Here is a 243,442-nt window from a genome sequence, read left to right as displayed (position 1 = left end):
ATGAATCAACTGTTAAAACTAGAAATGTAGCTGAAAAATGTTTGAACTCTGTCTCCTTTTCAAGATAACTCGTTTCTTTAAACTCAGCAAAACTCATAGTGTTAGATAAAAATGTAACACCATAAAATAGGATTGTGTTTAATGCTTTTGTAATCTGTAACTCACCTAGTCAGAATAGCTGATGAAGGAATGGGAGGGTATTTTGTAGCTAGGTATATTAACCAACATTTTGCATCTGTCGGGTGTCTCCCCCTTTGTGGGGGGTGTAGAACCATGCTTGGCCAATCATTTATTATTATTAATTAGATTTGTATGCCGCCCCTCTCCGGAGTATTTTTTTGAATACACAAAGAGAATTTTTCTGTTCTCTTTGCCTGAAGGTCTCCTCTGAATTCCTTTTTAAAAATTCAGCACACACTATTGTTACCTAACATCATACATACCTTGTGGCCATCCATGGTATCCACAAGTTTCCAAGGCTTTCAGGAAGGTTAATTGGGATGGGCCCAGTCTCACCTGGGGAGAGGAGTGGGAATGATGTTCTGGGAGAGGTGGGTTACAGCAGAAAAGGCAGGTCTTCTAGGTCCCATCTGAGCTATCTTATCCTTGGCTGGTTTGCAGGCTACTTTCCAGCATAATGGGAAGGGGAAAATGTTCACTAGTTGGATAAATTCCTTAATTTGATAAGCCATGGTTCACATAATTATGGTTCATATAGAATAGAATAGAATTTGAAGTAGACCCAGAGACAGGGTTCAAACAAATCGGTACTTTTTATTCAGCTCAGAGAACAAGTGACAGCTCAGCAAGGCAAGTGACAATTCAGCGAGTACCGACTGACTCTGCTTGGAGAAACCGCTTCTTTTATACATTTGCGGCTCCCGCCAAAGCAAGAGCCAGCCGCGTCTGAGCCAATCAGGAGCGACTTCCTGCTTCAGCTCAGACAGCGCTGGGAGACGGAACAAACTATCTACAGGAATTACAAGGTAGCCATTTCAAGATACAACACCCCTCCCCTCATAGTTGGACACATCCATTACGAAAGCCACGTGACAAAGTCGTCCAATCGGTGGGGTCTCCGTGAAGCTCGCGCTGACCTGCGCAGTTCAATTTCTCCTTCGACATTGACTGTGGAGGACGGCTCGCCGCTGTTCTCCCGATGCGGTGGACTTGGCCTGGCGGGCCCAACGAACGCTTCGGAGGAGGAGGATGGCTCGGCGTCGCTGGATGGCTCTCCCTGGCCCGATAAGTCCCTTTGCGTGTCTCTTAATTCGGGCAATGTGTTAAAGTCTGTTGAAGGGGGAGAGTCCATGTCAGCGGGTTGTGGCAACTGATTTTCTGTCCGTTTTCGAATATGGTCTATGTGTCGTTTCCACAAACGACCATCCTCTAGTTTTACTATATAAGTCTTTGGTGCATTTTGCTTAACAACAATTCCTTTCATCCAGTTTACATTTCCATCAAAACTTTTTACATACACATTTTGTCCCAAATACATTTCTCTTTCAGGTTTTACACACATTGGATTGTTATTAATACAGAATCTTGGGTTCAACCTATCTAGTGGTGACCTTAATTTTTTTCCCATTAATAACTCTGCGGGGCTTACATGTGTGTGCGAGTTAGGGGTGATGTGTTGGGTGAGTAAGAATTGGTCCAAATTTTGTTGTACATCCCCAGGGCCTGACCTGCGCAATGCCTCCTTTGCCACATGAACGTAACGTTCTGCCAAGCCATTAGCCCAAGGCGAGTAAGGCGAGATGAGGGCATGCCTGACCCCTAGGCCATCTAGGAACAATTCAAATTGCCTGGCTGTTAGCTGTGGCCCATTGTCAGACACTAAGATATCTGGGCAACCATGGGTGGCAAACAGTCTACTCAATACCTTGATGGTGGCACTTGTGGTTATGTTGTTCATTGCTATTATTTCCACCCATTTGGAGAACGCATCAACCACTATTAAGAAATACTGGGACCCCAGTGGACCAGCAAAGTCAATGTGGATTCTTGACCAAGGCCCAGCAGGCTGTTCCCACTCAGCCGGAGTTGTTTTGGGGGGATTAGGCCGTGACTCTTGGCATGGTTCACACTTCGATACCCAGCTCTCAATATCAGCATCCAGACCTGGCCACCATAAATGCCCTCTTGCTAGGCTCTTCATCCTGACAATCCCAGGATGGCCCACATGTAACATTTTGAGTACCTTTACCCTTAGGCTTTTGGGGATGATCACTCTATCTCCCTACAGCAGACAACCCTTTACATAAGATAACTCAAGTCTTTTGGTTTTGAAGTCACCCAATTCAGGTTTCACAGAATCATTTTGCCATCCCTTAAGTACACAGTTTACCACTTGTTTAAGGATTTGATCTTGCTGCGTGTGTGCAGCTACCTCTTTGGCCGTGGTTAGTGGGTTATCCTCGAGTTCTATCATTAGTACATCTGTGGAAGGAGCAGGGTCCTCCACTAAGTCTGTTATGGGGCACCTGCTGAGGCCATCTGCGTGATTGATTTCCTTCCCCCCCTTGTGGGTGAGATCATACTGGTACCCTGAGAGGAAAAGAGCCCATCTGATCAGTCTTGGAGACATAAAAGGCAGAGTGGGCTTATTGGGGGCTAGCAGGCCTAGTAAGGGCTTGTGGTCTGTAACCAATTCAAAACTTCTTCCAAAAATGTAATTGTGAAATTTCTTCACCCCTGCCACTAAAGCTAGAGCCTCTTTATCTAACTGGCTATAATTCCTCTCTGTGCTGGTCATGGTTCTGGAGAAAAATGCTATTGGGGCCTCTGTCTTATTAGGCAGAACGTGAGCTAGGACTCCTCCTATGCCGTACGGTGAAGCGTCGCACGTGAGCCTAATGGGTAGTGAAGCACTATATTGGACTACCACACTTTTAGAAGTTAGTAATTGCTTTATTTGGAAAAAGGCTTCACGTTCAGTTTCCCCCCAGCTCCAGCGGGTTTCCTTCTGGAGTAAACGATGTAGAGGCTCTGCTACTGTTGCCTTCTGCTTTAAAAAAACGGAATAAAAATTAAGGAGGCCTAAAAATGCCTGCAGCTCATTCTTATCTCGTGGCTCTGGGGCTTCCCTAATGGCTCTCAGCTTCTCTGTTGTGGGGTGGATACCTTCTTTGTCTACTTTATATCCTAGGAATTCTATACTGTTGGTTCCCCAGACACATTTGTCAGGCTTGATTCTTAACCCTTTATCCTGTAACCTCTTAAGTACTTCCCTTATTCTTTTGTTTACTTGTTCCTGGTTTTCCCCTGCAATTAAGATGTCATCAAAATATGGAATGGCCCCATTTACCCCTGACAATAGGCGTTCCATAATGCTCTGGAATATCCCTGGGGCTATGCTCACCCCAAACTGTAACCTCGTGCATTTGAAAGCCCCCCTGTGCGTTACAATTGTTTGTGCGTTTGCTGTTTGTTCATCGACCGGAAGCTGCTGGTAAGCTTGCGCGAGGTCGATTTTTGCAAACCTTTTTCCTTCCCCCAGGGAGTGTAGGAGTTGTTGCACCACCGGGATGGGGTAGGGGTGATGTTGGAGGGCCTTATTTAGGGTAGATTTATAGTCAGCGCAAACCCTTAAAGAACCATCTGGCTTCAGAGGCGTAACTATGGGCGTTTCCCATGGCCCTTGTTCCACAGGGACCAAAATACCTTGGCTTATAACTTTATCACCACTCCTCTTTCTGTCTCCAGGCAGATTACTGCAATATATGAACATATATATACACAGTGGTACCTCTACTTACGAACTTAATTCATTCTGTGACCAGGTTCGTAAGTAGAAAAGTTCGTAAGTAGAAGCAATTTTTCCCATAGGAATCAATGTAAAAGCAAATAATGCGTGCAAAACCATTAGGAAAATCCAAACTGTAAGGCTTAAAAAAAAAAGGGACAGGCAGACAGTGAAGATTAACGGAGTGGAGACAGACAGCGAGAAGCGAGGAATGGCGGTCCTAACAAAGGCTCCCAAATCGCTCCCAAAATCACCCCTGCAGATGTTTCCTATGCCACCCCAAATCGCCTCCAAAATCGCTCCTCCAAATGCTTCCTATGCCACCCCAAATCGCTCCCAAAATTACCCCTCCAGATACTTTCTATGGTGTCCCAAATTGCCTCCAAAATCACTCCTCCAAAAGCTTCCTACTCCACCCCAAATCGCCTCCAAAAATCACCCCTCCAAAAGCTTCCTACACCGCCCTAAATTGCTCCCAAAATCACCCCTCCAAAAGCTTCCTATGCCGCCCCAAATCGCTTCCAAAATCACCTCTCCTTTCAAACTGCCTCTTTCTCCTTGCTGCCTTTCTTCAATCAATTTGCCTTCATTAGGACCTAGATTTGGGGTGGTATAGGAAGCGTTTGCCTCGCTTCTCCATGCTGCCTTTCTTCAATCCATTTACCTTCGTTAGGATCTCGATTTGGGGTGGCATAGGAAGTTTTTGGAGGGGTGATTTTGAGAGCAATTTGGGGTGGCATAGGAAGCATCTGGAGGGGTGATTTTGGGAGCGATTTGGGGCGGCGTAGGAAGCTTTTGGAGGAATGATTTTGGAGGCGATTTGGGGTGGCATAGGAAGCATTTGGAGGTGATTTTGGAGGCAATTTGGGACAGCATAAGAAGCGTCTGGAGGGGTGATTTTGGCAGAGAGATGGGGTGAAGGAAGCGGTAGGCTAGGGGGGATTTTGGCAGCGGGATGGGGTGTCTGCGGGGAGCGGAGGAAGCAGAGGCTAGAGGGGAAAGAGGCAGGGAAATGGGGTGGCTGCGGAGAGCTCCTCCGACGCACGCCGTTTGGGCTGCTGCTCAGAGCAGCAGCCGCAGCCGAGAGAGAAGCAAGAGTTCATAAGTAGAAAATGGTTTGTGAGTAGAGGCAAAAAAACCTTGAACACATGGTTCGTATCTCGAAAAGTTCATAGGTAGAGGCGTTTGTAAGTAGAGGTACCACTATATATATATTTGTAGATTTTCACGGGTACAGGTATGAAGGTTCATATTCAAAGCACCACAAAGCCAATAATTTCAGCGTGATGATGGTGAATGTGATTTCGCCGAAACATCGCAGACACTGAAAATATTACACAAGGAAAAACCCGAACTCACAACAATCTACATATATATATAAATATTACACAGGGCAAAACCCGAACTCAGAACAATCTACATATATATATATATATATATATATATATATATATATATATATATATATATATATACCTGTGAAAATCTACAAACACACACCCACACATATATATACATATATACATACATATATATGTATATGTATATACTGTATATACATACCTGTACCATGGGAACTTCGGAGCATGCCAAGCATAGTTCCCTCTAAGCTGCGCAGTGTGCTATAGTGCAGAGGTTTTTACCTCTCAGCCCGGGGAATTTCAAATTTAGCGCGGAGGACCGACCTCCACGCTGAAATTTGAAATGAGAACTGCTGCTGCTCTACAACAGAGGGCAACAACAGTTCCTTAAGGAAAAGCGGGAAAGAAAGGGGCCGGCCAATTGCAGGCCTGCTTTCTTCCCCGCCCTTTAAATTTCGGATTTTCTCCTCCCCGGCCCAGCCCCGCCCCTCGGCAGCCAAACGTTTTTTTAGCTGCCGGCCGGGCAAGGTAAGGTAAGCCTCTGTGTGTGTGTGGGGGGTGTTTGCCGACGAAGATGGCTGGCTGTGTGCGGCCTGCCGCTAGGCCTATAAGCCTCCATGTGGGGGGGTTTGCCATCGAAGAGGGCTGGTTGTGCACGGCCCGCCGCTAGGCCTATAAGCTTCCGTGGGGGGGTTGCTGTCGAAGAGCGCTGGCTGCGCGGCCCGCCGCTAGGCCTATAAGCCTCCGTGGGGGGGTGTGCCGACGAAGAGGGCTGGGGGGGGGGCGACGAGCGGGCCTCTTACCTCTCCACGGGGGCCCTCGTGTCAGGTGTGCCGCAAGCCAGGCCTGGCGGTGACAGCAGCCATCCACCCCCTCGCCCTCCCAGGCGTCCCCGGCGCCCGGCCATGCTCGGCCTTCCGGTAGCCCTGCCGACTTTTACCTGCTGCCGGAGCCGTTTTCTCTTTATGGTGCAAAGCCACACAGTCTCGGACCCTGACTCCCGGATCGCTCGCTTCTCCGGTCAGCAAAGCCATCTGCCCAGGAAAGCGCCGCGCATTGAAAAAGCGCAATGCTTTCCTGGGCAGCCGGCTTGCTGCCCGGAGAAGCGAGCGATCCGGGAATCCGGGACTGTGTGGCTTTGCGCCATGAAGAGAAAACGGCTCTGGCAGTAGGGAAAAGTCGGCCGGGCTACCGGGAGGCGGCGCATTGCCGGGCGCTGGGGACACCTGGAAGGGCGAGGGGGTTGATGGCTGCTACCTCTTAGCTGCAGAGCCGCCGGGCGGAGGCGAAGACAACGGCGCCCTCCACTCTCTCTCCGGCTCTCTCTCTCTGTGTTGCCGGTGTGGTGAACGAGAGAGAAAGAGAGAGAAAAAGGAGAGGAGAGAGAATGAGAGAGAAAGAAAGAGAGAAAGAGAGGGAAAGAAAGCAAGAGAGAAAGAGGGGGAAGGAGGGAGAGGGAAAGACATAGAGGGAGGGAAGGAGGGAGAGAGAAAGAGCAAAAAAGAGAGGAGGAAGGAAGGACATAGAGGGAGGAAAGAGGGAGGGAGAGATAGAAAGGAAAGAGGGAGGAAAGAGGGAGGGAGGAAAGAGGGAGGAGGGAGAGGGGGGTAGTAGGATAGGGAGAGGGAAAAGGAAGGGCTTGGAGAAAGGCAGGGGGGGAGAAAGATAGAAAGGAAAGAGGGAGGGAGAGATAGAAAGGAAAGAGGGAGGGAGGAAAGAGGGAGGGAGAGATAGAAAGGAAAGAGGGAGGGAGGAAAGAGGGAGGGAGACATAGAAAGGATAGAATTATGGATGCAAGAACTTGCTCGTGTGTGATAGCGCATGCCCACACTTACTTTACTTATTTACTTATTTATTTATTTATACTTATATGCCGCCCAGTCCCAAAGGGACTGCCACTCAGACACTATACTTTTCCACTCACCCCGAAAAAAAAATAGAGGGAACACTGATACCCAGTAGCCGAATTTCCAGCATGGTGCATGCAGCACCATCTTGTATTTGGATTTTTTGTTTGTAATAAAAAAAAAAAAGGCATTACACATTCATGCACAAAGTGTATGTGTGCCCACAAGATGCGGCCACACAGCACAGGAGGAAGCGAGCTAACAGAACCCACCCGAGTTTCCTAATAATTTAATTATTTTATGGTTGGGGGTCACCAGAACATAAAGAACTGTATTAAAGGGTTGTGGCATTAGGAAGGTTGAGAACCACTAGTATAAATGAATCTATTTAACAACCATATTCCTAACTTAATAACTGCTTCGTCTCCCTTAGCAAGTGTTGCAAGAAAGGTCGGAAAGTAGGGCAAAACTTATTTAACGAATGTTTCCCTTAGCGAGAGAAATGTTGTGGTCGTAAGTCGAGGACTATCTGTATTTGCATTCTGCCTCCCATTCGCATCCACAGCACTTCCCCAGCCTCCCCCTCCCCCGCCCCTGCTCAAGAGCTTTAGGCGAGGCCAGAGCAATTCGCCCTCCAATCACAATGCTCCAGATCGCTTCCTTCTCATTGGTTGCAGAGCGCCTCCTTCACCCTAAAGGTGAAAGGTCGGAGGCTGAGCGGAACCGGAAGCGCTACGGACCAATGGCAGACGGCGGAGTGGCAGCTCGACCAATCAGAAGCTGGTCCGACTTCCCGTCTGACCAATGGGAGCCGAGCTGCCGGCATCCGCCGTCTCCGTCTCTCTCTCTCTCTCTTCCACGGTTTTGGCTGCCATGGCGGCGCTGCGGCTGTTCCTCCTGCGGGCCTTGATGCTGGGCGTGCTGGGGCTGCTGGGCGGCTGGGGCGGCTCCGGAGTGGAGGGGCAGAAGAAAAAAGAGGTGAGCGGCGCGGCAGCCGAGGGCTCGTGAGGTTAACCCGAGGTCATCCAGCCGTGCACCCAACGGAATAACAGTCTGGGAGGCCTTCTGAGCATGCGTAAAGAAGGCCGGCTGGGCCGATCCGTGGGAAGAAGCGCTTGAAGCCCCGGAGGCCAGAAACAGGCCGGCGCCTCTGCAGGCTTTCCTTCCGGAGCTCCGCTGCCGCCTCGTGGGAAGGGAAGCCGAGCCGCCGAACCTGACGTCCTGGGCGGGGGCTTCTCAGGCAGCCCGATATCCGCCAGGGAAAGTCCCGCCAGCCACAGGGCGATCTCGGGGAGGCTTCTTCGGGCGTTCTCTTGGCCGGACCCCTGCAGAGGCCTTCCTGCCTTGGACCGAACCGGCCGAGGAGTAGAACAACTTTGAGGTCGCTTTGAACGTACGCTAATCCGCATGCACTACATTAAAAGGATGACATTCGGTTGCATGCAACTGGCAGAGAGTTTCCACCTACCACATACACTCCATGAACAGGGCAAGCATTGATTGATTGATTGATTGATTGACTGGATTTTTATGCCACCCCCTCCGAAGACTCAGGGTGGTTTACAACATATAGCAGTAAATTACAACAAAAACAATCCAATTAAATTAAATTAAAATTACATAGCTATATAAAATCCCTGATAGTACAGTGTTCCCTCGATTTTCGCGGGTTCGAACTTCGCGAATAGCCTATACCACGGTTTTTCAAAAAATATTAATTAAAAAATACTTCATGGTTTTTTCCCCTATACCATGGTTTTTCCCACCCGATGACATCATATGTCATCACCAAACTAATAATTTTTGCATATAAATGACAAACAAAATAATTATTGTTAATAAATAATTATGTTTATAAATATCAGGATCACTAAGTGTCTTATTCAATGGTGACTACCAGTAATAATGGTGAGTAAATGGTTGTTAAGGGAATGGGAAATGGTAATTTAAGGGTTTAAAGTGTTAAGGGATGGCTTGTGATACTGTCCATAGCCAAAAATGGTGTATTTACTTCCGCATCTCTACTTCGCGGAAATTTGACTTTCGCGGGCAGTCTTGGAACGCATCCCCAGCGGAAATCGAGGGAACACTGTATTAAAAATCAATCACCCATTCGTACAGCAATCATACAATCATACATTGGCCAGGGGCTAAGATCAAATCGGCCCATGCCTGACGACATAAATGAGTCTTCAAACTCTTGCAGAAGGCGAGGAGGGTGGGGGCAGTATGAATCTCTGGGGGGAGCTGATTCCAGAGGGCTGGAGTCCCCACAGAGAAGGGTCTTCCCCTAGGTCCCACCAAACAACATTGTCTAGTTGACGGGACCTGGAGAAGGCCGACTCTGGGACCTAATTGGTTTCTGGAATTCATGACGCAGAAGGCAGTCCCGTAAGTAATCTGGTCCGATGACATGTAGGGCTTTATTGGTCATAGCCAACACTTTGAATTGAGTCCAGAAACCAATTAGCAGCTAATGCAGACTGCACAGTGTTGGAGAGACATGGGCATGCCTCAGCTGCGTTCTGCACAATTTGCAGTTTCCAAACACTTCAAAGGTAGCCCCATGTACAGAGTATTACAGTAGTCGAACCTCGAGGTGATAAGGGCATGCATGAGTGACTGAGTAGAGACATACTGAAAAGTCAGGAAGCGAAGACGCAGCTGTAGGTCTATGGAGATTCTCAATCCTCCCGGCTATGATGGTCCCAAAGGTGCTTTTTTCCAAGAGGCAACTGGACTTTCTGGTTTTTCTTTGAAGACATTTTGCTTCTCATCCAAGAAGAGCTTCTTCTGCTCTGACTGAATGGTGGCGGGTTGGAAAGATTTATACTCCTTGCAGTCTTCAAAGAGAAAAACAAGAAAGTCCAGAAGTGCCTCCTGAAAAAGCATATTTGGGAAAACCAGGGCCTGCTATACAGTTTGGGATGAACACCCTTTGAACAGTGGGGGAGTAGGAATAGGTTTGCAGAGGAAAAAATTGCAGGCTACAGGAACCATTTTGGTGGTGGGTTCTGAATTAGTTTGCCACCAGTTTGTGCATGATGCTTCTGCACATGCTTAGAAGGGTCCAAGGTAGGTGGGTGGAGCCTCCTTCCACCATGCTACCAGTTCTAAGAATTGGTTGAAACTGGGAGCAATCCACCACTGAACTATTTGCATCACTCAGATAACCCTGAGGACAAAGATAAACATCCAAGTGCTTCAATTACTTTCTGAAAGGATGGAAATGACCAGCTGTCTGCAAAGAATATTGTCAGGCTGCTTCAATTAGAATTTAAGAAAAATAAAACTCAGAGTCCATTTTGAACTTCAAAAGTGAATTTATCAAAAATCAGAACTGAGAGCAGCAAAGTTGAAGCAAAGACTGAGGAAAGAGGTGCGATACAAGCTCATATCAAAAAATCCCACCTGCCCCCCCTTGGAAAATAGCCAATCCCCATTGTCCATCTTTCTCAGGTGGACGCATCTTCACAGCCACGTCACACTTATGGAATGCAACTTTTAACAGTCTCCTGGTCACCTGTTTTCCAGGAAGACGGAAGTTATCCCGCTCTGTGTTAGGAAAGCAAAACTTATCAGGGCCTCCTGAATCTTCCACTCCCAAAATCCCATGCCCCCCCCCCGTTACTCATGGCAACCGAAGCATGTGTAGTGTTGAAACAGTGAGGTTGACAAATATAAATTCTTCCATTCTTCATTATCTTGTCAGAGCTGAAGAAGCTTCTTGGATGAGAAGCTAAATGTCTTCAAAGAAAAAAACAAGGAAATTCAGTTGTCTCCTTGCTGGGGTTTGCACAATGCGTATCTGGCTTCCTTCGCAGAGTTAGCACACGGCAACCTTGGTGTTTTAGATCTCAGCCAAATCCACTTCGGAGGGAGGTTGCTGAGGGGGGAAAAGGAGGATGGATGGTATGCCAGGATTGGAAAAGTAATGCATATATGCAACAAAATGGTTAGACTTATGTTTTTTTTAAAAAAAAATCTGTCTTTTTTATTGTTATAAACAACTCAATGCAAAGAACATAGCTAATACTTTATTATTTTTATGAATAACTCAATGCTATGAACATAGCTAATATTCCTCCTTCCACCTATTTTTCCCCATAACTACAATCCTGCAACATGGGTTGGGTTGAGAGAGAGGATCTGTTCCAAAGCCCCCCAGCTGGTTTTACCTAAGACAGGACTAGAATGTGCACACACAGAAACAAACCCATTGTCAGTTTCTCGCCTGGGTTTAGTTTTTTAATTTACAAGACCCTGTTTCTCATATAGGTGTATTGTGCAAAAATAATTAATGTGAACATTTATGTGTTGTTGGGCTTCTTTCAATCCCGTGAAGGATGTGAATTTGCTTGGAGATGAACTTGACAATGAAAGGTGAAAGAGGAAAAAGGGTGGAAATTGTGGGAATTCATGTGGAGACAAGGAATCATGTAATCTTGTGGTATTATGGATTTACCACATGATGATAAATTAGTGAAAGTCGCCAGCCACTGCTCATGATAAGCCCTGATGTATATTTAAGTGAATTAATTAATATTTAAGCTGTGATCATTTAGATGCCTAAAAAAACTGCATGCATTTAATCTTGTAGAATTTCTTTCTAACTTAGATGGTGCTTTCCGAAAAAGTAATCCAGTTGATTGAATGGACTAGCAAAAGATCAGTTATTCGACTGAATGGGGACAAATTTCGACGTCTGGTAAAGGCACCACCAAGAAATTACTCTGTGATAATAATGTTCACTGCTCTTCAGCCTCACAGACAATGCATTGTGTGCAAGTAAGAATTTCAGTTATTTAGAAATTCACCATATTACCAAAAGTATACAGTGATCCCCCGATCATTGCGAGGGTTCCGTTCCAGGACCCCTCGCAATGATCAGTTTTGCGCGAAGTAGCGCTGCGGAAGTAAAAACACCATCTGCGCATGCGCAGATGGTGTTTTTACTTCCCAGCAGCGAGGAGCCGAAGATTGGGGTTTCCCCGCCGCCCACGCAAACTCCTCGCTGCTGCCGCGCCTGCCGCTCGCCCGCCCTTCGCCCGGCCACCCGCCGTTCGCTTCGCTGCTCGCCCCGGCCACCCGGGTTCGTTTGGCTTCGGGACATGCCGGCGGCGACGTTTTAAAACAGCCGCGCGGCTTCCCAACTGAGTCCCGAAGTTTGCCTTTGACTTCGGGACTCAGTTGGTAAACCACGCGGCTGTTTTAAAACGTCGCCGCCGGCATGTCCTGAAGCCAAACGAACCCGGGTGGCCGGACAAGCAGCGAAGCGAACGGCGGGTGGCCGGGCGAAGGGCGGGCGAGCGGCGAAGGGCGGGTGAGCCGGGCGAACGGCGGGCGAGCGGCGGGTGGCCGGGCGAAGGGCGGGTGGCCGGGCGAAGGGCGGGTGAGCGGCGAACGGCCGGGCGAACGGCGGGCGAGCAGGTGCTGGGGGGGGCTTCGCCCTCCCGCCAGCAAGAGGGGGAAGACCCAGGGAAGCCGCCCAGCAGCTGATCTGCCCGGCGCCATCTACGCATGCGTGCCCATAGAAAAAAGGGCGCGCATTCGCAGATGGTGTTTTTACTTCCGGGTTCAAAACTTGCCATATAGCCGTTTCGCAATGATCGGGAGCGCAATACCCGGGGGATCACTGTATACTCATTAGTGAATTTTAAGAATTTTTGTGCTGGGATTATTCCCTGTTAGAAGTTGATAAAATAGCCATTTGTGGAATGGTAATTTAGAAATACTCCTCTTAAAATGAGCTCATGTATGGGGATGAATATTATGCTGAACCTGCTATAATTGCAGGTTATGTATAGAATTTCTTTGAACAAGTTGTATAAGTTGCTAAAGTTCCCAAAAGCAAGTGATTTTAGAAACTAACTGATCAGTTGGGGAAAACTGACCCTTCAACTGTTTGGGTAGAACATAATCACTTAATGATAATCACTAATCTTTGGAGAGGATCCAACAATTGTTTTGTTCAAAGTAGCAAGTTAGAATGAGTCACTCCTCTGCTATTAAGAACACAAAGGATCAGAGTCAGTCAATCAAGTTCTGTGTGTGCGTGTGTACATAGACATACAGCATATATTTTGTGTGATAATGTATTTTTTGTGTGACTATGTGTAATATGTATGTACACATACGGCATATATACATGGGATTAAATAATATATTTTGGATGTTCATTAGTAGTTTAGACAGGGAAATTGTATCTCATTGACGCCTTTGAGGTAAGGAAAGGCCAGGCACCCTAACCCTTGATATGAGTGACATCAAGTTGGCTACACCCACCCAGTCACATGATTACCCAGCCATATGACTGCCAAATCACTCCCCAGTCACATGACCACAAAGTTAAACCCCAAAGTCACATGACAATCAAGCCATGCCCACAAAATAAGCCACACCCATAGAGTTCTAGTTTAAAAAATTGGAAACCATCCTTGGCTTGAAGGATCCAACATGAGGAGCTGCAATAGATTTAGTGAATCTCTTGCTTTTGTTATAGTGAAATCTAAATAGTGTCTAATTTTGACCTTCCCCAAACAGCAATCTACCATCTTTATAGAATCTAAAGTAACCTTTGACCTTGAGTATTTTGGCAGTCACATTTCAAACTGCAATCCGGTCCAGGATAGAGACAGTGATGGGGAGGGGGGGGGATTTAATTTGATTAAATTCAATTTTAAATTAAATAGAAATATGAACTAAATAAGTACATTTAGGTGGATTTCTATACACTTCCTTAGGAATAATAATAATAATAATACTACTACTACTACTACTACTAATAATAATAATAACAACAACACCACCACCACCAATAATAATAAGTTTATTTATAAGGCCATTTTAAAGGCATAACAGCAAGCCATATAGAACTAGTAAAGACGGATAGTATGCAATACACACACTTAACTAGAACACATCTAATAAAACCATAAACCTTGTTAAAACCATTCCCAATCTCTCCCATGTCCTCCAATGTATATTTGGTAGCAAATTTTGGAAGGGCTTTTGGTGCTCATCTAAAGGTTTGGGGGATCCAAATGAGGCGAGACTTCATGACAATTGCTGATGCTGATGCAGGGATTGCGGCCCTGATACCCCCAGTGTCCATTCCTGGGCTTCCTTTCTTCGAATCTGACCTTTCTTCATTAATGCCTCCTTTCATTTCTGACAGACAAGCTGATGAAGAGTATCAGATTCTGGCAAATTCCTGGCGATACTCAAGTGCATTTACCAACAGAATCTTTTTTGCCATGGTGGATTTCGATGAAGGTGCTGATGTATTTCAGATGGTGAGGAGTTTCTGGTGTCTTTCAACTAGTGGAAATGCTTATAGGGGTTTTTGTATGACAAAGGATAGTAAAAGATAGTATTGCTTTTATTTTGAAAAAAATCTTAAGATATTCAGAAAATAATCTGAATTACTGTATATTTATTCAGAAATTGTCCCTCAATATTGTTTCTCTTCATTAAAATACTTTGGATTATCCTAAGGTCAGTACAGGAAAAGTTTAAGATTGTAAGAATGTACGCTGCATGTTGCTTGTCTATCTCAGTGTTTCTCCATCTTAGCAACTTTAAGATGTGTGGACTGCAATTCCCAGTCTTCCACAGGCAGCATCTTAAAAGTTGCCAAAGTGGAGAAAGTTTCTTCGGAAAAGCTGAAGAGGAGAATTCTGCATCACCCACATTGTGCCCAGGTTGAGAATCCCTGGTCTACGTAGAGTAGCTGGAAGGCTCTTGTGGACAAAAGGCTTTTCCCACCCTTGTACGGGCAAATTCCTTCACTCACAACCAGAATTGGGACCAGCATTTTGGTTGCTAAGCAAGCCAAGTGTTAAGTGAGTCAGGCCTAATTTTTTAACCTTTTTTGGCCACAGTTCAGAATCATGCAGTTGTAAAGCAAACTTGGCTTCCCCGTTGACTGGTTATTTAAAGCATGCTATGAAGGCAGAGGTGGGCTAAGGTGTAATAGTGACGTGTGCTCGCCCCTGTGTCTCTGTGCTAGTGGAGTCCAAGGCAATTATGCTATTGCACCTGGGCAGGTAGTGAAATCGTGCATGGACACGCAGGTGCCCCTCCCCCCGTGGCTCTGAGTGCTAGCGGAGTCCAGCGCCTGTGGCGCCACCTGCGTGTCCACGTGCGATTTTGCTACCTGCTCAGGTGCAGTAGCATAATTGCACAGGACTCTGTTAGCACTCGGAGGTGAGCACACTTTACCATTCCGCCTTAGAAGCCCACCTCTGTGCGAAGGTCTCAAAAATCACATGGCCCCAAGATTGTGCAGCTGCTGCTTGCTAAGCATCCAAATTTTGATCACGTGACCATGGGGAGGCAGTGTGGTCGTAAGCGCGAAGACCCATCGTGTCAGTTTTTTTCAATTAATAATAATAATTTATTAGACTTGTATGCCGCCCCTCTCCGAAGACTCAGAGCGACTCACAACAAAATACAAAGCACAAATCTAATATTAAAAACAATTATAAAAACCCATTATAAAACAGTCATATCATCCAATTAAACCATACATAAAATGGAACAGCTAAGGATCAGTTATGTCCCGCAAGCCTGGCGGCATAAGTGGGTTTTCAGTCATTTGCAAAAGGCAAGGAGGGTGAGTTGATTCCAGAGGGCTGCGGCCACCACAAAGAAGGCTCTTCTCCTGGGGCCCGCCAGACGATGGTTTGTCGAAGGGACCAGGAGAAGGCCAACTCTGTGGGACCTGATTGGTCGCTGGGATTCATGCGGCAGAAGGCAGTCCCGAAGGTATTCTGGTCCAATGCCATGTAGGGCTTTATAGGTCATAACTAACACTTTGAATTGTGACCAGAAACTGATCGGCAGCCTGTGCAGGCCGCGGAGTGTTGATGAGACATGGGCATATCTAGGAAAGCCCAGATAGCTCTCGCGGCCTCATTCTGCACAATGTGAAGTTTCCGAACACTTTTCAAAGGTAGCCCCATGTAGAGAGTATTACAGTAGTCGAACCTCAAGGTGATGAGGGCATGAGTGACTATGAGCAGTGACTCCCTGTCCAAACAGGGTCGCAACTAGTGCACCAGGCGAACCTCGGCAAACGCCCTCTTCGCCACAGGTGAAAGATGGTGCTCTAATGTTAGCTGTGGTTCGAGGAGGACGTCCAAATTGCAGACCCTCTCCAAGGGGGTCAATAACCTGCCCCCAGGGTAATGGACGGACAGATGCAATTGTCCTTGGGAGGCAAAACCCATAGCCACTCCGTCTTGTCAGGGTTGAGTTTGAGAAAGGAAATTGTCATTTAGGTTACTTAGCGGATGGTTTAAATGGACTACCAGTTTAGTCTAATGGCAGAGGAGTTTAATGTTATCAGTTATAAACTAAATATTGTTCCCATAAGCTGAGAATCTGGGTTCTTCTGACAGTATGGATGTTGGCATTATAGACTAAGTTTTGAATTACATATTTTTGTATATTTTGCTGAAAAATAAAGCTCAACATGAATTCTGCTCCAACCTTCATTAATTTCCCACCAAAAGGGAAGCCAAAAAGAGGAGACACTTATGAGCTGCAAGTACGAGGTTTTGCTGCTGAACAGCTTGCCCGCTGGGTAGCTGATCGAACAGATGTGAATGTAAGTAAACACCAGATTTTTGTCTCTGATAAGTTTTTAACTGACTGCCCAAAGAAATGGACACTTATTCCATTGTTGCTTTAGGGGACCACTGCTGAATTCCTGGGCATCTCTTTCAGCTTGAGAGTAGGATTGCTATGCCAAGAGACTGAACAGTCAGCTGTACTAATGTGGGTCCTGACAATTAGTTGGCCGAGAGTAGAACCAACTTCCATCTTAACTGCTATATTCAATATAATGCCAAAATTAAGCAAAACACAGTACATTTTAGAATATTGGGATGACAATTTGGGCAAATTAGAATGAATTGTAAACCACAATTTGCCAGATCTGGCCTGTGGGTTTTGAGTTTGACACTTCTGGTCTCTAACTGGATACATGAACGTATATAGTTTGCATGAAGCAATTGAAAACATGAAAACAATTATTATTTTTTAATTCCCAAAATGGAAATATAGAATGGTTGAGGGATCAGATACTTTACAAAACAAAAACACACTTGCTAGTTTTCAGCTGTGCTCATCTGCTGCCAAAGCTATCATGGCAATGTTTTATAAATATGAGTTTTTTATTATGGTTTAATATTTGTCTTACAACTCAGGAGTATATTAGAATGTACAATTCAGTCCTCATCTCACTGATTTATAATTAACCTCCTTAGAATATTTGCTTTTTGAAAGAACATTTCTTGTAAAATTGCTTGGATATACAGTATTTTAATAAAAAATTAGTTATTGTAATAGCAATTAAAACATGAAAGTAGCTTGAATATTTAACTTTAGAAGTTAATTAGCAGTTTTCTCTGTGGATCATTTCTAATACAGTACTTTAAATTTTTTATTACCTTTCTTAGTATAACTTTTTCTTTGGTGGAAAATTGATCTTAAGACACTGCTGGGAACCTGCTTTGTACAGATTCTCCTCCAGCATCATGCTAGGAGAGCAGTGAAATAAGAAGCAGCTTATACTATTTTTACTTTTAATTATTTCTGTCCTGTCCCTCAAATGGTACAAAGACACAAAGACACAAAGAGCCAGGGTGGCTTAGAGTGCAGCACTGCAGGCTACTTTAGCTAACTGCTAGCTGTAGTTCAGCAGTTCAAATCTCACCACCGGCTCAAGGTTGACTCAGCCTTCCATCCTTCCGAGGTGGGTAAAATGAGGACCCAGATTGTTGGGGGCCAGAGGCTGATTCTGTAAACCGCTTAGAGAGGACTGTAGAAGCACTATGATGCGGTATATAAGTCTAAATGCTACTGCTATAATAAACAAGGCATAACATAATCTTTTAAAATACTCTTTTATTATCCAAGAATTTTAATACCCAAGAATTCAATGTGCTCCCTTTCCATAAATCATGCAAACATTTAGAAGTCACATGGGAGACATCCAAGTCAGGTAGCATTTTAATGACCCCAATGCTGAAAAGTTACATCTCATTGATGGCAGTGAAGTAATAACTCTCGGTAAGTAGATTCAAGATGACAATTGCATCCTGCCTTTCTCACAGATCCGAGTGATAAGACCACCAAACTATGCTGGACCTTTGATGTTGGGGCTGCTGCTGGCTGTCATTGGTGGCCTTGTCTATTTAAGAAGAAGCAACCTAGATTTTCTTCATAACAAGACAGGCTGGGCATTTGCTGCTTTGGTAAGCAATCTGACATTTAAAAAACCTCTTTTGACTCCTTGTTCTAGTCCAGTGATGGCGAACCTATGGCATGGCTGCCACAGGTGGCACACGGAGTCATATCTGCTAGCATGCGAGCCGTTGCCTTAGCTCAGCTCCAGCACACATATGACACTGGCCAGCTGATTTTCGGCTTTCACGGAGGCTCTGGGAGGGCATTTTCGGAGGGCCTCCAGGGGGATGGGGGAGGGTGTACAGTGGTACCTCTACTTAAGAACTTAATTCGTTCCATGCCCAGGTTCTTAAGTAGAAACGTTTATAAGTAGAAGCAATTTTTCCCATAGGAATCAATGTAAAAGCAAATAATGCGTGCAAACCCATTTAATTATTTATTTATTAGATTTGTATGCCGCACCTCTCCGTAGACTCGGGGCGGCTAACAACAATAATAAAACAGCATATGACAAATCTAATATTTAAAATAACTAAAAACTCTTATTAAAAAAACAAACATACACACAAACATACCATGCATAAATTGTATAGGCCTGGGGGGAAAGGAATGTCTCAATTCCTCCATGCCTGACGACAGAGGTGGGTTTTAAGGAGCTTACGAAAGGCAAGGAGGGTGAGGGCAATTTTGATCTCTGGGGGGAGCTGGTTCCAGAGGGTCAGGCCTGCCACAGAGAAAGCTCTTCCCCTGGGTCCCACCCAACGACATTGTTTAGTTGACGGGACCCGGAGAAGGCCAACTCTGTGGGACCTAACTGGTCGCTGGGATTCATGCGGCAGAAGGCGGTCCCGGAGATATTCTGGTCCGATGCCATGAAGGGCTTTATAGGTCATAACCAACACTTTGAATTGTGACCGGAAACTGATCGGCAACCAATGCAGACTGTGGAGTGTTGATGTAACATGGGCATACTTAGGGAAGCCCATGATTGCTCTCGCAGCTGCATTCTGCACGATCTGAAATTTCCAAACACACCATTAGGAAAGAAATAAAAGTTTGGAATTTGGGTGGGAGGAGGAGGAGGAAGAAAAGGAGGAGGACAGTTGCTGCCCAGTGAGAAGGAAGTATTTATTTTCTCTGGGCGCTGGCAGAGGTTTATTCCCTCTCTAAGCACCCAGAGAAAGGAAAATGCTTCGTTCGCTCTGGAATACCAAAGCCTCCTTAAGTGCCGCCGAAAGGCTCCTTTGGCAGCCCAAAAAAGCCCGAGATGGCTGGGATTAAAAGGGGAATGGCAGGAAGCTGGATGGGCCTTCGTGGTGCTCTCAAATTTCCTGGAAAAATTTTCCAGGCTTGGGTTCTTAAGTAGAAAATGGTTCTTAAGAAGAGGCAAAAAAATCTTGAACACCTGGTTCTTATCTAGAAAAGTTCTTAAGTAGAGGCCTTCTTAAGTAGAGGTACCAGTGTATTTGTCTTCCCCAGGCTCCAGGGAAGCCTCTGGGGAAGGTGAAAAACGGGGTTACCAGGCTCACCAGAATTTGGGAAACTGGCTGTTCTGGCCTCCAGAGAGTTTTCAGAAGGCAGGGGAGGCAATTTTTGCTCTCCCCAGTCTTTGAATCACGGGTGTAGGCACTTGCGCAGGTGCGAGAGTGTATGCGCTCATGCTTTCGCCACCCAAAGGAAAAAAGGTTCGCCATCACTGTTCTAGTCAGTCACACAGGCATGCAGCATGAGTTGTCCCAAATAACCTGCATTGGGCATTCTTTCCCCCTTTTTTAAAAAGAAAGAACTTGAGGAAATAAGGTTTCTGTATTCCTATTTGGGAGTTATTTTTTGCAAGAAATGGGCAGATCTAAAACCAACATTTGAGACCTCTGTGGTTCCTTTGAGAATAAATTTATTATTGATAGGATGTAAATTATACCTGATTAAATTATACTATTGTGTAATTAACATGTGAATAGTTTGTAAATGCCAATTTTTAGGTTTATCCTAAGAATAAACTTTTAACATAACAAAGTGTGATAAAAGCCCTGTTTGAGGTTGGTTAATCTCTAGGCAATGTTCCTTCAGTAAGTTTCTTGTTGGCACATGCATCACTCTCTGGTTTTTTAGTGCTTTGTTCTGGCTATGACATCAGGACAGATGTGGAATCACATCAGAGGGCCACCATACGCTCATAAGAATCCTCATACAGGTCAAATGGTGAGTTAAGTTTTCCTTGGAACTGAACATCATTTTCCTTGGCTCTAGGCTCTTATCTGCTGGGCAATTTCCATGTTGGTTGGGATGTAGTGGGGGAGTGGTAGTGTTTCTGAGAGCATTAACTGCCAGAACATGCCATCAAATTATTCTGAGCTTAGCTTCACTTTCTAAAGAACTGATCTGGAGTGGGGAAGGCAAATGCAGATTCTGAGCTTTGCTTGTCCCACTGAAGTAATATCATGTCTTTGATCTTTTTATTTTCCAGAACTACATCCATGGGAGCAGCCAAGCACAATTTGTTGCTGAAACACATATCGTTTTACTGTTTAGTATCCTTCACGATAAACAGAATATGCAAAAGTATAATCATAAATAGTGTTTTCCCAACCTTGCGTTGCTGTGTAATGGTTTAACAATTTAGGAAATGCCCTGTATTAGGTTGAGAGAGTGTGCTGCAAATTTACTCCTACCAATCTTGGCAGGAGATCACTAGGATGAATCTACAAACCCCTCACATCCTGGATACACTTCCTAGCCAGCTTCTGACAATCCAAGTTAATGGAGGAGGCAAATAATGTGATGTCTTTTTAAATCATTGTGATTCTCTTAACAACCAAAGGGAAAACAAGGTTATAAACCCATTGCAGCCACGTGATTTTCCACTTAGCAACTATGGGGTTTAGTGATTGAGTAGCCAGTCCCAGTTGTGGTCGCTAATTAAGGAATGTTTGTAAACCTAACCTTGCAATTTGTTGGAACTACCATCCTACATTATATTCAAATGGCACACTAAATTTTGGCAGATGTTTTATTAACTATCCCTGTAAATGTGTAGAAAATGGAATGTTTGCCATAATTATGTAAGTTGGGAGATCTCTCAAAGGCGAAAGGCTTCTTTCTCTCCATGGCTGTGGCCTTAACCTGCCTTCTCATAGATGCAGGCGTCACTCTGGGGATTGTGCTTCTTCACGAAGCCGCCACCTCTGACTTGGAAGTGGGGAAGAGAAAATGTAAGTATTCGAACTGGCAGCAAAATGCTTTCGTTGGCTTACGTAGCTAGATGCAGGTGGGGGAAGAGAGGAAGTGTTGAAACAGCTGCTCAGCATTTCTTAGGATAAGTCCCTTGCAAGTATAAAACATGTGTGCATCCCTTTCAGTTAAAGGATTGAAGGGCCTGAAGTTTTTCTCACAGACTTGCCTTCCCACAGCACTGCTGAACCAAGTAGTGCCAGTCATTAAAAGGGTAGCTTTCTTTTTCTTTCTTTCTTTCTTTCTTTCTTTCTTTCTTTCTTTCTTTCTTTCTTTCTTTCTTTCTTTCTTTCTTTCTTTCTTTCTTTCTTTCTTTCCTTCCTTCCTTCCTTCCTTCCTTCCTTCCTTCCTTCCTTCCTTCCTTCCTTCCTTCCTTCCTTCTTTCTTTCTATTTATTTAATTGGATTTATATGCCGCCCCTCTCTGAGGACTTTGGGGTGGCTTACAACATATAAAAACAACAGAATACAAAAGTTAAATCCAATTGATTAAAAACTAAACAAACAATCTAAAACTCCCAGTTATGCTAAAAATCAGTCATACCCATTCAAACAAGATCAGGGGGTCCAGCAAACCTGAAAAACACGGAAATCAGGGAATTATCAAGGAAATCGCTGCTCCGAGTCTCCGGAGAGGGGCGGCATACAAATCTAATAAATAATATTAATAAATCGGCGGTTTGGGAAATATCAGAGAATTATCAGGGAATTCATGAAAAAAACAGAATAAATCAGGGGAAAAACCCAAACGGTATTAATCATGTAAAAAAAACAACGGATTGTGCTGCCTGGCAGGGTCAAGGAAAAATGAGCATAACTGTGGCAACAACTTGCTTTCTCAGCTAACGATATTTCTCCACAGATTAGCCGTTTGGTATGATGTCATCTACAACCGTGCCTTAACTAGATCGCAAGTTACAGGGAAATAGCAGGGAATTCCAAATGCTTCCCCCTGGACACCCTGAACCATACAAACATTCGTTGGCTTGGGGGCTGAGATCTAATCACCCCAAGCCTGGCAGCATAAATGAGTCTTAAAACTCTTAGAAACATAGAAACATAGAAGACTGATGTCAGAAAAAGACCTCATGGTCCATCTAGTCTGCCCTTTTACTATTTCCTGTATTTTATCTTAGGATGGATCTATGTTTATCCCAGGCATGTTTAAATTCAGTTCCTGTGGATTTACCAATCAGGTCTGCTGGAAGTTTGTTCCAAGCATCTACTCCTCTTTCAGTAAAATAATATTTTCTCACGTTGCTTCTTATCTTTCCCCCAACTAACCTCAGATTGTGCTCCCTTGTTCTTGTTCTTTTCACTTGCGAAAGGTGAGGAAGGTGGGGATGGTGTGAATCTCTGGAGGTGGGGGGCCGGGAGCTTTTTGCAGGCCTATGGGATACCTCTCCTCCTGCTGCTGCTGGAACTGTTGCATCCTGTCGGGTCAGCAGGAAGTTGTTTGTTATATAAATGCATCGAGGCAGTGGCGGCCCCTCCCCTTTCCAGTGCTGTGCCGGGCCCTATTTTTTTACAGTTTAGTCTCACGATAGCTTTTGGGTAACATGAAAAGTCTTTGCTCTTCTCTAGTGATATGCATGGCTGGCATTGGTCTCGTGGTGGTGTTCTTCAGCTGGCTCCTCTCAGTATTTAGATCCAAATATCATGGCTATCCATACAGGTATGTGTGTTTTCTATCTTTAAAATTACTCTGCTGCAAGAAATAGATTTTTAGTAGAATTAGGAACTGTACTCGCCAGCTCCAGAGTTTATGGCACACCCAATGTGGGCAGTTTTGGATTACCCTAGGTCAGTGATGGCGAACCTGTTTTCCCTCGGGTGCCGAAATAGCATGTGTGCATGCTATCGTACATGCATAATTCATTGCCAGGGGAGGGAGAAAACAGCTTTCCCCCCGGAGGCCCACTGGAGGCCGGAAACGGCCTGTTTCCTTGTGTTTTGCCCTCCCCAGGCTCCAAAGGCTTCCCTGGAATGTCCTCCCCCATCCTCCTGGAGGATCTCTGGAAACGAAAAACACCCTCCCAGCTGGCCTGCACACACATGTATGTTGGAGCTGAGCTAGGATAACGGCTCTCATGCCAGCAGATATGGCTCCACGTGCCACCTGTGGCACCCATGTCATAGATTTGTCATCACTGCGCTAAGTGAGAATCCCACTCATTGAACAGCTATGTTGTTCTCCCTGCTCCCTGCTTTCTATTGTCCAGCATCTTTTCATTTGGTGTGTTTGATGCTTGAAAGGATGAGTGCTGCAAAATACAAAATGTTTTTGCTTGTTGTCACTAGGATAAGGAAGGAGTCACTTTAAAAAAAAAATCATATAATGATCCAGATGTATCCAGACAAATATTATATATATGTATATGTATTTCCTTTCAGCTTTCTGATGAATTAAGAATGTTGCTGTGTTGTGATTCGCCAAAGTGGAGCACTGGCTTCCAAGATCCAGATCGTGCTACCTCTCTTTGAAATGAACGAAGTCCTTGCACCCCTAACCAAAGATCCCTGGTGCCTTGGCAAGACAAACCCTTTCCTCTAAACGTCAGGACGCATACTACAGCACATTACTCTTCCCCATTTCCCTGAGGCCGAGGGGTGGCTTCTTGTCTTAAAAACAAGGCCAGAGTCCCAAAAGCTTCACTCGGCGCATCTCTTTATGCCTTGCATGTGTACAGGCGTTTTCCGTTCGCAGTTCTGCACGCTGCAACATCTTCAGCAGGGGCTTGGTGGGCTTTTTTCAGACAAGGATGCCCCTAGGTAAGCTCCCATCATGGCTGTTTTTCCAGCACCTGCAGGGATTTTATTTCCCAGCAAGATTCCTAAATCTTGCAAGACTCTTGACATGGGAAAAGAGTCCGATTTTGGTGTTTTGGTTCTGTGCAATAGGTGATTTGCTTTCACCTAAAGAATAGAACTCCCAGATAAACGTTAAGGGGGAAATAACGGGTGAACCTCCTAAGTGTTTAAGCAAGTGGCCTCTTTGGGTCTTTCCCTTGAAGAGAGGTGAATGAATGTTGCCATGTGGGAGACCATTTCCATTTCCGTGGTTTCCCGCTGCTGAACTGAATCTCCTTGCACCATGATGGTGAACCTACGGCACGCGTGCCACTGGTGGCATGTGAAGCCATTTCTGAATGCACACAAAATGTTGCCCTGTGTCAGCTGCAGTGCGCATCTGCACGCTGGCCAGCTGGTTTTCGGTCTTGGGAAAGGCCGTTCCACCCTCCGGATGCTTCAGGAAAGCTTCCCGGAAGCTCCAGAGTGGAAAAAAACCACCCAATGGACAAACCGGAAGTTTGGAAAACGCACTTTTGGTTTGCCATTGTGCTGGGTTTTTTGCACTCTGGAGGATTTAGGAAAACTTCCTGAAGCCCTGGAGTGCAAAAAAGAGCACAACGGGCAAACCTGAAGTCTATTTTTCCGAACTTCTGTTTTGCCCCCTTGGCCGTTTTTTTCACGTCTGAGGCTTCAGTGAGGCCTGTGCGGGGACGGGCAGGGGCAGAGTAAGTGGGTGCATATGCATGGGGAGGAGGGAAGGGGTGTGGGCACACCCACCCATACCCCTTTTGGCCCACGAACCCAAAAAGGCTCATTGCTGTCCTAGAATGATAGGCTGCCCTTCCATCAAACACGGACAGTGTTGAGATCTACACTACCATGTAGATTAAGCTCTGTTGTTGTTGTGCTGGCCTTTACCAAACGCAGCTACCTGCTCAGGTTTGGTAAGGGACATGGTCTGTGATAGGTTGGGCTATGCCCCCAAAAGAGGGGTCACTGGCATTCTTCAAATTATTTTCATGCTTGAGCAATTGGAAGGAAGAAACACAAAAAACAGAATCTCCTCTTTATCCCTCGTGTATGTGCTATGTATATAATCCTGGCCTTTGTACCAAAATCAAAGGAAAAGTAGTTGATGTGGGGATACCCCACTTAAATTGAAACATTTCTCATTCTGAATCCTGACTAGATTATTAAGACACGGTAACCTGTCTAACTATGGGAATGGAGACAAACTATTCAGTGGGCTTTTTTTTTTAAATTTACAAGACCTTTTGGAGAGGAAAGAATGAATCCCAAAATAAGCAGAGACTGTATAATCGCCGGTTTTCTTCAGGCGACAGTTGGGTGCCCTTTGAATAGTCCTTCTCCTCCCCCCCCACCCCACCCCCAGGTGTCCTGCTTGGTTCTTGTGCTAAGGCTCAGATTCTCCATAGGAAAAAAAAACCCACCCTGGGTTTGGTAACATCGGTTTATTTCAGGCAGGGTGTAATAAGGGCTGTGGAATAGCAAGAAAAAGGTATTTCTTGAAGCAGCTACTACTGTAACTCAGCTGTTCAGTTTTCTCTTACACAGGTTTCCTGTATTCAATTACTTTCCAAGTGCCTTAACACCATTGTACTATTTTTCAGTATTTGATTCCAGCAATGTTTGAAAAATACATTTTTATATGATTGAGAGCATCCAAATTGTAGCATGGATATTGAAATGAGTATTACGGATATTTGAGAGCTTTCAATAAACAATTTCTTAGCCTGAAATCTACACAGATGTTCTTTTGTGCAGCGTTTTCCCTTCCATTGTGGGGAAGGGGCAGCTGAGCACATGTCTTTCAGTTAGCTGACGTGAAGGTGCCCTCGAATCACTTTCAATATTGACACCATTGAGGTTCCATTCATTTAGGTCAGGTGTCCCCATCGTCTGGGCTACCGCCCACTAGTGGACTATGAGGGGATTGCAACCGGGCCATGGAAACGGCTGGTAAGTGTGTGCGCCAATCATGGAAATGGAGCTGCGAGCAGGCTTGCCAGCAGCTCACATAGCACTATCCCCTTTTGCGCCCCCCCCCCCCCCCGGGAAAGCTGGAAATGTTGGGAAATTCTTGGTTTAGATGCTTTTAATTACAAAATTGGTGCATTGTATCAAGCCTTATTTCCAAGAATATTTTCAGCTTCCCCATATATTTGGGAAGGTGTCCTTCAGAAAGATAATACACAAAGCTAAATTATCAGTTGATACAAAGTCTTTTTAAAATATAGATTGGTCTCTTCGTTGAATTGGCTGAATTTTATAATTGATTTAATGATTTATTAATAAATTTCATTTTCTGCATTCTGTTGTATGAAAATAGAGTACAACTGTAGTTAAAGCAACACAGCAATAAAAACAGTATTAAAATGTGAAATTGCCCCTTTGAAGCCCTGTTCAAAATGAAAGGGTGCTTTACAATGTGGTTTGTTTGGAGAGCAGTTCTGCTATTAAGCTCCACCACTAGTGTCTTGTTACTGGGAAAACAAGGCCTTCTCTGAATTCTAGTTGCTTTTCTTACTATATTTTTAAATTTAATTTAATTTTAATACTTTATAAATAATTCAAAGCAGTGGACACTCCTATTTTCCCCACAACTCTGTGAAATGGACTGGGCTGAGTTGAGGGGGGGGGGGGAAGAGAGAGAGAGAGAGAGTTTTTGTGCCTAATGTGGGACTAGAACTCAGTCTCTCCATCACCACTACACCCAACTACCTTTCTTGTTCCTTTAAATCAGTGGTTCTCAATTTAGGGGAAGGGATCCCTTTGGGGGTCGAACGGGGGTCACCTAAGACCAAGGGAAAAGACAATTCCCCCGTGGTGTTAGGAACTAAAGCTTCTATTCTGGCGTCTTGGAACATATTTTTACAATCCAACCAATCAGGTGTTTACAGTGGGGGGGTCCCTCTGACCTTCCTGCCAATCAGCTTCAAGCTCTGTTGGGAGAATTGGCTCTAGACTTATGGTTGGGGGTCACCACAACATGAACTGTATTAAGGGGCCGCAGCATTTGAAAGATTGAGAACCATTGCTTTAAAACCACCCAGAGGCATTTTGGAGACAGATAGCCTCAACATTTACTTATATTTAATAAATTAAGTAATTAATTTCCCCTCTTGTTGTCCAAAACCTGGTGTAGAAAATGAAATCCTGAACCCAACAGTGCTTTTTGAGGTGGCAGTTGACTTTCTTGTCTGTCTTTGAAGATGTTTGGCTTCTCATCCAAAAAGCTTCTTCAGCTCTGACTGGATGGTGGGGAATGGAAGGATTTTCACTCCTTGCAGACAGCATTGCATTCTTACAGTTTTCCTGTGTCCTCAAAGTCACCTGAGTGATGCAAATGGTTCCTATAGTCTGCAATTTTTTTCTGGAAATTCATTCATACTCCCACCAGATTTCCAGAAAAGTTGCAGAATACATGAACCATTAGCACTTTTCACTAAACGGATCAAAATGATCTGCAAGGAGTATAAATCCCTCCATTCCCCATTATCTTGTCAGAGCTGAAGAAGCTTCTTGGATGAGAAGCAAAATATCTTCAAAGAAAAACAAAAAAGTCCAATTGTCTCTTGAAAAAAGCACATTTGGGACAATTATGACCTGGATGATTTAGAATTTCTACAGACAATCCTGAACACAACTTTATCAGCAACACCTAGTCCAATGAAACAATGTTAGAATAATATTGTAATTGACTATTTCTAAGAAAAAGCTGTTGTTGCCAAAGAAATAATGCTGCTTTGTCTAAGAAAATGACCAGGAATGGGCTAGAGGTGAGATGGGCAATCTATTTTTCCTTTATAATACCTTCGTCATCTTGATAGAGGTATTTTGAATATCATTCATTTTACTTTTACTTTGGCTCATTGTTATATATTGACTCCTAACAACATGTTGCACTAAACTGATGGTCAGATTACAATAGTTGTAATTATGAACGGTGACACAGAAATAAAGGCTATTATGATTTTGTTGACTGTGTTGACCCTTCAGCTTTATAAACCACAATTTGGAGATTAATGACAGAATTCAGACAATTTTGGTTTTGTTAGTAAGCATATGATGAGAATGTGACAGAAGTAAGCATATACACCCCCCCCCCCCCCCCGTTACATACAAACATTTTAGAGAAGTATGGCAGTGGCCATAGGGCTGGATGTCCAATTCAGCCATCCAGGCACACGCCTCTGGTGTTCCTTCATGCAGATCTAGGGAACAAGAGAACGCACACTCTGGGCCTGGGGTAGGCAAAGTTGGCTCTTATATGGCATGTGGACTTCCAGAATTCCTGAACTAGCATGACTGGCTCAGGAATTCTGGGAGTTGAAGTTCACAAGTCAAAGAAGAGCCAACTTTGCCTACCCCTGCTCTGGGCAATTTTGCACAATGCAATTCATATTTTGTCTATCAGTTAAGCTCTGTCAAACTAGGTGTGTGACACACAATCAAGTCTTGTTGCAGATGTAAGGTCAAAACTGCCTCTTGCCTGCTTTGAACGAGGCCCAAAACCTTTTGACTTGGGACAGGCGGCTGGGGGGAGCGAGGGGCGGGACTGCAATCTGATCTGTTTCAGTGACGTCATGCGGCGTGACAACAGCCGACGTCAGCCACCCTAGCAGCCAATCGAAAGCGGCAGAGAGGAGCGATGACGCCAACCGCCCTAGTAACAGCGCCGACGTGACCTGCCCAATCGAAAAAAAGATGCCAGCTGCCGGGAGCCAATGGCGGGAGGCGGAGTGAAAGAAGGAAGGCGGGGACGGGGAGGAAGGGCCTTCCCTCCTCTTTTCGCCGACAAGATGGCGGCGGTGGCGACGGCGGCGGGGTTGGTGGCGCCAACGGCTTTGTTTCCTCTCAGCGTTTGAAGCCGGCCGCCCTCGGCCCGGCCGCAAGGGACAGCGACGGAGACATGACCGCGGAGCCCGGGGGGTAAGCGGGCGGGAGCGGCGAGTCGGCTCCGCGTGCTTTCCAAGGGAGGCCGATCAGCCGGGTGAGGGGCGGAGAAAGGCGGCGGCGGCGGCGGCGGGAAAAACCCCGACGCTGCTACTCTCGCCGCCGGCCTTCCTAAAACGCCGGAACCGCCTTCTCGCCGGCTGTGATGTGAACGCCGCTCTGCGGTTTATCCGGCGGGGCTGGAAATCGGGTTGTGGGACGGGCCCCTTGCCTCCCCCCCCGCGCGCTTTTCGCTTCTGCGCATGCCCAGTGGGGGCGGGACAGGCCTTTCTGGGCTCATGGGTGCCCCCCGGTGGGCCCCCGTGGTTGCCCCTCCCCCTTGTGGGCGGGGCCTCTGCCGGCTTCCCCTCCCCCTTCCCGGCCTCGCTCTGTGGCTATGGTGGTGGCGGCAGCAGCAGCCCGTGGTGACCGGGGAAGATGGAGCGCTGCACAGGTGCGCTGTTAACCTGAACCCCCACCCCCCCTTTTGGGGATAGGGAAGGAGCTTTCCCCGCTCCTCGGCCCGGAGCGTTTGCGCCGGTCTTGCCCAGAGGTGGGCTGCTAAGGTGGAATGGAGACGTGTGCTCGCCCCCCGTGGCTCTGAGTGCTAACGGAGTCCAATCGCAATTATGCTATTGATGGCATATGAAAGTTATCGAATGGGAATGACTGTTTTTTATGGTTTAGGTTTTTTTTTATATTTTATATTTAATTAATTGGATTGAGGATGTTATGCATTGTTTTATTATATGTTGTGAGTAGCCCCGAGATCTTGGAAAGGGGTGGCATAAAAGTCCAGTTAATAATAATAATAATAATAATAATAATAATAATACTGCACCAGGGCAGGTAGCAAAATGTGTGTGTGTCTGCGTGTTCGTGCACAATTTTGCTACCTGTCCAGGTGCAGTAGCATAATTGCGATGGACTCCGCTAGCACTCAGACTTTATGTATTACAGTAATCCAAATCAGTATCACCTACTACATATTTTATTATTGTTCTGGTTTCTGGTAGAACTTTAGTTATTAAAAATAACTCTTACTGAATGCAGTATTTCATAAACAAAGAAACTCCATTTTTATTCTCTTCACTTCCGTATTCAAAATGCAATACAGAGTGGTACATTCCTTTTCTCCCAATATCTCTCAATTATATTCCACATACATTTCTTCCAGCTTCCTCCATCTCCCAAGATTTATGTACTTACAGCATGCTTCAAAAACAGCAGGAATTACTGCAAAATAACACAGAATGGACTTACTCGTTCCTGAGCGAAATGGAAACACATTTCATTTTAGAACTACAACATTGAAACTTCACCCTTCTTCCCCACTAGCTCCTGACGTACCAAATACATCACTCCAGTATTTAACCCATTCCTCCCCTTAATATCTTTTTCCTAACACCTGTTCCTTGCGTTTTTGGACCCTTCTGAATTGAGGATTAACACAGCGAATGTCTGTTTCTTCCTCACTAGATTCTGGACTTATAGCAACATCCTCTGGCTGGCCTCCCACCTGTTCTAATACCTGTAACCCAGGGCCTACCACTAATTCATAAACACTATCTGTATCAGAGTTCTCAAGCTCTTCATCATCCTCCAACTGACCAGGAGTATGTACAACAATTATAATCAGTACTTCTAACTTTATTAAAACAGATCAGCAATTCCTAAACTCATATATCTAAATATAAAAAATAGTTATAGTCCGGCCCTCTAAAACTATCCCAATTTCTCATGCGGCCCCATGGCAAAATTAATTGCCCACCTCTGCCTCGGAGCAATGTGGAGGGGGGGGGGAACATGCCTGTCCACGCATGGTTTCTTTACCTGCCCAGGTGTAGTAGCATAATTGTGCTGGACTCTGCTAGCACTCAGGGCCACGGGGGTGATCACACGTCCCTGTGGCTCTTTGCACGCGGGCACACCTGCGTGTCCGTGTGCGATTTCACTACCTGCCCACCTTAGCAAGCCCATCTCTGGTCTTGCCCTGCGACCCTCGCCCGCCATGTCTGGTGGAGGCCTCTAGTACAATAGAGATGGGGATTGCGGGGACCTTAAAGGATGATAACGTCCCCAATGCCTTGGTGGTGACTGTTCGTGGGTTTGCCCTTTGGGTTAAAGCCAGTCCGTTTTAGTTGTGGCTTAGTCTATTCCATAGGTCCATCACAGGAGTCTCAAAATTCAGAAAAGGTTGGTTTGGTTGACAGCAAATGAGACCAGTGTTTCTCAACCTTGGCAACTTCAAGATGCGAGGACCATAACTCCCAGAATTCTGTGGATTGAATTCCACCCATCTTCAAGCCTCCAAATCTGAGAAACGCTGCATTAGGCTGTTGTGTGAAGGTAGTCCAAGTTGTTATGGCACAGGGTTAAATTAAGTGTCTTGGTATTTCTTAACAAGAAGGAATTATTTTATGCTGCTTCAAGGAAAGGAGTCATTCACACTTAGTTAATTCATATATTGTTGATTCAGGATGTCTGAAATCTCCAGTTGTGGTTTGTAGACCATAGTTTAAATTAAATTAAATAGTTTATGACTTCCACGAACCATTTGACTTCCTCTTCCATTTTGATGACACTAAAATATTTGTTGAAATGTTTTATTTGGTAATCATACATTTGACAAATGATAGGAAACTCATAATAATGAGCAGAACCACTGATTTAAATTTATGAAGGAAAAAGTTTCAAAAGACTACTGCCAAATGAGATTTGTGTGTGAATCATGAATAATCACAGTCCTTCACTTGTTTATTTCAATCAATGAAATATGTATAGTCTATATTGATTGTACTTTTACTTTCTTAGAGGAAAAAGACTTGTCTCCATTTTCATATGTGAAACAGCTCAGTAGTGCTTTCATATTACTACATACTCTGAAAAGGTTTAAAGAAAATGCAGATTATTTCTAGCTTTATGTTCTTGAATTGAACCCCCCCCCCCCCGCTGCCTTTCAATGGTCAAACATTACAGGTTACCAAATGGTTTAATAATTGCCCTTTCAAGTTTCTATTGTCTTTCATCAGCAGAACTTAAGGTCATTAAAAAGTAAGGGAATAAGCATTATGCAAAAGAAGGAATATCATACAATTAAGGATCTGTGAAAGGTCCTTGGTTCCTGAATGTTTTGGTTAACAATAAGACATTTTTAAAAGGTCATAAATTTGGAAGCTGATATTTTGTACATGTGTAACTCAATCTTTTACTTAGAGCAGGAATACTTATTGGAGCATCCTTAACAGATGCCTATCCACCTTCATCTGAAAACATCCAGCAAAGGAAGTTTGCTACTTCACTGCTCAATTTTTTAAAGAAAGCTTTCCTAACATTCAATATCTTCCTCTCCTCTTGAGAAAAATATTTCCTGACTTGCGGAAAATGTCACTCTTTTGACTGATTTTAGGTACTTGAGGTGTGAGGTGTGCCTTCAGAATCCCTCCCCCCCAAGGTTAAACAGAATTTATTCATTCATTTCTCATGCCAGGTTTCAATCCCGGATAAATTGATTATTTTTCTTTGGAACTGCAATAGTTTTACTGAATATTTCTTAAATTGTAGTTCCAAAAACTGGACATTGTATTTCTGACGGGATCTGATCAAGAAGGAATACTGTATACTAGAACATTTTTCTTTTGACCTGAAAGCTATAATTGTGTTAATGCAACCTAAACTTTCATTTACCCTTTTGGTATCCATGCTGCATTGCTGATTCATGTTTAGCCTGGACAGCTTTAGGATTTCCCCCCCCCAGATATACTATCACCAAGCTTTGTTTTCTCCACTTTATGTCATTGCATTTTGTTGGTAAGAACTTTGCATTTGTGCTTCAAAGTTTATTTTGTTTTCTTTCTTTCTACGTTATTAAAGTTTGAATATTGCTGTTTCACCCGGTTTTGTATCATGTAAAAAACTGGTAAAACATTCCCTCTATTTGGATCATTATTGAAAATGTTGCAGAGTGCTGGTCTTGTGGAGACATCTGACAATACCTCACTCAAATTTGATGAGGACCCATTATTGAGGTTTAGTGGTCTTTTGAACTCCCATGAAAATACTTCTAATAGATACATCTTATTTAGAGGAATATCACAGAGTAATTTTTAAAATATTTATTGGTGTATTATGTTTACTGAGAAAGATGCCTAATCAAAAAGAGTTTAAAGTATCAACATTATTTTAGAGAATAATTTGTTATTCTCTAAAAGTTCAGAACTTTTCTGACAAATTATTATCTTAGATGAATATGGAACTGTTTGCAAATTAGTGAAATTGTTTGTTATTTATAAAATTAGTATAAAGTTTTAGAAATACAGTAATATGTTCAGATGACTTTTAGTTGGCTGATTAAGGAGAATACAGTGAACCCTCGAGTTTCGCGTCTTCAAGTATCGCGAAAGGGCTATTTCGCGAGTTTTCAACCCGGAAGTAAACTCCACCATCTGCGCATGCGTGCCCTTCCACGCATGCGTAGATGGTGGAGTTTCCCCGCCGGGCAGAGGCTTCCCTGGGTCTTCCCCCTCTTGCCCCCGTAAGACCCCAGCGGCGGCGCGAGCAACGGCGTGGGCGGGCGGGCGGCACGCGCGGGGACACCCCAGCTCGGCTCCCCAACTGGGAAGCGGCCCCAGCAACAGCGTGGGCGGGCGGGCGGTGCCCGCGCGCTTGGGGACATCGCAGCTCCGCTCCCCAGCTGGGGAGCCGAGCTAGGGAGTCCCCACCGCGCGCGCGTTGCTGGGGAAAGCGCGCGCGCTTGTGGACTCCCTAGCTCCGCTTCCCAGCTGGGGAGCAGAGCTGCGATGTCCCCAAGCGCGCGCGCTTTCCCCAGCAACGCGCACGCGGTGGGGACTCCCTAGCTCGGCTCCCCAGCTGGGAAGCGGCCCCAGCAACAGCGTGGGCGGGCGGGCGGTGCCCGCGCGCTTGGGGACATCGCAGCTCCGCTCCCCAGCTGGGGAGCCGAGCTAGGGAGTCCCCACCGCGCGCGCGTTGCTGGGGAAAGCACGCACGCTTGTGGACTCCCTAGCTCCGCTTCCCAGCTGGGGAGCGGAGCTGCGATGTCCCCAAGCGCGCGCGGTTTCCCCAGCAACGCGCGCGGTGGGGACTCCCTAGCTCGGCTCCCCAGCTGGGAAGCGGCCCCAGCAACAGCGTGGGCGGGCGGGCGGTGCCCGCGCGCTTGGGGACATCGCAGCTCCGCTCCCCAGCTGGGAAGCGGAGCTAGGGAGTCCCGCGCGCGCGCACCCCAGGCACGAGCAACGGGGTGGGCGGGCGAAGGGCGGGCGGCAGTGGAAGCAAAAACACCATCTGCGCACGCGCAGATGGTGTTTTTACTTCCGCACCGCTACTTCGCTAAAAATCGATCATCGCGTGGGGTCCTGGAACGGAACCCTCGCGATGATCGAGGGTTCACTGTATACTCTTTTCAAAACCTTCAGTAACTCTGTGAACCAAATGGAGGGGCAGGGAAGGGTTGCGAGAGGTCACATAGGTGCAATTGTGTCAAAAACCTTGTGATATCCTGATACCCTAGTTCCATGATGGTGAACCTATGGCACACATGCCCAAAGTGGCATGCGAAGCCATGTCTCCCGGCACGCATGGCCTTGCCTGTTTGTTTTCTGGGTTTCTGGCACACATGCATGTGCGACAATCAGCTGTCCTTCGCCACCCATGCGGCAGTGCCGAAAATCGGTATGTGCATACACACTGATCAGCTGATTGTCGGGTGCACATGCATTCCAGAAACAGGAAATTTGGTTTTTCAGGAGCGTGATCCCGATAAGCATGTACGCACATGATGTTTCCACTCGGTGCCAAAAAGTTTCATCACTGCCCTAGTTTATATTCTTCAGAACCTTAAAGCCCATTTTATTCATCAATTCTGTTTGACCTTTTTTATAATTTGTAACATCTTTGATTCTGTTTATTAATTTTGAAACCTGATGGCTACTACACCAAATCATTTTAATTTAACTACTAATATTTCAGTTTCTTTTGAAGGCTCTTTAAGAACCAATACCAAGTCAATGGCAAATGCCCTTCACTTATAAGTTTCTGTTTTAATCTTTATTTTCACTATCTTCTTATTTTGTCTTACACTCTATTCAATACTCAAAATAAATATAAGAGTTGGTATCCCTATATTGTGCCCCTTTTATATCTCAACATGATTTTCTTAGATCTCCATTAACAATTATTTTCTGCTTTCTCTGTAGTATAAATTGGCCTTACTCATTTTATAAAGTTCTCTCCAAAATTTGTACATTTTAAAATCTTGAATAAAAAAGTCCCTTTCAAATTGTCAAAGAAAGATCAATGTAATCAATGAGATTTGTTTTTTGTTACATTGCTTCATATATGCCAAAATATGTAAAGTATTTCTAACATTGTATTTTAATTTTTTTAGTTAAAAATACATATGAACTACATCAATAAATGTTGCAAAAATTGTCAATATCATTTAAAACCATTGCGAATAACTTCTAATGATTGTTTTAATAATGATATTGGCGTAAAATTTCTTGTTAAAATCAAATCTTTTTCCTCTAACTATTAATACTATATTGGCGTTCTTCCAACTTTTTGATACCTTTCTTCTTGAGCAGGCATCCTCAGACTATGGCACGTTGGACAGATCTGGCCTGGAAAAGCCATTAAACTGACCACATGGGACTACAAGCCTGCCCTGCCCACATGGCCACACTCACCTACATTCCCCCACCCTTTGGCCAAGAGCAGGACTTACGTTTGTGCGGGCCAGCAAAGTGCTTCTTGGGGGTAGGGGAGGACAAAAATGGGGAGGTGGAAACCCCCAAAACAGGGCATGTCTATGTGCCCTGTGTTTTGCACTAGGCGGGTGGGGAGACCAAAAACAGGCCATGCCTTTTGCCAGCCAAGAAAAGAACTCAAAGATTTGCCAGGGACCGCCGTCAGTCCACTGGGGGGGAAGGAGGGAGGAACTGAACTTGCGGAAAACTACACTTTGGCCTTGGTCTTCATCAGAACCCCCTGTCTCTCATTCTGCCTCTCCCCTGCCCTTCCCAGCCTGATTTTGCCCTTCCCCAGTTTCCTCTACAACCAACAGAGCCATTCTCTTGCTCTCAGCTGTTATCATCTTCCATCTCAGAGTCCCACATGGGCATGACAGCATCCATCTTCTCCATTGTGGGTGGAGCCAGCATTCAGGATGGGATGTCCTTGTCCACTCAGAATGAGACTGAGTCTTTTACTTACTTACTTTTTGCTGGATCCGCTCTCCTAGGACCCAGCTTCTATTCGGTCCTTAGACTGGATGGACAGGCTTTTCCGACTCTTGGCAATTTGGCTATATTGGACAGTTTATAAGTTTTATTTTTCTGCTGATTGCTGGACTTTTGTATAAGCACTTCTAATCAGAGCAGTGGAGCCTCAACTCCTGCCATGATGCGCAATCGCACCTCTATTATTGATTATTATTATTATTGATGCACTTTGATCATCAGGGTTTGCCTTTTGAGGCTTTATTTCTCTATAGCTATGGATGGCAATAAATATCTTTAAGGAAGCCGGGTCGCTCTGTAAGGCCACCGAGGGCCAAGGGCTGGCTGTTTGGCCACTCTAACTTTATTCCTCGCCCTGGCAATGCCACGCTGAAAAATACCCTTCCAGCCTCAGTTGGCTTCAGACCTCCTCCTTGCCACTTGCTTCACCAAAAATCTGATCCTCTAAAGCAGTGGCTTCCATCTGTTACGCTCTTCAGGCCTGGGGATGGTGATTGCCTGATGCTGGAGCTTCTGCTCATGTATTCTACCCTGAATTGCTCCGCTAGCCTCTGTTTCCCTGGAGAGCAGCCTGAACGTTTGATTGGCTCACGCGGTACTTCGGCCGTCCAGGGCTTGCCTTGTTTGTTTGTTTGTTTGTTTGTTTGTTCGTTCATTCATTAGATTTCTATGCCGCCCCTCTCCTGAGACCCAGAGTGGCTAGCATCTAACTCAGGGAGTTAGCATCTGCGGCTCGTCAAACTCCTGCCAGCCTGCCATTTTCCCATTTTGAATAACTGTCCAGGCCTCAAAATGGCGGACACTGGCCCAAAGGACAAGCCACGGAGCGAGAAGTTCCATAAGACTAACTGCTGCACCCCAGAGGAGGAAGAGTATGGACTCTCCAATCTCCCAGCATCGGGGGTCTCCCTGGTTCCTCGGGGGTCTAAGGCCTCAGAGAAGGCGGAGTGTTGCAGAAACAACCTCCCTCAGAATCTCATTCTCAGATCCTGGCCGCCTCCTCCAAGGCCCCAGAGGAGGGCTTTGTTACCTCCTCACCCACTGATCAGCTGGTCCTTGATAGCCTGGCCCTTCCCTGAGGCACTGAAGATGTCTAGGGTCTGTCTGGGTTTCCACGGCCCTCCAATGCCAGCTCGGGAGGCTTCACAACCCATTGGGCATCCTCTTGATTGGCATCCATCTCAATAGGGGTTCCTCTTACACGGCCCATTCTACGCATAGTACAGCAAGATCAGTGGCCTGGTACCCCAGGCGCCTTTGGCGGAGGTCTGTCGAGTGTCGACTTGGACTTCTCCTCAGTTCATTGGCCACTACAAGTTTGCATTAACAAATGCAGCCTTTGGCCATAGGGTCCTACAGAGGGTCCACAAGGAGTCTCACTGAATTGGAATTGGACTGTGCCCCCTTCCCTGGTGGGACTTTAGCTTTGGGAGGTCCCATCCTGACTGCTGCCTCTACCCACAATAGAGAAAGGCCGTTGGTCTTACCTGATATGCCTCTTCTCATAAGGTGGAGCCAGCATTTATTCCCTCCCTTGAGGAGTCCGTTCCAGCATACTCCTTATTTGTTGGCCTGTTGTAGTGCCGCTGTTGCTCCTATCGTTGTTGCTTTTTCCTTGGATTGATCTTTTGCTTGGCGGCATTCACCCTTATTTGGCGGGTTCAGGAAGGGGAATCCATATGTACTTGACTGTATCCAGTTGGTAGCCACATCGAGTTTGCTTCTTCGGTCTTAAGAGGGCAGATTCAGCAAAAAGTATCAGACTCGGTACTCATTCTGAGTGCAGGAGGATATCCCATCCTGAATGCTGGCTTCACCTGAAGAGAAGAGATATATCAGCGAAGACCAGTGTCCCTTCTCTCTCCCTGACCTCTCAGCTTTCAGTGTCATCAACCATGGTATCCTTTTGTAGTGACTTTGGGATTTGGGACTGGTTGGCACAGTGTTGCACTGATTTGGTTCATTTCTTCGCGGCTGGGAGTGAGAGATCCAGCTTACGGCTGCTCCTTTGTGACCTACTGCAGGATTTCTCTCCCTTCCTTTTTAACATCTCCCTGAAGCCACTGAGTGAGATAATCCAATTCCATGGGATGAGATATATGCTGACAGGACACTGCTTTCCTTCTCTATCCCTTGTGATCCAATGGATGCTATGGAAGTCCTTTCGAAGTGCCTGGAGATTGCAGGGCCCTGAATTAGGGACAGCAGGGTTCAAGTGAAGCTAGATAAGAGAAATAGCTTTTGGATGCATCGAGCTTTATGCTTTATGGATGGGGTGGCCCCACCCCAGGGGTTCTCCTAGATTCACAATTCCTGCTCAAAGAGGAGATGGCAGTTGTGACTAGAAGAGCCTTTGCACAATTTTGGTTTGTGCATCAACTGTGCCGTTTTCCAGATTGTGAGAGACTGCCCTCAGTCACTCATGCCTTGGTCATCTCCGGTTTGGATTAGTGCAATATGCTTGCATAGGGCTACCCTTGGAAGAGTATTTGGTCCGTTCTTCTGTATTCCGAGATGCCAGATTTTTTGTTGAATGGCTTTTATTATTGTTGTTAACTGGTCGGTATTGTGTCCAAGATGGGTACCAAACAAATTGTTACTAAGTGTTTAAATAAAACAAATATGCAAATGAAGCATTAAGTGGCTGATCAGGTTTGTAGATGCCAGCAGAGAGAGGTTCATAAATAATCATTTCTACTAGGAAGATGGAAAACATTCTCTGCTTGGAAACGTTGAGGGTTCTGAATCTGAAAATAAAGCATTCCTTAGATAAAGACAAGTGGAACATTTTATTTTGCATCTTCTAGCATTGAGAATGATATTCACATGGAACCCCAAATTCTTATTTTGCATACTAAGAAGTATGTAAAGTAAGTGGTATGATAATTCATGCTAAATATTATTTGTTGATTGTTGTATAATGTGTCAATAGGGAAATATTGCAACCTAATTGCAAGCAATAGAAGGGATAGTTAAATAGAAAGAAGCAAAGTTTTGCAGTCTGGACATTGTTTAACATTTATTTTAAAAAAGTCATTACCTTGGCTAAAGTTAAATGTAACAAATACTTATTTTTTAAATTTAGTAACAGGTAATATTTAATGTCATCTGTTACCTCATTGATTGTATTTCTGGGCTCATAGATTGAATTATAGGTGAACAAATGTTTTTTTTAAGTTTCCATTGTTCTTTGGTAGAACAATAGAAACATTTGAGTTTTGTAACATGGAATATTCTAAACTTCCAAAAGAACATTTTGAATGGGGCCATTTTTTTCATTCTCAAAACAATCAATTTCCCCCTATTTTATGCCTATCAGATTTGTTTGGTTGGTTGAGATACAGAACTCTTGCTTCCTTCTATAATACCAAAGGGTATATTCAATGGTGCATCTTTTTTTTTAACAGTGAAAGCAAATTGAATACATTGGTGCAGAAGCTTCATGACTTCTTGGCTCACCCATCAGAAGAATTGGAGGACGCAAATTCTCCTCCAAGATTACCCATGAGCAAAAATATAGGTAAAAGAGCTTCATACTAAAGCTGATAAGTTTTGCAGTTTTTAAAAGTTATATTTTCTGATATCACACAGAATTGTATAGCTAGGAAAAGCATGACAGTTATTGATGTCTTGTTTTAATAAACAAATTTATGACTGAAATATCAATATATAATATTTGGGAAAGAGAAAATGTTTCTAACTAGTCTTATTGGTATTTCAATTGTTTCTTATATTTGAATTTCATAATATGCTTCATTGTTTTCTACCAAGTTTTTTTTCAACTATTATTGCTAATGTCAATTTTTTCTTTGTTTTTTACTTTCTTATTGCTTTTATTTCTGTGCAGTAGAAATCTAAAATTTTGGCAGGTTATATAGAAAAATACAAGCATCCATAGTAAAAAAAAGACACATGGATATACACACACATTTCACACTAGAAGTGTTTTTTTAAAAAAATCTCACAACCTTTTTGGTATGGATCTAAATATGGATTATTTCCATGTGGGAATTGGCTTCTCAAAGCCACATTGGCTATGAAATGTATTTAATTTTCTTTTTAAAAATATATAGCAGCTGTTTTAGAACTCATATAATATCAAAACAAAAAGGTGACACAGAAGGGGAAACATTTTTGTTTCATTCTAGCAAGAAATTTATTATTTGCCTAGATCAGCCAAAATTTTGGATCATGTTGGCTGTGCTTGGTAAGTTTGTTGCAGACTTTTCATTACCAAGCAAGGTAACATAGATAGTGCCAGAAGGGAGTGGGGTTATAGTTTTTACAGTCTTTTACACTACTATATGAATAGAATAGAATTCTTTATTAGCCAAGTGTGATTGGACACACATGGAATTTGTCTTTGGTGCATATGCTCTCAGTGTATATTGAAGAAAAGATACATGTTGTATGGAAGGAACAGTCAGGAGACTTTTGTGTCAGCTGAAACCCCACCCCTAGTTTGAGCAAAGCTGCCTCCACAAAGTATTGCGTGTTGTCACAGCAAATGGACGTTACTTGCACAGTCTCATTTCTATATCCATCAAGTATTCCCTGTCCACTTGCTAGTACACTTTTCTTTCTTTGATACATAACTAGTAAAAGTCTTTGAATGTGAAATGGAATGGAAATCGGAATAGGAATAAGAACAGGAAGAGATGGATGAGATAGAATAGCAATAGGATGGAATGGAATGGATTTCAGCAAGCTTTCTCTTCTCCATCTCCATTTGCTATTGTAGAAGAGAGGGGGAGGGAGAGAGGGAGATGTGAGAGATGTTGATCATAACCTCCTTGAGTTACAACAGTGGTTCTCAACCTAGGGGTCGGGACCCCTTTAGGGTCGAATGACCATTTCACAGTGGTCACCTAAGACCATGAGAAAAGACAAATTTCCCCTGTAGGAACTAAAGCTTCTATTCTGTCAATCAGCTTAAAGCTCTGTTGGGAGAATCAGCACTAGACCTATCGTTGGGGGTCACCAAAACATGAGAAACTGTATTAAGGGATCGTGGCATTAGAAAATTTGAGGACCACTAAGTTACAAGAATTTAGAACAATTGTTGCAAAACTGAGTTTTCTGAAGTGGACCACTAGACTTGTAAACAACTTTTAAAATGATGTAGTAAAAAGAAAAACAAAAGACTCCTCCAGGAGGAAAACAAATTAAAATTTAAATTGTGTGTATTATTTAATGGACTGATAAATTGGCAAAATGGACTGCTAAATTGGCCATGCCATCATGTGACATATAACGGATTGTGGGGACAATATGTTGGCTCTGTTAAAAAGTGCTATTGCTAACATGTTATAAGCCATTTTGAGTCTAAGGAGAAGAGCGGCATAAAAATCAAATGAATGAATAAATAAATAAATAAATAAATATAACAACGTTTTTAGCCTTTGCAGAGCAAAGGTGGGTGTGTCCTACAGGTGATGCATCTGTGCCACAGGCCATCAGTATAACAACCCTGATATATACCATTAAAAGGAGACAAGCAAAAAGCCCAAAAAGAAAACCAAAGGACCAAAACACCTCATTAGCAATCAGCACCTGCTTGACTACAGATTAACATCAAGATTAACACTCACCCAACAACTAAAAAGTAAAAATCACAATCAAGGCATTAACGCAATCAAACATGATAAGAGCAAACAGCAGCCTAATCAAGAAACTACCAAAAGCACACCCACAAACCAGTGGTAGATAAAAATAAGAGCAAACCCCACTCCTTTATCGCAGTGATAATGTTACCTAGTTTGGTAATGAAATGCCTGCAAGAAACCTCAGCGTCAAGAACCCTACAATTACAAATACAGTGGTACCTCGTGATACGAACCCCCCGTAATACGAACATTTCAAGATACGAACCAGGGGTTCGGAAATTTTTTGCCTCTTCATACGAACCTTTTTCGACTTACGAACCCACAGCAGATCGCAAAAAGCCGAAAACGCCATTGCCGATTGTAAAAATGGCGCTCCACCAGGCGCTGCCGCCTGGCTGTAACCTTCTGAAACAGCCGGGCGCTTCTCCGCGGCCTCTGGAACCTGAACCCGAACTTTTGCCAAACTTCCGGGTTTGGCGTTCGGGAGAACACCGAGAAGCCCCCCAGCTGTTTTAAAAGATGACAGCCGGGTGGCGGAGCCCAGCAGAGCACCTTTTTGCGATCTGTGGTGGGTTCGTAAGTCGAAAAAAGTTTGTATGAAGAGGCAAAAAATTTCCGAACTCCCAGTTCGTATCTCAAAATGGAGCGCCATTTCGCAATTCCCCCCCCCTTGCACGCATTAATTGCTTTTACATTGTTTCCTATGGGAAACATTGTTTCGTGTTACGAACTTTTCGCCTTACGAACCTCCTTCCGGAACCAATTAGGTTCGTAAGACGAGGTATTACTGTATCTTCTATTGGTAATCATGTTAGTTGTTCAACATTTTGATTCCTTCCTCTGCCCCCCCCCCCAACCAGCTTGTGGGGTGTTAGGTGGTGAATAATGTGGGTCTGGTATTCCTTGCCCCATCTCTTTTGCAAGGCTTTATACTTTGACTCCCCTCCCCCATCAACATGGTGTAATAGTGAATAGTCTCATAAATATAAAGTCATTTGAATATTTTGAACAGTTATTATGATTTTTAAAATGTTGCTATCACATGTTTGTATGTTTCCTGTAGATAGTGACAGTATGCCTGGAAATACTCCAGCCCCAGTGGAAAACAACAAGGAAGAGGTAAGAATAGAAAATAGTAATTGTATTGATATAATAATACATGGGAAATTATTTGATAGTTCAGCTTTCAGATTACTTTTATTAGATATGTGCAAATTGCTCTGAATTTGAGTTGTTTTGAATCCCAAACACTTATTTTAAGTTTTAAGTACCAAACAGCTCAGCTTAAATGCAAAATAGACTTTTGGGCCATTTTTGTTTTTGGCCATTTTTGTTTTACGCATGAAATACTTCTGAATGATTGAAGTGGGATATTTCAAATATTAAACATTGTGCATCCCTATTTATTACTGTTGAAATATGAAAAGTTGCACTTTCAGTTTTAGGTTCACTTGGTAGCCTTGAAAAGTTTAGGGAGGAATTGTTATTGCAAGCTGTCCAAAGCAATTCTACTGAATCTTTTTTGAACTGAGGACTTTTGGACACCATCATGTACGTTGTTTGGCACTATTATGGACATAGTTTGCCATATTCTTGTTCTGAGTTTTTTCAACTTCCCAATCTAGTCTAGTTGGTCTAACATACTAAGTAGCTTGATTCTGCTTGGCTTCCAACTCCAGAAAAAATAAGTGCCCCTTCTTTGTTTGTGTGCTTGCATTTCATTCCCCTTTTTCTAAAGTCATGCCTCTCTCAATCTTTGCAAGAAAGAAGGACTCTTGAAACTGCAGTTGTTCCAAAAGGAGCTTTAATTGAAAGGCTTGTGATAGCAAGCGGTCTAGGCAGGAACAAAATCTTCCCACTTAAAAAACAGTCATTTAAACCAGTGCAAGCAAAACCCCTCCCACAACACAGCACACCCATGCAGGAAACAGAAACTTCATATCAAGATCCCTCCAATCCTCCCCCCTCTCTCTCTACATATTTTTATTTCTCTTTCTCTCTCTCCCATACACACAGACACACACGCACACAAGTGTGTGTGTTTGTTTGTGTCACATGTTTTTGCTGAATTTGAAAATTAAGGGAGACTAGGATAGATCTATTTCGGCCTTGTTCTGGCCTCATCAGCTAGCCATACCCTCTCACTGGGTTTTGAACTTGGAGCCTTCGACTTGTAAGGCAGAGAATTAACCTCTAGGTTGCAGTATCTAATCCCTTCAGCTTTGTACCAGGGAGGGGGCTATATGTTTTTTCTGTCAAATCAGCCTGGTATATTGAAGGCATCACGGCATTCTTTTTGCCTCTCGGCCCAACCCAGGGCTATTTCCAAGTCAGTTAATTTATTCATAGCCGACAAACTATATTCTGTATTCTATATTCTGTATACATATATTTAAATACAACCACGTGAATAAACTTGCAAGGATAGCAAAACTTATTTTTCCTGTTTTTCCTAGAAGAGCAATTCAGAGCCAATGCATTTGTGACAAAGGCAGTGAATACGAAGCTACTTTCAAATAAGAGGGTAGTCTCTGACTGGATTGCACAACATAAGATACTAACTTCAATTATTAAATTAACAGATTTTTCCAGAGTTCACACACTCCCAAGTGACTAACAAAACAGGTTAAGGGGCTAAGTATGTTTTCGACATGCATTTTCTGTATATTTCAAATGATTTGACTACACTTTGTTGTAAGCTGCCCTGAGTCTATGGAGAAGGGCGGCATAGAAATCCGAACAAACAAACAAACGAATAAATAAACAAACTGATTTGGTGTCACAGAAATGACAGTAGGGCTGGGTCAGATTCATTATTGAGCATTCTCTAGGTGTGATGGAATACAAATCCTTTTACACACCCCTCCCCCATCACTATTATCTGGAATGAAGCCAGCTTCGTATTGTATTTATTTTTAAATTTCTATTCAACTTTTAAATCAGGAGCTCAAGGAGATGCATGTAATGTTCCTTCCTCCTATTTTATTGCTACCACAAAAACTCACTGAGATAGGTTGAGTTGAAAGTGAGTGAGTGAGTGGCCCTGTATCATAACTTTACTATGCTGCTGTATCATGTTGGGAAGACTGTCTTTGGTGGAACCAATTTGTTACATTCTAGTTTTATAGTTTGTGTACATGCAGTACGTATTTCAAATTTCCAAGGACTTTAGTATCCTAAGAATGTGTCTGTGTCTTGAACAGTCTGTCTTGATAGGTGCAGTGTGCAGAGACATTCAAGGGATTCATAAGCGCAATTAGGCATTCTCCTTCCATACATCAAACGTAAATTTCTTGTGGATTCAACATACGGCAGGCTTCTCAGCCACTTGATGTGCGAAACTGAATGTGGATATAAGCGCTATATGTACTCCTTGTGTAATGTCTACTCTTTCAGTAACCATTTGAAACTATGATGGGGCTGAATGAGGGGCACTTACCACTTCCAATTGCAGGCCCATGTTCGCCATTTGTGGCTTTTTCTTCTTTTGATAAGCAGAATCAGCACTGATGCTGCAACTGCCTGGGATTTGCCCAAAGACAACCAAAGAGACTGCTGCACCTTCCATCCAAAATTGGTGTGATTACATGACAATGCACTTTATGTCTGTATCACTCAGTGACCAAGATCCCCATTCAGTCGAAGACTGCTAATATTTGGTTTGTTGACATATTCTTGGGAGAGAGATTTATTTTGACACATAATTCTTTTTCTTTGTAACTGAAATCAGCTCGATTGTTTCCAATAATTTCACCCACGTTTTTTGCTTATTTTATACTGTGATTCTATAGTAACTTCCAGCATACAAATTAGACACATTTACTTATTATTTATAAATATTTTTGCAAATATTTACTTACACATATTTTTGCATTTCCAAGTTATTTTAACGCATCCAGTAATTGAAGCATATCTATATTTAATTTAATTTAATTTAATTTATTAGATTTGTATGCTGCCCCTCTCTGGAGACTCGGAGTGGCTCACAACAATAACAACAATGTAAACAAATCTAATACATTTAAAAACATCTAAAAACCCATTATTAAAACCATACAACACAAACCATACATAAATAATATAAACCCAGGGGCTCAATTTCCCCATGCCTGACGACATAGGTGGGTCTTCAGTAGCTTACGAAAAGCAAGGAGGGTGGGGGCGGTTCTGATCTCTGGGGGGAGTTGATTCCAGAGGGCCGGAGCCGCCACAGAGAAGGCTCTTCCCCTGGGTCCCGTCAGATGACATTGTTTAGTCGACGGGACCTGGAGAAGGCCAACTCTCTGGGACCTAATCGGTCGCTGGGATTCGTGTGGCAGAAGACGGTTCTTAAGGTATTCTGGTCCGATGCCATGTAGGGCTTTATAGGTCATTACCAACACTTTAAATTGTGACCGGAAACTAATCTGCAACCAATGTAGGCTGCGGAGTGTTGATGAAACATGGGCGAATCTAGGGAGCCCCACGATAGCTCTTGCTGCCGCATTCTGCAGGACATGACATGAATCTTTATTGATTAATCCTTGGGCCATATCAAAGTGCAAAGTCCTGGAAACAAATTATTACTAAAATTTGATAAAAACAATTTAAAATAGAATTTGATAAAATACAATTTAAAATGAAATTGGAATAAAATATGATTTTAAATAAAGTTGGAATAAAATACAATCTAAAATGAAATTGAAGAAAATACAATAATTTAAGATACAGTTAAAATATGATAAAATTATATTTTGGTGTCACCCCTGCAATCTACCTCAATCAGTCTCACCTATGCAATTCTTGACTGATCTATTTTGTTTAAATACTGTGCTGTGTTAAATGTTATTTTCAGGTTCTGGCCACACATAAAGTTAAGTTGTTTTGATGTGGGGATCCCAATGGGTCATTTGTTTGGTATAGAGACCAAGGTACCTGTCTGTCACCCTCTTATACAAACAACAATCAAATAGGATATGAGTCAGGTCTTCTACCGTTAGATAGTAATGAATAAATATATTTATAGCTGAACTTTTTATGGTGTCTTAAGGGTTGAAATACAGAAGTAATTTGCATTCGAAGTAATATCTGAGATGATATGCACAGACAGGAATATTGCTATTTTCATTTTGTATAAGAGGTTTGCATTTTTTCATATATAGGGTAGTAGCTCTTCTGAAAGATCCAAATCATTAGGATCATCGCGCTCCAAAAGGTTAGTTGGCATGTTTTTTAATTTTTAATTTTCCTGCTTCTCTGAATCAGGAGATTGACTATAAGAATTAATAATTAGGCTCAGAGGTGATTTAATAGAAATATTATGGGGCATTTGATGGAGTATATTTTCTTGCACTTTTAAAAATAATAATATTACTTTACCCATTGAATACAAATACTGTATTCTCAGATCTAAAATCTAGTTTCACAGAATTGACTGCATCCAGACAAAAAGGTGTTAAGACTTTGGAAAAAGTGCAAAGAAGAGCAACTAAGATGATTAAAGGCCTGGAGACTAAAATATATGAAGAACGGCTATGAATTTGTCTAGTCTAGAGAAAAGTAAGACTAGTGTGGACATGATAGCCATATTCCAGTATGTGAGGGACTTCCACAAAGAAGAGGGGTCAATTTATTTTCCAAAGCACCAGAAGTCAAGATAAGCAATGGATGGAAAATAATCAAGGAGAGGAAATAGAACAATTAACCAGTGGAACGGCTTGCCCTCAGAAGTTGTGGTTGTTTTATCATTGGAAGTTTTTTAAAAGAGATTGGACAGCCACTTGTCTGGAATGGTATAGGGCAGTGATGGCAACCCTTTTTCCCCTCAGGTGCCAAAAGCACGTGCGTGTGCACTGTGCACAAGCTTGAGTGCCCACACCCATAATTCGATGGTGTCCTGCCCCCCATGCATGTGCGCATGATCCCCTTGGCTCCATTTCCCGATTTTGTGTGGGCCCGGTAGGTCTGTTTTTCATCCTCCCCAGGCTCCAGAGGCTTCCCTAGAGCCTATGGAGGGAGAAAATGCCCTCTCCCACCTTCCTGGAGGCCCTCCAGACGCCGAAAATACCCTCCCAGAGCCTCCAAGTGAACCGAAAATCAGCTGGCTGGCACACATAATTTGTGTTGGAACTAAGCTAAGGCAACAGTTTGCGTGCCGCCAGATATGGCTCCGTATGCCACCTGTGGCCCAAGTGCCATAGGTTTGCCATCACTGGTATAGGGTCTCCTGGTTGAGCAGAGGTCTGGACTAGAAAACCTCCAAGGTCCCTTTCAGCTGTACTCTGATTGGTTGACTGTGGAATTATGATTATCAATTATAATTCTTTTAGTCAATTTTTAAAAGTTCTTCATAAACTCTGATAGACTCCTCGCATAAAAATATAATTTGAGGCTATAGTGTTGTGCAAAATTGACTTTGCTAAAGTTCTATAATTTTAAATATGTACACATAATATAATGAATATTTGTCTTTGCTGCTTGTTCAGAAAACCCACAATTGTAACGAAATATGTTGGCTCAGATGAAGAACAAACTTTAGATGAAACCATTACTCATGATATTTCAAATGAAAATTCGGAAAATGAAGTTGATATGAAAAGTTTGCCAAAAGGTAATTAATCTGTTAGTTTAGAAGTACTGTCAATATTAGAATATTTTCTAAGTCGCTGAATAAACCTCTTTCTCCTTTCTTGTCTTTTCCATTTTGAAAATGCTGGCTATTACTGATAGAAATAATGGATACTAGCAGCAGTTGATTTCAGGAGATAAAGAGTGGGAATAAGTAGTTCATTAATTTAAGAGTATATTACAACAAATTGTATACAAATGTAACAAATTTAAGTTCATTAAATAGTACATCTGGATAGGAAAAGATGGTATAGTGGGAGAGTTTAATAGATGGAACATATAGCTTACATTCAGTTAGATAATTAAATACTATTGAAAAAGAAACTTAAAATACCTTTTAAAAAGTGATTGGTATGATTTCTTTAGTATAATCTATCATGTAAACATCCTTTTAAAGTGCCCACTCACATTGGCAATCAGAGTTAATATATTTTTCTTGACTCTGATCACTCCATTCCATTCCTGGTGGGGGATTGATGGATTCTTTTTAAATAGGGTGTATCACTTGCAACCTGACACAATATGCAGTTTGAAGGCAGTAGCAAAAGTTTTATTTATAGTCTTAGCTTACAAAAACTGGTGTATTGTGTGCGAGTATGTATACAGTATAGGTAATTTTATAAGTTTTCCTCTTTTATGTAGATGTATGTATATAATGTATGTGTTAATGGTGTGCTATATTTTTTAATTCTGTCAGTTGGTCTGTGGACCATATATAACCGCTGAATGTTGCAGATAATGTATAAATGTATATTGCACTATATATATTTTTACATAAAAATTATTTTATTATAAACATATATAAAGCATTTTTAAAACATTGGATGATATGTGTAGTGATATTTCTATATTACCATCATTTAATATTTCTAATACTATATACATTTTATTTTATCTTACATCAGTATCCCTTTTATTCCTATATTCAACCGATCCTCTGTTCCTTCCTTTCCCTGTTATTTAAGTTAGTTGACTATTTAATTTGTCTTTATTTTGTTTTTTGTTTTTTCCGACTTTCTAACCAAGAGTAAAATTTATTCCAACTTTGGTAGTAAATTCCGATTCATCTTTATCTTTTACAGTGATCCCTCGATTTTCGCGGGGGTTACGTTCCAAGACCTCCCGCGAAAATCGATTTTCCGCGATGTAGCGGCGCGGAAGTAAAAACACCATTTTTGGCTGCCCCCCGCCCGCCTGCCCGATTTCCCTCTGCCCAGCTGGGGAGGTGGATTCGCCGCCCCCACCAGCCTGATCTCCCTCTGGTGACTGGGGACACGGATCCAACGCCCTCGCCAGCCCGATCTCCCTCCGCCCGGCTGGGGAGGTAGATTCACCGCCCCTGCCAGCCCGATCTCCCTCCGCTGGCTGGGGACGCGGATCCAACGTCCTCGCCAGCCCGATCTCCCTCCGCCCGGCTGGGGAGGTGGATTCACCGTCCCTGCCAGCCCGATCTCCCTCCGGTGGCTGGGGACGCGGATCCAACGCCCTCGCCAGCCCGATCTCCCTCCGCCCGGCTGGGGAGGTGGATTCACCGCCCCTGCCAGCCCGATCTCCCTCCGGTGGCTAGGGACGCGGATCCAACGCCCTCGCCGGCCCGATCCCCCCCCCCCGCACGGCTGGGGAGGTGGATTCATAGCCCCTGACAGCCCGATCTCCCTCCGGTGGCTGGGGACGCGGATCCAACGCCCTCGCCAGCCCGATCTCCCTCCGCCCGGCTGGGGAGATGGATTCACCGCCCCTGCCAGCCCGATCTCCCTCCGGTGGCTGGGGACGCAGATCCACTGCCCTCGCAGCCCGATCTCCCTCTGTGGGGGGGGGCAACGAACCGACGATCGGGGGCTGTCCGTCCCTGTTGAGTGGCGCAGGGCAGGCACAGGGAGGGAGGGAGAGAAAGGAAAGAGAGAGAAAGGGAGGGAGAGAAAATTGAATGAAGGAGGGAGAGAAAGAAAGAGTAAGGTAGAAAGGATAGAGAAAAAGGAAGAGAAAGGGAGGGGGAGCACTTTTGTCCCAGCTATCAGCGAGGGGGCTGCAGGAGAGGTGGGGGCAGGTGTTCTCACAGAGAGGGAGAGGGAGAAAGAGAGAGAGAGCAAGAGGGGGGAGAGTAGAAGGTAGAGAGAGAGAGAAAAATGATAGAAAAAGGGAGAAAAAAGAGAAATGAGAAAATGATTGAAGCAGAGAATGACAGGAAAGAAAAAGAAAGAGAGAGAGAAGTGACTCTTGGTGATGACGTATGACGTCATTGGGTGGGAAAAACCGTGGTATAGGAAAAAAACCGTGGAGTATTTTTTAATTATTATTTTTTGAAAAACCGTGGTATAGCGTTTCGCGAAAATCGAGACCGCGAAAATCGAGGGATCACTGTATTTCCATTGTTGATTTATCAATTTCTGCACAGATCACAATTTTTTCTAATAATTCATCTTCTGTTGGTATGTTTTCACTTTTCCATTGTTATGCAAAAATGAATCTTGCCGCAGTTGTTATATATAGAATTAAGTACATTTGACATCTTTCCTATCCTTTATGGGTTATTCCCAGTAGGAATAGTTCTGGTTTTTTTTTCCAATTTTCTTTTCCAGTATTTCCTCTAACCATTTTTGAACTCTGTTCCAGAATATTTTAGTCTTGCTATACTGTATTGCACTATATTTGAGTACCTCTGTCTTATATATTAATCACATATTATTAATTTATTAGTGAACTATATAATCCATATACAGTATTAGTCAGGATTTGTCACAAATGTATAACATTAATCATTATCTAATATCATGATATGGTGACACTATTTGTGCCCTGCATTGGTGTGAATGTACACCCACGAAAAATGAAGAAAAGTGAAATGCATTCAGAGCAGGACAAAAAGGCAGAAAGGTTAGGAATATTTTGGCATATGCTATCTTATTATCATATAAAGTTAATAATTGCCAAATTATTGTGTTAACAAGAAATTGCCAAATCTGTAAAGAAGGGGGATAAAACCTTCTTCAGATATATTAGTGATAGGAAGAAGAAAAACTGCAGCATCACAAAGCTTAGTGCCGGGAATAATACATGCATTGATGGGAATAAGGAGATCGCTGACCATTTCAATAGCTACTTCTGTTCAGTTTTCTCAAAAGATACCTTACAATATAATGCTATAGATGGATATAGCATTGCTTCCAGCTGTACGGATTCAGCTCCAGTGATCTTAGAAGCCGATGTCTTAGAAGAACTTGAACGATTAAAGATAAATAAGGCAATGGGTCCAGATGGCATCCACCCCAGAGTTCTTAAAGAACTCTGATTTCTCATTGCTACCCCCCTGACTGATTTGTTTAACCAATCCCTGTTAACAGGAGATGTTCCTGAGGATTGGAGAATGGCCAGTGTTGTGCCTATCCACAAGAAGGGCAGTAGAGAAGAAGCTGGTAACTACAGGCCAGTTAGCTTGACATCAGTTATAGTTAAAATAATGGAGACTACTCAAAAAGAGGAGAAATCAGCACCTAAAAAACAATAACTTATTGGACCCAAATCAGCATGGCTTTACTGAAGGCAAATCATGTCAGACTAATCTCATTGATTTCTTTGACTATGTCACAAAGGTGTTGGGTGAAGATGGTGCCATGGATATTGCCTATCTGGACTTCAGCAAAGCCTTTGATATGGTTCCAAATAAAAAGCTGATAGATAAATTATTGAAGATTGGACTTAATCCCTGGACAGTTCAGTGGATTTGCAGCTGGCTGAAGCGTAGACATCAGAGAGTTATTGTTAATGGCGAGTATTCTGAGCAGAGACAGGTTACAAGCGGTGTGCCACAAGGGTCTGTTCTGGGTCCTATTCTTTTTAATATGTTTGTGAGTGATATAGGGGAAAGTTTGGTAGGGAAGGTTTGCCTATTTGCCGATGACTCTAAAGTGTGCAATAGGGTTGATATTCCTGGAGGCGTCTGTAATATGGTAAATGGTTTAGCTTTACTAGATAAATGGTCAAAGCAATGGAAACTGCAGTTTAATGTTTCCAAATGTAAAATAATGCACTTGGGGAAAAGGAATCCTCAATCGGAGTATTGTATTGGCAGTTCTGTGTTAGCAAAAACTTCAGAAGAGAAGGATTTAGGGGTAGTGACAGTCTCAAAATGGGTGAGCAGTGTGGTCGGGCGGTAGGAAAAGCAAGTAGGATGCTTGGCTGCATAGCTAGAGGTATAACAAGCAGGAAGAGGGAGATTGTGATCCCGCTATATAGAGCACTGGTGAGACCACATTTAGAATACTGTGTTCAGTTCTGGAAACCTCACCTACAAAAAGATATTGACAAAATTAAACGGGTCCAAAGACGGGCTACAAGAATGGTGGAAGGTCTTAAGCATAAAACGTATCAGGAAAGTCTTAATGAACTCAATCTGTATAGTCTGAAGGACAGAAGGAAAAGGGGGGACATGATCGAAACATTTAAATATGTCAAAAGGTTAAATAAGGTTCAGGAGGGAAGTGTTTTTAATAGGAAAGTGAACACAAGAATAAGGGGACACAATCTGAAGTTAGTTGGGGGAAAGATCAAAAGCAAAATAAGACAATATTATTTTACTTAAAGAGTAGTAGATCCTTGGAACAAACTTCCAGCAGACGTGGTTGGTAAATCCACAGTAACTGAATTTAAACATGCCTGGGATAAACATATATCCATCCTAAGATAAAATACAAGAAATAGTATAAGGGCAGACTAGATGGACGGTGAGGTCTTTTTCTGCCGTCAATCTTCTATGTTTCTATGTTTCTATTAGAAAAGATTCCCAGATAGTAGATGAGACATTGGCATGCCATAAAAATACCAGGAGAATTGAAAAAGTCTGCCTAAGTAGGATTGGGTAAACCTTCTCTTGAAGATATTTTTTAAACCCTTTGTAATTATAGTGCTTTAGAGTCATCACAAAGGTTAGATAAAGTGGCTAATCCTCAGGGCATAATAACTATATGAATTTCATACATTTTATTGTAATTTTTAACTATAATTTTCTTAGGAACTATTGTTGTACAACCAGAGCCAGTACTTAATGAAGATAAAGATGACTTTAAAGGACCTGAATTTAGGAACAGAAATACTACAGGGCACAAACTAAAACCAGAAACTCAGAAGAAGCGAGGAGGTAATGCATTATGAATTACGTTAAAGTCTATCTTTAAAAGATTTCATTTTGGTCATTACTTTGTGCATATTGAATGTTAGTTTTTCAGTGCCTTCTGATTTTCTAATAGGCAAGATAGGTTAAAAAGAATAGTAGTTATGTTGCTGCCTGGCACTTGGAAGTTAGGGCCGGCAATCTGATACCTTGGCAATATAAGAAGACCACAAACTCTTTTCCTGTGGCACTGGCTACCTTGCCATTCACAGCTGCTAGAAATCAGCATCCATACTTCCCTTACATTTTGAAGTGAGAGGAACACAAAGAAAAGTAAAAGAATCTAAAAGAATCTAAAAATAAAAATTGTCCAGTTCCTCCAAATTAAGTCAGGTTTTAATTTTTTTTTAAAGTCCCTGTCCACCTTTGTGACACATCTTCTCCCATTTTGCATCATTTTAAAACCCAGAAGAAATCTCAGTGTGCAGAAACTTAGGGTATGAGGTGTTGGTTAAGAAAAAGCTATCAAGAAAAGAGAAATGTTTTATCAGCTGCTTAAGGAACTTTAGGGAGCTAATTGCTGTTAGGAAGTACATATTGGGTGATGTAGTTTCTTATTCATGCCATATAGAAGATTTTAATGGTGTGCAAAATGTTTCTTGGAGAAGCAGTTCCTGTATATCTGATGTGCAAAACAAATTGAGCATAGTTGCTCACTAATTGTTTGCTCTTGCCACTTAAAGAAAAAAAATAGCTGCCACAAATCTTAATTATTGTCCTATAATGTAACTTTGCAACCTGAGAAAGTTTTGTATGGAGTTGATGAATTAGAAACATTTTGTGACTTACAAAACTAATTGTGAGACTGATGCACAATTCCCATGCAAATGGAAATCAGGCAGCAGAATTGTATGCAGGCTTGAAAATTTGATAAATTTTAATTATTTTGAAAATATGAAATACACTCTTACTTAGAAATTGAAACTTCTAATTTTTGTTCAGTTTGGGATCTTCCTTAAAAGCTTGTTAATCCTGTTCTCTTTAGAAGTGATAGCATTTATATGTATTTTTTATAACATTTTTATTATTTATATTATTTATAAATTATAATTTAAAACATGCTATATAGTTAATATTTACATAGAAATGCTTATTCATATTAAGATACTGAATTACAACTATAAAAGCTTAAGTGTATGTAACTGTCTTAAATTTTTTAATAATAATCATTTTTATTTTGTCAAACTTTGTTTAATAGTAATTTTTTCGACATGTGATATACCTTGTAACAACTCCACATTCAGTGTCTTCCACATGTGCTTGATAATATGACACACATTGTGCCATTGACATGAAGAATCACTTTTCAAATTATATGGATAAAATGTGTTAAAATAATATTTTACTGGAAAAAACGGAAGAGCTTCTAACACATTCATTCACTCCTCCCTCTCTCCCTCTCCCCCCCCACCCCCCCCACCCCCTGGCTGTCTCTCTGATAGAGGAAGGGCTTCATGGAATTGTTAGCTGTACAGCTTGTGGTCAGCAGGTGAATCATTTTCAAAAAGATTCTATCTACAGGCATCCAACATTGAAAGTTCTTATATGTAAGGTATATATATTTATATATTCTCTTTCTATCTCTCTCTCTATGCACTGACATTCTAATGAAGGTACCAATAGGCAGAAGATAAATTTATTGAAAATCTACCGTATTTTTCGCTCCATAAGACGCACCTGCTGATAAGACGCACCTAGATTTTAGAGGAGGAAAATAGAAAAAAAATATTTTGAGCCAAAAAGGGGAGAGGAAGAGAGGAAGGAGTGAAAGAAGGGAGTGAGGGAGGGAAGAAGGGAGGAAGGAAAAGGAAAGCAAGAAATGGAGGGAGGAAAGGAAGGAAGGAAGGAAAGAAAGAAAGAAAGGGGGAAGGGACAGGAACAGAGGAAGGAAGCAAGGAAACTTATGAAAGGGGAGAGTAAGAGAGGAAGGACTGAAGGGAGGGAGGGAAGAAGGTAGGAAGGAGAAAGAAAAGAAGAAATAGAGGAAGGGAAGGTAAAAGAGAGAAAGAAAAAGAGCAAGAAAGAAAGCAAGAAAGAGAGAAAGAAAGAAAATGAAAGAGAAATAAAAATAGAGGGGGAATGAAAGAAATGGAATGAGGGAAGGAAGGAGAGAAAGAAAGCAAGAGAAAGAAAAAAGAATGAAAGAGCAAGAGAGCAAGAGAGAAAAAGAAAGAAGGAAAGAAAGAAAGAAAGGCAACTTCAAAGAAAGGCTCACTGAGCATCTCTCACTCTCTCTCTCTTTCTATCCCTCTTTCTTTCTTTCTCTTCCTTTCTCTCTCTCCTCTTTCTTTATCTCCTCTCTCTCTCTCCCTCTCTCTTTCTCTCCCCCCTCTCTTCCCCTTTCCCTCTCTCTTTCTCTCTCTCTTGCTATCTCTCCCCCCTCTCCCTCTCTCTCCCCCCTCTCCCTCTCTCTTTCTCTCTCTCCCTCTCTTGCTATCTCTCCCCCCTCTCCCACTCTCTTTCTCCCTCTCCCTCTCTTTCTCTCTCTCCCCCTCTCTCTTTCTCTCTCTCTCCCCCTCTTTCTCTCTCTTCTTCTCACTTTCTCTCTCTTGTTTCCTTTCTGTCTGGGCAGATGGCTGCCTTCTGCCTTGGGGCGCGATTCGCCCCCTCTCCTCCTCCGTCGCCGCCTTCTGCCTTGGGGCGCGATCCGCCCCCTCTCCTCCTCCACCGCTTCCTGCCTTGGGCGAGCAATCCCGGAGTCCGGGACTGTGTGGCTTTGCGCCATGAAGAGGAAACGGCTCCGGCAGCAGGGAAAAGTCGGCCGTTTTCTCTTCATAGCGTAAAGCCACCCTGTCCCGGACTGCTCGCCCAAGGCAGGGGGCGGCGGAGGAGGAGAGGGGGCGGATCGCGCCCCAAGGCAGAAGGCAGCGACGTTGGAGAGGGGGCAGATTGCGCCCCAAGGCAGGAGGAGGCAGCGGAGGAGAGGAGGCAGATCGCGCCCCAACGCAGGAGGTGGCAGAGGAGGAGAGGAGGCGGATCGGGCGGGCAATAGGGCAGCGTGGAGAAGCCAGCGGGGAGGCAGGGGCGGCCGCGGCTCCCTTTACTCCTACTGCCACACCTCCCCGCCCCCGCCCACCTCCCCGCGGGCTGGCAGGGGGATGGGGAGCGCGCGCCCGTGGAAAAGGGCGCTCGGGTGTATTTGGGGGTGCACGCCTGCTCACGGGCGCAGCTTACGAGGAACGGTGGGCCAGGCAGCAGCTAGCCGGCGGGATGGCGCTTCCGAATTCGCAGCCTCCCCCCCCCCCTCCCTGTCTGCATCTTCGCTCCATAAGACGAGGCTGATTTTTCATCCTACTTTGGGAGGGAAAAAACTGCGTCTTATGGAGCGAAAAATACGGTATTTTGTATGCACTCATGCACTGATTTTGGTTTTCTGTGGTCTATAAAAAAGTATCATCTCTTTAAACTTGTGTCATGAAAATATGGATTTTGGAATGACAAAAATACTTTTGAAAGAAGGAAACATCAATAGTTAATGCGGTATATAGGCAGTCACTGAAGTTCTTTCCAACTCTGGTCAAAAGAGACCTGGGGCATCCAGAAAGGGAAAACATATTTTCCATTGTTTTCAAAATGTTTTAGCCATATTTCTACTATAGAAATCAGAACAATACTTTTATTTGGGGTGGGGGGAGGCCCAGGGCATTATGGTTCCAGATAAATTGGTGGTAAAAAACCCGAAGCCTTTACTTCCCAATAAGACTTTTCAGAAACTTCTTAGGTAATAATAATAATAATAATAATAATAATAATAATAATAATAATATTAATTAATTAATTAGATTTCTATGCCACCCCTTTCCAAGGACTCGGGGCGGCTCACAATAACAATAACAGTATAGTACAAATCTAATAGCTTAAACCAAAATTAAAATCCCACCATCATTAAAAAACAATACTACGCAATCATACCATACTCAAATCTTATTAGTCAAAAGGGGGTACATTAGTCTCCCCATACCTGGTGACATAAATGGGTCTTCAGAGTCTTGTGGAAGGCGAGGAGGCTGGGGGCAGTTCGAATCTCTGGGGGGGAGTTGATTCCAGAGAGCCGGGGCCATCACAGAGAAGGCTCTTCCCCTGGGTCCCTCCAGATGACATTGTTTAGTCGACGGGACCCAGAGAAGGCTGACTCTGTGGGACCTAATCGGCTGCTGGGATTTGTACGGCAGAAGGCGGTCCCATAGGTATTCTGGTCCGATGCCATGAAGGCCTTTATAGGTCATTACCTACACTTTGAATTGTGACTGGAAACTAATCGGCAACCAGTGCAGGCCGCGGAGTGTTGACGAGACATGGGCATATCTAGGAAAGCCCATGATTGCTCTCGCGGCCGCCTTCTGCACGATCTAAAGTTTCCGAACACTCTTCAGAGGTAGCCCCATGTAGAGAGCATTGCAGTAGTCGAACCTCGAGGTGATAAGGGCATGAGTGACTGTGAGTAGAAACTCCCTGTCCAAATAGCTTCCTAGTTTCCCTGCAGTATCTCTACTTTTTAAAAAGCTACTCGGGCAGGACTCAACATTGTAATTCAATACTGTAGTTCAAGAACAATGGGGTAATCAGCCTAAGATACCACTTACCAAATCACAAGGATCCTCCACAATAAGCGTTAATGCTAGATCCTCTGCCATCTCACTACTAGTGTTATTTTACATTGGAAAGGACAGCAGCCACACACTGAGCCACCAGCTTCAATACTATTGTGTCCACCTCTATTGAGCTGCATTGATTGCCATTGTGTTTGCAAGTGCCATTTGAGTTTTCTGTCAAGCATTAATAACTTTCATGGCTGCTTTTCACAGATAATTGTGGCTCCCTTCCCTCTTCCCACAAAGTTTAGTGGAAAGGAGCCCAAGAGTGGGTATTTTCAGCAAGGGTCCCATCCTGCAGTCCTTGTGGAATCATCAACACCAGATTACTTTATAGAAATTGGATTAAATTTCTTCAATATTGAATTATGTTTCTATTTATTCTTCTACAAACCTACACAGAAATACACAAACATACATATATATGCTCTTACATTTTTTGTATATACACAAAAATCTATGAAATATACAGAGTGTATCAAAATTCAAGGCCTCTAGGCCAATTACAATGTGCTTTATTAGTTTTCCCCCCCCAGAGATAATGTTGCTATATAGACTTGTTTATCAACCATAATTAGAACCAGTAAGTTGGTCACTATGTGACACAAACACTGAGTGGAAAATCACATGACTGCGATTGTGCTTACAGTTTTATTTCAGCTTTGCTTTGGTTTATAGCGTCAGAAGATTACAAGAGATTAAGCAGGAACACATTGGGGAACAAACATTGAAAGCAATGCACTGTTACTGGCTTTTTGCTTGGTCTCCAACCTCAAGTTGTTTAGAAGGGAAACAAAGTCTTATCAGTTACAGACAGCAGCTGCCAGCTGGCTAATGAAGGTCACAGAGCTTAGCTTCTTAACTTGCGCTTCACTTTTTGGAGAAATGCTGCACGGCAGAGCACCCTACTGCTTCAATTCAGAGGCAGAGGGATTGCAAAGGGGGGGGGAGAAAAAAGGGATAGGGCATAGGACAATTTGATACTGTACTTACTGACTCTCATGACAAATACGTGACTGAGAAAGTCATAAATGTGGGTATTGGTCACAAATTTACTTTTCCACACAGCTGTTGCCCGAAGCAGTCGCTAAACAAGATCTTCTGTTTTGGAATGTTCAAAGGTCATGCATCAAATGAGTAAAGCAGTGTTTAAAAGAAAATGATAATTCAAACATTTAATTTCATTTTAAATAATAAATTATCTTTGGAATATAACTTTCGTACATACCATGTTTCACCCAAAATAAGACCCTGTCTTATATTTTTTTGAATCCTGAAATAATTATTATTGCCATGTACTCAAAAGCCTGATTGGGTTTATTATCAGGGGATGTCTTATTTTTTGGGTGGGGGGCAGGGTACTGTGTATAGTATGGCAGGATCGGGATGTAAACTATCTAGAGGCCAATTTGACTAAAGCAGTGTATACATTTTATTCATAAATTAAAAAAAGCTTGACTCAGGTTCAGCTGAGTTCTGCCTAGTGTTGGTAGAGAAATAATATTGTAAATTGCTTCAGAGCAAAATTTGTGTTTTACCGTATTTTTTGGAGTATAAGATGCACCAGAGTATAAGATACACCTTAGGTTTTGGGGAGGAAAATACGGAAAAGAATCTGCTTACCAGATATTCATCTGGCTAGCATCCTTAGTCTGGTCACAAGGGCTTTAAAAAATACCTTATTCAGAGAGTGTAACAATGAAAGAGTAAGAGCTGGGAACATTGTTAGCACCTGTTAGGGCTGGGAAGAAACATTTGGAGCAAGTAGAGCAATAAAAGACACTACAAAGACAGGGTTTGGAAAACATTGACAGAGAGTAACAGTGAAAGAGCTTGCAAGCCAGTAAGAGCTGAGAACATCATTAGCACCTGGTTAGGGCTGGAAATAAACATTTGGAGCAAGTTAGACCAATGAAAAAAAACCCTGCACAGATTTGGGGCTTGGAAAACATTCGTCACAAAGAGTAACAATAAAAGAACCTGCAAGGTAAGAGCTGGGAATATCATTAGCACCTAGTTAGGGCTGGAAAAAAAAACCTTAGAAAAAAGCTACATTCAGAGTATAAGACGCACCTGAATTTTCAGCCTTTTTTAGTGAGGAAAAAGGTACATTTTATACTCCGAAAAATACTGTATATTTGATTCCAACGATGAAATTAAAAAAATATATATGTCAGTGTCCTAAAAGAAAGCATAAGAATGCTATTAAGCAATATAATCAAGCAATTTAATTAAGCTTTCTGAAAAAAATGCTTTTTCTTCATAGAATTGCTTCAAATATTATATGAGTGATGACATCAGCCGTGATGCAGATGGAATGGATGAACAGTGTAGGTAAGTGTATAAAATTGTCATCATTTAATTAAACCTGATAAACTGAACAGAACTTACCTCTCCTTGTTTAAAATGTTCAGAAATTAAATTGCTTCATATATTTTTTTTGGAGAATAATGTAACTCGTTACTTTTTGACAATATTAAAGGTTTGTTAATAATGCCTATATAAATTTGATGTATTAGAATTAGTAAAAACATATTCCTACAAAAGTTGTTAAATGATCTAGAAATAGGAGAAATAGTTCACCCCATTCATCTAGCCTTTTCTATAATTTGTATGATTTAACTTGCATTTAGTCCAAACAAAATACAGAAGTAACTGGAGAATAATTGAGGGGAAGTTAATGAGTTTTGGGATGCCAAGGTTTTTATAGTGTGAGATAAAGTGCATGAGTCCCATTGAACTCAGGGTTTGAGAACTGCTCTGAATTTCCAGTCTCATAAATGACTGACTACCTCTAAGGTATCTGGATTAATGCTAATTTGGCTTGTTTTCCTGTGATAGAAAATTGAGATAGTCTTACCTTTTGAAAATAATATAGCTCCTTGTATCCCACTCCTGTTGTATATTAATGAAAAACCTCTGTTCTTCGTTTTTGGGAACATATTTTAAAAATGTTAAAACTTTAATTTCAGATGGTGTGCCGAAGGTGGAAACTTAATTTGCTGTGACTTTTGCCATAACGCATTCTGCAAAAAATGTATATTGCGCAATTTAGGCCGAAAGGAGCTGTCAACTATAATGGATGAAAATAATAAATGGCATTGCTATATTTGTCAACCAGAACCTTTGCTGGACTTGATCACTGCTTGTGATAGTGTATTTGAAAACTTGGAACAATTATTGCAACAAAATAAGAAGAGAATCAGAGTCGACAGTGATAAAAGTAAAATGTGTGATAATTCCCTTAAATATTCTTCAAAGAAAAATAGTTCAAATTGTAATGGAGAAGAAAAGAAATTAGATAATCCATATTCTGGTGCTCTAACTTATTCTTATAAAGCATTAATGGTGCCAAAGGTCCTGCTGAAAAAAACAAAAAAGCTTGCTGAAACCACAACTAACATGAATGCTAGTTTTATAAAGTTTCTCAAGGAGGCAGCTGAAAATTCTGAAATAAACAGAACAGTACATATACGTCAGCTGAAGGCTTTTAAGTCTGTATTAACTGACATTAAAAAGGCTCATGCAGCACTGGAGGAAGGCCTGAACCTGGAGATTCAATCTCTGGGTGCTAAATTCAAACAGAAACAAACCAAAGAGAAAGAAACAGAAATTAGAACGAGTGACAGTGAAATTAAAAAAACAGAAGAAAAAGAATTCAAAGAAACTAAAACTGTATCGGAAGCCAGTGAGCCGTCCAGTGATCAGAGTGTGCCAGTAACAGAACAGATGGGAAATAAAAAATTGAACTGTAAAGATAAAAAGTCTGGCAAAAGTGAAGAGCTTCAATATAAATCTGATAACACTGAAGCAACAGATATGGACATTGTTTCTATTCCCTCTTCTGTTCCTGAAGATATTTTTGAATCCTGTATGGATGTGCAGAAAGCAGATGGACAGAGTGTTGCAAACAGAACAGAGCACAGTTCAGGAAATACTAATAAATCTAAAGATAATAAAGGTGGGAGTAAGTTGACACATTCTCCCAAAGTTAAGAAGGAATTGGTTGTAAAATTGACACCTGTTTCCTTCTCTTCTTCTCCTGTGAAACCTGAGGATCCAGATGAAAAACTGGAAAAGGGAGAGGACCAAGAAGATGGAGAAGAAAATTGTAGTTCTGAATGCATGCCAGAAAAAGATTGCCTTTCACCGGTAGAAGATCTCAGAAGATCTCCACGAGTTAAAACGACACCTTTAAGGCGTCCAACAGACATAAATACTTTAACTTCTAATTCTGAGGAAGACAGTAATGAGCTGTATGGTGAAAAGTATGGCAGAAAAACTACACAGCCCAAAAGGAAAAAAGACAAGGAGAGTTCTCTGAGCGGCCCTATTTGCAGTCCTCAGTCAAACAAAGACCAGAGTTCTGATTCTGATGAAATGCCTGCTGTTCTCCAGGAGGTGGCCATGATGAGCCACAATTCTTCAGATCCTGATAGTGGCAATGAACTTTCCAAAGATGCACTAAATACATTAAAGAACAGAGTAGTGAAGGAGGAGAACGGAAAACGAAAAAGGAAAAGTTCTAGTTCAGGTTCAGATTTGGATGCTAAGAAGGGTAATTCAAATAAAGATTTAGCTGCTGCTAAAAAGAAACGCCAGAACTGCTCAGATTCTTCTAATAATGATTCTGAATTGGAAAGAGAAAATACAACAAAAAGAGAGCAAACCAAGAAAACTACAAAAGAAACACCAAAGAAAGATAATTACATTTCTGGGGAAGAGGAATTACCTAGAAAAGAAACTAGAGAGTCAAACCAGAAGCAGCAAAATGAATTGTCCAGTGACGTTGATGAATTTTTAATTTCAGACAAGGAGAAGGCAGGCAGCTCTTTGGAAGACACACCTGGTAAAGAGAGCTCCGTTAAAGAAAAGCGGGGGCAAAATGTCAAAGAGAGTGCATTGAAAGGAAGGCAGAATGTTTCCTCTAGAAAAGACAATAGCAGCACTTCAGGCAAGCAAAGCAAATCATGTGAAAAACGACAGGATTTATCTTCTGATGATGCAGGAGAGTCTCCAAAGCCAGAACCAAGTGGTGAGTCCTCAGATGAAATCAAAAAAGCCAAAAAGGAAAAAGGAAAAAGGAAAAATGAGAGAAAGACTTCTGAAAGGAGGCAAAGTGATTCCTGCTCTGAAATTGAGAAGCCTTCTCCGGAAAAAGAAAGCGGCAGTGCTTCTGGAAGCAGCAGTAAAAACCAAAAAACACTTGAAGGAAAAACAGAAAGGAACTTAAGAAGGAGAACTACTAAGAAACTCCAAGATAATGTTTCAGATGCTGAGAAATCCTCCCCAAACAAAGAGGGAACCTGTGACCCTTTGGAAGACAATTTAAATAAAAAGGGAGAGAAAGCTAAAGAAAAGAAGAAAAACCCTAAAAAGAGGAATTCAAAAAACCCGAGAGGCGAGTTCCTGTCTTCTTCTGATGAAGACTTCTATGAGGAGAAAAAGAACAAAAAGAGAGGGACAACCAAGAAGGGAAGTGGCAAAGGTGGCGGTAAAGAGACAGGGAAACGCGAGTTTAAAAAAACCAAGGACACGTCTGTCAGTGCTGCCGCCACATCATCTTCATCAAACGAAGCTGAAAATGAAAATTTGAATTCGGAGGGCGAGGAAAGCAGTGATGAGCAGAAAATAAAGCCAGTAACAGAAAGTTTGGACAGAAAACTGGGATTTTTTCAGTCTTCAGGTGTGCACATGATTACATCTAAACTTTTGTTTATTATTTCTTTAGAGAATATATCTATATCTATATCTATATGTTTTTGAGCCTAATCCATACATTTTACTAATTTCTTGAAGATTTTTATTTTTTGGGTGCTTTGCATTTAGATTTCAAGGATATTTGGATTAGCGCTAAATTGCCAGTCTTGTTGATATGACTATTAAAAAGAAGAAATTCAATACAATGGTTAAGCAGGTGCCTCCTGGGAGCCCTTTTTTCCTTAGGAGGATCATCTATTCAAACTAAAATTGAATTTAAATCTGAAGTTTCCCAGATTTTCAGTCAGCCATTAATATGACTGACTAGAAATTCTGAAAGCTGTAACTTAGGTACATGGGTAGGTACATTTAGGAGAATGGAGGCATATATGAGTGAGAAAATTCACTCGGAACGATATAGTTTCACAACTATTTTGTCATTTCTCTTTCAATATTTCTGTTTTCTGCTAAACATTGCATTGATTTATATCTACCATCATAAAAAAGGAGAAAGAAAAATGAAAAATACTGAAAGCTCATTGATTTAAGCAAAGTCTAATAATAGTTGCATTGCTTAGAGAATAGACTGTTTATAATTCATGAAAATGAAATATGAGAAATTTTCAACTTATTTAATGAGTGTGTGTGAGAGAGAGAGAACACTTTTTGATTCAGTTTATTTGTAGAGGCATTGATTCAGATTTTTTAATGCCTTTGTTCCCAAAATTGGTCAAGGCTACAGTAAAAAATACATAATTATTATTCAATAGTTACAGTATAGAACAGTTAAAACAACTAGATATAAAGTTATATCACATTTTAAGATTATCTTTCATGAAAAGTTGGCTAGATTTTCTATAAATGAAGCACATAATAGCATGTACATGGAAACATTTAAGGCAAAATTTCAGAACCAGTTGACAATGAATGCCACAGATAGGGCTGCCTCTTAGAGCATGTTAAATTTTTCAACTTTTAATTTCCAAACTTTAGGGATGCTCAAATGCTGTGATATGCTTGGGGATTGTAAAGCTATTTTGGTAACTTTAACATAATTTAGATAAGTAACTACATAAATATCCTAACTTCTTAACATTTTTGTATTGTTTCTAGTGCGTGTCAAATTTTTCAACTTTTAATTTCCAAACATTAGGGATACTCAAAATTTGTGACACACCTTGGGGATTCATAAAAATGGTTTAGTTACTTTAATGTAATTTAGATATGCGTGGTAAGTAACTACATAAATATAACTTAAAATTCGTTTCATTTTTCAAGTTCAGCTGTTTTTCTCTTTTTGTTAAATGTTATTTTGTTTTGAGAGTGTTCACATTGCTGGCCTCGTTTCCAGTAAATGTGATATCTGATTTGTAATGGCTTTTAAGAAAAGAACAAGACCGGGAATATTCACTCCCATGAGCAACCTAATTGGGACTGGCAGAGACTTCTTCCTTCCATCTGAACTCCAGCATTGTGAGACATTCTCAGATATGGCCTTCTATTAAGAGAACAAAGTAGCAATGATGTTAGAAACCACCCAGCAGCCAGTCTTGCAAGAAACACATATCCAGAAGTGCTTGAAAAGTGGGAATGAGCAAACAATTCTTTTGGGATCCCTGTTGTAAATTCACAAGCAGCAATCTTGAACAAGATCCAAGAGAACTGTGATCAAGTCAAAAACATATCTCTTGGTAAAACTAGATGCCAAAGAGACTTTCACTGAAATTTGACATCTTCAAACAGGATGCAAGTGTCAAATTGTTCTGTGTGCCGAATTTGGCTGCCTTGCTGGCTGCAGAACAGAAGTTCACATTATCTGTACCTGCCCTAAGGAAATGAAGATACCATTGAAGGAACTTGCTTTCATTAAAAGTCAAACCCACAAGATTGGTTCTTTTAGATTGTACCAGATTGATTTGCCAGATGTGCCCAAGCAGAAACGACTTAGCAAAAGACAAAAGCGGTAAGGCAGTGAGAGACAGGCTCACTAAATATAAGCAGAGAGGTATTCCAAACATTTTGATACTGACGAATGAAATAATTATCTCTTATGATGGAAATAATGGACTGATGAAGAAGTTGAAGAGGAATGTGATGGAAGTTATGAAGAGGCCTTTGACCAGAGGTGTGAAACTTGCAGCAGGCGAGCTGGATGCATCACACACTGCCGTGCCCATCCTGTTTTAGTGAAGGGGAAAAAAGTTGTGATGCATCATGTGACAAGTTCATTGATGAACCGATGCAAGTACCACAGTGGCCCCGTCATGCCCAATTAACAGAGAGATGTGTGAAACGGGTCACAGAGGGATCAAGAAGAGTGTAGGCTCAGGAGAAACGTGAGGGTTATATCAGAGGCCAAGAAGCAAGTCAATGGCTGATGTCGAAGAATGAATCAAAACAAGGCTTGATTAAATTCTCTTAAACACTTTTGTAACTTGGATATTCTCCATTGTGGTGGATATAGCATCCAGAAATTGTTCAACTCCATCTGCTTGCTGATTGGACTGAGTTTGTCAAAAGCCATTTGGGTCACGCCTCTACTACCCTTTGTCAGCTTTTTGACTCAGTCGCTCAGCTGGAATGGCTGTGCCAACCATTTCTCCTGTTTTGAGATTGAGCATTTCTGGATTCTATATTCATCTAATTTCCCATTTCATGGGATCGACTATTTAGTGAGTTTGGCAGCTGACTCCCTAACATCGGTGGAGTCGCTGGCAGTTTTCCCTACAGCAGCGCTTTGGCTCTAGCTGGCTCCTCCTGCTGCTGGTAATCAGCAGAACTGTCTAATCACGCTTCATTATTAACTAATTGGTTTGGGACATTGACCTTAATAGCGTGATTGTCCGTGGAGATAGTTCCCGCAGTGAGACACCTGGGGAGAGGAGATTTCCTTGCGTGATGAATTGGTGGTTAGAGCCGCCATTATATGAGCTGCCTGTCACAGGCATCGTCATTAGCATCGACCATTGTTCTGAGCTGTCAATGACAGCCGCGGATTTAATTGTTTCTCTCCCACCACATTCGGACTTGGGAGCTGCTAAAAAATCCTCTTTCTTGTTATATTGCCTTCCTCTCAGTGGACGAAGGACTAGCCAGCCGAGAGGGAATAGGGGCTTCGGTCCTGTTCTTATTTGAGTGGCCTCTGCGCTCCTGAACGCAGCAGTGAGCCGCCATTTTCAACACCGAACGCAGCAGCTTGCTGGCAAGGTGCCAAACATTCCTGCGGCATTTCGATTGCCAACTGATCTGGCTAGGGACAGCAGCGAAATAAGCCACATTGCTAAAAATAGCACGGGTTTGATCCTCCACGGTGTGTTCTTGTTTAAACAGCAGCCTCATTCTTCGGCAGTTTCTCTCTAAATGTAACAGCAGCTAGAGCCAGGGTGGCGCAGCAGGTAGAGTGCTGTACTGTTGGCCACTGAAGCTGACTGTAGGTGTGTAGGTCAGCAGTTCAAATCTCATCACCGTCTCAAGGTTGACTCAGCCTTCCATCCTTCCTGGGTGGGTAAAATGAGGACACGGATTGTGAGGGCAATAGGCTGGCTCTGTTAAAAAGTGCTAACATGTTGTAAGCCTGAGAAGGACGGCATAAAAATCGAATTAATTAATTAATTAATTAATTAATTAATTAAATAAATAAAAAAGAGAGGGGGTGGGTGGGTGGGCGGAAGAGAGGGCCGTTGGTGCCTTATCAGCTTGGTTATACTGAGCCATCAAGCCTGACTTCTACACTCCCCAAAATGGCGGATCACGCTGCCTCTAGCAGCTCCAGACATTCTAGGAAGGATAAGCCCCCTCAATCACAAGAGGCTCCTTCCACCAATGGCTCCAAGCACCACAACCAAAGATTAGCTTCCCCCCAAAAGGTCCAAAGTGACCCAGAAGGCTGAAAGCCACAGGAATAAAGCATTGGACAAATTGTGTGACGGCTGCCAAGCAGCAGAGCTACACTCACGACTCCACAGGAGACATAGTGATTACATCTCTCCCTCCCACCCACTCCACCATCACCTGAAAGAGTGACTAGTGCTGCCTCCCACTTGGATCAGCTAATTCCAAGTACAGATGTGGATGTCGGGGGTAATTTGCAGGACAGGTCACCAGCATAATCAGGTACTTGGTCAGCGACCCATCCACCACTACCTTCATGCCTACGGCTGCAAGTCTCAGATCACAAGCTGAGCAGGATGTCTTCACTCTGCAAGCCTTTGTGGCCAAGACTATTAAGCAACGTTTTTGCTTTCGGTCTGCAGTCTTTCCAGCACCCATTTCCTGCAGCATCAGTGCTTTCAGGCCACCTGATGCAGGCCCCTCACAGTACCCACCCGAAGACAAAGAGCTCTCTCACTGTCAGGGCTCCTCGGGAGCATCCCAGGAGGACACTGCATTCAGTCTGAGGGGGCAGTTTCCCCAGGACTTAAGAGTTATTGGAGGATGGGGGATTATTATTTTATCAAACCCCATTTGTTGGCCTGTTCTAGCTCCATTTGTTCTGGTCCCTTCCTGTTCAAAGCACATCAAGCGGCGACGCTCCTTCTGCCGACACTGGGGTGGAAAAGTTGGAATGCACCCAACCCACTCTTTTCCTACAAAACACCTGAAATGGAAACCATGCCCGCACCTCAGCTCTTTGTGGAGGTGGTTAAGTCTCAGCTTCGTTGACCTGCATTGGGGCCCAATCTTTCCAGCCCGGAAAAGAGGGCTACACAACATAGCCCCCAACTTGGACAACACCCTGCACCTGCTGTTAGTGGGTGAGCCTGTCGCAGCGTTACACTGAGCCTTGGCAGGTTCCAGGTGACCCGATGGAAACCTTGCGACTGGAGGACAGACTCTAGGAGCAGTCGCTCCAAAAGGTCCACCTGGCGGTTGCATGGGCTATCAAGGTTAATAGGACTTCCTTAATTTGGCTCAAGTAGATTCAGGACAGGTCTTCACTGATGGACACCAGACTGCAACAGGGGTCTTAACAAGGTCATTGCTGTGTTGCAGTTATCAGCTGATGCTACCCTCAACGTGGCTAGGTTTTCCGCAAAATCCATGGCTTCTACGGTTGCATCCAGGCGCCTGCTTTGGCTGAAAAATTGGCAGGCGGTGCCCACCATCAGTAACACCTGGCTTGGATCCCTTTCTTTGGAGACAAACTCTTTGGAGAGGCTCTGGACTCATGGCTGATGGAGACCAGGGGTAAGCGAAAAATCCTGCCATCGTTTTCCTGACGTATGGAAACACGAGCAGCCCCATACTTCTGGTGGCCCTCTTACTGACCCCAAGAATCAGGTGCAGGGTTCCAGCACACTCAGAACTATTACTTCCAAGGGCAGAATCAGCAGAAGAATAGGCCGGATAGGAGGGGCAGGCAATATGGATCCCAACGACCCTTTCGAGGGGGGAGGAAGCTGTTCTTTCAAGTGCAAGAAATGAATGCACTCCCAAGCACCGCATCGGAGGCTAGCTGGCCTATTTTGCAGACCGGTGGGATGAGATCACATCAGATGCCTGGGGCAGAGAGACCATCCGATCAAGGTCTCTCGCTAGAGTTGCTCTCCACTCCCCTGAGGTTTTTTCTTCGATGCCCTGTCTCCAGGGAGGATCCTGATTTATTTATTTATTACTTATTTATTTTATTTAACTTCCATGCTGCCCAATTCCAAAGGACTCAAGGCGGCTTACAACAATGTAAATTACAAACAACAAGAAAAAGAAGTCAAGAAAAAAACAGTCTAAATTCTAAAACCGTAATTAAAATTCATAAAAAACAATTCAGCAATACACATACTTGCCATTCATACAGATTCATACATGCAGTCAAGCTAGTGGTTGATTTAGGGCCCCCAGGCCTGCCGGCATAGCCAGGGTCTTCGTGGTCTTACGAAAAGCCAGCAGGATGGGAGCAGTATGGACATCAGGGGGGAGTTCATTCCATAGAGCTGGGGCGGAAACAGAAGGACCTCCCCTGCGGTCCCGCCAACCTGCGTTGTTTAGCTGATGGGACCTGGAAGAGGCCAACTCTGTGTGCTCATCGCCCATGCAGTCAGCTATCCAGGACTTGCTGGATATCCATGCCATCGAGGCTGTCCCCTGAGGTTCAACGCGGAGAGGGATTTTATTTGATTTCATTTGTTGTGCCCAAATCCTCAGGGGGCTGGCAAGCTATTCTGGATCCTAAAAGATTTAACTGTTTCATTCAGTATTAGCGATTTGTATTAGCGATTTAAGATGCATTCACTTAATTCCGTTCTGGAGGGCATAAGAGAGGGTGACTTCCTCGCTTCTGTCGATTTGACAGAGGCATATCTGCATGTGCCCATACTTGTTTTCCACAGTCCAATCAGCAAGCAGATGGAGTTGAACCATTTCTGGATGCTATATCCACCTCTCTGAGAAGGAACATATCAGGTAAGACCGACATCCAATTTCTTTCTGGTTAGCTTGTGATTGCATGGATAATTAGCTAGATAAGATTTATGCAGTAAAAAACTAGCATGTGTAATTTGGGAAGATAATAGTATTTGAGTTACAAGAGCCTTTTCTGGTGTTTATGATCAGATGTAGAATTGCCATACCCAGCTAAATGTTATGCAATTGGAAAAATAATGGCAGATTTGAATTATTGATATAAAAATACATTTTTAGAACCCCTCACTTAAAAAAAAAATACCAAAATTAATTTTTACCCCATACTTCTGAAAGGAGGGTGGATACACATGAAACACTTATCTTCCCATCAAAGTAGTATCTATTAATCTACTTACATTTGCATATTTTCAAACTGTTGTGTGTTACTCGGATCTTGAACGTTGGCGGTTAAATATATCATTTTAAGTTTTTGAAAGTGCTGTTAAATTCTAAATTAAACATGAATATCAAAAACTAGATCAGCAGGATATAAATCACTGAGTAAGATTATATGTTACAGTAAATTTACTTCAAGCAAATTTTGTTCTAATGTAGATGTCCTGTAAAATTGAAATAGGGACTATAAAGAAATCTAGATTTTAAATTCATTTATTAAGTTGTAAGGAAAGGAATTCCTTAATTGCATAACTCTCGGTGGGGAAATCTCACTTAAAGCCTTATTGTTGAGAATGTATGCTTGGCCTCAGGCAGAATTAATATTCTAGTGGTGTGTATATCCTGATTATTTAATATAAGGGCTAATCATTTGTTATGGTGTGAAGAATAATAAGAATGATTATTTTGTTCATCCTGCCCAAAACTGATAACTAGAGATTATTATATTTTAAAGGCTTTTAAGTTGCTACTCAACCAGACAGCTTCTGGAAGCGCATTCTGTAAGTAGGTTAGGTGCTGAATGGATCAAAACATGGGTTGAAGGTCTGGAAGCTGGAGGACCAGCCCTGTAAGCCTTGAAGTAACTCCTATATAATCTGTAAAAACTATCATAATACAGTTTTGAACTTAGAAAAAAGGAAAGATTAGTAAACATGATTGTAGGTAATCATGTTATCTTTATTTTATTTAAATGTAATTATAAACCAAAAATGGTATACATTTAGCTTTCCCCTCAGCTCTCAATCCAGTTTCTGAAGGGTGGCTAATTATAGCCTTCTTACTTGCCCAAACCTACATATCTCTGCACTAATCAGTACTTTCTTTACCATGATTTATTGAACAATCTAGAAGTGGCTTAGTGGGAGACCCTATAGTAGCTTAGTTTATGTTTCACAAATTGTATATTGGTAGTCAAATTTCTATGTATTTCCTGATCTGCCAGCATTGAAATATGTGAGATGAGGCAAGCCTGAAATTCTGTACTATCTCACAGGAGAGTGACACCTATTATATGGAAGAGTCTGTTCCAGCTGCTGATACCTTTTTGTTGACAGACTATTTGAATATTTGCAAATAAATAGGAAGTTATGAAAAATTACTAGTGCTTGCAGAAAATAACTATAGCCCACCTTCTTTTAAATTAGGCTTCTTTTTACATTGTAAAGTAAATTGTCCGATTCAAATTCCTACTGAAGTATTTCAAAATGCACTATTAATTTCAGCATTGTAAGAAAAAAATATTTATATTAATTTGCTCAAGATTGTTTTGTTTCTTTTTGGATCATAGCTGTGATTGGATGTTGGGGATCATGTTGGCGATCCTATTTTTATCAGCAGCCACACAAAAAAGTGCTGCTGAGTTTTATCCAAACCAGTCCCTTAGATTTTGAAGGCATGATGTTCTTCTTTTGCCTGGACCTCATTTGCCCTCACTTTCTCCCTGGAAGATTAAGTGAAGTATGGCGTATTTTTCCAGGTGTTGCATCACATGTCCAAAATAATACTTTTGCTTTTTAATTATTTTAATGATTTCCCTTGGATGCCCTTGATATAAGGTGGCTTATCACCTCCTCATTTCTGATTTTGTCAACCCAGTGTCAGGCCGAAGCCATCAAGTGGAGTGAGAGATTTTGGCCTGCCACAGCATAAGGGGGGTTGGGAGGGGTAGTGAGTAGTCAGTGGGAAAATTACCAGACACAACCAAAGATTCCTTTCTTCGAGCCAAGGTCACCGTTTGTTCTGCCTTAACTGAAGAGAAGAGGACGTTGATAAACTCCTGCACACGGACTGGCTCTCATGATGAACTTGTGGGTGTGGGGATGTAAGGTGAACTTTAACCTAGGTGGGATTCTGGGAAGTATTCAGAATTGGAATGGCGATGGCGTTAATAAATCAAGCTCTGATTGAGAGAATAGGACTGGGACTTGATTTATTTCTCAGGTGCTACTTGGAACGCTGACACCCAATTTATATGTAACGGGCATCTGTAAATCCACAAAAAACTAATATATTTAGAGAAATGGTTTGATATAGCGATCAAGACATCAAGCTAGAAATCAGGAAACCAGGTGTTCCACTCCTGCCTTAAGCACAAAGCCAGCTGGTTGACCTTGGGCCAGTCACTTTCTTTCAGTCCTAGGAAGGAGGCGATAGCAAGCCACTTCTGAAAAACTTTGCCAAGAAAACCACAGGACCTGTCTAAGTAGGTCTCCCAGAATTGGATATGACTGAATGGAAGGGGGGGAAAATCCCTCAAATATTAAATTGGATTGCATTTACTTAATAAAAACTAGGATTGTACAGTAGGAAACTGAATGTTTTAATATGAGAAAAAGGGAAAAATGCAGTTACATATGTATCACCTTGGGAAACAGTTACAGCATGGTCACATAAAATGGTCTCAACTCTTGAGATAGAATAGAGTGTTGTTTATTGGTCAGGGTGATTAGAACACAAAGAATCTGTCTCCCATACATAAGCTCTCAGTCAAAATTTGTATCTCCAAAGAAGTAGCACTTTTATAATGACATGCCCATTGTAAAAAAGCATTTTAAATTATTTATATTTAATGTATTGGTGCTAATAAACAGCTATGCTGAACTTCCCAAGTAACAGATACTGTAAGATGGGTATTTTTTTCATCCAATTTTATTTGATAGTATTTCAAATGAAAAGGTACAGTTAATGAGAATAGCATCCTAAATAATGATTGAGGATGAAATCAAAAGCTGATTTTAAATCAGCGAAATCTTAATTTTTTAATACTTAAGTATCAAATGTCCATTTGATTCTAATCAGAATCAGCTGTTACCATTAGATTAACCTTATTTAATTCCAGCAAGACAACCATTATGGCTTCTGCTTCAATCTAACTTAATTGTTTATTTAACCAAAATGTAGCATATTTAATGGTCATATTGAAATTTACAGTGATCAATCATTTCCAGCATTGGATTTTTTTTTAAAAAAAAACATGATTTGCTCTCCTAATTTATATATGAGAAGACAGCAATGCTAAAGTAAAAATTTACCAACAACATACAACTGTCACATATTAGTTGAAAATGCTACAAATTGCTTTACCCATATTTTATTACATATGTGATAAGAAAATGTCTTAAATTCCAAATAACTGTTATCAGTATTTAGGAAAAATTAATATAATTTGATATATTTTTCTTTAAAGTAATAACAAATGTTTTTTATTTTATTTTATTATTTTATTTATTTATTTATTCATTCATTCAATTTTTATGCTGGCCTTCTCTTTAGACTCAGGGCGGCTTACAACATGTCAGCAATAGCACTTTTTAATATAGCCAGCATATTGCCCCCACAATCCGGGTCCTCATTTTACCCACCTAGGAAGGATGGAAGGCTGAGTCAACCTTGAGCCGGTGATGAGATTTGAACCGCTGACCTTCAGATCTACAGTCAGCTACAGTGGCCTGCAGTACAGCACTTTACCTGCTGCGCCACCCCTGCTCTTTATTTGCCATATACTTTTTGAAAATGCTTTTAATATTTTATTATTAGTGCAATTATATCCTTATGCTTTCCAGTTGCTTTTTGTATACTTTGTGATTAGTTTGAAACAGTGTTAAAAAAATTCCTTGTTTCTGTTCTAAATTTCTAGATAAATCTAAATATTAGTTTTCTTGGTCTTGTTTCCACTAATTGACAAGCGGGGCGAGGTTTGTTCTTTGGCTTAAAAAAGATCAGCATGTTAACTTGATTTAAAATTTTGAATTCCTTTTGAATAAAGAAGTAATGTGGTTGAAACAAGGATAAAGATGCCCACAAAAATACTGAGCCTGTGGGATTTCCTTTATGAATGTGTTTTCATAACAGTCCTAACTAAGGCAGTAATGATGGCTTAGAGTTTAGTTAGTGATGCCTTCAAATGTTACTGTTGTAAAAGTTAAGCTTGATCCATAACTGGAAACTCTACTACTCAGAAGTGGCCTGGCTTAGCTGGACCAAGATGGCTTTTATCAGGGGGGAAATGACAGAAGCACTGGATCCTCTCACTAGAGGAGAAATGAAAGTATTAATGTCCTCTCTGCTTTTTCTAAAAAAAACAAAACAAAACATTGAAAGGGAGAGACAAGGTTTATTATTCAACTATAGAGGTGCCTGATAATTTTTTCCACACTTTTATGGGCTGCAGCATTTTTTTTGAACCTCTTAATGATTTGTTGTCCAAAATTTAACTTCAATTTGGGATTCTTGATTCTTGTGTAGACTCTTAAGAAGACCCTCTAAAACATGAACATTTTGAGTAGCAACATATTCCAGGAGACCCCAGTGAAGGACAAGGGAACCTAAAACCCTTAAAAGAAAGCTCTATTTGTCCCCCCTTTTGTGTGCAATCAGAACTAGGAAGCATAGGTATGTCTAGTGAGAAATAGAACAATGAGCAATGGATTATCCCCCCCTGGACACAAAAAATATAATCACTGGGCAGGGTTTGGAGAAGGCTTTTAAAGCCCTCCGTTTCAAGAGAACAGCTGTGTGTTAGTTGACCTTGTTGCTTTTGTTTTGACAGACTAATACTTGTATACTTGAATCATTTAGATGTTATTTGGCTTCTTATGTTGCAGATTTACTAGCTTTTACTAGAACCATTAGAATTTTTAATATTTCCTTTTCAAGTTTTCAATTTATTAAATGTTTCCTATACCCATGAAATTGAGAATTTACCCAGATTTCTGTAACAAAGTGAAGAAAGGTAACATTGATCCCATTCAGTCCCTATGCCCATGTCTAAATATTGTATAGCTTCCTGCCAAATTGCTTATCGACCAGTCACCCAACGCTTAAGTGGTGTCTTGATACTAATCTCCTCCAAATTTCATCCTGCAAGGGACATTTGCCCTGTGTGCAAAAGAGAACTATCAGTTCTCCAAGCTAGATGTCCAGTCAACGAAGCAGTAGAAGTGATGTGCCGGTGTCTGGAGGCTGTTGGGGCCTGGATGGGTGTCAACAAACTCAAATTCAACCCAGACAAGACGGAGTGGCTGTGGGTTTTGCCTCCCAAGGACAATTCTATCTGTCCGTCCATTACCCTGGGGGGGGGGGGGATTATTGACCCCCTCAGAGAGGGTCCGCAACTTGGGCGTCCTCCTCGATCCACAGCTAACATTAGAAAAACACCTTTCAGCTGTGCCCAGGTTCGCCTGGTGCGCCAGTTGCGGCCCTATTTGGACCGGGAGTCATTGCTCACAGTCACTCATGCCCTCATCACCTCGAGGCTCGACTACTGTAACGCTCTCTACATGGGGCTACCTTTGAAAAGTGTTCGGAAACTTCAGATCGTGCAGAATGCAGCTGCGAGAGCAATTATGGGCTTCTCCAAGTATGCCCATATCACTCCAACACTCCGCAGTCTGCATTGGCTGCCGATCAGTTTCCGGTCACAATTCAAAGTGTTGGTTATGACCTATAAAGCCCTTCATGGCACCGGACCAGAATATCTTCGGGACCGCCTCCTGCCGCACGAATCCCAGCGACCGGTTAGGTCCCACAGAGTTGGCCTTCTCCGGGTCCCGTCGACTAAACAATGTCGTCTGGCGGGACCCAGGGGAAGAGCCTTCTCTGTGGGGGGCCCGACCCTCTGGAACCAGCTCCCCCCTGAGATTAGGATTGCCCCCACCCTCCTTGCCTTTCGTAAACTCCTTAAGACCCACCTTTGCCGTCAGGCATGGGGGAACTAAAACACCTCCCCCTTGCCCATGTTGTTTTGTTGATTGATTGACTGTGTACCTGTTTTTTATATATACTGTTTTTAATGAGATTATTAATTTAAATTGGAACTGGATGGGTGGGCATTGGATTTGGTATTGTGTACTGTACTGTTTTTTATTATTGTTGTGAGCCGCCCCGAGTTTGCGGAGAGGGGCGGCATATAAATCCAATAAACCTAAACCTAAAACTAGATCCAAGGAGTGGCTGGTAGATTGAGAACAGTGTTTACATTGTTTCTACATTAAATTTGCTAAAAATGAGAGCAGTACTGATATACTGTTTCAACTAATTTTTTTATTAAAGGGCCTAAGTTTTCAGGAGGTGCAGTTTACTTCATCAGATGGAGATTAAATGCATTGTGGTGCATGAAAGTTAAGGCTCTTTAACAAAACTCATTTGTTGGAAAAGGTGCTTCTAGATTCATCCTGATTTTTGCCTACCACAGACTAACCAGACTAATTCTTTCTACAATACCTTTGAATTCATAAGCACATCATTGGCCAGTTATCTAGAGTGGCTTAACAATATCCCTTCACCAGGTTTTGAAAACCATGATCATTGATGGTATTGATGCATTGTTTAAATGAAGTTGTGGGAGTGTGATTCATCCCAAGAAAAGCGATTTAGCATTTACAAATAAGAACACTTTGTAATGTAGCATTTGTTTATCAATGGTGTTGGAATAGGTGCAGTATTTTGCCCATAGTAAATTGCACTCCTAATTTTATGGAGGCCTATTCTTTCTAGAATCTGTTAGGAATTCTTTGTCAAATTGTGCTGAGAATAGTAATTGGACAATAACCATTGCATTTTCTCATGGAATTTAACCATAACCAAGGAAACTAGGTCTGTCATTTGAGTTCTGTGTATTGTCTTGAATAGATCTGTAGCTTTAGTTGCATAGTTTGTAGTGTGCTTTTTCTGCAAAGTAGCATCCATGGTGTTAATTCCATTTGCTTTAATCTATAGAGTAGACTGAGATTGACTTTGGGACAGTCACTCACTCACAGTTGAGCCCACTTCACAGGGTTGCTGTGAAGAAAATATGAGGAGAAAAGCATGTTGGATATGTTCGCTGGGTTGAGTTATTTTGGAAATAATGAACGCAGGATATAAATACAAGAATAAACAAACAAACAAACAAACAAACAAATAAGTAGATAAATCTACTACAGGATGACAATCCCCTGCCATATGTTTGAATGGACCAGGTATGTAAAATGACCAGTACAGTACTAAAATGTAAGATCTATAGATACTAATCCTCAATGTTAGGGTGTGTCATTTAATGGGGTGAAAATTAAGATTTGCTATTTTTTTTCAGTGAGGGATTCTAAAAATACACATTTTTACACCAAGTATTCAAATGTGCTATTATTTTTGCAATTGCACAACATTTAGCTTGTTATGATAAATCCGTGTCTGATCATATACCTCACGAAGGTCACTTGTTACCCAAATAAATGTTCTCAAAATTACAACTTGTGCTATAAAAATTAAAGATTCCCCCCCCCTGCATGAATCTTATCTAACTAAATGTCTACGGAGATTCTCAGTCATCCAGATCATGGTTGTGTCAAAAGGTGCTTTTTCAAGAGGCAGCCCGACCAGTTTTTCTTTGAAGATATTTCACTTCTTATCCAAGAAGCTTTTTAGATGAGAAGTGAGCTCTCTTGAAAGAAAAACCAGAAAATCCACCTTTGGGACTGATTTAGCTAAGCAAAAAAACAATCCATGCAATCATAAACTAACATCGGAAACTAATTATCTGAGTTACAAAAATATTTAAACAAGTTTCATCAAGCCTTGTTTTGATTCGCTCTTGGACATCAGCCTCCGACTTGCTTAATGACCTCTGATATAACCCTTACATTTCTCCTATGTTTATTTATTTATTGGATTTGTATGCCGCCCCTCTCCGAGGACTTTGCTTGCTGCCTCTGTGACCTGTTTCACACATCTCTCTTTTGATTGGGCATGGCGGGGCCACTGTGGTACTTGCATTAGTTTGCCAATGAACTTCTGACTAATTTCTATAGTCAATTTGCACACCAAAGGTGGCTCATATACTCCTTCAGACCAGTCGGTTTGCTCCAGCAGAATGGATGCTCTGGCATTGATTAAAGGCACTTTTCTTGCATGATCATCTACACCACTCAAATCAATGATCTTTTGCATCTTGAATGTCACCTGAACACAAGACTGGATTATCATTTCACTGAAGGCTGAATGGTTGGCAAAACAGCATCTACTACATCCTTCTTTTGCAGTCTGACTTGCTGCAGCTGGAACAACACAGGATGCAGGCCTTCAATCCAGGGATGTTTTACTTTGATGTTGAACCAGCAGGAGTAGTACACATCAATGGTGTATTCCACTATTGCTCTTAAATTTGGGGGAGTTTTGCCTTTAAAGCCATGTTTTGAAAGCCACATTCGACAAAATCTTTAAGGATGTAAACCAGCATGAGTGGCTTACGGGGACAATTTCCAGAGAAGCCAGATGTGTGGAAAGTTCTCCTGTCCTGGCTTGCGATCCATACACTTGATCAGTAGAGAGATCCTTTATAACAGAGGTCCCCAACCTTTTTTGCACCAGGGACCGGCTTTAAGCTAGACCAGTTTTCCATGGCCCGGTGGGGGGGGGGGGAGCTAGCTGTCAGCGGCGCCGTAAAAGGGGCGATCAAGAGAGGAATGGGTGAATGAATGGACGGAGGGTGGGAAGGAAGGAAGGAAAGAGGGAAGGGACAGAAACAGAAGAAGGGTGCAAAGGAAGCAAGGAAAGGTGTGAAAGGGGAGAGTAAGAGAGGAAGGAGTGAAAGAAGGGAATGAGGGAGGAAAGAAGGGAGGAAGGAAAAGGAAAGCAAGAAATGGGAGGGAAGGAAAGAAAGAAAGAAGGGGGGAAGGGACAGGAACAGAGGAAGGAAGCAAGGAAACTTATGAAAGGGGAGAGTAAGGGAAGAAGGTAGGAAGGAGAAAGAAAAGAAGAAATAGAGGAAGGGAAGGTAAAAGAGAGAAAGAAAAAGAGCAAGAAAGAAAGCAAGAAAGAGAAAGAAAGAAAGAAAGGCAACTTCAAAGAAAGGCTCACTGAGCATCTCTCACTCTCTCACTTTCTATCCCTCTTTCTTTCTTTCTCTTCCTTTCTCTCTCTCCTCTTCCTTTATCTCCTCTCTCTCTCCCTCTCTCTTTCTCTCCCCCCTCTCTCCCCTTTCCCTCTCTCTTTCTCTCTCTCCCTCTCTTGCTATCTCTCCCCCCTTTCCCTCTCTCTTTCTCTCTCTCCCTCTCTTGCTATCTCTCCCCCCTCTCCCTCTCTCTTTCTCCCTCTCCCTCTCTTTCTCTCTCTCTCCCCCTCTTTCTCTCTCTTCTTCTCACTTTCTCTCTCTTGTTTTCTTTCTGTCTCTTTTGCTTTCTCTCTCTCTCACTCTTTCTTGTTTTCTTTCTCACGCTCTTTCTCTCTCTTGTTCTCTCTCTTGCTATCTCTTTCTCCCCCCCTTTCTCTCACTCTCTCTTTCTCACTTTCTCTCTATCTTGCTGTCTGTTGCTATCACTCACTCTCGTTCTCCGTTCTTCTCAGCGGTGACGCGCGCACGCCCTGCCCGCCTCACCTTTGCGAGAGCACTTTCGCCCCGGGCTCTCAGCAAGGGGGTTTGCAGGAGAGGTGGGGCCGGCGAAGGTGATATTCAATGTCGGGGGCGCACAGGCGGTTGCACGCGCTCCCTATCTCCCTGCTAGCCCACTCGGAATATTCAAAATAAGAAAAGCCTTCGCCGGCAAAGGTTTTTCTTATTTTGAATACTCCGAGTGGGCTAGCAGGGAGATAGGGAGCGCGTGCAACCGCCCGTGCGCCCCCGACATTGAAGACCTCCGCTGAGAAAAGCCTTTGCCGGCATTTCCTCTCGGCGTCAAGGAGGCGCAGCGGCGGGCGGAGAGAGGGAAGGGGGGGCAGCGGCGTCCCTCCTGGCCTTGGCGGGCCGCCCGACCCTCCCCACCTCCTGCAAACGCGGCGGGCGGCGGGGGGAGAGCGAGGAGCCGGTTCCGGCGGGCGCGGGGCTTGGCTGGCTGGCGGGGGGAGTGCCGCTGGTGGTGTGGAAAGGCCGAGGGGGCCCTGGCACCGCGGACCGGCTGAAAACCCCCAACGGCCCGGTGCCGGTCCGCGGACCGGCGGTTGGGGACCTCTGCTTTATAACACTGTCACTAAGTGAAATGAGAAGCTCACCAATTGAAATTCTGGTGAATGAAGGATCAGTGTCAAGTTGTGTTGCAATGTGTAGCATGTTGCCAATTTTACCTGCCCAATTATTGTTAAATATGGTCTTCCCATCTAATTTTGTGATTAAGCATCATAGGGTTAACTCATTTGTGTGCAGTGCACATACCAACCAGATCAACTTCCAGTCAAGACCTCTACCCAGTCCATGGCACCACCTTCCCAGCCGGTATTAACATTTGTACAATTTCCTCCAATGCCCTTCAAGCTTTTGTCAATGCCTTTCTTCTTCCTGAAATGCACCAGATTATCTGCAATCACGTGAGCAGGTTTTCCTGTTTTTGAGTCTTTATCTTCCACCTGGCTCTCTGCACACAGAATAATGTTCTTTTTTTGATGGTACTGGGGGATTGCTGATCTGAACTGTTTTATTTCAGGATAATTTAGTTGCATCTATACGGCCATCAAAGAAGATGCATTCTATCTTGCCCTTCTTACAGAACTCATCCAATTTTTGATCCAGGGACTTTTTAATCTTGACCTTATTGTGGTCAACTGCAAGTCTTTTGTCTTCTTCAGTGATCAAACTAGCATCTGTGAAGGTGGGTGTGGTAATGGCACCAGTGGCAGGTAGACAAATACCATATCTTATGCTCTACATAGCGGCATGTGTTATTTCTAATCTATTATATTCTGTCTTTTCTTTTGAAGTAGAGGGCATATGTGTTTGCTCTAAGGCAGTGATGGTGAACCTTTTTTTCCTCAGGTGCTGATAAAGTGTGGACGTGTACTATCGTACATGCACAAGTGCCCACACCCATAATTCAATGCCTTGGGAGGGCGACAACAGCTTCCCCCACCCTCAGGAGGCTGGAAACAGCCTGTTTCCCAACTTTTGGTGGGCCCAGTAGGCTCGTGTTTTGCCCTCCCTAGGCTACAAAGGCTTCCCTGGAGCTGGGAGAGGGTAAAAACACCCACCGTCATCCACCTGGAGGCTCTCTGGAAGCCAAAAACGCCCTCCCAGAATGTCTGTGTGAGCAGAAAACCAGCTGACAAGCACACACAGGCATGTTGGAGCTGAGCTAGGGCAATAGATCACGTGCCAGCAGATATGGCTCCAGGTGCAACCTGTGGTACCTGTGCCATAGGTTTGTCATCACTGGTCTAAGGCCTCTTCACAAATTCCATCATATTGCTCTTCAACTTCTTCATCAGCCATCTGTCTATCATTTTCATCAAATTACTTCATTTGTCAGTATCGAAATGTACCTCATTATATTTAGCAAGCCTCTGTCATTCATCATCTTGTTTTGCCAAGTCATTTCAGCTTGGGCACATCTGGCAAACCAATCCGGTGCAATCCAAAAGAAGCAATCTTCTCTCTCTGACCTTTAACGAAAGCAAGTTCCTTCAATGGTATCTTTGTTGCCCTTAGTGGAGTCAATTTTTCTTCAATTGTTACTTTATTACTTTTTCTTGCTTGCTTATATGTCTTCCTTAAAATTCCTAATAAAATACAAGAATTTTAAATGTGCATGCACACAAGAGGCATAATGACTCAATGGTTAAAGACACTCAGATTGTCAGCTGAGGAGTCAACAGCTCATGTTCAAAATCCGAGTGACACACGACAGTTTGAAAATATTCAAATGCAAGTAGACTAATAGGTACCACTTTGGTGGAAAGGTAAAAGTGTTTCATGTTTCACCCTCCTTCCAGAGCAAGAATGGGTAGTAGGACGGATCATATAATGAGGTGAAAATTAATTTTGGTGTTTTTTTTCCAGTGAGGAGTTTTAAAAATGTATTTCTACACCAAGAATTCAAATCTGCCATTATTTTTCCAATTGCGTAAAATTTAGCTTGGAATGGTAATTTGATGTCTGATCATATAGCCCAGAAAAGGCTCTTGTAACTCAAATACTATTAACTTTATCTTCCCAAATTACACATGTTTTTTGCTACATGAATCTTATCTAGCTAATCAAAAAATAATCATGCAATCACAAGCTAACCAGAAATAAATTATTCAAGTTCCAAAAATGTTTAAGAGAATTTCATCAAGACTTGTTTTGATTCGTTCTTCAACATTAGCCTCCGATTTGCTTCTTGGCCTCACATTTCTCCTGTGTCTACACTCTTGTTGATGCTTCTATGACCTGTTTCACACATCTCACTTTTGATTGGGCATGGTGGGGCCACTCTGGTACTTGTGTTGGTTCGTCAATGAATTTGGCACACAGAACAATTTGACACTTGCATCCTGTTTGAAGATGTCAAACAGCTTATCAGATTTCACAGTGAAAGTCTCTGGCTTCTAGCTTTACCAAGTTATATGTTTTTGACTTGACCCAGCTCTCTTGGATGTTGTTCAAGATTGTGAATTTACAACAGGGATCCCAAAAGAACTGTTTGGTTGTTCCCACTTTTCAAGCACTTTTGGATAAGTGTTCCTTGCAAAACTGGCTACTGGGTGGTTTCTAGCATCATCACTACTTTGTTCTTTTAACAATAGGCTGAATGTCTCACAGTGCAACAAGTCTCTGCCAGTCCCAATTAGGTTGTTCATGGGAGTGAATGTTCCCCACCTTGTTATTTTTTTAGAAGTCATTAGAGATCAGTTATCATACAAGATGCGTGTATCATGCTGCCTTGATTGCATCAGCGGAATCCTGCCCGGCCGCTCTGTTTAGGGTGACCCGCTCCCTTCTTAACCAGGGGTGAGTTGGGGAGCCCTTGCAGAGTAGTGCCGAGGATTTTAACACGTTTTTTGCTGATAAAATCGCTCGGATCCGGGCGGACCTCGACTCCAATTGGATAACAGAGTTGACTGACAATGAGTCAGTGGAGGTGACTGGGGCCCGTACTTGTCCACTTGTCTGGGAGGAGTTTGATCTGGTGACACCTGATGAAGTGGACAAGGCCATTGGAGCTGTGAGTTCTGCCACCTGCTTACTGGATCCGTTTCCCTCCTGGCTGGTTTCAGCCAGCAGGGAGGTGACACGGAGCTGGGTCCAGGAGATTGTCAACGCTTCTTTGGGGAGGGGATCCTTTCCGGATCCCTACAGGGAGGCACTTGTGCGCCCCCTCAAGAAGCCTTCCCTGGACCCAAGCATTCTTAACAATTATTGGCCAGTCTCCAACCTTCCCTTCATGGGGAAGATTGTTGAGAATGTGGTGGCGCTCCAACTCCAGCGGTCCTTGGAAGAAGCCGATTATCTAGGCCCTCAACAGTCAGGATTCAGGCCCGGCTACAGCACGGAAACTGCTTTGGTCGCGCTGATGGATGATCTCTGGCGGGCCTGGGACAGGGGTTTATCCTCTGTCCTGGTGCTTCTTGACCTCTCAGTGGCTTTCGATACCATCAACCATGGTATCCTTCTGCACCGGCTGGAGGGGTTGGGAGTGGGAGGCACTGTTCTCCAGTGGTTCTCCTCCTACCTCTCCGGTCGGTCGCAGTCAGTGTTAGTGGGGGGTCAGAGGTTGACTTGGTTGCCGATCAGTTTCTGGTCACAATTCAAAGTGTTGGTTATGACCTTCATGGCATCAGACCAGAATATCTCTGGAACCGCCTTCTGCCGCACGAATCCCAGCGACCAGTTAGGTCCCACAGAGTTGGCCTTCTCCGGGTCCCGTCGACTAAACAATGTCGTCTGGTGGGACCTAGGGGAAGAGCCTTCTCTGTGGCGGCCCCGACCCTCTGGAACCAGCTCCCCCCGGAAATTAGAACTGCCCCCACCTACTTTGCCTTTCGTAAACTTCTTAAAACCCACCTCTGTCGTCAGGCACAGGGGAACTGAGACATCTCCCCCGGGCCTATACAGTTTATACATGGTATGTTTGTGTGTATGTTTGCTTTGAATAATGGGGTTTTTAGTGTTTTTTAAATTATTAGATTTGTTTTTACATTGTCTTTATTATTGCTGTGAGCCGCCCGGAGTCTATGGAGAGGGGCGGCATACAAATCAAATAAATAAATAAATACTCACAGGAAATGAGGCCAGCAATATGAACACTCTCAAACAAAATAACATTTAACAAAAAAGAGAAATGCAGCTGAACCTGTAAAATTAAGCAAAATAAAATGTTAACAAATTATATTTATGTAGTTATTTTCCAATCATATCTAAATTATATTAGAGTAACCAAAGCATCTTTACAATCCCCTAGGCATGTCACAACTTTTGAGCACCCCAAATGTTTGGATATTGAAAGTTGAAATATTTCACAGGCCCTAAAAATTTAACTTTCTTTATTTTAGAAAAATAGTTGTAGGTTGTATAGTTCTTCCTTTTCACAAGGTTGAGTCATGCAGAATTTCTTCTATAGCGCATGAGATTTGGGTGGCTTTACACATTTGGAAAGAAATGGCATTTCCCCAAATAGTGGAGAGGGTATCTCATAGCAGTGATAGGAGACGTTTTTCTCTTGGGGCCAAATAAGTTTCCACCTTTTTTCTTCTAAAGGAGATGAGGAAGAGCATCAATCTGCAGCTGTGCCAATGGAAGAAGAGGAAGATGACGACGATGATCCCGAGAATAGGTATGATTGCACCCGTAAGGACTTTAAAAAGATTATAACACACCCTAAGCGTGGGCTCAAGCGAGAGCAACGGAGCAGCAAGCAGGTTGTAAAAACCAGAAGTGCCTGCCTTGTACAGACTCGCTCACGGGCTTCCCGCCAACTTGAACGAGAGGCCAGAAAACAAACCCCCCAATCCAGAAATGAAAAGAAAATACGATTTAAGCGTTAAGCCACACACCTTGCATAGGGTGTGTTATAAATGCAGCACTGTCCATTTTAAGTTTCCATGTATGATGTAGATTTTGTGTAAATTGTACAACTCTTCAAACAAAAAGCAATTTGGTAATTAGAACTTTACCCAGGAATGGGAGATGAACAGTTATTCCATACTGATAGCAGTTTGATGGCACTTGAATTCCTATAAATTAGCTCTTACAAACACTAGCCAGAAGTAGGAGATTGTTTTGGCAAAATCTGTTTCCTAATATCCTGATTAAAGATTCTTATAATTTCAAAACTCAACACTTAGTAGTGGTAATATGATGACTTGAATTTGTGCCTGCTTCAGTCATTTGAAATTTTATTGACTTTGTTTAGACTAGTCACATGTTAACTTGAACATGTCCATATATGTATATTTGTTAACATTTAATGTTAAAATATCACTGTAGTTAAGGATTCCATTTTGTAGGCCTTCATAATACATGAATTATGTAACTTATATAAACCAGGAAAGTATAGAATAAAAAAAGATTTTTTAATCAATGGAACAGGTTGCAATCTTTAGTAACTTAACAAGGCATGAAACCTCAATGAACACAGGAACTTAAACTAAGAAGATATGCAGAGGGTTGCACTGTTATAAAATGGACAACATTCTTTTGTAAAGGCCTATGCCTAATGTTGGTTATCAAGCAGTTTCTTTGCGGGAACTGTTTCAGCGAATTCAGTAGAATATTTGGGAATGATAGATATGCATTTGGCTTGGCGGGGCTTAGAATTGTTTGTTAGTAAGTAAGCTGGTTTTTAACTAGAGAAAACAAATCATATATTTTGTACCTCAAACGAATTTTAATGCTTAACTTGTTCTCCAGTGTGGACCTGGGTACAGATAAAATGCTGCTATTCTAGGTTATTACTTGCTTTTCAGATACACTGTTTAAAAAATGTTTGAAAATGAACGTTAATATTTGTTTAGGGGTTGCTATAGAAACAGCAGTGAGGAAATTATTCAAAAATTCTGTTAAGACTTTCAAAGAGTCAAAGTAGAGTTCATTATTTCACTGTTAAGTTTTAAAAGTTAATTTCTAGTAGAAAAAATATATTTAAAAAAAATCTCAAAAAAATTCGCAGTGCTTAGTACATAAATCATATTTTTCATCAAAAAAAAATTACTCATAAAATTCCTGGAATTGCTTTAATGTGGGGAAACCCCAGAATACTGTATTATCCAGGAATAAAATTGATCTACCTCTCTTACATGGAGTTGGTGTTCATAGACAAGTAATCTTAACCAGCATGTATGTTGGTTAACATGTATTGAAATGCATCATTTTTGCTTCAGAATCTGCAATTAAGTAGTTGGTTCAATATTAGAAGAGTGTGTGTGTGTGTGTGCAGAAAAACCAACGAGCATGGAGACGCTTCTGCTTCTCCTTCCTGTTGTGGTATCTTCAGTTTCACACTCTGAAGAGAGCAGCTCATGCAGCACAAAAATGCAACCTGGGTTACCATCCCGGCTTCCATTTGCAAGCTGAACTAATTTTGCCTGCGCATGGGATCTGCCATTGGAAGTTGCACTGTGATCTATCCCTCCAAACGTGCTTAGGCTTGCAATTTGACTGTTGCTTGCTTTTGCTTTTTTAATGGATGAAACAGTTCTGCCAGGCCAAAGAAAGATGTCAAAAGATCTGTAGTATTGTTACAACTTAGACAGTTGTATTTAAAACTTTCTTTTTCTGGAGAAACTTATTTTAACATGCTTCTTGTTAAAAATGTTAAAATCAACTCTGCCAATTTGCAATATTTTAGTGAGTCTAATATAACAGACAGTGCTGTATTTCATTGTGGTGTGTATTTGTTTATGATTGGTTTGTCTGAATTTTTTAATAGTGCTGTTTTAATATGTTTGGAGTTATTTTGTTCATTAAGAGATTCATAGTGTATTCATGCACAATGCCTTTGAAGTATTTGATGGATGCAATAAATTTTTGTAAAACATGTTTCTCGTCCAAGCATTTAATTTAAGAAACACATTTTTCCTACTAAGATATAATAGGAAACAATTAGCTATTGTCATATCCTCATAATATTTAGTTTAACATTCTTGGAAGTTTCAAAATTTAACACTATTTAGTCATGTTTTACCAACTAAATTGAATTAAAGTATGTAATGTTTTTAATATACTTTCATATTCAGAATATGTCAAATATCTAATTTACATAAATTACATACATAACCATACCGTACATAGTTGATATGGTAGTTGGTAAGACATCTTAGAAAACATATATGTGGATTTGGGACTTTTACCTCTGACCATCTGCATAATGGACTTCCAGTTTGCTTAACACTCAACTCCCCTTGCTATAAACAATATTGATTCAGGCAGTTGTGGGTACAGGAGATCATACCTAGAGCTGATATAAAAAATTGCCTGTGGTGGGGAAAAGTAGAAATTACACATGTGGCTGTGCAAATACAGTATATATGCATTTAAACTTGCAGTTGAAACTGCAATAAATCAGGAAACAGTATAATTGGATAGGAGTAAAAGTTGTTCTCACCTCAGTACTATAAATTGAATAAACATTTGACAAAGTCATCAACTATCTTGTTGAAGAAAAAGGCAGTATTAGCTTCTGGTAATCATGTCTGCAGATAACTGCCATCTTGACTATTAGAACAATGATTTAAAATGGCCGAATCCAGAAAACATCAAAGATTTAGTTTAATTGACAATCAAATGTATTAGTTGTGACTAATGTACTTCAGATCTAATTCATAATGTTGCTTTTTAAAGGCATTTTAAAGTAGTTTATATTGTGGTGAGCATGTGCTTCACATTCTTTATATATCACAGTATGGGAAGGCTGGATGATGAACCTGAGTAACACACTAGGATTTGTCAATCATATATTTGTTTACTAAATAAAGATTAATGAATAGAGAATTCAACTTCTCTGAAGTTCATTCCCATGGCTGCATCTCCTTTCCTAGTTAATTAGCATTTTATGTCTTTACAGCAGTCAAAATGGACTTCATTTGAAACAGCAAATCATATTGCTATCAGTTATGACTTCAACAGATTAACTAAGTTGAACAGGACCTTATAGGTCATCTAATCCAGTCCCCCTCTTAGAATACATGTCTCCTTTTAAACGTCCAACTATCTGATATTACATGTTTTGAAACCCAAGCATAATTTGAGATGGTTTGCTTCTTTGTTCCCTTGGTAAAAGCTAGATATGGAAACACTAAATACAACAATTTGATCAGAAATTGAAAGTGTCACATTTAGTTAAAATGTTACAGAAAAAACTTAGCATTTGGCAACATTTCTGGGGGGGAGGGTGTTTGGCTTTGTCAAAATCTGTTGTAGGAATCCAGAAATGTGGAATAATGTCTACAAAAAATAAAAATCTGTAAATGATTGTTTATGGACAGTTCTAAGTTGGGTGTGGGAGAGGAAACAATATAACCTACTTAATATCAAGTAGTCATTTCTAACCATTACTATGTTGTTCATCATAAAATTTAACATGCTGATTGATATACCTATACATTTTGTGATCTAACTAAGGAAAACGTATGAGTTATTTCATGGTAGACCCAAACCTGTTAATTTGGACAGCAAAAATACAGAATAAGAAAAAGCATGTGAGGGAGGCATTTGTGTTCTCTGAGCTTGATTGCTTTCTGGCAGATGTTTCATTACCCAAACTGGGTAACTTCACCCGTACTGATGATGTTTGCCTAGTTGGATAATAAAACGTTTGCAAGAAAACAACCAAACTCAGAGACCACTACGGTTCCCTTATTTCAACCCTGAGCTACCAATATTCTGCTTTATCAATAAAAGCATATTTTTATAGGGCTTGGTGACTTTTAAATCCCAACATATGTCAAAGTTGATATAAGTAAGTCTTCCACTTGAAGTTCTTCTCCTTGTTGCAACACCTTTGGTTTCTTGCTAGCAGAGTTTCTCCCGATATGCCCTTGATGCTGTTCTAGTTTGCTGACACATTTCAATCATAGTGTTGGAGAAATCCAAATATTTTTGATACAGCATTGGAGGAAAGGATGGCTCTGATTCATTAGTTAAACATCCTCTTGTGTTAAATTGCTCCTTCCCATACAATTTCATTGAAGAAAAGTACTTCCAGAAGGTTTATATTAAATTGGCATTTTTCTTGATTTTGGTTTTATTAAGGGGAACCAATACAGTGATACATACCAATCTTGCTCTTGGATCTGTTTTAGTCCAGAAATACCTGTGCAGCAGACTGAAAAAGTGTGATGAACCTTGAGGAAAGTTCAAGGGAATTTTTCAAAGCAGTCTGCGTGGTGAGGGAATTCTGTACTAAACCAATTCATTAACATTTAGATGCATATTTGAAACTCTGGAGCACACAAACATTTCAGAGATTAGTAAAAACTGCTTATAGTTTTCTTCCATAGGCTTTTGAGAAAGACCTGTTTTTCCTAACTCTGGTTGTTATTAATATACTGGTATACAGTGGTACCTCTACTTAAGAACTTAATTCGTTCAGTGACCAGGTTCTTAAGTAGAAAAGTTTGTAAGTAGAAGCAATTTTTCCCATAAGAATCAATGTAAAAGCAAATAATGTGTGCAAACCCATTAGGAAAGAAATAAAAGCTCAGAATTTGAGTGGCAGGAAGAGGAGGGCAGTCACTTCCCAGAGCGAAGGGACCGCTTCTTTTCTCTGGGTGCTGGCAGCAGTTTATTCCCTCTCCAAGCGCCCAGAGAAAGGAAAATGCTTTGTTTGCTCTGGACTGCCAAAGCCTCCTTAAGCACCACCCAGATGGCTGGGATTAAAGAGGAAATGGCAGGAAACTGGCCGGGCCTTCGTGCCACTCTCAAATTTCCTGGGAAATTTTTCCGGGCTCAGGTACTTAAGTAGAAAATGGTTCTTAAGAAGAGGCAAAAAAAATCTTGAACACCTGGTTCTTATCTAGAAAGGTTCTTAAGTAGAGGCGTTCTTAAGTAGAGGTACCACTGTATCTAGGACAACATTCATCTGAGATTCTTAGAAAACTATGGACAAACCCTCTCTGTTTGCTCTAATTTCTTTTCTGTCACTGAGAACTAGTTATTGTGGGCCGGTAATCTGAAAAACATTGATTTGTTATTATTGTTATATCTTTTATTCATTAAACATGAAACTCAGTCAATTGGACATTTAAAATGTATCACAAATACCATTGACTGATGCTAATGGTTGATACGGGTTGCTGCCAGCATCCTCTGTATCAAGATGATGATGATGATTCTTCTCAGAATATGACCTGCTTCCATTTTAAATTACACCAATTACACCCATCAGCAGAGTTTTATGTCCTAATATGGTTGCCTTCACTTCAAGGCTTTTGCAATTGGTCTTTTCTGTATCCTGTGGTCCCTGAGAAAGAGAGGACAAAGTTTGCCTTGATCATTATTGGGATATGTTTTGAACTGCCTAGCTTGCCTTGGTATGAGGGGGCACTGGTATTTATGCTTTTGGTACTATGATTAAAAGAGAAAGCATTTGACAGTCAGCAAGGACCCTTAAGCCAGGAAAGCCAGTCTAGTGCTTAGGATAAGTACATGGGCTTCCTTTGGGCAGTGTTGCTAGACCATTAATTGTCTGTCCATTATGTTAGTATGCCTCAGTGCGAAACCTTCGACATACAATCAGCAGAGTTGTTGCAGTGGTGTAGGCAATGTGGGTTAGCAGACAAAGACTCAGACTTAGTATTAACAATATTATTATTTACAAATATACAACAATATAAACACCAATGAATTACAAACAGCACACAACAAGAATAATACAGCTCACAAGCAAAGATATCTGAAAGTAACTCCCCCCCCCAAAGGGAACGGTGCTGGCGCCCTCTTATGGCTCAACCAGTAAAAGTTCTTAAAGATACAGTCTTTACTTTCATAGACCAACATTGTTAGTTTACTATATGGCAATCCCAAAGTAGGTTATGTACAGTGTACTAACACATTATAAGATGTATTATAAGATATGACTTTGCTTAATCTTCCTTCAAGTTCCTAGATGGGGCTTTTAAAGTTTATTATCTTGCACAGTTCTAAAAAATAACCCTCAGAAACTGGCTTTTAAACTTTCTATTTAAAATGATATTTCGTCAGTGAAATATGACTGATACAAGATCCTGACAATCAGCTAAAATTGCTGTATTATAAACATTGACAGTATGAAACTGTAGACAATGGAAGTTAGCACTGAGGTGGTATTGAACAGCTGTAAAAACTATAGATAGTCCTTGACTTACCACCACAATTGAGCCCAAAATTTCCACTGTAAAGCAAAACAGGTGAATTTTGCCCCTCCTTACAGTCTTCCTTACCACTGTTGTTAAATTAATCACTTCATTTGTTAAGACGATTGTCAAAGTGAATCTACCTTCTCCATTTATTTTGGGTGTTAGACGGTCACAATCAGCGATCACGTGATGTTGGGACATTGCAACTGTCAGGAATAGGTAGTAGTTGACAAACATCTGAATTTTGATCATGTGACTATGGGGTGGTGGTGCTGCAGTGGTCATAACTGGGAAAAATGGCCAGAAGTCACTGTTTTCAGTGCCTTGTAACTTTGAACAAAAGTTACTAAAAGTCACTAAACAAATGGTTGTAAGTCAAGGATTACTTGTACAACAAACTAATCAGTTTGAACTTTGAAAAAGTTTTTTTACAACTTCTGCTTCCACAAGCAGATTGATGCTCCATTCAGTTTAATAATTCTTGATCTGCTTATTGGTTGTTATTGGTGAACCAATGGAATACACCCTTTTTTGTTTTGCTTCAAAGAATTGCCAAGAAAATGCTTTTAGAAGAGATCAATGCCAATCTTTCCTCAGAGGAGGATGCTTCTTCTGATGAAGAATCCAATGATGGGAAGAAAAAGAAAGGAAGGCAAGCCAAAAACAAAAACAACAGTGGTAAGCATCTGACAGAAAAACAAATATTTGAATGCATTTTCATATCAAAGTGCATTATAACAGTTCCTCAATATTTGCTATAACCAGATAAACATTCAATGGTAAATGATGGTGAAATCCATTCTTAGGTTAATTGTAAGATGCAGGGGTGGTTACTAGCTCGACTGATTTCATGAAAGGCTTGGAGGAATTCATAAAATAATCATGGGATTCAGTGGAGGGGAGTGCCTGTGAAGCCCCTCTGCCTGGAAATGAGCGGGCTTCCTTGTGCCATTGCTTGGCCAGACTACTGGACTAGATAGAGCAGCATTCTCACCCAGTGCAGTATTCCTGATTTATGCCACTTTGCCATGAGGATTTTTATTTATTTGAAAAATTAAGTCTTTGGAGGCCATGTTGCCTCCTCTCCTCCGCACCGTTTTTCTAGTACTTAAGAGCATCCCCCCCTGAATGGAAGGAGCCCAAATATTCAACTGTATTGAGGGGTAGTTGGAGAAGGATAACCAAAAAGCTATTTTAGCATGGTAATTTCACTAGTAAAAATAACGATTTGTTCACTGCTTGTTCCAGAGACTGTTCTAATGCAGTTAATTCATTATTATATTTATATAAATCTGATACTGATACAAATGAGAAAAAAATTGTGATTGTCTTTTTAAACATGTTTTTGTTTTCCTGCCACAGAAGAAAATGAACAAGAAGATGAATTTGACTCGGATTCAGATGCTGAAGAGGCGAAGAAACCTAGATATAGGCACCGTTTGTTAAGACACAAATTAAAAATGAGTGATGGAGAGTCTGAGGAAGAGAAAAAGGGAAAATCTAAAGAGGCAAAAGAAGTGAAACGCAGAAATAGGAGGAAGGGTATTAAGTCTGTTTATATTGATGTGTGTGCAGACTAACGAGCTCTGTTGGCTTAATTATTTTATTATACATTTACTGTTAATGATGCATCATGAAATGCCCCTGACTTCTTCACAGCTCCTTTAATTATGGCCCAAGGGATAGGTTATGTCTAGAACAATTTCTTTTAAGTCCCTGCCCCAGCACTCACATGTCAATCACATTATCCAATCACTGCATTGTCCCACCTGGAGATGTCTCCTATACACACCACTCCAGGTGTAGGACAGAGTGACCTTGACTCTCTGAGAAAGGAATGTTATTTTGATTATAGTTCCCCACACACATAATCTCTCCTCCCAGGTTCCCACAGCACTAAATGTCGCAGGCCTGAAGATCCAAGGCGACACACTAAATCTTATCCTTATTTCATTAAAAAAAAGCATCCTTATGTGAAGTGGATAGTTTACAGGTGGTCCTCGCTTAGTGACGATTCACTCAGGGACCATTTGAAGATACAGTGGCCCCTGATCAAATGGTAGTTACACTAGACAGTCCTCAAAGGTATGACCATTGCAATGCCCCTATAGTCATGTGTCACCATTTGGGTTCTGTGTAGAGCCCCTTCTCCCCATCTCTTCCCTTATAGCTTCCCTGCCCTTCAGCCCCAGTGCTTCTCCCTGTCTCCCCCAACTGGCCTTTTCTCTCTTCTTCCTTCCCTTGCTGATGAGAGGCTCAGGGAATTCTGATCAGCAAGATTGCCACAGACAGGTCTGGTGACAATAATTCCATTTTGGCTGCTCCAACTTGCACACTTAATGGTTTAGATAGAAGCAGAGGTGGGCTGCTAAAGTGGAACGGTGACGTGTGCTTGCCCTGGTGGCTCTGAGTGCTAGCGGAGTCCAGCACAATTATGTACGTGCATCTGGGCAGTACACCTGCGCGGTACACCTGTGTGTCCGTGCGCAATTTCACTACCTGCCCAGGTGCAGTAGCAGAATTGCGCTGGACTCTGCTGGCACTCAGAGCCATGGGAGTGAGCACACATCACTGTTTCACCTTAGCAAGCCCACCTCTGGATAGAAGAGTCATATTTATAACTAGACAAGGCTCAGGGAGGCTTTTTTTCCCTCAAGTGAATCTATGCCTGTCAGGAAGCATAGATAAATATCTTGTGTCTAAGACATATTTTGTCCTCTGAGGTCCTTTCGTTCTTAGTCCTTTAATAATTCATAACACCCTCACTTGGAGTTTATGCTTTTTTCAAGACCTTGCCTTTCTCTTTCTGCATCATGAAGAAATAAACCATAATGCCTTGCAGAAGGGCTATTAGTGGCAATCAACTCTGTAAGAAGGATACTAAAAGTATCAGTCCTTTCAGTCAGCAATTCTCTGAAACAGTTGCAACACTGAGCTGGACTGGAGTAATTTTCAAACTGATAAATTTTACATTCAAATCATCATGCAGTTCGTAATTGTATATTAATTGTCTAATTTTTCACAAATTGTTTTACTTACATATTTATTCCTCATCACTGTTGGAAGACCTGAGAGACCAAGTTAGGGACAAATCATTATGAAGAAACACACTGGGGTTGTCTAAGTGTCAACAACAAATTGATGGCAGATGATTAATAGAAGAATAGAATAGAATGGAATTCTTTATTGGTCAAGTGTGATTGGACACACAAGGAGTTTGTCTTTAGTGCATATGCTGTCAGTGTACATAAAAGAAAAAGATACATTTGTCAATAATCATGATTATTACAAATCAAATTTACAAATAATACAATTATTTAAATAGCATTTGTTTTAGTAGACCATTTTTAATGACAGGCTTGCATTTCTTGCATCATAGCAGTATATAGTTTTCATTGTTTCTTGTTATGTTGCTGTTACTTTGGGTTTCTGTTTAACTATAATTGGGTTAACTTTTATGAAAACGTAACATTTCTTGATATTTTAAAAATTGTTTTATCTTAAAGTGAGCAGTGAGGATTCAAGTGATTCATATGCCAATGAATCTGGAATTAGTGAAGAAGTGAGTGATTCCGAAGATGATCAACGTCCTAGAACGAGGTAACATATTTTTGATGGCTGCTCCTAGGTTATATTTTGTTAGTGTTTAATAATTTTGCAGAAAGATCTCTGCAGAAATATGTAGAAATAAAAACTACAAAACTATTCACAAACCAGGGAGGTAGGGAGGGGGGGAAGAGGGAGTCAGAGACAGAGAGAGAGAGATTTACAAATCCAGTTTCTTAAATCCAGGCAGTTTTTGCCTTTTTCTTTTAATCTAAAATATTAATGCAGAAGAAACAAAAATTAACTGCATCATAAATAAAGCAGGAAAACTGCAGCCACATCTTCTTAAATAGTTTAGATTAACTTGATTAGGAATAATGTATATATAATCTTGGAGGCAAATAAGAAAAAAAAACCCTGTTCAATACAGTTAGCCAAGAATAATTCTTTTTCGAACACTACCCCTTTAATTTTTTAGATCCGCCAAGAAAGCAGAATTGGAAGAAAATCAGAGGAGTTACAAACAAAAGAAGAAAAGGAGACGAATAAAAATCCAGGAAGATTCGTCTAGTGAAAACAAGGTAGTATTGCCTGGTTAGACCAGCATTTTGTTTTCGTTTTATTTTTGTCAAATATCCATGCTTTTAAAAATACACTGCTCAAATAACACATCCTAGAGCTGAATGAATGAAATATTCTCATTGAATATTTCATTTGCACAACTATTCTATTTCCACAACAGCATGTGAAATTGACTGTTAATCTGTTGCTTCCTAAGTGGACAGTTTGATTTCACAGAAGTTTTATTTACTTGAAGTTATATTCTTTTTTTACGTGTTCCCTTTTTTTTTGAGCAGTGTATTTTACCTTTCCAACTACAATGAGATGTTTTTGAACGTAATGACACTTCAAGCAAGTTTGATATGGCAAGTGTCAGTCTTACAAAGTAGTGCAGACAGGAAGCATGCCTGGATGGACTACATCTATTTTATTGTAAGCTTATATTAATAGACTCTTGCAAATCCTGAAAATAACATTCCCCCCCCCCCCCAATCACTCTTACTGCTCAAGACGTAAGGAGGGATCCCTTCTGAGATGTTTCCCATACCCCTATTCCTTCTATGGGCTTGGTTGCCAGAGTTTCCCCTGGCTATGGAACTTCCCACTGTTCCCTAAGGTCATTTCCACATACCATTCCATCCACTTTAAAACCCACTACAAAACCTTATGCCATAAGATAAAGACTGAGTGCACCAGTTACCACAGCAAATGAGGAAAACCTATGTACGAAATCTACCAGCACCTTCTATACTTCTATACAAACTTAAAGACTCCACCCCACCCCTAAAAGGACCTAATTGTAAAGACTGTAATGATGAAGGTATTAAAGCCAACCTCTTGAACACATTCTTTGGTTCAGTCTTTGTAAATAGCAATGGCTCCTGCCCCACATTTCCTAGTTGTAGCACAACTAATTACAACGATCTACTATACATCGATTTACACACGATAACATTGAAAAGGCACTACACAACCTAAAACCATCTCTATTTATTGGACCTGATGGATTATGTGCCTACTTCTTAAAAAAGCTTTCCACTGCCCTAGTGACCAGCTCCTTGCCCAACCTATGGTCACTAGCCACAGTCATCCCTATCTCCAAAAAAGGAAACTCCAGCCTAGTTGAAAACTACAGACCATTCTTCATTGTGGGTTGGGATATCATCCAGGAATGGGTTAACTCTTGTTTGGACTGAGTCTTTCATAGATGAAAACCCTCCTCTGTTGCTAGGTTTCCAACTTTAGACTCGGTCCTCAGCATGGTGTGTATTCCATTCCCGTGTGTTATTTCAACTTGTTTTTTCTTGTGATTGCTTGAACTGATTTTATAGATGACTCTATTTGTCATCAGTGAGTCTCAGCTCTATTCCTTGAACAATTTCTTCGGTTTGACATTTGGATTGGTTCTAGGCTGTTTCTAGGACTACGATTTGGATCTGAGGCCAGCCACTTGGGTGACTGGGTGACTTTCCTTAACAGTCCTTTTCCCGACTTCACTGCCATTCTGAACATTGGCCCTCTTATTGTTTGCCTCTCTGACAACTCTGAGTGAGAGAGAGAGGTCTCCAGAAATTTGGAGTGACATCAGAGCAGTTGCGGTGGCTATTTTGAAAGCCGCATTTTTCAAATGGCTTTTTTCCCTTTCTACTCGTGCTTTAAACTGCTTTGACTGCTACAACTTTGTTGGGGGTGCCTGCCACCTTCAGGAGCCTAGCGCTCCACTAAGCCCTCACTTACAAATCTAATAAATAAATAAATAATAAATAATTAAAAACTGTACATGCATAAACAACACCAAACCAAAAACAATCAAAACTGCAAAGAAGGTTCTATTTCTATGAAAGCTACAAATACAAATTTCACCACCATACATCCATAAACTAGTTGTTTAAAAGAGAAACAGTGATCGCTCTCTACATGGGGCTACCTCTGAAGAGTGTTCGGAAACCTATAAAGTGACCTATAAAGCCCTACGTGGCATTGGACCAGAATACCTACGGGATCGCCTTCTACCGCACGAATCACAATGTCGCCTGGCAGGCCCCAGGGGAAGAGCCTTCTCTGTGGCGGCCCTGGCCCTCTGGAACCAACTCCCTCTGGAGATTTGAATTGCCCTCACCCTCCTTGCCTTCCACAAGATGTTGAAGACCCATTTTTGTCACCAGGCATGGGGGGATTAATCCCCCCCCTCTGACTTGTAGCATTTGAGAATGGTGTGATTGTGTAGTACTGATTGTTTTTAGTAATGATGAGTCTTAATTTAGTTTTTAATATTGGATTTGTATTGTACTGTATTGCTTTTATCGTTGTGAGCCGCCCCAAGTCCTTAGAGAGGGGCGGCATACAAATCTAATAAATTATTATTATTATTATTATTATTATTATTATTATTATTACTACTACTACTACTACTACTACTACTACTACTACTACTACTACTACTACCTTGGTCCTACCATGCGTACTCCCTTGAGTGCAGGGGGCATTTGTCCCAGAAGCGACAGGTCAGTCTTAGGGAGTTGGCTACCCTGGTCCAACAACAGCATAAGGTTCCCATAGCATTGCTTTCCATGCTGCTGGGCAAAATGATCTCCACCATCAACATCGTTCCCTGGGCATGCCTACACTCCTGGGATCTCTAATGGTTCCTTTTGCCATTCCAGAGAATGGGCCGCAGCAACTCATCAACCAAGGTCCTTGTTCCCAGGGAGGTCATTCATTCTCTGAATTGGTGGAGGTCTCTCCCACCACATTGGGGGGGGGGGGGATGTCAGTTTCAGGAATCACAGAGATTGCTTAAATTTGGACACATTGGCTAAATGGCTCCTTCCAGTTCTGAGGTTCTATATCCTAAACTCAGATAAGGTTTTATATCATCCAAAGCATCTGTTACATCCTATACTCTGATATTAGCATTCTCATTCTTCATAGCTTTACTTTGGATTGGACAGATTATTCCAAATCATACCAAATCCCACTTTATTCTCTGACAGTCATGACATTTTTAAAATTAAATTTAAAAATTTGCACCCATTGTTGTTCTTTTACTTTGCTCCTGTATGATTTATAATACAGTAAAGAGCTTTGAAAATATAGGAAATCCCAAATCCACTTGAGAAAAATGGAAAGGAAATTGAAATTAGTCCTTGAGAACAATGAAAGGCAATAACTAATCTTGTTGAAAGAGTGTTTTGTGTTTTATTTGAAATCATGATTAACAATATATCTTTCTGAAACTTTTGCAGAGTAATTCTGAAGATGATGATAATGATGATTCTAAATCTCCCGGAAAAGGCAGGAAAAAAATAAGGAAGATTATTAAAGATGATAAACTCAGAACAGAAACACAAAATGCATTGAAAGAAGAAGAGGAGAGAAGAAAACGGATTGCAGAAAGAGAGCGTGAAAGGGAGAAGCTCAGACAAGTATGTTTTTTTTATTGGGATTTTTAAAAAAAGTGTTGGAGGAAAGGCAAAAGTTGCTAAAAGAGAACTGTAATAGAAATATGTTTGATAGTCAGTGCTTTGTTTTATGTAATGTTGCTGTTGAAAACATTTTTCTTGAATATGAGTGTTTTCATTGCAAGGTGAAAATAGGGTTGCTTTTCTTCAAATTAGCATATAAGACATTTTCTCTTATCAGATGTATTCATTTGAGATTGTTGCCCTGCTTTCATATTAACTAAATTGCCTTGTCTGTTGTGGTTGGAATGAAAGGCAAGGTCCACATTTCAAAAAGCTCTGGCTGGAGTTAGCTGAAATTATGTGGATAATTACCCTGAGTTTAAAAGCTTTTAGAGACTTTTTATACTACTGGATTACATGAGGATTACATTATATTACTCTTTTTTAATCTTTTACTTTTTCAAAGATACTTTTTCAAAGTCTTTTTAAAAAGTTATATTACATGATTGTTCACAGAATTCCCCAGCTAGCACGGTTAACTGGAGAATTCTGCGAGTTGAAGTTCACACATCTTAAAGTTGTCATGTTTGAAAAAAGACTATATTAGATTGAAATAGGTATGCTCATACAATGCTTTCAAGCTCTAATCAGGTGACATTATGGCATTTAAAGACCTAATACAGTGATGGCGAACCTATGGCACGGGTGCTTCAGGTGGCACGTGGAGCCATATCTGCTGACATATGAGCCGTTGCCCTAGTTCAGCTCCAATGTGCATGTGTGTGCCGGCTGATTTTTGGCTCGCACAGAGGCTCTGGGAGGTTGTTTTTGGCTTCCAGAGACCTCCGGGGTGGATGGGGGGAGAGCGTTTTTACCCTCTTCCGGCTCCAGGGAAGCCTTTGGAGCCTGGGGAGGGTGAAACATGAGCCTACTGGGCCCACCAGAAGTTGGGAAACAGGCTGCTATGCTACCTTTTCGAGGGGCAGGGAAGTTGTTTTCGCCCTCCCCAGGCATTGAATTATGGGTATGGGCACTCGCACATGAGTGATAACACGCACATGCGCTCTTTAGTCACTTAAGGAAAAAAAGGTTTGCCATCACGGACCTAATATAAGAATCAGGTAATGATAATAGTAGAAGTTGATCAAAATCACCAAAATAGCAAAAATTTCTAACAACAGCAAGCCCTGGTTTAGGGATCTTCCATGGCAGATGCATCACAGCAGTGATCAAAAAGAAAGGAACTTGATGAGCAATCCTTGCATTTATGACATTCACAGGTCTATAATTCAAAAGAAGCTGAAGTAGGATCACAAGTACTGTCCTTGTTCCAGTTAACAACCACTTCACTTTAGGACTGAGTTGCTGGTCCTAATTGTCATCACTAAATGAGGATTACCTGTAATTTGAAGCATCCATTCTGCTGATATCAAAAAAGCTATAAAATGTGGCAAGGCACCTTAGACTTCTTAGTTGATAACTTCTTAGACTGATAACATGCTAGCGTATTTGCTACAAGCGACAACCTTAATTGGTACTGGCAACTTTGTGGATAAGCATTCTATACATTAAGTGAAACACCATCTGACCACTCAAGACTTTCAATGTTGGTTTTGCTGCAGTTGTTAAATGTGATCTTAAGTGAGACATCACATGACCATGACTTGTAATTTTATTGCAAGTTTTTCCATTGCTTGTTGGAAGCCGGCTGTGAATTTCACAAATGTGCTACGCCATATGTGTGCCAGTTATGAATACTGAAGTTCACCAGTATTGGTATAGCTGTGATTCTGTTGGAATTACATTCCCTGTCCCCAGGCATCCGTCTAATTATTTACTTACTTACGTAAGTAAGTAATATATATGTGAAATGTTAAGAGATTCAGGAACAAATGTTTTTCAAGGCAAATATCCTATGTTGACAGCTTTATCACTAAATAAAGCACCAAAATATTTAATCCATTATTTGGGAGCATCAGATCTACAGAGGAATCTTTATTGGAAGCAAGTAAAATTAAGTGCTAGGATACAAAGATTTTTTTTCTTTTTTTATAATTTGGCTAGTTAATTCTTAATTTTCTTTCTGAGCTTTTGCTCTTTTCTTAATAGAATTTTATAATTCCACCTGCCACCTTCAAAACATTCCCTGAGAACTTCTGGTTCATGAGGCTTTTGTTTATCTTATGGCTTTGAATAAGTTTTTTTCCTCCCGTCCATGGCACACCCTGTGTTAAACCAGGATTTGTGTTATGCTGCCTGCTGTTTGGGTTCAGCAATATCCTTCCAAAGTTAATAATATACCACATGTTCTCAGAGTTGTTGTATTTACAATATTCCATACCACTTCAGTTTGAAGCTAATAAAAACAGAAATAATGGACAAATAGAAAACAGAAATAATTGACATAGATTTTTAAACTTCCAGTAAGGACAGATAAATGCACAGAAGATTTTGACCGATTGCCCTCTGATCAAACATATTTTGTTATAGTTCTCTGAGCACATATTTTATTTTGGTTTGTCAAATTTTTGACAACTAAGAAAAAAATTGGTTTTTTTTCTATCTTAAATCATCATATATGCATAGACTTAAATGTATTTATTTGGTATGGATATGTTTAGCAACTGAAAGCATGCAGAAAGTACAATGTAATTCCCGCTGTTAATTTAAAGGAGTCATGTCTGAGAATATATCTCATTGAATTGCCTAATAAGCTCTTCTCCAATTTAAGTGCAACCTGAAAAAAGATCTGTTTGGCTGTAACTCCCAGTGTATGTTTGCCTTCAATTGTAGCTTGAATGTTGAATATCTTGAATTAAATGCATGTATCCCCAAAAATCTTTCAAGGTAATAGAAATAGAAGATACACATGTGAAATGTCCAATTACAACTAAGCTGGTTTTAGATGAAGATGAAGAAACCAAAGAAGCAATCGTGAAAGTTCATCGAAACATGGTGACAAAACTTAAACCTCATCAAGTAGATGGTAAGATGGCATGAGAATTTTTATTTTAAAATGCTGGATTTAGGGGATGTATGTTTTGAATCGATTGTGTTAGAGCCACATTAGAGTGGCCTGTGGGGTCCTTGGTGCTTTTTGAGTTTGATGACTTTCTTGCAGACTTTTCATAACTGAACTAGGTAACATTATCTGCATGGATTACGTTACCTTGTTTGGCAATGAAACATCTGCAAGAAAACCAACAAGCTCACAGAGCACCAAGATCCTCAACTCTGAGCTATGAATATTGTCTTCTATTGCAGTGTTTCCCAACCTTGGCAACTTGAAGATATTTGGACTTCCAACTCCCAGAATCCCCCACCCAGCATTTGCTGGCTGGGGGATTCTGGGAGTTGAAGTTCAAATATCTTCAAGTTGCCAAGGTTGGGAAACATTGTTCTATTGATTACAGTGTTCTATTATAGCTATTGCACTTCAGAGCAAAAATATGTCCACTGTTAAATTTTAAAGGATCTTTTATTTTTATTTTTAAATTTTATGTTACAACAATAAAACATGACAAAGTGTCAAAACAATAATTACACAGTTATATAATAAATCATGTTTTATTCCCAGGTCATTGGGTTCATAAAAAATTATACAGTTCCATAGGTCATTATGAAGAATTCCCTTTGTCAAAATATAACATATACTTGAACTGTATTCCTACTCTTTGAAGCGAACATATTTTTCCTTCCTTCATCATCTGCTCTTCCAAGTTATTTCGAGTATTCCTAAGAAACCTTTTAACCTTTCTTGTAAATACCATTCTGTCAGAGTGAATGGACGTATCACTATGTCCAACTTTGTCTGTGTAAAGTATATACTCAGAAAACCACTCCATTTTCTAAAGAATGGGGCTGTGAACTTCCTTTTGGATTTTTCTGCTTCTAAGCGTTCTACATGAAAGGGTAGTTTCATTTGATCTATCACCTTGCCCACCGTAGGGACTGCGGGTTCCAGCCAGCATTTTAGTGAACATTTTTTGCTAACTACTAATAGAATATGCAATGGTTTAGGTTTACTTAAGAAATCGTCATGTCCACAATGGAATAAACATAACGTAGAAGAAAGGTTATTTTCTTTTGGCCAAATCTAATTTCTTCTATTTGTTGCCAGAATTTTGTGACCTATGGATGTGCCATACTTTGGGCATGCTATTAATCTGTCTGGTCTACTTGTTGATATTGGGAGATTGAATGCATATATATTAAAGGATCTTTTAAAAAACATTACTTCTAGGTGTTCAGTTTATGTGGGATTGCTGTTGTGAATCTGTGAAAAAAACCAAGAAATCTGTAGGCTCTGGATGCATTCTGGCTCACTGTATGGGTCTGGGAAAGACCTTGCAGGTATGTTTAAGGATCTGTTGGCTAGGGCCTTGCTCCCTCCCTCCAGCTTCTTCCAGTAAGAGAGAATCATGTCCTGTAAGGACTGGGGAACTATGTCCAAGTTACCTAATGCATGTTCCTACAATTTCTGGAGAGAAGAATGAGTAGCGTAGGTACTTTTACTACACTTTCTTCAGGAAAGCAGCTGCTTTATCTGTAGGACTGGAATTCAGTTCTCAAAAGAATCCTGTGGGCTAAGTTGAAAGAATGACCTGTCTGGTTGCTCAGTTAAATTCTGGTTTGGCTTAAATTTGAACATTGGACTTCGCAGCACAGGTCAGAACATCTGTCAGTTACATCCAAAGAGCTGACTTCAACTACCTTTGAAAGTCATTCATTCTCCATCATATCTTTTCTGGTTTGAAAACATGGGGAAGGAAGGAGGTGTTAGTGATCACAGAAGGAGGAGAGCAATGGCAGATAATAGACACACACAAAAACGTCTGGTTTCATGTCATGGTTAAGGCTTGAGGCTAGGAGCCAGGAGACCTGTAAACTCTACTCCTGCATTAGTTACAAAGCTGGCTGGGTGACCATGGCCCAGTCACTTTGTTTCAGGCAATTACAACTTATGGTAGCTAAAAATGGGCTACCTAAGATTAAGAAAAAGGAAAGAACAAAACCAGTTGGCTATTGGTTAGAAACTATAGTAAATATCAAGCAAATTGATGCAGGAAGAAAGTTGGTAACTAACACTAAGTACATAAAAATATTACTTTTGTATTACAAAAACAATTCATGTTTTGTCTCCTTTTTTTTTGTTTTAAAAAGACCCCCTCCCACAAGTGCAGTTTTGTTCTAATGCTGATTTTCTTTTCTTTCTTTTGAAGGTAGTTAGTTTCCTTCATACCATTTTGCTTTGTGACAAACTGGATTTCAGAACTGCCCTTGTTGTATGTCCGTTGAATACAGCCCTCAATTGGATGAATGAATTTGAAAAATGGCAAGATGGTCTAGAAGACGATGAGAAACTTGAGGTAGTTAATGTGTAATATGGATAGATGAAGTGTATCTTAACTTTTAGTATTTGATCCACGTTTATATGTGAAAAGCACATTGCAAATTACATGTTGACTTTAAAAAAACCTCATTTATTTGCTTGCTCTCCCAAGGTCGCTGAACTAGCAACAGTGAAACGCCCACAAGAGAGGAGCTATATGTTGCAAAGGTGGCAGGATGAAGGAGGAGTCATGATCATGGGCTATGAAATGTATCGTAACCTTGTACAAGGGAGGAATGTGAAGAGCAGAAAACTGAAGGAAATATTTACCAAATCGTTAGTTGATCCTGGTAAGCCAATCATTCCTTCTGTGACAAGTCAGCAAGTCATGTAGAGGGGAAGGAGTAGAGAGACTCCATTTTATATGCAAAGCAATGTGCAGAAGAATACGGATTGCAGCTTAATCACTCTTCAAAATGGAGGAAAGTAACAGCAGTAACCAGAAGAAAACCTTTGTAGGAAAAGGACTAATAGCATGTTTGGTTAATGGCAAAAATGGATATGCTTTGGAATTTCAGTTAGATTTCTCAAGACAAGATCCAGATTTACATTTCCAGATGATTAAATGTGTAGTATTATGTGCTATCTTACACACACATGAAAGGGAGGGAGGGAGGGAGGGAGGAAGGAAGAAAGGAAGGAAGGAAAGAGATCAAAGACACAGAGAGAGAGAGAGAGACTGGTGGGAGGTGAAGCAGAGGCAATCCCTTGCCTCACCAGGGCTTGAGAGGGACCAAGCTAGGAATGACTTGGGTCAGGGTGGATCCTCACTTAATGATCTGTGGGATTAGGTCAACGACTGCAGCTGAGACTGCCACTATTGCCATTGCTAAACAAGGTGGTCGAATGACATCATGCTTTATGACCACATCTGTTAACTGTAGAGGCTTCAGTCCCAGTTACTCCAATGTACATTGGAATGGAATGGAATGGAATAGAATAGAATTCTTTATTGTCTAAGTGTGGTTGGACACCCAAGGAATTTGTCTTTGGTGCAGATGCTCTCAGTGTACTTGAAAATACAAGATATGTTTATCAAGAATCATAAGGCATAACACTTAATGATAGTCATGGGGTACAAATAAGCAATCGAATCAAACTATAAACTGTAAGGATACAAGCAACAAAGTCAGAATAATTAATCAGTGGAACAGCTTGCCTCCAGAAGTTGTGAATGCCCCAACACTGGAAGTTTTTAAGTAGATGTTGGATAATCATATGTCTGAAGTAGTGTAAGCGTTCCTGCTTAAGCAGGGGGCTGGACTAGAAGACCTCCAAGGTCCCTTCCTACTCTGTTGTTGTTATATTACAGTCATACAGCCATTTATGGGAGGAAATGGGTGATGGGAACAATGAGAAGATTAATAGTAATGGTAATGCAGCCTTAGTGAATAGTTTGATAGTGTTGAGGGAATTATTTATTTAGCAGAGTGGTGGCATTAGGGGAAAAACCCCTGTTCTTGTGTTTAGCAGTTCTAGTGTGCAGTGCTCTATAGTGTCGTTTTGAGAGTAGGAGTCGTAACTGTCCAAGATGCAGGGTCTTATAAGACCTATTTGTATAATTAGGTTAGGCAGACTTTCCCTTTTTAAGGGTCCTTGAATGGTTCCTTTTCAAACATTTGTGAAGTTTGCTACCCAACTTTTTCTTTAAAGGAGTTTATGAAGATGCTGTATATGTAGGGAGATTTTCTTCTAATTAGCCAAAAGGGAGAAGCTCATTGCAATATTGCTGTAGATTATTATGTCATACTCAACTGTGACTTTATTTCCAGTTAACAGTAGAGGGTGCTGTAATCTGGGTTTATACAAAATGTTGAAAAGATTACTTCAGAAAACCTGTGCGTGCATTTTCTTGGTGAGACATTTTCATAAGAATGAACAGATAATATTATATCATGTATCAAATAAATTTGTTTCCTGCATATTTCTAATCAAGTAGTAGTCTGTTCTTAAATTCTAAGGAATTGTTCAGGGGCTCAGAACTCTGCATTTGTGACATTTAAAATATAGGAAGGGCATTGTCCTTTATGAGAAGCAAAAGAGCAGTATTGTGAGATTCTTGGTGCTCTCTGAGCTTAGTTGTTTTCTTGTAGATGTTGCATTACTCCACAAAGCTACCACTGATTTTTTTTAATGGGTAGTTTTCTTTATTTTTCTCTCTCAACGTACATTCAAACAATACAATATGCCATCTATTTTCCATGAATGAAATGCAATATTTTGTTAGTAACTCATCAATCATAAAAAAAATGCAATATTTTTCTAATTTTGTCACCCAGTTACATACATTATCTTTTAATTAAATTCCCTCCTTAATGTTCCTTCAAAAATATAATGCAAATAATATTTCTAACTTATTAAACATTATGCCGTAGTGCCTCTTCCCTCTCTTTATTCATTTTTCTATAACCTAAGAAAACAAAATGTTAACATAAAAATAAAAAACCAAAACAAATAAACACAAACAAATTTCAGACTCTTCCCCTCCCTCTAAATAGTACATTTTGATCAGTCCCCCAATTTTAAAATCATTTCCAACCCATATAACATTTAACCAATTAATACTTCTCAAGCTATCACTGATTGATGTTAACTAGTTTGGCAATGAAATGTCTGCAGGAAAGCAACCAAGTCCAGACCATTCAGTTCAAATCTGAGCTACACATATTCTCTTCTATTGGTAAAAGAGCAGTATGTTTTCCTAGTTGGGCAGTTATTTGCCAGAGTTAGACAATAACTTGAATTCAGTTTGGAGGAGATTTAAGATCTTATGAGAATACAGACTCAACATTGGCTTGCAGCTTTTTAAAGCCTCTGCTTCATTTTCCTAAGTGTTGAGCTGTAATTCCTTTAGTAAATTTCAGATGTATGTGGCTACTGTGCATTGTGTGAATCCTCTCTTCCAAAATAAACCCAAATTGACGGCATCGCCCTGTCTGCCTACTTTTGAGAGAATCCATGTAAGAAAGTGTACATCCAGGAGAAATGCTACATGTAAAGAATGCATTTTTTGTCATTGAAACAAGATCCCGCTCAGCATGATAAGCGGGCCAGCAGCACAGGTTGCACATGCATTTATATCACTGGGGAACAATTTGTAACACAATTTCTGTTGTGTTTGAGTTTTGAGCTTTTTTATAGTTAATTAGGCATGCTGGTTTCAAAACTGTAGTTAGTTTTCTTCTACCACGTCAAGTTTTTTCTTTACACCTTATGAGAATTATGAGGTTATGAGGTAGCAACATGAGCATCAAATTGCATTTTTGACATAGCCATCTTGCTAACTTCCCGGAAAATCTTGGTGCAGTCAGTGATGAGCAGGGTGAGCGATTCTACCAAGATTTGAAGGTCATGGAGGCTCGGTATCAAGGTAGATGGGATGTACATATGATGGCTGGCTATTGTTGGAGCATCAAGTGAGAATGTCCACAGATTAAACACTCCAGAAAAAGATATATGTGAATTTCTTTGCCTTAATATGTATAATTATCATTTGATTAAAAAACAACTATTTGTATGAACACAATTTAACTATTCTAGCCTTTCTATGAATAAAATTATTCTTTGTAAACAGTATATTTGGTAAAATTTTCCTTTCCTTTCCTTTATATGACTTTTGAGGGTATCCTATAAAAAATTGATATAATAAACAAAAACTGTGGCTATTTTTGGATCCAGAGGCCAAAATTTAGTTGAAAACACATCACAGATTTAAGACAGCAAAATTGCTGTTCCTGAGTGTATTGAATGGAGGCCTATGAATATTAGTTTAGAATAAATTATTGGGTAAACTACCTGTCCATTGGCAGAAAATTTGAAGTTAATGAATATACTTCTCTTCTCCATGACTTGGCATGTCCCATACTTCAAAGATATTTCTGAGATGTTACTTCTGTCATTTCAGGCCCAGATTTTGTTATCTGTGATGAAGGACATATACTAAAAAATGAAGCTTCTGCTGTTTCTAAAGCTATGAATTCTATCAAATCCAGAAGAAGGATCATTCTTACAGGAACCCCTTTGCAAAACAATCTCATAGAATGTAAGTACACTTTAAGAGGGAGCCAAACATATGTTTTTTATCTGTCTGCAGTTTCAGTGAAAATAAAATAGTTCTGCTAATATGGAATAATACGTTCCATACATCTTTTGTTTTCTCCTCATTGCTTGTCCTTAAATATATTCAGTTTGATTATTCAACGAACATCTGCATTTATTATAGTAATTATTTACACACTGTTTCTACACTTACTAAATATATTTTTGCTGCTGCTCTGCTTGACTTTCTTCCCTCCTTGTTATTTGTGTAATGTGGTGTGACAATTTTAATACGGTTGTGTTAAAAAAGAAACCTCATACAAGGATAGAACTGCAAACCTGGCCCTTCAGCGATGGCAGCAGTTTTTAAAAAAACTGGCACAGTTGTTCACCAATTCTATTGCTGCTTCTGGAAAAGAATATATTGCATGTCAAAATATTGCATCCCTGTTACTTGACAGTAAGACTTTAGGAGGCTTGACTATGGTATGCTGAATTGCAGGGTGCTGGAAATGGCTATGCACCAGGCACTTGGCACATTATTGCACAGATTGGGTGCAAAGCTCTAGCCCACTGATGGCGAACCTATGTCACGAGTACCACAGGTGGCACGCGGAGCCATATCTGCTGGTACACAAGCTATTGCCCTAGCTCAGCTCCAACATGCATGTGTGTGCTGGTCAGCTGATTTTTGGCTAGCACAGAGGCTCTGGGAGGGTGTTTTTGGCTTCCAGAGAGTCTCTGGGGAGATGGAGGAGAGCGTTTTTAACCCTCCTCCGGCTCCAGGGAAGCCTTTGGAGCCTGGGGAAGGTGAAACATAAGGCTAATGAGCCCACCAGAAGTTGGGAAACAGGCCATTTCTCGCCTTCAGAAGGCCCTCAGGGGTGGGGGGGAAGGGAAGCTATTTTCACCCTCCCCAAGCATTGAATTATGGAGGTGGGCACTTGCGCATGTGCGATAGCACCTGCCCACACTCTTTCAGCACCCAAGGAAAAAAAGGTTCGCTATCATTGCTCTAGCCCAATCCCCAGTTTGAATTAATAGTCCCTTTTAAAAAAACAGAACAGCCTGAACTTGCTTTTAAACATTTCTTTATTTTATTTAAATATTTATAAGTTGCCTTTCTGGACCAAGGCCACCCAACTAGAGAAGGCCTCAGTGAATATATACTTGTCCATCTTTATTAAAGACTTGCAACAGGATTATTCTGCTGAAAGGAACTAAAAGTTACATTTTCCCTTCCTCAGATCACTGCATGGTTAATTTCATCAAGGAGAATTTACTAGGATCAGTTAAGGAGTTCCGAAATCGATTTATAAATCCCATCCAGAACGGCCAGTGTGCTGACTCCACTCTAGTAGATGTGAGAGTGATGAAAAAGCGGGCACATATCTTGTATGAAATGCTGGCTGGATGTGTTCAGGTGTGTGGATTTTGGTTTGTGTTACTTTGCTCCATTATGGAAGTTTAAAAATTTCTTACATCTGAAACTGAAACTTGACAGTCTCCTGTCAACTGAAGCTATACCTTTCTCTTAACAAGCAATCCATTACTCCTGATTAACAAGAAAGAAAATATTTTAAAAGCTTTGATTTGCCCACAGCCATTTGATTATTTTTCTTTTATTTTAAAATGTAAACCCCACCAGGCACGGGCACTCAGGGTGGGCTGCAATTACTGGATAATATCTATGGATAATTTGGGGCAAAACTTTTAATCTTTTTAGACTTGTGACCCACATTTCACCCCAAGCTGTGACATGGGAGTCTCTTAACCTTTTAGTTTCCCCCCCTCCTTGTTTATTTGTATTTCTACTTTCTCCTTCCCTCCCCTTTTATAAAACCTTTGCAAAAAAAATGGTGATAACTTAATGGTGTTCGCCAGTTGTAGGCAGGCAGTATAAGGTACATTATTATAGTTGCACATCAGCACGATGCTGAAATGTGGCTATGAGTTTTTCCTTTCTTTCTCCAGAGCAGGAGAGTTATGGGTCATAGTCATTTGAAACAGACTATGCTTGTAAAGTTGGCTTGTGTGTCATAACACTATATTTAAAATAACTACTGGCATGAGGAAGTTAATTAAACCAGTGTTTCCCAACCTTTTTTGAGCCGCGGCACATTATTCATATTTTCAAAATCCCGAGGAACACTGAAAGGGGGGGGGGGGGCGGGGCGGGGGGGAGGGCTAAAGAAAAGTTTGGACAAAAAAACCCTCTCTCTTCCTCCCTTTCGCTCTATTTCTCCCTCTTTCTCTTTTCCTTCCTTCCCTTCTTTCTCTCTCTCCATCCCTCTTTCTTTCTCTCTTTTTTGCTCTCTTTCTCTCTCCCTCCTTCCCTTCCTCTATGTCTTTCTCTCTCCTTTGCTCTCTCTCTCTCTCTGTCTCTCTTGCTATCTCTTTCTTGCTTTTCTCTCTCTCTTGCTCTCTCTCTCTTTCACTGTCTTGCTATATGTCTCTTTCTTTCTCTTTGCCTCTCTTGCTATCTCTCTTTCTTTCTCTTTCTCTCTTTCTCTCTCTCTGTCTCTCTTGCTATGTCTCTCTTTCTTTCTCTTTCTCTGTCTCTCTGTGCCTCTCTTGCTAAGTCTCTCTTTTTCTCTTGCTATGTCTCTCTTTCTTTTTCTCTCTCTCTGCCTCTCTTGCTATGTCTCTTTCTCTGCCTCTCTTTCTTGCTCTGTCTCTCTCTCTCTGCCTCTCTTGCTATGTCTCTCTTTCTCTCTCTCTCTTTCTCTGCCTCTCTTTCTTGCTCTGTCTCTTTCTCTGCCTCTCTTGCTATGTCTCTCTTTCTTTCTCTCTCTCTCTGCCTCTCTTATATGTCTCTCTTTCTTTCTCTCTCTCTCTCTCAGCTGACTGCAAGCGGGAGCCCTGACGGCGGCAGCTGGACGTGCTGCTGGACACCGTATATGCCAGGCCCGCAGCGCCAGCATGTACGACGTCTAGCAGCACGTCCAACCGCCACTGTCAGGGCTCTCGCTTGCAGTCAGCTGAGAGAGAGAGAGAGAGCGCTCCCTCTCGCCGCCGCCATCTCCCCACGACTGCCTGCGGCCACTGCGGCCGCCCCCGCCCCCCGCTCCCATCGCCAGTGCCCTCCCGCCGGGCCACAAAGGAAACTTGCCGTCGACGCAGGAGAAGCTCCAGCTGGGCGGGGCGTTGCCGGTACTTCCTCTTGGGGCTCCCGCTCGCAGCTGTCAACCGGCTCCTGCTCGATGCCGCGGTTTTCGGCGCTCTCCTGCTGGGTCCCAAAGAAGGAAGGCGGGGAAAAGGCGCGAAGAATAAAGCTCTCCTTCTTCCTGCCTTCCTTCTTTGGCGCCCAGCAGGAGAGCGCCGAAAACCGCGGCATCGAGCAGGAGGCGGGGGACAGCTGCGAGCGGGAGCCCCAGGACGGAAGTACCGGCAGCGCCCCGCCCAGCTGGAGCTTAGCGGCACACCTGGCCATGTCTCGCGGCACACCGGTGTGCCGCGGCACACCGGTTGGGAAACGCTGAATTAAACAACAAAAAAGTGAACACTCTGAAACTTTTCCCTATGGAACACCGAAGCCTCAGTCCCAGGTACTTCTGCTTCAGGTTTTTAGGTCTGAATCAAGCCAGTGTATCTCTATGACCTATGTCACAGGATCATTCCATTGAATGGAGAGGTTTCTGTGCAGACAATCTCACCACTTTGAATCCTAAATTGTTTTTCTTTCTAAGCATTTTAAGTTTTTACTGGTATTTTAAGTTACAAAGTTTATTGACTTAGGGTTGCTACTTTGATGCTCTAATAATACCATAGCACTATTTAGCTTTATTTCTGATCTAATTGTAGAGAAAAGATTATACAGCACTGACAAAGTTCCTGCCACCAAAACACGAGTATGTTCTAGCTGTTAGAATGACTCCCATTCAGTGTAAACTCTACCAGTACTACCTGGATCACTTAACAGGTAAGGATAATTCACTGCTTAATTATAAGAGAGAAAAAAAAACCCCGGATGATATTTGGATATGAAATAGGCAAATCTGAACTGCAGAGTGGGGTTTTGTTTTGTTTTTTACCTTGATGAAGATGGTTAGAGATGGTTCAGATAATCTTGTTGACGATTGCTGCGAGAGCAATCATGGGCTTCCCTAGGTATGCCCATGTTATACCAACACTCCGCAATCTGCATTGGTTGCCGATCAGTTTCCGGTCACAATTCAAAGTGTTGGTTATGACTTATAAAGCCCTTCATGGCATTGGACCAGAATATCTCCGGGACCGCCTTCTGTCGCACATATCCCAGCAACCAGTTAGGTCCCACAGAGTTAGCCTTCTCTGGGTCCTGTCGACGAAACAGTGTCACCTGGCGGGACCCAAGGGAAGAGTCTTCTCTGTGGCGGCCCTGACCCTCTGGAATCATCCTTGGTGAGATCATCCAAGGGCATGGGGTGAGGTATCATCAATATGCCGATGATACACAGTTATACATCTCCACCCCATGTCCAGTCAACGAAGCAGTGGAAGTGATGTGCCGGTGCCTGGAGGCTGTTGGGGTCTGGATGGGTGTCAACAAGCTCAAACTCAACCCAGACAACACGGAGTGGCTGTGGGTTTTGCCTTCCAAGGACAATTCCATCTGTCTGTCCATTACCCTGTGGGGGGGGGAATTATTGACCCCCCCTCAGAGAAGGTTCGCAACTTGGGCGTCCTCGATCCACAGCTAACATTAGAGCACCATCTTTCAGCTGTGGCGAAAAGGGCATTTGCCCAGGTTCGCCTGGTGCACCAGTTGCGGCCCTATTTGGACAGGGAGTCATTGCTCACAGTCACTCATGCCCTCATTACCTCGAGGTTCGATTACTGCAACACTCTCTACATGGGGCTACCCTTGAAAAGTGTTCGGAAACTTCAGATCGTGCAGAATGCGGCCGCGAGAGCCATCGTGGGGCTTCCCAGATTCACCCACGTTTCTACAACACTCCGTGACCTGCACTGGTTGCCGATCAGTTTCCGGTCACAATTCAAAGTGTTGGTTATGACCTTTAAAGCCTTACATGGCACTGGACCAGAGTACCTCAGGAACCGCCTGCTACCGCACAAATCCTAGCGACCAATAAGGTCCCATAGAGTTGGCCTTCTCCGGGTCCCGTCGACTAAACAATGTCGTTTGGCAAGCCTTCTCTGTGGCGGCCCCGGCCCTCTGGAATCAACTCCCCCCGGAGATTAGACCTGCCGCCACCCTCCTTGTCTTTCGTAAGCTACTCAAGACCCATCTATACCGCCAGGAATGGGGGAACTGAGACACCTTCCCCAGGCTTTTATACTTTATGTTTGGTATGTATGTGTTGTTTGGTTTTAAATGATAGGGTTTTATATGTCTTTTTCTCTTTTAATATTAGATTTATTCCACTGTAACATTGTTTTATTATTGTTGTGAGCCGCCCCGAGTCTTCGGAGAGGGGCGGCATACAAATCTAATAAATTATTATTATTAATCAACTCCCCCCAGAGATTAGGACTGCCCCCACCCTCCTTGCCTTTCACAAACTCCTTAAAACCCTCCTCTGTCGTCAGGCATGGGGAAATTGATTCCTCTAGGCCATTTCTGCTTTATGTATGGTTTGTATGAGATGTATGTTTGTTTTTATATTAATGGTTTTTAATTGTTTTGATCATTGGATTTGTACTGTTCTGTTGTTGTGAGCCGCTCCGAGTCTTCGGAGAGGGGCGGCATACAAATCTAATAAATGATGATGATGATGATGATGATGATGATAATAATAATAATAATAATAATAATAATAATAATAATAATAATAATAATAATAATAATGCTGTGGCACAGATGATCCATTGGAACTTGTGCCGGAACTACCATTTACCAGTGGCAAAGAACTGGTGGGATCATAAGAGGGCTGGGCTTAAATTTTTGTGTGACAGGGATAATCCAAGTATAAGTATTAGCTAAAACTTTAATTTATCAAATGCACTTAAATTTTGGAAATTTTAATAGGGTTTTTAATTTCCTTGACTTTTTAAATTTTATGGGAAATTGAGATTGAATGATATAACTTTACTCTTAAAAAGTTGCCTGTCATTAGCATTGCATATAAAAAGTTATTGAAATATGATTTGCAATAGACATTAAGGCCTTAGAGGAAATATTGTAATTTTTTAAATGGGATTTCTAGCATATAAATAAAAATGCAGTTTGCATGTGCAAATAACATATGCCTATAAATAATATAGATTGTCAAACTGTAAAATAAGAAAAATATGGGATTTTTAACAATTTTAAGAACGAAGAAAAAAACTTCGTTTCATTTACAGAAATCATCTGATTTCTGGTAGCAGTCTTGCACTGGGAGAACCTTCTCTTACAAGCGGCTAGGAAAAAGAGAGTGAGTTCTGATGCATTGTATAAAAGTGAGTTGATTTTGCTAAATTTACAGTTCAGTTAATCTGTTTCAAGTATATAATTGATCTCCATTGTCAGGTGTCAGCAGTGAAGGTGGAAGAGGCAAAGCTGGAGCTAAACTCTTCCAAGATTTCCAGATGTTAAGCAGAATTTGGACTCATCCTTGGTGTTTGCAACTGGATTATATTAGCAAGGAAAACAAGGTAAACTGTTTCTCTGTTTTTTGTCTGCCTGCAGTGAGACAATTCTAGGGCGTTTCATTTTTTGATAACTGGTTCCATACTTTTTTCTATTTCTGTGTGTTTTAATTTGTGTTCTGAAAGTTTGAAACAAGGATGGCTATGCTTAATAAGAACACCTGATCTTTCAGGGTTATTTTGATGAAGACAGTCTTGATGACTTCATAGTTTCTGATTCTGAAGAAACGTCAATGAGCTTAAGCTCTGAGGAAGAAATCAAGTAAGTTGAGTGGTTCCTCCATTGATTGTTGGAATTGCACACGAAAACAGCTTGGAATAAAATGAGTGTGGCGGAAGAGTTTTCATATTGAAATATATTTTTAGAAAGAAGAAAACAAAAGGCAAGAAATCTAAGAAAGGCAGTAGTTCCAGTGAGAGTGGGAGTGACAATGATGTGGAAGTGATTAAAGTCTGGAATTCAAGATCTCGGGGAGGTGGAGAAGGAACGGTGGAGGAGCCAGTAAACAACCCTCCCACCATTGTAAAGACAGAGGAAGGTAAGTCAGATTCTTAATGGATGGGGAAGGCTTTTTGTAGGGGGCATTCAAGGGCAGCGAAGGCCATCATTCCAGCTGCCCTGCGCTTATCAGGGTTTTCTGCCCAGCGGTGCTACTTCTCCTTTTTCTGGTCCTAAAAGTTTATTTAGCAGAGGTGCTTAACCTGGGAGCTGCAGATCTTGAGAGTTGGGGTTAGATTTAAGGGGCTCTGTGGATGGGGAAGAAGGGGATTACAAATTTATTTTTCACTAATCTCTAATTAAGATTTAGTTTATTTTGTTCTTGCTTTAACGTATTAGTAAAGAAACCCATATATTACTGTAGACAGTGCAGTCATCTAGTTGGGTAATGAAACATCCGCAAGCAAAGAAGTATCAAGAATTAGCTAACTATATACCTGTGATGGTGAACCTATGGCATATGTGCCAAAGGTGGCATGCAGAGCCCTCTCTGTGGGCACACATGCATGGAAGCGTGACGGCCAGTTGATGCCTACCATGTGCCTACCATGCGTTTGTGCATGCATGTATTCCAGTTTCAGCACTTGGTGCCGAAAAGGTTAACCATCACTGCTATATACAATGTATATCTCTATCTATACACACACAATATACAATAGACAGACAGACAGACGCAGAGAGAGAGAGAGAGTTAATAACTCTTTACATGAATGTTTAAACACATCTTTCTGGGGGAAAATGGGGAGTCTTCACCGATCATTCACAGATCATGGTTAAAAATCCCTGCTTTAAAGAGTCAAGAATGAACTGCTTTTATTTTTAATTTTTTTCTATGTTCTCAACCCCAATGGAGTTTTCAGTTTTTAAAAAATCAAAACTGTGAATTAGTAAAACATAACTTTTAATCAGCCCAATGTAATGTTTCTTAGAAGGAAGTCTCAAAATTGGGATAAATAACAGAAGTGTACTGCTATACTCTTCTGAAACTCAGAATTTCATAGCCCAAAGTTAATGAAGTGGCAGACTTTAAAGACACAAAGATAGCAAGAGAAAAATCAGGGTAAATGAAAGTGCACCGTTATCTTAGGATTGAGGTTCCACCCAATTTTAAAGGACTGGAGGCAAGAAAATAGTGAGAAGCTGCATTTGAACGTGAGTCCTTCTGTTAGCCAGGCATCAAAGTTCGCATAGCAGAACTGGTGCCAGGGGTGCTTGAATGAGGCAACTTTTGTGCTCCTTTTATGAAGACAGCTAAACTGCAGTTAGTAAATTGCCCTGAGTTGAAACAGTTTGTCTTGTGTCTTTTTGGACACAATTTTAGGTGGAGAGTTGAAAGCAGCACCGCCAATTTTCTCTGCTCGTGCTCAAATGAAAATGTGATCTCGCGTCTATTTGACTTTTTTGTCTCTGAAGCAATAATTAAAGCAAAAGATGTAAATGTGTATATTATTGTAAGATGATGGGTCATTTGTTTAAATGTTTCACTTCCTCAGTGGATACTGCACTCAGCGAATTTGTTCTGTATGTGGTAACACCTGTAAAATAGTATAAGGAAAAATTTCCATGGAAATAAATGCTGTTATTAATAGTAAAATTCATGTTCCATAAGGAAAAAAGTTTGTTCTGCATGTAAAATAAACCATTCTCTAAATAATATACAGTAGTACCTCTAGATACGAGCTGCTCTACATGCGAGTATTTCAAGATACGAGCTAGGAGGGGAGAGACATTTCTGTTCTACTCCCGAGCTCAAATTCGGGATACGAGCCGAGCGTCCACTAGGTGGCGCAAGAATCCTTGCTTTTGGTTATCTCGGAGGGGAAAAAAGTTATTTGTTCCAGAATACGAGTTGCCTCGAGATACAAGCTCCCTTATGGAATGAATTATGCTCGTATCTAGGGGTACTAGGGGTACTACTGTACTAGTGAAGATTAAAGCCACAGACTTATTCTGTCTAAAGAATGTAAGTGACATAAATGAAGATAACATAGGAATCCAACAGAACATTGTAAGACTGTAGATGCTCTTATGTATGCCAGTCTTCTCAAACCATGGATCCTGTTCAGTAATGGGATATCTAGCCTGGTCTTTGCTTTTAGGATAGAAAGCCATCACACCTATGTCCAGAGCCCGAAGAGTCTGTAGAGGTCTTGCATACTAGCAGTGTAGAATCCTGTAAGCATTTTCCAGTACTGGAAATGCCATACGGGCTCCCGAAGGCCAAAAAATATATTGATAATTTGCCTGTGTCTAGCAGAATTTCTTCATACACGTTGATTGGTAATCCTTTGTCCATTTAACCTAATGGTAAATATATTGCACAAATAGCATACATTTATATAAAGTCTTAAACAGCAATACTTAAATATTTGCAACTCCTTGGAACCTTATTTTTAATGTATTACTATAGTGCAGTAAATTATATGGGGATGCTTCATGCCATTCGGTGAGAAAATGAAGCAAAATAAGTTATAATCATACATTTTTTTGTGTGTGTATCTATGACAAATGAATAGAGCATTCAAAGTATTTCTTGGAAATGTAAATTTCAGATAATATACCATTTGTTGAAACCCACATCAGCCAAGGTATATTAACTGTGGTATAAACACTATTTATAGCTATTTGATAATCTTTAGTACCAGGATTCTAGCTAAGAACTTTTTGTTTTTATTTTCTGAACAAATGTCATAATCATTGGCTGCAAATTTATTTGTTTAGCTTCGTTAGTTCATTAAAGTCACATTGTATCCAATATTGGGTTCCTACCTGGATGGGGTGGGGAGAGACAGGCGTTCTGGTAGGGAAAATAGCGACGTGTGCGCAGCTCCAGGTGACCGGCGAGCGTGTGTGTGCGTCAGAGCGATATTTGGCTTCTGTGCATGTGCAGAAAGCAAAATTTTGTGAGATTTTGGCAGTTTGGCTTCTGCACATGCGGAATTTGACCTCTAATTTCTCTGCCTTTTCAAAATCCTGCCTGTACTTCTGGTAGTTTTCGATGCACATACTGCTAGAGCCTAGCTTGTAGGATTTTAAGCATAACATGTATCCCAGTATCACTTTTCCTACTCTTTTATTGACTATGAAGGCTACTTCATTTCTTGGAGCCTCTTTAGAGAGGCCTTGAAGTTCAGCACCAGCCACAGTAAGAGCTGTGGGTTTTGTTTGTTTGTTTTTTAAAAAACAGCCCCGACAGCAGGAAGACAAGAAAACGGCCAGATTTTCAATCCAGAGGTCAATTGGATTTATATGCCACTCCGAGTCTTTGGGGAGGGGCAGCATAGAAAGATAGATAGATGGATGGATGGATGGATGAATGGATGGATGGATGGATGTTTTAAGTATTAGTGTTGAATAATTGGTTTGATAGGTTTTACTTTCTTTTAATTTAATTTAATTTAATGGTTTTAATGTAGTATTAATTGGATTTATATTATTGTTCTGTTTTTGTATGCGCTGTGAGCCATCCCGAGTCCTTGGAGAGGGGCGGCATACAAATTCAAATAAATAAATAAAAAAATAATGAAAGGAAATACAGTGGAAAGATTTATAGAGAGAAACTGTGCAAATATATATTTTAGCTGTTTAGCTGCCCTTTCCATGGCAAGGAAGCAATGTTCCCCCCCCCTCTCTCCCTAAACCTAAGGATCAAAGCTCCTGGAATATAATACTATGATACTATAATCAAAGTGAAAGTTTGGCTAAGAAATTGTATTTTTATCGAGAAAAGCCTGTGCTTTGCCTTTTGAAGTGACACTTCCCTCCCCTTCTTTCACTTCTCTAAGGTAAAAGTAATTCCTCCAACCCTGGCAGCCCTGCCCCTGATTGGTATAAGGATTTTGTGGTTGATGCTGATGCAGAAGTGCTGGAGCATTCGGGGAAGATGATGCTCCTCTTTGAAATCCTGCGCATGGCCGAAGAAATTGGAGATAAAGTGTAAGCAATTCTTGCTGATTAGAAAAAAATATATATTCCGTTTTCGGGTTGAAATACAGATAATCCTTGATTTAAGACTATGATTGAGCCCAAAATTATGGTCATAAGTTATGTCAGTTTTAAGCACAAGAAGGACCATGTGATCATGCCCAATTTTAGAATATTTAATGATGGCCATTAAGCAAAAGTGGTGGTTGTTACTAAGCCAGTGTTTCTCAATTATTTTCTATTACGCCTCTCCTAGGAACAAGTAAATATTTTGCTTGCCCCCCAACTCTCCGCCGGGACAATTGTTTGCAATATTTCGCATGTTTTCACTGAAAAAACTCAAGTGGCTTATCAGCGTGATTGGGATGTAATGTGTTTAAGTGAGGCCTTAATTTATTTGGCTTAATGCTGTCCACTACCAATATTTTTAAACACAGCAAACATACCGGTCTTTCCTCATCTCCCACCATAGTCACAGGGAAGCCAAGCGCCACATACGCTTTGTCATATTTCCTCATCTTAGCTTTCGGGGGACTTACGTTTTTCTCATCTCCATCTCTCTCCTCCTTTCTTTTCATCCATGTTAAATATTTTTCCATGGTGTCTCTTAAGGGTTTGTTAACTGCACTTCATATCTCCTACTCTGTGCTGTGTGCTATTGTTCGGTGCAAAAAAACTATTCCCGGTGGCAAAAAAATAATGTCCCTCAGGGTCACGTGCCACCTGGCATCGCTTCATGCCCCCCCCGCCCAGGGGGCCTGCCCCACTATTTGAGAAACACTGTATTAAGCAAACCCATTGTTAGTAATGGATGTTTTTTGCCAGAAACCAGAAAGCCAAAATCATGTTTTTATAAATCATTATAAAGCATGTTCATGTGACCACAGGATGCTGCAAGCAGCCATAAATTTGGATGGCTGCTGAGTGACCCAAATGCCAACATATGACCTCAGGGGAAGCTGTCGGGACTTGGGAGGAGGAGCTGTTGTTGTAAATTTGAACTCTTGCTAAATGACTGGTTGCAAGCTGAGCACAATCTGCATTTGTGTGCTTTCTATGTACAGTGGTACCTCTACTTACGAATTCGTTCCGTGACCAGATTCTTAAGTAGAAAAGTTTACAAGAAGAAGCAATTTTTCCCCATAGGAATCAGTGTAAAAGCAAATAATGTGTGCAATTGGAGAAACCACAGGGAGGGTGGAGGCCTGTTTCCTCCCAGGAGATTTCCTAGAGAGGCCCCACGGAGGCTTCTCCCCGTCTTTTTCAGCCCTGTTTCCTCCCAGGAGATTCCTAGAGAGGCCCCACGGAGGCTTCCCCCCGCCTTTTCTAGCCCTGTTTCCTCCCAGGAGATATCTAGAGAGGCCCCATGGAGGCTTCTCCTTGCCTTTTCTGGTTACAGTTTCGGAGGCTCGGTATTTGTAAGTGAAAATGGTTCTTGAGAAGGGGCAAAAAAAAAAACTTGAACACCCAGTTCTTATCTAGAAAAATTCGTAAGTAGAGGTGTTTTTAGGTAGAGGTACCACTATATTGTATTCCATATCTATTCTTTTTTGCAGCGGAAGCAAATAAGTGCAGGTCAGAGTTTTGTGGTTGGAGACGTGAGGGTTTGGTTTTGTGTTGAAGATGTTTTATTGCTCTACTAGGTAAGATGAGTGCAACAATAGCCTGCAATTCCCGAACTCATGAAATTCCCCTCTTAGGTTGTGGAATATCTGAAATCCAGAACCCCAAAGTGGAAAAACATCTACAATGCCATGGGCTTCCCCTCCCTAAAATTGACATCCGCATTCTGCTCTGACCAGCAAAACAAGCTTTTTAATATTGCCTGCCATTTGTAAACTGAATTGGTGGCACCAAGCACAAGACATCAGAATGTTAACTTTAGGTGTGGAAACTGACAGCTCTTTTGCCAATTCCCATTTTCAGCCTAGTCTTCAGCCAATCTCTGATATCCCTTGACTTGATAGAAGATTTTTTGGAGTTAGCAAGCCGGGACAAAGAAGAAGAAGAAGAAGAAGAGGAGGAGGAAGAAGAAGAAGAAGAAGAAAAGGAAAAGGAAAAAGAAAAGGAAAAGGAAAAGGAAAAGGAAAAGGAAAAGGAAAAAAAACCATTCAGATATAAAGGTAAGTAAGCAAATACCCACTCTGTGATTTGGGAATTTTCCACACCCACATTCTCCATTTTTATGTTTTCCTTTCACAATGCATAACACAGAGCCTTGAAAACCTTGTGCTTTGTCCTGTCTTCTGAGATTGATTGGCAGAGGTGGGCTGCTAAGGTGGAACGGTGACATGTGCTCGCCCCCCGTGGCTCTGAGTGCTAGTGGAGTCCAGCGCAATTACGCTGCTGCACCTAGGCAGTATGATAGCATTCAGGATTTCCTGAAATAACAACACAAATCCTCTACTTCTAGGGATAGCTACGTTGCTTTATTTTGAAAGCAAAGTTGTTAAAAATAGATTTTGCCTCATTATCCAAAGTCTTTTTAACAAGCAAGATTTTTAAAAAGTAGAGCAACTAGCTGTTATAAATATTGTCTAAAGTGATTAAGCATTAAAATTTAACATTTATTTAGAAAATGTAATTTCCAGGGAACAGGTCAATCACCACAAAAAAACAGAAAACAATTTCCTGGAATAAAAATCTCACAAAATACAGTTAACAAGTATCCATCTCTCCCTCCCTCCCTCCACCTACCTTTAAAGATAAGTTTAGTTTATTCTGCAAATATTATATTTAACTAGTATTTTACTTGAAATCGTTCAAAACTAAGTTGCTTAAGTTGTAATGTAAATTGTTTAAATTAAGCATATAAAAACATGCTTAATTGTGTCAGAATTGAAGTTGAGTACATCACATTCTGTGAAGTTACATTTCAATTTATTAGTTTTAGTCTGTGGCAAAACTACCGTATATACTCGAGTATAAGCCGACCCGAGTATAAGCCGAGGCACCATTTCTGACACAAAAACTGTGAAAACTTATTGACCCGAGTATAAGCCGAGGTTAGAAAATGCAGTGGTTACTGGTAACTTATAAAAATGGAAACCAATAAAATTACATTAAATGAGACATCAGTAGATTAAATGTTTTAGAATATTTATTTTAAAGAGGGTAAACAATATTTATTTCAAAGTGGGTAAATAAAAGCAATCTGATATTTACAATAAATTAAATAAAATTAAATAAATTAAAAAGTAAAAAAGTAGTTCAATCAGCAACCAAGCTAAAACCTATGAGTCAAAATCCCTCAAAACAGGATTTTAGAGACTTAATTTTTCTCTCTATAATCCAATGATAAAGTAGAGAGAAGAACAAAACAATATTTTTTCAAATTCAAATTGCACAATAATTTCACAAAATTCTTTTTCCCATCTAAGAATAAAAGATTTTCAGAGACATAAAAATTGCATAACATTCTACCAAACTACCCCAAGCCATGCAGCCAAGTTAATTACTGAGTAAATTTATGTACAGGATTGCATATTAAATCAACTCTTTATTCTGAGTTAAGCCTTACAGATTTCAATAGGACTTACAGGCAACTGCACAGATGGACTGCAGTTTTAAGCATATCTATCAGCAAGTTCCCAAAAAACTGAGACTTATTCTGAGGTAAATCCACACAGAAATAACAATAGATTTAAATCCAAGAGGTAAATATTAATATTATTTTAACACTAAAACTTAATGCTAAGTGAGTACAGAAATGCTAAACATCTTAAGTATTCATGAATCTCTATGGGGTAGAAGAAAGCAGCATAATGTATCTTATTTTTACAATCTACTGGCAGGCTAAAATTAGTACGATTGTATATTGCTTGTACCATAACAAATCTACAGAATGAATCCAACAAAGCCCTTAAAAAGTACTCAATTCCTTTTTCTTTTTCTTCTACCCTTCTTCCTTCTCTCTCTCTCTCTCTCTCTGTCTCGCTCTCTGTGTCTCTTGAGAGAGAGGGGGGAGGGAGGGGGGAACTTTATCAAAGTTCTATAGAAAGGAGACTTTGAAAAAAAGCAGAGAGAGAACTTACCTCAAAATCTAATCAGGGAATTAGTGCAGTAATTGTACAAGCTGGCAACTTTGCTGGACCCGGGGAAGGGAAGGCAGCTGCAAGATGCCGACAGGAGCTCCAAGAAGGAAGTAAAAGGGGGCTCCGAATGACGCGGCTGTGGGAAGGGTAGGGCAAAGTTGCCAGCCAACTGCTCCGACGGCGTGCGAGAGAGGAACAGATGATGCGAAGCTGGTGAGGTCAGGGGGAGGGGACTCATGAAGCAGGAATCCCCCCCCCCCCGACTTCCCATCGTCTTTTCCCCTCTCGCACGCCGTCGGAGCAGTTGGCTGGCAACTTTGCTGGACCCGGGGAAGGGAAGGCAGCTGCAAGATGCCGACAGGAGCTCCAAGAGGGAAGTAAAAGGGGGCTCCGAGTGACGCGGCTGTGGGAAGGGTAGGGCAGCTGCCTTCCCCGGGTCCAGCAAAGTTGCCAGCCAACTGCTCCGACGGCGTGCGAGAGAGGAACAGACGATGCGAAGCTGGTGAGGTCAGGGGGAGGGGACTCATGAAGCAGGAATCCCCCCCCCCAACTTCCCATTGTCTTTTCCCCTCTCGCACGCCGTCGGAGCAGTTGGCTGGCAACTTTGCTGGACCTGGGGAAGGCAGCTGCCCTACCCTTCCCACAGCCGCATCACTCGTAGCCCCCTTTTACTTCCCTCTTGGCGCTCCTGTCGGCATCTTGCAGCTGCCTTCCCTTCCCCGGGTCTAGCAAAGTTGCCAGCCAACTGCTCCGACGGCGTGCGAGAGGGGAAAAGACGATGGGAAGTCGGGGGGGGGATTCCTGCTTCATGAGTCCCCCCCCTGACCTCACCAGCTTCGCATCGTCTGTTCCTCTCTCGCACGCCGTCGGAGCAGTTGGCTGGCAACTTTGCTGGACCCGGGGAAGGGAAGGCAGCTGCAAGATGCCGACAGGAGCTCCAAGAGGGAAGTAAAAGGGGGCTCCGAGTGACGCGGCTGTGGGAAGGGTAGGGCAACTGCCTTCCCCGGGTCCAGCAAAGTTGCCAGCCGACTGCTCCGACGGCGTGCGAGAGGGGAAAAGACGATGGGAAGTCGGGGGGGGGGGATTCCTGCTTCATGAGTCCCCCCCCCTGACCTCACCAGCTTCGCATCGTCTGTTCCTCTCTCGCATGCCATCGGAGCAGTTGGCTGGCAACTTTGCTAGAGCCGGGGAGAGGAGGCAACTGCCCCACTCTTGCCACAGCCGCTTCGGTTGGAGCGCCCTTTGCCCTTTCCCACACTCGCCCAAGCCAGCAATGTCTGCCAGGCTCCCGCGGTGCGCCCTCTTGTGGTGACCCGGCGCCCTCTTGTGGTGACCCGAGTATAAGCCGAGGTCGGGTTTTTCAGCCCATTTTGGGGGCTGAAAAACTCGGCTTATAGTTGAGTATATACGGTATGTTAATCCTAACTAGGTCCTAAATTATTGTAAGATAATAATAAATATAATTTATTATAAGAACCATAAAACAATGCTTTGGAGTTAAATAATGGTGTTTGGAGTTAAGAGGCCAGAAAAAAGCAATACTATTTTAAAGCAAGAATATAGTTTTTCACTGAGAAAATGACATACCATTTATATATTTATGACACAGAAATGGATACATGGGAAATGGAACCTGGTCTGCTGCATATCTCCATTGTGTCAAATCTAATAATTAGAAGGAGCCCAGTACTATTTTTTCAGACAGTTTTAGTTAAAAGTTAGAAGCTTTCTTGAACTTTCATGAATTTCATAAGTAATATTTTAAAAAGAAACGGAAACTGTCAGGTGATGATGGATCCTTGCCTCCTTTTTTACTGAAAGAGTAATAGATGCTTGGAACAAACTACCAGCAGATGTGGTTGGTAAATCCACAGTAACTGAATTTAAACATGCCTGGGATGAAGATATATCCATCCTAAGATAAAATACAGGAAATAGTATAAGGGCAGACTAGATGGACCATGAGGTCCCTTTCTGCCGTCAATATTCTATGTTTCTATGTTCCATGTACAATACACTTAACCCCATGCTTTTTAAACTCCTAGGTGAAGGAAAATGGTTCAGAAATATTGATTATTATCGTTTGGATGGTTCTACTACTGCTCAGTCAAGAAAAAAGTGGGCTGAAGATTTTAATGATGTAACCAATGTCAGGTAAGAATGAAAGTGTGTGGAAGGAAGCCTTGTCTGTGGCCTATGATTTTGGGTGTCAGTCTAATCAATTGCTTCTTTTTCCAGTCATTGAAATGACATTTACAAACTAATATGAAAGACTGTGGACAATGTTCCCTCTAATTTTTTTTCGGTGTGGGCGAAAAAGTATAGAGTTTAAGCAGCACATTTTCATGCCTGAGCACAGATGTCACCCAAGACAACTTGTTGCATAATTATTTGGGGCTCGGTGCTGGGACAGAATAAGGTCCCTTCCAACTATGTTATTCTGTTATTTTATATTTCAATTAATATCATTATCCTCTTACAAATCCAGATAGGCCGTCATGCCTCCTCTTCTTTCTTATACGTTCTTCTTAAAAGAAACTGAAAACTTTTATACAACCTTTTCCTAATTAATAGGGGGGAAAATTTCCCTTCTTTTTTATTAAAAGAAATCAATAATAAAACAGAACCAAAATCTATTACTATTAAAACTGAAAAAATCAGCAAAACAAAAAACACAACTATTAATCCATCTTCATTTCTTAAATATTTGTCATAGTATTATACAGTAGTAATCTAATAATACTATGAAAATCTATCTGAACACGAATGCATATATTTCCATATTTACTTTTCTATAATTTCATTCAATATTTATTTATTTATTTATTTATTCAATTTTTTTATGCCGCCCTTCTTCTTAGACTCAGGGCGGCTTACAACATGTTAGCAATAGCACTTTTTAACAGACCTAGCCTGTTGCCCCCACAATCCGGGTCCTCATTTGACCCACCTCGGAAGGATGGAAGGCTGAGTCAACCTTGAGCCGGTGATGAGATCTGAACCACTGACCTTCAGATCTACAGTCAGCTTCAGTGGCCTGCAGTACAGCACTCTACCTGCTGCGCCACCCCGGCTCAATTATTTTTCAGGCACTTAGCATTTACTATTATTAGCTTTCATCAATCTTCTACATTTCCAAGTATATTTTAAATTCATAATGCAAAGTCATAAAATTATACAATACATATCATTAAACCCCTTATTTGTCCTATGTATCTTCCATTAATTTATATTTCTCTCTCACCCCTCTCTCTTTCTCTCTTCCTTTCTTCCTTTCTTCCTCTCTTCCCCCCTTTCTCTCTCTCTCTCTCTCTCCACTCTTTCTCTTTCTTTCTCTCTCTTGGGGAGAGTGGCTTCCCTACCTCTACAGTTGGGGTCCCCATTATTCCACCCTATCTAGACAGACAGGACTCCAGCAATTGTCTCCCACAGGGCCTGAATCACGTCCAAATGTTGGACCTGGAGAATCCTGGCGAGGGGCTCTCTGGGGACGCCCGGCTCAGGAATCAATTCTCTTTCAGGTGTGGCACTTCCTTTTCTTCCCGGTGCCTTCCTAAATGGGGTCGCTGCCTGGCCGCCTGCTTCCCCGGCTCCCACACCCCTATGCCCGTCCCCATCCTTTTCCTACGCGGACTCAGGATGGCCAGCTAGCCTTTCTCTCCGGCCAGGGCCTAAAGCTCTCCCCAAGAGGTTCTTCCGAAAACCTTGTTTAAAAAAAACACAGAGCCCCGATTCCCCAGCCGAGCTCTGTCCCGCCTCCGTTTCTGCAGGCTGCCCAGCTGCACTCACTCTCTGGCTGGCTCCTTCCTATTGGCAGCACCCATCCCCCCCCCGCCTCTACTTGACGACGTCTTCGCTGCGGGCTCAGCAAAGCCAGCTGAAGGAGGGACTCTATCACTCTGAGAAAGAAGGGCGGAAGTGCCTGATGGGCACCACCATCTTGTCCGGAACGGGAAGGGCCAAACTTCCTTTTTGGGAATGAGAAGCGAGCGAGCAGCAAGTGAGCGAATGAGCAATTGGCAACTGCGCCGCTTCGAAAACCCGCTATGCGGATGTTTCATGATCACTGCGCGCATGCAGCTTAGAGGGAACACTGATTGTGGATCTGTAAATCACAGAAGAAATACCCATCACTACCCATACCCATCACTATTAACAGAAGGTGTTAAAGTCTGTGCTTGTATACAGCTCAAATATGTTAGAATAATGCTAACTTTGACCACTCAATCAAAACCATACAGTCTGGAATATGAAATTAGAAAACATTGTTAATAGGGAAACTGCAAGACTTATTTGCAGAACTGCTTAAATCATATAAAATTGTGCTATTAAAAGCTCCATGCAAGTTGAAATGCATAGATGAAGAACACTGCAGTGATCAACGGAAAGCATCAATCTATATCCCCAAAAAGAGCATTGCTAAATAATGTTTAAAACATTAACCAATCATCTTATCTCGTGTGCCAATAAGTTAATGCTAGATTCCAACAGTCTTTGCAACAAGAACTGCCAGATATACTGAAACAGGGCAATCAGTTTCATATTCCTAACATCCAGTACATGATGGAAACAATGGGAATTGCAAAAAACTACCTGTTTTTATTTCACTGATTATACAACGGCTCTTGATCATACACATCACAATAATTTATGGATAGCCTATAATGTATAATAAGCTTAAAGTACATGCAGACTATTTTGCTAGATTAGAAAAATCTAGAAATTGAATTAAAATTGCAGCCTCAGAGATGCTAACGATATCTCTTTGATGGCTGAAAGTAAGGAAGACATTTGTTAAAGATGGAAGTAGAGAGTACAAGGCGGGTCTGCTGCTTAATATCAAGGAAACAGCCCACCTTAGGATATGTTAAAAGACCATGCCCACCCCCAGGCTAATATGTTTTATGTATGGTATGACTGAGTTGTATGGTTATTTTAATGATATGGGTTTTTAGATGTCTTTTTACGTATTCGATTTGTTACACTGTTGTGAGCCACTCTGAGTCTACGGAGAGTGGCAGCATACAAATCTAATTAATAATAATTATTATTAATTATTATTACTATTATTACTATTACTACTACTACTACTACTACTACTAGAGGAGTTGATGCAAAAAGAGTTGTTTTTCTTCTTGGGCTCATAAATTCAGAGCGTGGTGAATTTCTAAGCCAAGATTTCCCAATCTTGGCCATTTCTAGATATGTGATCTTCCGGTCCCATGTGGTCAGAACTGGCTGTGGAATTCTGGGAATGGAAGTTCACATACAGCAATGTTTCCAAGGTTGGGAAAACCTGCTTTAAGTGGACATTATTATTATTATTATTATTATTATTATTATTATTATTATTATTATTATTATTATTTGTTTGTTTATGTATTTATGTATGAATGTATGTATGTATGTATGTATGTATGTATGTATGTATGTATGTATGTATGTATGTATGTATTGATTTATTGATTTATTGGATTTGTATGCCGCCCCTCTCCGCAGACTTGCTGTATGGCTTAGAAACTTAGATTCCTTTCCATATGCATTATGGGTTATTACCAATGTTAGAATACTGAACTTGAAACAGAGTATATGTGGCAGTGGTGGTGGTTCAGTCAATTTTATATTCTACTTAAATACCAGCACTTCCTTTTTTAAAAATTATATTCAGATTTGTGTATAACTCTCAATTACAGAACTAGGTAAAATGAAAGCAGGTCTCCCCAGGTTGGATTCCACTGAGATATATGGATTTCAAGTCCCCAAATTTCCACTTGAATGATAATTATTGAGAATTGTGGCAGTTAAAACCGGCACATCTTCATCAAAAGGCTAAATGCAGCCTAGCTCTTAAAGTAACATTATTGCAGCCTAGCCCTTAAAGTAACATACTATTTCCTCCAAACATACATTGCTGGCTAGTTCATATATTGAAAACCCAACCAGTGCAGTACGTTGTACTGATAGGCTACTCTCAATGAAATTACCATTTAGCTCAGCCAATACTTGTCTGTCCCTTCTCCACTCTTGCCTTGGGGTCTGCTCTCACACCTAATGATAAGAAAGGCATTGGCTGTTGGGCTTTCCTTTCAGAAGGGGATTCCAAAGTCATTTCCTGACGAGCTTGATTATTATTTTATTTATTATTTATTTATTATTTAGATTTGTATGCTGTCCCTCTCCGCAGACTCGGGGCGGCTCACATTATAGAGTTTGACTTGCTGTCTTTCCTCTTCTTTGACGTGCATATTTCCAATTTCTGACACATGTTGTATAGTGTTACACATTTTCCGAATTGAATAAATAAGAACATATCATCCATTTTCTGTGCAGAAAACTTTTTATATGGTTTTTATTGACACTTTTGGAGTTAACTTTTTTCCATCCAATTTTGGAATGTAATCCTTAAGGTGAAGAAATGCAGGGCAGATCACTTTTGGGAAAGCCTATACAAATTTTCTGAGTGCTCTTTTTCTCTGTCTGTCTGTCTGTCTGTCTGTCTGTCTGTCTGTCTGTCTGTCTATCATCTATCTATCTATCTATCTATCTATCTATCTATCTATCTATCTATCTATCTATCTATCTATCTTATCTATCCTACCTACCTACCTATCTATATAATTTATATGCCAACCAACTCCTCAAGGACTCTTTTGTGCTGGTGAAATTTATTGTCTCCCAAATAACAATTATAGTATTTAGCTAAAACATGCCCTTTAAAGAAGCTCAGATTTTAATTCATTTCATTTACATTTAAAGGTGATTGAAATTAAACAAAATTAGTAAGATTTTTCTCTTCACTTTTAAAAAATGCAGTTTGGTAAATTGTGGGGACTGCCCAATGGTTTTTAAGAGACAGAAGGTTACATACTTTTGAGATAATTGAATGTTTCTTTCTGCCTATCCTTAATTTTAGGAGTGCGCAAAATGTTTTGTTTTGAAGTATTGCAGGGGTGGGAGTTTGCAAAGTGTCTTGATTTAAATTCAAAACTGATGTTTTTTGTGCAAAATTGGCTGTGCTGAGCATTTTGGAAGCATCTCCAACCTGATAGCAGCTGTGATACAAGCTCAGATGTGTCAATATCCTATTTTATATTTGACATACAATTTTACACTGGAGAAGGAACATAATATGGAATGTCATATCCAAAATGTTTTACATTAGTTCATATTCTCTTCTCAAGATTAAATATGCCCAAAAGGAATAGGCAGTTTAATTAGTATGTCCATCCTGTGATATAACAGGATCCTCTGAATTCTGTTTTATACTATTAAAATGCATTTTCCTTTCCTTTTTCACCAAATTTAAAGAATATTCAATACGCTTCTCTGTTTTGTGGCAGACTATGTTTTTATTTGAATACAAAGTGGAATAAACCTTATTTTACTCTCTCTTTGTTTTTTGCAGAGGCCGTTTGTTTATCATTTCTACTAAAGCAGGATCCCTTGGGATAAACCTAGTAGCAGCAAATAGAGTCATTATTTTTGATGCTTCTTGGAACCCTTCTTACGATATTCAGAGTATATTCAGAGTGTATCGTTTTGGGCAAACTAAACCAGTTTATGTGTACCGATTTTTAGCTCAAGTAAGTCAGAACAGAATCTTTTCCACATAATTGAAGTCTGATTTTTGAAGTACCACATTTTTCGTAGTATAAGACAGACCTTAGTTTTGGGGGAGAAAAACAAGGGGAAAAAATTCTACCTCTGCCTCCCATCAAACAGCACAGATGATATACATTGTTTGCTGTGCATTTCTGTGCATGTGTGTCTGAGAAATGTACATTATGGCAGTATATTAATGCCAGAAAGTTTTCTTAAATGTGGACACATTAACTCCTTCCAATTATTTAAATAGATCTACTCCAAACTGTTCTGTCTGGGTTACTCCAGAAGCCAATACCAACTGAAAAAGAGAAGCCAGACACACTGGTAAAAGGCAAAGGCAGTTTTATAAAATCCAAGAAAAACATAGGTAACAGAAAATGTCCTTACAAACAGGAAAATGCTGTATCTTCAGATATATTCACGAAGGCCAAAAGTCCATGCAGCAATACAGAATTCTTGCTGCCAAACCAAAGCTGTAGATAGCAGACCTATACCTCCCACGGATCTTCCAAAGCTGCTGGGCCACAAGCCAGGAACAGAGACGCCGAGAAACAAGACAGGATAACGCCACGCCAAGCTGATAACACTCCATATGGCTTAAAGGGTTTGCCTGCCTTTTAAACCCTGCTGATGAGTACCACACCCAAACCCAGCTGTTTCTACTTCAATGGTGAAAATATCTCTTTAACTGCTCCTTTCGTTGCTCTGAACGTCGCTGTCTCATGTCAATGACAGCTTGTGCGTCATCACCTAATGACTCCAAGCTACTGGCTGGGAGTGCTCCCCCCCCCGGGGCTCTCATGCTGTTCTCCTTCATCCCATTCCTGATTTTCCTCTCCCCTGTCCGACTGTTCAGCCCCCTCTGCACTGTCATCCTCCTCCGGGCATGGAGCCAGCAGAGACACAGCTGGTCCCTGAGCAGCCTCAGGCTGAATCACAACACAAACCAGTCAAGGTTTAACTCAGCTGCCTTATCTTAATATTAAAACAGGTCACTGTTACATTTCAGATTATACTTCTACAGATCTTTAAAATTGATGTGACTTTCTGGAAGTATTGTTATTCTCTCTTATTTAAAAAGATAAAATACCACTGGGCCACTTCAGATCAAGCATTTATTTTAAAAAGTGTCTTCATTTTGTCTAGAACAATAACAAAGCAGTATTTAAAAAATAAGTCTAATAATTTGAATATTCTAAAGATATTTATGGTTATTGACTTGCCTCCTCTCTTTCAGTTCAGCAGAGAATAAAAATCTGTGTCTCTCTCCCAGCAATTTGCCTCCTTGCAGCTAGTTTCACTTTCAGTTTAGCACCTGGCATCGAATCAGCTGAGGGTCGGGAAGCTGATAATGAGTTGCTTGGTTTAACAAGCTGAATACTGTTTGCTACAAGGAGGTAAATTGCTGGGAGGCGGAGGCCAAAGGATGGGGGTGGCTGGGTGGGGCTCTTGGGGGGGGGGTAAAAGGGTCCGTCTTATACTCCGAAAAATATGGTATATTTGAAATCATTGATTACAAAATGCCTTCTCGTTCAGACCAGGGGCAGAGTGGCAGGAGAGATAGAGGGAATGGCCCAGAGGTGGGCTGCTAAAGTGGAACAGTGGCTCTGAGTGGTAGCGGAGTCCAGCACAATTATGCCACTGCACCTGGGCACACCTGCGTGTCCGTGCGCGATTTCACTACCTGCCCAGGTACAATAGTGTAATTGTGCTGGACTCTACTAGCACTCAGAGCCACACAGGCGAGCACACGTCATTGTTCCACCTTAGCAGCCCACTTCTGGAATGGTCCCATGCAAGCTGCATGCGCTTGCACTTGCCTGCCGCTTTCCCTCCCTGGTTCTGAATCAGCCGTGGATTGGGAGCCTCTGCTGTAGGTGGTTTTCCTGCAGCAGGAGGAAAGGAAACCTTCAGTTGCTCGTTCTTCTCTGTAGAAGGGATTTGCATTGATTTTAGCTTGTCAAAGATTAAAGAGAAGCATCTACAGTTTTGGTATAATCATAAGGTCTGTTTCTTGGTAGCCAAATGATGTTTGCTAATGACATATCAGGGAATAGATTCTAGTTTGCCAATTTGAGGGGCTGAGTTGATTCAAAGGGCATAAGCCAGACTTTGTGTGCCCTCTAGATTTTGGCCATGTGCTGTTTCAAGGTAAATTTCTGCTTTTAGTTTTCTGGAAATGATAATATTGTTTGCATAATTCTTGTTACTGCCACCATCAATGAAGTTGGCATCTTGAACTCGTGGTAACTTTCCAGCCGCAAGAGCTGTCATGGGTATACCTCGGTTTACCCATATAACAGCTGTGCTCTGCGAGCTGCACTGGCTTCCTATTAGTTTCCAGGCACAATTCAAGGTGTTGGTTATTACCTATAAAGACCTATATGGCTCAGGGCCAGACTATTTACGGGACTGCCTCCTGCAACATACCTCCCAGAGACCAATAAAAGCACACAGAGTTCGCCTCCTCTGGGTCCCGTCAACTAAACAATGTAGGTTGGCGGGGCCATGGGGGAGGGCCTTCTCTGTGGCTGCCCCGGCTCTATGGAACCAACTACCCTCCCGATGTCCATACTGCTCCCACCCTACTGGCCTTTTGCAAGGCCACGAAGACCTGGCTTTGCCGGCAGGCCTGAGGGCCATGAATTGTACACCTTTCATGGCCAAACTCTATGAATGATGTGTATGCATATGATTGTGATTGTTTTTTATACTATGGGTTTTATTACGGGCTTTGTTTTAAAAATATATCCGACTTCTTTTATTATTGTATCATTTTCTATTGTTTTTATATCATTTTGTAAGCCGCCTTCAGGATTGGGCTGCATAGACATCGAATAAATAAACAAACAAATAAATAAATAAATAACAAACACAGCAAAACAGGAATCCCCTGGCCAGCATTAATGTGTTTTTCTTTTAAAGGGAACCATGGAAGACAAGATCTACGATAGACAGGTTACAAAACAGTCCCTCTCTTTCCGAGTGGTCGATCAGCAACAGGTTGAACGCCATTTTACCATGAATGAACTCACAGAACTCTACACCTTTGAACCAGACTTACTGGATGATCCCAATTCAGAAAAGAAGAAGAAAAGAGACACGCCCATGTTACCCAAAGTAAGCTCCTCGAGGCATTTAGCAACTGTATTTAAGCCTGGAAAAAGAAAACCACAAGAGCCAGGAGGGCTCTCGCCTCTTCTAGTTCATTTCTGATCACAGCCAGTTAGATAATTAGGTGGCCAATTTTGCAAGCTCATCAAAGATCCTGTTGTCTTGGTCACGTGGTAAAGTTCTGGTTAATAACCCATCTTCCTTATATTGAGGCAGATGACTGGAGGTTTTTTGCTTTGTACAAAGCGTTGGCTTCAATTTGATAAGTACCATGGTATCTCTACTTACATACTTAATTCATTCTGTGACCAGGTTCTTAAGTAGAAAAGTTTGTAAGAAGAAGTAATTTTTCCCATAGGAATCAATGTAAAAGTAAATAATGTGTGCGATTGGGGAAACCACAGGGAGAATGGAGGCCCTACTTCCTCCCAGGAAAGTCCTAGAGAGGCCCCACCTTTCCTGGCCCTATTTCCTCCCAGGAGATTCCTAGAGAGTCCCCACGGAGGCTTCTCCCTGCCTTTTCTGGTTACAGTTTTGGAGGCTCAGGTTTGTAAGTGGAAAATGGTTCTTGAGAAGAGGCAAAAAAATCTTGAACACCCGGTTCTTATCTAGAAAAGTTCTTAAATTAGAGGCATTTGTAGGTATGTGAAAATATAATATTATTCTAGGCTTTCAACATGCTTCTATTTAGCTTTATTCTGAGAGTCTCTATTGAAATGAATGCTTGCTTAAGACATTTTAGACCAGAGGTCACCAACTTTCGGACCTCAGAGACCACTAAATTCATAATTTTAAATCCCACAGACCACTAATATGATCTGCTTAACAACTGGCTGGGTGGGTGTAGCTAGGTGATCATGTGATTGGGTGGGTGTGGCCAACTTGATGCCACTCACGTTCAGGGGTGCATGCAGAGCCATATTGGAGGACATGCGAGGTATTGCCCTGGGTCAGTTCCAGCTGCAGGTGTGTGCTGGCCAGCTGATTTTCAGCTGTGAGGAAGGCCACTTTGCCCTGTGAAGGCTTCAGGGAAGCTTCCTTGAAACCTCCGGAGTGCGAAAAACAGCCCAACGGGCAAATTGGAAGGTCATTTTTCCCGAACATCCGGTTTGCCCTTTGGGCTGGTTTTTTCAACCTCCCAGGCTTCAGTGAGGCCTCTGCACATATGTGGGGGCAGAGGGGAAAGTTGCACAGTAGTCTGTGTGGGGAGTGGCATGCATGCATGGAGCGAGGGAATGGATGTGGACATGCGTGCATGCGCTGGCGTGCACACGCATCCCCTTTCAGCACACACACAAAAAAAGGTTCACCATTACTGGAATAGAAATTGCGTTTCAGACAAAGCAATACAGATCTGCCAGTTAACTATAATCTAAACCACATTTTGATGACTACATTGGCATGGTGTGCATGGATTAAATTGCACTGTGCTCAACAGTATTGTTTCCATAGGAACTAATGTACATGTGTATCTTAAGAATTCTGCAGTCAGTTAAATTTTGTTGTACAAAGTTATGAACAAGATCTTACAAGTATGTTAACTGAGCTTGGATCAGGCTGTTTTTTCAGTTGGCATATTCTCAAATTCGGTTTTACTGGCCATCTCCCCCTCTTAGATATCTCAGTTTACCTTCTTACATTGCCTTCCCCTGAATTTGACACCCTCCAGGTGTATTGGTCTAGAAGGCAACCTCCACAATTCATAACCAGCATGGGCAGTTTCTAAAAATATGTATTGATGGTTTTGACTTGTGTCCCACCTTATTTTAAGCGTTTCTCGGAAATCTTGGGACCTGGTAGGTTGGGGAAAGATGGCTTTCTACCTTTATTCCAAAGATTTCTGTAAATGCTTATGGTACCCACATAAAGCTATTGGGCAAAATATAGTTTCAGTTTAATATAAGTGAGTTTTTAATCTGTTACATGTTTTTGGTCCCTGTATTGGTATTTCTGGGCTTGTGTTTGAGATTCTGTACAAAGGGAACTGTTTTTATTTGCAGTTCATCTCCACTTCACAAGTTAGAATATTTTACACACACACACACACACACACACACACACACACACACACTATTTACTGTTATCTTTGAAACACTGGGGTAAGGTACTTGAAATTGAACAAAGATTGAATAAGCGATTAACTTTACATAACAGAAAGAGGCTGTCTGTCAGTATATAAATGCAAAGTTCTTCAGCAGATATAAAGTGTTCTAGATAGGACACATTCAGTTCAAGAACTAGAGAAAGCCTTCCTGCCATAGAGTGAATGTCACCCCCCCCCCAAGTAGGTATCCATCCCTCTATGACAGAGTGAAAACACCATATTAAAACCTCTCCCAGTTATTCAATCCATAGTAACATAGTTCATATTTGACCATTCCAATAGTTCCAAGCTGTTAGATGCATTAGATAGTCAAGGAGAAAATGCAGAATTTTAAGGAGCAAAAGTACTTACTTACTTACTTACTTACTTACTTACTTACTTACTTACTTACTTACTTACTTACTTACACATTTTTAAACATATTTCTACGTGTAAATGCTGTAGGTTCATTTTTGGAAGTACAAACAGCACAGTTTATCACTTTTCAACCTCAGAACTGTATAATCACGAATTCTGGTTTCTGGTGGGTAGGCAATAAGGGACAGTTTTGCAAACAGGATTGAATGAGCTACTAAATTTCTCAGTTATTACTATGCCTGCTTCTAGAACCTTGCTAAGGCAAACAAGTTTTCTTTTTACCAGATGAGCTCTCATAGGCTGTGTTCTATTGTTTTCTACTAGGACACAATTCTAGCTGAACTGTTGCAGATTCAGAAAGAACATATAGTGGGTTATCATGAGCATGATTCCCTTCTGGACCACAAAGAGGAAGAAGAATTGACTGAAGAAGAAAGGAAGGCAGCTTGGGCTGAATATGAAGCCGAAAAGAAGGTAGGTTGAATTAAACCATTACAAAAATACTAGATAGTGTACTTCAGAATAACCAAGCCCATCAGAGATAGGAACCTCTATCTGTGTAAAAAATGGCTTAGGACAGCATTGCCCCCTCTCTCATCATGAAAATTTGTGAGCTTTGCAGTTCTACAACAACTATTTCTCCTTCATCTTCTTCCTTTGTGAATATATGTTTTATTGGTAATTTTATTGCTTTAAAAACAACAAATTCCATGTCTATCTGAACAGCGTGTTGTCTGGGCATAATTAATTTTGAGTAAAAGTACAACAATATCCATAATCATACCAGTAATCTTAATAAATATATCAATTATATCAATTAATCATAAAATAATAAAACAGTTTATCCATCTTATAGTATTTTCAGTACAATTTTTTTGTTATCTCTTTAAATTCTTTTTAAATTCTAAATTGATGAAATTCTAGAATTTCATCAATTCTATGATGAAATATATCCAGTGTTAAAAAGTATTCTGTTTCTTCCTTTTCTTTTATCTTAAGTATCAGCCTATCCATGTCAGCACATTCTAATACTTTTTTTTATTATACTTTCATCTGTTGGGACCTCTTCATTTTGCCAGTGTGCAAACACTATTCTTGCTGCGGTTACTATGTGCAAAATTAAATATGTTTTCCCTTTATTATACTGTTCTGGTAGTATACCTAGCAGAAATATTTCTGGTTTCAAATCTATGCATTGTTTTATCATTTTATTCTAACCAAGTATATATTTTAGTCCTTTTTTTTGCCTTTGGGCACGTCCACAATTGCTCCCGAAAATTACTTTTCAAATTGTTTGAGCTTTTTTCAAACTTTCTGTTGTGAGTGGTCCTCAACCAACTCTGGTAAGGGCAGATTCTGAAGAGGATGAACCAGGCCCATCTTGGTACCCTAAGCCAGTGGTCTTGCCAGCTGATGCAGAGAGTGAGAGAGAGATAGACCTGGATGAACCTGGGGGACCACTAGAGGTGGAAGATATGCTAATGATGGTAATATCTGACTCAGAGGAGGAGGGAGACCACGAGCCTCTGTTAGATGCCCTCTTTAGAAGACTAAGAAAAAGACAAGAATACTTGTATGGGAAAAGGAAGTACTGTAATCTGTAGTTTTTAACTCTAGGGAATGGTTGACCACTCCCATTGAGTATTTAAGGGTGGCTTCATAGGAAAATCGGGATGGAGATTCAATGTTAGTAATGGAGTCAGTTCGAGGTTTAGGGTTCCAGACATGCTACACTAGCAAACTGTTATTTCTCTGCTAAAATCCATGGAGTAGAAATGCACCTGCCTGTGAAATGTCTGGAGAATCTGTGTGTCTGTATGACTCAGAGAACATTTATCTCCCCTCCAGAATGTTAATTGGCTTTGATCAGCCGGGACTTTTATTTCTCTTCTTTGCCTTCACTGGGAGAGCAGCCAAGAGGGACTATAATGCTTTTTAAAAAAATGCTGCTTCTTATATAAAAGAGTTTGCTTTAAAATAACATTGATGGGATTCCTCTGGTTTTCAGTCTGCGTAGGCTGGAAAGAGAACACTTTCTATGTTTTATAGCTTTTCTTTGGGCTTCTTTCACCTCTTTATTTTCAGATTTTTTCCCCTTCTGTGAGTTATGTCACCACTATTTTATAAGTTATCTTTTAATATTCTTGTATTTACCTCAGGTCTTTATTTATTTATTGATTGCATTTATATGCCATTCACTCCGAATGGACTCTGAGCGGCTAATAATAGGAATAAATAGAACAACAATAAAAACAGTTAAAATTTAATAATAAAAGTCAACAATATAATAAAACAGTAATAACATTTAAAAAACATACATACCTGCAATCAATTTAATTCCAGGCCTGCTGGAAAAGCCAGGTCTTACTGGCTTTCTGAAATACCGGTAGGGTGGAGATAGTGCAGATCTCTAGGGGCAGTTTGTTCCAAACGGTCAGAGCCACCACAGAGAAGGCTCTTCCCCGAGGTCCCGCCAACCAACATTGTTTGACGGATGAGACCTGGAGAAGGCCAACTCTGTGGGCCCCTACTGGCCGCAGTGAGGTATGAGGGAGGAGGCAGGTCCCATAAATAGTCTGGCCCTGAGCCATTTTGGGCTTTAAAGGTGGTAACCAACACCTTGAATTGCGTTCGGAGACCGATTGGCAACCAATGCAGCACACATAAAGTTGGAATAATACGGGCGTACCTTAACTATTCAGCTGTGGATAGATAACTGCACTCCTGGCCTTGAACATCAATCTTTTTAGGCCAATCGAGTTTCCTCTACAGGTTGGAATTGTACCCTGAACAGACTTTCCTATGTTTCATTCATTCCCTCTGTTCCATTGGCTTCCTTCTCAGTGCTGCGATGCTGTTGGGCATCATTGCAGAACATCAGTGCCAGCTTTGCAATGGAAGCGGTGTTTGAAAACTGCAGGGTGACATTTAAGCCAACTATATGTTTGTGCCCTTTGTTTTGTTTTGATGCGATTAGCATTTTTGTTTTGCAAATTAGGGTAGAGATGTTTTTGTTGTATAATTCCTCCAGATCAAGAGTGTCAGCTTTTTTTCTTCATTTATGATGATCTTAGGAGTTCCTTTGAGCTTGAGAAATCAGTTCTCTTTATTAATAAAATGTTGTTTATATTTTTTTAAAAAGTCCAAGGCTTGGATAACCCATACTAACTATATACCATTTTCATCAGCTGAATGTAGGCTAGGCGTATATATTTTCAGGCAAAATAAATTTACCAAATTCCACTCTCTTGTGCCAGGCCCTATCATCACTTTGACTGATTATTTCTTAGTAGTCAGACTTTCAGCTTGAATAGTCAGAAATGCCATTCTGGGTTTTTTTTTAGGGTCTGACAATGCGCACCAACATGCCAATGGGTCAAAACATGTTCCCCTCCAATTTGACGTCTCAGACTCCGTATATTCCTTTCAACTTGGCGGCCTTGTCTGCAATGAGCAACCAGCAATTGGAGGTAGGTGGCAAGATCAGAAGCTGTATCGGATCTGTTTGTTTGCTTGGTATTTGTTAGAGTTCGATTCTGGCTTTCATTTTGAACTTCAAGGTGGCCTACACAGTCCTTTTTGTTCCCATTCTCCCCCTCTCCCCACTATCTTGTGAGGGGAGATGCTCTCAACGCCAAGTTTCTACATTTTTCAATGTGTTTTTTTTAATCTGGCCCTTGATGGGAATGTAGATAATAACATTTTTTAAAGAATTCCATAGCTCTTATCTTTTGTTTCATCTTACTGTTGTTTCACACTGAAAGTGTTTCTCACCTAAAGTGTTTCACACTACAAGTGTTTGTAGTGTGGATTTCTGAGTTGCATGATTAAAGAACAAACCATGAGCACTTAATTGCTTTGAGGAAAATTAGTTTGAATACAAAAACAGCTGATTCCAGGTGGATTGCTAGGTGAAGCAAAGCTGCTCCCAGGGGAAAATGTTTATGTTTTTACATCTGTCTTTCGGATGGGTAAATTGCTTTTCTGTCTAGAGCCCCATGGGATGACTTGAAATGGGACCCTATGTTTGCATGATTTAGACATATAAAAACATATTTACAAAGGCATGTGGGCAGTATGTGATACAAAAATTCATTATCTCAATTTCTGACGGTTCAACTAGTTCTTTTTTATTCCTTCCAGGAACTCATTAATCAAGGCAGGGAAAAAGTTGTGGAAGCAACAAACAATGTTACTGGAGCAAGAATTCAACCCCTTGAAGACATTATTTCCTCTATAGTAAGTATGGTAGAAAATGTGATAATCCGTTTTTGTTTTGAAATTGTATAGTTCTTTCAAACTGTCGTAATCATGTTCAGATTTTGGGTGATAAATTGCTACTTCTTTTGTCCTTTTTTTAATTGAAACTTTGATATTTTTATAATGAGTGTTTTAAAAACAGACATATTTCTTTTGCAGTGTAATGGTATATAAAAACACAGGGTAAAAATCTAATGAGGAGAAGGTGGAGTTGTTTATGTAGTGGGAAAGATTTAAATTTTGGCCCTGATATCCATTATGTTTGGAGGTATCCAGATTAAATAACGGTTAGTGATCATAGTCTGTTATTCATCAATGTCACTGATTCTCATTGTTAATAACGATTAAGCAGTCTATTTGGAATCTCCAGAATAAAGCCTGTGCTCAGATACATTCAACTGGAAGTTGCATCAATGGGGAAAGCAGATATGAAGATATGGTGCTGGCGTTCCTGACCAGATGATGCTAAGTTTGTGTGCGATCTCTTTGTGGCTCTCTTGGTCAGTTGATTATGTGTGGAAGGAAGGCTCCTCTAGACATTTCTGTCTTGGTAGAAGAACCAGGAACAATCCATGCACACTTCCTCAGTGATGCTTCAAGTCCAGCCCGAGCCAATTTCAATAGGGCTGACCCTTTTGCAACTAGCTCTTCCTTACTCTGCTCCCCACTCATGGCAACTCCTGCTCAAGGGGGGAAATGCAAGGCCCTGGCACAGCAGCCCTCTGGGGGGAAGCAGCTGCCTGATTCTGCAACAGTATTGGACAGGAAGGACCCAAAGTCTGGCAGGATGAGGGGAATTCCTGCTCAGGGTGATGCCACAGGTAGGCTGCTTCTCCTGTGCTTCCTTGTCAAATCCCTGGAGAGGCCAGGACTTCCCCACCGGTCTTGCCTGCAGGCAGAATTGGCAGGAGCTCCGTTTCCTCTCTGCAGTTTCATTGCTGACCCCAGGTTGCTTCTGCCGGACAGACTCCCCGGTATCTGTGTGGGGAAAGGGTGAGGGGTTGCAGTTTCTCAGAGCCGGGCTTGCTTTCCTTTGAAGAGCAGTTGGAATTCATGGCAACTCCTCGGCCCTTTCTGCAGAGAAAGGTCCACCCTTGGGGACTCCCCTGAAAGCCTACATGGTCTTTTCTTTTGCAGTGGAAGGAGAACCTCACCCTCTCAGAAAATCAGGTCCAGGCTTTGGCTCTGAACCGCCAGGCAACTCAAGAGCTGGATGTGAAGCGCCGAGAAGCTATTTACAATGATGTCTTGACCAAGCAGCAAATGGTGAGGGGGGAAAAAAAAAAAGCCCTCTGTCTTGGTACTTTATGCAAGGATGTAAAAAGTGACTTATCTGTATGGACCTTGTAGTGTCCCTCCCATTCCAAGTTGTATCCCAGTTGATTTGGAAGCACCCAGGCGACGTTTGGATGGCAGAACGGAGGGTTAAGATCTCTAGTCTGGCAGAATGCCCAAAAGGGGAAACTATTCATTTCCCTTTCCATGTAGCTGGAAACCATGTTTTAATTTAATTTAATTTAATTTAATTTAATTTAATTTAATTTAATTTAATTTAATTTAATTTTTTGACTTCTATGCCCCCCAATCCCGTAGGACTAAGGGCGGCTTACAACAATAAAAAACAATACAATAGTACAATAATAAAAAGAAATCGAACAACAATAAATAAACCCCCAAGACCCTAACAAACCCAATTATAATCCCCCTCCCAAAAAACCGCAATCAAACAAACATCCATACCAAACAAACATGATTTGGCCATGTCTGGTGTTAAAGTTCACGGTCCCAGGCCTGTCGACAAAGCCAGGTTTTTAACAGCTTTTCGAAAGGACAGTAGAGTGGGAGCAGTGTGAACATCGGTTGGGGGGGGGGGGGGCTGGTTCCATAAAGCCGGGGCAGCAACAGAAAAGGCAAAATAAAGAAGGTTCTGTCATTAGAATTGGGGTGATCTATAGGCGTCCAGGGCAATCCGAGGAATATGACAACAAGATGGTGGATGAAATTACCCAAATGGCAGTAAAGGGAGATATTGTGGTTATGGGTGATTTCAACATGCCTGATGTTGACTGGAATATCCCCAGTGCCCTTACATGCAAAAGTAAGAATATAGTAGAGGCCTTTACAGGAGCAGCTCTGGCACAGCTGGTTAAGACACCAACTAGAGGGGAGAATATTCTAGATTTAGTTTTTACGAATGGGAATTGGGTTTCAGAGGTCAAGGTGGGAGAAAATTTAGGTTGCAGTGACCATCTATGTTTGTGGTTTGATGTAAAAACTCATTGTGAGCAATCCTATAATGCAACCAAAGTACTGGATTTCAGAAAAACAAATTTTAATGCAATGGGGGAATATTTAGATAATGAATTAAAGGGGAGTGATAAAATGGCAGGAGCGAGCACCCAGTGGACTGTATCTTAAAAGCCACTGGACTGTATGTAAGACAAATAATTAAAGGTAAAAGGAAGAAGAAACCGCTATGGTTTAGCAATGATGTAAGGGCTATAGTCAATGAAAAAAAGGCTGCCTATAGGAGGTATAAAGAGTCTGGAAGTATAGCTGATAGGGAGGTGTATAAAATGAGACAGAAGGAAGCGAAACAGATAATATATGCTGCTAAAGCCTCAAAAGAGGAAGAAATTGCAAAATCTGTAAAGAAGGGGGATAAAACCTTCTTCAGATATATTAGTGATAAGAAGAAGAAAAACTGCGGCATCACGAAGCTTAGTACTGGGAATAAAACATGCATTAATGGGAATAAGGAGATTGCTGACCATTTCAATAGCTACTTCTGTTCAGTTTTCTCAAAAGACACCTTACAAAATAATACTATAGAGGGATATAGCATTGCTTCCAGCTGTACGGATTCAGCTCCAGTGATCTTAGAAGCCGATGTCTTAGAAGAACTTGAACAATTAAAGATAAATAAGGCAATGGGTCCAGATGGCATCCACCCCAGAGTTCTTAAAGAACTCAGATCTGTCATTACTACCCCCCTGACTGATTTGTTTAACCAATCGTTGTTAACAGGAGAAGTTCCTGAGGATTGGAGAATGGCCAGTGTTGTGCCTATTCACAAGAAGGGCAGTAGAGAAGAAGCTGGTAACTACAGGCCAGTTAGCTTGACATCAGTTGTAGTTAAAATGATGGAGACTCTACTCAAAAAGAGGATAAATCAGCACCTAAAAAACAATAACTTATTGGACCCAAATCAGCATGGCTTTACTGAAGGCAAATCATATCAGACTAATCTTATTGATTTCTTTGACTATGTCACAAAGGTGTTGGATGAAGGTGGTGCCGTGGATATTGCCTACCTGGACTTCAGCAAAGCCTTTGATACGGTTCCACATAAAGAGCTGATAGATAAATTAGTGAAGATTGGACTTAATCCCTGGATAGTTCAATGGATTTGCAGCTGGCTGAAGCGTAGACATCAAAGAGTTATTGTTAATGGCGAGTATTCTGAGCAGAGTCAGGTTACAAGCGGTGTGCCACAAGGGTCTGTTCTGGGTCCTATTCTTTTTAATATGTTTGTGAGTGACATAGGGGAAGGTTTGGTAGGGAAGGTTTGCCTATTTGCCGATGACTCTAAAGTGTGCAATAGGGTTGATATTCCTGGAGGCGTCTGTAATATGGTAAATGATTTAGCTTTACTAGATAAATGGTCAAAGCAATGGAAACTGCAGTTTAATGTTTCCAAATGTAAAATAATGCACTTGGGGAAAAGGAATCCTCAATCTGAGTATTGTATTGGCAGTTCTGTGTTAGCAAATACTTCAAAAGAAAAGGATTTAGGGGTAGTGATTTCTGACAGTCTCAAAATGGGTGAACAGTGCAGTCAGGCGGTAGGGAAAGCAAGTAGGATGCTTGGCTGCATAGCTAGAGGTATGACAAGCAGGAAGAGGGAGATTATGATCCCGCTATATAGAATGCTGGTGAGACCACATTTGGAATACTGTGTTCAGTTCTGGAGACCTCACCTACAAAAAGATATTGACAAAATTGAACGGGTCCAAAGACGGGCTACAAGAATGGTGGAAGGCCTTAAGCATAAAACGTATCAGGAAAGACTTAATGAACTCAATCTGTATAGTCTGGAGGACAGAAGGAAAAGGGGGGACATGATCGAAACATTTAAATATATTAAAGGGTTAAATAAGGTCCAGGAGGAAAGTGTTTTTAATAGGAAAGTATACACAAGAACAAGGGGACACAATCTGAAGTTAGTTGGGGGAAAGATCAAGAGCAACATGAGAAAATATTATTTTACTGAAAGAGTAGTAGATCCTTGGAACAAACTTCCAGCAGACGTGGTAGATAAATCCACAGTAACTGAATTTAAACATGCCTGGGATAAACATATATCCATCCTAAGATAAACTACAGAAAATAGTATAAGGGCAGACTCGATGGGCCATGAGGTCTTTTTCTGCCGTCAGACTTCTATGTTTCTATGCCCTCCCTCACGGTCCTGCCAACCTACATTGTTTAGTCGACAGGACCCGGAGGAGGCCGATTCTGTGTGATCTAATAGGCCTCTAGGAGGTTTGTGGCAGGAGACAGTCCCGTAAATAGTCAGGCCCTAAGTCATGTAGGGCTTTATAGGTGATAAGCAACACCTTGAATTGTGACCGGAGACTAATCGGTAGCCAGTGCAGCAAGCGGAGTGTTGGTGTTATATGGGCATACCCATATAACTTGTGCGGCTGCTTCCTGGACTATCTGCAGCCTCCGAACACTCTTCAAGGGGAGCCCCATATAGAGCGCGTTGCGAGAAGGTGTGTCCCAGCCTGCTAATAGCCGCCCTTCCCTCCTCCCCCACAGCTCATCAGCTGCGTCCAGAGGATCCTGATGAACCGGCGGCTGCAGCAACAATTCAACCAGCAGCAGCAGATTCCACAGCAGCATCAACACCTCTACCAGCAGGCTCAGCAGGCTGCCATGAGCCACCTAATGATGGGCAAGCCACCCCCGGGACTGATGATGAACCCCTCCAACTTCCAGCAGATTGACCTCCGAGGAATGTACCAGTCTGCTGCTGGGGCCCTGCACCCCCCGCCTCTGCAGCGAGCCCCTCCCCCTATGAGTGGCAAAAGCCCGGGACCCTCCCAACCCATGTGATTGTTTGCACTGGCCACTTGAAGGATTGGTAAAATCACAGAGAGAGAGAGAGAGAGAACTTTTTTTTATTTTTTTAGGAATCAATGGCTTATCAGAACTCAACTGTATAAATAGTCCCCCTCCCCCTTACTCACACCTTCTATTTTATGATTCCCCCTCTTCTTTTGATACGATGCGCTATCCTGTCCCAATCTTCGTCCGTGACAGTGGCTAGAATCTTCTTACCTGTGTCAAGTACAGGAGATGCTGAGTTGTTTTCAGTGAAAACAGCCTCTTTTCGTAACACAAATGGGTTTTGCAGGCTGCCTCTCTCCCAACTGCCACCCTTGCTGTTAATAGCCATAGAAACAGCCGTCGGAGGAGAACGGCCTCTCATGAACCTCACCCAGATCTGTATATTTCGGTCCTCACACCTCCATGTACGCAGCTGAGTTCTTGGTTAAAGTTGATTCCTCAAATAATGGGACTCTTTTGTATTTCTTCCCACCCGGCACACAAGACCCACCCAGAAGTCTCTTCTGTTCTCTATCCTTCGTGGTGGAAAAAAATAATGCATAGGAACTGAAGATGATCTAGAGACAGTGTGATATCAGTCAATTAACAGTTTTCTGGAAACTGTCTGCGGCCTTAAGTTACGGCCTGAGAAAAATCTCTCTTCTCTAGCCTTCTGCCACTTCTGTTTCCTCTTCGCGGTCAGTGGGAGACCATCCTCCATATATTGTCATCTTGCACTGTCCATCCTCCATATATTGTCATCTTGCACTGATTCTGATGCAAAGCACATTTCTATTGTCGCCTTTATCCTGGTGCTGGTGGCTCGTCCTGTTGCCGGCAGTGGGATGGGCAAGGAAGCGTGCTGAATTCCCGCGATTTTGGTGGAGCTTAAAGCAGGGCGGCAGCCCTTGGGAGGGGAGCCCAGCTCCAGCCTGGATTTTGACCTGGCAGAGCACGAAGGAAGGGGCGTTCACAATCTGCAGCACTGCCAGAGTTGTGAAATAATTCCTCCTTTTATAAAGACGTATCTCTGGTTAACTCACATTTCTTTCCCAGTTTTTATTCTTTTGAGAATATGAAGGTGAGGGAGAAAAGAACATTGTGCTTTTTTTTTTTAATTTCAACCCTACGGGTGCGAAAAAATTATGTCTGATTACTTACACCACAAACAGCTACTTTTCAGCGTAAAGGTGGAATTCTCACCCATTTTCTGTATTGACAAAGCTTTTTTCATGCATTAATCATATTGAGTTTTTCAAACAGAAGAACTTCTGGAATGCGGGCATGCTAATAAAATGACAGGTGTGTTTGTGCTACAGGAGTCAGAAGAAGAAAATGTACAGATGGGAGAATTGACTGCAGACCATGAAAAGTGAGAACTGCTAATATTTTTGGAAGTCTAAATGTTTGACTTTCTGTATGATTCTTGAGGAACAATGCCTTTTTCTTCTCTTACCTGACTCTGGACAGCACGGATTTTGAAGAGCATTTTTATTTTTAGCTAGACACTTCTTGATTGGCAATTGGACCATCTATTTCACAGGAAAAAAATGTGAGTTAGTTTTAGTTTTCTTTTCCTCAGTGAGGTAGTGGGGCGAACCTTTAGCCTAACATCATCCAGTGGAGTTGATTTATTGCATTTCTTTAAATTGGTAAGAAAGGAAACGCTCTGAAATTTGTGCTTACTTCAGAAGAAACGAAATACAGACTTTCTAAGGTAATTGTTTGAAAGCAAATATATCTGTCCAGAACATTCCTACATTTTCTGAGCTGGGAATTTCTAGAGACTTAATTTAGGTGAAATTTCGGCAACGCTTTAAAATCTATTATTTTTCCCACAAGAAGAAGATATCTGATATGGATGAGGATGTCTTGGAGTCTTGGACCACTTACATATTTCTCACAACATTATAGCTGCATAATAATGTGCTTTTGAGTATAACATCAAGCTTTAATCAATATTTAAAGACGGTAAACAAAAACTCATTTTTTATATTTGTTTTAGATGTTTTCTCTAGATGAAATGGCTTATATAAGATGATGAATAAAATGTTGCTTGTAATACAGTTTTGCCTGCTAAATTCTCCACATTTTGTAACCTGTTTATTCCTTTGGATGTAAAGCGTTTTTGCTTAGTATTGTGATCCTGTACATGTTTTTGTCCCAGTTGTATAGTAACGTTTCAGTTCCTTGACCAGCTTTGGCTGCTGAATCATACAGCTGTGAAAACTTGGCCTTCATTTCTGTTTAGATGGCTTTTTCAGTTATGTATTCAATATCATAAAAGTACTGTAGAAAATATGTCACTTCTTCCTATAAGGCTGTTTTGTAAAATATATATTATGGACTGGAAATTGTTTTTAAAAGAAAAGCATTCAAGTAAGACAATATGCTATCTGTGTTTTCACCATTCAAAGTGCTGTTTGGTAGTTGAAACTTAAAATATTTAATATCTCATTTAATAAAGTGACCAAAATACAACGAGGTTCTCACTGTACTGCTTTGGTACTGATGCTGCCCTGCCTGGCACAACAAATAGGAACTTCCTTGTTGAATCAGGACCCTCCATCCCACCCACCCCTGTTTCTGTAGTGACCCAGCTAGATTCCTTTGGCAGTCCCACAAAGGCTTCTTGGGCATAGCAGCACCCTTTTCCCACGTGCTCCATTTTGGCTCCGGATGCTTATAAACGCAAAACACTGCTTAGAATGTTAAACATCTTGCTTAAATTAATACAGTGGTACCTCTACTTATGAACTTAATTTATTCTGTGACAAGGTTCTTAAGTAGAAAAGTTTGTAAGAAGCAATTTTTCCCATAGGAATCAATGTAAAAGCAAATAATGCGTGCGATTGGGGAAACCACAGGGAGGGTGGAGGCCCTGTTTCCTCCCAGGAGATTCCTAGAGAGGCCCCACGGAGGCTTCTCCCTGCCTTTTCCTGTTACAGTTTTAGAGGCTCCGGTTTGTAAATGGAAAAACGTTCTTGAGAAGAGCCAAAAAAGTCTTGAACACCCGGTTCTTATCTAGAAAAATTCATAAGTAGAGGTGTTCTTAGATATTGGTAAATATGGCCCCAAATGTTTTTAAGTTTTAGAGATTAATTTATCCATTCTATTCCCACAATTAGGGAACGTCAATCCTGGGTGCAGGCAAAAGCCCAGTTAGTTGATAGTGTCTCTTCTTAATTTCTCATTGGCACAAGGTTAAGCATAGAAATGTTTCATTAAAGCCAATACAATAGAAGGTGCATTTAACTTTGGCTAAGAAATATGGTTAATGTCCTGCCACATTGTCAACGCCCCTGTCAATCAGAGCTTCCCCAGTAATGTCTGTACAAATAGCCCTCAACTTATGTCCACAATTGAGACCAAAATGTGTTGTTAAGTGAGAAATTCAATGAGTTTTGTCCTATTTTATGACTTTTCTCGCTACAAGTGTATCACTACAGTTTTTAAATTAGTATCATTGGTTGTTAAGCGATTTTGATTTCCCCATTGACTTTGCACTTCAGAAGGTTGCTAAAGGGGATTGATCTCATAATTCCAGGACATTGCAAGCATCCAAATGTAAATCACGTGACCATGGAGATGCTGCAACAGTCATAAGTGTGAAAAATAGTCATGTTATTTCTTTCAGTGCCGTAACTTTGAACGATCACTAAATGAACTGTTGTAAGTTGTCAACTACCTGTTTTATAGAGAGCCACTCATACTAGTCACCTTTCATCATTTCTGCATCCTTGCCCAAGAGGAAGGGGGGGAACTAGTCATTTTCCGTGCTATCCGTGGTCAGGCTGGTTGAATGAGCCCACAGGCAAGTTTTCGTCAATGGACAACAGCAATACATCTAACTTTTTGGGGTCATCGAATATAGCTTCAGCTTGGGCAATTCCCTCCTGTCTAGGATCTCTATGGCACAGTCTGGTGGCTGAGGGGGTAGCTCATCTGACCCCTTTTCCCTGAATACCTCTCTTAGATCCTCATACTCTTTGGGAGGTTGGAGGTTCCTGTCCCTGCTACTACTATTTCCCGCCATTGGGAGATTACCTTCCGGATTCTCTCTTGCTCCCAGGGTGACTCATTTGGATTTTAGCAGTCCCCTTCTCCAGTTTACGTAAGGATTCCACTTCTTTAGCCAAGCCAGCCCTAACACTAGGGGCTGTTCCATCCTCAAGGACATTATGAAGCTTAGTCTCTCTATGCGAGCCCCCATCTGAAATTCTATGGGCTTAGTGATGAATGTCGCTGGGATGCCCCCTGCTACCCACCCATCTAGCTGGCAGAATGTGATGGGAACTTCCAGCTGCCCCGAGCGGATTCCCAACTTTTCAACCAGGGCTGGGTTAACCAGGCATCAGGTGCAACCTGAGTCTAGTAGGGCCTGTAAGCTGGGTTTTAAATTAATTTTTGCTATTTTTTGTAGTGAAGGGTTCTAAAAAATGTGTATTTTTACACCAAGAATTGAAATCTCTTGTTTTTGCAATTGCATAGTTAGCTTGATATGGTAAATGCATGTCTGATTATTATACCCCTCAAATACTGTTAACTTTATCTTCTCAAAATTACACCTTGTGCTACAATTTTTCCCCCTGCATGAATCTTATCTGGCTAAGCAAAAAATAAACCATGCAATCACAAAATAACATCAGAAAGCAATTATTTGTGTTACAAAACTTCAAATGAGTTTCAACGAGCCTTCTTGTTCTTCAATATCAGCCTCTGACTTGCTTCTTGGCTTCTCATATAACTCTCATGTTTCTCCTATGTCTGCACTCTGCTGCCTCTGTGATCTGTTTCACACCTCTCTCTTTTGATTGGACATGACGGGGCCACTATGGTACTTGCATTAGTTCATCAGTGAACTTTTGACTAACTTCTGTACTTGTTTGCATGTCCAAGGTGGTTCATATATACCAGTGATGGCGAACCTTTTTTTCCTTAGGTGCCGAAAGAGTGTGCATGTGTGCTATCGCACATGCGTGAGTGCCCACACCCATAATTCAATGCTTGGGGAGGGCAAAAACAGCTTTCCTCACTCCCAGAAGCCCTCTGGAGACCAGAAATGGACCATTTCCCAACTTTTGGTGGGCCTAGTAGGCTCATGTTTCACCCTCACCAGGCTCCAAAGGCTTCCTTGGAGCAGGGAGAGGGTAAAAACAATCCCTCCCATCTCCGTGGAGGCTCTCTGGAAGCCAAAAGCGCCCTCCCAGAGCCTCTGTCTGAGCCAAAAATCAGCTAGCTGCACACACATGCACATTGGAGCTCAGTTAGGGCAATGGCTTGCATGCCAGCAAATATGGCTCTGCGTGCCATCTGTGGCACCTGTACCATATGTTCACCATCACTGATATATACCTTCAGACCAGTCAATCAGCTCCAGCAGAGTGGATGATCCTGTTTGACCTCTACCCAGTGTATGGAACCACCTTCCCAGCCAGTATTAACATTTGTAGAATCTCCTTCAATGGCCTACAAGCTTTTGCCAATGCCTTTCTTCTTCCTGAAATGCACCAGATTATCTGCAATCATTTGAGCGGGTTTCCGTGTTTTTGAGCCTTTCTGTGAAGGGAATCTTTCACCTGGCTCACTGCACGTAGAACAATGTTCTTCTTTGATGGGACTGGGGAATTGCTGGTCTGAAAAATTATGATATTTATGTAGTTACTTAAACCAAGCACATTAAATTATATTAAAGTAGCCAAAATATATTTCCAATCCCTAAGGCATGTTGCAACTTTTGAGCACCCCTAATGTTTGGAAATTTAAAGTTGAAAAATTTGACACACCCTAATAACATAGGTTAAATAAAGTAAAACTTCCATTATTTAACACCTCTTTAGCCTATTGTTCTAATGAAAAATTCTTCCTAATTAAACCAAACACTTCCTATTATATGGGGAAGTAAGAGTACAAGCATGAACTCAGTTCATCTTTCATCAAATTAGCATATTCCAGAATTTTTTATATCGTTATTGTAGATTTAATCTTAGATTTGGTTGGAGGGGCATGGTCAATGCCGCGGTGGTACAGCGTTTCTTTGGCTCCTGCAGGGGAACACCGGATCCATGCTGTTTTGGGGTGCCAATTCTGTTTGAATCGGCGCAGAACCTCCTTGGAGGGGAGGAGAAGAAGGGGACTTTCTGGTCCCATTTTGGAGCCGCCATACCCCACGGAGACAGGACCTGGAGCCTCCACCAAGTGGTGCAAAGGTGGCTAGCCGCCATTAGCCATGGCGACTAGGTGTCAGAAAGAGTGGATTGAAGAGATGGGAGTCATCAAGGAAGAAAAGGGAATGTAGGTTTTGTACTGGTGGATGAGGGGATGGAGAATTTACTGTTATGATGAGCATTTTTGCCAAAAAGAAAACTTTCTTTGAACTGCTTGTCTTTGGATTACCGGAAAACAGAGAAATTGGGGGGAGCAGCTAACTGGATATCAAAACTGTTTAATTTGCACTGAATTGAAGTAAAAAGTTACCAACTAAAACCCATTTGGGAAAAGCATTGCTGGATTACAAAAAAAAATCTGAAAACTCCAATTTCAACTCTATTTTCAACTCTATTTGCATTTAAAAGTGAAACATTTGAGGGGGGGGGAAGTAATAAACTTAAGGATTGCATGGCGCTGCCATCTATTGGTGGAGGCTTTATGCAAGAGAAAGTTTTTGAGCTGGAATTTGGAATATTTTATAATATTTTATAATAGCTTCTTTTTTACTTGCTGTTGCTTTTTGGATTTATTTAGTAGCAATAGCAGATGTATTAATTCTGATAATTTTATAGGTTAAGATAAATTAAACATATTAAGGTGATTGGAGCAAGAATGATTAAGTAACTTGATTGTTTATGATTTGACTATTTTGGTGTAGCTTATTAAGTGGGGTCAATAGATATGATTTATATTAAGATTAAGGGTATTGATATAATTTGGATAATGAAATAAGGTTTGATTTATTTTTACTGGCTTGGTTTAATCTATTAAGAGGAGTTTGATGAAATATAATAATGGGATAAATAAATAAGGTATTTGGTTTTTTTTTCATATACTTATCAATGGGCAAAATAAGGTTATAAGGGTTTTTAGTCTGTTTTAAAATATGTACTAAGAGGGAAGGGGACACTACGGCTTAGATTTTAAGATTTTAAAGATATTGTTTTTACTAATAGGTAAAGGAATACTAATGGTGAATTCAATTAGATGATAATTGGGTTTACTTAGTGTTGTGATTCAGTCTGAGGCTCCTCAGGGAACGGCTGGAACTCTGCCGGCTCCATGCTCAGAGGGGGAGGACGAGGAACAGGAGGAGGACCAGGCAGCCAGGGCAGAGGCATGTCAGGACGAGGAGGAGGGAGAACAGCCTGAGACCCCCGGGGGGGAGCTCTCCCCAGCGAGTAGCCTGGAATCATTAGATGAGAACGCACAAGCCATCATCGATATGAGGCAGAGAAGGGCAGCACAAAGAAGGGGACAATTAGCCAGGTATTTCCATCCCTAATAGGCAACAGCTGGGTTTGGGTGTGGTTCTCCTCAGAAAGGTTGAAAAGGCAGGCCCGCCCTTCCTGTATTGTGGAGAGTTATCTTTTGGGAGTCCTGTGACCTTGCTTCGATCCTTGGTGTCTCTGATTCTGGCTTGTGGCCTCGAAGGCTGAAAACTTGGGGGAGGCATGGGTTTTATTATCTACAGTGGTGTGTGTGCCAGCAAGAAGCCTGTTGTATTGTCTGGCCATCATGACTTCTGTGAAGCTTCATAGCATACCAGTTTGTAAGAACAGTTTTTGTTATCTGTGTTTGTTTTCAAAGATATAAAATGACTTTGCTTTTTACCAGCGTGTCTGGATACTCTTTTTAGTTGGTGTTGACGTCTGGGGGAACCCAGACAGAACACTTAGATGACAAAATTAGAAAGAATGGAATAAGGAATTGTGATGGTTACTGAAATTAAATAGATTGGATTTTAAAATTTGTAATTTGAATATATACGATTTACTAATTCAAGACTATTTTATTGTAACAAAATAGAAGGTATATTGTTCTTTGTATGTTATTATGTGGAGAGAGAAAAATAAAAAAATCCCCCCCCCAAAAGATTTAATCTTAAATTTGATTCAGCCTGGGACTGATAAAAGAATAGATTAAGTCCTTATTATTATTGTTGTTGTTGATCATTGCACAGTCAGCCAGATGTTCAGACTGGGTTTGACATTTTTATCTATTTATCGAGTCCTTACCAAGGACCTGGGATAGACACATCTGGATGCTTGATGGCGCTAAAGATATTGTCACAGGATAGAAGCTGTTTCGAGTAAAGCCAACTTTTGTAATAGACTGATGGTGAATTTGTCAATGCTGATGGAGTTCAAATTGCCCAAAGAGGTGGCCCTACATACTTAGGAGTTTTATTCAGCCAGCAAAGTCAAGCATGGTAACTCCAGTACTGTTTAAAGAGAAGAGAGATGGGTCCCTTAGACTGTGTGTGGTTTATAGAGGCCTGAACTGCATCAGTGTAGAGAATATATACCCCTTCTTACTAATGAGGGACATGCTGGATATCAAAAGGGGATGATCTTCACCAAATTGGATCTCAGGGAGGCATACTACAGGGTGAGGGTCAAGGAAGGATACGAATGAATGGCATTTAATTGCTCATTGGGCTGCTACCGATTCAGGTTGGTGCAATGAAGTTCTGCAAGAACACTTGGACAAAGAGGTATTGGTGTACTTTAATGATATATTGATTTACACCAAAACCCCAGAGGAGCCTATGAAAGTTAGAGCTGTGCTCAAAAAAATTGCAAAAGGCCCAACTCCATGCAAAGCTATTCAAGTGTGACTTTCATAAAACCAGCTTAGACTACTTGGGGTACTGAATCTCGAAAGAGTGGAGATAAATCTTGTTGTGGTTCAGCCTGAGCCAGATCAAAGACCAGCTGCGTCTCTGCTGGCTCTCTGCCTGGGGGAGCCTGAGAGCAGAGGGGAGAGTTCTTTGCAGCCGGACAGTGGAGACAGCAGTCAAGAAAGTGAAGATGAAGCAAGGCCTGGGAGCCCTGGGGAAGGGCTATCTCAAGCAAGTAGTTTGGATTCTCTGGATTCCCTGGAGTCCTTGGATGATGAAGCACAGGCTATCATTAGTATGCGGCAGACACGCATAGCTCAAAGGAGAACTCAACTGCGTAGATATTATCAGCGCTGAATGAGGAGCACCTGGGGGTTGGGTGTGGTCCTCATTAGCAGGGAAGGGTTTATAAGGCAGGAGAACCATTTCGGCAGCGTGGAGTGTTATCAAAGAGGAGTTGGTGTTATCTGCATTTTCTATCAGCGTTTTTGTTCCTGGCTCGTGGTCCAGCAGTCTTGAAGACCGGTGGGAGGTTTGTGTCTGTTAGCTCAACAGCCTCATATGGCATTAAGGATCCTGTTTTTCTGTATGAACAATTGCTTTCGTGTTTCTTTTGGAGTTCCAGTGCTTTCCTGACCTGTAAGGACATTTTCTGTTGGCTTCTTTTCTCTTTACCATTATAAAACTCTGTTTGGATTCAACCGGTGTGTCTGGCTTATCTTTTTGGGTTGGTCATAGCTTCCGAAGTGACCCAGACAGAACAGATCTTGGCAAGGTGAAGGCAATAATGGAGTGGAAACTTTTCCCTGAAGAGTTTCCTCGGTTTTGTGAATTTCTATTGCCAATTCATGCCTAAGCTCGCCCAGATAGCTCTGCCAATCTCCAGCCTACTTAAAACAGGAAAAGGAGCAAAATCTAAGCCTGGGCAGCCTCTGGATTTGTCCTTCGAGTGCCAAGCAGGATTCAAAAACTGAAGCATCTCTTTGCTGAGGAGCTGCTCATGAAACACCCCAATCCAGATGAACCATTTGTAATACAGGAAGACGCCAGCAATGTGGCTGTAGGAACGGACCTACTCCAGAAAAATGCCAAGGGAGAACTGCAATCCTATGCCTACATGTCCCGCTAACTATGAGAGACTGAGATGCCTTAGGCCATCTGGGAGAATGAAGCCTACATGGTCCAATGGGCTCTGGTAACCTGGAGACAGTTCTTGGAAGGCAGTAAAACCCATTTCAAGGTGTGGTCAGATCACAAAAACCTAGAAGTTGTCCCCTACACAGGTGTTCATTCAATCACTTTATATAAAGTGATATTTCAATCACTTTAACTTCATTCTCCGATACCTACCGGGAGGGGGGGGGAAGAACTTTTTGGCAGATGCTCTCTCCTATACCACAGTACAACAGTGTCTTGAAGTCATCAACTTCATAATCCCATTCAACCGGTTTGCGACACCAGTAGTTATGAGGCACCACAGAGCACCTCTCCTATACCCAATCCCAGACCTGGTCTAACTGCTGCATCCTCTGTTGAGTCCTCTGCTACCCTGAGATGTTGGCAAGTACAATCAATCAATACTGATGATGATGATGATGGTTCGTTATAGGCAACCAGATGTTCATACTGGATTTGGCATTTTTGTTTGCCAATTGAGTCATTCCCAAGAACCTGGGATAAACAGATGTAGATATAAGATGGTGTTAACAGATACCATCACAAGATATAAAGAATTCCAAGTAAAGCTGTCTTGTAATTGACCAATGGTGAATTTGTCAATGCCACAGTAATTCTTTTTTCTATTTGCAACTCTAAGGTATTTTGTTATCTTCTCCAGGTCTTTCTCTTCTATTCCACTCTCTTTTGAGATACTGCATGTCTACTATCCAGAATTTTTTTTGTCTTTCTCATTGCCAATTGTTAAGTCTTGGATATAATGTGGCTGATGTTGGTCTGAATTCTAAAGTCCCATAGCATTTCAACTTCTTCTATGACTTTCCCCATTTTTTTATCCCAGCAGTTCTTGTTTGCAGGCAAAGGGTATTTCTTGCAGATCTTCCAATGCACCATTGTTGCTACTTTATCATTCTGTTGTTTGTAGTTAGTCTCTGCAATCTTCTTGCAACTGCTAAGTAATCTCAATTCTGGCTTCATATGCATCTGTAACAGCATCACTTGGATCACCAGGGGTATCACTCTATTATACCCTCCATACAATTGGAAAAAGCTGTCTAAATTACAGAACATCTCTCAAATGTCTATCTCAGCAGATAACTACTAGGACACCTGAACTTTGATGGTCATTCCTGGAAGGTGTTGCTTTCTATGGTTTGCTAGTATTCTTGGTGTCTGCTTTCACCTTCTTTGACACAAGGAGCTTCAGTTAGAAAGAAGATGTTCTTTCAGGACTTTTGATACTAATGACTTCTTTGGGACTAAATAAAAGCAACGGATCTGAGAACACCTAGAAACAAAAGTCCAATAATCAGGCAACAGATCTGAGAATGCCTAGAAACAACAAAGCTATTACTGGAAACACAAACGGCTTTGTCAAAAACAGATCATGCCAGATCATGGGGGAATTATATTATTGCATTATTATTGTATTCTTTGACAAAGCGACTAAATTAAGGGACCAGCAAAATGCTGTGGGAATTGTATACACGGACTTCAATATTCATCAATTTTCCAGCAATGCTGAATCTTTTTCAATGTTCCAAATACTCCCAGAAATGTCAACTCTTATTATACACCTCTTATTGTGTCATCAGCAAAAGGACAAACCTTACCTAGCTATCCTTCTGTTAACATTACTCACAAACACATTGAAGAGAACAGGATTTAGGATCGAGCCTTGTGGTACACCTCTTGTGGCTGGTCTCTGTTCAGAAAGTGCCCCATTAACTGCCACACACTGGGATCCATCCCTGAGCCAACGTCCTACCCACTGAACCACCCAGTGTTTAAACCCTAGCTCAGTGAGGGCGAACCTCACTGCCAAAAGAGCGTATGCGGACACTATCGTGTGTGCGCGAGTGCCCACACCCATAATTCAATGCCTGGGGAGGGCAAAAACAGCTTCCCCGCCCCCTGGAGGCCCTCTGGAGGATGGAAACAGCCTGTTTCCCAACTTCTGGTGGGCCTAGTAGCCTAGTGTTTCACCCTCCCCAGGCTCCAAAGGCTTCTCTGGAACCAGGGGAGGGTAAAAACACCCTTCCCCATCCTCACCAGAGGCTCTCTGGAAGCCAAAAACGCCCTCCTAGAGTCTCTGTGTGAGCCAAAAATCAGCTGGCCAGTACACACATGCACGCTGCAGCTGAGCTAGGGCAATGGCTCACGTGCCAGCAGATACAGCTCCACATGCCATCTGTGGCACCCGTGCCATAGGTTCGCCATCATTGCCCTAGCCTGTACAACTTTCTTATGAGTTTATGTGGAATTACATTAAATGCTTTGCTAAAATCCAGATTTTAATTTTTTTAGGAAATTAGATTGCCCTGGATGGACAGATCAAATTTGAACGAAATTGTACACAGTTGGTAGAAATTTAACAAGGAAATTGAACGAAATTGTACACAGTTGATAGAAACCCTAATAACCTTCACAATTGTGGTTATGTAAGCCTCACAAAGGAAGTTGAGAAAATTTTATTTTAAAAAAGCATTATATAAATCTCTTACAATATAGGCTAAAAAAAGATTATATGCTATGCAAAAGAATAGCCACCAGGATTAAGAGATTTAGTTGTTTTCATAATTTAATAGTATCTGTATCTCACTGATAGTTACTTTGTTTTATGCCATTCAATTAATATTTTGCAGCAGTGCACAGAAGGAATTAAATTCCAACAGTAGACAGACATGCTTTATTTACTTTTGAGATGGGTTGCCTGCATTTGTTCTCAGAAGTTCCTTATTTTCTTTCATGAAGCAAGCATTTGTTCTACCATTTCATGAACATGTGTTCATTGGTTTCATGGCTTATGGCCAGAACCATAATACAACAATGAAGTATGAATATCTGATTGAAAAAGGATGACTCTCTTACAGTAGTTGAGTTTTATTGAGTGTTCGATTCGATATTGCAATATTCAGGGTGTCCAGCAAACCTGGGAAACGGGGAAATCAGGACTTATCAGGGAAATTGGTGGTTCAGGAAATATCAGGGAATTTGTGAAAAAATGGAATAAATCGGGGGGGGGGGGACCAAACTGTATTAAAATGTTTAAAAGTCAGGCAAAAATCATGTAAAAAATTGGATTGTGCTGCCTGGCAGAGTCAAGCAAAAATGAGCATAACTGGCAACAACTTGCTTCCTCAGCTACCGATATTTCTCCACGGCTTAGCCATTTGATATAACATCATCTACGACTGCGACTTAACTAGATTGCAAGTCACAGGGAAATGTCAGGGAATTTCAAAATGCTTTTCCCCTGGACTCCCTGAATACTACATTTATGTATCCTGTATTACATTTATCTGCCTGACCAAATTAGAGTCAGAACACAAAAAATAAGGGAGGGACATCTCTGATGTACAGTTAAATACAAGCTGTCAAAGATGTAAAAGTTGCCATATAAATCCACTCTAGATTTTCAAGCGAGATACTTGTTGCCTTTGCTGTGTATGGGAATTATATTTATGTGAAATAGTTTTGCGATTTAACAAAGATCTAAAACATGATTAAATAGGAATTTGCAGGTCCATTTAGGGCAGGGAGTTCCAGCTTGAATCCTTCTGGGTCTGCTGCATAAGGACTCATTCAATACCTCTAGAGCTGCAATACCAAAGCCTTTTTGTACATTTCATATACTTTTGCAAAGTCACGAGCGAGCTGAAAATGGAGCATATCCTGATACAAGGTGCCTTTATTAAACTTTAAAAAGTAACTTACCATGAAACAAAGCCATTTCACTCAAGTTGCTACCAGGAGTCTTTTTCATTAACCTGAACACCAATGGTTTTATTGCTAGGTTCACACATACAGTGGTACCTCTACTTACGAACTTAATTCGTTCCGTGACCAGATTCTAAAGTAGAAAAGTTTGTAGGAAGAAGCAATTTTTCCCATAGGAATCAATGTAAAAGCAAATAATGTATGCAATTGGGGAAACCACAGGGAGGGTGGAGGCCCTGTTTCCTCCCAGAAGATTACTAGAGAAGCCCCATGGAGGCTTCTCCCTGCCTTTTCCGGCCCTGTTTCCTCCCAGGAGATTCCTAGAAAGGCCCCACAGAGGCTTCTCCCTGCCCTTTCTGGTTACAGTTTTGGAGGAAAATGGTTCTTGAGAAGAGGCAAAAAAATCTTGAACACCCGGTTCTTATCTAGAAAAATTCATAGAGGCCTTCATAGGTAGGGGTTCCACTGTATCATGTGTTCCCCTTTGACTTTGCTCCACCGCACAAGGGGAGGGCGGAAGATCCCAGGGGACAGCTCTGCTTCATCTGTAGGATCTCTTTGTATGGCATGACCACCCAGCCTCTGCTGTGGCCAGGAGATTACTTGAGTAAAGCCAGGATTTTTAGTGATATTTTGAAGAGCGTGAGATTTTGCTTGGTTTTATTTTAGATCCTCCACTATGGTACTGGGGTGTTTCTTATCTCAAAATGGTGGGAAATGACATGGTTGATAGTCAGAGGTCCACTGGGAGCATCCATATTATGACAAAGGATCAAAACAATTTAGGGCATGCTCTTACACAAGACTATTATTGTCAAAACGCAGGAGGGCTGGCCAAGCCCCAACCCAAACCTTTAATTCAGCATTTATAAAAGTTGGGTGTGTTTCTCTGCAGATCTTCCCCCTGAGAGGAGAAAGTGAAAGTTTAAAGGTAAAAAAATAAACACATATGCAGCGAATTATTTACAGGACAGTAATGTTTTAGGCAACGAGGAAACATTATTTCATCTTGACCCTGGAATTCCCACAGCCCTTTTTAGGAATCTCATCGAAGTGGAAAACAAGAATTCTAGATTGTGTTCAAGAAAAGATTAACACAGTCCTTTTCTTAATTGTTATTTTCCAGATGTGTGAGATTTCAATCCCCTATTTCTTCCAATAAGAATGACTGAAGGCTATGATGCTGCAAAAAGAGCCTAATCCAGTGATGGCAAACTTTTTTTTCCTTGGGTGCTGAAAGAGTGTGTGTGTGCGGTATCACACATGCGCGAGTGTCCACTTCCATAATTCAACGCCTGGGGAGGGCGAAAACAGCTTCCCCCCGCCCCCAGAGGCAGGAAATGGCCTGTTTCCCAACCTCTGGTGGGCCCAGTAGGCTCATGTTTCACCCTCCCAAGGCTCCAAAGGCTTCCCTAGAGCCAGGGAAGGGTAAAAACAACTTCCCCCATCTCCCTGGAGCTCTCTGGAAGCCAAAAACGGCCTCCCAGAGCCTCTGTGTGAGCCAAAAATCAGCTGGCCAGCACACACATGCATGTTGGAGCTGAGCTAGGGCAACAGCTTGCGTGCCAGAAGATATGGCTCCACATGCCACCTGTGGCACCTGTGCCATAGGTTCGCCATCACTGGCTTAATCCATCTGAATGGCTCAGTCAAAAAAGATATGACCACAATGTCATTTGGGATGCAACACTGGAGCCACTTAATTCTGTTACAGTCAAAAATAAGTTGGGAATACTAATTTGGTCAGAAAATAGTTACATGCCCAGGGTCCAGAGAAGAAACCAAATGGGAACCGATTGAAATCTGAAACTCTTCTAAAATGATTATACAGATCTTTCCTGGCATGGTTGTATTGTTATTTTGGCAATGGCATAATGGCAGTTTGCCTACTTCTGGTTTGTTTTTGCCTTCTCAGTCTAGCCTACAGCTATGTTTCCCTAGAGCAGAATTTTTCAATCTTGGCATCATTAAGATGTGAGGACTTCAACTCCCAAACTGAATTCTGGGGATAAAAGTCCACACGTCTTAAAAGTTGCCAAGGTTGATAAAACCCTGCCCTCGAGGGCCTCCCAATCCAGGCCAAGCAACCTACTTAGCATCCAAACCCAGCTAAGGGCAGCCCAGGATAGGATTGCCTTTCCAGGCTAACTTCACCCTGATGATGGCTAGAGAAAAGCATCAGTAGCAATAGCATTTAGACTTATATACCGCTTCATACTGCCTTTCCCAACCCTCTCTAAAAGGTTTAGAGAATCAGCCTCTTGTCTCCAACAATCTGGGACCTCATTTGACCCCACTCGGAAGGATGGAAGGCTGAATAAACCTTGAGCCGGTGCTGAGATTTGAACTGCTGAACTAGAGCTAGCAGTTAGCTGGAGTAGGATGAAAGAGATCTTTCTGCAAGAGGCATCCTGAGCAGAAAGATGCCAATCTTACAATTAGGGAGTATATGGAGAAATTCCCATTTTATCTTATGTCCTTGTCTGTCTAAGACTGGTAGAAAGAAGAATTCTGAGACAGTTGAGTCCAAACTATCTAACTTACCTGGCTTTTCTTAATTCTTCATTTTGAAAAAAAAAAGTTGGACCTGTTCTACAAATGCAGGTAGAAATGTGGTATAGGAGGAAAAATTCTTAATAGAAAATGTCACACTAGCTTGTGATTTGATCTTGCCATCTTTCTGGGCAAGGTCTCAGGAACTAGTTGTCCTCCACAATCCCAGCAGCCTTGCCAGTTTAGCATGCTGGGAACTGTAATCCATGGGGAAGCTCTGGGTTTCCCCCTCATGTTCTCCGTGTTTATAGCATTTAGACTTCACAGTGCTTTACGGCCCTCTCTAAGCAGTTTACAGAGAGTCAGCATATTGCCCCCAACAATCTGGGTCCTCATTTTATCAACCACGGAAGGATGGAAGGCTGAGTCAACCTTGAGCCTACTGAGATTCGATCTGCTAAACTGCTGGCAGCCGGTGATCAGCAGAAATAACTGTAGTACTGTACTCTAACCACTGCGCCACCGAGGCTCTTGACCATGTTGTGAAAACGACTCAATTGTTAACCTGGAGAAAATCAAGACCTTTTTTTTTTCTTAAAGGGGCAAATTCTAAGCAACTGAAAAACAAATTTTCTACAAGAGGGAAATGGATTGGCCAAAAATTTAATTCAATTTTGGCTACAATTCTAAACTCACCTCTGTGGGTGTAGGATAGCAACTGCATGGGGCTAGTTTGGTAGATATTCCAAGCATTACAGAAGCCCCCACCAAGGGTATCTCTGTCTCTCTCCATCACTTACCATTAGACGTTTTCTGTAATTGTAGGTTGGTGTCACATTCATGATTTCAAATTTTAAATTATGAATCAATATGATTACAATAAATTAATAAGCCACCTGCAATATATAAAGAGATTTTATTGCTAATAAAGCTCTTTAAAGTCCCCTCCCCTTTGCCTACAACAGTAGGACCTTATTCTTTCTGAAAAAAAGTTGGGCCATAATATTTCTCATTTTAAAAATTATATGTATATATATATATATATATGAAATAAATAAATATATAAAATAAATACAATATACATTTTATAAATAGATTTCTCCTTATGAACAGTATTGTGTTTACATCTTCAAAATGCTCATTCTTTGACCTCACCTCCTGCTTTCTACTGTCCGACTCCAACAGAAGGAAATGCAAGCAGGTTGAAGTATGTGCTTGCACACATAAAGCCACATTCACACACACTTTCCCAAGGAGCCTAACATCCCATAGATTCTCCACTCTACTACCATGCAAGACCACGAGTTCTCAGATTTTGGATCACCAACATCTGCCAAGTTGCAAAGGGCCAGTTTAGCAAATCAGTTTTCCAAAGCTTTTCAATGCAAATTATTTATGAATTCTTGCGTCTGGTTCCATGGTTTAGGATCAACGTTGCTGCTGCTGGTGGAATACCATCTCTTCTGCTCAGCGTGATCTCTTCCTAGCCAACCCCAAATTGTGCATGAAATTAGAAAGCGATCCTATGTAGAGTTCCAGGCTCTGCCCCATCTGTCACATTCCTAAATCCATCCTTGTTATCCTCTTCATTGAAAGCCAAGGGAATCAAAGCCAGGTCTTCTCTATGTTAAGTACTCCTAGTTAATACTAGGCTTGCAAAAGGGTTGACATGCCAAGGCTTATGGTGCTCCAGCAAAAAAGTTGGAAACCCAACTCTGTGTGTGTGTGCATGTATGTATTTATGTTACATAATCCTGTGCCTTCATATTTGTTCTCAAGATGCAGGGAGTATCACCTGTAGCGCAGAAGGTCTCTGTACACAGCAGGTATCTTAGCAGGATCTACCGGCCTGGGTAAAAAATGCGTAAACTTTTGATGTTTCTTAGTCCTGAATCCTTCGCGGGGAGACCCATCTTTGTTCAAAGCAATGTAATATTGTCGCTCAGAGTCCGTGTGCTTGTAGAGGGTTGAAGCGTAGGTGTTATACCAGTTTTCTTCAAATTGCTCCCGGAAAACACACTCCCTTGTGAGCTTCTTCTGTTATGAGCAGAAGGTGGGAAGGAAACAAGAGAGACATGAAAAACAATCCTGAGACAGGAAGGGACCCACCCACCCCCTGACTCAATCCAAGGACAACTAATGAGTGATTTCTATCTTTCCCTCCTCCCTCCTTCCAAGTGGATCAAGATTTTATTTATTTATTTTATTTTTTATTTATTTGTTCTGTCAAGGACGTTTTGGTGCTATACAAAGATATAATAATATTTATATACATGATACTAGCGAAAGAGAAACAGTAGGACGGGATTGAAGGCTCACTGGTGCACTTATGCATGCCCCTTGTAAGTACATGGTACATAACCTACTTTGGGGTTGCCAACTAACAATGTTGGTCTATGAAAGTAAAGACTGTATCTTTAAGAACTTTAACTCGTTGGCCATAAGAGGGCGCCAGCACCATTCCGTGGGGGGAGTTACTGTGAGTTATCTTTGCTAATGAGTTGTATTATTCTTTGCTCTATGCAGTTTGTAATCTTTTGTTAATATTGTTGTATATTTGTAAATAATGATATTGTTAATACTAAGTCTGAGTCTTTAACTAGCTAGCCCACATTATCTACACCACTGCAACAACTCTGCTGATTGTATGTTGAAGGTTTCGCACAGAGCTGCACTGAGACATACCAACACCCCTTACTGACCTCTTAGTAATTGGGAGAGGACAACAGTAGAAAGTCTAAGGGCAAAGTTTTGGGGGTTAGGTGATGATGCTATGATGATACTATGATGAGTCTGGTAGTGAGTTCCATGCATCAACTACTCGTTTACTAAAGTCATGTTTACTTTAAGTTTGTATCTGTTGTGTGCTCGAGTGTTGTTGTGGTTGAAGCTGAAGTAGTCGTTGACAGGAAGGACGTTGTAGTGGATAATTTTATGCGCTATACTTAGGTCGTGTTTAAGGCGACGTACAGTAGTTCTAAGCTTACTAAACCTAGGATTGTAAGTCTAGTTGCATAGGGTATTCTGTTTTCTAGAGTGCTTATGTCCAAAATGCGGTGTGGGTCCCAGGCAGCTGAACTGTATTCAAGGATTGGTCTGGCTATTACATTTTCTCTTTCTCTTGTTCACCAGAGCTTCTGGTGTTAGGGGCTGATGATAGTTAGGTCATTGCAGTTCTGTGCAAAAAAATTAGCCCATCCCAATATCCACCTGTATGTTTCATCCTAAGGGAATGGAAGCTGACAATAAACTCTACATGGCATAAGGGTCAACTCAGTGCCTGTGGTTTCTAAGCTTCTGGCTTTGCACGTTGTGTAAATTCAGCCCAAGTGGTTTACACAGGAAGTTGTGGTTAGAAATCCCTTGACTTCTCATGAGCTTTGATCCCTGCTTCTGTGGTCTAATGGTCTGGCTTAGAAGCTGGCATTTTCCCTGGTCAAGCACCCTGACCGTTGGCAACCCTATGCCTCTGCGGGAGAGGATGAAGTCGCTTCATTGCCCTCCTATTTGGGGGCTGCACTCCCATTATGGAAATTTAGAAAGCAAGTTGTCTATTTTTCAAGTTGCACTAGACCAGTGGTTCCCAACCTTTTTTGGGCCATGACCCACCTAAGCATCTCTAAAATCCTCCCCCTCAACCCCCATGACATATAATTCTTACTATTCAAAAATTAAACTCCTACTCACCCAGAGGAAGCTTAAAAGGCCATTAACATGGTTTAAACAAGGTTCCAGTTGCCCCCATTAAAAATCAAATCCCCCCCCCCCCGCAGGGTGTGGGCCCCACATTGGGAACCATTGCAGTAGAGCAGTGGTTCTCAACCTGGAGGTTGGGACCCCTTTAGGGGTCGAATAACCATTTCACAGGGGTCACCTAAGACCCTGGGAAAAGACAAATTTCCCATGATGTTAGGAATGAAAGCTTCTATTCTGGCGCCTTGGAACATATTTTTACAATCCGACCAACCAGGCATTTACAGTGGGGGTGCCCCTCTGACCTTCCTGCCAATCAGTTTAAAGCTCTGTTGGGAGAATTGAAGCTAGATTTATGCTTGGGGGCCACCACAACATGAGGAACTGTATTAAGGGGTCACGGCATTAGAAAGGTTGAGAACCACTGCACTAGAGTGATCCAGAGACAGGATGAAAGAAATAAGAATTGTTTCACCTAACAGAGGCAGCCGAGATTAAGAAGAGGTGGCAAAATTACACAGAAGAGCTATCCAAGAACAAGTTTTAACATTCCTGATAACCACAATGGGGTGGTCACTGACCCCGAGCCAGACATCCTAGAATGTGAAGTCAAATGGGCCTTAGGAAATCTGAGCAACAACAGAACTAGTGGAGGTGACAGTATTCCAGTTGAGCCATTCAAAACCTTAAAAGATGATGGAGTAAAAGTGATACCCTCAATTTGCCAGCAAATTTGGAAAACTTGAGTGGCCACAGCACTGGAAAAGGTCAGTTTACATTCCAATTCCAAAGAAAGGCCATGCCAAAGAATGTTCAAACTATCGCACCATTGCACTCATTTCACATTCTAGTAAAGTTATGCTTAAAATCCTACAAGCTAAGCTCCAGCGGTATATGGATTGAGAACTACCAGAAGTACAGGCAGGGTTTTGAAGAGGCAGAGGAATTAGGGATCAAATTGCCAACATATGGATCATGGAGAAAGAGAGGGAGTTCCAGAAAAGCATCTACTTCTGCTTCATTGACTACGCTAAAGTCTTTGATTGTGTGGATCCCACAACAAATTGTGGCAAGTTCTTAAAGAGATGGGAGTACCAGTCCATCTTATTTATCTCTTGAGAAACCTATATGAGGGTCAAGAAGAAACAGTGAGAACACAGAACTACTGGTTGGTTCAAAATTGGGAAAGGAATCTGGCAAGGCTATATATACTGTCAATTTGTCTATTTAACTTACATGCAGAGCCCATCATGAGAAAAGTGGGGCTAGATGAATCAAAAATTGGAATTAAGATTGCTGGGGAAAATATCAACAACCTCAGATATGGATATGATATCACTCTAATAGCATAAATTGAAGAGGAACTAAAGAGCCTCTTGATGCAGAATATGCTTATTTTTCAAAGAGAAAATCAAAGTGTTTTGTTTTGTAGGAACATGAGAAATTTATGAGACCAAATTAAGGATCTATCTAGTCTATTCTATACCAATAGTGGCTAAAGTGCAAAACTTGGCTTGAAACTCAGCATTAAGAAAATTAAGATCATGGCATCTGACCCTCTCAATTCCTGGCAAATAGATGGGGAAGAAATGGAGGAAGTGACAGATTTTATTTTCCTGGGCTCCAAGATGACCACAGATTGGGACTGTAGCCAAGAAACTGGCTTTTGATGTTTGTTTGTTTGTTTGTTTGTTTGTTTGTTTGTTTGTTTATTTATTCATTCATTCATTCATTTATTTATTTATTTATTTATATTTGTATGCCGCCCCTCTCCGCAGACTCGGGGCGGCTCACAACAAAGTGAAAAAACAGTTTACAACAAATCTAAATTTCTACTAAAAACATTTTAAAAAAACCCATTTTCTAAACACACATACATACACACATATCATTCATAAATTGTATATGCCCGGGGGAGATGTCTCAGTTCCCCCATGCCTGACGACACAGGTGGGTCTTAAGGAGCTTACGAAAGGCAAGGAGAGTAGGGGCAGTTCTAATCTCCGGGGGGAGTTGGTTCCAGAGGGTTGGGGCCGCCACAGAGAAGGCTCTTCCCCTGGGGCCCGCCAACCGACATTGTTTAGTTGACGGGACCCGGAGAAGGCCCACTCTGTGGGACCTAATCGGTCGCTGGGATTCGTGCGGCAGCAGGCGGTCTCAGAGATATTCTGGTCCAGTGCCATGAAGGGCTTTAAAGGTCATAACCAACACTTTGAATTGTGACCGGAAGTTGATCGGCAACCAATGCAGACTGCGGAGTGTTGGTGAAACATGGGCATACCTAGGTAAGTCCATGACTGCTCTCGCAGCTGCATTCTGCACGATCTGAAGTTTCCGAACACTTTTCAAAGGTAGCCCTTTGTTTGCTCCTGGGAAGGAAAGCCATGGCAAATCTAGACAGTATACTGAAAAGCAGAGACATCACCCTGTCAACAAAAGTCCGTACAGTGTCCTTCTACTGCAATACCCAAGGCTGTGGTATTCCCAGTTGCAATGGATGGCTGTGAAAGTTGGAACATAAGGAAGGCTGAGCGCCAAAGAATGGAGGTCTTTGAACTCTGGTGCTGGAGAAGACTCCTGCGAGTCCCTTGGACTGCAAAGCGATCCAACTGGTCAATCCTAGAGGAGATCAACCCTGATTGCTCTTGAGGAGGCTAGATCCTGAAGATGAAACTCAAATATTTTGACCACCTAATGAGAAGGAAGGACTCACTGGAGAAGAGCCTAATGCTGGAAACGACTGGGGGCAAAAGAAGAAGGGAATGACAGAGAACAAGGTGGATGGATGGAGTCACTGAAGAAGTCAGTGTGAGCTTACATGGACCCTGGGGGATAGTAGAGGACAGGAAGGCCTGGAAAAATATTGCCCATGGGATCTCAATGGGTAGGACACAACGTGGCAACTAACAACAATGTTGGAGATGGCATTCATACTCTCACAAACCCTCAATGAACTCAACTGAAGCTCCTTCAATGAACACACTCCTCTCCATAGTATATTCATGTGAGGATGCAGCTCAAAGTCCTGTCTTTCATACAAGGCAGAAAGGAGTTAACATCATCTCTATTGTGGCTCTGGACCACTGTTCCCCGTAAGCTGCGCGTGTGTGCGCGCGTGCGCCCTTTTTGATGGGCGCGCGCTCCCCATCCCCCTGCCAGCCCACGAGGAGAGACGGGGGTGGGGAGGTGCGGCAGTAGGAGGAAAGGGAGCTGCGGCCGCCCCTGCCTCCCCACGGTGCCTCCGGCCTAACGCGCCCCTGGCTTCTCGGCCTTGCTCCCCGCCCACCCGATCCGCCCCCTCTCCTCCGCCGCCTCCTGCCCTGGCACGCGACTTCTCCCGCTGTGAGACGAAAGCGCTGCCAGCCAGGGGGCTGCGAGAGAGGGCTTTCTCCGCGGGCTTCGGGAATGCCCGCCCCGCCCCTCTCGCAGCCCCTTCGCTGGGAACGCTTTCTTCCCAGACTTCCAGCAAGGGGGCTGCAGTAGAGGCAGGACAGGCGTTCCCGAAGGGCAGGGTGATCAGCTGTGAGGCGGAGCTCCGGAACTGAGGCACCAACGGCGAGGGGGCTGGGAGAAAGCCCTCTCGCAGCCCCCTCGCCGTCGGTGCCTCAGTTCCGGAGCTCTGCCTCACAGCTGATCACCCTGCCGCCACCCCACGGCTACTGCCCAATGCTGCTGCTAAGAGAGAGAGAGAAAGGGGGGGAGAGAGAGAGATAGCAAGAGAGAGAAGAGAAAGAAAGCAATAGAGAGAGAGAAAGAAAACAAGAGAGAAAGAGAGAGAGATGAAAGGGGGGGGAGAGAGCTAGCAAGAGAGAGAAGAGAAAGAAAGCAAGAGAGATAGAAAGAAAGAAAGAGTGAGAGAGAAAGAAAGCAAGAGAGAGAGAGAAAGAGAGAGAGAAAGAGAGAGAGAGAGAGAGAGAACAAGAGGGGGAGAGAGAAATAGAGAGAAATGACTCTTGATAGCATGTGGTAAAAAGCACCCAAATAATAACAGAGAAAAAACCCCCCAGCTGTTTGTGTGTGTGTGTGTGTGTGTGTGTGTGAACTCTTGAACCATTTCCAATAGCTCACCTCTAATTGGAAATGGTTCAAGAGTTCACACACACACACACACACACACACACACACACAAGGGGGGAGGAGACAGGGATGGAAAAAGAGAAGATAATAATAGTAATAGATTTTGGTTTTGTTTTATTATTAATTTCTTTTAATAAAAAAAGAAGGGAATTTTTTTCTTATTTATTTATGTATTTATTTATTTTTCTATGCCGCCCAGTCCCAAAAGGACTGTCGCTCAGACACTATACTTTTCCGCCCACACCGAAAAAAAATTAGAGGGAACGTTGCTCTGGACCTTTGCAATTTAGTCTGGAATTCTTTTTTTGCAGTTTTAATCTTGGTTTTTGCTATATATTATCTTTCTCCTTCTCAAGAAAAGATGCCTGAAGCTTGTGGTTCTTGCCAGGGCCATAAATGCACCAGCTGTCCTATCGCTTAGAATCCAGGTACTTTTCCAAATGCCCAACAGATCATTTAAAGAAGCTCATTCTGAATAGTATCAAATTCTAATAAAGTCAAAAGGTTGTAGGAATGATACTTACCGATCCATAAAGCTCCCCTCTCTCATTCATTCCAAGATAAAGGCCAGAATCCACTCCACGGATACTAACCAGTCCTACAGCCAAACTTATAAACTCCAAAATTCCTTTAAAAAGATTAAAAAAAAAACCCAGAGTTACTTGAAGAATGAAAAATGGAGAAAAAACTTCACTCTTCTTGAGCAACAAACTTTCCAAGCTTAGAGATCTTACAGACGCAGCCCTGCTATCTCCTCAAGGGTGTGGACACACTCCTTTCATTTGGAAAACCTTTCACACTCAAAGAAGGAAGGAGATACGTTAAATATCACACAGGGCTCCAATATATTCAACTCCTTCACATTCAAGAAATGATCAATCACATTTGCACCAGGCTTGGCATGCACCAGTCTGGCCATTCAGCAAAAACCAGGGGGAGGCTGAGCATTTGAAGAAATGAAACCTGGGAATGAGAAAGGCTAACATGTATACTCTTGTAAAAAGCCCATCTCTAGATAACAGACCATCACATTGTAAATCAAAATGGAAAAAAAAAATGCCACTCATGGATAAGCCAGCCTGCATTTTTCAGAAAGTTTCGATTTAAAAAATTGAAATTTGGCATATCTGCAGATATAAATGTGAATATATACAATATATTGCCATATATACCTGAGATAAACCCATCCACAGATAAGCTGAATCAAATTTAGGGTGTGTACATTGGCACCTAAAATACTCAGCTTATTTGTAAGTATATTACAAATAGCATTTTTTATATAGGGCCAAGAAACATAGGACCAAGAAACATAAGAAGCCCAGAGGTTCTCTCTCCCTGTTTCCCTAGATTTCGATAAATGTCAGAAATTGCAATGACTTAGTATCTGCCCGGAGCACTCAGACAACTAAAGAGGTCTACCCAAATATCTTTTCAGCAGCAAAGCACAAAGATGAGTCATCAGTCTTGTCACTGGAGGAAAGAACTACCATAGTTATAGAGAAATTACCCTGTTCCTCCAATCCTGTTTATAATGTCGATAACTGAAAACGCACTGATTTTACAGACAGTACATTACCATCAGGGGTAAAATCCAGTAGGTTCTGGAGAACCAGCAGTGGAAATTTCGAGTAGTTTGGAGAACTGGCAAATACCACCTCTGGCTGCCCCCACCAAGTGGGGTGGGAATGGAGGTTTTGCAGTATCCTTCCCCTGCCACGCCCACCAAGTCATGCCCACAGAACCGGTAGGTAAAAAAATTGGATTTCACCATGGATTGCCATCTTCCTTTTGAAAATGCTAAGGTTTTTGAGTAGTACAGTGTTCCCTTGACTTTCGCAGGGAATGCGTTCCAAGACTGCCTGCGAAAGTCAAATTTCCACGAAGTAGAGATGCAGAAGTAAATACACTATTTTTGACTATGAACAGTATCACAAGCCTTCCCTTAACACTTTAAGCCCCTAAATTACCATTTCCCATTCTCTTAACAACCATTTAGATTATTAGTCCCCATATTTATTTATTAAAGTTTATTAAAAAGCAGATGAAAGTTTGGCAATGATGTATGATGTCATTGGGTGGGAAAAACTGGTATAGAAAAAAACCCGCGAAGTATTTTTTAATTAATATTTTTTGGAAAACCGTGGTATAGACTTTTCGCGAATGTTGGACCTGCAAAAGTCAAGGGAACACTGTACTTGGAAAGGGCTTAATACAGTGTTTCTGAATTATTTTGTTACACCCCACCCAGGAAGAAGTAAACAAAATAAGCATGTCCCCCAAGGTCCTGCCTCCCTCTGGGCATCACTCCGCGTCCCCCCAGGGGCCCCTACCCCACTATTTGAGAAACACTGACTTAATGTACCACAGGAGATATACCATGAGGTTTTCAAATTCATGATATAATAATAATAATAATGATAATGATAATAATAATAATAATAATAATAATAATAATTTATTAGATTTGTATGCCGCCCCTCTCCGTGGACTTGGACCGGCTCACAACAGAAAGGACATCATCAGGCTAAATGTATCCTTGGTAGGTTTATTTATTTATTTATTTGTTCGATTTTTATGCCGCCCTTCTCCTTAAGACTCAGGGCGGCTTACAACATGTTAGCAATAGCACTTTTTTAACAGAGCTAGGCTATTGCCCCCACAATCCGGGTCCTCATTTTACCCACCTCAGAAGGATGGAAGGCTGAGTCAACCTTGAGCCGGTGATGAGATTTGAACCACTGACCTACAGATTTAAAGTCAGTTTCAGTGGCCTGCAGTACAGCACTCTACCTGCTGCGCCACCCTGGTTCATATGCCTCACATGCCCTCTGATATGGCTCCATGTGCCACTTTTGGAACGCGTGCCAGAGGTTTACCATCACCGGCCTATATTGCAACTTGCTCCAAGTTTTGGAGAGGTTGTGAAGGCCCTAATCCAGAAAGAAATCAAAGTCGGCCTCATTAATTGCCAACGTCGGGGATTGAGACTCCAGATCCCTGATCCGAGTCTCCGGAGAGGGGCGGCATACAAATCTAATAAATAATAATAATAATAATAATAATAATAATAATAATAATAATAATGATGATGATGGGAGAATGTCACACTCACAAGAGGCTTTAGACTGAGGTGTCAAACTTGATATCATTGAGGGCCACCTCAGGGTTGTGTTTGATTTCAGGGGACCGCGGTGGGTGTGGAAGCTTGCTGTCACTCATGTCGGGTGCGCCTGTGGTGCTCTCCCAGCAAAAATAGGCTCCCAATCTCCATTTTCACCTGGGATGGCCTCCTGCAACTTTCTGCCAACAAAAGCGAAGCTCAGAAGCCCATTTTCACTGGCAGAAGGCACGCAGGCTGATCCTTCGTTGTTTCTAGGGCAGCCCTGCGGGCCAAATTTAAGCACCCTGCAGGCCAGCCTACATGCCTTGAGTTTAACACCCCTGCTTTAGATGAAAGAAGGAAAACAGAGATCTCTACAGGGTCCAGCTGGTGACTGGGATGGTGTTATCAAAGCTCTCCGCCTGGTCAGACATCAAAAACAGGCCGAGCTTCAACAGCACCATCGTGGGCTGCCATCTTGGCTTTTTTTGACCACACCCTGCAGACGTCTGGGAGGGAAAGGCCCATTCCTAGGCGTTTGCAACATTTGACAGCCAAATCAAAGTCAGCTTAGGTGTCCTTTTAAAGCTTTTGTTCCCTTGCTTTTGCAGCGCTGGGCGAGGCTGTTGGGCGAGGGTCAAGAATCCACTTTCTTGTGGTTTCGGTGGCCAAGTGGGGTTTGTTTCCCAAGCCTTCTTGCTCTTCCCTCCCGTAGACAAGCGGCTGCGTTTCTTCTTTGGAGCCTCTCCAGATTGGCTTCTGGAATTCCTGAGGCCTGGAAAACCCAAGTCTCTCTCAGCTTCCCCCACAGCTGCCAGGCATTGTCCTGGCACGAAGACAATCGCTTCGTGACGGCTTCGGCCGGCTGGCCGCTTGCACCTGTCTCTCCCTCGTAGGAGCCGGGAGGGGGAGGCCCTGGCTATGGGGGCTTCGGAACAAGCTGCATGTTGTACTCAGGATTTGCAGAGCTAAACTTTCAACACCCACCCCCCACCCAACAGCCGCTTGGAAACAGGTGCACAGGGGCTGCATGTTAACGCTGGAGGGATTTGGGGCGGGGGGAATCTTCCCAGCAGAAGTGGGGCTCTAAGAGAAAAGAGGAATTCAAACACACGGCCCCATAGCTCCCCACCACCACCCATGGATCAGGATTGCAGCAAATTCAGAAAAATTCTCATCCCAAACTGGGTAATTGGTCTCTCAGGCAAAAAGAGGACCCCACTTTTTTCAGGTCTGGGGAATGAAGACCAGTGTTGGCGCAAATCCCTTTCTGTACATGGATGAGACGTACAACACTAGCAACACACGCACACACAGACACACATACAGCTTCACCAAATGTCTTCTCAGAAATTTGCTTCTGCTAAAAGGCTTCTTGTGTTTCAAAGCCCCCCCAGCAGCCGCCTCGATCACCCGCTGCCTTTGAAGGTCTGCCAGGAGACAGGCAGGACGGTGGAGGGGACTTTCAGCCCCCGTTTTTTTCATTCTCTGTGCTGAGTCACAAAAGAACCTACGCTTGGCCAACGCTCAGAGGTGGGCTGCTAAGGTGGAACAGTGACGTGTGCTCGCCCCGTGGCTGTGATTGCTAGCAGAGTCCAGCGAAAATTATGCTACTGCACCTGGGCAGGTAACAAAATCGCACACGGACACACAGCTGAATGTCTACGCGTGATTTCACTACCTCCCAGGTGCAGTAGCATAATTGCGCTGGACTCTGCTAGCACTCAGAGCCATGGGAGTGAGCACAAGTCACTGTTCCACATTAGCAGTCCAGGGAAAGGGGCGACATATAAGTCCAATCAATCAATAAATTAGCACCCCACCTCTGCCAACACTCCTTCTTGCACAAAGCTAACTTTAGTTATTTATTTATTTGACTTCTATGGTGCCCAATCCTGGACTCGGGGAAAACTTCTGCTGTCAACTGTCCAGGTGACCCCAGCTTCAGATTTTATCTCACAGATTGGAGCCCTGGCCCGCTTTGCAGGATCATTGTGTCTATGCATTGTGCTGTTACTATGCAGAGACATATAAATGCTACCAACCATCTGGTTGGCTTCTGCTTCTACCATCACTGGTTGAAGTTTTCCGAGAGGACGTGCCCAGAGACAACCAAGCTTCCTGTCTTCTGTCCAAGCAACAATTGCCCATTTCAAGGATCTGGAGGGATTGGGTTTTGGTAATTTCCCTGCCACATCCTCCTCTAGGAGAGCCAACTCTGCCCTCCAACAATGGGACAAAGCCACAAGAAAGGCCATGATAGGAGTGGTGGGTTGACTAGATCAGTGTTTCCCAACCTTTGCAACTTTAAGATATTTGGACTGGGGAATTCTGGGAGTTGAAGTCCAGATATCTTCAAGTTGCAAAGGTTGGGAAACACTGGACTAGATGACCTACAAGATCCCTTCCAACTCTGTTAATCTAAGAAAATCTAAAGAGGGCAACTTCACCCCCAGCTTCTCAGTCCATCTTCTGTCCAAGCAACAATTGCCCATTTCAAGAATCTGCCAGTCATTCATAATTTTGGGGACAGCTTCTTCCTGGTTTTCTAACACAATCCGTCTGTCCTGCATGCCGTTAAAATAAACATTTGCTCAAAAAAGTCTGCATTGCTAGCAATAGAAACTTTCTGTTTAAAACACAGGGAGAAAAACTGCTTCAAAAAAGTAGCAAGTTGACTTTTAAAAAGTCCCCCAACATTGAAATGGGCAGGCATCGTGAAACAAAAGAGAAAGCTGCAGTGCACATTTTCTTTAGCTCTTTTCAAAGAGGGCAACTCATGGCTGCAATGTTCCCAACTCTGGCTTATTATCTCCCACTTCAGAAGCCAGGAGGGACCGCCAGAGGATAAGGTGGCTTAGCAGCCCTGGAAAAGATTCACAAAACGTTCTATGACTGCCTTCTTGGAGAGATTGGGGAAAACAGTGTCTGAAATTTTGACAGTCACTGATCTGATAGAGACAGAAGGGAAAATACAGGTAGTCAGAGATGGGCTGCTAAGGTGGAACGGTGATGTGTACTTGCCCCCATGGCTCTGCTAGAGGAGTCCAGCCCAGGTGCAGTAGCAGAATTGCACTGGACTCCGCTAGTACTCAGAGCCATGGGGGCAAGTGCACGTCACCGTTCCACCTTAGCAGCCCACCTCTGCAGGTAGTCCTTGACTTATGACAGGGCATTTAGTGCCATTCAAAATTACAAGAGACCTCCCTGGGGATACCTAGAAGTCCCAATGGTCACCCCCCTCCCTCCCAGTCTCAGGACTGCACTCTTTCGGCTTTTGGCAACTAGGCTGCATTTACAGCCACTGGTAGTGTTCCCCAGCTATGTGACCATATTCTGCGACAGTTTTGCCAAAAGCCACCAGTTAGCAGAGTTGGAAGGGACCTTGTAGGTCATTTAGTCCAACCCCCAGCCCACCCAGGAGACCCTACACAAGACCTGGGCAAGAGGCAGCCTGTGGGCTGCATCCGGCCCGACCGCTATCTGTGACCAGTCCGCGGAGGTCGGGGTCCACTCCAGTGCGAGGATGGAAGAGCTCACCGCCTCTGCCGGGACTCCTCTGGTTCCTGCTGAACCAGAGGAGTCCCGGCAGACGCGGTGAGCTCTTTCATCCTCACACTGGAGCGGACCCCGACCTCCTACTGAGAGTGGCCAAGCACAGAAATCACACAAACACTCCAGCACAGTGACTGTGGTACACCGTGTTGCCATAAAGCAAACAATTAGAGGTCTGTAGAGTGGGTCTGGGTGTTTAGGTCAGGCCAGGGTCTGGGTCTTTACAGTATTGGGTAGAACTGAGTTAATTATATTAGTCCGGCCCTCTAAATAATCATCCCAATTTCTCATGCGGCTCCATGGCAAAATTAATTGCCCACCCCTGCCCTACACCATTTCTGAGAGATGGCAATCCAGTCTCCTTGAAAGCTGCCAGTGATAAAGCTCCCACAACTTCCAAAGGCAAACTGTTTCCACTGGTTAATTGTTCTCACTGACAGAAAATTTATCCTTATTTCCAGATTGAATCTCTCCTTGGTCAGTTTCCTTCCATTGTTCCTTATCTGGCCTTCGGGTGCTTTGGAAAAAAGCTTGACCCCATCCTCCTCTCTGTGGCAGCCCCTCAAGTATTGGAAGGCTGCTATCCTGTCTCCCCTGGTCCTTCTCTTTACCAGAGTAGCCATGTCCAGTTCCTTTAACAGTGCATCGGATGTTTGAGCCTCCACAGCAAACCCTGGTTCACTTAATGTAGTGTTTACTTTACAACTGTTGCAGTGTCTTTATGGCCACTGTGTGCATTTAACAAGCACCACAAAAAAGGTCAAAAAATCAGGTCAATCACACGGGTGGCCTGATTTATAAGCCACATGATGGGCAGGTTTCCATTGCAGTCATAACTTGAGGAGTACAGTGGTACCTCTACCTAAGAACGCCTCTACTTACAAACTTTTCTAGCTAAGAACCGGGTGTTCAAGATTTTTTTGCCTGTGGTTTCTCCAATTGCACGCATTATTTGCTTTTACATTGATTCCTATGGGAAAAATGGCTTCTTCTTACAAACTTTTCTACTTAAGAACCTTGGTCATGGAACAAATTACATTTGTAAATAGAGGTACCACCATACCTGTAATTGTTTAGTCTTATTAGGCAGTTCCTTCTATTCCTCACTGGCCAATTTTCAAGGCAGCTGCCCTATTTGCCTCTCAAGAAAATGCTCTCACCTGTGCAGGATCACAATGGCAACACACTCACTTGAAATCTCCAAAGCAGAGGTCCCCAAACTTGGCAACTTTAAGACTTATGGACTTCAACTCCCAGAACTCTGGGAATTGAAGTCCACAAGTCTTAATGTTGCCAAGTTTGAAGACCTCTGGTCCAAAGCACCTTTCCCCCAAGACTTCCTTTAGACTCAGAGTATTCAGAAGAACTGAAAGGTTCCCGGAGAACCATTCAGGGCTCAACCTTTCTGTTTGTGTTCACAGGGTATGAAATGCATATCATATTTTTCAGAGTATAAGACGCACAATTTTCCTCCCTAAAAGAGGCTGATAATTTGGGTGCGTCTTATACTCTGAATGTAACTCCCCACCCCTCCAGCCCTAACTAGCTGCTAACGATCTTCCCAGCTCTTACATTGCAGGCTCTTTCATTGTTTCTCTCTGTGAAGGAGAATGTTCTCCAAGCCCTAAGTCTTTGCAGGGCTTTTTCATTGCTCTAACTTGCTCCAAATAGGTTTCTTTCCAGCCCTAAACAGGTGCTAACAATGTTCCCAGCTCTTACCAGCTTGCAAGCTTTTTCATTGTTACTCTCTGGAAGAATGTTTTCCAAATCCTAAGTCTTAGCAGGGTTTTTTTTATTGTTCTATTTGCTCCAAATGTTTATTTCCAGGTGCTAACAATGTTCCCAGCTCTTACTGGCTTGCAAGCTCTTTCATTGTTACTCTCTCTGAATAAGTTTTTTTTTAAATCCCTAACCAAGTTTTTTTTAAAATCCCTAACCCATAAATAATATGCTGAAGCTGACCAAGCTAAGGACGCTAGCCAGATGAATATTATTTCCCCTATTTTCCTCCCCAAAATCTAAGGTGTGTCTTATACTTGGAAAAATACGTAATTGCAATGTAATTTTAACATTCTTTTGCATTACATGAGAAGATATATTAATAGGTTCCACACTGGGTTACTTGGATAGCTCAAGTTTGAAGACCACTGCTATTGATAATCGTGAATAGATTTTGTTCCCAAGTTGTTCTGGAGCTGTTCTATTTTAAAATAGCAAAATTTACACCTGGATGGCAATCAACTATATCATGTTGTCTTGCTGACAGGTTCAGACCAGTGTCACAATCTGAGACGCTCATCTTGAGTGCAACGAATCTCTAGGAATGACGCTGCCTGAAAACGAGGAGACATTCAAGTCTCTCCTTTAACAGTTGCAATGGGTGTTAAATCCGTTCCGGGTTTGCACTACTGTCATCTACACAGAAGTACTCTATTCCCCTGAACCCCCCCACCCCCTGGCTTTCCAGCTGCTGGGAGAATGGATGAATAATTGGGCTTGGTTGGTGGACCCTTCCGCCATTTGGATCCTGCCATTAAGAAGGCATTCTGCAAGATTGGCTTTCCCCACAACCCCTAAGTTTCCAAACTATATGCAGATGCCTGCCAAGAATATCTCCAGAAATCAATCAAAGAAAATTAATGAGCCAGTTTGGTCTAGTAGTGGTTAAGGCACTAGGCTAGGAAGCAAGAAATCATGAGTTCAAGTCCGAACTTCAGCACAATGAGAAAAGGTATAATCCATCGGTAGGCAAGAGTTGGCTCTTCTATGACATGTGGACTTCAACTCCCAGAATTCCTGAGCTAGCATGATAGGTTCAGGAATTCTGGGAATTGAAGTCCACAAATCATAGAAGAGCCAACTTTGCCTACCCCTGGGCTAGCCCAATAGGCAACTCCTTGCAAGAATCTTTCTGCAGGCTTCTCCTCCTCCTTCCCCCTTCTCCTCCCTTTCCTTCTCCTTCTTTGTTATAAGCACACCTGTTCATCTCCACAGAGAATCCGAACTCAGCACTCGGCGGCAACCAGCCTAAAGGCCAGTCTGGTTGTTTCTGAGCCTGCTTTCCTGGCTGAAGAGTCCCCTTCCCAGACCCTTCATGGAGAAGCAGGCGTCACATTGCCTATGCTAACACCTGACCTACTTCCTTTTCTTAACAGATGGCTGGATCCGGACAAGGCAAGACAGATGGCAAGGATTTAGCCAATCTTCTTTGAATTGTTTTGTCTACCATTACATCAAAATAGGAAAACTCCTTCAGGTTGGGGTCGAGAGGAAGTTAGCCTGGCATAAAACATCTAGCCCAGGCATTACTGCATTTCTAATCATCCATTTGATTCCCAAAAGGGGATCCAAAAGGTTTTTTTGGGCAATAAAACGGGAGACAATCTTCCTCTTGGAGAGAATGTTACGGACAAAGTGGCAGCCTTGGGCAGCGGTGGGCTACGAGCCGGATCGCTAAATTTCACTCGCCGCCGCAGCTCTTAAGTGTTTGCAGGGCCAGCGCGAGTTTGCTTCTGCACCTGTGGAGGTAGCAAAGTCGCGCACGGAGCCGCAGGTGCGCCCGTGCTTCGGCATGCGTGGAAGCAAAAAACCCTCACCGAAACAAGGCTCCGTGCGTGATTTTGCCACCTCCACAGGTGCAGAAGCAAAATTGCGCTAGCCCCGCAAGCACCTATGAGTCGCAGCAGTGAGCAAAATTTAGCGTTCCAGCTCGTAGACCACCGATGCCCAAGGCTGCCACTTTGTCCCTAACATTCTCTCCAAGTTCCAATCACATCCATCGACTCCCAAATTGGGGTCTCTGTTCTTTGCAAACAACATTGCTTTATCTGAAACCAAGTTTAGTCTTAGATGTAATTAAGATCTGCTGAAGTTATCTCCTGTGGTCTTGTCTGCTCTGCTTGGCCTACAAGAAAATCCAGAATGAACACCTGGAGTCTTTCTGCAATTGATACTCCTTCCTTTGATCTACTCTTCTGCCCCCCCCCCCCACTTTAACCAAAGCCCCCAGCTCTTCCTCCAATTGCAACAAATCACCCTATCTTTAGAAGAAGCAGGAATTCATAATATTTAAAATCAGAAGTGGTTCTCCCCTGCTTAGCTTGATACCAGCAGCTGAAACACTTGCGGAATGCTAAAATTTTATCAGGCGGGGAGTTCAAGTTAACAGCCCATCTTGACCCTGCCTGTCTGCAGCAAACGGGCACAGCTGCTGCCTTTTAAACCAAAAGGAAGGGGAAGCGACTTGCGGGTATCCCACCCCTAACTCCTGGTTCTGGGGGGAGGGGGAGGCCACTGTCCTCCCTCCTCCCTCCACAGCTTTTTGCACAGGCTGAAGGCAGAAACCTTTTCCTTCCTCCCTAAACACGTGTTTTAAACCCTGCCTGCGTGGGTCTGTTTTGTGAGCCCGCACAGCTGAGGAGCCACTAGGGCCTCGTCCACCCACTCTTTTCCTTCAGGAAAACCCCACTCAGGTCAAAAGTGATGCCCCCCCTCCTGGAACAAGGAAAGGAAAGGAGACCTCAGAGCAAAGGCATCCTGAGCTCAGTTGCTGAACTGAAGTATGGCTATCTGAAGCTTTGCTTTTAGCCACTCTTTTTTAGGCACTGTTTACGCACACTATTTCTTCACTTTCTCTCTGTCCCTCCCTCTCCCTCTCTTTTTCTCCCCCTCCCCCTCCCTTCTTCTCTCCCTCCTTTCTTCCCCCTTTCCCTCCCCCTCCTTTTTTCCTCCCTCTCCTGTCTCACCCCTCCCTCTCCCCCTCTTTCTCCCTCCCTCCCTCTCCCCTCTGCGTCCTCTCTCCTCCTCTCTCCCTCACTCTCCTGTCTCACCCCTCCCTTTCTACCTCCCTCCATCTCCCTTTCTCTCCCATCCCTCTCCCCCTCCCTCTTTCTCCCTCCCTCCCTCCCACCTCCATCTCCTCTCCTTTCTCTCTCCCTCCGTCTCCCATCTCCCATCTCCCTCTCTCTTTCTCTCTCCCTCCCCCTCCTCTCCTTTCTTCCCCCTCTCCCTCTCCCCCCCTCTCCTTTTCTCTCTCCCTCCCCCCACTCTCTCAATCTTTCTGTGTGAATTTCTTGTTCTGAAATTGCCTGGTGAGAAAGAACTGGGTGAAAACACCCACACTCCCATAAACACCAGCCCAGCCCAGGTAATCTTACTGGGGGAGGGGGGCGACTCTGGTCCAGAAGGGCCTTTTCCCTCAGCCAAGCAAAGACTGAGCTGGGGGGGGGGGGGGCTTTGTTGAAAGCAACCTTGTAGCCCTCGTAAATAAAGCAGACTGTGTTGCCGGGCAGAACTACCCGTCAGGCGGGCCGAGGGCAGTCCGGCCCGTTCACTCCCAGGGGACTCGGACAGCCACCGCCGGCGCTTGCCGGGCCCTCCTCTCTGCTCTTCGGGAAGCCCCACATCAGCCCCGGGACAACCGCGGTCCCCCCGTCTTCCGCGGTCCAGCAAGGCCTTCGGGGGACGGACGGGTGGCCTAGGGAGCCCGAACCCCGCCGCCTCCGAACCTCGAAAACTTCCGGGAGAGAGAGAAAAGCGCTGCGCTGCGCCCCGCTTGGCGTCCGGCCCGACAGCTCCCCCCCCCCCAATCGAAGCACCTGCCGCTTCGGCGGCTCTCGGGGCGGCCTTTGCGGCTCCTTCCCGGCGCGTCCCGCTCTTCGGGGGAAGGAGGGCGAGTCCGGGGCGCCTCGACAACGCCGGGAAGGAGCTCGACGGCCGCCGCGCCTCAGGCGCTCCCGGCCGTTCCGCGAGGTGGGAGGCTTGCCGGGGTGGGAGGGAAAGCGCGCCGGGTGAAGGAGCGCCGAGCCCGCGTCCGTCGGGCTTACCGAAGCGGCTGTGGTCCTGGCGGGTGCCGCGCACGGTGCCGTTGGGGAAGAGCTCCAGGTGGAAGCCCATGCGGCAGTAGAGCTGCCTCCGGCGCAGGATGCCCCTCAGGTGGGCGAAGTCGGTGGGCGAGCCCCGCTGGAGCCGCCCTTCGATCTGGCCCAGCCGCTCCGTCAGGAAACCCGGCGAGTCCGGCAGCGGCGCGGCCCCGAGGGAGGCCGAGAAGCCGTGCAGCTCCAGGGAGCCCAGGAAGCCGCCCACCTCGCCCATGGGAAGCGCTCAGGCGGCCCGCGACGGCGCTCCACGCGCTGGCCGTCCCCGGGCCGCCCTGGCTGCGGCCGGCATCGTAGCGTCGCGCTCGCTCACTCCCTCGCTCGCTCTCCCAGCGCCCCAGCCGGAGGGGCCCTTATATAAGCGGGGCGCCCGGCCCGCCAAGCCCCACCTCGCCCACCCCCGCCCCCGCGCCGGCTCTGGAGGGGGGGGGGGAGGAAGGAGGGCTGCCCGGCCGGCGCAGGGGGGAAGGAGCGGCTCCCGGCCGTGGCTCTGCTCCTGCCCCGAAGCCGCCTCGTGGGCGGGGGGGCGGCGGACTACGCGACTCCTGGGCGGGAAGACCGGGCTGCTTTGGGCTCACTCGCCGGGGCCGAGCGGTGGCAGGTCCCGTCGGCAACCGAGGAGGCATCCTGGCTCCGGCGGCGTCGGGAGCCCGCAGCTCCCACAGCCGCCGTTCGCGGGGAGCGGCGGAGACCCTCCGGCCGCGCGGCCAGCCTTTTCCGAGGGGCGCCGGAGCCGCGGCGGGGCCATTCCCCGCTCGGCCGCTAGGCGGCGCTGTCGCTCATTGGTTCAGCCGGGCCCTCTCCGCCCCGGTCCCCCCCCAGCCAATCCTGTCAGCGGGTCGGTGGTTTGTGAGGCGGCGAAGCTCCGCATGTGGGACGAAGGTCGCCCGGTAGGGAAGTTTCCTTCTAAGCGCCGGGCGGAGTGGCCCGAGGAAGCCGGCAGGCCCAAGGAGGCCTACGGCTGGGGTTACACGTCGGGGAGGGCGCGTTAGGTGCACAGGTGGCATCCGAGTGAGGAGAATCTCTGCAGAAATGGGAGGGGGGATAAATGCAGGCAGAGCCCAGAGCTGTAAACCATGTTTGCTCCGACCTGGAAATAAGCCACCATTTTATTTATTTGTTTGTTTGTTTATTTGTTCATTTTTTATTGCATTTATATGCCGCTCACTCCGAAACGGACTCCAATGTTTATAAATATGGTTTATACGTTTGTATTGTTATAAATACAATACAAGTAAAAAGCAGTTTAAAAACATCAATAAAACAGGATGTCCAGCAAACCTGGAAAACAGGGAAATCGGAATTATCAGGGAAATCAGCAGTTTGGAAATATCAGGCAATTATCAGGGAATTCGTGAAAAAACCGGAATAAATGGGGGGGGGGGGGCGAAAGCAAACTATTAAAATGTTTAAAAGTCAGGAAAAAATCATGTGGGGGGAAAAAACAGGATTGCGTTGCCTGGCAGAGTTCATCCCAAGCCTTGTCTCTGGGAGCACCCCTGGCAAATCACATCTAGACATGGTATGCAATGGGATAGAAAATAGAATAGAACATTGCAATAGAATAGGATAGAATAGAATATTAGAATAGAATAGAAAATAGAATAGAATATTAGAATAGAATAGGGTAGAATAGAATACAGTGATACCTTGTCTTACAAACTTAATTGGTTCCGGGACGGGGTTCTTAAGGTGAAAAGTTTGTAAGATGAAACAATGTTTCCCATAGGAATCAATGGAAAAGCGATTAATGCGTGCAAGCCCAAAATTCACCCCTTTTGCCAGCTGAAGCGCCTGTTTTTGCACTGCTGGGATTTCCCTGAGGCTCCCCTCCATGGGAAACCCCACCTCTGGACTTCCGTTGCCAGCGAAGTGCCCATTTTTGCGCTGCTGGGATTCCCCTGCAGCATCACAAAAACACGGAAGTCTGGAGGTGGTGGTTTCCCATGGAGGGGAGCCTCAGGGGAATCCCAGCAGCGCAAAAACGGGTGCTTTGGTGGCAACGGAAGTCCGGAGGCGGGGTATCCCAACGGTGGCGGTGGGTTTGTAAGGTGAAAATAGTTTGTAAGAAGAGGCAAAAAAATCTTAAACCCCAGGTTTGTATCTCGAAAAGTTTGTATGACGAGGCGTTTGTATGACGAGGTATCACTGTATAGGTAATATAGAATAGAAAAGAAAATTAGACTAGAATAGAAAATATAGTAGAATGTTACAATATAATAGGATGGGATAGAATATATAGAATAGAATATAGAATAGAATAGAATATAGGTAATGGAATATAGAACAGGGTAGAGTAGGAATATAGAAATTAGAATAGAATTGAAAATATGTAATAGAATATAGAATAGGATAGAATAGAATATATGTAATAGAATATAAAAGAATAGAATAGAATATATGTAATAGAATATAAAAGAATAGAATAGAATAAAAATTAGAAGAGAAAATAGAAGAGAAGAGAATAGAGTAGGAATATAAAAATAAGGAAATAATATTTCTTTTTGGTAAAAGAAAAAAAATATACTTGATATAACCAATGTAGAATTATAAATTAATATTTAATTTTATATTTAAAATTATTTAAAAGAGAAAAAATAAGGTGTTCTGCCTGGCTGCAGGCCACCCAGGAATGAAGTAATTAATCAAACACACACACACACACACACACACACACACAGACAGAGGCAAGCTTGTAAAAATAAAGCAAGCTTGTTCTTTATATTCACAAAACTGTAAGCCATGTAGTTTCAGAGCAATGTTAGTTTAAGAGTTCAAAAGGTCAGAGTTAATTACTCCAGTCAGTACAGAAGCCTTTGTGGCTTACGTCAGTCAGAAATAACTCACATCTTAAATGTCAGAATGTCCAAAAATCCACAGCAAACATGGAACCACAATTCATCAAACTTTCTTCAAAACTGAATGATAGATTCTCATACAGGCCTCTGCAACCCTCCCCTTTTTCAAGGTTGCAGCAGCGTCATTAATTCTGACAACCTGTGCCCTATAATCTGTTTCTGCGTTTGCGCAGCTGCTCTTATCTTCCCAGCATTCTCCTGACCCGAGCATTCAGAATAGGGTTGTTCATTATCTCTTCCCCTTCTGATTCAGATGAACCTCTGGCTGGGGATCTGACTGACTCCAGTCTCTCCAGTCCTTTCCTGCTCCACTTCCCTCCCTGCCTCTCCTTCTGGTTCACTGTCTGATTCGTCCTCCAGCCAGACAGGTCTTCTGTGAGCAGATGGCTCCCACTCCTCTGCGTCAAAATCAACAGCCAAAGAAGCTGGCCTGAAGCCAACCACAACATAAGGGAACAAGTTAAAATGCAAAGTTGCAGGACACTGAAATTTCTTCTATAAAGCAGCTTGAGCAAGAAAGTTTTAAATTTTAACTTGGAAATGAAATATAAAAGCCACAAATTGTAAAATGCCATTAAAAAGACAGTAAAATAAGTAATGACTTGATAAAATCACAAATGACAAAGCAAAACAAAACAAAAAGCCAAAAATTCTGAATGTCTCAGTATAAAAGAGTAAATTAAAATAAAGGAAAAGTATGGCAGCCCCGGCCCCAACAACAACCCACCTCCCTTTTTAGGATTGTCTTAATAGAAGCTAAACTTGTGTAAAGGGATTATTATGGGGTTGCAGTTGCTATCTAAAAATTCAACCTCACATTTGCTCTGATGAGAAACATATTTTGGCTATTAAGGATGGGGGAAGCGGGTAATAGATTTATATAAGAAGAAATTCAAAAAATTGCCAGAGGAATGACAATGGGAATTAAGAAATCCTCCAAATTTACAGCTGAGCAATCAAAGTTGGATGCTTTGGGTGGTTGATAATGAAGAGAGTTGGATGACACAAATCAATTTATGTGTGGTCATTCTGGTCTGACCTTTTATGTAAGTGTTTTGCCAGTCTTTTTGATTTACCGGGGCCAAATTATTGCCGTTTGGAATTTTAATTCAGTTTTAGCTCCCTCCTCTATCTTTTGGATGCAAAAATTCTCAACTAAGTTGGTCAGGAACAGAGGTGGGTTCAAAGTTTTCTTCCTTCCACTCTGTGGGCGTGGCTTATTTTGTAGTCATGGCTTGATGGTCATGTGACAGTGGACATGGCTTCATGGTCATGTGGCTGGATGGGAGCTGTTTGGAAGTCACATGACTGGATGGGAGTGGGTTTGTGGTCATGTGACTGGGTGGTATGTGACTGGGTGATCATGTGACTGGGTGGGTGTGGCCAACTTGACATCACTCATGTCAAGGATTAGGATTAGAGTGCCAAATATTTTAGATTTTTAGTTGTTTTAATTATATTTAATTCAATTAAAGTCTAGTAAGTTCATTGATTAAATTTTTTCTAAAAAGATAAGTGATTATTTTTTAGCATTTAAATTATTGGGATTTTCTCCTTGAGAATTATTACATTGTTTGAATTATAATCTCAGATCATGAGTTTTAGAAAAGAAAATTCAAACCAGTGTAAAATGGGACTGTATGGATAAATCCTTATTTAGCAAACACAATTAGAGCCAGCAGTTCGATTTTTAAATGAAATTAAACCAGGAATATTATATAATCTTACTTCCTTTGTTTTATAGACCTGTGAAGGTTGCTTCAAGAAACAGTTGCAAAACAACACTCTTCATCACTATTGTAACTGCAAACTGTTGTGATTACTTGCAATGATTTTCCAAACAAATAGAATGTGAGTAAATGTGAGGAGCTGAATGCCTGGGTTACATTTAGAGTCCTTTCCAATGAAGATATTTAATACCGTATGTATAAAGTTAATGCAATATTCGGTGCCAGAAAATACATTTTTTTAAAGTTTAGTAAAAAATATTGTAGGTTGATATGGGAATTCAATGTTTATTCTTGGTTTTTTCTGACATGAATTATTTTCCAAAATTTTTGAGCTTTATATATTATTGAAGATGAAAACATAATCTGATCTGATCTCTGCATTTCCAGCAACTTTTAGAAAATAAATAATCACTTTTAGCAATAAGGACTGGGATAATATAGCAACAGAGAAAAAAGTCAGAGTCAGCAAAGAAGATCACATACTGATTTTTCTAACATTTGGGAGAAATTTAATAATCTTCTTCCACTGAAATTCCCCTTATTGCACATTTATTTACACATCTGAATTCTGCACTCATTTAATGATGCAATCCTTGCCTTATTCTTATTTTACGATACCAGTAATTTAGAAATGAGCCATAGCAGCTTTTCTAAATAACATACAGTATTGTAAGGTTTTCAAATTCAAGCAAATCTAAATGCAACCAAATAGATCAATATATTTGCCAGCAGGGAAATATATACATCAAAACAAGCACCAGTAAACATCAGGCAGCACCTTGGACAGTTCCCAACTGTCTCTCTAATTGAGATGCAAAAAGTGTTGTCTCAGCAAAGGAAATATGGCTTCATTTGAAGCCTTGGGAAAGGTGGAACAGAATGAAAGCGTTGGAAGGGACCTTGGAGGTTTTCTAGCCCAACCTGTTCTATCAGGAGATTGGCTGCCTGATCTCTTTTTAAGCATCTCCAGTGATGGAACACCACAACTTCTGAAAGCACGCCATTCTACTAATTAATTGTTCTCACTGTCTTAATTCTTGGTTGGATCTCTTTGATGATCTTCCATCCAGTACCTCCTGTCCTGCTCTAAGGTATAGAGAATAGGTTCACCCCTTCTTCTCTGTGGCAGCTCCTAAAGTATTGGAATTAGCCGTAATGGTGCAGTGGTTAGACAATAGTACTGCAGGTTATTTTTGCTGACTGCTATTTCAGTTTGGCAGTTCAAGTCCCACTAGCTCAAGGTTGACTCAGCCTTCCATCCTTCCAAGGTCAGTGAAATAGGCTGACTCTGGACCCACCAGAGGTTGGGAAACAGATCATTTCCGGCCTCTAAGGGGCCTCTAGGGAGCAGGGGAGGCAGTTTTTGTTCCCCCAGGCATTGAATTATGGGTGTGGGCACTCAAACATGCCTGATATCGCAGGCGCACACTCTTTCAGCAACCAAGGAAAAAAAGGTTCACCATCACTGATATAGGGCCTCCTGTTTGAGCTAGGCTAAGGATGGACTAGAACAGTGATGGAGAACCTTTTTTCCCTCGGGTGCCGAAAGAGCATGGGCATGCTCTATTGCGCATCCCCGAGTGCCCACACTCATAATTCAATGCCTGGTGAAGACAAAAACAGCTTCCTCTGGAGGCTCTCTGGAGGCCGGAAATGGCCTGTTTCCCAACTTCTGGTGGGCCCAGTAGGCTCGTGTTTCATCCTCCCCAAGCTCCAAAGGCTTCCCTGGAGATGGGGAAGGGTAAAATGCCCTCCCCCATCCCCCCAGAGGCACTCTGGAAGCCAAAATTGCCCTTCCAGAGCCTCTGTGCAAGCCCAAAAACAGCTGGCCGGCACCCACAAGCACATTGGAGCTGAGCTAGGGCAACAGCTTGCGTGTCAGCAGATATGGCTTCATGTGCCACCTGTGACACCCTGCCATAGGTTCACATCACTGGACTAGATGATTTCCTTCCAATATGTTCTGTGTCATCCCTGATCCTTTTCTTCATTAGAGCAGACATATCTAGCTGCTGCAATTGTTCATGCCATTTAGCCTCCAGTGCCATGTGAGGCCACACTTGGAATACTGCATCCATTTCTGGTTGCTATGATACAAAAAGGAGAGGAGCAACAAAGATGATAAAGAATCTGCAGAATAAATTGTATGAAGAATTTAGCATTTAGACTTATATACCACTTCACAATGCTTTACAACCCTCTCTAAGCGGTTTACAGAGAGTCAGCATCTTGCCCCCAACAATCTGGGTCCTCATTTTACTGACCTTGGAAGGATGGAAGGCTGAGTCAACCTTGAGTCAATCTTGTGATTCAATCTCCCAAACTGCTGGCAGCCGGTGATCAGCAGAAGTACCTTGCAGTACTGCATTCTATTTATTTATTTATTTTATTTATTTTATTTATTTTATTTATTTTATTTATTTTATTTATTTTATTTATTTTATTTATTTTATTTATTTTATTTATTTTATTTATTTTATTTATTTTATTTATTTTATTTATTTTATTTATTTTATTTATTTTATTTATTTTATTTATTTATTTTATTTATTTTATTTTATTTATTTATTTATTTTATTTATTTATTTATTTATTTATTTTGTCCAATACACAATGAGGGTTTTAGTGGGTATATATCTATATACACATAGTAAAATACATGATGAAGGTTATAGAGGAGATATTCATAGTAAAATATATCTAAGAAATAATAGAAAAGGAGATATAGTAATAGAACATATCAATGAAAGAATAGAAGAAGAGATATAGGAATAGAAGAAAGGTATAGGAGATATACGAGAGCAATAGGACAGGGGACGGAAGGCACTCTAGTGCACTTGTACTCGCCCCTTACTGACCTCTTAGGAATCTGGATAGGTCAACCGTAGATAATCTAAGGGTAAAGTGTTGGGGGTTTGGGGATGATACTATGGAGTCCAGTAATGAGTTCCACGCTTCGACAACTCGGTTGCTGAAATCATATTTTTTACAGTCAAGTTAATATTAAGTTTAAATCTGTTGTGTGCTCTTGTGTTGTTGTGGTTGAAGCTGAAGTAGTCACTGACAGGCAGGACGTTGCAGCATATGATCTTGTGAGCAATACTTAGATCTTGTTTAAGGCGTCTTAGTTCTAAACTTTCTAGGCCCAGGATTGAAAGTCTAGTCTCATAGGGTATTCTATTTCGAGTGGAGGAGTGAAGGGCTCTTCTTGTGAAGTATCTTTGGACAGTTTCAAGGGTGTTAATGTCTGAGATGCGATATGGGTTCCAAACAGATGAGCTGCATTCGAGGATGGGTCTGGTAAAAGTTTTGTAAGCTCTGGTAAGTAGTGTGAGATTGCCAGAGCAGAAGCTACGTAGGATTAGGTTTACAACTCTTGAAGCCTTCTTGGCTATATTGTTGCAGTGGGCTTTGGCACTTAAATCTTTTGTTATTAGTATACCAAGGTCTTTAACCGAGTGAGGATTATCTGTGATAATTTGATTATTCAGTTCGTATTTGGAGTTCAGATTCTTCTTCCCAATGTGTAGGACAGAGCATTTGCTAGTTGAGATTTGGAGTTGCCATGTGTTAGACCACTCAGAAACAGCATCAACGTCTTTTTGGAGAGTAGTTGTGTTATCGGTGGTGTTGAAGAGTTTTACATCGTCGGCGAAGAGGACACAGTTGCTTGTGATGTAATCGCAAAGGTCATTGATGTGTAGAGAATGAAGAGTGTTGGTCCCAGAACACTACCTTGGGGAACACCACTTTTAACTGGGACGGGGGTGAATATGGTGCTTCCTATTTTGACCACTTGTTGTCTGTTTGATAGGAATGCTGTAATCCAGCTATGGAGGGATCCTGAGATGCCATAGGATTTGAGTTTTAGGAGTAGTTTGTTGTGGACTACTGAGTCAAAGACTTTGCAGAAGTCAATATAAATTGCATCTGTAGATTTCCATTGATCTAGATGAGTTGTCCATATATTTTTGCAGTGGAGGAGCTGCAGGTTGCAGGATAGTTTTTTTCTGAAACCAAATTGTTTGTTAGAGAGCAAATCATTAGTTTCTAGATGGAGAGTAATTGATTTGTTTATAATTGATTCCATGACTTTGCATGGGATGCAGCATAGTGAAATTGGTCTGTAATTATTAACAAGAGAGGGGTCTCCTTTTTTGAAGATGGGGATGACCATTGCTTTTGACCATAGCTTAGGAAGTGTGCTGGTTCTGAAGGATTTTTCAAAAATTATGCTTAGTGGTTCAGCTATGGCAGAAGAGAGCTTTTTTAGGAAATAAGCACATAGACCATCTGGTCCGACTGATAGAGAAGGCTTAAGGTCACGTAATGCTTTTTCAACTCGGTCTTCAGTGGTCTACTCGGGTTAAGTCATTGAGGGAGTTTTAGGTGCGATTGATGAAATTGGGGGATGAGCCATTGCTGTTAACAGAGACAGAGCCAAAGAAAGAGTTGAGGAGGTTTGGATGAATCATCATGGTATTCTTTGTTGTTGGGTCCTTTGAGAGGTGGGATAGGTCTAGAGTCTTTGAGTTTATTGTTGACAAAGTTGTAGAAAGCTCTATTAGATTTGGTGCATAGGAGGTTTTCCTCTTGTTTGCTGTAGTAGTTAAGGCATTCTGCTTTTATTTGATTGCAAATGCTTTTATATCGGCTTTTGAAGTTGGAAACTTGTCCTTTTTTGTTTTTCCTCCAGAGAGATTTTTTTCTTGTTTGTAATTTTCTTATTGAGATGGGGAGGTTATTTTTTTTTGTTTATGGTACATGTTAGAGGTACATGCAGTCTGATGATAATTTTCATTTCAAGTAGGAATGTGTTGCAGAGGTCATCAGCAGTGTAGCATTCAGAGAATAGAGTTTTCCAGTTTAATGTTGAGAGGTGGGCTTCAATGAGTTCGTAGTTTGCTTTTTTGAAATTGAATTTTGGTGTTGTATTATTTTGGTGGTTCATAGTGTGGCTTAAGTTGAGTTCATAGTGTGGCTTAAGTTCTAAGCACTGTGCCATCGAGGAATGGCAATGCAGCTCAATACATTAGGCTTAGGAGTGACAGGATAGCCATCTTCCAATACTTGAAGGGCTGTCATAGGGAAAGGAGGAGTGATTTGTTTTTCAAAGGACAAGCAGCACACAGGAATTATATATATATATATATATATATATATATATATATATATATATATATATATATATATATATCTCAAACTTATAAAGACATTTATATAGATTTTATATTTTACACAGCCTTTAGATTAATTATTAGTCTGTTTGATAACGTAAGATTATTGTTCTATACTTTTGTTTAGTAATGGATTTTAAGATTACACATTTGAATTTTGATGTTTCTTGTAAATAATGGGTAATAATTTGTGAGAGTTAAGTATTTAGATATTTCTTTTGTTTTGACCAGGCGTACCACTTGTCCCATGTTTTATAAAATTCCGTATCATCTTTGTCCTGTAATTCTAAAGTTAATTTGATCATTTCTGCTACCTCATGTATTTTATTAACTAAATTTAATGTTGAGTGTATTTTGTCTATTTTCCATAGTTGAGCATAGGCAAGTCTAGCAGCAGTGGTTATGTGTATGAACAGATATCTGTCCTGTTTCATTATTTGAGATTTAAAGATCCCTAATAGGAATAATTCTGGGTTGAGGGAGATTTGTAAAGTGATCCCTCATTTTTTTGCGAAGGATGCGTTCCAAGACCACCCGTGAAAAATGAATTTCTGTGAAGTACAGGAAAGATATTTTTTAATGTATTTAACGAGTATTTGGACTTTTAAAACCCACCCTTTGCATTAAACAGTCATTCTATAATGTTTCTCAGCTGGAACTACATGTGATATCCTACCAGTTTCTTTAATAGAGTACAGTAGTATTGTAGAAGAATTTTATGAATTTTTAATGGATTTAAAATTTTTAATGGATTTAATGGATTTAAGCCCCCTTTGAAAACCCGTGAAATAGCGAATCCGCAAAAGATGAACCGTGGAGTAGCGAGGGATTACTGTATATGGAACAGAAAATTTTGGAATTATAGAAGTTGAAGATTATCCATTTTAAAGCCTGCTGGCTGAGGAATTCTGGGAATTGAACTCCACCCACCAGTGTTCCCTCTAATTTTTTTGGGGGGTGGGCGGAAAAGTATAGTGTCTGAGCGGCAGTCCCTTTGGGACTGGGCGGCACAGAAATAATAAACAAACAAACAAACAAATAAATAAAAAACCCACCCTGTTTTGCCTCAGAGAATTTCAAAATAAAATACTGTACTGTGTGTCTATAACAGTGAGCTCATAATAGGGCAACTCTATCAATATCAAAATGCCACTTAAATAGTTGAGCTAGTTTCAAACTAGATTTTGATTTTCTTTCTCTCTTCCTTACTACCATTCTTTTTCTTTCTCTTTCCCTTCCTCTCTTTTTTCTATCTGTTTCTCTCTCTTCCTCTCTCTCTCCTTCCCTCTCACTCTTTCCCTCTCGGCTTCTGGGCAGGTTTGGAAAACTCTGAGTTGATGATGATTTTTAAGTGAGCGATTGCTCACTGCTCAGCTTAGAGGGAACTATGCCACCCACCTTAAAATGAACATAGTTTGAAAAATGCTGTTTTCAACTTTGCCATAGCCTGGGAGCCTCTATCCTCAGGTATATCTATGGAGATTTTCAGTCATCCAGGTCATAGCTGTCCAAGGGATAACTGGACTTTCTCGTTTTTCTTTGAAGGCATTTTGCTTCTCACCCAAGAAGCTTCTTCAGCTCTGGCTGGATGGTAGGGAAGGGAAAGGTTTATAGTCCTTGCAGACATCTGGTCATTTGCATTATTTTACACAGATGATAATAATAATAATAATAATAATAATAATAATAATAATAATAATAATTAATTAGATTTGTATGCTGCCCCTCTCCGAGAACTTGGAGGCAACTTAGAGATTTACCTGTGTCCTCAGCATCACAAATAGGTGTTGGGCCTTCTTGGAACTGTAGGGACATACTAGGAATAAAGGGGAGACAAAGGTTGGAGGTTTTTTCTGACATTTCCCTATGCCGATTGTGGTGCTGCTGAAATTAGTTCAGATCAGTTCCATTTTTCTCTTTGGTTTCACACCAGGCAGACCTTTCTCGACATCAGGAGTGGTGGTGGTGGTGGTGTCCAGTGAGTGATGGAGAAGAGCCAGACTTGCTCAACCAACAGCCCCAGTTGACTTTGTGTGAAGGGTGCTTTAAGTATGAAAGAAAACACAGGGCACATATTTTTACAATAGGACAGTAGGACAGGTATGGTGCACTTATGCGCTTACAGACCTCTTAGAAATGGAGACAGGTCAACTGTAGACAATCTAAGGTTAAAGTTTTTGAGGTTTGGGGAAGAAACCACAGAGTCAGGTAGTGCATGCCAGGTGTTGATCACTATGTTGCTGAAGTTATATTTTCTGCAGTTGAATTTCGAGCAGTTTACATTTAACTTGAATCTATTACGTGCTGCAGTTGAAGGACATTTTGGTATATGATTTTATAAACTACACTTAGATCAGATCAGAGGCAATGTCATTGTAAATGGTCTAATCCCAGTATTTCAAGTCTGGTGGAATAAGGAATTCTGTTGCGAGCAGAGAAGTGAGGGATTCTTCTTGTGAAATGTTTTTGGACTCTCTTGATTGTATTAATGTTGGATATGCAACTCCAGATAGGTGAGCTGTATTCCAGAATTGTTCTAATAAATATTTGGTAAGCTCTGGTTAACAGTGTAATATTGCCAAAGAACAAGCTACGTAAGATTAGATTAAAAACTCTTAGTGCTTTTTTGGCAATGTTGTTATGCTGGGCTCTGGCACTTTGGTCATTGGATATGAGTACTTCAAGGTCTTTGACAGAGTGACGGTCATCTACAAGTTTGTTTCCTCCAAGTTTGTATTTTGTATTCGGATTCTTTTTGCCAGTGTGTAATTTTTACATTGCACTCTTTGACCTCATCTCCTTTCGGAAATCTCTTTCATTGGGAAACTTTCTGAGATTCTCACATGAATTCTATGTCACCTGGCACTTCCTGGATCAAAAGACCAACATTCTCACAATGGGGCTTGTTTGGTGTGGGTGTCTGCAGAAAAACATCCGCCCATTTAGGCAAGCCATTATGTTTAAAATCTCCCTCCTTAAACATGTTTAACCACGTACAATGTATGCATTACTTGCTTGGTCTATGAACAAAATAAAGATATGATTGGTCGGGGATTAATTATTGTATAAACCAAACATTTTAAGGACAAGAATTTGTTTTTTTAAGATCCCTCTTACCGAAGTAAGAGAAGTGTATTTTCTTAATTGGTGGTCCAGCATAATAAAGTTTTATTAGTAGAAGTAAAGAAAACAAAAAAAATGCCTTCCACAAACTCATGTTCAAGTTTCTTCTCTGCCATGGAAGATCGCTGGATGCCTTTAGGCCAGTAACTGTCTCCCAGCCCAACTTACCTCTCCGGGTCATTGTTGGGAGTAGGGAGTATTTTACTTCATAGAGGACGAGGGGGGGGGGGAAATATGCATCCAGGAATAAATAAAGCTAACAAATCAGGGCAGGTGCTCTGCAAATTTAAAGGGAAAGATGAGCATTAGTAGAATGACTGACTTGTGCCAAAGATCCCCACAATCTGGAGAGGCCAACTAGCCCCATCACATGTGCATCTTCGGCTCCTGGCTTCTGAGTGTTTAGTACTTCATATACTGTATTATTCAGAGTATAAGACGCACCGGTGTTTAAGACACAACTTAGTTTTTGGTGAGGAAAATAGGGAAAATAATCTGCTTAACAGGTATTCATCTGGCTAGCATCCTTACTTAGTCTGGTCAGCTTCAGCACATTATTTTATCCCCTGGCTAGGGCTTTAAAAAACTTTATTCAGAGAGAGTAACATTGAAAGAGCTTGCAAGCCAGTAAGAACTGGGAACATCATGGAAAGAAACATTTGGAGCAAGTAGAGCGATGGAAAAAACCCTGAAAAGACTTAGGGCTTGGAAAACATTCTTTACAGAGAGTAACAAAGAAAGATCTTGCAAGCCGAAAAGAGCTGGGAACATTGTTAGTATCTGGTTAGGGCTGGAAAGAAACAGTCAGAGCAAGTAAAGCAATGAAAAAAAACCCTACAAAGACAAAATCAAAACTAGAAACACACACGACTGATTTAACTGGATTCAATAAGTTCTTTATAAACATAATAACAGATGAATTTACAGTACCATTAGCAGATTATTTCTTCAAGTAAACACAAGCAGGAGTTAGCTTCATTTCAGGAAAGCAGGACAGTGGAGAGAGCAGAGTGGAGAGGGAGCCACACCCAGCCTTAAGCCTAAACTTTCAGTTTCAATCCTCTGCACAGACTCAGAAGTGGTTATCTCCCATTGGCTGACTTAGTTGCTATGACTTGTTACCACTGGCTTTCCCAGTCATGAATATTCTAACAAAAATGTATCTCCAAATCATTTGCTGGACCAGAGTGGTATGTCTTATGATGACTTTAATCACCAGGGAGATCTCACAAAGTCATGCGCTTTTCCAGGAATGTGTTAATTACTAATTAGTTGATTAGTTGATTAGAAGGATGGATGGTGGGTTGAGGTTATTCTTTGGAACATATGTTATCCCAGTACATGTTTGCTTTCGTTTTGTGTGTTCTTCAGAGCTGAAGAAGCGTCTTGGATGAGAAGCGAAGGGTCATCGAAGAAAAATAGGAAAGACCAGTAGCTTCCTGAAAAAAGGGACCTTCGGGACAGGAGTTAGTATGATTTTTCCTGCTAGTTTTATTTTATTTGGGAGAAGGACTTTAAAAATGTATGTCAGTTTTGGCTTCCTCTTTTCTTGATTATTGGACTTGCTAGGTAATGGGAGATGAGCTCACTGCTGACTGGGAAAGATTAAGAGCAGTATCATAACTTGGCTGGTCTTAAAAGAACTCCTTTCTGAATTCTGTTTTGAAATCTCAGAGAGTATGTGGTCCAGTAATTGGAATTGGAATTGCTATGAAGCTGTTTGAAATAATGAGGGCTCTGCCTATCTACAAAAGCTACACGATAAGGTCATTTAAAATAAGGGCTGTCTACTGTGGAGATGTTATACAGGGAGATTGAGGTGGGCAATTCCTGAAATTTTTTCTTTGAAGTACAAAAAAAGAAAAAGAAGAATATGGCCAGACTGAGAGATTAGGAGAGCTGAAATGAAAATATTGTTTTGCCATGCATACAAACTCACTGTCAGATCAAAACCATTAGTGAATATATTTTGTCCTCCCAAGGATTTCCCAAGGTTGTTAGGTTGTTAGAAAAATAAGTCAAGATCCTTCCTTCCTTCCTTCCTTCCTTCCTTCCTTCCTTCCTTCCTTCCTTCCTTCCTTCCGTTGTAAGTAGCTCACAAAAGCAGTAAAAACAAAGAAATATATAGCCTGAGACCAGAATCAAATTACACAGCTGACTTTTCAATCGACGTGCTGTCAAATTTTAGCCACATGTTTAACATGCTAGGACAGGGGTAGACAAAGTTGGCTCTTCTATGACATGTGGACTTCAACTCCCAGATTTCCTGAGGTGGCATGATTAGCTCAGGAATTCTGGGAGTTGAAGTCTAGAAGTCATAGAAGAGCCAACTTTGCCTATCCCTGTGCTAGGAGGAGCTCATGTGTTTGCATGCGTGCAAGATGGAGGAAAATGCAGGCAAGCTCTCCTATAGATAGCTCTATGTGTGACATCTGCTTTTCCAGTGTTGGCCTTGATGCATGACCTTCTTCAGTTCATGATTTGTCTTCCTGGGTCTAAGTGCTCGGCTGGACCTGGCCTACCACCTCTTCTGAGCATTGATTTTATTTGGCTGAACTTTCAATCCAGCATCCTCCTGACTTCCAATATCTCACTCTTGATAAAGTCCCAGTCCAGGTTTTCAGCTCTTCAAAGATCCTCACTTGAACCTTCTTCTTCTATCTGATATCTCAAGATGAAGAGAGGGGTCTCTGAGGAGCCCGTCTGTTTCTGAAGTTGCAACATTTTCACAAAAGATTCTTAACTGTATGAATTTTTTCCTATTTTTTAACAATTGTCTCTGTAAAGAGCACTCTGATAAGATCTCAGTAGCAGTTTGCAAAAGAGGGAGCTAAAAACTGCCTCCGTTTAAACAGAGAGAAAACTAACTTTAGCCCTAAACACAAGAACAAAATTCCCATTTTGAGCCTATTCTTCATCTTTGCTATCCAAGGACCACCTACAAAGAAGAGAAAAGTGAATCCCAAGTTTTGATGAAAATACCAAATTTATTTAGAGAGAAAATGAACAAGAGACTTAACCTCCAAAGAGTCTGGAAAGGACTGAGCTCAGTGGGTGTGAAGGTGGGGTCTGTCTTGGGAAAGAAGGCAGGTGTCATGAGCTCATAGGGTCTATTCATAATCTCTCTATCACACTTAAATTCTGCTACAATCCAAAGGCAATTTGCAGCTTTCATGATCTAAAACATTAAACATCCAGGGTACATCAAACAGAAAAAAGCTAAATGTAAATAAAACATCATAAACCTCTGAATCATTTTAATAACAATCCCAGAAGAAAAGAATAAAAATAAGAAGGCAAGGAGATGGAAGAAGTCATGAACTCAGCTGGAATACTTTTAAAAAAGAATTGCTTGCAACCTCCTCCTACAACACACCAGGGAGGAAGGGGCTGGGCTGAGCACTGGCACTTTGGAAGTCTCTTGCTAAGGGCTCCCATTGTCTCCCAAGAGAGGTCGAGATTAATTGAAGGCTCCCATCCCTGTAACTCCATAGCTCTTTGAAAATCTGCCCTTCACTTTTGAAGTGAATAGGAAATTAGAAAAACTTCACTTGTAACAGAATACCCTACGCAACTAGACTTACAATCCTAGGTTTAGAAACCTTAGAAGTACGTCATCTTAAACACGACCTAAGCATAGCCCATAAATTCACCTGCTACAACGTCCTTCCTGTCAACGACTACTTCAGCTCGAGCACATAACAGATACATACTTAAAGTAAATCACTCTAAACCTGACTGCAGAAAATACTACTTTAACAGCCGAGTAGTTGATGCATGGAACGCACTACCAGACTCTGTAGTATCATCACCTAACCTCCAAAACTTTACCCTTAGACTCTCCACTGTTGACGTCTCTTGATTCCTAAGAGGTTACCAGAGTGCCTTCCTAAGTGCACCAGAGTGCCTTCCGTCCCCTGTCCTAATGTTTCTCTTTTACTGCTATCATGCATATAAATATTGTATCTTTGTATACAACCAATATGCACATGACAAAACAAATAAATAAATTAAATAAGTAAATAAGGCAGTATCCAACTGGCAAAGAATGGAAAGGAAGAAGGAGATGAGCAGCGGGGATGGGTAGAGATGTAAAAGCAATAGTGTTAGCATTTAGACCAGTGATGGGCCACCAAAATCTTTACTACTACACTGTGGGTGTGGCTTATGCATTTTGTTTCAACACCTTTCAGTACAAATTGGGTGCTCTGGGGTGGAACTCCACATTTTGCTACCGGAACTGCATTCCTGAACATTCCCGTAGGAGCCCATCACTGATTTAGACTATATATCGCTTCACAGTGCTTTATAATCCTCTCTAAGCGGTTTACAGAGAATAAGCATATTGCCCCCAACAATCTAGGTCCTCATTTTACCCACCTCGGAAGGATGGAAGGCTGAGTCTAATCTTGGGTCTGGTGAGATTCGAACTGCAAAATTGCTGGCAGCCGGTGATCAGCAGAAGCAGCTTGCAACACTGCACTCTAACTTCTGTGCCATCGTGGCTCTTATGACAATGGCAACAAGGATACAGAATGGCTTTATTGCTTAGTTGGTAAGCAGAAAACACCTGTTTTTCTTGATTAGGTCTATGGTCTAGTCACAGGCTTTTTGTGGAGGGAGGACTGAATCTTCTTTCTCAACCAAACATCTTTAAAATTTGCATTGTTGCTTGGTAGCCTGGGATTTCCCCCCTGAGTTTTATTTCCAATGATTATATCAGATTAACAACCCCCGATCAAGCAGGAGACCCTATACCATTTCTGACAAATGGCAGTCCAATCTCTTCTTGAAAGTCTCAAGTGATGAAGCTCCCACAACTCCCAAAGTTAAGTTCTGTTCCATTGGTTAATTGTTCTCACTATCAGAAAATTCCTCCTTATTTCTAGGTTGAATCTCTCCTTGATCAGTTTCCCACCATTGTTCCTTGTCTGGCCTTCAGGTGCTTTGGAGGTGCTTGATCCCCTCCTCTCAAATATTGGAACATTGCTATCATGTCTCCCCTGGTACTTCTCTTCAATAGACTGTCCATACCCTGTTCCTGCAACCACTCTTCATATGTTTTTGTCTGCAGTCCCCTGATCATCCTGGTTGCTCTCTTCTGCCTTTTTCTAGAATCTCAGTATCTTTTAAAATAGTGTGATGACCAAAACTGGTACAGTCTAGCTAAGGCTTTATAGAGTGGTATTAGTACTTCACTTGATCTAGATTGTATCCCTGTGTTAATGCAATTTAGGATAGCTTTAGCTTTTTTGGCTGCTCCTGCACACTGTTGTCCACATAGGGCTCCCAAGATCCCTCTCACAGTCACTGCTATTAAGCCTGGTTTCACCAGTTTATATGTATACTTTTGGAGCATTTTTTACCTAAATATAGGACTTTACTTTTCTCTACATTGAATTTCATTTTGTTACGTAGGGTGCAGGAGTCAAGTCTGTCCAGATCCATCTGGATCTTGAGCCTATCTTCCCGGATGTTAGCTATTCCTGCCAGCTTAGTGTCATCTGCAAATTTGCTAAGTTCCCCTTCTAGTCCCTCATCTAAGTTGTTTATGGAGATATTGAAGAGTACTGGGCCTAAGATGGAGTTTTGTGGTACTCCACTGCTTACTTCTATCCATGAGGACTTAGACCCATTAAGGACTACTCACTGAGTACAGTTTGTCAGTCAGTTGTGGATCCATCTGGTGGTGAGATTGTCTAACCCACTTTTCCCTAGCTTACAAAGAAGTAGGTTATGGTCTACTTTGTCAAATGCCTTGCTGAAGTCTAGGTATATTATGTCCACAATATTTCACTGTTCTACTAATTTTGTAATGATGTTGAAGGTATAATGGGATAAGGCCTTTGCTGTCTGGGCACAGTGATCTGTTGTGGCCCACCAGTTGCCTAGTAGTTGATTCAAAGAGCAAGGTGGCTGATGTGATGATTCAGCTGGTACCAGTGAGGAGGCTGGAGAAGTTTCAGCCAGAGCCTTCAGAATCTCCAGATGCTACCATTAGGGCAGAAGATGAAAACAATGCATGTGCGTATAAAGCTGCCAAAAGGCAGGGTTGGCTCCTGAGGAGAAGGTCTACTTTGGAGTAAACCTTAGAGTTCATTGGCCACTCCCATAGCCTATTTAAAGTGAGGAAAAGAACTGACCAATTTGCAGGAAACAACTTAGTTCATTCCCATTGTGTCTTTTGATGTCAAAACTCCTGTTTGACTGGTGTTTGGAAGACATCCAGTTTCCTGCAAATTGCTCCTGGGCATTCTGCCATCAATAGTAAGATAGTGTGTTATTATCAGACAAACTCTTTGTTGGACTTTTGATTCTTTTTGCTTGGACTATTGCTGGCTGTTAAAAAAGGTTAATTAACAGCTGTTGCTCTGAAAAGGCTGCTTTATTATGTCATTGACTTTAGAACAACTGCTAAGACAAATAATTAGTTGTTTGTGAATATCAAAACAAGTTTTTGTTTGGATGCTGTTTGTGCTGTGTTCCTTGGTCCGGCAGCTAGTTCAGAACATGATCATTGCAAGCAAGAATCTGTTTCCTTCAATTAATAGTAGGGTTGTGAAGTTGCAGCCATCAAGTGTCATGGCTTTATCACACTTATCCAAGCTTCATGATCTGACAGCCTATCTATTGAATTTTTACATTCAGATCCAAAGTCTAGATCAGCGATTCTCAACCTCAGCAACAGATGTATGCACTTCAATTCACATAATTCCTTAGTCAACAAGCTAGGTTGAGAAACACCGAGAACTAACTGATTGAGAATTATGTGACCTTAGAGACTGCTTAACCTGAATATCTCTAATCATCTAAGTGCCAGAGCCCACTGTAACAGCTTTGCCAAAAAGGCATTAAGAATTGTTAACCTAATCTTACATAGCTTCTTCTCTGGTAATATTGTACTTCTAGCCATACAGGACTCAGATGCCTATACATGAATACTCAAAGTTTGGACAACAAACAAGTTGAAGTTATTTGTTGCTCAAACTTGAATCTACAATGGAAGGTATTATATAGTTGCCACCACTGAAACTTGGTGGGATGAAACTCATGACTGAAACATACTAATGGAAGGATACAAACTGTTCAAGAGTAACAGACCTAACAAAAGAGGAAGAGGAGTTGTATTATACATTAGAGTTCACTACATCTCTACAGAAATGCACAAAACCAAGAAAAAAGCCCCCTAGAATATATATGGGTCAATATAAAATGAAAAAAGAATGACATTGCCATAGGTGTATTCTGCAGGCCACTCAACCTAGCAGAGCAAACTGGATGAACTTTTTGCTAACCAGTTAACAAATGAATATAGAAACACACCGCAGTAGTGATGGGGAACTTTAACTATCCTGACATTAATTGGGGGATAAACCTTGTATCAAGAGGAAGTTGATACAAGTTCCTAACCAACCTAGCTGACAATTTTGTCATCCAAAATGTAGAGGAGGGGACTAGAGGGCAAAATGTGGGTAAAACTCATTTAGCAAATATAAATTTTGGTCTTGATTGTTATTGTAGTTTGAGAGATATATCTGTATCCTGTGATTCTGATTTAGGAAGGCCACTGTGGAGCCTTGAATGTGCTCTACATGGGGCTACCTCTGAAAAGCATTCAGAGACTGGTCCAGAATGCAGCTGTGTGAGTTGTGGGTGCACCCACATCACACCGACTCTCCATGAGATGCACTGGCTGCCAATCAGTCTCCAGATGCAATTCAAGGTGTCGGTTTTCACCTATAAAGCCCTACATGGCTTAGGGCCAGACTATCTTCGGGACCGCCTTCTGCCATTTACCTCTCAGTGACCGATAAGGGCCCACAGAGTCAGCCTCACTGGGTCCTGTGAGCTAGACAGTGTCAGTTGGCGGGGCCATGGGGAAGGGCCTTCTCTGTGGCGGTGCATATATTTGTAAAACACAACAACAACTTTATTCTCCTTCCTCTTCTTCCCCTCAATCATCTTTTGCAGGCAGCACCTTCTTTTCTCATCTCTAGTTTTAGCATTAAAGTAAAGTAACTTGAAAGTCATATAAAAACATTCCGCAAGTCATTCTAAAATTTATGGTCCAATCAGTGTTAATCCAGAGTCATAAAAGCAAGCAATAAATTCACACAATGTATATAGCTTACGCTTGGAGCTGGTTAGAGAAGCCCCCATTTTGAAACAGCAAGAATTGACAACTCAGCTTTCTCTTCTGCTCACAACCGGAGGTGAGGAAATTAATTAACCAGTTCTTCCCCTTTTAATATTTTTTCCCTAGCACTTGTTCTCTTGTCCTCTGCAAGCGTCTGAAGTAAGGGTTAACCCACCTGACATCTTCTTCGCTAGAACTGGAATGCATCTGCACATCACCTGCCTCCTCCCTTCCTGTCTGTAAATCAGGCCCCACCAATTCATAATCACTTTCCCCTTCGCAATCCAAAAAATCTGCAGGCTGAACGGGAGTATACAGAACAGATAGATAGATAGATAGATAGATAGATAGATAGATAGATAGATAGATAGATAGATAGATAGATAGATTTCACTGCTTTAGGATAGCAGCCATTTTTCTATGAGGCAACATCAGGTGTGGGGTGTTGTTGAATTGCTCCTTCCCAGGAAAGATTGAAAGGTTGGACAGAATTTGGAAAGATATGCCCAGAGGATCTGCAATTCTTTCCAAGGATAGTTGGGAGCAAAAAGGCTGACTCATGTTTTTGGGAACAGGCTGTGTTTTTTATCCTCGATTCAGGGTGTTGCCATAATATTAATCATTATTATGAGTAAAAAAGAAAATAAGGAAGGAATAAAGAACAAAACTTTGGCCCTAGTTGTGACCTATTCTGGGTTGGGGTTTTTTTTGTCCTGATAGTTGCTGAAGTTCATTGTCTTTTTTGGCACGGATTATTCCCCCCCCCCCAAATGATAATCTCACACTGAATTCTTTGGAGAAAGATCTCAGATAACCATATGAAGTCAGAATTACAATTTACAGAGCATTCAGAATGCATTTAGCATTCAGAATCTGATAGTGTCTTTGGAGTCTAACAATTCCATTAATGTGCAAGTGTCCCTGATAGTAAGCTTAAATATGCTTTAAAGAGAAGTGTTGATTTCAAAAGGTATAATAATAGTAATAATAATAATAATAATAATAATAATAATAATAACAACAACAACAACAATAACAACAACCACAACAACAACAACAATAACAACAGTTGTTATTGGGCAGGAAACCCTACACTACTTCAGACAAATGGTCATCCAACATCTTCTTAAAAACTTCCAGTGTTGGAGCATTCACAACTTCTGGAGGCAAGCTGTTCCACTGATCAATTGGTCTAACTGTCAGGAATTTTTTCCTCAGTTCTAAGTTGCTTCTGTCTTTTATTAGTTTCCACCTATTGCTTCCTGTCCTACTGTCAGGTGATTTGGAGACTAGCTTGACTCCCTCTTGTTTGTGGCAACCCCTGAGATATTGGAACACTGCTATTATGTCTCCCCTGGTCCGTCTTTTCATTAAAGTAGACATACCCAGTTCCTGTAACCGTTCTTCATATGTTTTAGCCTTCAGTCCCGTAATCATCTTTATTGCTCTTCTCTGCCCCCTTTCTAGAGTCTCAACATCCTTTTTACATCATGGTGACCAAAACTGAATGCAGTATTCTAAATGTGGCCTTACCAAGGCACCGAGTCTTCGGAGTGGGGTGACACAAAGGTCAAATAAACAAACAAACAAATAAATAAATAAATAAATAAAATACATAGTGGTATTAACACTTCATGTGATCTTGATTCTATCCCTCTGTTAATGTAGCCTAGAAATGTGTTGGCTTTTTTGGAAGATGCTGCACACTGCTGACTCATATTGAAATGGTTGTCCACTAGAACTCCAAGATCCCTCTCACAGTTACTACTGTTGAGCAAGGTACCATATATACTGTACCTGTACATTTTGTTTTTCTTGCCTAAATGTAGAACGTTACTTTTTTCACCATTGAATTTCATTTTGTTTGATAGCACTCAATGTTAAAATCTGTCAAGATCCTTCTATACCTTGAGCCTATCTTCTGGAGAGTTGGCTATTCCTGCCAGTTTGGTGTCATCTGCAAATTTGATGAGTTCTCCATCTATCCCTTCATCCAAGTCATTGATCAAGAAATTGAAGAGTACTGGGCCTAAAACAGAGCCTTGGGGTACTTCACTACATACTTCCCTCCATGTAGATACAGTTTCTTTGAGCATTACGTGTTGCGTGTGATTTGTTAGCCAGTTTTGAATCCATCTGGTGGTGTTACTGTCTAATCCACATTTTTCAACTTTATCTAGTAGTAGGTTATGGTGTACTTTATCAAATGCCTTATTGAAGTCCAAGTAAATTAAATCAACAGCATTCCTGTGGTCCACTAATTTTGTCACTTTGTCAAAAAATGCAATAAGATTAGTCTGGCATGATCTGTTTTTGACAAACTCATGTTGGCCTTTGGTTATTACTTTGTTTGCTTCTAGGTGTTCATTGATTCGTTGCTTGATTGTCTTTGCCAGAATCTTCCCTGGTATTGAAGTCAGGCTGAAAGGTCTGTAGTTTCCTGGAACTATCCTCCCCCCTTTTTTAAAGATGGGAACTACATCAGCTCTTTTCCAGTACTCTGGCAGTTCACTGGTCCTCCAGGAACCTTGAAAGATATAGTTCAATGGCCCTGAGATGTCATCTGCTGGTTCCTTTAGAACTTTGGGGTGTAATCCATCTGGTCCTGGTGATTTGAACTTGTCTAGAGTAGACAGGTGTTTCATTACCATTTTCTTCCCTATTTTAACTTGTGTTCCTGATACATTTTTTGTAATATTGTTTTTTTAAATTATTTATTTTATTAATCATATTTCTATGCTGCCCTTCTCCTTGGACTTTAATAGGCTGGGCTGTTTTTCCCCTTTGTGTAAAGACAGATGCAAAAAATGAGTTAAGTAGCTCTGCTTTCTCCTTGTTGCTCATTACCTTCTTGCCACTTTCTCCCTGCAATGGACCAATTGTTTCCTTGACTTTTTTCTTGTATTTAATATGTTGGAAGAAGCTTTTTTTGATTACAGATTCTGGATAGGTAATCTGTCCATGTAGACTAGTAATTTGTTTACAAAGTGGACAGTATTCAAATTTGAAAAAAGTACTTCGAAACACAGCTGCAAAGCAAGTATTACACTGAACTAAACCAGTCATTTTGAAATAAAATAGAAACATAGAAGACTGACGGCAGAAAAAGACCTCATGGTCCATCTAGTCTGCCCTTATACTATTTCCTGTATTTTATCTTAGGATGGATCTATGTTTATCCCAGGCATGTTTAAATAATATTGTGGATTTACCAACCATGTCTGCTGGAAGTTTGTTCTAAGGATCTACTCCTCTTTCAGTAAAATAATATTTTCTCATGTTGCTTTTGATATTTCCCCCAACTAACTTCAGATTGTGTCCCCTTGTTCTTGTGTTCACTTTCCTATTAAAAGCACTTCCCTCCTGAACCTTATTTTACCCTTTAACATATTTAAATGTTTCAATCATGTCCCTCCTTTTCCTTCTGTCCTCCAGACTATACTGATATGTTTTATGCTTAAGACCTACCGCCATTCTTGTAGCCCGTCTTTGGACCCGTTCAATTTTGTCAATATCTTTTTGTAGGAGAGGTATCCAAAACTGAACACAGTATTCCAAATGTGGTCTCACCAGCGCCCTATGTAGTGGGATCACAATCTCCCTCTTCCTGCTTGTTATACCTCTAGCTATGCAGCCAAGCTTTCTACTTGCTTTTCCTACTGCCTGACTGCACTGTTCACCCATTTTGAGACTGTCAGAAATCACTATCCCTAAATCCTTCTCTTCTGAAGTTTTTGCTAACACAGAACTGCCAATACAATACTCAGATTGAGGATTCCTTTTTCCCAAGTGCATTATTTTACATTTGGAAACATTAAACTACAGTTTCCATTGCTATCTAGTGAAGCTAAATCATTTGCCATATTACAGACGCCTCCAGGAATATCAACCTTATTGCACACTTTAGAGTCATCGACAAATAGGCAAACTTTCCCTACCAAACCTTCCCCTATGTCACTCACAAACACATTAAAAAGAATAGGACCCAGAACAGACCCTTGTGGCACACTGCTTGTAACCAGGCTCTGCTCAGAATACTCGCCATTAAGAACAACTCTCTGATGTCTATGCTTCAGCCAGCTGCAAATCCATTGAACTATCCAGGGATTAAGTCCAATCTTCACTAACTTATCTATCAGCTCTTTATATGGAACCATATCAAAGGCTTTGCTTTTAAAATCTCGAGTGCACTAATCCTGAATGTATTACTATTTTTGGTTTACAGTTATATGATTTGCACGCTGTTAGGCACGCGGGATGTTACCTTTCTCCTGATTCTCTCATTCAGGCCTCCAACTTCCAGCCCGTAGCTCCACTGCTAGCTTCTGACTTGACTCTATCTGAATCTGTGCTGCTTTTAACTTATATGGCTTTCCTTCCACAAAATCTTGCACAAGGCTATCAGTGAAAATGGTAGACTAGCTCTATCTAACACCCCTTCCCCCCAAATAGGGTTCAGCTTTCCTTGTGTAATAGCCTGCTGTTTGCTGCTTAGTAATATTTGAAGGAAATTGTTACAAGATGGATGTTTTATTTATGTACCTAAAATAAAATTGTTACTTCTAAAATGGTGTTACTATACTCTTTCTAAATTCTGTATAGGATGTAGTTGAATATGGTTATCTGGAGAACTTTTTTTCCATTCAAATTAAAGCAAGTTCATTTACCTAACATTCTTTCTAAATGTACTCATCATTTTATATAAATAAGTTTTGCAGTTTTTATCTTGAAGTCGTCTATCTTCAGAGGGCTGCCAACAGGAGAAATAATATATGAATGCTGAAGTATGAACTTATCAGGGATTATTAAAACTAATCTTCTTCTAGTCTCTTTGATGCCTTCTAGTACTTCATTTTCCCAGCAATCACTTTCATGTTTCCTTTGCCCTTTATTACAATTTTCTTAAACATTTACTTTATAACAGTAGAAGATAAATCTAAAGCTTCTGGATCATAGTAGATCTCTCATAGAAAGGTTGAGCTCCCTTTAAACTAAAGTTGGCAGTGAAGCTTTGCAAGAGCTCAGATGCAAATTAATAAAGATTAAACCTTACATAAATAAAATGTAGATTATACTGATGTTTGCACTTTCAGTGGTCTTTTTAATATTTTGGTATTTCAGTATTTAAAAAAGGGTATTCTTTCATGTTATGCTTTAAATGTAGCTATGTTGGTCTTTTATAAGACAAAATAAATTTTAAAATAATAATTTATTTGGATTAATAGATGCCCTGGTATTTTGAGATATTAATACCTGTATCAGTGAAAAAGTAATGCTTTTTTTATAAAAGATATCTAACATTTATGCTTTATGACTTATTCACAGATATGTCTCTGTGTATGTTTGTGTCAAAATAATCAATATTGTGGCCATGACTGGTGACTAAAATATTATGTTTTTTAATATAAAGGTCATCCTCAACGTATTTATTCTATTTACTCAGCCTATTCAATGTGAGATACTAGAATTTGGAACAGCTTAAATGGGGTCTTGGCTAATAGTATATGTTGTGTCCAGAGGACAGTTAAGCCTTGTACCCGCCCCATATTCCTTGGGCGGGAAAATACCATAATGTGATTGGTTGGCAGCCCGGCATATATATAGCTGCCGGGCACGGCCATGTGGTCTTTTGTCTAGTTCTATAACCGTTACTCCTTGTTAATAAAGAACAGTTATTCACCACATGAATGCAGTCTTTCTTTCAAGCAAAGATCTAACAGTATATTTCTATAGCATTAAAAAATTGGGCAGCTATTTTTTTTCAGATGTCAAAAGTGAAGGTGGTAGCATTGTATTCTATAACTTCCTGAAATTGTAAAACAATTTGATGTTGTTGTTATAATTTTTATTGTACTGTGATTGGAGAGAAAAAAATAAAAAAAATCTTTGCCAAATTAAAACATATTTAGCCACCCGAGTTTTCGGAGAAGGGCGGCATACAAATCTAATTACTACTACTACTACTACTACTACTACTACTACTACTACTACTACTACTACTACGACAACAATCAGGGCTGGAACTTCACTCTTTGTCTTTACACAAAAGAAAAAACAAATGCAAGCTATTAAAAACACTACCATAACGGATAGATTAAGAAGAAAGGTCAAAATATGCAAGAAAATGATAAGAAAAAAAAAGGAAGGGAAAGAAAAAGAAATACCTTGTTAAGATCATTACTATGATCTGATGTATATTATGTATCATATTTTTCGGAGTATAAGACGCACCGGAATATATGATGCACCTTAGTTTTTTGGGAGGAAAATGGGGGGGGGGGAAATCTGCTTACCGGGTATTCATCTGGCTAGCATCCTTAGTCTGGTCAGCTTCAGCAAATTATTTTATCCCCTGGTTAAGGGCTTAAAATAAATTTATTCTGAGAGACTAAAAATGAAAGAGCTTGCAAGCCAGTAAGAGCCGGGAACATCATTAGCACCTGGAAAGAAACAGTCTGAGCAAGTAGAGCCATGGAAAAAACACTGCAAAGACACAGAGCTTGGAAAACATTCTTCTTTGCAGAGAGTAACAATGAAAGAGCCTGTACGGTAAAAGCTGGGAAGATCATTATCAGCTAGTTAGGGCTGGGGTGGGGGTGGGGAACCTACATTCAGAGTATAAGATGCACCCTAATTATCAGCCTCTTTTAGGGAGGAAAAAGGTACGTCTTATAAAATGAAAAATACGGTAAATATAATTTGTGTAATAGAAAATAAGAACTATTAGAGTTATATTACCTGCACATTATCAATTGTTCAACTTTTAAAAATGTCTTTTGTGTTTTGTTGTTTGTGTTATGTATGTTATAAATGAATTTTATTTTTTAAAAATAGAAAGATAACACTTATCTATTCCAGAAGAGTTGAAATCATCAGGTCCAGATAGGTTACAACAATCACCCCAAATTTGAATTCCAAAAAGTAAAACTTTATTGGATACACCATATTGGTACTGAAGAAACAAAACCAGCTCTGGTTTTCTGGCACAAATGCTTCCCATGTTTAACCATAGCTTCCTCTTCTCCACATCCCCAGATGATCACATTGTCCAAATATGAGAACCTTTTTTAATGGAAACAGTCCATTTCTTTCTCCAGCACCTGCAGTTGTGACCTTGATGCTCTCATGATCTCCACATACATTCCTGGCATTCCATTTCCCTCTTCCCTCCTCCCAGTTCATTGGCAAGCATTAACGTTTGAAAGAAGCCAAATGATTCAATCTTGACAACTGCATCAGATGTAGGTATTTCAGATCTCTGGTGAAGGAGTTGGCAAAGTTAGGCACCATTTCCCATCTACTGACTTGACTTGGTAACCAGATATTCTTCTTCACGACTTCTCCACAATTCCAGTACAGTGTTACATCTGCCTACGAGGGCCTCTACTTACGAATTTTACCAGACAAGAACCGGGTGTTCAGGATTTTTTTGCCTCTTCTCAAGAACCATTTTCTCTTACAAACCCGAGCCTCCGAAACTGTAACTGGAAAAGGCAGGGAGAAGCCTCAGCGGGGCCTCTCTAGGAATCTCCTGGGAGGAAACAGGGCCGGAACAGGTGGGGAGAAGCTTCCATGGGGCCTCTCTAGGAATCTCCTGGGGGGAAACAGGGCCAATCGCACCCATTATTTGATTTTACATTGATTCCTATGGGAAAAAGTGCTTCTTCTTACAAACTTTTCTACTTAAGAACCTGGTCACAGAATGAATTAAGTTCATAAGTAGAGGTACCACTGTACAGATTTTTAAGGAATAGGGAGTTCTGGGGCCTTTAATACCAAATGTATAAAAAAATGGTTGAGGTAACTAAAGTCCTGTTGCTTTGAACATCTAGAATGACCTAAGTCTAAGGAGAGGGGTGGCATACAAATCTAATGAATGAATGAATGAATGAATGAATGAATGAATGAATGAATGAATGAATGAATGAATGAATGAATCTTAATGGCTTTGCCCCTTTGGCCTGCTGAGTAGACTGACTAAACAGATTTTGGATCAGGATCTGTCACCTGTAGTCCTGATTGTAGCAGTGTTCCCCACAGTACTCACTGGCCCTGTCAGTTTGTTTGTTTGTCAAATATGTTTAGGATATTAGTTTGTATAAACATAAGTAAAAAGTAATGATAAAAGTTGACAATAGGACAGGAGGACAGGGACGGTAAGCACAATGGTGCGCTTATGCACATCCCTTACAGACCTCTTAGAAACGGGGAGAGGATAACTGTAGACAATGTAAAGTTTTTGGGGTCTGGGAAAGAAACCACAGAGTCAGGTAGTGCGTTCCAGGCATTGATACTCTATTGCTGAAGTCGTATTTTCTACAGTCGAGTTTGGAGCGGTTTTCATTTAGCTTGAATCTATTACGTGCTTGTGTATTGCTGCGGTTGAAAGTGAAGTAGTCATTAACAGGAAGGACATTTTGGTATTATATGATTTAATGACCCACATTTATATCAGTTCGGAGGTGATGTAATTGTAAATTGTCTAATTCCAGTATTTCAAGTCTGGTGGAATAAGGTATTTTGTTGCGAGAGGAGGAGTGAAGGACTCTTTTTGTGAAATATTTCTGGACTCTCTAAATTGTATTAATGTCTGATATGTGATGCGGGTTCCAGACAGATGAGCTGTATTCTAGAATTGGTCTAACAAATGTTTTTTATGCTCTGGTTAGCAGTGTTATTATATTGTAAAGTCCATAGAGTTGGCCCTTAGTGTAGGGGCCTGTGCTGCCACATTCTGTGCATTTTACACTGACCTTACAATCCATGGCAAAGTGAAGGGCTGAGCAGCACTTGTAGCAAATTTTTTTACTATTGGGAAAGCTTAGTGGTGTTCCATGGACATCTTCCCAAAGGCTCTGCATTTTAGGAGAGGATGCGGCTTCTGGTGTAGAGGACACTGCTTACAGGATCTCTGATCTCCATTTCTGTGTGGGAGGAGATGGCAGACCTGGGAAATGAATCTGGAGGAATCACATTAGTTTTGGAAACTGCTACTGGAGGCTTGTGAGGATTTTGTCCGGAAGGAGCAGCACATGACAATGTGAAGTCAAAGCTAGAATCATTTCTTGTTTTAGCTTGTTGGCACATGAAGTCCACAAAAACAGAGAATGGAGGAAATGGAACATTGTTCTTTCTTTTGCATTTGGAGCCCTGTGTGATCTACTCCTCTTGTAAGTTATAGGACAACTTTTTTACAATGGGATTGATACCTCTGGCTGTGTCAAGGAATGCAAGTCCTTGCAAGTCCCCTTCCGATTTAGCTACTTGTAGTTCCATTAGTAAGTCATTAAATTCCCTAAGATTCTGATAGGCTCTGTTAGGTATTTTGGGAAAGCTATCGAGTCTTTTGAACAGTTCGTTTGTTCATTCATTCATTCATTCATTCATTCATTCATTCATTCATTCATCTTCTATGCCACCCAATTTTCCACGGCTTCTGCTGAGCCACTCAACACTGAAGTCTGTCCCAGGTCATTTTAAGGCCTGTTTCAGGGTAGTTTGTTTATTATCCTGATTTGTTTTGCATGCCCAACAGATTCAATTCTGAGCCATTTAACTATTATTATTATTATTATTATTATTATTATTATTATTATTATTATTATTATTTGTCACGCTGAAAAATTGACAGCCTCTCAGAGACATTCAGTAATGAAAGAGTTAACTATGTGTGCCTTATTAAGATCCTCCTATTATGATGCAATATCCTGCCAGCTCACTTCCTTCTTCTTCATTCTCCTCTCTCTTCTCTTTCTATCCTCCATTATGTAAAGACGTATTTTTTGAATTGTCCATCAAGATATGTTTTATTTCTGTTTTTATAATAAAAATATCTTGCTTTGAACAAATAACTAAGGCTTTTATCCATCAGCTCCGTGGGGTTAAGGTCCTAACCAACTTTAATCACTCACAAACTGCGACATCATCATCATCATCATCATCATCATCATTATTATTATTACTATTATTATTATTATTACTTATTATTATTATGTCAGTACAACACAGCAAACGAGATCACTATGCTGGATTTCGTATTTCATCACCAGTCAGGTGCTTCCCAAGCACCTAGGACTGCGTGATATAGCAGCAAATTATGTTTGCCGATCCCAGTAAAGCAGCCTTTTGCAATTGACAGATGGAGATGTTGTCAATTCCGATGGTTTTCAAATGTCCGCTGAGATCCTTTGGTACTGCGCCCAGCGTGCCAAGTACCACTGGGACCACCTTTACTGATCTAAAAGAGTCGTTGCAGCTGGCATGAGTCGTTGCAGCTCGATTTTTAGATCTTTGTATTTCACTAATTTCTCTAGCTGCTTCTCCTCAATTCTACCCCTGACCTAACCGACCAAGTGATCAATCAAACCAATAAAAATATGAGATCAATAAAAATATCAAATAATAACATAATCTATCTACAATTAATCAATGCCTGATTGTCCTAGAATAGAATAGAACAGAGTAGAATAGAATAGAATAGAATAGAATTCTTTATTCGCCAAGTATGATTGCACACACAAGTCTTTGGTGCATATGCTCTCAGTGTACATAAAAGAAAAAGATACATTTGTCAAGAATCATGATGAAAAACACTTAATGATTGTCATGGGTCAAATAAGCAATGATGAAACAATCAATATTAATAAAAATCTTAAGGATACAAGCAACAAGTTACAGTCATACAGTCATAAGTGGGAGGAAATGGGTGATAGAAATGATGGGGAAAAGCTAGTAGAAATAGTAATGCAGACTTAGTAAACAGTTTGACAGTGTTGAGTGAATTATTTGTTTAGCAGAGTTATGGCGATTGGGGAAAAATATTCTTGTGTCTATTGTCTTGGTGTGCAGTGTTCTGTACCGACGTTTTGAGGGTAGGAGTTGAAACAGTTTATGTCCAGGCTGCAAGGGGTCAGTAAATATTTTCACAACCCTTTTTGACTCGTGCAGTATATAGGTCCTTAATGGAAGGCAGATTAGTAGCAATTGTTTTTTCTGCACTTCTGATTCTCCTCTGAAGTCTGTGTTGGTCTTGTTGGGTAGCACAACCAAACCCGACAGTTATAGAGGTGCAAATGACAGACTCAATGATTCCTCTGTAGAAGGACAAAGTTTGATGCATAAGGCAAGGCAGCCCGCTGGAAGAGAAAGAGGCACTGCAAGGTAAGGTTATGTAAGCAAAGTCATTGGTGGAATGTGAGTCATTACGTGAGGGTGAACCCTTTGGGAGGGCCGCCGGTGGAGCTGGAGGGAATCGGGCAAGGGGCCACGTGGCTGAGTGCAGGAGAGGAACACTTGTGCAATTTAAAAAGTCCCCAAGATAAACAAGTCAAGAAGTAGATCTACCCCAAGGCAGACTTCATTTGCAAGTTACGAGCAACACTGGTGAGAATTGCACTCCAGGTTTCCTCCATCCAAGTGTAAACATCATCAGAGGACGAGAGCCTGGTGAATCAGTAGTGGCAAAACAACCAGGAAGAATTAGCCTTTTCAACTGAGACACTTCAGTTGCAAGCTTTCATGAACCACAGCTCTCTTCATCACATGCTAGGAGTGGCTAGATTAACGTTGGATTTGAAGCTTGGAGGGTGATGGTGGAGGAGAGAAAAAGGGAGGTTGGTGAGAGAGATGCAGGTTATATGTGAGACAGATTACAAACAAAATCTCTTTTCAGCTAATTGTGCTAAAACATCTTATGTTTGTTGAATAATATGTGGTGCATTCTGAAATTGCCTGAAGATTTTTGGAGTGTGGTATGTGCATTTGGCAATCTCTCACTCAGTCGTGCTGTTAAAGTCCCGCTTTTCTGAGTCCATCTGAGGTCTGCTCTGGAGAGCTCAAGGGAGATTGAAATTTTGTAATATTCCTTTGTTTGAGTTTGACACCTGTCCATTTTGCACAAAAGCTTTTCTGGAATTGCGAGGGCAGTGATGGGCTCCTATGAGTACAATCAGGTATGCAGAACCGGTAGAAAAAAAATTGATTTTTTTTATTTTTTTCCCTTCTGGGCTCTGGATATGTTTTTCCTATCTCAGTAAATGAGGTTGAATGTGTATAATTTTAGAAGAGCTGTGCATGCGTGTGTGTGTACATACACATACAGTTTATACAGTAGATAATGTATATTTTTATGTGCCTGTGTATGTATCTATATATGTACACATAAGGCATATATGCCTAGAATTAAATAGTATATTTTGAATGTTCAGTAATAGTAAATAGATAGGAAAATTGTATCTCTTTGAGGCGAAGAGAGGCCAGGCACCCTAACCCAAACTCTTGACGTGAGTGAGGTCAAGTTGGCCATCTTTAAGCCAGTCACATGACCTTTAAGCCACCCCCAGTCACATGATCATCAAACCACTCCCACCAGGTCAAATGGCCAGCAAGCCACACCCACAAAATAAGCCACGCCCAGAGTGTTGTATTAAAATTTTTTGCAGCCCTTCACTGCGCGAGGGGCATTGATGGCCAATGATGCAAAGACCTCGTGCGAGAGGAAGAGCACGAGAAGGTAGCTCTAATCTTGAAGGTGTGTACTTGTGGAGACCTGTGATGGTGTTCTTCACATGGATGTGGGTGGGGGCAAAGAAGACACCTGGGCTTGCTGCAGTCTGGCTGTCATAGTGGCACCGTTGTTCTTATTTATTTTATTTTATTTATTTAATTGGATTTATATGCCGCCCCTCTCCGAGGACTTGGGGTGGCTCACAGCATGTACACAAAAACAGGTAACAATAATAACAATTCAATTATACCTTAAAAAACAATTAAAATTCTAATTAAAAACTATCAATATCATTCATTCAGCAGTCAAAGCATTCATCAGTCAGGGGGGAAGGTCTGGGCTGGGTGTGGTTCCCTTAATGAGGGCTAAAGGCATAAAAAGGGAACAGGGGTTAAGGCAAATTGTGGCTGTTTATCTGGGTGGTTTGTGTAGCGTTGTTGTTCCTGCTTTGAAGCTTCTGCTCTTGGATTTCAACTCAGCGTTGTGGGAGTTGAAAACTCTGGGACAAGCTGCTGCTCTCATGCCTTAAGAATTCAGAGAACTCTTGGAACATTTATGCTACGTGACTTTTGTATTTGTTTGCTTTTTCATGAACTTTGTATCTAGCTGAATTTTCACCTCAAACTGTGTTTTACTCCTGAAAATAAGGGCAGTTTTCTTTAGCCTTTTCTTTTCTGTTTAATACAAGTTTGCTGCTAAGCAATGCACGTGTGTATCTGACCTTCTTTCCTGGACCGTTAATTATCGCCTGAGGCTGGTCAGGCAGAGCACAAATGGAGGCATTACTTAAGGACAGGTAGTTCTGGGCTTACGGTTGGTTGCTTAGTCGTCAGTGGGATTTTTGACAGGCTTTCATGGGAGAACTTAGAATAGCATAGAATAACGAATTGGAAGGGACCTAGGAGGTCTTCTAGTCCAACCCCCTGCTCAGGCAGAAAATTACAACCTGGTTCTGAAGTTCTAAAGGCTGCCCCCCCCCGTGACATGAATAAATGTTGGGTGCTCAGCAACCAGCCCTCATTTACAACAATCTACAGTGTCCTGTAGTCATGTGATTGCATTTAGGAGAGTTTTGCCCAAACCTGGCATTTATTTTCAGGTTTCGGCAAAAGTGGCACATAGAAAACCACTGGTTCACTTAACAACCCAAGCAGTCCCTTTACAACCACAACAACTGCTTAGCAACCGCCACAAAAATGGTAATAAAATTGGGTTAGTCACACAAGTGATCCATTTCATGGCCATTTAAGACTTACACTTGTGATGGACAGGCTCTGTTGCGGTCGTATATCATAAAAGGTGCAGAGCTCAAAAGCTGGCAGTATGAGTGTGTGTGTGTGTGTGAGAGAGAGAGAGAGAGAGAGAGGGAAGAGGGAAGAGGGAAGAGATTAGGTAAAGGCGGTGGCTGCAACCTCACAACCATCTCTCCTCATCTTTTTAAAATCAGTATTACACCTATCTATCTATCTATCTATCTATCTATCTATCTATCTATCCATCCATCCATCCATCCATCCATCCATCCATCCATCCATCCATCCATCCATCCATCCAACCGTCCATCTATCTAATTCGATTTAAAGGCTGCCCTCCTCACGGCTCAGGGCGACTCACAATATAAAAATAAACACAGTAAATAATAATACAGTTTAAAACATTAAAAACATGTAAACCCTCTATTAAAACAATCTATCATATCTCTTTCATAGAAATGAAAGGCCTGCCAGCATAGATGTGTTTTTAATGTCTTTCGAAAGACAAGGAGAGTGAGGGCAGTGCGAATCTCCAGGGGGCGTTGGTTTCAGAGGGTTAGCGCTGCAACAGAGAAGGCCCTCCCCCGTGAACATGCCAGTCAGCATTGTTTGGCTGATGGGGCCCGGAGGAGGCCGACTCTGTGCAACCTAACCGGTTGCTGGAATATGTGAGGCAGAAGATGGTCCTGTAAATACAGTGGTACCTCTACTTACAAACTTAATTTGTTCCGTGACCAACTTCTTAAGAAGAAAAGTTTGTAAGAAGAAGCAATTTTTCCCATAGGAATCAATGTAAAAGCAAATAATGTGTGTGATTGGGGAAACCACAGGGAGGATGGAGGCCCTCTTTCCTCCCAGGAGATTCCTAGAGAGGCCCCACAGAGGCTTCTCCCTTTTCTGGTTACAGTTTTGGAGGCTCGGGTTTATAAGTGGAAAATGGTTCTTGAGAAGAGGCAAAAAAATCTTGAATACCCGTTCTTATCTAGAAAAGTTCATAAATAGAGGTGTTCTTAGGTAGAGGTACCACTGTAATCTGGCTCAATGCCATGTAGGGCTTTATATCCAAGATATGATCATGAATAGGACCAATTTTTACGGCATCCAAAGATACAACTTTTGGAAAATCCACTGTTTGGCTAACCAACCTGATTATGTACAGGAAATCTTCTACTTAATAACTATGGTGATTCACCTAAGAACTATTGCAAAAATGGTTGGAAAATTGGATGCAACAATCACCTTGCTTAGCAATACAACTACTGCCTGCAATTGTTAAGTTGTTAAGTTGGAAGAGTTCTTTGATTGACTCAATGTTGGTAGTTCAACAGTCAAAATGGGGCTCTAATTTCGCTACTTTTTAGTCTGAATACAATTCCCCAGTGGATCCAGATGTTCATTTCATTAATGTGGCATCCATGTCAAGCAGCTGTTCTGAGAAATCCGACCTCTGAGTAGCAGAAGGAGGGTGGGAAAAGGGCCTTGTGTGTTTAGTTTGTGGGCCTTTTTTAAAAGCTTTTCTTGCTTGTGCTCAGTTGCTGATAGCAAATCCAGGGCTCCTTCATTTAGGAGAGGGGGGCATAGAAGTCTAATAAATTATTATTATTATTATTATTATTATTATTATTGTTGTTTGTTATTATTATTATTATTATTATTAATAATAATAATAATAATAATAATAATAATAATAATAATAATAATAATAATAGAATGAATGCAGAGAACATGATCTGGATGATGGACCGTGCAGTTCTCGGCATTCTGTATTGGAAACCAAAGAAAAAATCTTCTTGGCAGTGAAATTGCTTGCTGGAGCATTTGAATGACACTCTTTGCAGCTGGTAATGATGATGGTGACGATGATGATACCCACGGTAGAAATTCTTAGGAGCTTTGGATAACTTCTGCTGTGCAGATTGGCTCCATCTGTTTAAAGCAGTATTTCTCAAATGCGGGGGGGGGGGGGGGGGGGGTTTGACCCTGGGGAATGTGCTTTTTGCTGCAGGGAGTAGGGGTTTTTTGCAATGAAGAATAGCACATAGCACAGAGCAGGAGATATGAAGTGCAGATAACAAACCTTTAAGAGACACCATGAAAAAATATTTAACAGGGATGAAAAGAAAGGAGGAGAGAGATGGAGATAATGAGACAAACGTAAGTCTCCCGAAAGCTAAGATGAGGAAATATGATGCATATGTAGCGCTTGGCTTCACTGTGACTATGGTGGGAGATGAGGAAAGACCGGCATGTTTACTGTGTCTAACAATGTTGGCAGTGGACAGCATAAAGCCAAATAAATTAAGGTGTTACTTAAACACATTACACCCCAATCATGCTGATAAGCTGCTTGAGTCTTTCCAGCAAAAATGTGCTGAATATTGCAAACAATTGTCCCAGTGGAGAGTTGGGTGTGTATGCGAAATGTTTACCTCTTCCTGTGGGGAGGCATTACAGAAAATAATTGAGAAACACTAGTTTAAAGGAAATAAATAGAACAGCCTCTTCTCCTCTTCTTCACTCTCTGCCCCCTCCCCTTACATGGCCAACTTTTATAGTGCTCAGCCTCCACTTAGAACAGGGACTTTCAGTGTAAAAAAACTCGGAAGCCTTCTGCATGCCTCTGGAATGGGGGAGGACCAGAGACCCCCGTTTGCAAATGTTTTCCTGAGAAGGTCATGCATTAAGGGAAGCACTCACTTAAACCAGGTTCCATTCCCTACTTGTTAGCGGCACTGACACAATAACCTAAAGCTGTTTGATGGCTACATTTTAGCTACCCCGCAGGCCTGTTGTGAAGAAGAAATGATAGCTCACAGAAGTATTTTTATTAACACAGTTGTACATCGCCTGGAGCAGTGATGGCGAACCTATGGCACAGGTGCCACAGGTGGCACGCAGAGCCATATCTGCTGGCATGTGAGCCATTATCCTAGCTCAGTTCCAATGTGCATGTGCGTGCCAGCCAGCTGATTTTCGGCTTGCCAGGAGTCTCTGGGAGGGCGAAAAACGGACCTACTGGGCCCACAAATAGTTGGGAAATGTGTTGTTTCAGGCCTCCAAAGGGCCTCCAGGGGGTATTTTCGCTATCCCCAGGCACTGAATTATGGGTGTAGGCACTCGCGTATGCCTCATAGCACACACACACATGTTTTCGGCACCTGAGGAAAAACAGGTTTGCCATCACTAGTCTAGAGTCACTTTCTGTGAGACAGGTGGCCCTATAACTCTCCCTCCCTCCCCCCCTCTTTCTTTCTTTCTTTCTTTCTTTCTTTCTGTCCCTCCCTCCCTCATCTCTCTCCACCATTCTTCTTTTAGCAAAAACTAAAGAAGTCCACCCTGAACCAGATGTTGCGAATCGGCAGCATAGTGTTTTTGGAAAAGAGCCCAGCCTTTTACCTATCTTTTCAGCTATTTACGCTGCATTCCTTTTACTTTCCCAGCTGGGCTTCCTTTGATACAATACAGTCTCCAACCTGCTCCACCAGGAGTCATTACTGTAAGGAGTGAAGTTTCAGCAAATACAAAGTGCTGAATGGAAAACTCTCGTGGGCCTATTTGAGAAGCAAGACCATCCCACAAGGAAGGGCATGAAAAAGAATCCCCAGAGATGCGGATAATTCAAGGAGGGGAAGAGACCGCTCCTTCAGCAACCTTTTCCCTGAGCCAAGCAGAAGCCGCCACAAAACCCCCCAATCTTAATGGGATGCCTTTTGTTCAGGACAGACTAAACTTCCCATGTATTCTTTGGCTTTAGGACTGTTTTTAAAATCTTTGATAGTTTCCATCCTTGAACTTTCCCGGACTGTCATAATACCATTTCTTCTTTTAGATTTCCCCCTTCGTTTTGCAACAGTAGTCATGCAGGCTGATGCTCTATCAATCTTTGGCTGGCTACGCAGCATTTCTAGGGAGCAATCCTTTTTTTTTTGGAATGCAAACATTATTTCCAAAGAATCTTTTAAAATTATTGCAAAACTGCTTTAAAATGAATTCGGGATCTTGAATAGATAGAGCAAATTCCAACTTACATAATATTACCCACATTCTTATTCCAGGCACAAATTTGATTATGACTTTTGGTAACTTGAAATATACAATTTCAATTGCAATTCACTTCGTTGAAGTCATAGGGTACATTTTCTTTGTGGATTATTGGAATTCCAAAATCTTTTTCATGTGTAGTACTTTCAGCTCCTGGGGACTGGGGGAAGGCAAAAATGCCCCAATTTTTGTGAAAAAAATGGGCAGAAACGGGGCCATTTTTGCCATCCCCAAGCACCCAGAAGCTCCCTGCAGGTTTCCCAGACCCTTTGCCCACCCCACTTTTGTGAAAATGGGCTGTTTTTTTCCTTCTAATTACCCCATCTAGCATGACTGGAGGAGGAATTCTGGAAGTTGAAGTCCACTAGTCTTAAAGTTCTCAAGTTTGAAGACCTCTGGGTTAGGGGTTAAGGGTGCAAAGGTTTTCAAACTTAGCAAGTTTAAGACTTGTGGACTTCAACTCCCATTCCTGAGCTAGCATGATGCCTGGAGAAGGAATTCTGGGAGTTGAAGTCCACAAGCCTTAAAGCTGTCACGTTTGAAGTTTGTAAAAAGTATACATGGTTGTAAAAAGTATTCTACTACACTGGTATTTTATTAAATAATATATTACTACACCATTTGGTTCAGAATACTTTTTTCCTTGTTTTCCTCCTTAAAAATGTAGGCATGTCTTATACTCCAAACATTTGTTCTAATTTGTTTTTCTCTTATTATACACACACACACACGCATGCACACGCACGCACGCACACAAACACACACACACCAGACCAAACTTGAAGAAGAGAGTGATGCATCCAAAAAAAGCACTACCAAAGGAGGAGACATCCTCAATAATCTACTGCATGTCCAGGTCCCGCTGGCCAGACAATGTTGTCTGGCAGGGCCTAGGGGAAGAGCCTTCTCTGTGGCAGCCCTGGTCCTCTGGAACAAACTCCCTTCGGAGATACGTACCCCCCCTCCTGGTCTTTCATAAAGCTCTGAAGACCACCTCTGCCGGCGGGCATGGGGCTGTGAGAGATGAGATTGTCTCCAGCCAATGCTAGGAATGATTGAATTGGATCAATTTGGATGACTGAACATGGGGGTTTTCTAGAATTTTCAGTAATTTTGTGTAGTTCTTTTAAAAATAATTAGATTTCTTTACATATATAGTTTGCATTTATAATGTTGTACGCCGCCCTGAGTCACCTCGAGAAAGGTGGCATAGAAATCTAATAAATAAATAAATTTCTCATCATCTACTGTCCTGCTGAATGGACATGAATACAACTAGCTCAAGGTCAACTGTTTCAGCATACCAGATGTGATGGCTCCACCTGAAGTTGTATGCCTTACATGCAGGGCCACCATCAGGAATTTTGGAGCCCCATACAGCCTAAGTGTCTGGGCCCCCCCGCCATTTTAAAACTATTTTAAGTCGCCAAGCCACTCCATCCCCCGGGGATCATTTCCCGCTTCACGCCAAGCGAGGCGGTCCCATAGGCCAGTGTTTCCCAACCTTGGCAACTTGAAGATATCTGGACTTTAACTCCCAGAATTCCCCAGCCAGCGAATGCTGGCTGGGGAATTCTGGGAGTTGAAGTCCAGATATCTTCAAGTTGTCAAGGTTGGGAAGCACTGTCATAGGCTATTTCAGGAACTGGGTTAAGTCGATTGTGTGGACTCGTCCAGGAGAAAGAAAGAAGCGGGAGTGACAAGGGAAAGAAAGATCCTGGCATCGGTCAGGCGGAGCGAGGCTTATTTACGGCTCCTTGGCACTTCTCCCTTCTTGTTGACAAAACCATGTGCTTTCTAGCGAGGGGAGAGGGGAGGGGGATCCCACACCCGGCAGCCACCGGAGAGGAGCTGGAAAGGACGAGGGGAGAGAAAAAGCAGGGTACCAGCAGTCAGGTGGGTGTCTTGAGGGGGCACTCCCATCTGGAAGGAAGGGAAGAAAGGCGAGGGCGAGCTATGAAGGAAGGAAAGAAGGAAGGAAGGAATGGTAAAAGGGGCGATCAAGAGAGGAATGGGTGAATGAATGGACGGAGGGTGGGAAGGAAGGAAGGAAAGAGGGAAGGGACAGGAACAGAGGAAGGGTGCAAAGGAAGCAAGGAAAGGTGTGAAAGGGGAGAGTAAGAGAGGAAGGAGTGAAAGAAGGGAGTGAGGGAGGAAAGAAGGGAGGAAGGAGAAGGAAAGCAAGAAATGGAGGGAGGGAAGGAAGGAAAGAAAGAAAGAAAGAAAGGGGGAAGGGACAGGAACAGAGGAAGGAAGCAAGGAAACTTATGAAAGGGGAGAGTAAGAGAGGAAGGACTGAAGGAAGGGAGGGAGGGAAGAAGGTAGGAAGGAGAAAGAAAAGAAGAAATAGAGGAAGGGAAGGTAAAAGAGAGAAAGAAAAAGAGAAAGAAAGAGAAAGAAAGAAAGAGAATGAAAGAAATAAAAAGAGAGGGGGAATGAAAGAAAAGGAAGGAGAGAAAGAAAGAGAAAGAAAGAAAGCAAGAGAAAGAAAAAAGAATGAAAGAGCAAGAGAGAAAGAGAGAAAGAAAGAAAGAAAAAGAAACAAATCGCCCACGGGTCAGACCCCCGCCCAGCCCCTACTTTCCGCTCCCTCTTGCCTGCTCAGGTTGCTGTACCGAGGCGCCCCCGCCCCCGCCCCCTCCTCAGTTAGCCTGCCTTCTCCACGGTCTTCCGCGGCGGCTTTTCGGGCGGAGGGGGCCTGGCTCTGTGGCCGGTCCGAGCCCCCCCGGCCTCCCCCGCCCGGGGCATTTCCTCTCGGCGTCAAGGAGGCGCAGCGGCGGACGGAGAGAGGGAAGGGGGGACAGCGGCGTCCCTCCTGGCCTTGGCGGGCCGCCCGATCCTCCCCACCTCCTGCAAACGCGGCGGGCGGCGGGGGGAGAGCGAGGAGACGGCTCCAGCGGGCGCGGGGCTTGGCTGGCTGGCTGGCGGGGGGAGCGCCGCTGGTGGTGCGGAGGGAGACCCTCCTCCGGGAGGGAGGGGGCCAGGCAGCAGCTAGCCAGCCAGCTGGCGGGATGGCGCTTCCGAGTTCGCAGCCAAACTTTGCACAGGCGGCGGCCAGCCAAAAGGAACGCTAGAGCGGGCGCGCCTCCAGCCGCAGCAGCTGGGCTCAGCAGGAGAAGCGCCGGGCCCCCCCCCATTATTCAATTTCCCGGGGCCCGGTACGCCCCTCCCAGTAATACCCGTCTATCGGCGGCCCTGCTTACATGACATCTTGGGGGAATGGGGATTGGATGGTCAACTTGGGTGAGACGGATTTGGGATTGCTTTCTATATGTAATTTGCACGCCTTTTGCCTCTGATCTTGCTTTCAACTTGTTGCAATCAGTCCTTACCCAGTAAAAGTACCTTTCTCTACAAACATGAAGTTGCGGGTTTTCTTTCTAGGGTTTTGAACTGAGGCACGTCCGGCCTGTTTATTATGGTGGAATATCAATTGCACCATTGCAGCCGCCATCTTGACTTTTGTCACTCATGCCATTTGGAGTAAAGGTGATACAAGCCCATTTTAGCCATTCCTGTCATCAACCAAAATAAAACTATGAACAGGTCAGGTAGAGTAACTACTCATTTTCCAGTTTTCTCAGAGAATAATAGATTTTTTTAAAAATCCACTAAAAGTGAAAGCAATATTTTGAACTATTTCCTGAGATGCGTAGGCAATGTATCTGTTTCCGGTATGAATGGTGCATAATTCTTTTGAAGTTTTCAGGGCTGCTTTTCATATAGTTTTGGTAAACATTTTTGCCAATAAAAATAATATCTCATTTTAACTATATTGAGGCTTATCTTTGTTCTTGCAAGTCCCAGCTTACCTGTCCTGAAAACTGAGATGGATGGTTATTTCTCACCATTTTATATACTTTAATGGGGTGGGAAAAACATGAGATAATAATTTCAAACTGAATGTAGGAGGAAGGAAAATTGAAACCATTCCAAATGTCTAGCTCATAATGTTATCCCTGTTATCCCATACTGTCACAGTATATGACTTATATCTTCACTAATGTTTTCCTGCCCATATCTTTTGTACCCATTCTGGCATTCATATCATTACGATCCATGGAATACTTGTGGTCTCCAGCCAGGGATTACAGGGTTTTCTGCCTTCAACATAGGTGCATCAGTGGTTTTTCTTTCTGTTCATCTGGAGCCCCTTCAGTCGCTGTTTTCATATGAACAAGTGGGGGGCTTGGGACTGACCCCCCCCTTCTTAGTGACAGAAGAGAAAGAAATTGCTAATGGTTGTGCTTCCTGTCTTGCCCTCACTCCACCCATTGTCTGCCATAAAGACAAATCCTTTGAACTGCATCCATGGGATTTGAATCAGCTCCAATACAGGATAATTATGGAATCCAATGATACTGGTATCATCTAACAAAAGTATTGCTTATTATGTTCAATTTCTATCTTACATTTCAACTCCAAAGATTAATTAGTACATGTAGGACTACCAGCTAAATACAGTTGATCCATCTGGTAGTGGTACTGTCTAATGCTCATTGTTCTATCTTACCAAGAAGTAAACTGTGGTCTATTTTGTCAAGTGCCTTACTGAAATGCAAGTATACTATGTCTACAGCATTTCCCTGATCCACTAATTTTGTCACCTTGTCAAAGAAGTCATTAAGATTTGTCTGGCATGATCTGTTTTTAAGAAACCTCTGTTAGCTTTTAGTGATTGCATTCTTCATTTCTTATTGCTTGCAAATCCATTGCTTGATCTTTTCCAGGATCTTTACAGGTATTGATGTTAGGCTAATTAGTTCATAGTTTCTTGGTTCTGTTTTTTCTCTTTCACTTTTTGACTCTCCCTGTAGCCAACCCTCCTCTCATGATTGCCATTTCTGACCTTTAGAAGCCTAGCCTTGATCTTGAAAGAGTGGTAAGATATTTGTTTTCCTCCTCTTTTCTCAGCAGTCTCTTTAACCCCTGCAATTTTATGGGATGGAATGCTGTGAATGGGACACTGAGTCTTTTCCATGCAAATATGTCAATCCAGCTCCCCACTTCCTGTTTGCAATTGCTGATCTGTTCTTGTTGTGTTCAGATGCCTACGTTGCCCAACCATGATGAATTCATGATGGATCTGAAATAGGTATCTTACACCAATCCACCAGAGAGCAGTGTCTTAACACTGGTAAAGTTCCACTGGTGAAACTGTTGAGTAATTGTGGCATTCTGTCTGTCTCCTTGAGTAAAAGGGCAGCAGCATGATGACCAATGACCATGTTTATAGGAGGGCACAGACAAGTTAAGAAAACTTGAATGATTAAAGATAAATAAGGCAATGGGTTCAGATGGCATCCATCCCAGAGTTCTTAAAGAACTCAGACCTGTCATTGCTACCCCCCTGACTGATTTGTTTAACCAATCCCTGTTAACAGGAGATGTTCCTGATGATTGGAGAATGGCCAGTGTTGTGCCTATCCACAAGAAGGGCAGTAGAGCAGAAGCTAGTAACTACAGGCCAGTAAACTTGACATCAGTTATAGTTAAAATGATGGAAACGCTACTCAAAAAGAGGATAAATCAGCACCTAAAAACCAATAACTTATTGGACCTTATTGGTCCTTATTGTAAATATGACGATTTTCAACTATGTTAAAATGATATAATTCTATTAAAGAATAACTACATGAATTAGTAACTAATATAATGAGTAACTAAGTATGTAAATTAATTTAGTTTAATTTATTAAATTTATAGGCCGCCCAACGTCTTCTGGATTCTGAAAAGAATTATATAAGCATGAAATTATTGTTGATATAAGTTGCTCTAGAGATTATGTAATGTATTTTGTATTGTATCATTTTGTTTATTTCATTTTTTGTTTTTTAAACAATGTTGTTCTGTCTGGGTCACTCCGGAAGCCAAAACCAACCCAAAAAGAGAAGCCAGACACACCGGTAAAAGGCAAAGGCAGTTTATCAAATTCAAGAAAAACACAGGTAACAGAAAATGTCCTTACAAATAGGAAAACGCTGTATCTTCAAATATATCCACGAAGGCAAAAGTCCATGCAGCAATACAGGATTCTTGCTGCCAAGACGAGGCTGTAGATAGCAGACCTACACCTCCCATGGGTCTTCCAAACTGCTGGGCCACAAGCCAGGAACAGAGACGCCAAGAACAAAGCAGGTCACCATAACTCCAACTGATAACACTCCACATAGCTTCAAGGGCTTGCCTGCCTTTTAAACCCTGCTAAGGAGGACCACACCCAAGCCCAGCTGTTCCTAATTCAGTGCTAATAATACTTCTTTAATTGCTCCTTTCTTTGATCTGAAGGTCTCTGTCCCATGTCAATGACGGCTTGTGCTTCATCACCTAATGACTCCAAGCTACTGGCTGGGGAGAGCCCCCCCCCCCGGGGCTCTCCTGCTGTTCTCCTTTGTCCCATTCCTGACTTTCCTCTCCCCCGTCTGACTGCTCAGCCCCCTCCTCTTCACTGTCATCTTCCTCCGGGCATGGAGCCAGCAGAGACACAGCCGGTCCCTGAGCAGCCTCAGGCTGAACCACAACAAATGTAAATAACTCAATAATTTTTTTTAATTTTTTTTTAAAGAGCAACAAAGATGATGAGGAGCCTGGTGGTGAAAATATGAAGAAGGGTTGCAAGAATTGGGCATGGCTAATATAGTGAAGACCAGGACCAGGGGGAACATGGTAGCAGTCTTCCAATATTTAAGGGCCTGTCACGCATACGAGGAAAGGTTGCAGGACCTGGGCATTCATAGTCTAGTGAAGAGGAGGTCCAGGGGGGACATGATAACAGTCTTAAATACTTGAGGGGCTGCCACAGTGAGGAGGGGGTCACACTGTTTTCCAAACCACCAGAAGGCCAGACAAGGAGCAACGGATGGAAGCTGACCACCCCAACACTGGAGACCTTCAAGAGGATACTGGGCTGCCATATGTCTGGGATGATATAGGGCAGGGGTAGGCAAAGTTGGCTCTTCTATGACTTGTGGACTTGAGTCAATCATGCTAGTTTAGGAATTCTGGGAGTTGAAGTCCACATGTCATAGAAGAGCCAACTTTGTCTATCCCTTTGGTAGGGTCTCCTGCACCAGCAGTGGGTTGGACTAGAAGACCCACAGGGTCCCTTCCAACTCAAACCATGAATAAATAAATAAAATAAACAGAGGAAGAGAACAATCTATTTTTCAAAGCACCCAAACACTAGGCTAGAAACAATGGATGGAAACTGATTGAGAGATTCAACCTGGAAATAAGGAGAAATTTTCTGACAGTGAGAACAATCAACCAATAGAACAAAACTTGCCCTCAGGAGTTGTGGGAGCTTCATTACTGAAGGCTTTCAAGAATAAAATGGACAGTCACTTGTCAGATAGTGTAGGGCGGTGATGGCGAGCCTATGGCACAAGTGCCTCAGGTGGCACGCGGAGCCATATCTGCTGGCAACATTTATTTATTTATTTTATTATTTATTACTTAGATTTGTATGCCGCCCCTCTCCGAAGACTCGGGGCGGCTCACAACATGTAGAAACAAATCATAAGCAATCAGACAAATTTAAAATATTTAAACATTTAAAAACCCCATATGCTAACAGACACACACACAGACATACCATGCATAAATTAAACGTGCCCAGGGGGAGATGTTTCAGTTCCCCCATGCCTGACGGCAAAGGTGGGTTTTAAGGAGTTTACGGAAGGCAGGAAGAGTAGGGGCAGTTCTAATCTCCGGGGGGAGTTGGTTCCAGAGGGCCGGTGCCGCCACAGAGAAGGCTCTTCCCCTGGGGCCCGCCAACCGACATTGTTTAGTTGACGGGACCGGGAGAAGGCCCACTCTGTGGGACCTAATCGGTCGCTGGGATTCGTGCGGCAGGAGGCGGTCTCGGAGATATTCTGGTCCGATGCCATGAAGGGCTTTAAAGGTCATAACCAACACTTTGAATTGTGACCGGAAATTGATCGGCAGCCAATGCAGACTGCGGAGTGATGGTGAAACATGGGCATACCTAGGTAGGCCCATGACTGCTCTCGCAGCTGCATTTTGCACGATCTGAAGTTTCCGAACACTTTTCAAAGGTAGCCCCATGTAGAGAGCATTACAGTAGTCGAACCTCGAGGTGATGAGGGCATGAGTGACTGTGAGCAATGAGTCCAGGTCCAGATAGGGCCGCAACTGGTGCACCAGGCGAACCTGGGCAAACGCCCCCCTCGCCACAGCTGAAAGATGTTGTTCTAATGTGAGCTGTGGATCGAGGAGGACGCCCAAGTTGCGGACCCTCTCTGAGGGGGTCAATAATTCCCCCCCCCAGGGTGATGGACAGATGGGATTGTCCTTGGGAGGCAAAAACCACAGCCACTCCGTCTTATCCGGGTTGAGCTTGAGTCTGTTGACACCCATCCAGGCCCCAACAGCCTCCAGGCACCGGCACATCACTTCCACCGCTTCGTTGACTGGGCATGGGGTGGAGATGTAAAGCTGGGTATCATCCGCATATTGATGATACCTCACCCCATGTCCTTGGATGATCTCGCCCAGCGGTTTCATGTAGATGTTGAATAGCAGGGGGGAGAGGACCGACCCCTGAGGCACCCCACAAGGGAGAAACCTAGGAGTCGACCTCTGGCCCCCCACTAACACCGACTGCGATCGGCCAGAGAGGTAGGAGGAGAACCACTGAAGGACAGTGCCTCCCACCCCCAACCCCCCCAGCCGGTGCAGAAGGATACCATGGTCGATGGTATCGAAAGCCGCTGAGAGGTCAAGGAGCACCAGGACAGAGGATAAACCCCTGTCCCGGGCCCGCCAGAGATCATCCATCAACGCGACCAAAGCGGTTTCCGTGCTGTAACCGGGCCTGAAACCCGACTGCTGGGGACCTAGATAATCGGCTTCTTCCAAGGACCGCTGGAGCTGGAGTGCCACCACCTTCTCGACAACCTTCCCCATAAAGGGAAGGTTGGAGACTGGACGATAGTTGTTAAGTACAGCTGGGTCCAGGGAGGGCTTCTTGAGGAGGGGGCGCACAAGCGCTTCTTTATAGAGTGATGGAAAAACTCCCCTCCCCAAGGAAGCGTTGGTAATCTCCTGGGCCCAGCTCCGTGTCACCTCCCTGCTGGCCGAAACCAACCAGGAGGGACACGGATCCAGTAAACATGCTCCAACATGCATGTGTTTGGCTTGCACAGAAGCACTGGGAGGGTGTTTTGGCTTCTAGAGAGCCGCCGGCGGGGTGGGAGAGGGCATTTTTACCCTCCCTGGCTCCAGGGAAACCTTTAGAGCCTGGGGAGGGCAAAACACAAGCCTACTGGGACCATCAGAAGTTGGGAAACAGGCCATTTCTGGTCTCCAGAGGGCCTCTGTGGTGGGGAAAGCTGTATGAATGTGGACATTCATACATGCGCAATAGCATACATAAGTGCTCTGAAGGAAAAAAGGTTTGCCATCACTGATGTAGGGTCTCCTGATTGAGCAGGGGGTTTGACTAGATGACCAACTCTATTATTCTGTATTATTCTATGTAAATCAAACCCTGAGATTCTGTGATTTGCTGAAGTGATTGGTGCATGGGTAGCTTTTATAGACAAAAGTTCCTATTCAGTAGCGGGTTGTTGTCAGTACGGGCCACACCATAGCTCTGGTAGGCAAAATGGAGCTCCACGCATAGCTCCATGTCCACAGTGAGCGTGTGTACATGACTGAATGAGATTTTGCTTCTGTGCATGTGCAGGAAGTAAAATTGAATGAGGGGATGTGCACACGAATGAGATTTTGGCGATTTTTCACTTTTGCGCATGCATGGGAGCAAAGAAAAATAACTAAAATCTCACACGGGCCTGCGTCCCCTCACAAGATTTTGCTTCCTGTGCATGCACCGAAGCAAAATCTCACTCGGACATGCGCACATGCACATTGGGGATACAGAGCTTTGCAGAAAGCGCACTAGGAGTGGCAGCAGTAATGGGCAGCCAGAATTTTTACTGCCATTCTGTGGGTGTGGCTTATTTTGTGGGTGTGGCTTAATGGTCATGTGACTGGGTAGGAGTGGCTTGCTGGCCATGTGACCAAGTGGGAGTGGCTTGAACGATCATCATCATTCAAGTGAACTGTTAAGTCCTTTACTTATAACCTTGTCAGTTGTAAGTGTCACTCGCTGGGGAGACAATTTGCTTCGTGTTTCCCGTGCTCTCCTTCCTGGGTTACCCCCCACCTCAAGCTGGGTAGCTAGATGAATAGGTGCTGCCAGAAGCATAAATGCTGCCAGCCCCACTTCCACCCATGCCTTCTGCTTGCACCTCAGGTGGGAGGTGGCCGCATGAGGCTGGAGGGGAGCCGGGAAGGAGAGAGGGAAGCTTGTATGAGGCCAGGAAGGAGGAAAGAGGAAAAAAGCAAGGAGCGCAGATGCAGCAGCAGCAGGAGGGGGAAAAAGGAGAGCTGAGCTAAGACCAGTAATCCAGGAAGTGACAGCTGCCAATCATCTGGAGCTGTGCACACATCTTCATTTCCACCGGTGGAACTGCGTTCCACCCCGTCCTGCCTGCTGCCCACCCCTGAGTGGCAGTAAATAGCAACACCCACCTGGTCCTATTAGGCAACCTGTCTTCAACTAATCTGCCAGAGTTGTGAGTCTCATGCATTTTATGTCAGCTGTAGAACCTGCACCTATAAGAGACCTTCCCAGATGTTCAGGAAACCGGAATTGGCAGCTATTGAAAATTAGATCCACTTTATTATTTTCTTTACCAGAGCTCTTCTGCTTTCCCTCCCAACTATTCATGTTTAACTCTAATAATTCTCATGTCACATTACCTTTAAAACAAACAAAACCATTCCTGTACATTCTAGAAAACTAGAGTGCGAAGAAAGATTTATAATTTTAAGAGCAGCAGAACCCTCGTACAACAAAAGGGTGTTACCTAATTTGGATTTTCTTAATACAAGGATTTGCTAAGTATAATTTTTTTCAGTGCAATTAAAAAAATCTTCATTTTGATTTATAATTGTTATTATTCTGACTATATAGTCTGATTATTATATTTTTATTTTATTAGACAGACCTGATTTTAATAATGGTTTTCATTATTTTGATTGATCTAATGCTACTTCAAAATTTGTACTCAATTTTATATAAGTGATGTTTTTTCTCTTTTTATATTTTCTGCCCCTTTCCCCTCAGAGATGGACTTTTAAATGTCTGAAATATCTCCTTCTCTATTTTTTAAAATCTAGCTTCCCCCTAGTTTCATATCTTATATAAGACACAGAGAGACTTTGACGGCAGGGTAATAGAAATGTTAAACACAAGTAAAATGTCATTGCTTTATTGGTTTACTGTATTTCACAGATTCGATAGTTTCATGTAACTATGGAATGTGTGAAATACAGTAAACCAACGAAGGACCATCTATAGACAATGCAGTTGTCTATAGATGAGAAAGAAGGAAAGAAGGAAAGAAGGAATAGGAAGGAAGGGAGAGAAGGAGGAGGAAAGGAAGGAAAGAAGGCATAGAAGGAAGGAAGGAAGGGAGAGAAGGAAGGAAGAAAGGAAAGAAGGCATAGAAGGAAAGAAAGAAGGAAGGGAGAGAAGGAAGGAGCAAAATTGTTCCAAGAAGAGGTGTCAGATCTGGAATTCCTCTCTATCAGCCCTTCTTTTCCTGGGACCCTCCAAATACTTGGACCAATTTTTCTTACTGGCTGGCAATGATGAGAGCAGAGGTGGGTTGCTCCCGGTTTGGACTGGTTCTATAGAACCTGTTACAGGAATTTTCTCCTGCTTGCCGAACCAGGAGCAATCGTAGGCTGGCCAGGTGCCCAAACTAGCTCTCTTGGTGACTCCATAGGCACTGCCATTTTGTTTTTGGCTTCTGCACAAGCATAGAAGCTTGGTTTTTGGCACTACACATGTGCATACATGGTGCAGTCACACAGCGCGCAATGTGCACGGGCCCTTGCCGCATAGAAGGAAGCGAACAGGTGGTGCGGTAAGGTAGAACCCATTCATGGATGAGAGCCTGAGTGGAATACATATCCAGCCTGTTGGGAGGCCAAGAGAGCACAGGTGGTGACGGGCTGCCACTCGCCGGCGCAGAAGCTGAATCTCCTGCGTGCCACATTTTGCCAATTTTATTTATTTATTTATTTGTTTGTTTGTTTGTCCAATATACAATACATACTGAAGAGAATAGACATGTAGTAATATATATAAAGAAAAGGATAGAAGAAAAGATATAAAAATAGAGGAAAAGATATATGAAAGGAAGAAAAGATATATGAGATAAAGGAGAGACAATTGGACAGGGGATGGAAGGCATGCTAGTGCACTTATGCACACCCCTTACTAACCTCTTAGAAACCTGGAGAGGTCAATCGTGGATAGTCTAAGGGAAAAATGTTGGGGGTTAGGGGTTGACACTACTGAGTCCGGTAATGAGTTCCATGCTTCGACAACTCGATTGCTAAAGTCATATTTTTTACAGTCACGTTTGGAGCGGTTAATATTAAATTTGAATCTGTTGCGTGCTCTTGTGTTGTTGTGGTTGAAGCTGAAGTAGTCATTGACAGGCAGGACGTTGCAGCATATGATCTTGTGGGCAATACTTAGATTGTGTTTTAGGCATCATAGTTCTAAGCTTTCTAGACCCAGGATTGTTAGTTTATTTCATTAGTATTTTTAGTCTATTTTCTGGCGATTTCTTTGCTTCTGCGCATGTGCAAGCCAGAAATTTCCATGAGTCATACCAGGCTCAGCGATCGGTCCAGCTCCAGCAACAGCAGAGGCGCTGAGCTCCAGCCGCCTGGCACAGGTAAGTAAGACCTCCTCCAGCTGCCTCTCTCCCTCATTCCAAAAGCTTCTCCCTACTAATTCTGTGACCGGAGGAAGGGCTCTGCTCCCCTTGCCCTCTGAGCAGCACTGGCAGCAGCCATCCATTGTCCGGACTCGGGGGAGAGTGGCATGCCGCTGTACCATGCCTCCAGCACTGTGCTCCCGAAGGCCATGAGGCTCTGAGCTGGCTGCTGACCCGCTTGTGCTCACTGCGCCGAGAGGATGGTATGTGGCACAGGAAAGGAGGCCGGGCAGCCGGAGCTTGGTGCCGCCACTGTTGCTGCTGATTGGGGCTCTGCAACTCTAGGCGCTGCATCAAGATTTCAACCAAACTCTTGCGTAAGGACACTCGTGTGAGCGAGATTTCCGCAAAAATCACTGATTTCTTGCACGGAAGCAACAAACTGGCAATTTTCACCGGAATCTCACTGGTTGCATGTGTGTACATGTGTGCATGGTCACCAGTCAGCTGGAGCTGCGCATGCAGCTGCATTTTTGCTACTGGAATGACATTGCCCCCCATTTTCTGGGGGCAGCCCACCCCTGTTAACAGGTCAAAGGAAACTTTGGCATCTCTGAAAGATGAAAATGAGATTTGCAGAAGTCCAGAGTTGCTGCTAAAAGATTACAAGGCAAATCAGGAGCAAAGTCTCAGACCGTTCTGCAAGTTGTGATATCACACACCTGGAGCATTCCAGTTGCACCCCGGGTTCAGCTTTCTTTTTTCTTGAGTAAAAAGGCCAGCTGGGGTGGAGAGGGAGGGGGAAGGAATATGCCAGATGGATTTAAAGAACTGGATAGCTGTTTGAAGGAAAGTAAGCAGTTGACAAAACTCCTGAGCAAAGATTAATCACCACTTTGGAGAAAACCGTCGGGGGTTTTGCTCCTTTGGCAAACAGGCTCGGGCAGAAGGGAAGAGATGAGCTGCCTGCAGGAGTGGGTGAGCAAAATAAATGAATATTTGGACATTTTGAAATAAAACAGAAATTGGCAATTGGGGGAGAAAACTATTAAAAGGAAACTACATAAACAGTTGGACCACACTCCGACTTGTTGAAAGATAGGAAGAAATCAGCTTCATATCCCTTTGGGGCCAAGGAAATATGATCTTCAGCAACTTGGCTCACCCAGATTGCATCTTCCAGAATTGGTGGCATAATGTTTCCCATAACTCTGGAATTCTGGGAGTTGTAGGCTCAAGGCACCTGGAGGGCGTTAGTAGCCAGGAAGAGAGGGAGAGAGGGAATATCTGAGATAGAAAAAAAGAGGAGCTATTTGTAGTCAAACCAAACACCTCCCACCCCCTATGGAGCCTACAGATGTTTTCAGGAAGTGCTTAATCTGTGCAACACCTTTGAGGGAAGACTTGAGACCAATATTCTGGCTCTTGTGTCATAAGAACATAAGAAGAACCAAAGCCCATCGAATCCAGCATTCTGTGTCACACAGTGGCCCACCAATTGTCCATGGGGATCTTGAGCAGAAAGAGAAGGCAAAACCAACATAGAGGCAGCACTTGGACATCCGTTTCAATAATCACCGATACACTTGGCATCCATGAATCTGTCTAATCCTGCCTTGAAGCTATCCATAACTTGTAATGCTATGTCATGACTTGTAAAAATCCCGATTTGTATTAATATTTTGCTTAGTTATTTACTAATAATTTTAGAGAACATATATTTTGATATGTAATTTTTTTGCATTAGTGTTGGATGGATAGAGGGGGTACTGTTGTCATGGGGTATTTGGAGTGTGCCATATTGAAATCAATGTAGAGAAAAGTAAGATTTTACACTTAGGCAAGAAAAAATAAATGTACAGGTACATATTAGGTGAAACCTGCCTCAATAGCAGTAACTATGAGAGGGATCTTGGAGTCCTAGTTCAATGATCTCTTAAATATGTGCGGCAGTAGCCAAAAACCCCCAATGCAGTTATAGGTTACATTTACAGAGAGATAGAATCAAGAAGATCAAATGAAGAGTACTGTTCATAATGCCTTAGTAAGACCACATTTAAAATACTGCATCCAGTTTTTGGTCACTATACACTGGTACCTCTACTTTAAAATGCCTCTACTTAAGAACTTTTCTAGATAAGAACCAGGTGTTCAAAATTTCCCCCCCTCTTCTTAACATTTTCTACTTAAGAACCTGAGCCCAGAAAAATTTCCCAGGAAATTTGAGAGCTGCACAAAGACCTGGCCAGTTTCCTGCCATTCCCCCTTTAATCTCGGCCATCTCGGGCTTTTCTGGGCTGCCAGAGGAGCCTTTCAGTGGCACTTAAGGAGGCTTTGGCAGTCCAGAGCAAACAAAGCATTTTCCTTTCTCTGGGCACTTGGAGAGGGAATAAACCTCTGCCAGCGCCAGAGAAAAGAAATGCTCCCTTCGCTCTGGAAAGCGACTGTCGTCTTCTTCCTCCTCCTCCTCCCACCCAAATTCCGAGCTTTTATTTCTTTCCTAATGGGTTTGCATGCATTATTTACTTTTACATTGATTCCTATGGGAAAAATTGCTTCTACCTACAAACTTTTCTAACTAAGAACCTGGTCACGGAACAAATTAAGTTCGTAAGTAGTGATACCGCTGTATTATAAAAATATATATAGTCATGCTGGAAAGAATGCAGAAAGAGCAACAAATATGATTAAGGGGCTATAGCAGGGTTAGGGAATGAACATTGGCTCTTCTATGACATGTCGACTTCAATTCCCAGAATTTCTGAGCTAGCATTCCCTACCCCTGGGCTATAGGCTAAGATATATGAAGAGTGGTTGCAGGAATTGGGTTTGTCTTGTCTAGTAAAAAAAAGGGCTAGGTGTTATATGACAGCAGTGTTCCAATATTTGAGGGGCTGCCATAAAGAAGAGGAGGTCAACTTATTTTTTGGAGCATTTAATGCAATGGTGAAACCTGATTTTTAAAAAAAACTGTGGGCGTGGCTTGATGGGCTTGGTATGTCAGGATTAGCAATCCTGGGTGATATTTCATTGTATTACCATATAGGGTAAAAAGTAGAATGTAAGCATGCTAATGCTGAGACATTGGGTGTGAACTGCAATGTGATTGGGCCAGAGTATTATAAGATGAAAATCAACTTCACCATGATTCTGTGGTTGTCTGCTGTTTGCTGTTGATGGTGGTGGTTGCTAATTGACTGACTGGAGCAGTTTGAGTGTGAGTTAAATATTGAGTAGAGTAGTAATAGTGATACGAAGAAACCTGAATTGGTTTAGTATCTATTAGAAACCTGGATTGGTTTAGTATCTACTGGAAACCTGGATTGATTTAGTATCTACTTGTAACCTGGATTGGTTGAATATCTACTTGCAAGTAAGCTGAATATAGCTGATGTAAAGTTCCTGTTATAGGAGATTGAAGCATAAGATATTTTGCACTGAAGAGTAAAACTATTGTTTTCTACAAACGTGACTTTGTCATTTATCTGGTTCATTAATTGCCACATCTTATCTAGTCTTATCTAGTCCTCCTGCATTACTCTGCATATATATCCAGACAGGGTATGGCTTGGTGGGCATGGCAGGAGAAGGACACTGCAAAATCTCCATTCTCACCCCACTCTGGGGCCAGCCAGGGGTGGCATTTGCTGGTTCTCCAAACTACTCAAAATTTCTGCTACTTGTTCTCCCAAACCTGTCAGAACCTGCTGGATTTTACCCATATTTGATGGCAGGACAAGAAGCAATGGACGAAAAATAATCAAGGAGAGAAGCAACCTAGAACAAAGGAGGGAATTTTTAACAGTGAGAACAATTTACAATTGGGATGGCTTCGCCCCTAGAAGTTGTGGGTGCTCCATCACTGGAGGCTTTAAAGAAGAGACTGGACAGTCACTTGTCCAGAATAGTATAGGGCAGTGATGCTGAACATTTTTTCCCTCAGGTGCCGAAAGAGTGTGTGTGTGTGCTATTGCACATGCGTGAGTGCCCACAACCATAATTCAATGCCTAGGGAGGGTGAAAACAGCTTCCCCCTCAGAGGTCCTCTGGAGGCCAGAAATGGCCTGCTTCCCAACTTCTGGTGGGCCCAGTAGGCTCGTGTTTCACCCTCCCCAAGCTTCAAAGGCTTCCCTGGAGCCAGAGGAGGGTAAAAACACCTTCTCCCATCTCCCCTGGGGGCTCTCTGGAAGCCAAAATACCCTCCCAGAGCCTCTGTGCAAGCCAAAAATCAGCTGGCGTGCATGTTGGAGCTGAGCTAGGGCAACAGTTCGCGTGCCAGTAGATATAGCTTTGCGTGCCTTTGGTGGCAATCGGGCCATAGGTTCGCCATCACTGATCTAGGATATTTCAAAATTTCTAAAAGTGCTCTGTGATGCTACAAAACGATCCTTTGACTTATTTACTTTCTTTCAGAAATGTGAAAAACAAAACGGATACATAGCTTTTTTAATGTGTACTACACACACACTTGTTATATATAATATAATGATAGTATCGGCGTGCATGCTGGTGGGCATGCGTCTGAGCGAGATTTGGCTTCTGAGCATGTGCAGGATGTCGCAAGAGGATGTGTGGCTGCGCAAGATTTCAGTGATTCTTTTTCTTCGGTGCATGTTTAGAAGCAAAAAATCACCGAAAATCACTGGAATATCACAACGCCACATGTTGCGAGATTTAGCTTCCTGCGTCCGCTCCATTTTCACTACCAGTACTCAGTATGGCATATACTGGCTAGCAACCCATTACTGATACATACATACATACATACATACATACATACATACATACATACATACATACATTACAGTTTGCCTTTACAGTAAGATGACCAGACGTCCCACTTTTGGCGGGACATTCCCAATTTTTAATAATTTGTCCCGCATCCCACATGGTTTTAAAAAAGTCCAGATTTTCCTTTCTCTGGACTGCCCAGATTGAATAAAGCATTTTCTTTCTTTGGGCGCTGGGAGAAACCTCCTCCTCCTGGCACCCAGAGAAAGGAAACGCTTTATTCGTTCTGGGTAGTCCAGAGTGAATAAAGTCCAGGTTACAGGTTGCTTTGGGCATGCCCAGCAGTGAGTGTGTGTAAGAGAGAGATTGGAGGGTTGGAGACGAGACCGAGCACGCGCCTCTCCAGCATTGTGGGGGAGAAGAGTGCTGCTCGCAGTATAAGAAGCAGCCTGAAAGCAGAACAGGGAAGTTACTTTGCTCTCTTCCCTTGTCTTACTGTTTTTATGCTTTTCAAAAACGGGAAAGATAATAAATTGATAGAAGTGCCAGACTGGGAAGCAATACACAAAAAGAAACATTGGGAAAAAAGTCTGCAGAGATTTTTCAGTCATCCGTCACCCCCCCACCCCCCATGCTGTCCCGTTTTACCAAAGTTATAAACTGGTGATTCTAGCCATACCAAATCTATCAAAGCAGAGCACCAATTTATATACCTCCATTAAATCTTAGTTGAGAAATGAAGTGATAATCTGGAATGGGGGAATCCAAATTCTTATGTTTGCTAGTAGCTGGGTATCAGACCGCCCTCTAGTGGCCATAATAAGTGTTATTTCAACTGCATTTAAAATAAACCATGGACTAGACTAGAACAAACTTCTAGCTCTGCTCCGTTAAATACATCAGCCACAATTATAACAAACATGCTCAAATGCATCCCAATACTGGGAAAAATAACTGGGATTCTCTTTCATATATATGGAACAGGAGCAGGAGAAAGGAAAGCCCCATTGGTCTCCTTGCTAGACTCAGTAGGTATAAAGTTATGAGTAATTCTGTCCTTAAGAGGAAAAGAGATGGAGGAATAGAGGCCAAGAAGGTGACATGGAGGAGGGTCTGGGAGGAGACCACTGAATCCTTTCCCCTCCATCAGCTCTTCCAACCAAACCTGTCTTTCCTTCCACAGATGCTCTCCATCTAGATGAACTGTTCCTATGGTTCAAGAAATTCAAGATGTCCCACCAACCATTCAAACAAATCTCATCCTTCTTCGGGTGTTCAAGGCTTGCTAGGACCCCACAGGATGGTGATGACATAATTTCTTTTAAAGGGTTGTTGTTAGTTGGTTGCATAGTTAGCCAGATGTTTATACTGGATTTGACGTTTTTATTCACCTGTTCAAGTCCTTCCCAGATAGGATGGTTGGCTTAGAGAACTCTGAAATATCACCCATCCTCAAATTTCCAAGATTGTCAAACATGATCTAAGTTGACCATTTAAATATCTTCTTAATATTTCATTAGAGCAATTTCACAAGAGACAACTTTTATCTCTCTTTTCTCTTTCTCTCCTTCCTCTTATTAGGATTAATCCATTTAGGTTGAATGTGTATAATTGTAGAAGAGCTGTGTGTGTGTGTGTGTGTGTGTGTGTACATACACATACAGTTTATATAGTAGATAATGTATATTTTTGTGTGCCTGTGTGTAATATGTATGTACACATATGGCATATATACAGAGTCTTCGGAGAGGGGTGGCATACAAATCCAAGTAATAAATAAATAATAAATAAATAAATAAATAAATAGTATATGTTGGATGTTCAGTAATAGTAAATAGAGAGGGAAATTGTATCTCTTGGAGGCGAGGAGAGGCCAGGTACCCTAACCCAAACCCTTGATGGGAGTGACATCAAGTTGGCCACCTTTAAGCCAGTCACCTGACTTTTAAGCCACTCTGCGGTCACATGATTGTCAAGCCACTCCCACCTGGTCACATGGCTGGCAAGCCACACCCACAAAATAAGCCATGGCCACAGTGTGGCAGTAAACATTTTTGCAGTCCTTCACTGGTGATTGACAACAAAGCTTTCCCTTGCGAGTGTTCACAAATTGCTTGCGCTTGACATTGCCCATAGGACAGCCTGGAAAAAGAGAGGAAATAGTTTGTCCTTGTTATGCTGTTCTGTCCCAAATTTACACTCTCATCTTCTCATTTCAGAGGTAGTTTTTCTGAGATGCTGGCTCAGGGTGGGCGGGGTGTGTGTGAGAGGGTGTCTCCATGCCTCAAGAATTATTTCCCATTCCACCACCACTCTTTATGGAAGAGATTTGGTGTCTCCTTTTCATGTCTGCTGAGAGGCCAGAGCGCAACCATGCATGTGGATTATGGCCAGCAAAGAGCATCATTAGCGCAGAACCCCATAAGCCTGGCTGGTTTTCAGTGCTTTTTTCTGCTCTGTTTTTATGATGATGATGATGATGATGATGATGATTATTATTATCATCATCATCATCATCAACAACAACAACAACAACAATAATAATAATAATACTTGTATGCCACTCCTCTCTGAGGACCCAGAGCGGCTAATATGCAAACAGGTGGCTGCAGACACCACAGAGAAGCAAAAACTTAGTAGGTGTTGTGGTGTTGTATGCTATCCCGAGAAATAATACCCCCAAAATAATAAAATAATTTCCCCCCATAGAAATTAGAATTTTTTTAAAAAAAATTAAATTATTTTTTTTATTGTGCCATGTTTCACACACACATATAGGGTGGTATACAAAACTTAATAAGGCTTTGCTTCTGTCTGTCATCCATCTATTTGCAAGAACAATGAGAGAGAGGGAGGGAGAGAGAGAGAGAGAGAGAGGGAGGAAGGAAGGAAGGAAGGAAGGAAGAGGAGGAGGAGGAGGAAGCCATGACTCAGGCCAGCAAAAGTCTGTATTATTATATTTTATTTGGATTACGTTCACACAGTCCACAGGCATTGCCCTACTATGCAAATTGCTCTCCCCAACTGTTGTGAGAGCTCCTTGTCCATCTCAGGTCATCTCTTATTCTTAGGAGGATGAGCCAGGCCCCTCTGGTGAGGCAGAAAGTGACTGGGGGGTGCCTGAGGGGCTGATGTGACATTGGGGGAATAGTCCCAGTCAGACAGTGGGGAAGACATGTTAGTGGAAAACAGTTGGATAAATCCTCACTATAGAAGAATGATCAGAAGGCAAGAGGAGATTCAGAGTAAAAGGTATTAATTCACAGCCTTAGCTCTTTGAGGTGTGATGTCACTTCCAGGCAATATAAATGAGTGGGGTTGTGGGAAAGAGGACGTGGAGCCTCAACATCGTTCTAGGGAAGAGACGAGAAACTGAGTGTGTGCTTGAATGATGTTTTAAAACTATGATTTCTGCCTCAAAAAGACAATCTTTGCTGGATGCCGTGCTAGGAAAAGTTTTTGGTGAGCTAATGCATATGTTTTGAGTGAATGAATGGGTGTTATCTAAGGAATGTAGATAACGAATGAGTTTGGCGCTCTTCCCTTGAACAAAACTGGCTCTAAATGAGATTGAATCTGCGCCTATGCTACTTTTAACCCTGCGTTTTCATTCAGGTATGCTTGAGTTTGAATAAAAAGTGAGTTTTTATTAATAAAGAAGTGATTTTCAGGGATTGGAATCCATCGGAAGCTTGTGAAACAGAACACCACCCGTGGAGGGCCATTTTGCATGACCTCTGAAACAAGCAGCCTGGTCGGGGTCTCCACGCATGGATCCTCCATTTTGTCCCCCCTCTGCCTCCCCAGCGCCTGAGGCTCCTGCTGCCTGGGGGGGGGAGTCAAAGGCCCACCCTCAACATTTGGTTGCCAGCTAGTTATCCCGGGCTGCAAATCAGCCAAGAATGAGTGTCCCTGGGTGGGTGGCCCATGGGCACATGGCAGGGAATTAGGGGCCAGTGGGCCAGTGGTGGGGCAGGAGTGCTGGTGGAGGGCCAGCTGAGAGTGAATGCCTGTAATTAAGAAGATTATGGAATATGCTGAATGGGACATGATGACAATGAAATCAAAAGATAAGGAAGGCTCGGAGTATTATGAAATTTGGAATGTGTTTTATGAATGGTAAGAAGGAAGGAAAAAGGAAAATTAAATAAAAACCACTGAATTAAAAGTATATATAGAAATGTTAATAACAGATTTATCAATAGAATTGGTATATGTGCATATAAA

At 42.0% G+C, this 243,442-nt stretch overlaps 3 protein-coding genes across 6 annotated transcripts; 2 read left to right on the top strand and 1 right to left on the bottom strand.

The window, feature by feature from the left end:
* Window positions 1-7,667: 7,667 nt before the first annotated feature.
* Window positions 7,668-25,935, top strand: MAGT1 (magnesium transporter 1). The gene is made up of 10 exons (XM_070759609.1): window positions 7,668-7,934; window positions 11,575-11,744; window positions 14,134-14,251; window positions 16,429-16,569; window positions 18,080-18,220; window positions 20,265-20,354; window positions 20,620-20,683; window positions 21,290-21,364; window positions 22,967-23,057; window positions 23,777-25,935. The coding sequence occupies exons 1-10, from the start codon at window positions 7,761-7,763 to the stop codon at window positions 23,790-23,792; spliced, it is 1,080 nt and encodes a 359-aa protein (XP_070615710.1). The 5' UTR covers window positions 7,668-7,760; the 3' UTR covers window positions 23,793-25,935.
* A 2,888-nt stretch (window positions 25,936-28,823) lies between these two features.
* On the top strand, window positions 28,824-148,854 carry ATRX (ATRX chromatin remodeler). 2 transcript variants are annotated; one of them, XM_070759607.1, is made up of 35 exons: window positions 28,824-29,128; window positions 39,795-39,907; window positions 43,057-43,112; window positions 47,135-47,187; window positions 48,458-48,582; window positions 53,608-53,733; window positions 55,209-55,318; window positions 60,625-60,692; window positions 61,331-64,044; window positions 85,273-85,348; window positions 92,395-92,525; window positions 93,210-93,389; window positions 95,354-95,447; window positions 95,872-95,974; window positions 99,200-99,379; window positions 102,206-102,344; window positions 103,602-103,711; window positions 104,581-104,727; window positions 104,863-105,040; window positions 108,655-108,792; window positions 110,036-110,211; window positions 112,593-112,710; window positions 115,243-115,367; window positions 115,535-115,623; window positions 115,728-115,900; window positions 119,646-119,796; window positions 121,711-121,907; window positions 125,864-125,972; window positions 131,224-131,401; window positions 134,349-134,543; window positions 137,323-137,472; window positions 140,343-140,468; window positions 141,142-141,237; window positions 142,396-142,524; window positions 146,083-148,854. In XM_070759607.1, exons 1-35 carry the CDS (start codon window positions 29,109-29,111, stop codon window positions 146,377-146,379), a joined length of 7,170 nt encoding a protein of 2,389 aa, XP_070615708.1. In that variant the 5' UTR covers window positions 28,824-29,108; the 3' UTR covers window positions 146,380-148,854. The 2 variants fall into 2 exon arrangements, with proteins under 2 accessions (XP_070615708.1, XP_070615709.1); XM_070759608.1 differs by lacking the exon at window positions 28,824-29,128 and adding an exon at window positions 30,658-30,747.
* A 10,158-nt stretch (window positions 148,855-159,012) lies between these two features.
* Window positions 159,013-183,227, bottom strand: FGF16 (fibroblast growth factor 16). Of its 3 annotated transcripts, XR_011559661.1 has the most exons (5): window positions 182,846-183,227; window positions 170,890-170,993; window positions 163,751-164,632; window positions 163,292-163,408; window positions 160,062-161,006 (listed from the first exon to the last, which is right to left on the bottom strand). XR_011559661.1 is itself a non-coding variant. In XM_070758288.1 (3 exons), exons 1-3 carry the CDS (start codon window positions 183,111-183,113, stop codon window positions 164,387-164,389), a joined length of 618 nt encoding a protein of 205 aa, XP_070614389.1. In that variant the 5' UTR covers window positions 183,114-183,227; the 3' UTR covers window positions 163,664-164,386. The 3 variants fall into 3 exon arrangements, 1 of the variants encoding a protein (XP_070614389.1); XR_011559662.1 differs by lacking the exon at window positions 163,292-163,408 and having other exon boundaries at window positions 159,013-161,006; window positions 182,846-183,168; XM_070758288.1 differs by lacking the exons at window positions 160,062-161,006; window positions 163,292-163,408 and having other exon boundaries at window positions 163,664-164,632.
* Between the last annotated feature and the right edge of the window lie 60,215 nt (window positions 183,228-243,442).

Source organism: Erythrolamprus reginae, chromosome 8 (assembly GCF_031021105.1).
Source record: "Erythrolamprus reginae isolate rEryReg1 chromosome 8, rEryReg1.hap1, whole genome shotgun sequence".
NCBI lineage: Eukaryota > Metazoa > Chordata > Lepidosauria > Squamata > Dipsadidae > Erythrolamprus > Erythrolamprus reginae.
The sequence above is the reverse complement of the archived record's forward strand: the minus strand, read 5'-3'. Positions and strand labels throughout refer to the sequence as shown.

Bases quoted from the DNA above. Each gene is read 5' to 3' on its own strand.
- MAGT1 (XM_070759609.1), top strand. From the start codon at position 7,761: ATGGGAGCCGAGCTGCCGGCATCCGCCGTCTCCGTCTCTCTCTCTCTC. The intron at 7,935-11,574 runs GTGAGCGGCGCG...TTTCTAACTTAG, and splicing joins AGGGGCAGAAGAAAAAAGAG to ATGGTGCTTTCCGAAAAAGT. The intron at 20,684-21,289 runs GTATCCTTCACG...GCCTTCTCATAG, and splicing joins ACATATCGTTTTACTGTTTA to ATGCAGGCGTCACTCTGGGG.
- FGF16 (XM_070758288.1), bottom strand. From the start codon at position 183,113: ATGGGCGAGGTGGGCGGCTTCCTGGGCTCCCTGGAGCTGCACGGCTTC. The intron at 170,994-182,845 runs GTAAGCCCGACG...ATCTTTTTAAAG, and splicing joins CCAGGACCACAGCCGCTTCG to GAATTTTGGAGTTTATAAGT. The intron at 164,633-170,889 runs GTAAGTATCATT...TGCTCATAACAG, and splicing joins GAGGGGAGCTTTATGGATCG to AAGAAGCTCACAAGGGAGTG.
- ATRX (XM_070759607.1), top strand. From the start codon at position 29,109: ATGACCGCGGAGCCCGGGGG. The intron at 93,390-95,353 runs GTATTAAGTCTG...TTTATCTTAAAG, and splicing joins ACGCAGAAATAGGAGGAAGG to TGAGCAGTGAGGATTCAAGT. The intron at 134,544-137,322 runs GTAAGCTCCTCG...GTTTTCTACTAG, and splicing joins ACACGCCCATGTTACCCAAA to GACACAATTCTAGCTGAACT.